Genomic DNA, 236,721 nt, shown 5'->3' with positions numbered 1-236,721 from the left:
GAAATTGTGGTTTTGGTGGTACACTGACTGATACTTCCTTAGGGGTTAAGAAATTAATCTGCTTTGATAGCTTGGTGAGTACCCACCATCTCTCACTATATAAATTACCATGATGATGCTGGCAATATATTTGTTCAACGGACAAGAAAATGAAGAAAAGTTTTTCAGCTTCAGTAGCAAAAGCAATTGCTGTGACTGGAATTCCCAACACTTAAGGGCTTTTGATCCAAGGGTAGACATGCCATGAGATATTCACTAATGAAAAAACTTGTCTCTTCAAACCGCATTTCTTGGAAGCCAAATGCTGCATAGAGAAAGATAAATAAGATGTATGGCACTGTTCTCAAAGACTCACCATGTGAGAAACAGGTGAATATATAATTCTAGTAGGCAAATATGCTTAATGGGTAGATATTCTAAGTGGAGTGTTGATATTCAGTTTATCACTATGATCAGCTTCTGGCTGAGTCTGGAAGGACAAAGAAAAAGTTCATTAGGCATTCAAAGAAAAAAAGAGAAAAGCATTCCAGGCTGAAGGACACCCCCAAACACCTCTCTTCTGCCCTCCTCTCCCCGGGCACTTGCAAATGATGTGCAGCACCCAGTTGGAATGCTGCCCTCAGAGGAGGCTGGAGATGCTAGGGGGCCACTGTTAGAAGACAACGGACTCCATGCAGTTGGGGTTAGTACTCAGACCTCTTTGACTTCAAAACCAATGCTCTTTTTAGTAATCTTCTCTCTGAAAAACAGCCCAGAGCCCTCAACTGGGATTCTTTGAAATCTAGTCCTCATTGTCTCCTAGAGCAGAATATGTCATTCCTCCTGAACTGGAGAGAACTTCCATGCTGGAAAATAATTCTCATTGTCCTGCTCAGTCTTTTTCAAGTTGAATACCACTAGTCCCTTTAATGGTTTCTTTCAGGCATCATTATGATCATCTTCCTCTGGATGCAATGTGGTTTATGAAGATGTATCTTACAGGGAAGCACCTGTAACAATGTCAGACCACTGAACACCTTCAGTTTAGTGGGGTTATCCCCTCTGTGATCCAGACACACTCCTGAGATCTAAATATGCAAGTTCTTAAGCAGCCTGCGAGTCTCCTTCTACAGTTTTAAATGGATTGTCTTGAAAGTTGACTCTTTCTTGAATACATTTAAAAAAAACCTTTTACCTACTCTGAATACATTTTAATGAAAGCATTCTCTATTTTTCATAAAATGTTCTTTCACTATTATCTAAATCTTGACTGAGGATTTTGTATGTACTAATGGCAAAACATGTGTTTGCATTCTTAGTTCTGAAATGGTGGGTAAAGAGATAGAAATAAGGTGCCTGTCTTTTGGATTGTGAGTGTTGTGAATGCAGGGACTCAGTCTCACTCATCTTTGTGCGCTGGCTCCTAGCACAGCATCTGACTCAGGGTAGGCATTTAATTTTTAATCAACAACCATAGTACTGCAATGAGCCAAGCACAGTTCAAAACTCTTCCCAACTCTGAACTTACCTCATCCTCATAATAACTCTATGAAGGAGAAACTGGTATCATACTTATGTCACAGATGAGGAAACTAAGGCAGAGGGGATAAGCAACTTGCCTAAGGTCTCAGAGGGGGTAGCAGAGCTGGGATTCAAACCCAGACAGTCTGGCTCCAGAGTCCCTGCTCTCAGTCACTCTGCTCTGCTGCCTCTCTTCAATGTTGAATGAGTGCCTGATCATTGGATTTATCCGTGAGGAATGCTTTTGTAATTTAGGTCATTAATTTATTTTATCCTTTAAATATTTAATAAGTGCTTACTATGTGTCTAGCGTCCCGAAAGAAATTCTGGAGAAATACAGACCTAACCTACAAGGAGTTTATAATTTTGTTAGAACAAACGCACATGTGCACACACTCATACACGCAAATGAGATGAACATTACAGAAAGGATATTGTGTCATACTAGTAGCTCCCACATAGACGTTATAGTAATTCAGAAGAAAAAAAGTATTCTATGAGATGAAAGACCCTGTGGCCGACAGACCCTAGGTGGCCTCAAGATTTCTGCCGCTGCTGTTTACACCCTTTGTAATCCCCTCCCCTTGAGTGCAGGCAGCACCTGTGATTTGCTTGCAGCTAATGAATACGCGCGGATGAAGGATTTTGCAATCTAATTTTGTAATTAAGACAGTAAATCAGTTGATTTGGGGGTCAGGCCCTGGGAGGCCCTGGCTTTATCAAATGAAACCCTTTAAAAGAAGGACTGGGCCTTCCCTGAGCTGAGACCCTCTCTTCCCGGGCTTGATTTAGTGAGCAGCCATGTTGGTGAAGCCCTTGGCAAGGAAGTGTAGGCAACATCTCTGACCTGAGGGTGGCTTCCAGACAACAGCCAGGAGAAAGCTGAGGCCCTCACTCATAAAGCTGCAAGGAGATTAATTTCGCTTATAACCTAAATGAGCTTCAAGGTGGCTTCTTCCTCAGTGAAGCCCCCAGACGAGAACACAGCTTTCCTGACACCTCAACTGCAGCCTTATGAGACCCTGAGCGGAGAATCCAGCTAAGCTGTGTTCAGATTCCAGACCCATGGAAACCACAAGATGGTAAATGTGTGCAGTCATTTGTTATGCAGCAATTAATAACTAATGAGACCACTTCAGGAATTAGCAGATATGGGGAGAGGGGAGTCCTCTCTTTACGCTTACTTTAATTCTAAGGTTTTACCGCGGCTCTCCTCGCGGCCAGCAGAGGTCGCCAGAGTGCCGGTTCCCCGGGCCCGAGTGCGCGCAGGCGCAAGCTTAGGCGCAGGCGCGCTCGACTTGGCTCTAGCCGGTGGGGGCGGGTCACGCAGAGCGCGCGGCCGGGAGCGGCGGTGGCGGAGGTGGTGAGGCGGCGGGTTGGGAGCTGGACTCCGGCTCCCAGTGAGCGGAACCCCTCGCGGTGCTGAGCCCACCGCCGGCCCCGGAGCCATGGAGATCGGCACCGAGATCAGCCGCAAGATCCGGGTGAGGCCCGCGTCGGGTGGGGGCGGGAAGCCGGGCCTCGGCGGGCGGGCGGGCGCGCGGTTGTCAGGAGTAACGGGGGTTGTGGGGCCCGGCCTGGACGCCGCGGCCTGCTCGTCGCCGGCGCTCTTGAGTGGCCGCGGGGTCGGCGAGCAGCGCCTCCTCGGCCAGGCCGCCTCGGGCCTGGGCGCAGCCCCGGCCTCAGAGAGCGGGCTCGCGGCTGAAGAAGGAGCCGCCGGAAATCGGAGGGAGGCGTTGGGGTCCCGGCGAGAGCCGCGCGGGGAGCTGGAGGGGGCGCCGCAGGGGGCGCCGCGGAGTAGGGGTTTTGGGGTGGGGCTGGGGGGCCCGAGGCGTCTCCCCACCCCCACTCTGCGCACGGCGGGCAGGAGGTGTGCGCGTTCGCGAAGTTGCCTCTGCGCTGCAGTCGGTCTGTTTACCCAGGGCCGCCTTTCTCACGCGCACGATGGTCTTTTTCTTCCCTCAGAGTGCCATTAAGGGGAAATTGCAAGAACTAGGAGCTTACGTTGGTAAGTCTTCCGTTGTTAGCCTAATAGACTTTAGAGTTTGCAGCGAATTTAATTTTAGGAATGCGTTTTTCCTATCATGCCATTGACTTTGGAGAGATGCCCTTTTACCTTCGAATCTGATACTCCCTGGTTACTTCTTTTCCGTACTATCTTTCCATTGAAAGCTTTCTATGCAACCTTGATTTTTTTTCCAGATCCCCTTCTAATAGGGTGTTTTGAAATTGTTTAGTTTCCTCTGTTGAGAGTCTGTCATATTTTCTTTAATATATGTCTGATTTTTATTGTTTTTCCTATTATCTTTCCTTTCCTCTTGATCGTCATTTTTCAGAATTATTATTTTGCATATAAATGTTGCTGTCTGGCATTTGCCTCTCTCGTGGTTGTGAGTTTTATTTTCAGATCTCTTTATTTTTTCTGCCCCTTTTTTTCTTACCTCCCGACGGTAATGTCTTTTTAAAAATTCTTTTATAGATTATAATTTTGAGTGTTTACTCTGGGCCAGGCACTGTGCTTAATTATTGTCGTATATGCATGCATTAGGTCACGATAATCCCCAGGAGAACACTGGAAGGTAAGTGGTAATATCCCCAGTTGTACAAGCAGGGAAACAGGCTTTGGGTGCTTGGCTTGAGCAAGGTTTTATGGATTGAGACCTGCATCTGTTTGGCTCCAAAGCAGGTGCCTTCTATAAAAATAATAGCTACAGGTGCCTCCTATAAAAATAATAGCTACCACTTATGATAGTTGTTCTCCAGGTGTGGGAGGGTCTCTGAAGTCAAAACTATTTTCATATTAATACTGACAGGGTATTTGCCATTTTCACCGTGCTGACATTTGGGCTGTGCAAAAGTGGTGAGTAAAATTGCTGGTACCTTAGCCCGAATCAGTATCTCACACCAGACTTTACAAGAAATTATCGTATTCTTCACCACCCTTCCACATGCAATTACAAAGAAAAAAAAAAAGAGAGGTCAGTTTCATTTATGAACGTAAGTGATGAAGTAAAATATTTTTTTAAACCCTGGCCCTGACTACATCTGTTTAATATGTGGTGTTAGGAAATAGGAAGTACTCAGGTAGTACTTCTGCCATACAGAAGCGTGATGGGTTGTCTTAAGGCAAAGAATTTTTGTGATTGAGTTGAGAACTGACCTAGCCACCTTTTTCATGGAATTTTTTTTTCTTTTGTTTTTTTTGGAACTATTTTTTAAAGTTTGGTTGATTTACAATACTGTGTTAGTTTTAAGTGTACAACAAAGTGATTCAGTTTTATATATATATGTATTTTTTTCAGATTATTTTCCGTTACAAACTATTACAAAATATTGAATACTGTTTCATTTGCTATACAGTAAGTTCTTGTTGCATATCTATTTAATTATGGTAATTTGAATCTGTTAATCACATACTCCTAATTTATGCATCCTCCTCCCCCCTTTTACCCTTTGGAACATCATTTTTAACTTCTAAGAAAGACTAACGGGCTAGTTACATAATTTGGGTTTTTGGCAGACATTTTCCTGAAAGTGAGCAAAGGTAAAGAACTAGTAGAGTTTGTTGCCAATGACAAAGTTGAGCTTTCAAATGAAAATCAGAATTTTGGAAAATTTGTCTTCCTCCATAAATTTGACAGCGTGGTGATATTAGTAAATGGTTCTTCTATATTGTATAATGAAATGTATCCGTATGCCAGTGGTTTGTATAGCTCAGTGAACCAGTATTTTTTCAAATGACCAATGCATGAATGTTTTTAAATTGTACAGGGATAAGAAAGATCCATTAAAAGTGCAGGATGGATCAATGGATTTTCGTGTAACAGAGTACAAAAAGGTCATTGATACAGTTTTTAGTTTCAATATTGCTGCTTACCTTCAAGAAACTACCACTCGTTGAGTTTTGGTGTAGTTTCACAGAAGAATATCCACATTATCTGAAGAGGGTATTAAAATACCCCTTTTTCAGTTGCATACCTGTGTGAGCCCAGGTTTTCTTCACATTCTTTTTTTAGAACAACATAAAATGGGTTTATTGTTTATGGGATAGGTGTATTATTTTAAATGAATTAAGAAATCTAAAAATTTTGAGTTGCAGTTTCTAGTATCGTAAATATCAGTAGATATACGCACATGAATAAAAGCTGTTTGGTATCATCAGTAATTTTCAGTAGTGTAAAGGGGGCCTGAGACTAGATGATAGTTTGCCCCGTACTAATTATTTGTTGTCAGGATTGTTGTAAGACATTAACAGGTAAGAAAATAGAGGCTCACAGGGTAAAGATGAAGCTGAACCAGGATTGTTTATTCTTCTATTCATTCAACACTTAATTTAATCTTTGTGCCAACAACTTGTTTTGGGTCAAAAAGAAATCCACAGAAAACCTACTGTGAGAACTTTCTTAATTCTAGCACATGAAAACATAAACATATTAATTGGGTCTAAATTCAATCTGATGATTCCCATCATTTATCAGAAACCTCAAACCAAGAATTTGGAGCCTATTAATATTAAAAACCTGGTTACAAGCTTGACGTAGTCCAATGTGAAGCGTAATTGTAGTAAAGATACCATGTATTTTATAGTTTTCAAAATATTTTCATAGAGTTCTATTTGTACCTGAACACAGTGCTGGAGTGGGGATGGCAGGTAATTTACTTTTTTTGCAAATAAAGAAATGGAGTCTTGGAAGGGCTAAATACAGCTGGTCAGCAGCAGATTTAAGACCCAAGAACTCAGGTCTTCTGGGTCCTTTATGTTTCTACTATGGTTGCTTCTTAATAGAAACTTGGTGAGCTAACAGAAGGATAGGAGTCACTCCTGTATTCTCCTCTTGAACTCATCTGTCCCAGCTGTTAACATATTAGCACAGCTTCTCAACTTGTTTGCCTCTGCTTCTTGACTGGAAGTTTCTTGAGGGCAGAAACTTCATATTGGTTGTGTCTCAGTGGCTTAGCAGAGCACCAGATTTTTTCATAAATGTTGATTAAGTGGGTAAACAGGGATCACCATTAAACTGTTTGAAATATGCATTATTTGTTTACAGTTAGCTATCTAATTATTTGAATGTGTATGCATCATTGCCCTTCTGAAAAGGGTGACTTTCTAATCCCTTTCTTTGTGCTGGAGTACTGGAAACCTTTTTATGGAAACAGTCCTTTAGTAAATATTTGAATATCTATTTTCAAGGCATTGAGTGGGATATAAAGATGAGCAACTGTTTAAGAGTTGATACGGTTTCATTTGTGTGTTTGTTTAAAGTGGAGTACTTTTAGTGAGATGGCAGTTATAATTCAGAGCAGTCTTAAATTCACATTTTAGGAAGTATGAACTTGCAGGAACCGTCAACATTTTACTGTTTTTCGGTACATAGATTTCAGATGAACTTGAGAATGCTATTAGAATTCTGTAGGAATGTATCATGAACACTTTATTTTTTGGCCGTGCCACAAGGCTTGCGGGATCTTAGTTCCCAACCAGGGATTGAAGCACTGAGTCCTAACCACTGGACTGCCAAGGAAGTCCCAGGAACACGTTAAGTTTTCATTAGATTCTTATTTCTCATTTTGTGTCTACTGAGAGAACAATGTTACGAATTTCTAACAGCTTTGTTGAAATATAATTGTTATAAACTCCACCTATTTACAGTTTGCTATGTCTTGATGTGTGTACACCATAATCAAGCTAATGAACATATCCATCACTTCCAAAAGTTTCCTTTTGGGTTTTCCTGGGGCTCTTTTGTATCATTCCCTACTGTCTGTCCTTGTCCCCACCCTGTACCAGAACAACTGCTGATCTCATTTACATAAAATTTTATAAAATGCAAACTAATATATAGTGTCAGAAAACACAGCCTATTTGTTTTCATTATTGACATTATGAGGGAGAAAAAGAGTCAAGGCTGCCAAAGCACCCCAACTTTGTTTTCCTTTCCTGGGTTACCAATGACAGCCCATGGTAGGGACACTGTGTAAATAAGCTGCCAGAAAGCAGTGGAACCTTTTGATACTTTACAAAGAAAATAACAAATGACTGGCTACTTGTTCTTTTTTCTCCTAACATTGAATTGCATGCTTCTAGCAAGTATTCTGATTTCTCTGTTTCCATTTGTAGATAGGGCTTTAGTGTATTTGTGCTTTTCTTGAACTGGATTTTTGATATTTCTTCTTGAAACAAATGTCTTATAGTAGTTCTGAAATGAACCTTTCTGCCCACATAGAAATGTTGTGAATATTTAAGGCATTAAAGAATCTAAAGGAATGTTTTTGGTAGGGATCAAAGTTCCTGATAAATAGCTTTTGCTTTCTTATCTTTTTATTGTGGTGGTTTTGGGGTTTTTTTGTTTGTTTTTGGTCCTAGACCTCACCTTGATAATTCACTGTTAGGAGGGTATAAGAATGAAACGATGAGTTGAATAGAAATCATTTACTTAATCTTAAGATTAAATTTTTTTAATGATGTATAATTTTGGGGTGGTTTTAGTTTATTTGATGTTGCTGCAAGTTTGTTACCCTAATTAAAATCTGCCTTTACCAAGGATAAAGGCGTTCCTTGAGAAACAAGTGTCATTTTGTAACAAACATGCACAAAACTGAACAAAACTCAGTATTATTCTTGAGAAATGTCCAGTATGCTTTCTGGAAGCTTTTCTGAATTTAATGAGCATTATTTAAAAAGATTAAAGGAAATGAATGCACTCTCAAGTTTGATACCGTAATTCAAAATATCTAGTTGTGTAAATATTTTTTAGTTATTCCTAGTTTCTGTTCTTCTAGTAATTGAAATACTTATGGAATAAAGAGAAAGAAAGCTATACTTTTTGTCCAGCGTAATTCCACTAGAGCTGACATTCTTAGAGCTACATCTGTATTTTCAAGCACATCAGCTTCAAGTAGAAGAAAGTATTAAGGAAAGCATAAAAAGTTTTTATATACTTTTCCTTTTAAATAGATGAAGAACTTCCTGATTACATTATGGTGATGGTGGCCAACAAGAAAAGTCAGGACCAAATGACAGAGGACCTGTCCCTGTTTCTAGGGAACAACACAATTCGATTCACCGTATGGTATGTTTCTGAATATTTACCCCTCAGACCAAAGTTTGGCTCAAGTCAAGAATAGGTGTTCTGTCTGAAAAGAGGTTCTTGACAGGAGAGTTAGATTCAGTGTTGTGAGGCAGGTTGTGAGCGTTGAGAGCACAGCCTCTGGAGCCAGACTGCCAAGGTTGAATCCTGGATCTGCCTCTTTCCTTGGTTTCTCCATCTGCAAAATGGGTATCATAAATCGTCTTTATAGGGTTGTTGTGAAAATTAAATAAGCTAATACATGTAATGTGCTCGCAGATGTGTCTGGCCCATAACAAGTCTTTAGTATGTGTTGACTGTAGTTAATATGTTTCTTTTGTAAACTTCAGCATGTTATCATTCCTTTCCCTCCACCAAAACCAATTATAGATGTTTTTTGGACTGGGTTGACTTGCTGAATTGCTTTCTTCAGTCAGCTAACTTAGGAGGCAGGGTTTTTTGACAAAATTTCAGATCATTTTTTTAGTTTGGAGCTTTTTGAAGTTTGGAATTTTGAAATAGGCAACTTTGTGTTCAAATATAAATCAGTATTTTAATTTTCAATGTCCTTTTTCAAACCACATATTCCTTTGGTTGAGAATACTGACTAAAAGCATGAGATTTAATTTATGAAGGCAGGCCAGGTGATGGTACCAGGTTTGAGGTAGAGTGAGAGCTGGGGGTGGGTAATGATGTGGCTGAGAATAGAGCAGGAAGGATCATATAAAGGTCATCACTGGGAACCACCAGTTGCAGCATGAGTTGATAGATGGAGCAAAAGTTGCATGAGCAGAGTGTCCTGCTTAATTTGAATGGCAAGAGACTGGGAGACCAGATAGGCAATAAGGAGGGATATGAAACTGGTTAACTTGCCTTTAAACCAAAGTTTGTCCTAAAGGCATTTTGGCCCCAGTGGGCAACTGTATCCTTTATAACTCTGGTGAAGCTTTCTTGAAATTCCACACAGAATTCTCTGGGTTTATATTACACATTTTTTTTTTTTTTTTTTTTTTTTTTTTGCGGTATGCGGGCCTCTCACTGTTGTGGCCTCTCCTGTTGCGGAGCACAGGCTCCGGACGCGCAGGCCCAGTGGCCATGGCTCACGGGCTTAGTTGCTCCGCGGCATGTGGGATCTTCCCGGACCAGGGCACGAACCCGTGTCTCCTGCATCGGCAGGCGGATTCTCAACCACTGCGCCACCAGAGAAGCCCTATATTACACATTTTTGAAGAACATTGAGTGCAGTGGTTGTTCCTTAAATGTTTTGGTATATACACTCCTACAGTGTGGGTGACCTAACCCACTTATTATGGTTTGTCCCCAGAGTTTACCAAAAGAAGAGAGATCATGGTGCTTTTGACTGGGGAAAGTACCATTATCAAGAGTACTGCCTTTTTTTTTTTTTTAATCCTTCAGCCGTCCAGGTATTTGTTTTGTTTTATGTACATTTTTTATGACTAGTCTTGGTTCAACATTTGGATCACTTCAAATCCCAGTAATGTAATATGGGACATTGACCTAGTAGATCCTTTCTCAGATAACTTGAGGGAGTGCTTTAGACAAATTTCTTACATAAGCAGACTGCCAACTGAATTTGAATTTAAAATCACATTAATTCAACTCTTTCATCTTGCCATAAATTTAATTCTTTACCATGTACTGGTAAAAGTGATATTGTCTCTGTTTTGACACTTTGCTTTCTTAAGTGTTCATTTACACCCACCACAAACAGACTATTCTGATTCTTTGGAGCCCTGCAATAACTGTATCCTAGGGGATAGTGGCATGTGACTGGGTTCTGGGTGAAACATTATTTTATAATGAGGTATTTCTGGTGTTTTTAGGATGCCTGGCCTCCTGGAAGGACTGTAAGACAATTTTGCCTTGTACATAACTACTAAAATAGGTTATATTATAATTAAGGTTGTGGCTTGTTTACAGCATTAGTTTTTAAAATAGTAGTTATAGTGAAGTGATACAGTATATTTTGAGATTATTTTTAAAGTTTTTTTCACCTCTCAGGGTTAAGTTCTTCCAGAAACCATCTAAGTAGATAAAAAATAAATTTAAACTGTGCTTAAAACAATTTTAATAATACATTACGTTTATGGTAATTTATCTCCTTTTATCTACCTTGAATCTTTAGTTCTTTTGAAACAGTGATATTCTTTGTGGATCAGTGCTGTGTGGTCATAATAATCCTTGCCCTTATTTTTGCAGAGGCTAGATGTTGAAAATAGTGATGAAAAAATAACATTTTTGATTATTCTACAATATTCATGTACAGCCTTTTTTAAAAAAATGTAAAACTTAATTTTAATACTATTTATCCATTAAATTTCATTCAGTACCATCTGTCAGTGTTTATCTGAAGACTAGATCTAAAATGTCATCAAATTTAGAGTGACAGTTGAAATCCAATGTTTCTTGATTAACAGAAGCTTTAACTTCTTTGGTTTGTTTTTTCTTTTAGGCTTCATGGTGTATTAGATAAACTTCGTTCTGTAACAACTGGTAAGGTTCATAAAGATGATGTCTGGGTTTTTTTGGAATTTGTTATAGCATGTGCTCGTTTTTCTGAAGGCATTTATACTGCTTTGGGGAAAAAACCCATAAATTTGAAAATAGTAGTTCATTTGAAGTTTTTAAGGAAGGCCACAGTTTTATGAACTTAAAAGCAATAATCTTAATATAATTTGAAGATGATTTGAACAAGGGAAGGGAAAGTATGCAATTTATTCTAAGGAAATAATTATGGATGTGTGCAATGATTTAGCTTCAAGGATATTTCAGTGATTTATAATTGAAAATTAAAAGTTCAGTAATAGTAAATTAGATGTATTATTATATCACTGTGTATGTACTAATATTCAGCCATTAAAAATGTTGTGGAAGAACACATATTTATTGCTTTAAAATTGGTGGTGAAGAAGGGGAAGGTTCAAAATAATAAAAACAGCTTCAAGGGACCATGTGTTTTTCTTTCTAGACCCCTCTAGTCTAAAATCTTCCGATACCAACATCTTTGATAGTAATGTACCTTCAAACAAGAGCAGTTTCAGTCGAGGAGATGAGAGAAGGCATGAAGCTGCAGTGCCACCTCTTGCAGTTTCTAGCACTAGACCTGAAAAAAGAGAATCTAGGGTTTCTACAAGTTCACAGGAGCAGAAAGCCACTAATGTCAGGTAAGAGTCTTGTGTAGGCCTGTGGGCAGGTGGTTGTGTGTATGTGACATTTATATTAGTTAATGTCGTTAAATTGCTGTTTTCAGAAATTTTTGGAAATGAGGTGGTCATGAGCAGTTTTTTGGAATAAAATAATGAAGGATAAGACAAAAGTATGATTACCTTTTATGTAAAATGTAAATCAAAGTTCAAAAAAAAGAATGCAATTTCAAAGTAGTTTTTAATGGACTACAGAAAGGGATTGTCTGTACTTTTTCATTAAGATGTATCTAAATATCCTTTGAAGAGTTGAAGATACTGCTCTAAATAGGTAACACACCCTCTTTGGTTTTGTTTTCCTTTTTTAACAGACAGACTTACGATGATGGAGCTGCAACCCGACTAATGTCAACAGTGAAACCTTTGCGGGAGCCAGCACCCTCTGAAGATGTGATTGATATTAAGCCAGAACCAGATGATCTCATTGATGAAGACCTCAATTTTGTGCAGGAGAATCCCTTATCTCAGAAAAAACCTACAGTGACACTTACGTATGGTTCTTCTCGCCCTTCTATTGAAATTTATCGACCACCTGCTAGTCGAAATGCAGACAATGGTGCTCATTTAAACAGGTTGCAGTTTCAACAACAGCAAAACAGTATTCATGCTGCCAAGCAACTTGATATTCAGACTAGCCGGGTATATGAAACAGGACGTTTGTGTGAACCAGAAGTGCTTAACAGCTTAGAAGAGACTTACAGTCCCTTCTTCAGAAATAGCTCAGAAAAGATGAGCATTGAGGTTTGTATATACTTTTAAATTCTGACTCATTAGGCTGCAGATTGTCAGTTCTTAATACTAAATTGTACATGGAATAACTAAACACATACTGAAAGTTTGTTTTAAACTGATTTCTGTGCTGCTCAACATAATACATCAGATTTTCTTCTCCACAACTGGCTACAGATATTTTACATCTTGTTTACTTTCCTGTATGCTAACATTTGAGATAGATTTAACCTTACCTTATCATTTTGCGAGGATTTTAGGTCAATATTAGATCCTTCACAGCAAGTGCTAGTAAACAATTGAGTAACTCCATTTTATTGGTTTCCTCAACAGTGCTATATGCTGCTGTTTATAACTGAATGTAAAGCACTGGTTTTTGTTTTAGCTAAAGGTTGGCTATTGGAGATATTACTTATATCTTTATAAGAAACCAAGGAAATAGCCCATGAATTCTTAATGTGCTTGGCTTTTTCTTGAAAAGAAAGTATTCTGTAGTAGAATTTTATTTTCTGAGACTAGGTAAGTGGAAATTTATCTGATTGCAGGAAGAAAACTTTCGGAAGAGAAAGTTGCCTGTGGTAAGTTCAGTTGTTAAAGTAAAAAAATTCAGTAATGATGGAGAAGAAGAGGAGGAAGATGATGATTGTGGGTCCCGTACAGGAAGCATCTCCAGCAGTGTGTCAGTGCCAGCGAAACCTGAACGGAGGTACCTGAACATGTCTGTACATTAATTTTTCATCGCCTGGTGGAGTCTTCTGGGTTCCTTGAAGAGGGTATTATGAAAATATAAATTTAATACCATGTAAGACTTTTCCATTGGTTTTTGAGAAACACTTACATTAATGAAAGAGAAGTTGCCTAAAATTGGAGAAGATTGCAAAGAATATTAAAAACTGTAATATGGGTGGGAGGAAGGTTGATCCAAATTCATTATTTTAAAAAGTTATAAGGTTCTCATCCAGTTGGCATTTCCTAAAAACTACAGCTAGTTTGGTCCAAACCTAAGAGAAGGCTGTAGTAAAGGTATAATGGATGGCTAGCATGTTAAGAACTCAAATCTAAAATTTAATCAGAATACTTTTCTTAACTTTTTTAGACCTTCACTTCCACCTTCCAAACAAGCTAACAAGAATCTGATTTTGAAGGCTATATCTGAAGCTCAAGAATCCGTAACAAAAACAACTAACTACTCTGCAGGTAATTTAAATGTATTATTTGGACATTAAGTAAGAGATTTCTATAAGTCTTGAGTAAGCTATAGATAATTGCTCCTTAAGTTGTGATAAAATAAAGATGCCTGCCAGATGTCAGGACCAAGGTGAGGTTCAGAGAATGATTGAAAGGAGATTTGACCAGTTTGAGAAGCTTTCCCGACTGTCAGTGGAACTTAGTTCTTTGAGCAACTGTAATGCCTTTTACTCCCTCTTTCTAATGTAAGTGAAATATATAAATATATAAATGTATATATATATAAATCTTAAAGGGAGTTTTGATAAATATGAGATAAATTTGATAGACTTTCATATTTATAGCATTCAGTCAACATTAGATATGAATTTATGTTATTTAAAAGGGAGCAAAATTGGAAAATATTAAGAGGCTGAAATTAGAAAAATTTGTCTAGTATATGAACAGGTTGGTTTCTTTCCTCTCGGTAGAACCCATTACTCTGTGCCCCATGTGCTATAGCCAATACGTAAAATTTTTTGTTAATAAGCTGTGATGATTACCCACTCTAAATTTTTAAATTTTATTTTTGCTATGGATTTGATGACTGTTCTTTTCGCATTGTTCTGCTTTTCTGTTGTCCTTTGCATCTCTTTATGTGACCCCCTTCTAAAGTGAAAACTGAAATAAACTGTAAGCTAGCAACTTTTGAGCCTGATAGTCATCTGTCTCCTTGCTTCTCCTCATCCCTAATTTAACCCTGAACATAAACAGCTTTTGGCTTATAGGGTTAAGTATTATCAGGCAAAGGCCAACACTTGACATAACAATTCATCTGTTTACATTCTCTTTTTTTGGTCTGTCAGCAATATTGAGTGTTTACAATGATGAGAAATTTAGACATCACTGTGACCTTAATTTCCTGCTTTTGTAATTGGAGAGTTTTCCAAGTTTTTTGAGAGATAGCATTGAATTACAATTTGAAATTGTTGTTGAATCATTAGGCAGAACCCAGACTACATTTGGTTAAAAATGAATACATGTGTGCTGCAGTGTATTTATGGCATGTAGTTTAAAATGTATAAATGCTGTTTATATAAGTATGGGTAACTAAGTTATAGAATATTATAAGGAAAAATGAGGTGTCTATGAACTGTTTCTAACTTCTCATATATTCTAAACCCAAGGAGGCATTTATATTTAATATGATGTTCACTGTTGAGTTTTGAAATATTACTTCATTTGGATTTCCATCTTTTTTGCTTTTTATATAAAAGTCTCCCAGAAACAGACACTTCCAGTTGCCCCCAGAACTCGAACTTCTCAAGAAGAATTGCTAGCAGAAATGGTCCAGGGGCAAAGCAGGGCCCCCAGAATAAGTTCCCCCATTAAAGAAGAGGAAACAAAAGGAGATAATATAGACAAAAGTCAAGGTAATAATTTAAATGATATTTCATTGCCTATTACACTTTTTTCATGAGGCATTAAATATTTTCCAGTGGGTATATATGAAATGTTGGTTATACTATGAGAAAAGGGCTTAATAGGCCCCCAAATAGAATAAGGGACCATGAGGAAAGTCTATACCTACACTTTTTAGAATTAAAAAAATCTTATCATTAGGGAAATTTTTAGTGTTCTCAGAAGTGGAGAAAATAGTGCAGTGAATTCCCATGAACCCAGTCACCTAACATTAATAATTGCCAGTCTTTAGAAAGCTTCTACTTAAAGATACATAGATACCTACATTCTTCCTTTTCTTCTTTTTGTTAATCCTACCCCTCTTCTTTTGAACTTGAAATCTTTAAATATTCCCTCTCTGAGCATCCTGTCTCTGACCTGCCAGAACTGCCTTATTGTCCCAGTGATACTACTTTATCCCCTTGTGCCTGACATACTTCCAGCTGATCTTTCTGCTTCCTTTCTCTCAACCTCCCACCCCCAGCTCTTGCACAGACTCTCCTGTCTAAAGTGTGACTCTGATCATGTGACTCCTGTGTGAGAGCATTTATAGCTTCTGTCCCTACTATGCATTATCTAGGACTGATGTCATCAGCTTGGCCTTTAGGCAGTTTCTGGTCCCTTGGGCCTGCCCAGCCCTTCTCCACTGCTCTCCAACCCGTTTCTTCTGTTCCCATGAGGAAAGAGTCTAGTTCTTTTCCTCTTCTACTGAGATCTGATTTAAAAAACCCACCGAAACTGCTTGTCATGACTTAATCCATTTACAATGCTGGAATACATTTTTTCATTCCTTCTCAGCTGTGTCCTTTAAATTGTTCCAGGTTCATCTCAGATTTATTTGTTTTGTGAAGCCATAACGATTCCATCCTATATTTGTCTCTTCTCTCTTTTTTTAAAGAAGTCTTTGACTCTGGTGTGCAGTTTGCTGTGTCAGCATTGTTTGCAGTTCCAATAAATCATGGACCTGAAAATGGGAAAACCCTTAAAGTAGCCAGTAGGTACTAATTGGGCCAATTTGTGAAGAGTAGTTGGAAACTGGGATTTGAGCTTTAGTAAGGATTTGCAGTGAATTGAAGTCTGTCCAACAGTTTTGAATCTGTGATTTCATGATGGCATTTTTAAGTAAACCCTTAATTGGTCCTTTTGGAGGATAATAGATACTAATTCATTGTCTTGGAAACCAGAGAAATAAAGTAATTGCGTGTTTATGCTGTCTTTCCTTTAAGGATGGTACCACTGGGTATCAAAATAGTATAGGAGTTAGTACTTGTTTTTGTAAGTAAAGTTTTATTGGAAGTAAGCTATGCCCATTTATTTATGTATTGTCTATGGCTGCTTTTATACTACAACCACAGAGTTGAATAGTTGCAACAGACCATAAAGCCCACAGAATTTAAAATAGAAAATGTTTGCTACCCCTTGTGATATAGTAGATGAAAGAAGCATCTTTTAAAATTATTCTAGGGCTTCCCTGGTGGTGCAGTGGTTGAGAATCCGCCTGCTGATGCAGGGGACACGGGTTCGTGCCCCGGTCCGGGAAGGTCCCACATGCCGCGGAGCGGCTGGACCCGTGAGCCATGGCCGCTGAACCTGTGCGTCCAGAGCCTGTGCTCTGCAACGGGAGAGGCCACGACAGTGAGAGGCCAGCATACCACAAAAAAAAAATAAATAAAATTATTCTAGCTGATAAGTGAAAACAAAATGATAGAATTCTAGTGGTTTTTCCCAACTAACTGTGAATTGATGAATCTAGGCACTGATAATTAATGGCTACTAAAACGTTTTTTTTTTCCCCCTACACGGGCCTTTCACTGTTGCGGAGCACAGACTCTGGACACAGAGGCTCAGCGGCCATGGCTCACGGGCCCAGCCGCTCTGCGGCATGTGGGATCTTCCCGGACCGGGGCACGAACCCGCATCCCCTGCATCGGCAGGCGGACTCTCAACCACTGCGCCACCAGGGAAGCCCTAAAATGGTTTTTAAAGTGAAAATCAGCTATTTTGTGCCTCCCAATGAAAGAATAGAACACTGCTTTAGTCTTGCCAGAGGATTTGAACCTGAGTGATCAAGCTTCTGATGCAGCAGTCAGCTTGCAGGAAGTACAGGGGCCAGAGGAATATATTAATTGCTGCACCATGAGTGTGCAACAGGCAAAGTACCCTCTCTGGGGCACTGTATTAGGTCAGCCTGAGAATTCTAGATTAAAAGAGTTAAAAGACAAAATAAAAGGGGCAAGATTAATCTATAGAGTCTCGGTATGTACACTTGTGTGATAAAACCGCAAACTGTAGATATTACTATAGAAGGCGTATGGTGGTTGCTTTTGAGTAGGACTGATTATATTGGAGTACATGAAGGGAGGCTTGTGGGGTAGCTTACATAGTCTATTTTCTTGATCTGAATGGTGATTATAAGGGTGTTTCGCCTTATAAGAACTCATTAAATTCTTACTTTTGTGTGGCTTTCTATATCATCGTTTTGTTTTAAAGTGAAAGCTTAAAAAACTGAAAAGGTATCAAGTATCTACTGATGAGGACTGTTACTATTATTGGTACCATTGGTGTGCAATCGTGAAGTGACACACTTCGAAGTTGTTAATTAGTGTGCTTGCTCACTGTTTTGTAGCTTTGTCTGTGACAGGTTTTGTTTTGTTTTTAAAAATAAATTTATTTATTTATTTAGGCTGAGTTGGGTCTTGGTTGCTGCGCATGGGCTTTCTCTAGTTGTGGCGAGTGGGCTTCTCACTGAGGTGGCTTCTCTTGGTGCAGAGCACAGGCTCTAGGCACGCAGGCTTCAGTAGTTGTGGCGCTCAGGCTCAGTAGTTGTGGCTTTTGGGCTCGAGCTCAGGCTTTAGCAGTTGTGGCACACAGGCTTGGTTTTTCCGCGGCATGTGGGATCTTCCCTGACCAGGGCTCGAACCCATGTCCCCTGCATTGGCAGACGGATTCTTAACCACTGTGCCACCAGGGAAGCCCTGTGACAGGTTTTTAAAAATCTCTGCACATGTAATGGCATGAGTTGTTTTTCGCGGGCCTCTGTTGTGGCCTCTCCCATTGCAGAGCACAGTCCCTGGACGCGCAGGCTCAGCGGCCATGGTTCACGGGCCTAGCCGCACTGCGGCATGTGGGATCTTCCCCAGACCAGGGCATGAACCTGTATTCCCTGCATCGGCAGGCGGACTCTCAACCACTGTGCCACCAGGGAAGCTCGGCATGAGTTGTTGATAGTGTTCTCTCATCTTTCTGACCTCTGTATTTTTACTGGGCTAGCCACCTCACAACATTTTGCTTTTTCTCTTTTTTTCTTGGGTTAATCTGTCACTAGAAGTGTATTTTGTCAGTCTTTTCAAAGATTGATCACGACAACAGTTCTGGCTTTATTCTCTTTTGGTGTGTTTTCTATTTCATTGATTTCTGCTTTTATTTTTAATATACCCATTTATATTTTTTCTTACTAATCTTAGCCTGTCCTTTTTATTTTGCAAATGTAAACATTTAAGCTATGAATTTCTCTTGACATGTCATTTTTGCTGCATGTCACAAATTTTGATATATACATTTTCATTATTTTAATTATCTTTAATTCCCATTATGATCTTCTTCGATCTATAAGTTATTTAAAAGTGTTTTAAATTCATAGTATATGGAAGTTTTGGGTTTTATCTGTTAATCTTTTAAATTATATACTATGGACTTAAGTTCATTGAGGTCCGATAATGTGATCTGTATAATACATACTCTTATGAAAATAGTTAAGACTTAAGGCAGTCAGTTTTGTACATCATTCGTGTGCATTTTGGAAGAAAGTGGACTCTACTTGTTGAATTGAGAATTTTGCATTTAGTAGACAAAGCTCTACAGTTAATATTGTTCAGATCTTGACCTTGCTGAGTTTTCGGTCCACTTATCAGTGCTTGAGAGGGTTTTGAAATTGCCTGTCAGGATCACAAATTTGTCTTCATTTCTCTGTACTTCTGGTAGATTTTGTTTCATTTACTTTATGGCTATTAAACTAGGTGCTGCATATATACTTATAATTATCCTGATGAATTGAATCAGGAAGATACATCTTCTTGATGAATTGAACCTTTTATCTATATCTATAATCCTTTAGGTACTAAATGATGCTTTTATCTTCAGGTCAGTTTTGTCTGATATTAATATAGCTATTTAGTTAGTATTTGCTTCATGTATCTGCTTCATGCATTTTTCAGTCTTCTCTGACCTTGTTAGGCGTACGTACCTCTTAACTATCATAAAGCTAGATTACTGTTTTAAAATTCAGTCTGAGCTTGCTTTTTATATGAGTTTAAACCATTCACATATATGAGAATTATTGATGGAGTTGGACTAGTTTCTGTCACCTTTTTTTGGTTTGTATGTGCCTGCTTTCATTTTTTGACCTTTTTAGTCTTTTTTAAAGATTCATTAATCACTGTTGTAATTGTTGTTGATTACCCAGCTCTCCTTTATTTTGTACTGTTTTAAACTGTATTTCTCTTCTTTTATTGGTTACCACTGAAATTTTACCATACAGATATAATATTACAGAAGTTAGTATTCTGACCCCATCCTCCCCATACAGTAAATGGATTTTAGAATACCTTAGCTCCAGTTTTACCCCCTCAGACTTTATATTATGTTTCCAGTGTTTTCATTTTGGTCCTTTTTTTAATGGATAAATTGGGCACCATTATTATTTTACCCAGGCAGTGTGTGTTCACATTTACCTACATATTTATTGTGTTTTTTTTTTTTTTCCTCATATCTCTTGAACGTTATTTGGGGGTTGTCATTTTCCAGTCTTTTAAAGTATTTTGAAATGTATTCTTTGGAAGTTTCTTTAGAACAGGTCTGTTGGTGGTAAATTTCCTCAAGAGCCTGTTCACCTACAAGAGTGTTCATTTCTCCTTGTTCTTGTGCAGTGGCTAGCTTTACTGCATATACAAATCTAGGTTAACAAGAGTTATTTGCTCTCAGCACCTTGTTTATATTATTCCATTGTCTTCTGGCTTCCATGGTTGTTGAGTGGACTTCTGTTATTCTAATTGTCTGTTCCTTTGTAGGTGATCTGTCTTTTTTCTGGCTGCTTTCAGGATCTTCTGTTTGTCTTTGATGTTGAGCAGTTTCACTACAATGTGTCTAGTCATGGATTTCCTTTTATTTTTCCTGTTTGGTATATTGAATAAAATTTTATATTTAAAGTAAAATATGGTACATTATGAAATATATGCTCATCATAAAAAATTTGGAAAAACAAAACAAATCATTGTAATACCTGCTGATAGATTAGAAAGTAATCAAATAGTATAGAACAATTTAAAATAACAAGTAACATTCTTTGCTTCATTATTTTCCACACTGGTTCTCCTGGAGGCCACCACTTTTAAATGCTTCTGTTTATGACTGACTTTCATTTTCTCTATGTCTGTAATATGCTTATACCACTGTTTCTTAATTCACCAACTATAGATGTTATGTTTTGATTTCTTGCTACAGTATATCAGTATCTAACTCTCAATTTTCCTTGCCTCCAAGCCCATGTGGTAAATTCACTATTTTTAGTTCTTCTACTGACTACTTTTATAATTTTAAGTAATACACCTATTTCTTATCTGATTAACTTTATCATATATTTTGACTCCTGAAAGATAACGATATTTATGTCCTTTAATTCTGATACATCTTTTCTCATCTCCCCACTTTCTAAATTCTGTCACCTGTACTTTTACATTGCTGAAGATCTAATATACATTTTGTTCTGTTTTTCTAGTTGCAGTTACCATGCTTTGTAGGTTGACTGTAAAAGTAGAGAACCACTAAGCAGTGTTTAAATCATTAAGACTCAAAATACTTTTCAGGGCCAAGTTTACATCATCTTCTGGAGTTCTTCATTTAGGGGTTCCCTAGAGTTGTTTACATTTTTCTCCTTATGTACAGTGTTTTGTTTTTCTTTGATTCTTCTTTTTTTCCTCCTTCTTGCATTGCCTACCTGTATTATAGTCTGAAGGTCTATCATCTTATACTATTAAATCTTTGGTTCCCCTTTTTTCTCAGGTACCTTCCTCCTAGAGCCTCTGTCCTCTTCTGCTCATCTCACTGGTTGCTCTCTAGGTCTGGTTCAAGGCTGTCATCCCAGGATTTACTCTTCCTCCGAGTTTGCTTTGCATTTCCTGGATCCCACTTTGTCTTCTCAGTATAGTCTTCTGTTTTGTCACGACATCATGAAGAAACTTAAGAAAAACTATGGGAGGTAAATTTTTTGAGCCCTTAGAAATCGAAAGTATTTGATTGATACTTAGACTAGGTACAGAATTCTGATCCTCAAAAAACTTTGAAGGCGTGACTTCATTATCTTGAGGCTTCTAATCTTTATGTTGAGAAGTTGGTAGCCCATCTGATTCTTATTCCATTATTAATACTAGGGCTTTTCCTCTGGGGATATTTAGGATTTTCTCTGTGGTGTTTTGTTTTTCTGTCTTTGTTTTTTTTTTTTAATGGAAGTATAGTTGATTTACAGTGTTTCAGGTATACAGCAAAGTGATTGATTTATACACACACACTCACACTCTTCAGATTCTTTTCCATTATAGGTTATTACTCTTATGTGTTCTTGATGTCTGAAAACTACTGTGATAAGTCTAGGTACTAGTTAGTTAGTTATGGACTGGATACTCTGTGCACCCTTTTAATTTGAAAACCCATGCTTTCAGTCTGGGAAATTCTCTTACATTATTTCTATTTAAAAATTGTTCTTTTCATTGTTCTCTTTTGGAAATTCTGTTAGTTGGATGATAAATTTCCTGCCTTGATTTTTCTCCCTTTTCTCTCAATTTTAACTTGATCTTGTTCTACTCTGTAATATTTTCTTGACTTTCTTTTCAGTCCCCCTATATTTTCTTTTTTTAAGACAGGCATATTTAAAAATTTCCACAAACTCTCTCGTTCTGTTTTTCATAGTATCATGTGAATACAGGATCATTTCAAATTTGTCTGAAGAACATAATAAGTTTTTGTTTTGTTTTGTTTTGTTTTTAAAGAGAATTCTCTTTTGTCCCCTAATGGATAGTTTTCTTTCAGTGTTTGGTGTTTTTGCACTTTCATTTGCAGGCTCTTTTTAAGAAGTCTGGACACGTGGTTACTAGTGTAAGAAAAGGCAGTATGGAGACTTACCTAGTGTGTGTGGTGGCATGGGCTGTAAGCTTTACCGTGGGCAGGTTTTGTTTTAAATAAAGCAGATAAGGAACTGCTTTATTGGTCTTGAAATTGCAGAGGAATTTCCCTGGGGGGCACTTAAACATTCCCACTAGCTGCCTAGATTCTCCCCATATCATTTGCTGAGTTTCTTTAGATTTTTTTAAATTTAAAAAATTTAATCTTTTAAATGTTTGTGCCTATACCATTTGGAAAAGCTTTTTTTCTGTTTCACATCCTTTGAAATCTTTGCTCATTGCTCCAACCTCTCACCATTGGGTGCCCCTTTGTTCATTTCGTCTAGATTAAATACCTCTGTCTCAGCACTGTCAACTCCCATATTATCTCCAGCCTGGACCTTGTACCTGAATTCCTGATTCCTATCCAACTGCTTACTCCACATTTCGTCTTGGATGTATAATACATCCTTTTAAACTTGTCTAAAACCGAACTGGTAACATCTTCCCTTCCAATTTTTTTTCTGCAGTCCTCCTCATTTTAGTTAATGGCAGCTCAACCTTTCCAGTTGCTCAGGCCAGAAACCTGTGCTATTTTTTTTTGCAAACTTACTGCCATTTTTCCTTTCCTCTCTCTCTCTCTCCTTTCCTTCTTCATTCCCTCCTTTTTCCTCCCTCCCCTCTTTTCCTCCTTCCCTCCTTCCACCTTTAGCAAATCCTGTCATCTTCTACCTTCAGAATATATTAAAATTCACTCACCCCTTATACCTCTGCCTCCATTATCCTAGTCTAAGCCATCATCCATGACTTGCCCTGATTATTGCAGTAGTGTCTTACTGGTCTGTCTGCTTTCAAACTTCCCCTTCTGCTGTCTGTTCCACACAGCAGCAGAGTGATCTTTTCAAGCTGTAAATTAGATCACAGCACTCCCCTGCTCAGAACCCTCTGTTGACCTTCTGTTACACTTCAGGTAAAAAAAAAAAAAAGCCTTCCTTGATCTAATTACCTATCCCCCCTCTTTGTTCTCCTTGCTCTTCCCCAGACACACTTGATACGTTTCTCTTTCAGAGCATTCAGAGAAGAGCATGTGTGAAGTGCTTTTGCCCTCTCCTGGGAATGCTTTCTTCCAGATGTCCACATAGCTTGCTCATCTCTGTGAGGCCTTCCCTAGCCCCCCAAGCCCCACACTCCCTACCATTCCTTTCTTCTTTTCCTTCTGTTTTTTTGGCTGCGGTATGTGGCATGTGAGATTTTAGTTCCCGACCAGGGATAGAACCTGTGCCCCCTGCTGTGGAAGTGTGGAGCCCTAACCACTGGAGTGCCAGGGAAGTCCCCCAGCCCCCTTTTCTAAAACTTAATTTTTCTCCATAGCACTTACTGCCATCTAATACATATTTTATATTTTCATAGTTTGGATACTTTTATCCAGACTTCTCCTTCCCCTCACCACCAGGGGTGTGTGTGGGTGTGTGTGTGTGTGTGGTATGGTGTGTGTGTGTGTGTGTGTGTGTGTGTGTGTGTGTGTATGTGTGTGGTGTGGTGTGATGTGGTGTGTGGGGGTGTGGGGGTGGGGGTGTGTGTGTGTTTCATTGCTGTTATCGAGCACCCAGAACAGTGCCTGGCATGTGGTAGGAGCTTAGTAAATATTTGTTGCCTTAATGAATGTGTCACTTCTGCTTGCATCTTACTTGTGGTTCTCTCAGCGTCTCATTTGTGGCTTTTTTGCTCGGTCAGTATTTGTGTGTGTATTTTCTATTTTCCAGAGGTGGTTGAAATCTCATCTGCTATGATCCCCTTCCTAACCCCCATCTCTAAATCAGGGATCTCCAGATTTCTGACCATACAGTTTTTTGTATTCTAAAATTATTTTTCAGTGTGTATGCTAAATGTATTTAGTTTACATATTCATACTCAAATGCTCTTATTGATATGTACGTTAGAACATGTAAAAATAGAATTCTAAGGAATATAGAGATAAACATATTTCTAATATAATAGAATTTCTGATACTTCCTTTCTCCACCTCAGTGGAGGAAGTGGATTATCCTCTTAGAGACCCAGTTTGGAATCCACTGCTGTATGTTAAGGATTTGTGCCATTTAAGTTCTTTACTTCATTTTTATGGACTCTTCAGAAGGAGAGGCTGTAAATGCATATACTTAATATATCATGTTGGCCTGGAATCACTGTGAAGGACACTTAGTAAATAGGAGTTTTTATATTCAGAGAAAACAAGGGAAATTCCCCCTTCGTTCAGCCCACTGCCTTCCTCAGAGGTAAGCACTGCATTTACAGACTGGACTACGTCTGTAGTCTTGGCATTTTTTTTATATGTATGTACATGTCCATCCTTTCTGTATAGAGTAGAATTATCTGTATATTTATATGCACATATGTATGTCTATATAAAGGAATTGCACCACATGATTTTCTTTGTACCATGTTTTGTTCCATTTAATGTATCATAGAAGTATAATAACCTAGTGATTATGAACATGGGCTCAGGGAGACAGACCGCTCGTGTGTTAAACCCGGCTCTGCCGCTCACTAGCTGACCTTCACCTTTCTGTGCTCTGGTTGTCCAAGAATATGTGAACTTCCTCTGTTGATGGATATTGACGGTGGAATCTATGGAAGGATCTTTGCTTATTTTGCATTCTAAAGTTGGGCTGGGCCCAACTTTGAAAGGCCCAGGCTTTGAAGCCTCAAATGGCTTCTTTTTAGTCACTTTGTTTCTTTGTGACCCATCCCCTGTTAGAGCACTTTTCTACTTCGCTCACTCAAGTTGTGTTTGCTGCCCAGCTGATTTGCAGGTGGTTCTTGGCTGGGGATTTGCCACTCTTCCTAATGTTTACTATACATGACCTCTGTTAGCTAGTGCTCTTAAAAAATTCCATGTGACTCTAAAGCCTTGTAAATTTTGAAAATTATTTTCTGTATAAAGATTTTGAAGAGTTAGGTTAATTCACAGATGTAATGGAGAAACGAATAAAGATTCTTGTATAAATTTCAGCACTTCTTCTCTGTTCTCTAACTGTGAATGACATCTATTTAACTGGGAAGTCAAAGGCTACACAGTTCTTTATACAAATTCTTTTAGAGAGGCTGTGGAGAGTTGTGTTTACCATCTTGCATCCTTACATTTTGCACAGCTTATTTGTTGGCTTGGTGAGTAAACCAAAGTAAAAACAACCTTTCTCAAACTAAAGCCGTGGAGAGACATCTGTGATCTTGGATTGGAAGACTTTAATATTGTTAAGATGGTGATACTCCCCAAATAGATCTTGAATTCAACTCGATTTTGTTGAAATCTTTGCTGGCTTTTTGTAGAAGTTGGCAAGCTGATTCTAAAATTCACATAGAAATGAAAAGGACTTGGAATAGCCATAACTATTGAAAAATAATAAAATTGGCAGACTTACATTTCCCAAGTTCAAAACTTACTACAGAGCTACAGTAATCAAGACTGGCACTGGCATAAGGGTATACATAGAGACCAATGGAATCAAATTGAGAATCCAGAAATGAACCAGTATACTTATGATCAATTTGAATTTCAGTAAGGAGGCAAAGACAATTCATTGGAGAAAGAGCAGTCTTTTCAAAAAATGTTGCTGGACAACTGGATATCCACCTGCAAAAGAATGAAGTTGGACCCTTACACCATATATAAAAATTAACTCCAAATATAAGAACTAAAATTATAAAACTCTTAGGAGGAAAAAAAAATAGGTATAACTCTAAATGAGCTTGGATTAGGCAGTGGTTTCTTATGGCACCAGAATCACAAGAAACCAAAGAAAAAATAGTTAAATTGCACTTCATCAAAGTTAAAAACTTTTGTATTTCAAAAGATACTATCAAGAAAAAGAGAAGACAACCCACAGAATGGGAGAACATCACATATCTAATAATGATCTAGTGTCAAACCAAGGCCCAGTCCTCATTTTCCCTATCTTTAAATTTCCACTATGTCTTATATCAGTACAGTTGAATTCCATTATTACCACATATATATATATATATATACTTTTTTTAAAAGATTTTTTTGATGTGGACCATTTTTAAAGTCTTTATTGAATTTGTTACAATACTGCTTCTGTTTTATATTTTGGTTTTTTGGCCACGAGGCATGTGGCATCTTAGATCCCTGACCAGGGATTGAACCCACACCCCTTGCTTTGGAAGGTGAAATCTTAACCACTGGACAGCCAGGGAAGTCCCATCACCACATATATATATATATATATAATTTATTTATTTATTTGTTTATTTATTTTTATTTTTATTTTTTTTTTGTGCGTTACGCGGGCCTCTCACTGTTGTGGCCTCTCCCGTTGCGGAGCACAGGCTCCGGATGCTCAGGCTCACTGGCTATGGCTCACGGGCCCAGCCGTTCCGCGGCATGTGGGATCTTCCCGGACCGGGGCACGAACCCGTGTCCCCTGCATCGCCAGGCGGGCTCTCAACCACTGCGCCACCAGGGAAGCCCCACCACATATATTTTTAAAGAGATTTGTCTGTGATCATGGGTCCAATTACCCTCCCTGCCCTCTCCTTAGAAAGGAAGTGTCAAGTACTGTCCTATTACTATTTTCAAGGGGAAATGAAACTCGATACTAGATAAAACAATTTAAAAATAATCTGAAGCTTGGAAATTATGGGTAATTGATGAAGGGGCAAAAGTACATTAAGTTCCCGTCATATTCAGGTATAAAGTGCATCATGCTGTTTTATTGCTTAATTTATGCTTCAGATCTTCAGTGCTCCTTCTCATATGAGGTAAATAATAGAAAATTCTTTGTGTGTCACATGTCTGCTTCCAGCCAATCAGAAGCCAGAATTATTTTGTGTGTAATAATAGGGTTTATTGTTTAGAGAGGAGCTGTAAGTAAGACTTAAAGGATACAGGGGCCTGCATATTAGGGCTTCTTAGTTGTGGCAAAGAGAACATTGGTCTGGTTTGTTTAACATTTTCAGATTTACTTTGGAGCTCTGACTCTAAAAATGTACAGTCATATCATTTATAGGTTTTAAAATGTTACTTTTAAAACAGCCTTAGTGATTGCTTTTATTTTTGATGAAAGTTTAATGGGCTGTGAAAGAAAAATTACCAAATACTAAGAAGGAAAGAGAATTTTATGAAAATGTCTTCAAGGTTTCCATTACTATCTTTACTGGTTTTTTTTCACCTGGGCCAATTGACTTAGGTTCTGTAACAAGTTTCTCTTGTTTACTGAGTGAGCTAGACAGTATTTCCCAACTTTTAAGGAAAATATCAACTGATATCAGTGAAATAAAAGGGATGAAAGCAGCAATTTTGACGGTGGAAGCAAATCTTTTTGATTTAAATGTTAGAGTGTCACAGAATGAAGCAAAAATTTCATCTTTGGAGGTTAAAATGAATGAATATTCAGCGTTAACATCTGAATGCAACAGACAGTTCGAAGATCTTCAAGAGGTAGTAGATTTTGAATCACAGTCAAGAACTACTGATACAAAAATAATTGGCTTCTTTAGAAACATTGAGAAAGGTAAATTCCTAGTATGTGATATCATCATGTAGTAATTTTCATATGGAGGCAGCAAGGCACAGAGAACTTGAATTTTTCATGGACGTTTATTGACAAAATCAGACTCTTCTACATGATTTAACTTAGAAGCCTAGACTTTAAAATTCCATCCTTGGGCTTCCCTGGTGGCGCAGTGGTTGAGAGTCCGCCTGCCAATGCAGGAGACACGGGTTCGTGCCCGTGTCCGGGAAGATCCCACGTGCCGCGGAGCGGCTGGGCCCATGAGCCATGGCCGCCGAGCCTGCGCGTCGGGAGCCTGTGCTCCGCAATGGGAGAGGCCACAGCAGTGAGAGGCCCGCGTACCACAAAAATAAATAAATAAATAAATAAATAAATAAATAAATAAATAAAATTCCGTCCTTTTTAGTGGATCTCTCTAAAATGATGGTTTGAAAAGGTAGATGAGTATAGAGAGATTAAGCAAAACTTGAAATGTCAGAGAATGGTCCTCTTTCATGTGTCTGGTGAAATTACTTGAAAATGTATAATTCTTCCACTGTTCACTATTTATGTTAAAGAGACCTGTTGTTAGTATTTGAATTCCTGTAACCTAATTACACATCAGTTTCCCAAGCTGTCCTACAGGAATACAATTTGACCAAATGATACCTGTGTTTCAGGTCAGCTCCTCAGAATTTACTGGTTTTTTTTTTAACTATGATAATTTTGAAAGGAATTAACTTTTTTGGTTTTTTTGCACACCACTAAAAAGTAATGTAATGTAACATTTTAAAAGAAAATAGCTGATAAAACTTTGGTAGGTTTTAAAATTTTTACTGAAGTTGAGTTTTAATGAAACATGATAGTTGGCAACATGTCGGCACTGAGTGAGCAGACTGTCCTTGTGAAACTGACAGTAATAGATTTACTAATAATTAGCATGCATGCATCTTACTGATATTTCAGTATTTGGAACCCTGTCAATTACATTCCTTCGTACACCGTACTGTAACACTTCTGTTTTAAATCAGCAAGTGAGTACCTAGTAATCTGCTGAGCACTGGGCTGGGGAGGTTTGGAGAAGTATGATATTCTCCCATCACTCAAACTGAAGATAGAAAAATCAGTTCTGTGTCTCTGTTTTATTTCATTTTGCAGTGTAACTATGAGGAAATTATGAACGTGTTTAAGAAATAATACATACTCTAGCTAAGCATCTTTTTTTATAGGAGATCCAAGTGATTGTTTACATGCTTTGCTGGTGTAGGACCCAGACTGTAGAGCTCTGAGTATCTACTTATTTGTTCATTATTCTTTTTGTATCCATCCAAGCCTGTAGTTTGTCTTTTGGGCACTCTGATCAGATAACTGGGGTGTTGTTTTGCACTTCTGTGGATGGGGGATTGACTTATAATGGTGAGAGCCTAGGTGATTGAGGGAAACACTTCTCATGTTGATCTTGCAGTTGGCTGTTGCCTGTCTCCCAGGATGCAAGCTGAGGGTCCTTGCAGCACCTCCTCCTGGCTTTTGCACCCCCTTTTTCTTTATCACCAGGCTTTATCTCCAATCCAAGGAAACCAGCTTCCAGACAGGGAGAACCATTGCCTTTTTTTTTTTTTTTTTTTTGCCATTTTTTATTTAACCTGAGTATAGGTTTTTGTCTTACAGACCTTTGGTCTATAAATATTATTAAATTGTATTGTTGAAGCTTTAAACTATTTTAAAGACTTTCAATTAAGAACCCAGAAAGATTATTTTAGTCTTAATTTCTGGGAGGCACATGTGCTGGTATTGTTTGTTTTTTAAGCTTAGTGAAGTTTTAAAATTTATATTCTAGGAACTCAACAGAGGCACTTGTTATCCCGACTGCAAATTGACCCAGTAATGGCAGAAACTCTGCAGATCAGTCAAGGTTGGTAATAATCGTAAATTTTCATTGTAATCTAGCATTTTTCAGTTGTTATTTCCATTCCTTACACCTCATTTAATGTATCTTGTATGTCTTAATTCCAGCCCTAAGGTGCTATATTAAGATCTGTGAAAATATTTTAGGGCCGGGAGATAAGATCTGCATTTTCTTCATGCTCTGTGGTGTTTGTATTTTTCACCTCATGCAGAAAGTTTCTTCCATTGATGCCATTTCACTCAGGTCCCTGGAAACTGTTGGCTGCTCCTGCCCCTGCTCTAGGGACCACTTGAGTCCCTATACCCTACTCTCCGTCCAAATTTTGCCATTGCCCTGAGCTGCTTTAGTGTCCTCTGGCATGTGCAACCTTATCTCCTCACTTGTGCTTCACTTTAGAATCTCATGGCCAATGGCCAGGGGTATACCTAGAGCTTATCATTCTTAGAGCCACTGTAACTTGTTTACCTGTCTCCGTGACCCCCAGCACACAGAAATACCATGGGCTACCTCAGGACTGGGGTGAGTGCCTTATTTATCTTTGTGTTCTCAGTGACTGGCCCCCGCCAGATGCGTGTAAGTGCCGAATAACTGTCTGCTGAATAAATGAAAAGGAGCCATTGGATCCCTGGAGTCGTTAATTCAGATCCTGTTTTCTCCTGCATCCGTTTCCTCTAAGCCTGCCCAGTGTTGGAAGCTGTGGTCCCTTGACCCCTCCCTGTCGGCTCCTAACTGAATTTTCTTCACCTGTGTTCAGGATTCCACAGTCAGCAACTGTATTCCCTGACCCTTCCTGGCTTCTGTCTTAGAAAGGTGTGCTTACTGTCTCTAAGGGTTACCTTTTACCCAGATGCCAGATCCTACTCAGTTGACGAACATTCTAATGTCACCACACTTCTGTAGCTTTAGGCTCTACCTCTCTTCTGACTTCTCCCTTTTGTCTATAAAAGTGTTGAGATATTCTCCATCCTTGATGTTGCCCTCTCATCTCCCCACATTCCATCCTGCTTTCTATGTAAGAGTATTTTCAAAATGTTTGGCAGCTAAGGTCTGTGTATGTTGTATTTGCATCATCAGCTTTTAAACATTTTTTTGTTTCCTTTATTTTTATCCATGATGCATGTACAGTTTCAAGCATCAAGCAGTTATACAAGGCTTATGAATGAGTATATCCTTTGCTTACCTCCTGTCACGTTTTTTATTTCTGAGAGCCCTTTTGTTTCTGCATATTCCTTTAATTTATTTTTTAACATACTGATTTTATTTCATGTATGCAGTACTTTCTCTTACTTCTCTGAAGATATTAAAGGCAGTTTTGGACACTTTGCTGCCCTCCCTTCTTGGTCTTGTTTTCTCCAGGTTGTTTGTTTTGATCACTGTCTTTCATGACAGGTTTTCAGATGTCTGAGGATCCTTGGTTGACTTATATTTAAGAGTGGGGCACTTAAAAAGCTGGTTGGTGTTTTGGGTTCATTAATTGGGGGATGAGGTAGGGGGTTTTGACTTTTGAATGTAGACCCTGCAGTGGAGAGTGATTTTTCTTGCCTGTTTACTTTGGGGGCGCCGTGATGTCTGTGTCTTTGGGTCTTTTCTGTCAGGTTGGTAAGCTTCTCCAAAGAAAGATCTTTCGAGACATGGAATGGCTGCCAGGGTTCTGGGAGCTCAATGGGGACAGGGGGCTGAGGGACGCACCTCAACATTAACTGCTGTGTAATGTTTACTTAACACACATGCTCTCAGAATCGTACTTCGTTCAACATGGCTGACATTCATTGGTCCAGAAGCCCTCTCTGTTTTTACCTTTTCAGGAGTCTAAAGCTCCACTTTTCTCCAAGAGAGAAATGGTCAAAGGTTACCAGGAAATCTAACTGCTTTTTTTTTTTTTTTTAAATTTTTGCGGTACGAGGGCCCCTCACCGCTGTGGCCTCTCCCGATGCGGAGCACAGGCCCCGGACGCACAGGCTCAGCGGCCATGGCTCACGGGCCCAGCCACTCCGCGGCATGTGGGATCTTCCCGGACCGGGGCACGAACCCGCGTCCCCTGCATCGGCAGGCAGACTCTCAACCACTGCGCCACCAGGGAAGCCCCTAACTGCTTTTTAAAACTAATAGTATATACATTTAGTTAACTTTGTTGTGGTACCTTTCTATCAGAGACCATGATGCTTCATCCATAAGCTTATCTAGCAGTGATCGATGGGAAAGCACATCTCCAATTATTCCAAGTATCTTTAATATGAAGGTTAGGGGAATAGGTGTGGTAAGGATCAGAAGAGAAGAAAACAGATAAATAAAAGAGAAATGGACACTTGAACCCACTTCTGTTGTGCCGTTTTCTCCCAACCCCTTCCCAGGGTCCCCTGTGCTGCCACTTTCTTAGCCTTTGAAGAATCTTGGGATCCACATTAGATTGCTTTATTATCGGCTTAAGATTCTGCTTTTCGAGATCAACTAAGTTAGTTTTCTACTTCCAAAATGTGGTTATCTCTTCTTTAACAATTATTTTCATTGTGAGTTTTTAAAAAAATTAACCCTTTAATTGACATTTTATTAGAGTTTCAGGAGGGAACAATGCGTGGGTTCAGCCTGTGGTCTTTACCCAGAAGATGTCACTAACTCTCCCATCTGTCTGCCCTACTTGACCCAGGCTGATCTCGTGAGTCTTGCAGAGGTGACCAGTGGCTCATGTGGAGTGTATAGCTCTGTTTCTGTGCACAATTCTCTAAACTCTGGGGTGTGTGGCACTTGTGTTCCAATGTTTTCTTCCATCTTTGATCCTTTGGCTTCCAGGACTTCACCTCTCTCTCTGTTTTTCTACTAATTCCTTTTCATTCTCCTTCAACTCCCCTTCTCCGCTACTGCCCCTTAAAATGTTAACTTTATCCTTTGTCTTGCCCTCAGCAATATTTTCATCTCTACTGTATTCTCCCAAGATGCAGACTAGTAGGTCTGCTGCGCCTCAGAAAGAGCAGGGTGGTGAGCAGGGGCGGCAGCCCTTGGACTAACCGTGGGCCCTCCTGTTGCTACAGCTCTGAGAGCTCAGTCAGTCATTTAAGAGCTTGGGGTTGCAGATTGGTCATATGTAACGTGGGAGGAAAATCTGCTTCATAGGCTCCCTGTGAGGATTCAGTGAGAAGACAGCACTGACTATGTACAATTTATTAAATGTTCTCATTTCACCTTCAGCTTCGACTCTGCTTCTCTTGTTTCTCTCTCCCTCCTGGTAGTCAAATCTGAATTTTCAACTTCTTTCTAAACACCTGAGTATCCCACAAAAACCTCAAACTAAAGAAATATAAAATTGAAATTTATCTTTGCCCTCTTTTAAATCTGCTCTTTCTCCTGTCCTGACTCAAGGACAAGCCTCTCCTCCTACACTTGTCTTACTGTTTCTACTGCCCTTGCAGGGGAAGGCAGGTTTGCCTCGTTCCTGGGACAGTAGTTGAAAATGCATCTGCTGTGATGTCTAGTGCCAATTTGAGTGTGGAATGTGTCTCCTCTTCCTCTGACGTGTGTGAGGAGAGGACAAGGGGTGAGAATCTGGTATTTCGGAGTCTCTCCATCTCTCTTGGGAAGCAGCCTCATAGCTGAGATCTGGGACTCCAGTCCATTCCTACCAGTGTGTTTTTCCAAAAACCCAACTTGCTCATGTCACTTCCCTACTTAGAAAACTCTCTGGATTACTTACTTCTTCTAGACCAGAACCAAACTCATTGGCACATACAAGATCCTTTATGCCTCAGCCTTGCCAGTTACCTACTCAGCCCTCCACATACCCCTCCAGTCACACCACGTTTCTCACCGTGTCTTCAGTTTCTTGTGCCCTAGGAGAGCCCCTGCCTTTCTCCAGTGACTCTACCTGAAATGCTCTATTCTCCAGTTCTCTCTCCCTCTTAGTTTCTTCCTGCTCATTCCTTTAGTACCTGCTTCAAGCTTCAAATGTTCATCCTCTGTAAGCTTTTTTTTTTTTTTTTGTCTCTAAGCTTTTCCTTGATTTCCCAGCTGGGGTAGGTGACTTTGTATTCTCCCAACACTTTGTTCATACCTCTTTTGGATCACCTTTTGGGGCATGCTGTTCTGAAATTATGTATACATCTATTTTTCTATTTTTTCTTTGGGTACCTAGCACAGTGCTCTCACATGTTCAGTTTGTTCAGGGAATGAACATGAATAAATATCCTGTGAATTTTGGTTTCTGTTATTTGCCTGGTAATTTTAAGAGAATTGCGACTTACCAACTTCATTCAGTTGATTGCCTGTTGATGGGTCAGCCAGCTGCATCCTGGGCTCCAGGTCTTGGTATATTTTATAAAGTAATTTAGCTTAAAAATCAAGTAGTAGATGATGTGATCTGTGGCTCTTACATTAAAGGTCAGTTTTCTTTGCTATATTTTTATCAATGTCCGTTCATCTTAAAATTCCCTTTCAAAGTAGTCTATCTACAACCAGGCAGAAATTATGCCAGTTGTATTCTTTTCATCGGGGTATGTTCTGTTCTGTAAGTGCAAAATGAACAAAACAGATTTTAGAAAGTTTGTTTTTTTTAAAACAGCCTTGGTATCATTCTAGGGTGCATTAAGACTCTATGTTTTTAGAAAATATTGTTGTACTTAAAGTAAGTCTTATTGTTAATAATATCCCATTAGATGCCTCATGGAAGAACCTTTCTATACTGTAGGCAGGAAGTGTTCATTAGAATGCCTTGGTAATATGCTGTATGAGGAAAGGAAAACGACTTCTTTGAAAAGATGTTTGGCATAGAATTGCAGCCTTACTCCTGAGTAGAACCATTGTAATTTTCCTTTGAAAATAATTACAAATATATAAAAGATTGACATTCTTCTCACATGTGTGATGTTGGGAATGCAAGGTATATTCAAAAGTAAACATTTGTGGCCAATTTTTTTGGCTCAGATTACTATGACATGGAATCCATGGTCCATGCAGACACAAGATCATTTATTCTGAAGAAGCCAAAGCTGTCTGAGGAAATAGTAGTGGCACCAAACCAAGAGTCGGGAATGAAGACTGCAGATACCCTTCGGGTACTTTCAGGACACCTTATGCAGACACGGTAGATGGTTTCTTTTTCTTGTGTAGCTAATTTGTGTTGATTAGAAGTGGAGGTTAACCTGTAGTTCCCAGCTTCCCTCCTCCCCATCCTAGCCCCCAGCATAGAGTGCTTTATTGATTCTGTAGTTAGGCCACGTATCATTCGGCACATCCAGGTTTCAAAAACTCCAGTTCATCTTTCTTATTCAGAAATCCATTATCCTGCAAATAAGTCAGTATATGATTTACCTCTTAAGAGATTTGTTTCTTTATGCACATTCAGGAAATGAAATTTAAAAAGCCAGGTGATCAAAATCAGGAAGTCTAACCAGAGAGTTAGCAGATTGGGTTGGGGTAATTACTGCCTTAGATAATGGACTGAATGTTCTGTAAAGAAACAAACATAGAGTTAATAAAATCAGTGTAAGTATAGAACTGCTGGCTCTGTGTTCTGAGCATAGATGCTGATTACTCCCGTTTATTTCCATTTGACCCTATGAGGGTCAAACGGATGCCAGGGGTCAGAGTTGAGGGGAGATTGCCCTGAGAGCAGCCTGAAGGGTAGCTGGTGTCGATGCTGCAGTGATTGGCCGCAGTCATTGTGTGTTAGCAGGAATCCACTGATGCTGTACCTGTAAGTCCTACCAAGTCTTTTTTGTTAATGAAGAAACCGCAAACCAAGGAAGGGACTGATAGTGGTGTTGAAGAGCACTTTAGGAGGCTTGGCTTTTTGTGTGTGTTTCCCTAATTCTATGGTATTTTCTATCTGTCTGGCAGAGATCTTGTACAACCAGATAAACCTGCAAGTCCCAAGTTTATAGTGACGCTGGATGGTGTCCCCAGCCCCCCAGGATACATGTCAGATCAAGAGGAGGACATGTGCTTTGAAGGAATGAGACCCGCACACCACACTGCAGCCTCACACGAGGGACTCGCGGGTCTCCTCCACCCACAGCAGTTGCACTTGCTGAGCAGGCAGCTTGAGGACCCAGATGGTAGCTTTTCAAACGGTGTGTTGGGAGCTCAGACTTTCCCTTCTCAGGGTGCTGTCATTGTGCAGGATGTCTTTGACATGTTTCTCAACCTTGAATGAATATTGGTTGTAGGGCTTGCTTTTATTTATAATTCAGTAGTGGCCTTTTTCCTTCTCTCAGACAAAATGACCAGTTAAATTTGAGACTGTTTGTCCCTTATGTGTTCCATAAGTAGGGTGTTATTCCAGTGCTAAAATGGAGTTCAGCCATGGAAGCCAAAAAATACCTCTTCATTATACTTGTTAAAGGATGAACCATCGTTCTTGGTGCCTTGTTTACCTTTTTTTTTCCCATTTAGAAACTGTACTTGTTACTTTCCACTTGAACCAGCAGTAGTGTCTTGTAATTAACTTGACAGAAAAGTCAGTTTGGATTTCGATGCTTATTTCTACCTCAGTGAAATTCCCTTGAAAGGAGTTTCTCACCTAATCTGTCAAAATACTTCTTGGAAGTTTAGGAAAGACCTTATGTTTAAATTAATTAATACAGAGTCATAGTAGTTACTGGAAATCAGATGAACTCAGTGCAGATAGCAGCGTGCTTTCAGGCATTTCTTATCAGTGCTTCTTCTCTCACTGGATACCAGTGGCAGGTGCAGTGCCACTCAGCATTTTCATTCATGTTAGAGAACGATAATCGTGCTCCTCATAGCTTGTAAAAATTTTAGGGACACCTTCACTGGCAGGGGAGACAGTTACTGAATCTTAAATATGAAGAGTATCAAAGAAAAAACAATAATGGGTTTTGAAATTTTTCCAAAGTAATCCTCTTTTGGTACAGATACGAAAATGTACCAAATACCTTTTTCAGTTTTCAGTCACTGAAAATAGCCTTTAGGGGGAGATCATGACTGAGCGAAGGATATAGCGCTGTAATCTTGAAGTGAGGGCTCCTCAGCCGGTAGTGTAGTGTCACGATTTTGACTGGCGGAGGGAGTTGAAAAACCTGACCTTTTCTTTGAAAGTAAGAAAAATTGTGCACGTTAACAAAGGTGCTAAGAACTGTAGTCATCAGGCAGTCCAGGTTTCTTGGTCCTGTATATTTTTGCCTAAAATAAGAGACGGTTCTGGTGTTTTTCGTACTTTGGTTTTCAGTTTGGTAGTTTAATTTTTGGTTTGTTAGGGTCTAATTTTGTTTAAATGTAGATGTCCATGTTAGGCTTTATTGGTATATGTGTCATAGCCGTGACAATCTAAATAGAATGTTAGTACTTGCCTGGGTTACACAAGTGCTGTGGCTGTTATGGAGACACCCGTGATGAGTCGTGAGCCTCCTTTACCATTGCTTTGATCCGGGACTCTCAATTTTTCACGGCTGCTCGAAGATGAAGCTTTGTAATGGTAGTTAGGACATAAGTGAGGCTGGAAAGACTCCACAAAGAGGCTCTGGTCTCTTGCTCTCCCCCTCCAAGTAGGGAGTTTGAAACTTGGTAATTGCTTTTGGTGGCTTTCTGTTGAGTGTTTCAAGGATGCCACCAACAGCAGCATATGTTTTAAGCCACTCCCACTGGCCTTATATGGCAGTGCAGATTTTGTAGCTCGCAATAAAAAGTGAATTTGCCTCTTAAAACTTAAATAGGGGGCTTCCCTGGTGGCGCAGTGGTTGAGAGTCCGCCTGCCGCTGCAGGGGGACGCGGGTTCGTGCCCCGGTCCGGGAAGATCCCACATGCCGCGGAACGGCTGGGCCCGTGAGCCATGGCCGCTGAGCCTGCGCGTCCGGAGCCTGTGCTTCGCAACGGGAGAGGCCACAACAGTGAGAGGCCCGCATATCAAAAAAAAAAAAAAAAAAAAAACTTAAATAGGAAGAGTTTTAATAGCTTATGAAGTAAATGTTAGGGAAAACCAGCATTGTGACCTTTGTGTACATATGATGTAATTTTTTTCATCAGAAAAATAAAGTTTCCTTGTAAAGTGTTTAACTTCTTTAATATTGCTCATGAGATCTAGCTACTTTACTCCATTTTCCAGCCAACCTGCTCTTGGGTATTCTCTTAACTTCTTTCACATGGTCTGCGTTCTCATGTATATACCTGGGTTTAAAGTATGTTCTTTAGGGAGGGGAGAGTAAAACATATTTTCTCTGCAGGAGTTACACACAAAAAAATTTAAAAGTGGAGAAAACTCCTCCTTCCAGACTATCATATTGAATACTTTTATATCCTGGAGCTAATTAATTTTACTGTATTTAAAGTAGCATGGAAAATTTGTCAGGCACAGTCCTAATAGCTGTCTGATTATGCTCCTAGCTGGGCTTCAGGACTGCATTTGTGTGCCTTGTTCTCCTTCATGAAGACTGAGGTTGGGTCACTAGAACAATAAGTACTCCTGATACTGGCTGTTGCATTGTTTGGTTTTGATTGGTTGCCTGTTTTACATTCTTCTTTCCATTAAATCATGAAACTCTTAAGGAAGACATCATTTTCTCTTGGTATAGAGGAGGAAACAAGTTCAGAGATGTTGGATAACACATGCCCAAAGTGTCTAGCTCAGTCAGTAAGTGACAGAGCCAGATTTCAGCTGCAAGAGGACTCGGTGATGTGGTTGAAGTGCTGTTTGCTCTGATGAACATGAATACGAAAGCTGGCAGCTCATTATGGCCTTCAGGTGTAATTTTATGTGGTTTATTCTGTGTTTTAAGTTTCAATTAGTTGCTAGCATTTAAAATTTAGATCTCATAGGGGAATTTCCTGGCAGTCCGGTCGTTAGGAGTCTGTACTTGCACTGCAAGGGGCATGGGTTCGATCCCTGGTTGGGGAACTAAGATCCTGAATGCCACACAGCCTGGCCAAAAAATAAAATAAAATTTAGGTATCTTATTAAAAGGTCTTTGGCTTCCTGAATTGGGAGGCAGTCTGGCAGCACTAGTTCCCTTTTCCCACGTCATAGTAGTTGACGTTGTAATTGGGACACGGCCTCCTCAGTAGAGCGGCAGGGAGCGCCATGGGTGGTCACACGGTCGCTCTTTGGGCTGCTCTTCCGAACCTTTGTTTCCTCCGAGAGGCTTTCGGCCATTTGATCACCTTACACCCAGCCAGCCTCACTCTGTTAGGTGATCTGCCAGGTCCCTGTAGGTTATGACATTTGTGACTCATTTTAAGCAAAAATCTTTTCTTCCCTTTGTACATTGATGTGAGGTTATCACCTGGACTTAGAAAACTGCACATACCTCAGTGAGTGGGAACGCTTGTATTGAGACGCTCATCATCTTAACCTGAATATGAGAATTAGTTCACATTTTTTATCACCTGGTGTGTTCAGTTATCATTTCATTTTATTGGCTCCCTACTTGACATTCTTTCCTCTGTTTTATATTTAATTCAGCTGAAATAATTTTGAGAGTTGGAATTTTTCAGTGAGAACTTGGCACTAGTTGTAGCATCACTGTCCACTTTACTCTTCACAGTGAAAACCGTAGTTTACTTCCTAGTAATCTTTTATAGGATTCTAGCAACTTAATCAGATTAATTGGACTAATTTATTTTGTGTAACTTATAGACGTAGAACATAAGATTGTAAGACTGAGTTTTGAGGGAAATTTATTAAAGGTGCCATGTCCCGAATTGATCATAATTAATGAGATACTTTTAATTTGTTTCCCTTTGTAGCTGAGATGAGTGAACTGAGTGTGGCACAGAAACCAGAAAAACTTCTGGAGCGCTGCAAGTACTGGCCTGCCTGTAAAAATGGGGATGAGTGTGCGTACCACCATCCTGTGTCGCCTTGCAAGTGAGTAGCAGCACGCTGATTCTGGTTTTCAGGTTAATTCTAGATACAGCTTACTTTTGTTTGTTCTTTTCTGTGGACAAGTTTGAGTTCTGCGACTAAATGCAGCAGTGATACTTACTCTGGCGCTCCCAGGACAGCATTCACTTGTGTCTGTGTATACGTATTTGGTGGCAGAGGTAGGAGGAGGCTTCTTTGTGCCTCACACCTTGAGGTTCCTGGGTTTCCTGGCGGATTCTGTACATTTAAGGACATGGGTGTATGGTAACCGCCCCAGTTTGTATGCGTTGTGTTCACACACAGATTTTAAGACTTTGGGGGAAGAAATTAGTTAATAGGTAATGAGAAAATACTCTGGACTTCAGTATAGTTTTTCCTTGCTAGCTGGCTGGTTCTGTGGAGTGAGCTTTGAGAGATGAATTTTTTTTCTTTTTGGGCCTGTAGGTGGAATCTCTTCATGTTTTAACTTTAAGGAAATTTTGATGTGAGGATTTTATGGATGTGCATATAGAGGGAGACCATAGGATCAGTCTCATTTTTTTTTTCCTCATAGTATGGTGCCTTGCATATGTGTTGTGCTCACATAAATTGAGTTTACTCCACACAGTGTTACATAGACCTTAATTAGAGTAAGTGGTATTTCTTATTGTCATAAAAAACCCTTCTACCTTTCATGGTGGCTTGGCTTGAGTTGAAAATCTATTACCCCAGGCTTTGGAATAGACAGTTGTGTCCTGTTTTGATATCTGGCATCATTTAGAAATGGAGTTTCCTTTTTTTTTCTGTTACTTCTGTGTTTCTCAAAACAAGTAGTGATGAAATTGGGAATATTATGGACCCTCTCTACAAAAAACTAGTATTGCATTGAGGAGATTAAATGTGAGTAATGTGTCTTTTTGTCTTACAGAGCTTTTCCCAATTGTAAATTCGCTGAAAAATGTTTGTTTGTCCATCCAAATTGTAAATATGATGCAAAATGTACTAAACCAGAGTGTCCCTTCACTCATATGAGTAGAAGAATTCCAGTGGTGCCTCCAAAACCAGGTTTGTGACTTTGTGCCCTACATTTGGGTGAAAAATGAAATTTTGTGACTATGAACTGAATTTAAAAGAAAAACAAGGAATAGTTTCAGAAATCACTGCCATAATCAGTTATTCTAACTGATCTTTAAAGAACACGTGTACCCATCCTATAGTATTCTAAAGTGTTTTATTTTGACTAATGAATATATAAATCTCCTTGTGTTTTAACTTAAAAGTGGGTCCCATAAAAATATCAGCAGACTGCATTAAAAATTATTTTGCCAAATAAATTTCACGTTTGTCCTTATTTTTGTCAGCAGTTACAACACCAGCACCACCTTCTAGTAGTCAGCTCTGCCGTTACTTCCCTGCTTGTAAGAAAATGGAATGTCCCTTCTATCATCCAAAAGTAAGAACTTTCATTTTCCCAAAAATGAATTTAGTGGTAACTTCTCAATTCTGAGCTTGTAAAGTCACTAGCAAACTATACTGTCTTTCTTCCCCCACCCCCCATGTTTAACCTTTTTGTTAGAGTTCATGTTATGGTTTTTAAGATCTTTAAGTTATTCCTTAGTTGTCCCTGAGCCCGCGTCTGGCCCATTAGGCCAAGCTGTCTGAACCGATTTAATGTCAGTAGCCTAGTCTCTTAGGAGAATGAAGCTCACTTTCGCCCGTCACTTTCCATTCTGCTTTGCCCCCTGCGTGTGTTCCTCCTCCCGCAGCCCTCGTGCCAGAACTGAGATGATGAAATCCAGTAGTACTTAATGATACCATCCATACTTGTACCATGGTTTTAATTGTCTGGGTACTAAAGATTGGTTGATGTGTCTCCAGCTGTTTAGTTGCTCAGCATGAATCATCTTCTCTTTGAAATAGCAGCCTGGAAACCGTACGAAAGGCCTTTACTTCCCCAACTGCAGTTGGGCATAGACGAGGGTAAAAACTAAGGGGTGTTGGGCAGTATGTGCAAGGCGGTTAGGACGTTGATAAGAGGCAGTTTGTGTTACGTACTGAAGTCCCTTTTGAAACTTAACTTGCTGTTATTCTTTCATTAGGATTTTGTGTCTTGGTGGGGGTCCATTTTTCAGGGCTTCAGTGGTGTATTAAAGCAGAAGTTGCAGATTATCTCTGCTGCCCCATTAACTTTATGGTGGGCTGGTTGCTGTCATCTCAGATTGCTGTGTTTCTTTGTATTAGCTTTGCAGATGTTGAAACTCTTCTCTGTCTTTAGCACTGTAGATTTAACACTCAGTGTACCAGACCTGACTGTACATTTTATCATCCTACCATTACTGTACCACCACGACATGCCTTGAAATGGATTCGACCTCAAACCAGGTAAAGGTTAATAACATCAGTTTTTCTAGTGTCATTTCAAATGCTTTTCTAGTATCTAGTTTCTTAAATTTATAAGCATACAAATTTTGGGGAAACAATCACTTTGGTTTTTCTCTGCTGTTCAATTAAGGGCCCTTTGGAAAAATAATCTACTGCATAAACCAAATTTTGTTTCATTCAGCAGTTGCTTGTTTACCTAGATCATCTCCACATCAGATTCTTCTTTAACTTCTGAACATACTGTGTGGACATTTACTTAAGGCCTTCGAGTTACACTGCTTACAAATCTCACATCAGTTTTCTTAGACATTAGTAATTGTTCAAACATTGAAAGTAAATTTCAAAATATTTTTGCTGTGGCCTGTAAATTTAAATGCATATGTTAGTATTAGAACCAAATAATCATTGTCTGAAAAAACTCAACTGATGTTAATTAAAGCAGTTAATTGAAAAATTTTTTGGTTTTGTTTATTCAGTGAATGACACCCAGTCCTACCTGGCAGAAGACTATGGAGTTTGAAAGTTTCCATTACTGATGAAAGACATTCTACAGAATTTGTCAAATCTTTGAAACTTGGAATATATTGCTTTCATAATAATGAAGTTTATTGCCTATCTGAAGTGTCTAATTTTTCAAGTTTGTATGTTTATTAAGTGATTTTAACATTGGGTGTTTTTTTGTTGTTTTGGTTTGACTATGGAAAGATAGTTTCAGGAGAAGCTGAATTCTATTAAACCATTTGAGGCATGTTTGTGTGTGAAACTACTGTGTTCAAGTATCAGCATTTACAATGTTGGTGATATCATTGTTAGTACTGATAATCCAGTTTCAGGCTACAGCGTTGCTCTGTGTGTAGAGAGATGTATGAGGGCAGTGTCCTTATTCCAAAAGTTGGATTGCTGTTTTCTTTGACTCTGAAAACAGGAGTGGCCCAAAGTGTTGAGGTGGCTTAAGACAGTTATTCAGCCCGACTTTTAAAGTGAATTTAGTATGCAAAACATGATAATACAAGCTTCTTGGGTTGAGTGCTGCTTTGGTAAGTGGTTCCCAAATATCTCAGTCCCTTGCTTTTCTGAGAAAGGATGAGTGAGGTGGGACGTGTAGGGTGAAACAGCTGGAATGGCAGAGGGCAAAACATAGGAGCAGTTCCTTAAAATGCCTTCATTTACTGTTAACATATGTTTTTTAAATAAATATTTTGGGATCTACATTATCACAAAATTATACAAAATTTTTTACAAGTATATACATAAGGTATCAGAACAAACTTTAAACTCACAAGATTATAGCTATACATATATATATTCTCACATTCTGAAAAATAACACTCTCAGAAGTAACTAACTCCACAGAAAATATAGTTACTAATGAAGATAATTTTTTAATGTAAAAGTTAGATTTTTTTTAAATGACAGACTGTATAATTACAGAGATCAGATGGGTAAACTGCAAAATAGGACTAAACTTTTGGAATACTGAATGAAAACAGGCTTTTTGTGTATGTGGTTTTAAAACTGTTAAGGCAAGAAGTGTCCAATGCTTTAGAATTAAATAACGGATCACTGATTTTAAAGACGATGTAGTTTTTTAAAAAGTAAAGCTGAAAGTTGGTTAGAAAAGAGTTAATGCAAAAGGGATAGTAAAGACTCAAAATATTCTCAGGACCAAATTAAACTATTAAAAAAAAGTTCATTGACTTGCTTAGTCATATACCCAAGGGATAATAAAACGACATGTGTCAAAGTCCCCGTTTCAGAGCCTAAAACCAGCAGCCTTGTGGCCATCATCTCTTTTCCAGTGAGAGAAGAATTATCCAGTTATTAAACCATCTTTTAAGTTGCACTTTGCTGTGCTTATAAGACTTGAAACATTAGAAAAAGTGCACACAAGAGCATGCATAAAGCTATCATCATGTAGTTAGTTAGGCTTGGGTGAAGTGAATGACAATTCCGCTTCATTCTAAAAAGTTTTCTTCATTGAATTGAAGGTATTTTTTCATTCCAGTGTTAACTTACTTGAGATGCTTTACATCTGTGCAGAAGAAATTTGTTTTAAATTGTATTTCCAGAAATTTAAACGGACTTTTTAGTATCATTACTTATAAATGGAGTATAGTTGCATTCTCATAATTCACTGTAAAGAACATAACTGGGAAACAAGAGCTTAAAGTGGTTTTAGTTCAGCCATTTTACAGGGAAATAAAAATGCTGAAATCAGATTGTTTTTTGCTATTTAATAGACACAGCCTGGAGACACATTTAAGAGTTTTTTCCTTCAGTTGCTATGGTTTATGGGCAAGCTAAGGTTGACTCTAAAGTATCTGCTGGGTAACTTGGTCCAAAATGAACCATCATCGAAAAAGATCACCAAAAATAAGGGAATAGACGTGGCTAGCATTCCACAGCAGGACCAGGGTGCAGAGGGTGCGGTGCTTTGGCATGCATCTGCCACAAACAGGACTAAAGGTGCTAGGAGAAGGCTCAGGTTACAAATTCGTGAGTTGAGTCAGATACTGCACACAAAAATAATTCTCTGGGTTAAGAAAACATAGGGCATAATCTACATGGCCTATTGTGGTTATTCACCTTCCCTTAGTTGATGGCTGCTATAAGCAAGGTGGCTGTGGGATGACTACTTAAAATCAACGTGACCTTTAATCAGGAAACTGACAACAGTGATTCAGGCTGGCTTATCAGGTTGGCCACTGGGAAGAATAAAAATGCAGTGGAAGCAATTTTATCCTATATAGTTTATTTTTTTAAGGTTATAGTTAAGAGTTTCTACCTGTACTGTAAAGGAGCTGGAATTTCTCTTTAGCCAGAAGCAGGTGAACTTGACTCAGAAGGAAAATTTGAAACTGCAACAGCCTCAAAAATGGAGAGGAGAGTGTGGTTCCTGGGAATTTTTTGCTCTAATTTATTGGCTGCTCCTTTATAATACACATGACTAGAAACTTAATATTAGTGTTTTCTCAAATTGGGCTTAGTTTAGGAGAATCCATTGATAAAAATGAAAGAAGATGATCTTAATGTTTCAAGCTTCTTAACAAACACCCCAATCAGTCCTTCAGACACAGCTATTCAGAGCTTGAAGACTGGCCAGGTTCCATCACTGCTTAGGCTTTCCATGATAAAATTCAGCCATTGCTGTTTTTAATATTTACAAGGTGTTGCACATAGAAAACAGATTTCCAGAAACCTGAAGGAAGGGGTCTATTATGCTACGAAGGTAATTAACACATGAAAAATTATAGGACCAAAAGAGCATCTTAAGCTTCTTCATACTTAGAAAAATATATTTTTAAATAGCAGTCTGCGTAACTTCCAGTCTTCAGGAAACTCCAGATAAGCTAAAGAGCAGGTTCCTGAATGGCAAGTACTGATCTTTGGCAGCATTTAAAGTGAAGAGGAGTCAAGATCTAAGAGTTCAGCCCCAATCCACCAGAAAGGAATTTTACAGACAAGTTTCACAAGTCGACCTATCTTCATTCCTTTTGGAAGTCAGCCGATGGGGTGACATACATCTAACTGAAGTTTTTCCAATAGAAAAAAAAGGCTATAAAAATTTTATTTCAAGAGTTACTAAATTGTATAACTTCGTAAATGCGAACTTAATGCTTTAGTTTACATATTAAACAATGTTTCTATTAGACTACATCTTTAAATATTCAGTATTCTCTGCCAGTTAAATACTATTGCTATATAAAACCTTAAACTGTACACCATTGGAAACGATTGTTCATCATACGACTTTTTCATTAATGAGGCCATGATCATATTTTACGCTTTCGATTATAGACATGAATTCTGAACATAAGATTGATAGCTCAAAAGTGAAAATGTAGTGATCATACACTACTAACTTTGGATTTGTTCCTGAATTTAAAATTTCCAGGAGAAAAATGTCTTTTACAAACAGGACATTATTAATGCTTAAGAAGCGTCATATTCTCCAGTAAAGCCTGTGTGTGTTTTCTGAGGGAAGATAATGTTTGCCTTTTAAAACCTGTGATCCTTTAGGGTGATGGTGTATTTCCTTATGTGAACACAAGGATAAAATATTAAACAATTGAACCTTGAAAATAAAATATAAATTCTAAAAAGAAAAAGGTTTGCTAAAAAGAGGAAGAAAAGTATCCAAGTTGGGTTTCTAAGGTTTTGGTTCGTTTTTTTGAGGAGCACTGCCTCCCGAGCCTCCCCAGGAAGTCTGCCACATCTGCATCCTCCCTAAATTGGGGGGCGGCTTTTACCAGCAAATATTTATTCAGTCCCTCCTTGAAATGTAGTTATCTGGCAGTGTATGGATTATGGACAGTTATCTAGTGCATATAACAAATATTTTGAACTTATCAATCTTTCTACTGTTTTGACAAATTTGGATAAATCCCTGTTACAGTCTTAAGTTAGCACCACATGACCATGCAGGGTTTGGTTCTGGGTTTTTTCCTCTTCTGTAGTTCTGGTTTCTCAAGGCTGTTACTTTATGGAGTCTTCTCAGCATCCGTATCTTTCAATGAGGCATATGTACACATTTCCAGACAAATAAACTGCAATCAGAGAAAGAACTGCAGTGAGTTCATTATATTTCTTGATTTTCAGAACAGTTTAGAATGTTTTTAATTAAGCTTTCAAATCATACATGTGTAAAATACTCTTTCAACTCCTTTATTCTGTATTTACATAGTATGCGATAGGATGGTGACTAGCTGAGTCCGTAAACTGAACCTGTCGAAGAAACAGTAATAATCTCTTAACTAGTAAAAGACAGTCCCTGCTCTTCTTGGGCTGAGAAAGTTACCAACCTGCAGTCATCACCTCCAGCACTAATAACATGTCGATCACCACTGGTAAATCGAATATTTGTCACATGGGGTGAATGACCCAAGAACCTTTTGTGCTTCGCCTAAAAAACAAGAACAAAGCTCAGGGTGTGTGATGAACACAGGAGTCAAAGGTTGCTAATCAGGAACCATCTCCATCACGAGGGCTGTGGAGAGAGAGCAGTTTGGAGCACAGCTAATGATGAAATGCTTTTTCAGAATTAGTAATGGATCTGCATTGAAAAGCATTTGAAATTTGGTAACATGGATTAAAAGTTTGATAAAAGACTAATCACAGGATAGTTTGCGAAGATGGCGTGGCTTGGGGGCAAGGGGAGATAATTTCTAATAGCTTTTATTTCAGAGTAATGGATTTAGGAAGTTCGGAGAAAATTTTAGAATCACAAATTTAAAATTATTTTCAAATCATGAGACAATAACATTTTAGCTATTATGTGGGAAAAAGTACTAATGATCAGAAGTCTAAATCAGGAGTAAAGTTACATAAAATAGTAAACCCAACGTAAACTTACAAATTTTTCAGGACATGGGAAGTCAAATAACTTAACCATGCCGAAGTCATCTCCTGTTACAAGGCTGATTCCTGAATGAGAGACGCAGGCACAGGTGACGTCGGCTTTCTCAGCATGTCTGGACCAGATTCCCATAACTTCATCTCCTAGAATGCTAGAGAGAAGGAATAAAAAAATCCACCATAGCACACACAGATAGCTTTACCATACTGAAAAAGTTTCTTGGTAATTAACCTCTGAGTACCTAGTTACGTTATTTAAACACAGGAATAAGTTATGACAGGGTGTTACCTGGAAGCCTGAACCTGCCGGGACGGCACTCCCTCACCCCCAATACACACACCTTTTCTCAATGAAGTTCTATACTTTGAAGGGTTTATAAATTAATCCTTTAAAAAGTCAGTTAATACTTTATGATAACTGATGAAACTTTTAAAATTAGAAGTGTTGATGGCATTTTTCATTTTCATTGATGGTTACGCATGGTTATCTGTTCTACAGCCAGCAAATTTGAACCCATTTTATAAGGTTTCATTTCTAACAGCTGCTATCAATAGCATTCCTTTAGATAGGGAAATAATACAGTTGCCTAACCGTACCCAATACATGTTTTGTCTGTTATTAAACCTACTTATGTTAAGGAAGTATCAGGGCATCTTTAAAGTTACAACTTTGATTTCCTTTAATTAAGAGAACTGATAAAGCATAGAAATATATTTGATCAAAAGGGGTCCCAGCGTGAGTAAGTATATCATTCTCTTCTTAGGAAGAATTCAAGATGGTAACAAAAACTTAAAACTCAATTACTGTTCCTTAGTGGGAATGGCTCTAACTTCAGAAATAGGATTTTCCAGTTTTCCTAGCTGACCTTCAGTCAGCTCTTCCCTTCTGATATATGAAATATTTACCTAGTCCATGTAGCCCAAGTAATTCTGTCAATGGCAGCCTGATCCATAAGATGTTTTCCTGAAGGCACTTCATAGACATGCCGTTTATAGCAACCAGTGGAGACCTTTCATAATATTAAAATGGAACAATTCCATCATGTGAGAGGCAAAATCCAGAAGTAGTTTACAGTAAACTGGCAAAGTGCTACTTGATTTACATTTCTAACATTATTAAGACAAAACATGACTACAAAAATCTGCGAGCAAAAAAAAATGAAAAGGACTGGTAAGAATAGATTAGTAAAGAATTTATGCAGAAACAGTGAATAGTAGTGAATAAAAGGCAAGAGTTGAGAAGCTCTGGAACTGAGGAATTTTAAAAGCATTCACTAACAAAATGTCAAAACTACCCGTGTAGTGTTGGTATGGTACCTGGAGATGTCTGCTATCTGCAGAGAAGTCCATTTGAATGACAAAGCTTGGAATGTCTTTGCAGTAGCTGATTCTGTTAAGGGTGGGACCCAATGTTAGGTCATAAAAATCCACTGAATTCTCACTGGAACCCACTGCCAGAAACCGGGAATCTGGACTAAATCTGAACATGTAACAAAAGATTGCATGTAAAAGATGCTTCAGACCACATGAACTAGTATAAACATTTAAGACCACTGACTTTTCAGTTCTGAAAAATAAGTATTTGAGATAAATAATGCGTGATATGGCCTCAAACGTTTAACCTGATAGGTACAACAGACTGTATACTGCTTTGTCTGTGTTACATAAAACAAAAGGTTTATATTTTACTTCAACATTAAGTGGTTCCTGAATTTTCATCTCCTAATTTCTTTAAAAATAGCTCCGTTTTTAAAAAGCCACTAACAATTTACATATATTGCTAATTTACATAATTCAGTACGATAGGATCCTTTGACCTGGAAGGATCATGTCTTAAAAGCAAGGGACACAGACCAGCTTAACTCATGTCACATTATTAGATGAAGTGATACTACTTGAAGCTTGGAAGAAGTTATTTTAAAATAATAAAGTACTATTTGCCTATTGATGATGCAAAGCAGTATGGGACAGTTCAGTTTTTTGAAAATGCTCCATAAATCTTACTGATGTACGTTTGTTTGGGAAATTGGAGAGCTGAGGGAAGCCATAATTACTGTCTTATATACTGAAGATCTGAGGAAGGTTTCATTTATAAAAACGGTTTTACTGGTGAAAACAGTGCAAGCTTTGACAGACCTGGATTCAATAATCTTATCTTGATCACATAGAAGTGCTCAGTAAATGGTAACCACTGTTAATATAAGCTTAAGCACTGAAAAAGGCTCAAGAAAAGTTTTAATTCATAATCTGGGGCATAGATTTTTTTTTTTTCTGCATTGGGCTTCATTGCTGCATGCGGGCTTTCTCTAGTTGTGGTGAGCAGAGGCTACTCTGTTGTGGTGCACGGGCTTCTTATTGCGGTGGTTCTCATTGCTGAGCACACGCTCTAGGCACACGGGCTCAGTAGTTGTGGCACACGGGCTTAGTTGCTCTGCAGCATGAGGGATCTTCCCCGACCAGGGCTCGAACCTGTATCCCCTGCATTGGCAGGCGGATTCTTAACCACTGCGCCACCAGGGAAGCCCTTCCAGTTTTTGTTTTTTGTTTTTTTTTTTTTTTAGCCACGCCATGCGGCTTGCGGTATCCTAGTTCCCTGACCAGGGATTGAACCCGGGCCACAGTAGGGAAAGCGCCAAGTCCTAACCACTGGACTGCCAGGGAACTCCCTAATTTTCCAGACTTTTAAGGGCAGATGGAAGATAATTCTTGGCAGGATGAACTTACTGGACATGTCCAGTGTGATACTTATTCATCACACATTCCCTGAATACTTACTATTATAAGGCACTGTGGCTGGTGCCCAGTGGACTCATAATTTAGTAAGGAGAAGTAGATAAGTCTACAAACAGCCATATTTCAGCATACAATTTATGATGTGTTGCAATGCTACAGGCACGAAGGACCTTTTTTCCAAATGCAAGCTGGGTCATTTAGAGAGTACCCTTGACATAGCATTCCATTTGTTGACTAACCTGATATCATGGATTGCACATCGTCTATCTCTCTTCTTTCCCCATATCTTTAGAGAGCTCACAAGTAAAATAATAAATTCTCCATTTTTCATTCCAATAGCTACCATGTCCCCTTCAGGGCTATAACACACAGTACGAGCAGCATGTCCCAAATTCACTTTGTTCAACATCTTCTGCATAAGAACCAAAAGAGTCACAGAGAACTACATTAAGCAGAGTACTTACAAAGTAAACCAGTTTCTCCCCCAAATTCTCAACACAATGCTGAGATAGTTCTTTAAGTGCTAGCAATTTAGGACTTTGCTTCTTAGAAATTGTAACATCTTTAAAAAAAAATTATACCTACTTTATCAGCAATGTCCCAGAGTCTCACTGTCCCATCTTCCGCAGCAGAAAGGAAAAAATCCCTGGAAGGATGTGTCGCCAGTCCCCATATAGGTCCATCCACATGACCGTTAACTAAAATATTACATGCTGCATTTTTCTCTCCAACTTCAATTATTTCAGCATTCCTTGTCCCTACTAGTATCTTGCCCTGAAACACAAGTGAGGCCAATATATTTAATAGAATACCACAGTTGCTCTTCTTAATAATATGAGAACAACCTACTGGCCTATGTGATACTGTGACTTAGAGTAAGAAATATACAGATCTTCCTCAACTTATGATGGGGTTGCATCTGATGAGCCCGTCATAAGTTGAAAATGTCATAAGTTAAAAGTGCATTTGACACACCTAACCTATCAAACATGATAGCCTGGCCTACCTTAAACATGCTCAGGACACTTACTTGAGCTTCCAGTTGGGCAGAATCATCTAACACAAAGCCTAGTTTATAATAAAGTGTTGGAGACCTCATGTCCTTTATTGAATACTATCCTGAAGGTGAAAAACATAGCGGTCATCTCAGTAGAGACAGTATGGCTGTAAGTGAACTGACTGTTGGCCCTTGCGGCTGACTGGGAGCTGTGGCTGCTGCGCCGCCCGGCATCACGAGAGAGGATGGTACCGCACATCACTAGCCGGGGCAAGATCAAAATTCAAAATTTGAAATATGGTTTCTACTAAATTTGTATCATTTTTGCACCATCTTAAAATCGAAAAACTTTAACTTGTGGATGGCCTATATATTTGGTCTGTCCCTGCTTACTGGCATGAAGCTCCCCAAATCCTTGGAATTTCCTAGGTGATGAACAAAAGAGGGGTATCTTTTGTTACGGACTTCACCAAAGGATGGGGGCTGGTTGCCGGGAAACCCAACTATGTGATTAGGGGTTACAGACTGGCAGTTTCACTCTCTCCTCTCCCCACCTCGGGGATGGGAGAGGGTGTAGGAGTTGAATCAGTTACCAATAGTGAAAGATTTAATCAATTATGACTATATAAGAAGCCTCCATAAAAACCCAAAAGGTCAGGGTTTGGAGAGCTTTCAAGTTGGTGCACACGCGGAGATGCAGGCTGAGTGGTCATGGAAGCTCCTCTCCCCTTTCTATATACCTTGCCTTGTGCAGTTCTACATCTGGCAGTTCATGAGTTATATCCTTTTACAATAAACTGGGGATCCAGTAAGTAACATGTTTCTCTGAGCTCTGTAAGCCACTCTAGCAAAATAAGTGAACCCGAGGAGGGGTCCTACAACCCTCTCTAATTTATAGGCAGTGGGTGAGAAGGACAGGTAACTGACTGGTGTCTGAACTCCAAGGAGGAGTTGTTGGGAACTCCAAACTAGAGCCAGTCAGAAGCATAGGTAAGAACATGGCATCTGAAGTGGTGGTGAGGGGAGCAGTCTTGTAGGATTGAACCTTCAACCTGTGGAATCCAGTGCCTTCTCTGGTAGATACTGTCAGAACTTAGTTGAATTTTTGGACACGCTGCTGGTGTTGGAGAATTGTTTGGTGGTGTGTGGGAAGCACCCCCAAACTCAACATACACACATTGGATTTGGGTCCAAAACCAAAATAACATACTTTCAGAGAATTTTTTGCTTTGACTAATTTAGTAGCAAGCCAGCCATTAGCTCATGCAAAGCTTTCTATGATCAGAGGCGCATCTGCAAGAGCACTGAGCCAGGCTGCGTGTGCGAGCCCACGCTAAAGATAATACACCTCGCTTCTCCAGTCATCAAATTTTTGACTTTGACTATGATATATTAGTCTGAAGATCTCCAAAGAGGTGTAAGTGCATTGGGATATAGGAAGAGAGTATTGGATTTTAGTTAAAAATAACTATAAATAAAAGTAAGCTTAACTAATATTTAATACACAGACAGGATAATACATGTACGTAATTTATAAATACACCTATTGTGAGTGCATGCATGGTCAAATTTTTTAGAGCAATGTGTGTTTTTTAAACAAATGGAGACAGCTGCTTTAATCAAAACGAGTTAACTGGCAAATAAATTCACTGTCTACCAGAGTTGAATTAGCAGATGCAAGAAAATAAGGAGGTTTAGATACAGTGCTTAGGAGAACAGCTTCCTGTCTTTCTGCAAAGAAAGCAGCAGAGAAGAGGCAGAGGAAAACGGGCAAGCAAGTCCATCTTTAAGTTATTATTCATCAAGTTGTGAAAGGTGAGAGAATCACAGGAATAACTGTTTTCTACCGTCTGCTGCACTGTAATGCCTCAAGAAACATCTTACTTTGCCTCTGCACACAGAACGGACACAATCTGTGACTTGTCCTGTCTCAAGCCTGAAGGCGCGGCATCGCCTCAGTTCCTGATCCCACAGTTTGACTGCTCCTCCTTCTTTTGACCTAAGAAAATAACAACCCAAACCAAAAGAAGCATTTATTATTGGCTATTACAAATAATTTTTATTATAAACAAATACTAAATTATACGCAGAACAGAAAAAGAGGCTCCAATCTTTATATTCTTCTAAACTTTCTATGGCAATTTTAAGATTCAGTGTCTCAAACATTCAGTTTAATCAAATTTTATTTTATGAACACTTATTTTTCTGACATTAGCATATGTTTATTTAGCACCGCCCCCTGCCCATACGTCATATATCCTCTCTCATAATACTTCCTGACTGAGGAAACGTGCAAAATGAATTTTTTTTTTTGGCTGTGCCATGTGGCTTGTGGGATCTTAGTTCTCCGACCAGGGGTTGAACCTGGGCCACAGAAGTAAAAGTGCCAAGTCCTAACCACTGGACTGCCAGGGAAGTCCCCAAAATGATTCTTAATGTTAAGAGGATAATGGAAATGCAAGGCTAGATAATAGGATTACAGATGCTTTGCTACAGAATATATTTTCAGGGCCCAAAGAACAGCACATTTCTTTCCAACCATTATTATTTAATATGCTACTGAACAGTTCAGTGGGTTACTAGTGAGGAGGAGTGTGCAAGACTAGATGAGGTGTGGAAACATGAGTGTCAGAGTAATATGCAAAAGATAAATATAGCCCATTTATGTTTTTTTCTCTTATACAGTCTTCCTTTATGTGAAAAGCAAAAGCTGGTGCATGTTTGTGGGTTTTTTCAATGCTGTATAGGAATGTACTTACTTCCTGGTCACATATACATTCCATTTTAACATGCATATGAATATGGTAGTAGGAAATCAATGATAAGTATCTGGTTTCCACTGGGAGATTTGAAAACCACTCAGAAAAAGGCCTCTCCTCACACATTTTGAGGTCTTGTCTTAATTTTATCTAACAAGTTTGCCTCAAGCAAAAGCAAACAAGGTAAAGTTTATTTCTAGTATCCTCTCATCCTTTTCTAATGCAGCAGCATGAATTTTATCCCTTAGTATCCAGTTTGAACCAAAAAGAAAGCAGGCAGTCGAGATGCATCCTGAGTCCAATGGCAAAGTTTCCCCCATAGATCACCACCTACTACTCAGCCAATATTTATACAGGCAGAGAGACATTAAGAAAATCAATTCCTAACCTGCAAGATAGCTACCTATCCATTCCTCAGAAAAATGATCACCCAGTTGGAGTTTAGACTTATCTACAATGTGAAAAACATTGGGAGGGATTTAAGACGAGAAATAAAAATCAACAAGAAGGTGCATAAAAAGCAGTAAAGGAGAAGCATATGAGGAGGAAGGTCAGAGGATAATCCATGTGGCCTAGACATAACTAACTGCAAACCAGAGGCATCACAACGCATGAATATTCAGTAAGGCTGTGAAAAGAAAGAGGACTCACGGCCTCTCCTTGCCACCAGTGACAATAAGTCCGTCTCGAAGGGTGGTGTACATGGCAAACACAGGCCCGTTGTGAGCTCTGGCCACGATTCTACACAATATGTGGTCTTTCCACACACAGACATCTCCACTGATGGTACCTGTAAACGTCAAGTTATTCTGAAAAGGAGTGGGGAAGGGGGAGATAAACTCATGAAAAGTTCAAATAGAATTCAAACAGCAATTCTCTATGTAAGTGTGAGCCTATGTCACTTTTTTTTTTTTGGTAGTGAAACTAGTAAAGTGTTTATTAGGAGGAAAAAGGGTACGTGTGGAGAGACACATGGGTGGACTCAGAGAGACAGTCGCGCTATGTCACCTTTTTGACACAAAGAGCATGGATGGCGGGAAAACAAGAGAGTCAAGAGTCAGAAAACCTGAACTCAAGGCTTAGCTTTGTTAGGGCCATTTCCTTTTCCAGGTCTTTTGCTTATTAGCTGGAATAACTTTGGTCAAGACTTTTAACCTCTATGAGTATCAATTTTTTTAGTGTAAAATGAGGGATCTCTAAGTCCCTAAGGTCTCTAAGGTCCCTTCCAATTAAAAAATGCTGTAATTCTAGTTTATATCATCTCTTTGGATTGCTTCCCTCTAGCTGCCCAAGAAATAACTTAAAGGTCATTAGTAACTGAGAGTAAAAAAAAAAGTATAGGAAGTGAAAATAACTTTTATTAGGTTTGATAAGGTATTTTCTCATGGAAAGTAAAACTATCATTTAGCAAAGTATTAGTTTTTCAGAAATTGTATGTGAAAATTAATATTTGCCATGATTTCTTAAAATCAAAACAGCAAAAGTTAATGCATTTCTGCAATGAATCCAAAATAACATAAATCTGTTAAGGTACCAAAAGTTTAAGAATGAACTAGGTGACTTTGAGAATTGCAATCCTGATATATAGTTCATTTATGCAAAAACTGGAGAAATCAAATCCTGCATTATGTGCTATTTTCGTCTCATTTTAGCTTCAGTTTTACAGCAACTTGTATAAGATCCTTCACCAAAAACAATATGGAAAGAACCAATAAGAAAATAAGATTTTGTATTGTATCAAAAACAAACAGATTTTCTTGAATCTTTCCGAGAATACTAGTTTGTACGCTTAATTTCCCTACAATTTAATATTACTTCAAATTCCTCAGCATTTATACTTAATCTCTATATCTCATATTTGGAAAACAATGGTTATATTGGGTTGGCCAACAAGTGCCTTCGGTTTTTAAGTAAAAATAAAGGACACATTTTTCATTTTCACCAAGAACTTTACTGAACAACATATTCTCCTTTTTGTTCCACCACCTTCTGCCATTTTTCATAATTCATTTTTCATAATTCCATCTTCCCAAAACTTTTAATCTTTTTTTTCCATTAAGAGAATTTTTCAAACACCTAAATAAATGGAAATCCGAAGGTGCAATGTCTGGTGAATATGGCAGATGAATCAGAACTTCCCAGCCAAGATGTAACAGTTTTTGCTTGGTCATCAAAGAAACATGCGGTCTTGTGTTATCCTGATGGAAGATTATGTGTTTTCTATTGACGAAGTCTGGATGCTTTTCGTCGAGTGCTGCTTTCAGTTGGTCTAACTGGGAGGAGTACTTGTTGGAATTAATCATTTGGTTTTCCTGAAGGAGCTCATAACAGAGGACTCCGTTCCAAGGGACTCCCTTCCCTACACAACATCATTTTCTTTGGATGAAGACCGGCCTTTGGTGTAGTTGGTGGTGGTTCATTTCGCTTGCCCCACGATCTCTTCCGTTCCACATTATTGTATAATATCCACTTTTCATAGCCCATCACAATTTATTTAAAAAATGGAACATTGTCATTATGTTTAAGTAGAGAATCGCATGCAGAAGTACGGTCAAGGTTTTTTTTCGCTTAACTTATGTGAAATCCAAATATCAAAGCGATTCAAGCTTGTGCAAATGATTTTCAACACCTGGATATTTTGAGTATGTTGGCTATCTTCCTCGTGGTATAATGTTGATTGTTCTCAATTAATGTCTTGATTTGATCGCTATGAACTTCAACTGCTCTATCCGACCGTGGAGCACTGTCCAGCTAGAAATCTCCAGGACAAAACTTCACAAACCACTTTTGACATGTTCGATCAGTCACAGCACCTTCTCCATACACTGCACAAATCTTTTTTTTGCATTTCAGCTGCGTTTTTACCTTTCTTGAAATAATAAAGCATAATAGGCCGAAAATGTTGCTTTTTTCTTCCATCTTCAATATTAAAATGGCTACACAAAAATTCACCAATTTTGATAAGTCTTTTTTTAAATGCACACTGATATGACAGCTGTCACATACAATCTAACAAAATTGTTTCTAATGAAGTTAAAGACAGCTAAGTGCTACTAGAACCATCTTACAGAAAAAACTGAACGAACTTTTTGGCCAACTCAATACTTGTCATATAGGAGCATCTTTAATTCACGCCTTATCTGCGATTGGAATGTAAAAACTAACATTTTACTTTGCCTGCTCTTTTCATAGCCCCTAGCATAGACGATGCTCAAAAAGGCTTAAACTGAATATCAACCCATTTTGTTATATAACAAAACATTTGCACTGATTGCACTGTTGCTTCAAACATAAAAAGTCAATTATGACTAATATTCTTTTTTTTAATGAAAATATTGAGAAGGCTTTTATTTAGGCAAAAGAACAATGAACGTGCAATAGTATCACTCTTTTACTTATAATTTCTAAAGGCTCCTCACATATGACTAACAGTCTAATCTTCAAGTTTATTTTCTATTGGGAATGGGCAATTGACTACGGAATTTTATACACAAAGGAGGTTAATGTACATGGGCATATTAAATGTCAAACACTTGAATGCATAAGCTTTTCTTCTGGAATATTTAACTGAAGTTTGACATGGCACAACCAGCACTTTCAATGGTCTCAAAAATATAAGTGTTCTTTAAGAATCTAGAATTATACTTTTCTTCCTTTGAGTATTACATACCTACATAAACACTTTAGTAAGAAAACTGACTTAGTTTTTTGATGCACCAAAGGATTTAAAAAGCCTGGCCAGGGCAAGGTATTAAAGGAAAGAGATGTGTCTTGTAAACCACAAGCCCAGGTAGAATCGGGGAGGGGAGGGGAGGAAATGGCTCTTGAACACTCTTTCTAGTAAACTAGACCAGGAACTGTGCTCGCCTTCTTCCCTTTAATGAGAGACGCTGGCCAAGAGCACTTCTAACTACATAATAAGCAGAGTTAAGATGATAGGAAGCAAAGGAAATCCTAAACCAAATACCACCTTTAATACTAGAAAAACCATGTTTCATGATTTATCTTTCTCCTATTCTGACAAATTATTAGGACCTAGGAGATTTAGGGTGACAGTTATAAAATTAATGAAGGCTTTTGAGAATGGCAGTGGCGCAAGGACTCAGATGTTTTATAATCCTTCTCCCTCGTTAACTTTCTTTCCCAGTCCCTGATTTCTGAAAGTATCAGAATTTGAAAGATGAAATATATGCATGACCAGGACATATACAAGGATTAGTGGACTAGAGTGCTATATAAACAACATTCATGTGGTTCATCTATCTAAGGCAAGAAAATTCAAACTAGTCCAATTTGGGTAATTCACAGTTACACTACCACACGCATTTTAAGAGACATACTGCACCAAATGCAACAGCAAGCATGGTCTGCATCCGGGCATCTTGCAGTGTGCTCAGTAGCCCTTTTTTGCTAAGAAGAGCTCTTCCTGCCAATGTCCAGAACTTAACATGTTTTACTCCCACAGAGACAAATTGGGAATCTGAATCTGGTCGGAATTCTGCCACAAAAATACGTTGGTTGTGACCAGCTCTGCTGGCAATTTTGGCACCTGATAAAAGAGATACAACAAAATTTTCTAGGTTAGTATAAGAACTAAGCTAATTTTTACAGGATCAAACAGTTATTGAAAATATATAGTTCAAAAATTAAATGCTTATAAAAAGAGAGCAGGGAATTCCCTGGCGGTCCAGTGGTTAGACTCAGCGCTCTCACTGCTGAGGGCCCCCTGATCGGGGAACTAAGATTCCACAACTTGCACCGGCATGGCCCCGCAAAAAAGAGAGAGGGCATGTCCCTTGCACTGCTACCTAGCAATCACATGACATACAATTATTAGTGTAGAGGGTCCTTTTTACATATTTTTGCAAGTGATGTGTGATTTATGGAAAGCTTCATTATAATTTAAGGGGCATCTTAGAAACCATATTGTATTTTTTTCTGTGTAGTTCTATGAATTTCACTTTTTATAATGGCTATGTAACTGAAAACTTTTGTCCGAAATGTGTTAAAGTAATATTACCCTATTGCTCTTCCATTATCACTTAACAATATAATTCATCGCATTCTTAAGATCCTCTATAACCAACCAAATAATAATTAGCAAGACACTTACATGCATAGTTTCTTATTGAAAGAAAAGAACAGTGAATCATTTATAATATTAATAACTTTCATTAGTTTATACTTTTTTTACAATTTCACTGGGTTTTGAAAGTGGAACATACCTACAATTGTATATGGGTATTGAGTAGGGCTCAATAGTGAATAATGGTTTCAATCACCAAGTTAACACAAATATGAAATAGAAAATTCCTATCACCCCATTTTTATTTTTTTAAATTACAAAGAAAAAAAATCCTACCTTCCTGCCATCTCCAAATGGTAATTGTATGTTCTGGGTCTAGTCCCACAGATAGCAAGAGTTTACCAGTAGCACTGAAACTGACTGAACACACTCCCTTTGAATGGTAGCATCTTAGTATAGATAAAGTCTGCTTGTTCATTGCATCCCAGACGTGGATAGAAGGAGCTGTAGCTAAACAAAGATAAAATCCCAAAGTTGTAATACACCTATTACAAATGTTTCCATTTCTAAGGCTGATGCATATTCTTCTCTGAAACACAGGAAAAATATGTACCAAAGAAAGACAGTGTACTTAAAAAATAGCTCAAAACTAAGACTGAATTAAAAAGAAAGAAAAGGGAAGAGAAAGGAAAGGAAGGGAGAAAAATACAGATTACTTCCTCAGGCGATAGTCCAAATTGCACTTTTGAGAAAATAGCAGTTAGACAAGCAAATTAGGCAATCACAACTTTAAACAACTTTTCAAAAAATAATGCATGTTTTAGATACACATTAAATCTTTATATAATTATGTGGAGAAATATACAAACGTTATACACTTATGAAATACCAGAATATATTTACTACCTATGTTATATGAAGGAGAGATAGAAAGTGAACACAAATTGAGAAAGGCAATAGGTAGGAAACCACCTGAATAGATCACAAAGGAAATCTTCAACTGGACAGGCATATATCTGGTAAAAAACTAAGTTCATATCACTTTTTTTTTTTTTTTTTTTGCGGTATGCGGGCCTCTCACTGTTGTGGCCTCTCCCGTTGCGGAGCACAGGCTCCGGACGCGCAGGCCTAGCGGCCATGGCTCACGGGCTTAGTTGCTCCGCGGCATGTGGGATCTTCCCGAACCAGGGCACGAACCCGTGTCTCCTGCATCGGCAGGCGGATTCTCAACCACTGCGCCACCAGGGAAGCCCCATATAACTTTATAAGACAGTAATTTTTTTAAAAAAACAGGATTTCATGGAAGAAATTAAACTGCTAATCTTTTAAAAAATTATATTTGTTGTTTTTTTTCTTTTTTAGATTTTTAAATTTATCTTGTGCAGCACGTTTCTACTGCTTAAAAAGTTTTCCCAGTTCTCTGTATTTCCTAAGTTAAAAAAACATAGCTTTGGACTGTCCTTTTTTCATGAATTGCACCCTATAAAAAGGAATAGGTAAGTCAATTCAGCGGCTAATTCAGTATCAGAACATAAGTACTTTTAGTAAAATAATCAAAATATGGAAGTGCATTTGCTTCAAATTATAAATCTGCTACAAATATTACAAAAATAGAGAAATATTATGAAAAGATAAGCAGCCTTAAAATCATTCTATGCAGAAAGAAATTGTGGTCTCTAAAGAAAATATTCTGATGAATTTAGACTATATTGTATACCATCTACAATTTATAGTATACCATGATAAATTAAATCTGACAGTTCTTCAAACAAAGTTGTTATAATATATTAACTCAGAGAATTAAACTTAAGTATCATTAAGTAAAAATCATTCAAAGATCTATGCAACTGTAAAAAAAATAAAAACTACATGGAAATAGACATAAAAATTTACCATATAATAGAGTATTTATGTGTGAAAAATTGACCACAATAATTAAAGCACTGGACTAAAATCAGAATGTTCCTCATTCAATAAAAGTCAAAGGATATGAGGGACGGGTAAATTTAATTTAGTAAGGAACGCCACATGGTTTAAATGTAAAATATGTATATATATATATATATATATATATATATATACACACACACACACATATGTGCTGGAGATCATTCTATAATATTTTGCCACTGCTAAATATTATATAGGTCTTCTGTAATACAGAAACATTTTTATATATTTACAAAAAGGACCTCTGGGCAACCCATATACTATATTTGTCTAAATGTGATGATGAATTTTTAAGAAACGTCACTTATTTAATATTCTCCAAATTTAATATTCCACAAATTACAAAGAATTACATTTATCTAAAATTTAAATAGCAAGTAATTTTAAGTAAACTGAATTAGTGAGCTTTTCAAACTTCTATAAAAAATCAAATGAGATAGTAAGAAGCTTATACCAAGAATTTACATCTTAAAACATATAGGTATGACTATGTTATGGGATTATTACACATTTAGAGTGTTCAAAACTTACATCAGTAACAATATTTAAGATTTAAATTACTGGACCTTCTCAAGGCCTAACTTACTAAAGAAAGATTGAATTATGTTCATTAACTATATTTTATTTTCTCCTGTAATTTGAAAGTGGTCATTGCTAGAGTAACACAGATACTACTCTTATTTCTCGCTTTCCTGTAGGCCACCAGACAGGAGTGCCCATCATGGGCAAGGCATGTTACCAGGTACATCTCATTCTTTCTGATCCTTGTTTCTAGTTATGTTTCCCTATGAACTCAGGCTCAGAGAAGTTAAGTGACTTGGCCTAGGTCACATAACTCAGAGCTGGCAGAGCCAGCAGAGGTGTGCTAGTGTCAGCACCCAGGTTCTATTCTCACTCCTTCCACACCAAGCTATCTCCAGAAAATCAATCCCACCAACTTTTCATAACCATTCTTGACTCTTAGTCTCCAGTATAGAGATTCCATAAGGGTCTCTTAAAATTACAAATGGATCTCATTAGAATCAAAGTTTTAAAGGATATTCTTTTTTCATCCCTTAGTTTGCCTTTGATGCGGCATAGAAAACACTATATTTTAAAAACAAAGTTTTAATATGGACCATTAAGTGTGCCAACTGTATTTTGCCCTTTGGTTCCTATAGTGGACAACTCTTTTCTGTACACCCAGCATCCATTCCCTCCTTCCTTCTTAATAAAGCTCCAATTTTATTCAGGAATCCATGCCTTCCTCATGCAATGCAAGTGATTCAGGGGAAAGACACTGCATGCTCAGCTAACTGTCTGAGCCCATTGTGATAACACCCCCCTCATACCCCACAACCCTTACCCTCCCATTCCCCCACCCCTGACATCAGTGATTTAGTTCAGTAATCCAGACAAGCCAAGCAGCACACAGTATCCCCCCATCAGGGTCTTCTTAGGACAGGGCTTTGCTCACATCTTAAAATGACTCAATCAGGCTAAAAGGAAGCACTAATTTTAGGTCATGGTTTCGAAAGAAGTTTTTATCCTCTTTCCCACTTGATGAAAAAGCAAGGAAGCATGTAACTCCAACTGCTACTGGCAGCCCTTTTATAAAACAAATACCACACACAGCCTTATGGGTGAAGCCAGTGCTAAGAGGATGGCAGGGCAGAAGGGATAGGAAGCACACCGTGGAGCTCCTGGATCAGCAAATGTGGGAGACCACCCTCCCACTTCACTCTTGTGTGATAGTAAATTTCCTTATTTTCTGTCATTAGAGGGCTCAGGGAAGATCACTAAAGTCATTTAATGGACAACTGCCTATCAGGACATAGTAACCTAGACCAGAGAGAGGTCTCTCTCCTTGAGTTGAAGGATCAAAAATGTCAAATTCTTACCTCCTGACACAGTCTTGGGTGGGCTGAAAAAACTTTGTCAGAGACAAAAGATATTCCCTTAGTGTCTACTCAAAATACATCTATTGTATTCAAATGGTAATTATACCATATATTTTCTAATATACATATTTTCTCTCCCACATTCCAAAGTGATGATTCCAAAACTCTTCCCCCACCTACTTCACCATCTCCTCACTCTCAGCTGATGAAATAAAAGCCATCAGAGAGGAGGTTCCTTATTTTCTCACCTCCAAACCTACCAGTTTTCTTGCATTTGAACCTACACCACCTTCATTCCTTATGACTGCAGGTAACTTCTTCCTGCCCATCTATTTCTTCCAAAGTATTCCCCCATCTCATTTAGCCAGCTGCTCAAGCAAAAAATTAATTTAGTCCTGACTCCTTACTTTCTGTCATGCCCCCTCATCCAATTTATTTAAAAAACCTGCTGGATTTACCTCTAAAATACAGTCCATATTTATCTAGTTCTCTTCATTTTCACTCCTAACACCCTAGTTTAAAATGTCTTTTGCTTGGACTACTATGATAGCCTCCTAATTTTCTGGAGGCTCTTTCCCCTTTATATTCCTAATAGTGCAGAGAGTGATTTCCTCAAAGGATAAATTAGATCACAGGGCTTCCCTGGTGGCACAGTGGTTGAGAATCTGCCTGTCGGTGCAGGGTACACGGGTTCGAGCCCTGGTCCTGGAAGATCCCACGTGCTGTGGAGCAACGAAGCCCGTGCGCCACAACTACTGAGCCTGTGCTCTAGAGGCCGCGAGCCACAACTACTGAGCCCACGCACCACAACTACTGAAGCCCGTGCGCCTAGAGCTCGTGCTCCGCAACAAGAGAAGCCACTGCAATGAGAAGCCCGCGCACTGCAACGAAGAGTAGCCCCTGCTCGCCACAAGTAGAGAAAAGCCCGCCTGTAGCAATGAAGACCCAACACAGCCAAAAATAAATAAATAAAATAAATAAATAAAAATTAGATCCCATAACTCCCTTGCTTAAAACTTTCCAATGATGGACTCCGCACTTAGCATGAATCCAAACTCCTGCCCCTCTCTAGGTTCATCTCAGAGGCCTTAATGCAGTCACACAGACCTTCCTGTTTCTTGATTCAGCTTTAGGGCCTCCCCAGGAGGGAGTTAACAGAAGCAGGACTGAGGTTACTGTCACTAGAATGGCCTGCTTGCTAGTGTGTGAGAACTTTACTTTTGAAATATTCCCTATGTTGATAAGGTTATATTGTCCACGGGGGGCCCTGAATACCTGCTTTCTTCTGGGACTATGGTATTTTAGTAGTTGTGGCTTTGTGTCTATGTGACCAGCCCCCAGTAAAAACCTTGGTCTCCGAGTCTTCAGTGGGTTTCCCTGGGCAGAAACACTGTACCTGCATTGATATATCTGGCTGCTGGTAGAAGCAGCAGGTTCTGTGTGACCCCTGGAGGAGTGTTTTGGAAGAGACATAGAAAGCCTGTGCCTCGATCCTTTAGGCTCCACCTGATATGTCTTTTTCCCTTGCTGATCATTGTAATAAGCTACAGCACTGTAACTATCTCTGGGTCCTGTGATTCCTTCTAGTGAATCACTGAATGTGTGGGTGGTCATAGGATTCCCAAAACCAGGCCTCAGCCTAGAGCCCCCAGATCACCCTTCAGGTATCACTATTTTGTATCATTCTTGGCCTAGCTAAATGTTACCATCTCTGAAAAAACACTGTTTTGTTGCCATCGTCCTATTTGTTGTTTTTATCATATTTATCACCATCTTAGATCATGTTATTTTTTTAAAAAGTACTTATTTATTGCCTGTCTCCCTCTAAAGCAGAAGTCAGCAAACTTTCACTGTAAAGGGTCAGATAACAGACAAAATTGAAGGTATTATGCAGGTACTTGTGTAACAAAAGATTTTCACAAAATTTTTATTGATGAAATTCATTGAGTGAAATTTTTTATAATATAGATCTACTAATGAGAATGAAATTTTTTGGGGGGGATAATTCACTTAAGTGGGGTTCAAAATCAGAGTTATTTTTTTAAAAAAATTACAAATGTTCATCTGATAATGATCTATAATAATTTTCAACTTTGAAAATGTCTCACACAGATAGGTACTGTCAAATATGAATATCATCCAAAAGCATATGAATTTTTTCTTTTTTTTCCAGTATGCAGGCCTCTCACTGCTGTGGCCACTCCCGTAGCTGAGCACAGGCTCTGGATGTGCAGGCTCAGCGGCCATGGCTCACGGGCCCAGCCGCTCCGCGGCATGTGGGATCTTCCCAGACTGGGGCATGAACCCATCTCCCCTGCATCAGCAGGCGGACTCTCAACCACTGCACCACCAGGGAAGCCCCCAAAGCATATGATTTTAATTGAGCATATTAATCACTTTGAAGGCATTCAAAAAATTCTATCCGAGTCTTATCTTGATATTTGCCTTTTAGCATGTATTACATTGCAGAATAATAACTTTAAATTGAAGGTTAGGTGGAAGTTCCTCAACTGTACAGTTAAACAGATTTTTTATATATGGAAATTTTCTCTACGCTTGCATCAAGATCTAAAAAATGCTGCTGGAACTGTTACTTGAGCCCAGAAAATACATTTGCTGCAAATTTGTGTGGGAATGGGAATCTCACTTCTCGTCTTAATTTTTGACAGTATGAGAAGTATATAGTGAAGTTTGGCGTTACTTGTGATTCAAAGATTTGTTGTCATCAAATGACTTTACTGCAGTATAAGTTTCACATATAAGCACTGTAATTGAAATTTCAGGTTGTAATTTAATTTCCCTGTAATTTCAGGTTGAATCATTACGAAACATTATCAAGTATGCAGCAAAAACTAATTTCCAAAGCCACTGAGTTTTCCATAACAGAGACTGAGGGCAGTTCTTCTCACTCAGTCAGTCCTGGCTCTGAGCTACAGAAGTTGCTAAAAAAAAAAAAAAAAAAACCACAAACCCCAAAACCCAAAATGTTACCATTGCTAAACCACTGAACTGCTGTGGGGATAGGGCAAGTCAGGACTTTCACCTTCTATTTCTAACATAAATTAACGGAACTGATGATGGTTAAGTCTATGAGAGCAAACAAAATTAACTGTTGACTCTCAATAACAAAATATTGAAGTTCAATTACACATGATAGATTGAAATATTTTCCACAAACCACCTGCTGACAAATAACACAATGAACAGCCATAAATGCCTTAAATGATTATAAGCCTTTTAAATTTAATCAACTATCCCCTTTTCTGCTCTAGCTCCACAGATATTTTTACCACCATCAGCTGTAATACATCTTAGCAGATTCTACTTCAGGTTGTGCTGAATTCATGTTTTCTTAACTTATTTGAAAATATTATCTTTTGTAGTTGTTTCATGGACACCTTTCATAGAGGTAAACTTCAGTCACTTAAAAGTCCGTACTGATTCCTCAAATAAACAACTGGCAACGTTTGTCAACCCATCAAGAGCAAAGGGAAACCATTAAAAATCATCTGCCTTGGGCTTCCCTGGTGGTGCAGTGGTTGAGAATCCGCCTGCCGATGCAGGGGACACGGGTTCATGCCCAGGTCCGGGAAGATCCCACATGCCGCGGAGTGGCTGGGCCCATGAGCCATGGCCGCTGAGCCTGTGCGTCCAGAGCCTGTGCTCCGCAACAGGAGAGGCCACAACAGTGAGAGGCCCGCATCATCTGCCTTGTTTTTGGTCTTGTTTTTAGTGACTACTGATGTTGTTCCCAATGTCCTCAGTTCTTTTAGCAATGGTTAATAAAAGCTAATAGTCTTAAGTTTATTTTCTCTGGATACTTGTTCATTGCAATCAAACATGATTTAATTAACTCACAGTAATAAACAGCTTTTCTTGATTAGCTAACAAATGAGTCATTCAGAACCTTACTTAGGTTGTAGCCACATTTTATGTTTTTTTGAAGAAATTCTGTTGTGATGAGATATTGTTTTAAAGTTTCAAATTTTTCTGATTTTTGCTTTCCTGTGAACTGGGAATACTGTGATAAGGTTTAGTGTGAAAATGTTGACATATATTGTATTCTTTCAGCACAGCTATAGTAAAATTGCATAATAAACACAACGTTTTACCAACTAATTTCATAACAACATAATCCACACTTCACTGTGCCTTTTGAGTTTGACATTCAAAGTCTATTTTCCTTTCCCCTCCCTTGTTTTGACATGATAGATATACACTGGTTAAAAAACAAAAAAATGGCAGCAGTGTGGATGGACCTAGAGAGTAGCATATTTAGTGAAGTAAGTCAGATAAAGACAAATATGGTATGACATGACCTATATGTAGAATCTAAAAAACAATACAAATGAATGTATATGTAAAACAGAAACAGACTCACAGACATAGAAAACAAACAAGTGGTTACCTAAGGAGAGAGGAAAGAGGGGAGGGGCAAATTAGGGGTATGAGATTAAGAGATACAAACTACTTTGTATAAAATAGGTAAGGTGGCTTCGGTCCGCTGGCCAATTCAGGGGACACGGGTTCGTGCCCCGGTCCAGGAAGATCCCACGTGCAGAGGAGTGGCTGGGCCCGTGAACCATGGCCACTGAGCCTGTGCGTCCGGAGCCTGTGCTCCGCAACGGGAGAGGCCACAACAGTGAGAGGCCCACGTACCGCAAAAATAAATAAATAAATAAATAAAAATTAAAAAGATAACGATATATTGTATAGCACAGGGTAATTATAGCCATTATCATGTAATAACTTTTAGTGGAGTATAAGCTGTAAAAAAATGAATCACAATGCTGTACACCTGAAACTAATATAATGTTGTACATCAACTATACTTCAACAACAAAAAAATGTTGTGGAATAGCAATACACATAGCACTCAAAACCTGTCAAGTTTTAAAACAGAATCACTGCAATTTGTAGTGTGCTAAGCAGCAGTGGAAAGCAATGAGAGGTTGTAAACAGTCTCTGTTGCAACTATTCAATGCTGCCATTAAAGCACAAAAGCTGCCATAGACGATATGTAACTGAATGAGCATGACTGTGTCCAATAAAACTTTATCTATGGATACTGAAATCTGAATTTCATATACTTTTCATGTTTTGTGAAATTTTATTCTTCCCGTGTTATTTTCCAACTACTTAAATTAATAAAAACTATACTCAATCATGGGTGGTACAAAAACAGGTGCTGGACCAGATTTGGCCCAAGGGCTGTGTTTGCTAACCCCTGCCCTTGAGTGTAGACCAAGAGAGCAAGGACCTTGCCTGTTGCGTTGAATAAATTTGTAGTTAAATAGTCAAATCACAAAATCATGCTTTACCATGGAGGAGGGGAGGGAAATGGATACAAATCACATAAATTGGTAGAAATCAAATAAATGTTTTCTTATCAAACTACTAATTCTTACTATATTATGTAAACTGAAATACAGTTGAAAAAGCCTAGTTATTATAATATCTAAAAACAACAGACATGCATTATTCATCTAACAGCATTTTAACTTCACAAAGCCATGGTCAAAATCAATAATAAAAAGTTATTTTCAAATCTTTAAATGCTCTGTTGATGTAGTATGTACAAAAATTAAGATGGTTACATAAAAATAATAAATTAAAAAAATTTTATTTCTAGGCAATAAAATTTATTGATTCATATTTAAGATCAAGTTTTAGTCCCACCTTTATTCTTACCAGCTATGTGATATTGGTGAGTTTATATCTACTACGAAGAATTCTTTTTTTTTTTTTTTTTTCCAGTAAGCAGGCCTCTCACTGTTGTGGCCTCTCCCATTGCGGAGCACAGGCTCCGGACGTGCAGGCTCAGTGGCCATGGCTCACGGGCCCAGCCGCTCCACAGCATGTGGGATCTTCCTGGACCGGGGCACTAACCCGTGTCCCCTGCATCGGCAGGCGGATTCTCAACCACTGCGCCACCAGGGACGCCCTACTATGAAGAATTCTTGTGATGACTTACAACAATGCTGGGCACACTAAGAAGGTCAAAATATATTAGCTTTTTAAAGAAAAACACTTATTATTGCAGATAGGGCTCAGCATCATGACATTAAAATGCTGTATTCTTAATTTTAAAAAAATCCAAAATAGGTTCAAATATCTTATTACTCTATAAAAATTTGGGCTATCATTACTTAACAATATGACTAAAATAGAAAATGATTAATTTCCTTACCTGACATGTCTGCTGAATCACCTATAATGGAAAAATAGCAGAATAATAATTATCCATAAATACTATAAGCAAAATTTATAAAAACTCAATTATCATAAAATAATTTAAAGTAATTTAAATAATTGTTATATACAAAATTAATTTTATTATGCAAAGTTGAGTACACTGTAAGTAAAGGCACTAATTTCAATTATATATGCATATTAACATTCTATGCATATGACCTTTCAATCTTTGGATGAATATTTTCTTTATATATAGTGAGTGAAATTTTAAATATAACAACTTAAAATAATATTGATATGGTTTTAAATTGATATGACTTTATTTTGATTTAAAAAATGTTAATAGATCCTTTGGGCTTTAATGGATCTCTACATGCAGGGAAGAATTAGATCTAAACCTTCTGAGAGAAATGATGGTAAAAGTTAGCATGTAACTCAAGAAAAAAAAAAGCTCTTAATTCAGGCCACAAATTAACCCCTTTCTTATTTTTTTTAATTAAACATTTTCTGTATGAATAAAAGATTGCCAAAAAAGAAAACACAAAACTCATTATATTTGCAGTGGAAATATTTATTAACCACAATTTTAGAAGCAATAGTCTATTGCAATAAAGAAAGCAGAAAAATTTAGGAATCTTTTCAAGATAGATGATTGTTCTGTGCTTTGGTAGAGCTTTATATCCCTATGAAATAATTATTTCAATGACATATGTAGACCTATCGTATCCTGACCTGGAATATGAGGGAAAAGGTAATGAAGTACTTGACTCTGCTGAACAGACCAGTCAGGATATACCACTTTTAGTTTTGAACATGCTCTGATAACAACCAAATGATGAGACGACTTGAAACTATGTCACATGAAGAATGGTTTAAAGACTGAGGGTGTTTGGTTTTGGCGATCAGGCTTATCCCAGAATATCTGCAGGGCCTGGGACAAGTAAGAGTACAGATAAAGACCTAAACATCACAGGTCTAAAAATTCTGGGTGCCCCAAAATGAGGACCAGTGAATTGCATTAAAAGAGAAACAAATTTCGGTTCTATATGAAGAAGCACTTTATAACAGAGCTTCCTGGGCCTCCCTTGTGGTGCACTGGTTAAGAATCTGCCTGCCAATGCAGGGGACACGGGTTCGAACGCTGGTCTGGGAATATCCCACATGCCATGGAAAAACTAAGCCCGTGTGCCACAACTACTGAGCCTGCTGCACTCTAGAGCCCACAAGCCACAACTACTGAGTCCGTGTGCCACAACTACTGAAGCCCACGTGCTTAGAACCCACGCACCGCAACGAAGAGCAGCCCCTGCTCTCCACTCGAGTGGTGCAACTTGAGAAAGCCTGCATGCAGCAACAAAGACCCAACGCAGCCAAAAATAAATAAAAAAAAAATAAGTTTATTTAAAAACAAATAAAGAGCTTCCTAAGGAGAGGTTAGGTTACTCTGTTAGGCATCAAGTGATAATGGGGTTCAAGCACGTGTAGGAGGATCCTTAATCAAATATGGAACAAAGGAATTTCAAACATCTAATGATGGACAGCTAATAATGGATAAAATGATATATTTGGCTCTGAGATTCCAAGAAAAAAGAAAAGTTTGAATGTAACTGGCTAAAATACCACAAAAGCAAATATTTCAGTTCCTCTATGATTTATATGACTTTTTAACAAAGAGAACCATATACATTTTAGAAAGTGATTTCATGCTTTGTGGGTTTTCAACAAGCCTGGCAGGCAAAGTACCTACTGATTCAATTTTCTTTAGGTTCAGAAGAGAAAAAGTCTCTTACTCTTTGATCTTCTCTTGAGTCTTTCTTACACTTAATTAGTCATCAGTAAAGAATTTTATGTCTTGTGGAATGGTACAAGTAGAGCAAGGCACAGAACTACATACATGATCTAAAATCTACCTCTGTACTGCCTGAACTTTGACTTGGAAGGAGAGAGAGGGGGAGATAATTAGCCATTCCACATTCTCTATAGTGTTGCCTTTCAACAAAAGGGAAAGAGTACAAATATCAAATCATGCATTTGAAACTAACATAATATTTTATGTCAATTATATCTCAATTTTTAAAAAGGAAAGAAGGAAAGAAGGTCAAATTTCATGAAAGATTAATTTGTGACCACAACATTTCTTAATCAAAAGAGAAAACTATAGCCCTAATATGTTAAACAAAGTTTCTTTTTTAAAGGGAGAAAAGGGGAAAGAAAAGGAGAAGGAGCAAAGCTGGGAAATGGAAGAACCATGCCTTCTAGGATTCCATTCATAGAATGTAAATTCCACTAACATAGAGATTTTGTCTTTTTTTGTAAGCTGCTTATATCCCAAGCACCAAGAACAAAACCTTGCATGTGGCAGATACTCAGTAAATCTGTTGAATAAATGAACTTAATAAAAATTAACTGATCAATAACTATATGCCAAGAGGCACTAAACATGATGGTTTCATGACCAAAATGGTAACTTGGTCTCTTATTCATCATGCAAAATGAAAAGAAGACTTCCAATTTCAAAAACTTAGTGTGAAAATGGGCTAGATCTACGTATTTATATTCAAAGATTAGAAAGGCTGGATCAAGAGGCAGAATAGAAGGATGTGGAGCTCACCTTCTCCTACAAATATATCAGAACTACATCTACATGTGGAACCCTTCTCACAGAATACCTGCTGAACGCCAGCAGATCTCATAAATCCAAAGTTGCAAGAAAGATGACCACGTAACCAGGTAGGATGAAAGAAAAAAAAAAAGAAGAATCAGTACGGGACCTGTGCCCCTGGCAGAGAGCTATGAAAGAGGAAAGATTCCCTCACCCTGGGAAGTCTCTTCACTGGTGGTGAGATCAGCTGGGACAGAAAGGGAGCTTCAGAGGCTCAGAGAAGAGTACAGCAGCCGGCTTACAGCAGGCGGAACAGATAGAGACCAACACAGAGGGTCCTGGCTACCTCCCTGCCCTCCCCAGCCTGAGATGAGCATCTGCTGGTGTGTGCGGGGGGCGCTGGGTGCTGAAACTTGGGTTTCAGAGGACAGATCTGGGGAGAGGAATGGGGTTGGTTGTGTGGAGATAGCCTGAAGGGGCTGAAGTGTGGTCCAAGCCACAATCAGGGGTGTGTGCAGGAAGGAGCTTGGGTCTGCCACTGAAGTCCCATTGTTAATGCTCGAAGGGAGGGGCAGGGCCCCTGCCATAGCAGCCTCCCATTCTTGGAGTGCTCATGGAGGGCGCAGCTCTGCCTCTATGAGCTCTGGGATAGTGTAAACACCAGAGGATTGTCCATACTTGGAGGCAGGGCTGAAATCCAAACCAATCCCCAGGGGCCATGTGACTTTGGAAGCAGGGCTGAAATCTGAGTGTCCCAGTGGTTGTGGGATCTGTGAATTTAGGCACTTTGTAAACTCAGTGCCCGTGGGACATCCAGTCAGATTACTGGTGATCTCATGGATGCGGCTGGTCCAGCGATAGTGGCTGTGGGCTTTGCCACAGTCTGGGCTGACTCAGTAGCTCTACGATGGGTCCAGGTGCAAGACTTTGGCAGTCCTGGTACCTGATCTCAGCAGTTCTGCACCAAGGGATCTGTGCTAGTGGCTTTGTGAGCACAGAACCTGAGGGACACCCAGGACAACTGCCTGAATTCCCACGGTTGAGGTGGGGCCGAGGGCAGTGCCAAAACAGTGTGCTCTGTGAATCCACACAACGGGTGACAGGCAACATCACAGAGTGCACTTCCTGGTGGACAGCTCCTACAAAGGAATACTCAGTGGCTCCTCTCCCTGCTCCAGCCCTGTCTACCTCACACTGCAGTTCAGAAACGGATCTGGGGTGTCTACTCCAACAAGTGGGGAGCAGACCTTGCCCCCAATAGGGCTGTGACAAGCACAGACCAAAGAGGAGGGCCCATTCAACATCCAGTGCAGGCTCTGGTCACCACAACAACAATTACACCCTCTATCAAGGAGATAATGGCCGACACACACTGAGGAAAGATGTGGCAGGTATCCATACTAAAAACAGCCCTCACACTAAAAATATTAGACTCATGGAGCATACACAGGGACACTTCCACATAAAAAGAGCCCTTCAGGACCACAGTAGATAACTGTTTCTCTTAAATTCATAGAATCAGAGAAATATGAGTAAAATGAAGAAGCAGAGGAACCACTCCCGATTTAAAGATCAAGAGAATTCCCCTGAAAGAACAAAGAATGAAGCAGACCTCTCCAGTTTACTAGACCCTGAGTTCAAGAAGGAAGTAATGAAAATACTGAAGGAATGAAGAAAGGCTATTGATAGAAATGCAGATTACTATAAAAAGCAATTAGAAACTATAAAGAGGAGCCAATTAAAATTAGAAAACTCATTTGCCAAGACAAAAGCTGAGCTAAAGGCAATAAATAGCAAACTGGATAATGCAGAAGAATGAATAAGTGATCTGGAAGACAGAATAATGGAAATCATCCAATCAGATCAGCAGACAGAAAGACAAATGAAAAAAAAAATGAAAGCAATATGCAAGACCTATGGGATAATATAAAGCATCCCAATCTATGCATAAAAGGGATTCCAAGAAGGAGAAGAAAAAGAAAAGGGGATCAAAAATATATTTGAAGAAATTATGGCTGAAAATTTTCCAAACCTAAAGAAGGAAACAGATATCCAGGTACAGAAAACACAGAGGGTCCCAAACAAGATGAACCCAAACAGACCTATACCAAGACATATTATGACTAAAATGGCAAAAGTTTAAGACATAGGGAGGATTCTACAGGCAGCAAGAGAAAATAAAGAGTAAATGACAAGGGGACACCCATAAGGCTCTCAGCTGATTTCTCCACAGAAACACTGCAGGCCAGAAGGGAGTGGCAAGATATATTCAAAGTCCTGAATGGGAAAAACCTGCAAAACAGGATACTCTACCCAGCAATATTATCACTTAGAATAGAAAGAGAGATAAAGAATTTCTCAGACAAGCAAAAACTAAAAGAATACAGCAATACTACACCTATCCTAAAAGAAATATTGAAAGGTCTTCTCTAGATAGAAAAGCAAGAATCTATAGGAAAGAGAAAATCACAATCAGAAAGTAAATCAAATAAGCTAATAGACAGATTTTTAAATTAAAAAAAAATTTGTGAAAGCAATAACTACAATGAACATCAAAAGGATAAACACAAAGATGTAAAAGATGACATCAAAATCATATAATGTGGGGGAGGAGAGTAAGAAATGTAGATTTTTTGTTTGTTTGTCTGAAAGTCTCTTTATTCCTTTGCTCGTTCTTTATTATGAAATGCTTGAGACATGTCAAGTGGTTTTTTTTTTGTGGACACACTGCACAGCTTTCAGGACTTTAGTTTCCTGACCACAGATAGAACCCAGGCCCCTGGCAGTGAAAGCACTGAGTCCTAACCACTGGGCCACAAGGGAGCTCCCAATATTTTTTTTTTTAGAATGTGTTTGAGTCTATAGGACTACCAGTCTAAAGCAAAAAGATATAGTAATGAGTTAACATACTTGAAAAACAGAGTGAAAAACAGAGTAACCACAAATCAAAAACATACAACAGATTCACAAAAACCAAAAAGAAGAGAACATAAGCGTAATACAAAAGAAAATCATCAAACCACAAAAAGAAAACAAAAAGAAAAAGGAACAAAGAAGAAATACAAAAACAACTGCAAAACAAGGTTTAAAAAGGTAATAAATACATAACTATCAATAATTACCTTAAATGTAATGAACTAAATGCTCCAAACAAAAGACACAGAGTGGGGAGGGGATAAATTAGGAGTTTGGGATTAACATATATATACTACTATATATGAAATAACCAACAAGGACCTATTGTATAGCACAGGGAACTATACTCAGTATTTTATAATAACCTATAAGGGAAAAGAATCTGAAAAAAATAGATATATGTGTATGTATAACTGAATCACTCTGCTGTACACCTGAAACTAACAAAATATTGTAAATCAATCATATCAATAGTTCAATAAAAAAAGAAAATCATATGTGCTCTCAAGTACAGCTGTAAATAGTAATTATGCTCCTAAGCCTGAAAAATCTCACCCAAAGCCTTAAAACAGTGTGAAAAACATAAGAAAAGTCTCCATGATACTAAAAAAAAAAAAAAAAAAAGACACAGAATGGCAGATTGCATACAAAAAAAAAAAAACAACAAAAAAAACAAGAGCCTACAGTATGCTGCCTACAAGACACCCACTTTCCAGCGAAGAATACAATAAGTCCCCTATATATGAACAAGTTGTGTTCTGAGAGCGTGTTTGTTAAGTCCAACAAAGTTAGCCTAGGTATCCAACTAACACAACTGGCTATATACTACTGTACTGTAATAGGTTTTTAATACTTTTCACACAAAAAATACATAAAAAACAAACAAAAAAAAATAAAGAAGACATTTTTAATCTTACAGTACAGTACCTTGAAAAGTACAGTAGTACAGTACAACAGCTGGCATACAGGGGCTGGCATCAAGTGAACAGGCAAGAAGTTACTGACTGGAGGAGAGAGAGGAGGTGGGAGACAGTAGAGCTGAAGGATCGTCAGCAATAGGACATGGAGGGCAAGCTGCAATTTCACTCATACCTGACGCTGATGGAAGGCATGTTCTCATCTTTGAAAGTTCACAACTTGAAGGTTCATATGTAGGGGACTTACTGTACACATAGAGTGAAAGTGAGGGGATGGAAAAAGATATTTCATGCAAACAGAAATGAAAAGAAAGCAAGTATAGCAATATTCACATCAGACAAAGTAGACTTTAAAACAAAGGCCATTAAAAAAAAAGATTAAAAAGGCCACTATATAATGATAAAAGGATCAATACAAGAGGAGGATATTACACTCGTTAACATATACGCACCCAATATAGGAGCACATAAATACGTAAAACAAATACTAACAGACATAAAAGGAGAAATTGACAAGAGTACAATAACAGTAGGAGACCCCACTCACATCAATGGACAGATCTTCCAGACAGAAAATCAATAAGGCAATGGAGATCCTAAATGACACAACAGACCGATTGGATTTAATTGATATTTTTAGGACATTACATCCAAACAAACAGAATACACATTCTTTTCAAGTGCACATGGAACATTCTCTAGGATTGACCACATACTAGGACACAAAACAAGCCTCAACAAATCTAAGAGGATAGAAATTACTTCAAGTATCTTTTCTGACCACAACAGCATGAAACTAGAAATCAACCACAGAAAGAGAAATGAGAAAAAAAAATTACATGGAGACTAAACAACATGCTACTAAAAAACCAATGGATCAATGATTAAATGAAAGAGGAAATTAAAAAGTACCTTGAGACAAATGACAATGAAAACACAATCATACACAATCTATGGGATGCAGCAAAAGCAGTTCTTAGAGGGAAGTTCATAGCGATACAGGCCTTCCTCAAAAAATAAGAAAAATCTCAAATAAACAACCTAACCTACCACCTAAAAGAATTAGAAAAAGAACAAACAAAACCTAAAGCCAGTGTAAGGAAGGAAATAATAAAGGTCATGGAGGAGATAAATACAATAGAGATTTTAAAAAACAATTGAAAAAATCAATAAAACCAAGAGCTGGTTCTTTGAAAGGGTAAGCAAAATTGACAAGCCTCTGGAGGCTCACCAAGAAGAAAAGAGAGAGTACCCAAATAAACAAAATAAGAAATGAAAGAGGAAAAATAACAACCAATACTGCAGAAATACAAAGAACCGTAAGAGAATACTATGAACAATTATATGCCAACAAATTGGAAAACCTAGAAGAACAAGTTTCTGCAAACTGAAGTCCAGGACCAGATGCCTTTACTGGGGACTTTTACCAAACATGCAAAGAACTTACACTGATCCTTCCCAATCCCTTCGAAAAGACTGGAGAGGAGAGAACACTCCCAAAGCCATTCTATGAAGCTGTCATTGCCCTAATACCAAAACAAGACAAAGACAATGCCAAAGGGACTTCCCTGGTGGTGCAGTGGTTAAGAATCCACCTGCCAATGCAGGGGACACAGGGTCGATCACTGGTCCAGGAAGATCCCACATGCTGTGAAGCAACTAAGCCCGTGTGCCACAACTACTGAGCCTGCGCTCAGTGACACAACTACTGAGCCCACGTGCCACAACTACTGAAGCCAGCGTGATCTAAGGCCCGTGTACTGCAACTACTGAGCCAACATTTTGCAACTACTGAAGCCTGCATGCCTAGAGCCCATGTTCTGCAACAAGAGAAGCCACTGCAATGAGAAGCCCGCACACCGCAATGAAGAGTAGGCCCTGCTCATTGCAACTACAGAAAGCCGGCGTGCAGCAACCAAGACCCAATACAGCCAAAAAATAAATTTTAAAAAGAGACAATACCAAAAAAGAAAACTACAGGCCAATATCTTTGATGAATATAGATACAAAAATTCTCAACAAAATATTAGTAAACTGAATCCAACAACATATAAAAAAGATCATAGGCCTTGATCAAGTGGATTCATCCCAGGGTCACAAGGATGGTTCAACATACACAAATCAATCAACATGATACACCATAACAAGAAAAGAGAAGAGAAGAGAAGAGAAAACAGAAGAAAAGAAAAGAGAAAAGAAAAGAACTACATGATCACCTCAACAGATGCAGAAAAAGCATTTGATAAAATGCTTTTGGATGCTTCAACACCCATTCATGATAAAAACTCTCACCAAAGTGGGTATAGAGGGAACATATCTCAACATAATAAAAGCAATTTATGATAAACCCACAGCCAACATAATACTCAAATGGTGAAAAGCTGAAAGCCTTCCTGCTAAAATCTGGAAGAAGACAAGCATGCCCATTCTCACCACTTCTATTCAACACAGTATTGGAAGTCCTAGCCACAGCAATCAGACAAGAAAAAGAAATAAAAGGTATCCAAATTGGAAGAGAAGAGGTCAAACTGTCATATGCAGAGGTTTTCTACATATAGAAAACCCTAAAGACTCTACACAAAACTACTAGAACTGATAAATGAATTCAGCAAGGTAGCAGGATACAAGATTAACATACAGAAATCGGTTGCGTTTCTTACATTAACAATGAAATATCAGAAAGGGAAAGTAAAAACACATTTTTTAAAAAAATAGTAAATATTTATTTATAGCTGCATTGGGTCTTCGTTGCTGCGCACAGGCTTTCTCTAGTTGCAGCAAGCGGGGGCTACTCTTTTTTTTTTTTTTTTTTTTTTGTGGTATGCGGGCCTCTCACTGTTGTGGCCTCTCCCATTGCGGAGCACAGGCTCTGGACGCGCAGGCTCAGCGGCCATGGCTCATGGGCCCAGCCGCTCCACGGCATGTGGGATCCTCCCAGACCGGGGCACGAACCCATGTCCCCTGCATCGGCAGGCGGACCCTCAACCACTGCGCCACCAGGGGAGCCCCGGGGGGTACTCTTCGTTGTGGTACGTGGGCTTCTCACTGTGGTGGCTTCTCTTGTTGCAGAGCATGAGCTCTAGGCGTGCGGGCTCAGTAATTGTGGCTCACGGGCTCTAGAGCACAGGCTCACTAGTTGTACACATGGGCTTAGTAGCTCTGCGGCATGTGGGGGTCTTCCCAGACCAGGGCTTGAACCCATGTCCCCTGAATTGGCAGGTGGATTCTTAACCACTGCGCCACCAGGGAAGCTCACACATTCTCTTTTAAAATCGTATCAAAAAAACCAAAAAACTTAGGAATAAATCTGACCAAGGAGGTGGAAGACTTATATGCTGAGAACTATAACACCCTGATAAAGGAAACTGAAGATGATTTAAAGAATTGAAAGGTATACCATGCCCTTGGATTGGAAGAATTAATATCATTAAAATGGCCATACTACCCAAAGCAATCTACAGATTTAATGTGATCGCTATCAAATTACCCATAACATTTTTCACAGAACAAGAACAAATAATCCTAACATTTATGTGTGACCATAAAAGACCCAGAATTGACAAAGCAATTCTGAGGAAAAAGAACAAAGCAGGAGGCATAACCCTCCCAGACTTCAGACAATGCTACAAAGCTACAGTAATAAAAACAGCATGGTACTGGCACAAAAAACAGACATATGGATCAATGGAACAGAACAGAGAATGTAGAAATAAACCCACACACCTACAGTCAATTAATCTTAGACAAGGAAACAAGAATATACAATGGAGAAAAGACAGTTTCTTCAGCAAGTGGTGTTGGGAAAGCTGGGCAGCTGCATGTAAATCAATGAAGTTAGAGCACATCCTCACACCATACACAAAAATAAACTCAAAATAGCTTAAAAACTTAAATATAAGACATGACACTGTAAAATTCTTAGAAGAGAACACAGGCAAAACATTCTCTGACATAAATTGTACCAATGTTTTCTTAGGTCAGTTTCCCAAGGCAATAGAAATAAAAGCAAAAATAAACAAATGGGACCTATGCAAACTTATAAGCTTTTGCATAGCAAAGGAAACCATAAATAAAATGAAAAGACAACCTATGGACTGTGAGAAAATATTTGCAAATGATTCGACCAACAGGGTTTAACTTCCAAAATATACAAACAGCTCATACAACTGAATAACAAAAAAATGAACAACCCAATCAAAACTTGGGCAGAAGACCTAAACAGACATTTCTCTAAAGAAGACATACAGATGGCCAACAGGCACATGAAAAGATGCTCAACATCACTAATTAACAGAGAAATGCAAATCAAGACTACAATGAGGTATCACCTGATACTGGTCAGAATGGCTATCCTCAAAATGTCTACCAATAATAAATGCTGGAGAGGATGTGGAGAAAAGGGAACCCTTCTACACTACTGGTGGGAATGTAAATTGGTGCAGCCACTATGGAAAACAGTATGGAGGTTCCTCAAGAAACTAAAAATAGAGTTGCCATATGATGCAGCAATCCCACTCCTGGGCATATATTCAGAGAAAACTCTGGAAAAGATACATGCACCCCAATGTTCACAGTAGCACTATTTACAATAGCCAAGACATGCAAGCAACTTAAATGTCCATCAACAGATGAATGAATAAAGAAGATGTGGTATATATACACAACGGAATACTACTCAGCCATAAAAAAGAATGAAATAATGCCATTTGCAGCAATATGGATGGATCTAGAGATTATCACACTAAGTGAAGGAAGTCAGAAAGAGAAAGACAAATACCATATGATATCACATGTGGAATCTAAAATATGACACAAATGAACTTATTTATGAAATAGAAACAGACTCACAGACATAGAGAACAAACTTATGGTTACCAAAGGAGAAAGGGGATGGGGGAGGGATAAATTAGGAGTTTGGGATTAGCAGATACAAACTACTATATATAAAACAGATAAACAACAAGGTCCTACTGTATACCACAGGGAACTATATTCAATATCCTGTGATAAACCATAATGGAAAAGAACGTGAAAAAGAATACATACATTTATATATAACTGAATCACTTTGCTGTACACCAGAATCTAACACAACATTGTAAATCAACTATATGTCGATAAAAAAATAATATATTCAAAGATTAGAATATTTTGTATATAACAGGTGAAGTATTGGTCTACTTTCTTTTTAAAAGTAGAAAATTTTACAGAAAGGAAGATTACAAGGGTCTTTGTGGCATAACTGTAGAACTAATTGATCCAGAGAACAAGTTTCTAACTGATCAGTTTAGTAATTTATGAAAAATGGCGATATTAAAAGCATAAATTATCTTCTTCCAGAAGAAAAAGACATCTGGAAAGCTAGCTTAGCAATTGAGGCCCACTGAGATCCAATAAACCCAATGATTTTGATCATTTTTACAAATTATACCAGGGTTGTGAAGATGGAACGGACCGAGTCTATTATGTAGTAGTCATAGTGATCAATGACTGGTAGATATGTCCTAAAGAGACCTACTATCCTCTCAACATTTTGCTTGTGGAGTTACAGCCTTCGTTTAAGTTTTCTATAGAGTTGAAAGAAAACAGCAAGATAGGGGATTTCAAAAACAGTTGGCAAATTAGATCACTGCCAAAGAAAAGGGCAGAAGGGCTTTACTAACATGGAACAGACTCAGCTTCTCTCTTCTTTCTAGATTATGCCCTGCTGAGGCAGATGTGTTCCCCTTCTCAGTTCAGTTACTTCTCGGCTCCTCTTTTTTTACCATTCCCTCCTCAAATTCTTCCTTTCTGCTTTATATGCTATTGAATTAAAACTTTTTGCTCATCAGAAATGTCTGCTATAGGACTAAATCCAACTATTTCAACTACCACAGAATAGCTTCTTCTTAATTCTGAACCATCTGAGCCAACTCAGATAACCCAAGTGAGAGAAAGGTGCCTGGAAGCAAATAATATGGTAAAACTGAGTATCCGCTTTATGTATAAATGCATTTTGAACAATACACAAATATATATTAGTTTTTTTCTAAGATACTAAATTAATTTGAACAAGACAATTACTTAAAATTTTCTTTTTAGAATATAGAAACATACCTACTTGGCCAGTTGCCACTACGTTGATAAATTTGGGGTGCTGATTTATAGTGAGGCACAGAATATCATCATTATGTTCCTGATAAAAACTCTGAGTCCCTAGAAAAAAAAAGAATTTGATAATTAAATCTGAAAACTTTAAGGTGAAATAGTCAAATGCACTTACACAGACTAATAAACTGCTGTGTTTAACTTACTTGCTTATTTAACACACATACATGTGTATATTTTTTGTGGCCGTGCCGTGTGGCTTGCAGGATCTTAGCTCCCTGACCAGGGATTGAACCTGTGCCCCCTGCAGTGGAAGCGCCAAGTCTTAACCACTGGACTGCCAGGGAAGTCCCAACACATATTTTTTAAAAAATTAATTAATTTATTTATTTTTGGCTGCGTTGGGTCTTTGTTGCTGCACACAGGCTTTCTCCCGGGTTGTGGTGAGTTGGTGCCTCTCTTCGTCGTGGTGCGTGGGCTCCTCCTTGAGGTGGCTTCTCTTGTTGCAGAGCACAGGCTCTAGGTGCATGGGCTTCAGTAGTTGTGGCTCGCGGGCTCCAGAGTACAGGCTCAGCAGCTGTGGCACACAGGCCTAGTTGCTCCGCGGCATGTGAGATCCTCCCGGACCAGGGCTCGAACCCATGTCCCCTGCATTGGTAGGCGGATTCCCAACCACTGCGCCACCAGGGAAGTCCCCCAACACATATTTTTTGAGCACAACATATACACTTCATCTTAAGGATGGAAACATGACCAAGAAATCCTTAAAGTAACGGAACCCTGAAAGGCATAAACCATGTAATACGAGGTTGAAGACATCAAGTGCCACAAGAGAGTTAAAGACCAAAATGCTATGGGAATTTGTAGCAGATTCTTCTTACGAGCAGATGGTGCTTCTGGACTGACACGACAGATTCTGTAAATGTGAATGTGAGTGGGGAAGGACCTTCCAGGGAGAGGAATACTTGAAGCAAAGGTACTGGCTATGCATATAGATGGCTCATTTGGCTGAAGTGTAGGGTAACAAAAAAGAAAAATAAGAAATAGGTTGGGCAGGCAAATTGGGACTAGAATTACAGAGGATTTTGAAAACAAGCCTATTATTAAATTTCATATTTATTCTGTAGTCAGTGGGGAGGTACTGAAGAATCCTGATCAAAGAAGTAATGTGATTACTCTAGCAGTAGTGACAGTGAAGAGACCTTAGCAGACTATGACTGTGCAGGAGGCAGTAAAGGGAGGCTTGTGCAAGTAAAACAGAGAGGTGGGAAATGAGGTCAGGACGGTAGACTGGGTCCAGATGATAGAGTACCATCAATACTAGGTCTTCCGAAAAGCAAAACAAAACCAAAGAAAACATTTAAAAAATGTCATTTAACATATTTAACATTACTTTAAAACAACTTCCCAAAGTGAAATGGGCTTCATATTTCCCAGGGCTGGGAGTTCAGTTAAAGGAACAAACAAGTAATTATATGTGCTGTTGGCTAAATTAGTAGATCAGCTAATAGGTCAAGACTTCTTAGACTGTAAACATAGCAATGTATCTCCGTAAAGGTGAGAGGCCAAATAACCAGAACTGGAGCAGGTGCTTAGTCTTCCCTCTGCCATCTCTCTCTACATCCCACCATTAGAAAGATGATTAATTAAAAATCAGGAAATTAAAAATAAAGAAAATTACAAGTATAAATATGAAAGTGTATTTATACTTTCATCCCTATGTAATTTGTCTTTTGTTATCATCTCTATTCTTTTTGAAGGATAAGTGAAGCCTCAAAGAGGATTTTCTTTCTAAGAGGTATTTTTTTTAAAATGACCCACATTATTAAATGGAAAATTGCCATTGATTTGTGTAATACTGAAAAATCTTTTTCTTAGGGCAACTAAAACAGAAATATCATATTAATTATTAATACTGACCAGGGGTTGGGGGATTATGACTCACATAATCCACTCTACCTAATTAGAATGAATCTACCAAAGGAAAAAGCAAGACATGTTTGGACTATTCTGTATCTTTACTTCTAACTTTTAGACTTTTATGAAGTTTACAACTATATGTAATAAAATAGAATTCAAAATTAATACTATTACTAGTAGAATTATCACATCATTGGTCATGAAACGATGCTCAGAGAACTCTTTGCTTTTCAACAATCCAATCAGTTCAATAGAAATCAGGAAATATCTTCTCATTTCCTTGAATCTAACAAGGTATCATCAGTCAAGTCACCGGCAAGCAGCTTTCTTAGTTAACCTCCTCCGCTTTCCGAGGGCTAATTGTGAACACTGCCACTAAACCCCGCTCCCTAGCAATCACTCATCCAACGTGCTTTCAGTCACTAGCCGTCAAAGACAACCATCCAAACCATCCACTTTCACGTTTAGGTTATGGGGAAATAGAATAAAGTTTCAAACGGTTTTGCTATAAAACGTGCTTTCAACATACAGTAATCCTTTACTTCTCATCGAGATCTTTGAGCACTCTGCGTTATGAAATCCTTTTCTGCTGTGTTAAATGTCTTCAAGACTGTAAATTTGTTACTTAAAATATTACTAGAAAGTTCTACAGTATGAAATATTTATATTCTAGATTCACGGATTTTATTTATATTTTTAACAAAGAGTTTTAAGATGCTAAATTAAAAATTCTAAATTTTAAAAAGTGGGGGGCTTCCCTGGTGGTGCAGTGGTTGAGAGTCCACCTGCTGATGCAGGGGACACGGGTTCATGCCCTGGTCCAGGAAGATCCCACATGCCGCGGAACAGCTGGGCCCATGAGCCATAGCCGCTGAGCCTGCGCGTGCGGAGCCTGTGCTCTGCAACGGGAGAGGCCACAACAGTGAGAGGCTCGCGTACCGGAAAAAAAATTAAAAAATTAAAAAAATTAAACAAATTTAAATAAAAAGTGGGGAATGGAGAATCAGGGTTTCCTACCTGTAGCAATGTTGTGCAGAATTCCCACGGATGCAGTGTGATAAATTATATCATCACCATCATTTAAATAATGAACATTATTCCTACAGTCTCTGCCTCGATAGCCAAAAACAAGCTCCAACACAAGGTCCTATAACAATGATAAAACCATTATACAATTTCTCATGTCTAAATGTTCACCATTATTTTGTTATATAAAGTACTGGTGTCTTCAGTCAAAATGGAGGATGCATTTTTGATGTTTTATGAATTTCAAACACAAAATTAACCTAGATATACCTCTCTATGTAACCCATTTTGGGCAGCTGAAACACACATTCCATAGTTTTCTACATAAAGTCATAAAAATGAAAGGAGAACCACAAGTTCATCTGATTCCAAGAATTTTAGTTCTTAAGATTTCATGTGTTAAACATTGAGATACTTGTGTCCAAAAGAAGAACATTTCGATTTGTGTTAAACTGTTAGTCAAAATATTTGATCTGCATATGTAACTCAGGATAACATGTCCAAGTGATGTACCTTCAAGGATCCAGTCAGTATATCAACTTTGTGCACTAAGCAGGCTGTCTCTGATAACTCATGCTGAAGTTCCAGCAGATAATTCTGCTACTCAGTGTTCATTTTCACTGACCCTGTGAGGCTGAGTGGGGTAGGAAGTACAACAATCACCCTGCCACAGCTTTATGCCTTGTTTTTGACCTCACTTAGCACAGTTTGCTTGTTGCTGCTGATACTGAGATTATGAAATGCCTTCCTTTTTTGCTCAATTACTGTGCAAATGTTTCTTTGCTTGGAAGCAGAACCTTCATTAAACCCTACAGTGAATACATCACATGGAGTAAAAGTTCCTGATTTGGTGTAAGCATTAAACCTTTACCTTATAAATTCAAACTGCTAAGTATAAGACACTGCCGAAGTGCCTATGCTTCCATAAACTACAGATCATTCCATACATTTACATTTAGAAGTTCTTGGAGATACAGTTCAATTTAGGGTATTATTCATAGAAAACTAAAAGAAAGACTAATTAAAAAAAAGGAACAGAGGATATCAATCCAAGACTCAGATTTGACAGTTAAGCAATCAATTTTTACTACCAAACAAAAAAGAATATTCACCAGTACATTTATTTTCATAAAGGATAATGACGAGATTTAGATGTTTTCCAAAAAGGAAACAAACTAAGCCCTGTATACATTTTAAGGTACCAATTAACACCGGGGAATGGGATTTTCCTCACCTCTATGGGTCTCTTTTTCTTGCCGACATTGTTGGTCTGGAGTTTCACTGGCTGTGGCAGGGCCCTGCTCACAGGAGGCCTGAAACAGGGAAATGGGAAAGAGGAAAGGAACCCATCACTGGGTGCCTTCACTGAGCTTCTCTCACCTGCCCTCCAGAGGCAGATGTCTCTGACACACCTTCACAAAAATGAACCCAATCTGTGTTTCTCACTAGACTCCACCCTCCTCCGTACCTTGATATCTTCTAAAGCAGAAAGGTGGAAAGGAAATATTAGAACTTCTATTCATTTTTCTTTTAATTTCTTTGGTGTATGTTTCATAAATGTAACTAATATAATAGCACAAGAACAGATTGATGATAAAAATATACAAATGGGGCTTCCCTGGTGGCGCAGTGGTTGAGAATCCGCCTGCCGATGCAGGGGACACGGGTTCGTGCCCCGGTCCGGGAAGATCCCACATGCCGCAGAGCGGCTGGGCCCGTGAGCCATGGCCGCTGAGCCTGCGCGTCCGGAGCCTGCGCTCCGCAACGGGAGAGGCCACAACAGGGAGAGGCCCGCGTACCACACACACACAAAAAATATACAAATGTTAGTTTTACACACTCAAAAACTTCTAGATGGGGTACATTATCAACAAAGCCTAGATTACTGCTCTAAAGTAGCTACCTCAGTATCTTGCACATGGCAGGTACTCAATATATTCTTCTTGAATTTTGAAAATATTTCTATAAACTTTCCATACTGTTGGCAACATAAGTCATGTGTGAGTTCAAATTTATACTCTTTACCTGCTCCTCTGTGCCTTTATCTTCTCTTCTTCTAAAGTCCCTAGTATGGTTATGGCATCACCTTCAGTTAGTCAAGCAAGACATTTTACAGTTACAAAGCACTGTAAACCATACAACACTCTGTAAAAGGTTATTACTATTGTCTCCAACTCCTTCTCTTCCCTTATTCTCACTATTAATTACATATTTTTTCAACTTTACCTACATAGTAGCTCTCAAATCTATCCCTCTCCTTCTCTGTTTCCATCACTAGTTCAGGATCTATTTATAATGAATGTGTCATTAGGTGTATAGAGTTCCCATTTTCTATTATTTAAACGTGGAGACTCCTCCCTAAAAAAAACCCCTTTGTTTAATTTTTTAAAAATCCACACATCATTTAGTTTAGTTTTAACTCAGAGAGCTGTTATTCAAATGTTTAATAACCTAAATACTGAATCTAAATCAATCACATATCAACTCCCTCTTTCAAATTTTAATATTAATTTTGTAACAACTAAATCAGAAAATGATGTAAACTAACTTTCCAGTGGAAAAAATTCCAACATTTCTGAATAAATTCATAAAATTAAAGGCATAACAATATATTTGCATTTTCAAAATGATTTTCAAGTTATACATCTATAAAAAGTAAATGAAGTGTTATATCTTGAACATGTAATATAAGAGAAATGTGTATTTTCATATATAATGTGAAGCAGTATGTAGAAGTATAGAAGCATGACTGGTGACATAAAAGTTAAATGCACTTGTAACACTCTATAAAGAACTTTTCAAATTATCACAAAATTTTTTGGTTTCAAACCTTTTTCATATACTTTTTTAAATATCTGTAAGTAATAAATATAATTGACTTTATAATATTTAACATTTAAAAATATTTCTGCTAAAATCATTTTAAAGAATGACAGCAGCTTTGGCTTTTCTTCCAAGTCAATTTTTTTTTGTGTGTGTGTGTGGTACGCGGGCCTCTCACTGCTGCGGTCCCTCCCGTTGCGGAGCACAGGCTCCGGACGCGCAGGCTCAGCAACCATGGCTCACAGGCCGATCTTCCCGGACCGGGGCACGAACCGGTCTCCCCTGCATCGGCAGGCGGACTCTTAACTACTGCGCCACCAGGGAAGCCCCCAAGTCAATTCTGTTGAACTTTATTCAACGTTATGGTCTGACAGCTTTAATAAATGTATAATTTTATCTATAAATCCTGTATAACAGTTAAGCATATTTTAATTTTTGTAAATATAATTTATATAAGGTATATTATTGCTTGAAATTCTACAACTTGGAAAATTATACAAGTTGAATGAATAAAGTTTTAGTAAAGCAGTTACTTATATAGCATGAATCCAATAATTAAGATGTAGTCATCTCAGGGATACTGATTTCAAAGGAGAAAAACTGTGAATAGAGGTAAAGAACACCAAGTAACATAGCTTATTAATGGTAAATATGAAAGATAACAAAGATACAAAATTGCGTCGCATACAGCATAGCAAAGAGAGAGGATTACCTGGAACCTCTTTCCAGCAGCAGATAAAAAAAGGGAAAAGATTACAACACAGATTTGCATTTAAAATAGTAGTACAATATTTCTTGTATTAAAATATGTCTACAAGTTCAATGCAGATAAACTATATTGTACATAGTAAAGGGCTATTGTTTTTATTTATTGCTATATATAAGAAAAGGCTTAGGCTTAGGGCTACTCAATTCATGGCAGGGAAATCAGAAGAAAGAAGATGAAAAAGAAAAGAATTCAACATGTTCTATGTTGTAAACATTAAAGTTTGCCATTCTTATTTTTCCACAGTGCAATCTGAATTTCAAACAAAATATTTAAGCTTACTTAATGTTTATCAACTTAAACGGCTGGTAGCACTGGCCCTGCTATTAAGGACTGTCTAAGGAACCTAACTAAGCTCCCCCTCCTCTGACCCAAGAGGGATTCCCAGTCAGCCAGTCTAACTAAGCAGGCAGAGTGAGTCTCAGGACCACGCTGAATTTGGGACTTTTCTAGCAAAGGAAGTAACTTAAAAGAAAAAAAATTCCCCTTAACAACATAATGACTGAACAGAACTGGAAGGGATCACAGAAGTTAATCTTAGCCATCCTCCCAGTGAAACCAGGAATCATCTTTACACGTCTAGAACATCCCTTCATAGCACTGATGACAAGTGTTCATTTACTAAACTCTGCATGAACACTGCTCGTCACAAGGAGGTCACTCCTATAGAAAAGTCATTCCATTCATACCTAAGACAGCAATTATATCTCCACTTTGTTTTCTTTTTTTGAAACTAGTGGTCCCCAAAGTGATGAATTATTCTTTGTGTAAAGTGGCCTCCTAACATTCCTTTACCCTCTGTTTCCTTCTAGATCACTGTAAACTGCCAATGTCCCTTTAAAATGCAGAGATCAGTCCTGACTAAGCTACTCAAGATCTGATGTTAGGTCTGAATGTTTTATTTCTTTTAAAATAGTATAAGATTATGAGGGCTTTTTTAGAAGTCACATCACAGTCTGGACTCATATCTTTGCACACATCACCTCCTGCTTAAAACAGATAATGAATTCCTGCTATCTGCCAAATTAATTAAGGAGTGCCTAATATTTGATGTTCTGTACAATCTGATCTCAAATCTACTTTTTCATCCTATCTGCCAGCATCTTCCTACTGGTACCTTTTTTTACTTCTAAAACAGACTAGGCTTTTCCATACTGTCCTGTTTCAGAAACTGAAGACATTTTTATCTCACTAAAGGTAGCTACAAAAGCACCCTAAAGAGTCCCTTCTTGCACATATCATTGTATTAAACATACAAAATCATTACTGCCGCTATGTGAATGTTTTGAAATTAATGAATATATTAAACAAGCATTAAATGAAGCTAACAGGTTTGTTATCAACTGGAAAAGTTTTCACTGATAAATATGTGTGACTGTTTTTATGAGCCTTTGAAATTTAAGGAAAAACTAAAACTATTAGAGTATAGGAGTTTATGAAAAGTCATTTGTAAAAACACTGATTATAATGAAGACCCTCATAACACCACCCACGTATTGTATCTGTAAATGCAACTCTTCTGTAGGATTTGTCCTATTTCACTTTCTGGTTCTTTCTCAACAATGTAGTTCAATGTTTTATAGGGAAAAAAAACCACAACAAACCTTAAAATACCACAAAGACCAAAACAGAATAATAAATTTTTGAGTATTTTCTTTAATAAAATACTTACCTTACTACTCCTTGCCTTCAAAAGGAGCAAGAGGAGAAAAGTAAGGAGATATACATGAAAACTGATGATGAATAAAATGTAGCAGTTTACTAAACAGAATAAAGATAATATATCCACAGAATTCTAATGAAATACAAAAAGGCCTAAATTTTATGTCACATTGTTTTGAATATTTTTATTCAAAAATACTGGAAATTTGATTGATAAGTAACTACTTAAAATACATACGATTAGCTATTAAAATATTTATAGAAAAAGAAAAACATAAAATTATTAATGTCATTTACGAAAAAGACTCCACGGAAGTGTCAACTAAATAAAGTTGTCAAGTTGTCATCAGAAATATTTTCCTTTTAAGTGGATATTTAACAAGCATTTGTTTTAATTGTTTAAAAAGCGCTTTATTTTGTGTATGACAATATACTTTATTTAAAACATGAAAACAATTATGTATACAGACCATTTTATCTCCTCACAAAAATTCAAAGCTGATGAAAAGAAACATCTCTTCATTTTCATCTCCTTTGATTCCTGCATTTTATGAAAATGAAGACTCCTAACTATGAATCACAATAATGACTTCTGTGTTGGCATTTTCAGAAGAATTTAGTAGAGGTGAATTGTAAAATAATTTGAGGACAAAATGAAAAATAAATAAAAAATAATTTTGAGAAAGTTAGCTATAAAAAAATACAAGCTAACAGCAAAGATTACAATTACGACAGTGTCAGCCATTCATTGTGAGCCGTAAAATGTTTCCATCTATCAGAACTCAGGTCTCTTCATCAATGAAGGAGGAAATTTAAGTGTTTTACCATGAGAGATGGCCTACAGATTAAAATTAGGTCACATTTTCTGACATACTAAATTTATCTGATAAGTGGTAATATTTTCTTCAAAAAATCAATATAATAAATGAAAAAGATTAAAGGGAATGTCTAGAGTTCCTTCTTCCCTATATTACATTTTTCATTACCTGTGAGGTTATCATTTCTTTTAGGTAATATTAAGTACTATGCTGCAAATATTCTAATTATGAACATCTATATTTGCATACTGATATGTACTCTTTTGATTAATAAATATATAGGTAGTGTTCATTACTGTGTGGATATTTAATTTCAGTACCAAAAAGAAAAATTATTAGAGAGTTCCCTGGTGGTCCAGTGGTTAGGACTTGCCGCTTTCAATGCCGTGGCCCTGGGTTCAATCCCAAGCCGTGCGGCGCGGCCTGAAATGAAATGAAATGAAATTCAAAAAAAAGGAAGTGTGTCAGTATTAACCAGGTATCTCCTTAGGTTACCTTGTATTTTATTCCAAGGAAGGGGCGGGTGAAGACTTACTACTTAAATTCTTATATACATTATTTCATTTCATGAAATACTCCATAAATTGGGGATTATATATTATTTTACCTTTGTGGAAACTGAGGCTCAGAGAGAATGGTTTCTCAAGGTCACACAACTGGCAAATGATAAAAATGAATATTTTAACCCATTTATCTGATTCCAAAAACCATGTCGTTTGCGCTATATGACGTAGCCTTCTACCAAGTCATTTCAACCTTGCTCAGCTTTTAAAAAACATACCTCTAGTTTAATAACTTGCCTCTTTATAAGTGATGACTAAGTGGATAATCACTATCTACCCTCTTTCTCTAAGGTGTCCCCCCATTGCTACTATCTGAGGTATACCACCATCAGCAAATGGGGTACCTGGAAGAGGAGCTGTGGAGGCATCATTACCTCAACATTCTACCTAGAATTTCAGTTCAACAGCATCTCTAGTTCTCCCCTTCTCCATCAATAACATGTATCTCACCCTTTCAACTTCATTCTTTTCCCTGGATATTAAATCCATAGGTGCAAACTCAAATTCCTCTGCCAATGCTTTCTTTTAATATCATTTCCGTCTAGCTGAGCTCCAATGGTCTTTAGCACTACACTCACTAACTATACATTCACTTAATTTTCCACAAATTCTGTTCACTGTGAATGAATTCCCTTTCATATTTAGCTTTTCCCTCAAATACTAACTTTTTATAATAATGTTTTCCTCATCACAGCTTTCTACAGAAGAGGTCACTGCTGTTCCTACCTCCCACTGCTTCTTTGTTCTTCAATGTAGTTTCTGAATAATTTTTCCTTTATCATTTCTTAAAACCTCTTCATTTCTGAAATCCATACCATTCACTGATCCATATGCCTCTTTATTGCTTTCTATCTTCTCTAATGATTTTAAAAGCATCAGGCTCACAGTTTCTTTCTTTCCTCATAAAACTGCAGTGCACAAAGCCTTACTTTTGATTTGCTGATTCTATACAAAGACCAGTAATTCCCATTAGAGGCAAGCTATACTTCAACTTGCCTTTTTGGAAAAATTTTTTAAAATAATGACTTTCTATCCTTGATCAAAGGCACATGGATAAAAAGGCCTTTTAAAAATTTAATCATCTCTCTGCTCATGTGCTTCCTAAAACATAACAGGGATTGGATTCAATTTGTATTACTTCTTGAAACCCTATCACATATATTTATAAAAGTTAGCAAATAAGATTCCTTTAATCATATAGACTTTAGATGTAGCATCATTCCCTAAGCTACTTGCAAAAGACAGTGTCATTACCACAAAGTATTTAAGGACAAACACGCTTTCTAAGAGGTGCTGGGAACTGTAAAATGCAAGAGTACTACTGTTACTGAGTTTTTGCAAAAATTCATTCAGTTTAACAATCAATTCAAGTTTTAATACCAATATCTTTTTCTTCATCTAGTTTTAAACTTGATTGTTACCTCTCATCAACTGAGGGTTCTTTTTGTTGCAAATGAGGCTTGATTCCAAACACTGGGCGAATATTTGTTGATAAGGCTCTGATGGTATAACTGATTTCATTCTCCCTTGTGACATCACTGTCATAGCCTAACATCAAAATATAAGAATTATTCTCTATGTTATAACTGAGGAGCTCACTTATGATCTTAAAAATTGGATACAAGGATGTTCAACAATATGAAATAAGTTTAATACACTGTGTTATAATCAAATTATGCAATAACATACATCCAGTAAAAATGATGTAGAAGAATATTTAATGATAAAGTTCTCAAAGTATTGCTAAGTGATAATAGCAAGTTACAAAAAATAAACTCAATATGAGGTCATTTTTGTTAAAAAAAATATAATGTATATAAATACACATACCCCTATGGGTATAACCCAAATGTTAAACAGAGGTTACCTCCAAGTGGTCAAATTATGGATGCTGTATTTATTTTTTATTGCAAAACATACTTTCTAATTTTTCTGTAATGAGCTGGTATTACTGGTATATTAGGAAAAAAACAAAATTATTTTAAAGTATGAGGCTCAATGCTATAAATTTATTTTAACAGTACTAATTTAAAGTATGATTATCATTCATTGGTAAATGAAGAATATCTAAGTTATTAGTATATGACAGCCTGTTGTTTTTGATTCACAAAACCAATTCTGTTGTTAAATAGACCGAAAGGACTAAAACCACAATTATTCAAGCATTATTACTTATTTAACTTCCACAGTTTAAATCAGTTGTGCTAAATTTTTTCTATGTTTTTGTTAAACTAAAATATTTTAAAACAACATACCCCCATCTTCTTCAGAATCTATATCAGATTCTTCACTATCACAAGGCCTTTTTTCTCGATATCCCTCCATTTCATTTGTCCAAACCATTAAAGACATATCTGTACCTCCTAAGGTAACCAACATGCTGTCATCAAAAGTCCAGCGCACATTTGTGACATGTGTACTATGGGCCACATACCTCTTAAACTTTCCAAATTTTCCCTGAAGGTAAAAAAAAAAAAAAATTCAAAAAATTTTTCTGAGAAATTTTATTACTTGAAAACATTGTTATAATTTTGAATTTCTTTCTTAATCTATGATTGGAAATTAATCATTACAAAGGCACTTTGTTTAAAAAAAAGAGAGAAAATACTGAAACTCACTAAAATAAAAAATAACAATTCCCAAACCAGACGAGGACAGGATAAAACTAGTAGTTTTGCACATTGCTAGTACTATGGGCATAACTTTTTTGGAAATCAACTTGGCATTCTACATTGAAAGCATGAAAATGCTGACCTTTGTCTCACCAATCCCTCTTTAAGAGATCTATGCTAAGACATTTTCTGTGCAAAAAATAGTTGCCACAGTATTTACTTATAGCAGTGAAACATTTTAAAATACCTTAAATATTCAATAGAGCAATAGTTAATTACAGTAGATATCTTTGGAATAGTACATATCTGTTAAAACAATGGCTATGCAGACATATTGTTGGAAACAGACACAATAACTGGGAAAATCAGTATATAAATGCCTATGTACATACAGCACGGCCATATTAACAAAAAGTAATTAGCAAACATTTCGGTATATATCCATGTAGATATCTTTCATCGTAGTTCATTAGTGTTTTTGTTTATAAGCAGATGTTACACATAGGAATGTATTTTTCTTATAAGTATAAAGAAAAATCCAAGTTATAGATACTTGCAACTTTTGAATCTAAACACTAGCATTACCAAATTTCATAAGTACATTTCAGATCAACATATCATAAGCAGGCTTTAGATGGACATCTTTTCAAGGGTGTTAAAATAAGAAATGTCTTAAATATACAAAACACAGTAATAGCTAAATCAGTGAATTCTTTGGAAATGAAGACACTTAATAAAAATTAGCTGAACTAGAAGGGGAATCTGTCATCAAAACACTATAAGAAGGGAGCTTCCCTAAGATTTTGTGGTTCTTGCTACAGTAAGGTGAAGAAGGAATCTGCAGACAAATATCCTAACATATTTTTAAGGTTCCTATACCATCTACAATATTGAGAATGAAGTTTTTGACTAATAAATGTTTTATTGGAACACATTCTTATACAGAAGGTGCTACTACTTAAGTGTATCTAAAACAAGGATTTGTGAAATATTTTCTTGGGTGCCTGAGTTCTCTACGGGAATTTTTAAATTTGTGTTTTCATTTTGATGCTGATCTAAAAATATTCATATGAGCAGTTAATTAAGACCACCATGCACTGAATATCATGATTTCAGTGCCATATTTCAAATTTATATTTATGTTCATGTTGGTGCTAGATTACAACATATAACTGAATTTGTGACAATTAAGAAATAAATGCATCTATACTTGATATATTTTATTTTTGTGCTAAGTGAAAGCCTAGTGTTTCCCAGTGGTTTGAATAAAGGAAAGCAATAAAAGAATTTAGTCATCACACAGCACACAGTAGCATGGGCATACACATTCCAAAGAATCTCTACTGTTTGGTTTTAGGAAAATAACATCACTAATCACATTAAACCAAAGTTATTTTGACTTTATAGGTAGTGTAATTTATAGTATTTTGTATTTAATTTGTTAGAACATTTTAAATGTTAAAGTTGTAAATATCAAAAGTTTATATTTACTGTTAATGGTATCTATTTAATCAAAAGAATACTAAAATTATTTAATATTAGGGCTAAAAGAATGTTTCTTCTAAAAGGTCTATGGATACTACTCAATACTGAGAAACTGTACAATATAATATATAACAAGGCATAGGATCATAAATTATAATACTACGTCTAGATAAAAGCTATAAATATGATGTCAAGACTAGGAAACCTAATTCTGAACCTTTCATATTACAACATTACATATTCCATGTGTAATATTCATATTACAAAAAGAAATGCTATGAAAGGTGATTACCTTAACCATTTTTATAATTATGATCATTAGGAGAATTAAAGAAAAACACATACTTTAGCAGGATATCTAAATAACTTCACAAATCCCAAATCATCCCCAGTAGCTAGGACTGTTTTGTCACTGGTGAGGCAAGAGGCAGTTACATCTGTGACTTCTCCAATTACTGGCCAAATTCCTTCACAACATAAACCAAGCACACTTGTCCATGATGCCCAACCAATTTTTTCTACCTAAAAAAGAAAAAAAAATGCTCTAAGGTTATAACATCTAACCCTAAAAAATTAACAACAAAAAATCTGAACATTTTTCTTTGTAATTATATATGTCACAAGTAAAATTAAAATTTTAATAAAAACAGTTAAACAAATTATTAGCTGTCTTGGTTTTGTAGCTTCCCAAGTCCACTAGTTCCTACAGAAAAATTTTAACATAACATTATTCAAGATGTATTTATTATATACCCACTGTGTGTTCTAGATGCAGAGCGTACAGTGATAATATATAAGACTTTTTCTTCTTTTAGAACAATCAAGAAATTTATTCTTACACTTCATGTCTAAACTTCTACTAATAGTTTATAAGCATATTTTCCAGTTAATCATTACTGGAAATTAAGAATTTTACTTACAGTCCCTCTCCTTATTAAGCTACTTTCATGTTATATTTGTTTAGCTTCTCTTCCTTGGCCATGTCAAAAAATTTTGCTAATATTGTCAGCCACAAAACCAAACACGTTTTTCTTTTTTTCCCCCCTTAAACAGGAATTTGCCAATAAGCATTTTAGACACACGGGTTCCAAAAGATTTGACAGACATGCAGTACTCCAATCTTAGATGGCATGTCTTTTACATGCTATTGCATGCTTCTCATCCTTTGAGGAAAGTAATTAGAGAAGAGCTAGACATACAAGCAAGCAATTTATTCCTTTTCTTAATATAGAATCTCTTCCTTTACCAGATAGGCATCAGCTTTCTAACCACTTTTAGTCATATCAACATTACAAGCACTACTATCTTCCTACCTCTCCACTGGGGATGGTTTGTTTTTTCCCTCTGGGAGCTTCAAAGAATAACTGTTCTTTAGCACCAGTGTTGACCTGTAAAAGCTTTCCTTAAAAAAAAATTTAAAAATATACACATATATAAAATATAAATACATATACAGTTAGTATGATGTTTCACTTTCATGGGAAAAAATTAAGCTTAAACATAAAAACCATTTTCCTCTGCAGTCAACCATATATATAATAACGTAATTAAATTCATAGAAGGCTTAATTTGTGTGTGTGTGTGTGTGTGTATGTGAACTATTTCTGTTGTTATACATCCCAATCAATATGGGTTATGTAACTGGTAGTGCCTTTGCATATTCCTACTCGTAAAAATCCTAGAAATAAAATTTGAAACTTTTTTTTTTTTTTTGGTACGCAGGCCTCTCACTGTTGTGGCCTCTCCCGCTGCGGAGCACAGGCTCCGGACGCGCAGGCTCAGCGGCCATGGCTCACGGGCCCAGCCACTCCGCGGCATGTGGGATCCTCCCGGACTGGGACACAAACCTGTGTCCCCTGCATCGGCAGGCGAACTCTCAACCACTGTGCCAACAGGGAAGCCCTGAAACCTTTTTATTAAAGAGTATTTTGTTAAACTACATTTCGAAAAACTTTAATTTAAAACACTAGATTTATATAGGTGACTATCTGAAACAAAAATTCCTCAAATGGAGCATTTAAAATATTTAGCATTTATCTAAATCATTAAACACTGCCATATGCCACGCATTCTGCTAAAAAACAGATACTCATTAAATTCTGTATGTTATACAGCTATGACAATTTTAGGGAATGTATTTTATTGAATACTGGGGAAATTACATTAAAACTGGGAGCTCCCTGGTGATCTACTGGTTAGGATTCCAGGCTTTCATTGCTGTGGCCTGGGTTCAATCCCTGGTTGGGGAATTGAGATCCCGCAAGCCATGGAGCAAGGCCAAAAAAAAAAGTGGGGGCAACAACTGTTATTAAAAAAAAAAAATCCTTGGGGCTTCCCTGGTGGCGCAGTGGTTGAGAATCTGCCTGCTAATGCAGGGCACACGGGTTCGAGCCCTACCTAGTCTGGGAGGATCCCACATGCCGCGGAGCAACTAGGTCCGTGAGCCACAACTACTGAGCCTACGCGTCTGGAGTCTGTGCTCCGCAACAGAGTGGCCGTGACAGTGAGAGGCCCGCGCACCGCGATGAAGAGTGGCCCCCGCTTGCCACAACTAGAGAAAGCCCTCACACAGAAACGAAGACCCAACACAGAAATAATTAATTAATTAATAAACTCCTACCCCCAGCATCTTCTTTAAAAAAAAAAAACCTCGTTAACATAACTATTTTCCAAAATTTCAGTTACTATTTATATCAAGCTTATCTGACAAAAACAGGACAAATGACTAAAAAAATTTGTATAATAATTACTTTACAAATTAAAGAATTTATCACTTACTGTACTAGCATCTGAATTACATTAGAAGTATTGAAAAGTCTAAACTCAGCATTCATCTTTAGGTGTGAAATAAAGTAGTGGAAATCATTTGGAGAATGACGTTTGTTTTTCACAATGCTTTTGAACTCATCTGTTGAATTACTTGTTTCTCTAAAATAGCTATATTAAGTCAAATGCAACTTTTATCAAATAGTAAGTTATTTAGAGTCTTACCTCTAACATCCCAATCAATATGGGTTATGTAACTGGTAGCGCCTTTGCATGTTCCTACTCGTTTACTACTCATTACGTTGTATATATCTATAAAGCTATCATGTGATGCTACAGCAAGATATTTCCCAGAACCTGTAATAGAAACATATTTGCTTGAAATTTTCTACCCTTAGAAATATTTTTTACACTCTACAATTAGAGTCAATTTTCTTAATTTTTTTTTTGGAGGAACTCTTAGGTGTTTCCTAAGTTATAACAAGACATATGAGTCAAATGACAAATGGTAACATTTTCATGTATATTATAATTAACACAATGAAATAAAATTTTAATGTAGTGAGGTAGTTCAGTGGAAAGAAAATATCAAAAATTATATACAAAGTAATTTTCATATTCTTTGCATATAACTGGAAAAAAATCTCTAAATTTAGAAAAAATATAAGTAAGCAAACATAAGTAAATTTTGCCTTACCATTAGTAATCCTGTATTATAGTAGGTTTTGTCATTGGTAATGAATATATGGAAATTGAAGAAGCAAAATTAATGTTATTTCAAAAGCATTAAGAATATAATGAGAGGGCTTCCCTGGTGGCGCAGTGGTTGAGAATCCGCCTGCCGATGCAGGGGACACGGGTTCGTGCCCTGGTCCGGGAAGATCCCACATGCTGCGGAGCGGCTGGGCCCGTGAGCCATGGCCGCTGAGCCTGCATGTCCGGAGCCTGTGCTCCGCAACGGGAGAGGCCACAACAGTGAGAGGCCCGCGTACCACCAAAAAAAAAAAAAAAAAAAAAAAAAAAAAAAAAAGAATATAATGAGAACAGTTATCCAATCCATCTTATATTATAAATGAGGAAAAGAAGCTCAAAGAAATGCCTTGGCCCAAGTCATACAGAAAATTTAGGGACAGAATTGGCACTAAGCCAGATATTTTGCCACTGATCTAATATAGGGCTTTTACCTCTCACTATACTGCCTCTTCTAGTAAAAAACTAAAATTCTGAGATAAAATAACAGTTAATAAAAATCACACATTGATACATTCATTGCCATACTCAAGTTAATAATCAAATATGATTTCAATGAAATCTTACCTGGTGAAAATCGAATATCTGAAATAATGTCTTTTCTGTGGTGAAAAGATACAAGATCCTCCAGAGTATCTGCATTTGCCATTAAGAAACTTCCATCATTGAGACCTACAGCTAAAGCTTTACCATCAGGAGAAAAACAGCAACATCTCCCACCTAAAAGAGAAAGAGAGCATGTATCAGGTAATTTTCTTTTATTAAAGAAAAAGTATATGCTTAAGGAAACTTTAATTTCAAAGAGGAGTCCTATATTTATTATAGCTTCTAATCAATATTAGAAAGAAATAAAGATGCAGATAATAAAGTTTTCTATTGAGATCAATGGTACGGCATTCCAAGCATTAGTTAATACAAACCATTTCCTTTTCTGAATGTAACAAAAGTGAGTACTTATATTTACCTTAAAATGAATTAAGCTGATGAAAAGAATGAGAGATTTTGACTAACATAAAAAGTCAATGATATATGTGGTAATGTTGTTGTTCGGGGAGTTTGCTACCTTAGTAGTTTCTATCCAACAAAACAGAAATTTAAGAAATAAGGTCATCTTTATAAAAATGCTTTCAAATTTTAAAAAAATCTGACAATAGGCAATTATCAGTTTAAGCTCGGAAGATCTATACGTTTCAAAACTATACATGAAGAAATAGTGATGTTAATATTATTAATTAAAAAAAATAAGGGTGAATGCTGTATTGGCAAACAAAAAATGGGCTTAACTTGATGGCAAGGGATGTAGCAGGCAAATTCAAAGCCCTAATGCTTTTGGAGTCTTGCATAAAGTTTGGAGTGGGAGGGATAGGGTACACCTGTTATAGAATGAAAAGTTATAGAATGAATTGAGAATAAGCAGTCATGTAATTATCAAGCATACAATAGAAATCTAGGATGTGATTTCTGATATTTAAGTCAAGAGATGATGGTGACCTGAAGCAGGGTAGCAGCAGCAGAGGTAGTGAGAAATGGTAGGATTTGTATATATTTTGAAGAAAGAGAGAGCAGGACCTTGACCAACTGGGAGTAAAGTAGGAAAAAGAGAAAAGTAGAGGCTATTTTTTCGTTTGATTGATGATGTCATTTGCTGAGATGGGAAAAACCAAGGGAGGTACAAGTGTTTGGTTTTGTACCCGTTATGAATGCCTGTGAGAAATTCAAATGAAGACATCAAGGAGCCAGTTTGATACATTAATACTTCTCTGGAGTTCAAGGGAAAAGATATATACAGGCTAGAGATATACATAAGGGAGGTAGTAGCACACAGATAGCAGTTATATCCATGAAACTGGAGAAGGCCTGATATTAATTTATTGCCTCTCAGCTCCAAATCCACCCTCCTTTTTCCTGCTATATGATTACTGGAGCGGGACCCTATAGACATTTTTCCATTGCCAGTTGACTGGGTTTTGGCCAGTAGAGGGTGCTGGAGGGTTCCCGCAAGGCCAAAGAAGAAGGAAGAGACTTTTCTTCTTTCTGTTGTGCTGTAACCAGTGGATCAATTAGGGAACAGGAACTGGGGGAATAGGGGGGTTTCTCTGCCATCATAGCAGATCTCCTAGGTCAGCCCTCCGGCAAGTTTCTTTTCCACTGGCAGGTTGTATGTTCCTGAGGCACTTACGTCCTCTCCATAGAGATCTGAATCTCAGCCTGGGGGAAGAGGGGAGGGTGTATCCTGTAAGTTCATTCCTTGATCACTGTGCACTAGCCCTATGGATGGTAGCTGCTTTCTGCATATGCTACTTCTATACCCCTTAGAATCCTCTTTCACACCTTTTAGTAGTTAAATCACCTTTCATTAGCTAATACTCCATATTAAATTTTCCCTGTTCAAATTACTGGGGTGGCTTGTCTCTGATTGATACAGAACTGGTACTGAAGTGGTTACAGGAGACAGACCATTAAAGACGAAATTTGCAGAGCTGGTTTAGTCATGCCTTTCTTTGGGCCTGAGCATAGTGCTGAGCCCGTGCCAGTGGGAAAAGGGAGGCTAGCAATCCAAGGTATGCTCTGGCGTAACAATTAACTAGGCGATCTCTTGTGGTTGATTGTGAAGTAGCCACTGAAGTTGAGTGCCCTGGGAGTCCAAGAGGCTGCCGCCCTTGACCATTACAACAATAATGGTGACCACAAGTTCTGTGTCTGTACAAAAGATTACACTGAAAACACAGAGCATTTACAGAAAGAAGTAACAAGCGCAGGTTCTTTAAACTCTCAGCACGAGTCATGGTCTGAGTAGAGAACTTCCATGACAAACCTAAAAGAATTTCTGACAGGGCTGATACTGCTGAAAATTTACAATGTCAATTGAATTCACACACTCACCAAGTTTTCTTGTGTGAAAGTTAGGCCGCTAATTGGGAAGAGAACCCTTAACTGTGGAGTGGGAGCATCTGGCTGGACTCAGACAAAACTGAGAATCTTGAACTTCTGAGTTACTTGGAGTTTCACTGGCCAATGCAAATAGCTTCCTCTCCAGTGTCTGAGAAGACTCACCTGAAACAGTTGCCTTGCAGAGAATGCGTAACCTTCTGAAGAACCATCACAATCATACCTTTGCTGTCACTAGACCCCTAACTCAGATCAAATCTCAGCATGCCCTAAGGCAGAGGTTGGCAAACTTCTTAAAGTATCAGAGAGTAAATATTTTCAGCTTTGCAGACTACTCAACTCTGCTACTGTAGTGCACCAGCAGACCTAGACAACACATGAAAGAATGAGCATGGCTGTGTTCTGATAAAACCTGATTTATAAAATCAGGAGGTGGGCTGGAGTTGATGTATGGGCTGACCTCTGATATACAGGAAGAAATCCAAAACCCTAGGGAGGTAAGAATGTTGGAGTAGATTTTTCACATGCAAACTGCATACTCTCCCATCAATTACATCCTTGAAAAAGTCTAGAAAATAGTCCCTTCATGAAAGCATTGAGAAATACATTAATTAAGGGCAGCACCTGCATCACTGAAAAGCTCTGTGACTGTCCTCCCATAAAGGTCAGGAATGGGAAATGTCACAATTAATATGGGCTCCCTGATTCAAAAGATAATCCTGGAGAAGCAGAGGTCAAGCAGCAGCACTTAACGAACAAAAACAAGTAGATTCTTTTCTCAAAAAGGGCAGCAGAGAATATGTTGGCCTGTGGAGATTTCTGCTGGTGGCTAATTAATCATGGTGTCTCCAGGAATGAAATAAGTAACTTACTAGATTAGTGTTTGATCTTTAAGTAGGAAAAACTCCAGACGTGGTGGCTAAAACACCTGACTTAAATCACCACAATGGAGAGTCAGAGTTTCTCAACCCGTTTTCAGACCTAAGCCAATTCATATGCTCAGAGCCCCCTGATTGAAGGAAGGCCAAGTTCCAATGAGGAAGAACCCTGTAGCACTGTCACAAGTGTATAACATAAATCTTTCTCCAAGGATCTGTGGCTGCTTAGTAGAATGACTGTGAACTGAAGAAAGGGAAAGATCCAAACTTTCACGAATTACTAGACATGGGCTCTGAACTGACACTAGTTCTTAAGAACACTAAAAGCTGCTGTTGTACAAGCAGTAAAAGTGGGGCCTTATGGTGATCATGTGATAGATGGAATCTAAGTCCAATTCTGAATCATAGTGGACTCAGGTGGTCTGTGGACCCCACCCAATTCCTGAATTTGAATAGATATACTTGGCAACTTGTAGAATGCTCTACGGCTGGCTCTGTGATCCATGGGGTAAGGGTGATTACAACAGGAAGAACTAAGTAAAAACCCCTGGAAATTCCTCCCTCTACTAAGACAACCAGAAACAAAACCATAAGCCTGAGAATTACAAAAATCAGTGACATTACCAAGGACGTGAAATATGCAGGGGTAAGAATACCTATCACATCATCTTTGCTTGTTTGGTCTGTGCTGAAATAAGATGGATTTTAGCTAATAACTCTGGATAATAAATTTAATCAGGTTATGATTCCAATTGAAGCTACTCTTCCAGATCTTTACTAGAACGAATTAACACAGTCCCTAGCATTTCGCTGCAGCTATTGCCCTGGTTAATGCTTTTATCTCCATACCAATTTGTAAAGACCACCAGAAGCAGTTTGCTTTTACCTGGCTTGTATCTGTGGACACCTTCAAATCCTTGCCTCAGGGCTATTTCAACTCTCCTGTTCTTTGCCATAATACAGTCCACAGAGATCCTGATCATCTTGACATTCCATAAAACATCTCAATGGTCCACTACATTGATGACATTATGCTGAATGGATCTGGGGAGCAGGAAGCAACAAGCATAATACTTTAGATGCCGTAGTAAGACAGAAGTGAATCAAGAGAGTGGCAGATAATTCCCACAAAAATTCAGGAACCCTGCCACCTCAGTGAAGTTTCTGGGGATCCAATAATCTGGAATATGTCAAGACATTCCCTCCAACTGAAAGACAAGTTGCTACACCTCCCATCACCTACCACGAACAAAAGGAGCAGAATTCTTGGTAGGCCTTTTGGGAAGCAACGCATACCACATTTGAGTGAGCTGCTCTCTCCATCTATCAAGCCACTTATAAGCTTCCAGTGGGGACCAGAACAAGAGAAGACAAGCTGATCTTCCACGTTGGTCTTATGATCAAGCAGATTCAATGATACTCCAAGTATCTATGGTAAATAGAGATGCTGTATGGAGCCTCTGGAAAGCTACCAAAGGAGCATACTTCAGACTGGGAGAAATTCCATGCCCTCCTTTACAGATAACTACTTTCCTTTTGAGAATTAGTTTCTGGATTGCTACTAGGTCTTATTAGACAGTAAGTAAATGCCTAACTATGGGATATCAGGTGACTGTATGTCCTGAGCTTCCTTTCATGAACTGAAAGTTACAACCTGGCCACTGACTGGGTGTACACAACAGCAATCTATCATCAACTGGACACAGAATAGAAAAGACCAGGCTTAGAGAGATCTGGAAGTTACAAGTAATTTATATGAACAACAGGTGGCTCAGAATCCTTCAGCAATAAATCCTATAGTGCAAGGCCTCTTCTCTCTCTCAATCTACACCTATGGCCTCATAGGTGTTCATTATGATCAGCTGACTGAGGAAGAAAAAATTTGAGCCAGACTTACAGATGTTCCTACACAATATGTTGGTACCTGCCTGAAAGCATCATAGCCCCACTCAGGGGTGACCCTGAAGGACAGCAGTAAAAGTAAAACTTCCCAGTGGGCAGCCCTTCAAGCAGTACATCTGGTTTACCACTTTTGTAGTGAGAGACAATTAGATAGACAGATTTACACTGATTCATTAGCCACTGTTAACTATTTGAATGAACAGTTAGGGATGGAAGAAACAGGATTGGAAGATCAGAGACATGGAAATCTAGAAAATAGATCTGTGCGTAAAACTCTCAGAAAGGGCATAGGCTGTGAAGATTTTTGTGGCCTAGGGAAAGCTCAATAAGGGCATCCACTGCAGAGGAGGCTCTCAATAATCAGATGGACAAAATAATATGCTCTATGGACATCAGGCAGCCTCTTTTCCTAGCCAGCTAGCACTTGCTTAGTGAGCCAAAGGTGGCAAGGACAGAGTCTATGCTTGGGTTAAAAAAACATGGGCTTTTCTTTACAGAGGCTGATCTTGCTACCACTACTGCTGAGTGTCCAACCTGCTAACAGTAGAGACCAACTGAGCCTCTGATATGGCACCATTCCCCAGGGAAACTAGCCAGACACCTGGTGGCATGCTGATTACGTTGGACTTCTTCCATTATGGAGAGGACAAAGAGTCATCCTCACTGGAATACACATGAATTTTGGATTCACCTTCCTTATTCACAGTGCTTCTGCTAGCACGACCACCTGTGGACACATAGGATACCTCAGCCACCATCACCGAATTCCGTGTTTCTGATAAAGGAACTCATTTCATAGCAAAGGATGTGCAGCATTCAGCTCATACCCATGGAATTAACTAATTTTATCACATATCCTCATCACCCACAGAGGGCTACTAACAGAATGATGGAATGGCTTACTGAAAACTAATTTATAGCACCTTTTGGGAAACAGTATCCTGAAAGACCAGAGTTTTGTCTTATAGGATGTGGTATATGCTTCACAGCATAGACCATTATATGGTGCTGTCTACCTCATAGGCAGAATACATGGGTCTGGAAATCAAGAGGTGGAGGTGGGAGTGGTTCTTCTCACTATTCCATCTAATCATATCAAGTATTTTTGCTGTAAGCTTCTTTGCCATAGACATTTTGCCGCAAACATTTTTGGTACATAACTAATTGTGAGGCAATTTTGCTGTAAAAGATAAAATAACTTGTTGACAGTTTGGTTTGACATATACAATACAAAAAAATATGTATGATGATGATTTCTTATTCTGAAACACACTACACTGGAGGAGAAAGAGGCTGAGGGCCTAGAAGGCACAGAGTTGAACCCACAATTCCTGTGGAACTTTAAAATGTCTATCAACAGGTGTGTGACAATCCATGCTCATGGATTAGTAAAATATCTACACTACCCTAAGCAATCTAGATATTTGATGTAATCCCTATCAAAATTCCACTGGCATTTTTCAGATACAGAACTAATAATCTTACAACTTGTATGGCACTACAAAATACCCTGAGTATCCAAAGCAATCTTGAGAAAGAACAACAAAATTGGAGACATCGCACTCCCTGATTTTAAGCTATATTACAAAGCCACAGTAATCAAAACAGCATGATTCTGGCATAAAAACAGATGCACAGATCAGTGGAACAGAACAGAGAGCCCAGAAATAAACCCACGTGCATATGGTTAATTAACTTACAAAAGAAGTCAAGAATGTACAATGGGGAAAGGAGAGCTTCTTCAATAAATTGTGTTGGGAAACCAGAACAGCCACATGCAAAAGAATGAAACTGGACCACTACCTTACACCACACACAAAAATTAACTCATTATGGACTGAAGACTTGAATATAAGATATGAAACCACAGAACTCCTAGAGGAAAACTTAGGTGTTAAGCTCCTTGACATAGATCTTGGCAATGATTTTTTGACTGACAGCAAAAGCAAGAACAACAACAACAAAAATAAACAAGTAGGACTACATCAAACTATAAAGCTTCTGCACAGGAAAGAAAACCATCAACAAAATGAAAAGGCAACCTACTGAACTGAAAAAATAATTGCAAATTATATATCAGATAAGGGAATAATATCCAAAATAAATAAAGAACTCATAAAATTCAACAGCAAAAAAAACACATTGATTTAAAAATGAGCAAAAGATCTGAATTGACATTTTTTCAAAGAAAACATACAAATGGCCAAAAGGTACATGAACTGATACAGAGAACAGATTAGTGGCTGCAAGAGGGTAGTGGGAGGTGGGGGTGGAGGAAAAAATCCAGGTTTGATTATAGTTAAAAGCTAAAGCCACAAATATGAGTTTTTAACAGGAATTTTCCAATATGTCATTATACAGAAAAGTGCAAAGGCTGGCAAATATTTGGAAAATACTGACTTTACACACATTAAGAATACAGACATTAATTCATGTTGCATATTTATACTTTGGTTATTCTATAACTAGTTACCATAAAATTGGATTATTTGGCAAAATTTTCATAGGATAGTTTATATTAACTATAACGACTTAGGGCTTCCCTGGTGGCGCAATGGTTAAGAATCCACCTGCCAATGCAGGGGACACGGGTTCAAGCCCTGGTCCAGGAAGATCCCACATGCCGTGGAGCAACTAAGCCCGCGTGCCGCAACTACTGAAGCCCACGCACCTTGAGTCTGTACTCTGCAAAAAGAGAAGCTACCACAATGAGAAGCCTGAGCACCACAATGAAGAGTAGCCCCCACTCGCTGCTCCTAGATAAAGCCCGCGTGTAGCAACAAAGATCCAACGCAGCCAAAAATAAATAAATAAATAAAAAACAACCATAATGACTTAGTTATAAAATGTTAAGCCTCAGGACCATAATACTTGCATATTCATTTTCTGAAGAAAACAGTGTTTACTTACTGAATGTTTGAAAGAGAAAACTGTGTTTTGTAATATTTAAACCACTATGACTTCAGTATTTTGTTATAATTACGTCAACCAGCATGTCCCTTTAAGGTTATGAACCATACATGTCCCTTTAAGGTTATGAAAATCCACTTGTCTTCCTCTTGAATTAATGATGATGAAGTAAAAATGAAGTGAGTATAGAAGAATAAAAAACAAAAATACAGAATCATGACTTTTCTCTAAAACCTAATATAAAGATCTACTCCTAGAAGGAGCCAGTAATACTGGTAGACAATTTTTCTGGTCTGATATAAGACATAAGTCCAAAGATTCAGGAAACACAACAAATCCTAAATAGAATAAATAAATAATAAACCACATACATGCACAATATTATTAAACCTCAGAACTGTAGAACGATGTAAAAGAGAACAATGGAAACCACAGGAATAATAATTCTGAATCAAGAACTCTAGAAGCAGTTAAATTAGCATTCAAGAAAGAGAGTAAAAAATGAAAACATATTCACACTAGTAGTATACCAACAGCAGGGCAGTGGAAACAGTTCCCCCTGAGGAGCAATATACTGCCAATCAAAAATGTTAAAACAGCAATAATAAAACTGAATAAAATTTTTTTTGCTTTTAAAGAATTGCAATGTCAGTGATAAAATATTTCTCCTGCCAAAATAGACCACTCCCACTGTCCTAGTCTTACATGCCACTGGTTCATCCAGAGGAAGATGAGAGAATTTCCAACAAGTCCTTATTATGGATATTCTAAAACTGTATTTTAGAAGAAAATGACAAAAGAAAAAGTTTGGGATACAAGAAGAAAAGGTGAACAAAGAAATGCATAAGCATAGATAACTCTAAGTAAACAATGACTGCACGAAACAATAATAATGTCCAATTGAAGGGAGGTTAAAAAAAAAAACAGAGATCCTCAAAAAATTACACTCCGGGGTATTTATCCGAAGAAAACAAAAACACTAAGTCAAAAGGTATATCAACCCCCATGTTCACTGCAGCATTATTTACAATAGCCAAGATATGGAAACAACCCACATGTCCACGAATGGATGAATGGATAAAGAAAATGTGGTATAGATATGTCTGTATGTATATACATATATATGCATACATACACACTATAAGATTACTCAGCCATAAAAAAGAATAAACTCTTGCCATTTGCAACAACATGGATGGGCATTGAGGGCATTATGCTAAGTGAAATAAATCAAACAGAGAAAGACAAATACTATATCCCACTTATATATGGAATCTAAAAAAAAAAGGCTCAAAGATACAGAGAACAGACTGGTGGTTGCCAGTGGTGGGGGTGGGCAAAATGGGTGAAGGGGGTCAGCAGGTACAAACTTCCAGCTATAGAGTAAAGAAGTCATAGACATGTAATGTACAGCATGGTGACTACAGTTAGTAATAGTGTAGCAACAATCGACGAGAGGGGGTAGGGAACTGAACGCACCAAGTTATGGGATCAAAAGGGCACAAGCAACTGATGATTGCAAGGCAAGTTTAATAACAAAGCATAGCCATATATATATCCCTAAAGCAGGGAATTTGCTTAGTCATGCCTTATCGGCATCAGCTGGTTGATTGGCTTCTCGGCTTAGTCACGCCTTATCGGCATCAGCTGGTTGATTGGCTTCTCGGCTTAGTCACGCCTTATCGGCATCAGCTGGTTGATTGGCTTCTCGGCTTCTCCCTCAAAGGCACCAATTTCCCCTCCAGGGTTGCTTTTCCTAGCTTTAGGACACAATCAGAGACTCCCAGTAACTGAGCAGGTCCCTGGAGCGATTTGGCCAAAGGCCATCTCCTTTTTTACGTTCATACCATAAAGTCCAGGATGCATACCAAGGAGAGTACAATCGGGCCCTGAGGCTTATGAGGGTCTTAATGGCGCCTTCCTCAGAGGGCAATGCTCGCCACATTTCCCCCTATTTTATTTTTAAAAGCTTGATAATGGAATTTCAACCCATACACCTCCTGACGAAGAGCAGCGAGACGAGACGGCCAACAATAAAGCGTAATAAACAAGGTAAGGCAATTAACATCAACAATACACATGACCCCACGGTAATCAATCCTGTGAGTCCATTTTGAAACCAATGCATTGGGTTTAACCATTGAAGCTGATCCAACAGTCCTTGAATTAATTGTTGGGGCCCGTCTTCTTGTAGATGAGCTTCTTGAATTGCTTGTATTTCCGCATTAAGTTTTTGTATGTCCAAACTAATGTGTCCATCAGTCCATACACTTAAAAAGTGCATTTTTACTTTGTTCCAATCCCAGTCAGTTTCATTATAAGCGTGTTGAGTCACACAAATCCAAGTATATTTAACATGGCAAATCAAACTCATTTTCAATTTTAAAGCCATAATTTGGTCTCCTAAACCTATGAGAGCATTTTTTAACTCATCAACCTCAGTTTTTAGTTGAGTATCAATATGACTTTGTCATGCTAATGCAATACTGGTATTTTTAGACAATTGATTAACATAATGTGCTTGTTGTACAGTTTTACCTTAATGCTAAACCGGCGGTAGCGGCTATGGCTGTTAAAGCGGCTAAGGCTAATATGCTACATATTAATATTCCAATGAATCATTTAGGTCTTTTTAAAACTTCAGATAATTCTAGCCAAGCTTGCATACTAGTACTATGATACCATGGTTCAGAAATATTTACAGGCAGCATTACATAGGAAGGTTGTTTTAACATCATAACAGAAAAAGTTCCTTTCATAGGCAGAATGCAAGTACTAAAAATACAATGCTGACAAGTTATATTATATCCTAAGGAACCAGAAGTAAACTCAATCTGTAAATCTCCTATTAGCAAGGCATATGAGGGTGTAACACAAGTAATAACCGGTTGATAAGAATAAGACAATGCAAACTTCCCAAAATCCCAATGCTTATAAAAAGCCAAACTATTATCAGTAACAGAAACTGAGGAAATTAAAATGGTACCATCATTATAATTTAAGGTGCACCAGATTTGAGAATTCAAAATCAGATTGGGGAAAATCAGAAGGAAAAAAGGAGGGAAACTTCAAACTTGTAACAGCTTTAACTACCCTTAAACTATGGCCGGCCAGTAAAGTCCCTTATCCTCCTACATATACTTCAACACAAAAATAGTATCTTTGACTTTGCAGCTTCTATTAGAGCTCCACTTTCAGCTTTATGATTAGACCCATCTTTGTTGCTTAATTACCAGTCTCATTTTTTTCCATTTTTGTTATTGTTGCCCTGGGAAATCATTTTTTCTAGAAGAGCAAGAAGATGTAAAGCTTTCTCAGCTTGGTAGGTTAATATATACAGGTCTACGATCAAAAAACACACTGCTTGGGCAAATTTTTCTTCAAAAGGTTCTATGAACTGATAAAGTTTTTCACCAACGGATATGGCTTCTGTATACTCTCGGACATGATACAGGATGACTGCTTGATTGTAATACAACATACTGTTTTCAAGATCATCTAGTCCATCCATTTCTTCAACAGCCGAGTGCACCCGATTCTTCAATTGGTTAAGTGTCTGTCTTAAACTATCTGTTGTTGTCTGGTTACTTTTGAAAAACTCAGCTACTGCCGTATTCAAAATTATTTTATAATTGTCTTTGTTTATATCTTGTAGGCAGGCAAGACGTTGCAGACAGACATCATAATTTCCAGCTGTGAAAGCCTGGAAAGCACTGGTGGACAACTCCTTCTCTTGATCAGTGATCTCAGGTCGGTTCTTGGATACTTTTTGTCCCATATTTTTTTACTTCTGACTATTGCCCCGAGTTACTATCAACTTTACTATGTGGCCACACTTTCACTCGTAACTCCGGGGGTTCACCTACCGAGATTCAGATGTCCCTCTCGTCAGGTCCCTGTTCGGGCGCCACTTGCCGCCAGCCGCGGCGGGTCCTCAAAGTGTAGCAACGATCGACGAGAGGGGGTAGTGAACTGAACGCACCAAGTTATGGGATCAGAAGGGCACAAGCAACTGATGATTGCAAGGCAAGTTTAATAACAAAGCATAGCCATATATATATCCCTAAAGCAGGGAATTTGCTTAGTCATGCCTTATCGGCATCAGCTGGTTGATTGGCTTCTCGGCTTCTCCCTCAAAGGCACCAATTTCCCCTCCAGGGTTGCTTTTCCTAGCTTTAGGACACAACCAGGGACTCCCAGTGACTGAGCAGGTCCCTGGAGCGATTTGGCCAAAGGCCATCTTTTTTATGTTCATACCATAAAGTCCAGGATGCATACAAAGGAGAGTACAATCGGGCCCTGAGGCTTATGAGGGTCTTAATGGCGCCTTCCTCAGAGGGCAATGCTCGCCACAGCATAGCTGGAAGCTGCTCAGAGAGTAGATTTTAAAAGTTCTTCACAATAAAACAAAATTTGTAAGTATGTATAGTGATGTTATTATGGTGATCATTTCACAGTATTTACAAATATTGGATCAATATGTTGTGCACCTGAAACTAATGTAAAGTTCTATGTCAATTATATTTCAATTTAAAAAAAGAAAGAAAATCTGATAGGTAATAAAAACAAGTGTGTTTCAAATCTGACTGGTCAGGACTTCCAATGGACTTGGGAAGGAAATAATTTTTTGACACAGTGGTTTTCTGTGCACAAAGAGGTGTGACTGTGGTTTTGAAATCTTACTATAACCCTTCACACCGAAAGTTCATGTACAAAACCACTGGTAATTCTCTCTAGTTTTTCAGAAAAAAACAAAGGAATACAACACACACACACACACACACACACACACACACACAGAATGAAAATGCTGAACATCAATAACTCAAAAAAAGGGAAGGACAGTGACTAGAGCTCTAGAGTTCTAGAGATTGTGATTAACTTCAGATTTTTAGTTAAGCATACATGTTAAATATTTAACAACAGCACTAGAAAAAGAGAATAGACTTCTATTGAATTTTAAGTCAATAGAAGGAAGCAAAAATAAATCAAATGATTAAATTATAACATGTTACCTAACTTCATCTTGGTCTTTACATTGCTAGCAATTCTTACTTTCATCTGCTTAAGCTATCACATTTCTTTCAGTCACAATTCCCAACTTTTTCAGCCAGAGCTCCTCCTACAATATCCTCATGCTATAAAATAATATTCCCTACCACTTTACTAAGAAATTTGAAGCTATCTGTATATCCTCATCTTGCCTAAGTTAATAGTAACAGTCTTGCTCCAACAATTGAAGCTCCTATTGCTCTATATTGATAGGGTAGCCTCATTTACCTCCTACAAATGTGCTCAGTTCTGTTTCCTCCTAAAATATCTTCCTCTCAACTCTGGTACTCCTTTTTTTTTTTTTTTTTTCCGGTATGCGGGCCTCTCACTGTTGTGGCCTCTCCCATTGCGGAGCACAGGCTCCGGACGCACAGGCCCAGCGGCCATGGCTCACGGGCTTAGTTGCTCCGCGGCATGTGGGATCTTCCCGGACCAGGGCACGAACCCGTGTCTCCTGCATCGGCAGGCGGATTCTCAACCACTGCGCCACCAGGGAAGCCCTGGTACTCCTTTTTAAGTTAAGGCTTTTCTGGTTTCTGATTCTGAATTATATATAATCCATAGTCATAAAGAAAAGAAAACTTAGCTTCTGTTTTCATCCTATATTCTTTTTTCCAAAATGATATTAAAAACTGACTCAGGGTAAGCATAATCATAGTAGGTCTCATAAAGCAAAGACCAGGTATAATTAATTTCCTTCATATACCATCATGAGCAAGTAGACACAGAATAAATATTTTAAGTGTTTTTTATATATTTACTATTGCTTTCTTACATTTGTGAGGGTTAAAAAAATTGTGACAATTTGATTTATGCTCAAGTCTGAGAGACACTTACCTTTTTTAAGTTTCCGGACAGCCAACATACAATGACTAGGAGAGAGATCCCATATTCTTAAGGTCTTATCATCACTTACAGTAGCACAGATGGGCAGATAAGGATGTGTAGCCAAACCCCACACCTCTCCTTCCATGTGTCCCTGTAAATAAAACATAGTTAAGATCAATTTAACCTAGAGATACTTGTATTTAGAAGAAAGCTAAAGACAACATTCAATAATATATAATAATGATAGGATAATGAATACTAGATAAATCTAATAAAACTCTTCTCTTTATCTTTGGAATACACCTTAAAATACCTTCGTAACAATTTTATCTCCACAGTTACAATATAATCAAGTTGCTATTGAAATTAGCTTCAAAATCCTACAACATTTAATGTGGAGAAAATAGAAACTGGCTGCCCTGGAATGCTAATAATTGCCATACAGGAGGGACTTGCTGCGTGACAGAGCAAGGGAGTACTGCAGACCTGTGCACCAGTGAAACTAGTAGAAATTATTTTAAAAACTTAAGTCTCTGGAAATGGTTTGGAGGAAATAGAACAAATGAAGAAACATTTACTCAAGAAAATCTGCTAAAATTCAGTAAGAACAGTGAGTTTGCTGTATTTGAACCGAGACACCCCTTTTCTCCCTCTTCCCCACTCACTGACATGAAAACTCCATACCAGATTGATGTAACCAAGAACAAGGGCTGTCTCTCTCCCCAGCCACTAGGGGAGCTTTCTTCCCAGAAGGGGCAGGGGTCAGCATTTCTCATCCTGCCCCTAGCTACCTGCTATTGAGGCTAAATTCTTGGTGATTGCTGCTGAGAGGTGGGAGCTCCCTCCTTCTATCCACCCCCTATTCTGAGATGGAGTCTCTATCTTAGGTGCAGTGGCCAGTAAAAATACTGGGGCCTCAATGTCAACTCAAGAAGATCTGAGGCTACTTGCTCCCTCCCCACCAACTGAGCACTGAGATCTAAAGCAAGGGACACTCAGAAAAAGGAAGCATTCCACTGTTTTCACCCTCAACTACAGAGCCCTGGATCAGAAATTCTTCCGGGAGAGAGAGAGAGAGAGAGAGAGGCAAGCCATAAAACAGCTCCTAGCCTCTTCTCAAAGTAACTGACTTCATTTACTACAACGTGGAAAAGTTGAAGCCTAAAGGTGCTCTTGAAAACAATGGAGGTTGTGATGAAAGTTAATTGGGAGGCAACTGACAGACTCACTGGACGTGGCTAAAATGAAGGCCAGCTAGTCTGTCTAGGAAAAACAGGAAAATTTCATAGACAACGGGAAGAGACTGCTTAACTTCAGAAGAAATCTCAAACAGTAACCTAGGGAACTGTCCCTTTTAAGAAGCCTGAATTTGATTGGTTTAGCTTGTGAAGGAATTTATTCTCCAGGAAAATGTTGGAAACAATAGAGTAATCAGTGAGCAATTAATGGAGTTTAAGAGCTGGATGTGGTTAGGGAAAGAGGCCATCAAAGAGGACAGAATACTTCCTAAATCATTTTATGGAGCCAATATTATCCTGATACCAAAACCAGACAGACACAAAAAACTACAGACCAATATCCCTTATAAATATGGATGTTAAAATCCTCAACAAAATACTAGCAAACTTATTCCAACAACATATAAAAGGAATTATATACCATGATTAGTGGGATTAATCCCAGGAATGAAAGGTTGGTTTAAAATCCAAAAATCAATTAATGCAATATACTCATTGCTTTTGACAAATGACACAATCTTTTTCTTTTTAACATCTTTACTGCAGTATAATTGCTTTACATTGTTGTGTTAGTTGCTGCTGTATAACAAAGTGAATCAGCTATACATGTATATATATCCCCATATCTCCTCCCTCTTGCGTCTCCCTCCCACCCTCCTTATCCCACCCCTCTAGGCGGACACAAAGCACAAAGCTGATCTCCCTGTGCTATGCGGCTGCTTCCCACTAGCTATCTATTTTATATTTGGTAGTGTATACACATCCATGCCACTCTCCCACTGGTAAGGTACCAGCTTACACTTCCCCGTCCCCGTGTCCTCAAGTCCATTCTCTATGTCTGCCTCTTTATTCCTGTCCTGTTCCTAGGTTCTTCAGAACCATTTTTTTTAAGATTCCATATATATATGTGACACAATCTTTTATGATAAAAATAAGCAACAAACTAGGAATAAAAGAGTAATTCCTCAACCTGATAAAGGGCAAAGAAGAAAAATCCACAGTTAACATTATACTTAATGGTAAAAGACTAGATGCTTCCTCCCTAAAATTAGAAACAAGACAAGGATGTTTACTCTTATTACTTCTGTTCAACATAGTACTGGCAGTTCCAGGCAGCATAATTAGGCAAGAAAAGGAAATAACAGGCATCCAGATTGGAAAGGGAGAAGTAAAACTATCTCTATTTGCAGATGACATAATCTCTTACGGTATACAGAAAATCCTAAAAAAATCACCAAAAAACTATTGGAAGTAATATATGAGTAAGTTATTTTAACAAAATAACTACAAGACAGCTACACTGAAAACTATAAAACATTGTTGAAAAAAATTAAAGAAGATCTAAATAAATGGAGAGATCCACGTTCATGGATCAGATTTAATATTGTTAAGAGGCGCTAGTCCCCAAACTGATCCACAGAATACTGCTGCTACAAACATTGTTGTACGTGGGTTTTTTTGGTATATACATGAATGCACTTCTACTGTGTACATACATTCCCACACTTTTAATTACTATAGTTTTATATTATCTTTATTTCTAGCACAGAGAGTTTCTCAAAAATTTCTTGACTATTTTTGAATAGTTTCTCTTCTAGATGATTAAACAAAATCTTTCCAGAATTTGTGAAAAATCTCATTAGGATATGGATTATGATCATGCACAATTTATTTACATCTTTTATGCCTTTAGTAAAATTTTATAGTTTTCTTAATACACATCTTGCATATTTTTAGCCATCTTTATTTCTGGTTACTATATAGTTTTCTTTGTGAGTACCATTTTGTGTCATATGTGTTAGCTGGTCATTGCTGATATGTAGAAATACTACTGACTTTTACATGTTGACTTTGCATATATGCAATTTGTAGGACTCCTTAATTAGTTCTAATAATTTTTCAGTTTATTCTCTTGAATATTCAAGGCATAGGGTTATAATATCCGCAAATACTGATATCCATCCAGTGTCATCCATTTGCTTCCAACATGTACACCTTTAATTGTTTTTTGTTTTGTTTTGTTTTACTGGACTGGCTAAGACCTCACATACAATGTTGGACAGTAATGGTGAGACCTGGTATCCTGTCTTGTTCCTGACATTTAGGAGACAGTAGATATGTGAAATCTTAAACTTTATAATAAATATTAAAAAAATAATGTCATTTATGACTTCTAAAAATCTTTTCTTACAATTATGAAATTGTATTTTTGAATAGGTCCATCCATGGGTTCATCTGTAAAAGTGTAGTTGTGTTTATATTTTCCAAGAGAGCATAAATATGTTAAACACCATGACTCTAACATCTTTTTACTTTAAACGAATATCATGTGACTGAAATTAAAGAGTAAGATATGAAAGTTTGACAGTTAATTTAATATAAAATGTTTTGTTACTTGCTTACAAATTCTCCTTGTTACATCAGGATATTATGTTAACCTTAAAGCATGTGCAATGTTCTTATCTACATGTGCTCTTTGGTGTCTTAACAGGAGTGAAGTGGGGGTTGGAGAAGAAATCAGTCTGTATTAAAAAAGAACATAATTCTTTTTCAGGGTAAAAGGCAAACCCAAAATGTGTTACTATACAGAGTTGCATGAGGACAATTTTTCATTAGAGTAAATACTACCTCACCTGCTGTGTTTTATAGTATCAAAAACCATAATATACATAGGAAATGTAAACCTGAAAAATTAATACAGCATTCCTGATGGAAATGTTGAGGATTAGCTAATCCTGCTGTTTTATGTTATATTTCTACCACACAAAGTCTGTACTTCTGGATTTCCAAAATCACTAACATATTTTCATGGATAAATGTTTTCAGCATTAAAATTTTAGCATACACTCATTTTTTACTTTTCTAAGTTAGAAACTTGAGAAACAATGAACTAAACTGAAGAGTTTCATAGAAAAACAACTGCCTTAGTGTCAACAAATGTACTTCAAAGAAATAAAATTAAATATGAAATAAATGGACTGGGTTAAATTAATTACAACTGGCTTTTTTTTCTATTGGTTTCTTGCTTTGCAATAAGAAATTACTGAAAATATTGGCAATTATTCTACATGATAATGTGCATATTATTTACAAATACTACTCATTTAACTATGATTAAATTTGTTTTGTAAATATTAACATTAACAAATATTTCCCTAAATAATTTAACATTATTTTTCACCACTGCCAACTGCTGGCTCTTATGTATTGAATCAACTGTATACAAAGGGAAAAGAAAGCATATTAACATTTAAAATTACCTGGACCAGAAGTGTTATTGGGCCACTTTTATCCACTTCTAGTATTTCACCATTCTTTGTGCCAACTAAAAGATGACCATGTCCTAATGATATGGCACGTATAGATGGGTTATCTTCCAAGAGAAGACCTAAAATGTTAAATGGAGATGTTCTTCTAGGTATGAAGTTACTATAATACAAGGGTGTATATATTGCCAATGATGCTATTTTGACAATGCAAATCATGTTGCACAGTTGCTTTCTCCTATATTTTAAGTATTCTAATAAATGTACCACATTTTCCCCAATTATTCAATTTACTAATCTCAAAAGTAAGTACCATTTATATGCTACAATTCCATGATTCTGTATTATTCCAGTTCCCCTACTACCAGTCTGACAACTGTTTCTTTTCCTTTTACATTTGCCCCTCATCCACCTCCTGACCCTCTTAGAGCATGTACAATATTCTGGTTAGTAATTTTAATTCAATTTGATTTAAGATTAATTCATTTATGTTTACTGTACCCTAGGCAGGCTTCAGAGATATACTGGTAAACGTGATAGAGCCAAGTTTCTGCCCTCACAGAGCATACAAAGAGGAAAACAGACCTTGTGTGAGGAGCATATTGACAATGGAACAAAAGGGAATTTAACCTTTTGTGAGGGGGAGAGGGGATGGGAGTGTAAAGAATCATTCTAGAAGAAACAGTGTTTGAGATCTGAAAAATGAGCATATGGTCAGGTAACTGGAGGAAGCAAGAGGGAGGAGAAGGCAAAAGTGACAGCATACAGGAAGGCCTGGAGGTCAGAGACAGAGTGCTGTAGTGCCTTAACGCACTATGAGAAAGGGTAAAGAAAGAAGGGCCTGCAATGCTAGAGAGGGAGAGTCAACAAAACACTAAGATGAAACAAAAGGCCAAGTTTGAAAACAATACCCTGACTGGTGGTAAATGTGACACTCACATGGCAATTTTCTTTGAAAAATTAAAAATGTTAAAAATTAACATTGATAATCTTGTATTTGTTTATATATTACTATGTGTATCACTGAAAATAGATTTTGAAAGGATAGCAACGATTCTGGCATCCAGTTAAGTGGCTTCTCTTACTGAACTCTGATGCCTGTCTAGTAAGGAAGGAAAAATATACCCCATGTGCTCCACCTCAGTGCCCACCATGTTAATAAGCAATTAATCTTTTTTCCTACAAATCTCAAAATCTCAAATCACCTTTAGATCCTGGGGCCAAAGCAGCTCTTTTTATAGCGTAGGTCTTGAGACATCTTTCAAAGGAGTCATCCCAAAGAGCTACTACCCCATCTTTCCCTCCAGTTACGAATCCCTACAAAAGTAAAAGTTTTAAGTTAATGAAGATATAAATATTTAAAAAATAATAACCTTCTTTTATATTGAAAAACTCTGGAGGCAAGAATATTTATAGCCAAATGTTACAGCTTGTAAAAAACAGAAATTAGCATAGAATCCATTAGGTTTTTTTAAACATCAACATGGAATTTGCAAAAAATATTTATCATGACACAAAACATTCTACTTTTAGAATAGGACTTTAAAAACACAGTTTGCAATTTGGAACCATAAAGTAGCTCTACCACTTTCATCACCTTCTCCTGGAGGCTTCATAATCCCATCCTTTAAAAAGAGGGGATAATAGGGCTTCCCTGGTGGTGCAGTGGTTGAGAGTCCGCCTGCTGATGCAGGGGATACGGGTTCGTGCCCCGGTCCGGGAAGATCCCACATGCTGCGGAGCAGCTGGGCCCGTGAGCCACGGCCACTGAGCCTGCGAATCCAGAGCCTGTGCCCCACAAAGAGGGGATAATAATAATAGCTATGGGACTTCCCTGGTAGCTCAGTGGTTAAGAATTTGCCTGCCAATGCAGGCGACACGGGTTCAAGCCCTGGTGTGGGAAGATCTCACATGCCATGGAGCAACTAAGCCCGTGTGCCACAACTACTGAGCCTGTGCTCCAGAGCCCATGAGCCACAACTACTGAGCCTGCGTGCTGCAACTACTGAAGCCCACGTGCCTAGAGCCCGTGCTCTGCAACAAGAGAAGCTACTGCAATAAGAAGCCTGCGCGCTGCAACGAAGACCCAACACAGCCAAAAATAAACAAATAAAACAAATAAATGTATTAAAAAAATAATGATAGCAACCTCACAGGATATGGTGATAACATATAAAGTACTTAAACAATTTTTGACTCATAGTAAAAGATTAATAAATAGTAAGTTAAACTTTTTTTTTTTTTTAATAACAGCAGACCTATTTCACTCTGGGTTCAGGAGTTTGAAAAGAGGAATAAAATAACGTCAGGAAGACTCTAGCTCACATATTATTATTGGGTAGCTCAGCTAAGTAGAAAGGTAGTGTCCCTGTACTTGTGAAAATGTTCTGCACTCCATGATCAAACTATGTTTAACTTAAAATTTATTTAGGTTACTTACTTTTTCCAATGCATGCATACTGAACACTGGTCCATCATGTGCTTTAACTGTCTTTACAAGAAAGATGTCTCTCCAGATACACACGTCTCCTGTGGATGTTCCAGAAAAAGCCATCTCTTCAGTCCATCCATATACTGCACACATCATTGTGTCATTTTTCCCCAGTGTGCCTACGTAGCCTTTTCTTCCAATCAATCCTCCCCCTGGTTCATAAAAAATATTATGAAAGTACCACTTTCAAAACGTATAAAATTCAAAGCAATAAAATTTCTTTTCTGCTGTTTTTCTTGTTTAAAGAGAAAGACATGTAACAGTAAGGAGAGTTAAAAAGAAAAATAAAGGTCTCTCAATCAGTGACTTGGGCAACACCTTGCTTGGCTGTGGCAGGCATACCCATGGCTGCTTTCAGGTCATAGCTTTTTGGATAAACAAAAATATGTACTAAGTCAGTTTAAATCAGTCTTTTGATTAGTTTAAAAAAAATTATATTATGACATATTTAATACAAAAAGTAAAAAAAATACAATAAGTTCTTCTATATCCATTATCAATTTACATAAAATTACTAAACAATCAAAACGTATGCCAATCCCATCTCGCTTCTTCACCAGCTACTATTCTGAATGTGATCTTGATTATTCTCACACATTCCCTTATACATATTTTATACATATTTTACTACTTATTTTTTAATTCTTAGGTAACATGTCATTATTTTTCATGTTTAAAATTTTCTATAAATACATATCCTGTATGTATTCTTTTGCAGCCTGCTTTTTTCACCAACAACTTGTTGTGGAGTTTTATACATGTTGATTTGTACCCCTAGAAAACTCATTTTCCTGACTATATAGCATTCCATTATATAAATACAGCATTTTCCTATTAACGGGGACTTAATCAAGTTGCTTCCAAGATTTTGCTATTGAAAACAATGCTGCTTTAAACACTCCTGCAAGGGCCTCTTCTATAAAAGTGCAAGAGATTCTCTAGGAATGCCTAGGAATGATCATAGGGTATTTGCAAAAGGAACAGCATGTAGATGAGAGGTATCATCTCTATGACCAAATTGTCTTCCAAAGTCGATACACCAACATATACTCCCATTAATAGTGAAAGGAGTTCCTGTTGTTTCCCACCTTTCAGAACACTTGGTATTATCAGACTGGGGGATGTGAAATATCAACCGAATTTTATTGCAGTTTTAATTTGCATTTCTCCAATTATTCATGAGCTTTATCTTCTTTTCCTATTTTTATTGGTCATTCATTATCTATTGATATCTTTTGCCCATTTTTCCAAATGAACTCATTCACTCATTCATTTATTCAAGAAATATATATAGATACCAGACACTATTTAAGGCGATGGGGGCAGAGCTATGAACAAAACAGACAAGACAACAGAATTCCCTGCTTTCATGGAGCTTCCTGGTGAGAGACAGTCAATAAATATGACAAATAAGTAAAATGTGCAGGATGTTAGATGATGACGGGTGCTGTTGAGAAAATGGAAGCATAAAAGGGAGATAAGAAATGAGAGGGGTCCATTTTAAGAAGGGTGGTTAAGAAAGGCCTCATTGAGAAGGTGGTATCTGCATGAAGACCTGAAGGAGGTAGCAAGATCAAGCCATGCAAAAAGAGCTTTCAAGACAGAGGAATCAGCAAACGCAAAGGCCCCAAGGCAGGAACGTGACAACAATCTTCAAGGAACAACTAGGGAGGCCAGTATGGAGTAGCAAAGAAAGTAAGGGAGGCAGTAATGGGAGATGGGGTCAGAGAGGTCAAAGGCAGCACTACAGGCCATTGTAAGGATTTAACTTTTACTCTTTATGAGATGAAAAACATTTGGGTGGTGGAATGACAAGACTTGGCATATCACTTATTACCGGGTTCATTCTGATTTCTGGGTTGAGGGTAATTTGCATAACGGCAAGGATGAAAAGAGTTAGAAGGCTATTTCAATCATCTGGGCAAATGATAACGGTGGCATGGGTCTGGTGATAACATAGAAGATGATGAAAAATAGTCATATTCCAAATGTATTCAGAAGATTGTCTTTTCTTAACATAGCAGCCAGAGTTGTTAGTGCACTTGGAAGGGCAGTTAAGTCAAGTGGTGAAGGGAATAAAACAGGTTAGACTTCTCTCAAAAGAAGGAGAATATAACTCACAAATTTAAAGTGTAAACAACTGTGTGGATGTGTTTTAGTACATAGGTAAGAAGAGAAATTGATTAGCAACTGGAGGGTAGAGCTCAAACAGTGTATTTGTTTGTTTTTACCTACTTAAGATGGCGAAATAACACCACATTTATATACTGAAGGGAAAGAGTTGGTAGAGAGGGAAAACTGATAATGCAAGAGAGAAAGGGAAGAAGAATTGGGATCATGTCCTTGAATAGGTGAGAGATGGGATCTAGTGCACAAGTGGAGGGGACTGGGTTTACCTAGAGCACAGATTATCCATCCAGAGAAGGGTCAGCAAACTATGGGCTGTAGGCCAAATCCTGCCATCACCTGTTTTTGTTCAGTGCCCACAGGAGCACAGCTGCAGTGGCTACGTTGGTTTTCTTCTCTGCTCCCAGAGCCTGCCTCCCTGACTTTTGGCTGCCAACTAGCAGCTGCCTAGGGCCTGAGCTGGTCACCATCCACAAGTTGAGGACTTTGCTATGGCAACTGCTGGGCACCCAGCAGTGAAATCACAGTCCAGGAGTTGCCTTGCCTCTGGCCATCTGCCCAAGTTGAGAAGGTAGGGCTCTCCAGGAGGAGAAGACACACTAGAATTAGTGTGTCACTAGGGCAGAGTGAGGCTGACTATGGTCTCCTCAGAGCCCAACCTGCAAGTCCTGTTCACTGCAGCAGGCTGATCTTGGAGGGAATGTCTCCAGTTAATGGCAACTGGGTGCAAACTGGGTACGGCAAGGCAGGAGTTTTCTCTCTTGTTCTCTAAGTACCTATATAATATCCTTGATTTTGTCTCTATGTCTGGAAAGTCTAAAATATTTACTATTTGCCCATTTACAGAGTTTTTCACCTCTGGTTTAGATAATCATTATTGAGTTTTCTGATACACACAGCATAACATGTTTGTATTGTACAAGGTCATACCTACCATGGAATAGAGTTCAAATTCCTTAGAGATTAATAATTCATAACTTGCAATTCTCAAAGCCTATATCTGGGATAGGAGGCAAGAAGCTCCCTTTTAGCCTCAGTCCTAAGTCATCTTTAACTTAGTTTACATAAATCTATGCATTTAGAGGGTAGACAGATGGCATTTATTCAGATTAATAAAGTGGTTCCTTATTTCCCAGTTGACTACTGAAACTCTGGATCAGAACCTCAAAGTGAGGAATGCTGAAATGCACTAAAGTCTTAACATTTATCCTTTTATGGTTCAGTTTCAGGTCTACTTTATGTCAAATCAAAGTTAAAGAAAAAAGTTATTCAACTGCAAATCTTTTCATTTTAAGGCTATTTACTTTCTTTAAGTCTCTTATTTCAGACAAACTTATAGTTTTTTTATTTTTCAAAACCGCAATAATAGCATTACTTGCTGGGTATTTGCAATTCCAAGTGACTAAGATACTCAAAAGTTTCATTTAAATGAATGGAAATGAAAATTACAAATGTGAAGATACTTCTTTTTACTATGTAAATGTATATACACTATGATCTAATGAGTCTGTGATAAAGTATTAAAACAAGTCTGAAAATCGACTCATGTCCTATGTAGTTTACAATTTGAAAGCTAATTCAACTTGGAAAATATCTTCACTAAGTCTATTCTTTTCTAACCTATGTCTCACTTCTCTCTATAGCTATGTATTTTATCTGAAAGGTTTAAGTGTACTAAGACTGTCAAATTGCTGGAATTTATAAGTACGCTATTCGATTTGGAAAAGAGACTTTTTAATTTTAAAATATGAACTTCTACAGTCACTAATTTACTAAATGACTAAAGTAATATAACATTCCATTTCTATATAATTTTATAGCACAAAGAATTTTGACACAATTTCTCAATTTTAGTTTAGACTAAAAAACATGTCTTCAACAGAAGAACGAAGTTTGGACATCACTTGATTAATCTCATAAGTTAAATTCTTTTGCAAATATGAATACTATATCAATGCAGCCAATAAATAATGATAAAATAAATCTTAACTTTGTTTAAAATGTATCAAGACAACTGTGAATCATTCTTTAAAAAAATAAACTTTTCACTTTTGAGAATTTTAGATTTTCATAAAAGATGCAAAGATAACACAGAGTGTTCTCATATACTGCTCACCCACCCAGTTTCCCATAACATTAACATCTTACAATACTACAGACTACTTGTCAAAACTAAAAAACCGACATATCTGATATATTACTATTAACTGAACTCCAGACTCCATTCAGATTTCACCTATTTTTCAACTAATGAAACTTCTGTTCCAGGATCCAATTTAGGATATCACATTGTACTTAACACCAAATCACTTTTAAAAACAATAGTTTCTACCAAATGTAAAACAGATAGCTAGTGGGAAGCAGCTGCATAGCACAGGGAGATCAGCTTGGTGCTTTGTGACAACCTAGAGGGGTGGGATAGGGAGGGTGGGAGGGAGACACAAGAGGGAGGAGATATGGGGATATATGTATACGTATAGCTGATTCACGTTGTTATATAGCAGAAATTAACACACCATTGTAAAGCAATTATACTCCAATAAAGCTGTTAAAAAAAAAGTAATAGTTTCTTAAATTTCAAAGGAGCAAAAAGAAGCACGTCCTTACCTGCTCTACGCCAAAATTTCATGTGTTTAATTCCAGCAGTAATTAATTTATCAGGTACATACGGGTTCATCTTTACAACAAAAATCTTATCTTTACTTCCTCTGAAATAAATACCAAAATGTTTTAACTCTGAAGATAAATCTCTCCTGTAATAACCTTTTGCATAATCCATACCCCATCTTGATTACTCCATTACTAAATGCTTGGCCCACTTGTCTCTTAGGTTTAGGCTACGTAATCATGCGTTTGTACATTTGTTATTTTGTTATTATTTTAATTTATTAACTCCTCTCAACAGAATCTTAAAAGATAGGAACAGTGAGAACTGAACTTCTTTTGGATAGCACCTACTATAGTACTGTACATAGAGAATGCCATTTGTGGCATGAATGAGTTAAAGAAAAAAAATTGTATAGTACTCTGTTACAGCTTAATATAGTCTTTCCAAATACAAAATCCTCTTAAACTATCTTTTATTTGGGTCCTGTCTATATACTCTGAAGAAAGCATTTATCTATATTTTAAAAGTGCTTTTATGTATCACTTTAGAGAATAGGAAGTTAAAAAAATAGTCTCAAACTGTTGACTATTTCCTCCTTTAAAGCAATTGCTAATATTTATTATTATTATAGAAATAATAATGCTCACTGTAGAAAATTTAGAAAATGAAAACTATAACAGAGAAAATAAAAATAATCTATAACTTCTTTGTGATACATGTGTGTATGTATCTCCTTTCACTCAAATATATAAAATGAGTATTTTATCATGCTTTCAATGACTACAGAATAGCTTATCTTACAGTGGAATTCACTCTACCTATAAATGGAGATTTTTGATCATCACTACTTCGAATATCATTACAGTTACATTAAAAAGTGTGTTCACAAGGGATAAACCTACAAATGAATCATGAAATCATTTGTCTTTTTACCACGATTATACTATTTATTCAATGGTAATAAAGATGGCAACAATTTAAAAAGTTACGTTTCCTTGATTTAAAAACCATTATAAGTAAAAAAAAAAATTTAAGTCCAAGGTAATTTCAGTATTTTGCCAATGTGATATCAAGTTTTTTCCCTACCTTACTATCGAAAGTTTCTCTCCTTTTTTCCAGTCCCACAGCACAATAGTGTGGCTATCATCTATTCCAACTGAAGCCAGACGTTTCCCATCCGCTATGAAAATTAATCACAGAGATAGACTGATCATTAACATTCAGAAGATAAAAAACACTCAGTACATATTCTGATACCACAGCACTATATTTAAAATTTTATAAAATACTGTTAAATGTTAGGCACGCATACAGCTATGAAACAAAAAGCAGAATTTATAAGGAGGGGGAAGAATAGTTTCTCAATGCATCTAAACCTATCTGCTGACTTCTTCCTCTGACTTCACTTACCTCATCTTCTACCAGCTTAAGAAAGGGGAAAGGAGGAAGATAAGAAAAGTAGAAAAAAGATAGTCATAGGGGGCTTCCCTGGTGGCGCAGTGGTTGAGAATCCGCCTGCCAATGCAGGGGACACGGGTTCATGCCCCGGTCGGGGAGGATCCCACATGCCGTGGAGCGGCTGGGCCCGTGAGCCATAGCCGCTGAGCCTGTGCGTCCGGAGCCTGTGCTCCGCAACGGGAGAGGCCACAACAGTGAGAGGCCCGCGTACCACAAAAAAAAAAAAAGGTTTATAAGAAGTCATAGGGATTACAAAAAGTGAATCAAATGCAAAAGACACAGGTTACAAATACATATTGCTGTTTAATATGACTGTTTGTAGTGAAGGTCAATTATTTTAGTTGTTACTACCATCAAGCAACAAGTAATGACTATTAGACAAGAGATTGTGCTAAGTCAGTCATGCTGGCAGGTGTGCATATGTTTATAGGTTGTAAAGGCAATCTATAATAAAACACTTGCCACTCTGCCACACTTTCTGCAAACCTCAACTAGTAAGTTATTGCTACCAGTGGTATTTTTCTCGTTGACTCCTTTACTATTCAGTTTCTTCACCTTTGGCAGATATTAATATGTGTATATACATTTTCCCCCACAAACTATAGCAATTCACCATCACTTCAGTCAGAGCAGCAGAAAGCACAAATTTACTGTTTCTTAATATAAAATTCTCTATTAATGGTATTTCCCCACTCTTCCCAACCCACACCCCAGCTTTCACTGTAGAGCTATCTGTAGTTGTTAAACTTTTATATATGTAGCAAAGAGTTAACATGATCTGAAATTATTTTGATAAGACAGATTGGAATTGTCACTTCATAGAAATGTTATACAACAAATATTTCAGTTCTCACCTCTTTCTTAGCTTTCACCCTAAACATTTTCAAAGTTTACTCTGTGGCTGCAAAACATTAAATGAGATCAAGGTTTGCTCAAGGTGGGAAATACATACCACTAGTGGTATAACTGAGACGGTTTCAGAGGTTATGCAGACATTTTTTATTTTAATAGAAACATCTTTATAATAATGGGTATTAAAATTACACTCATTAAATTATTATTATAAAACAGCTAGCAAACCCACACTTTCAGAGCCTTGATTGGTTAGGACAACAGTATGCACATTTGATAAAAAATTGTGAAGGTCACTATTAAATGACAAGTTTAGGCAACACTAATTTATACTAAAATGCCAAGTACTGCCTCTGCATTTTGATCATTCTTACTGAGACAGAAAACTGCCTTACCTGAGAAATCAACAGCACAGACACCATATTGGTGGCAGCCCTTTAATATCGACAATGGTTTAATGGTCTCTGTGTCCCATATGTGAACTGAGGGATCCCTACCTACCTAAAACAGAAAGAATTATAAAAGTCATTTTATGCAATTAAATTGTTTATTTTCATATCTATAAAAGGAAACAAAACAGGAGATTTAACAGCCTTTGTCACATTTGCTATAAATATTTATCAAATAAAAAGTATAAAGCAGACTGTATATGTGATCAACATTTTTCCCTTACATTTGTTGAAAAGCTAATGAGACTAGGCTCAGTGTTTCTAGGAATGTTCTACAACTACGTAGCTCCTAAACCTCATCCTATACTTCATCAATAAAGATAATGCTTACCAAGCATCTATTATTGGCAGCATTACTATGCTAGGTACAATGAGCACTAAGACAATTAGACAAATTTTGCAAACTCATTGGGAAAACAAGATATATTCCGTTAAAATAAGAACATCTGGTAATACATGCTTAATGGGGATGAAAAGGTTGTAGAGAAAATCTTCATGGAAGAGATGCTACTTGATGCGGGCCTTCAAAAAGTGTAGGTCTTAGATAAAAAGAGAAGCAAGCAAGTATATTCTAGGCTAGGATAATGGTGTAAACAAGATGCAGAGGGGTTAAAGCACCAAGCAGGTTAACACAACTTAATTCTTAATTATTCCTTTAGACTCAAGTAATCACTTTCTTTATACAGATTAAGAGATATAATAACTTTGCCTATGAAGGCAACTCCTGAAATAACTAATATAGCTGCCAATTACTGTTAATTTTGTGATTGGTTTTATATAAAGACATAACAAAAAACAATACTGCAATCAGTCAATATTTCACTAAGTTATTAACTGCTTTCCTCTGTCCTGTCCTTTCTCTACAGATCTACTGTTTTCTATATAAGCTGGAGTTCTAAACCATTTTGAGTTACCTTTGGTTTAGGTTTCTCCCAAGTGATATGAATTGCACCTGCTAATAAACTTTTTGTTTTTCTCTTGTTAATCCATTTTATTTCTGTGGCTGTGCCTCATGGATTGTGGGATCTTAGTTCCCCCATCAGGGATCGAACCCGGGTCCCCTGCAGTGGAAGCAGGGTCCCCTGCAGTGTCCCAACCACTGGACCACCAGCGAATTCCCCTAATCTGTCTTTCTGTTAGAGTTCTGGCTAAAAGCCTAGCAGAGGAAGAGGTCATTGGATATCCAGGGATGTCCTGTGGGCATACTGACTTTTAGTTTAACTTGGCCCAAACTCCCTAAAATTCCAGAATTATGGTAGTAAATGACCAGTTTTTACAGTCTTCATTCCAGTAGTAGCAGAATAATGTCCAAACTCCTTGCCACAGCACAATGGGTACATAATTGTGTTTTAAGAGGAACCATTTATATAAACTAAAGGTGAAAGTAAATAGTGCCCCTGAGGCCCCTGCCAACCCATCTAATTGGTTCTTCCGCTAATGCCCATCATGCACTCTAAGATTTGAATACTTTGCGCTGCTCACAGTTATTTAAAGAAGTTGTATTTTTATTTTTTTATGTTTTTCCCCACTGTTACACGTGATATGACACACTTAAAATACATTCCTCAACCTCCCCTCTGTCAGGTAAACTACTCAGCTCAAATGTCATCATCTCTATGAGGGTTTCTCTGATTCCATTAGGCACCATATATCAGTCCTTTATAATATTTCAAGAGTGCTTTATACATATCTCTAGCCTAGTGGTTCTCAGCAGGGGGTGACTTGCCTCCCAAACGCTGTCTGGAGACATTTTTGGTTGTCACAGCTGGGGTGGGTGATGTTACTGGCCTCTAGTCCATAGAGGCCAGAGATGCTGCTAAACATCCTACAATGCACAGGATGGCATTATACACAAAAATACAATTATCTTTACAATAAAGAATTATCTGGCCCAAAATGTCAACAGTGCCAAGGTAAGAAGCCCTGATCTATACTTATGATACTGTATCACAATTTTCTTGTGTGTTTGTCTTCCCCCACAGAGTATGAATATTTTACCATGGCAAGGTATTTTATTTATATTCCCAGAGTCTTTTCTGGTACACAGCACATGCTCTATGAATGTTTTTGAATGAATAGAAGAAAGGAGGGAAGGAAAGGAAGGAGAAAAGAAAGAGTTCAGGGGAGGTACAAACAGAGGGTGGGAAGATGGGAGAAAGAAAAAGGGAAGAGCTTTCTCTCCTTTCAGGGAAGCTACATAGGATGATGCAAGTTTCCTACCCCCACCCTCAATATATCCCAGAAGGTATACTTATGCAGTATTTAAAGCCAAACAGACTAAGGGCTTTAGGCTTTACCACTTCTTAGCTGAGAGATCTTTGAGAAAATGATCTAATTTCTTTAAACCTAAACTTCCTCATTTATAAACTGGGGGAAATGGTTTTACTCTCATAGAGGTGAGGTGAGAATAAAATAAATATACATTAAGAAACTAGTAAAGTGCTTATACACAGTGAGAATTTATAAATATCACCCTTTCCCTTCCTTCTCTAAGAATATCCATATAGAGAGGTATCAGTTATGACTTTTCTGTGTTTTCTACTTTAGTAAACCCGAATATGTTACAATCATGATTGTAAAATAAAAACACAGTCATCCTGTTTGTCACAGAACATTTCTTAGATAACTTATATTATTTAAAATAATTTAAAAACCAGATTTCTAGTCTTTACGGTTTTTGTAATTTTTACTCATAAATTAAAAAAATTAATATTATCCCGACAGAAAGGTGTCAAGCCAGAGCTCATAGTTCCAAATTCAAATTACAATAAGTAAAACAATAAAACTCTAAGGAAAACTATAAGAGAAAAGTTTTATTTGTAATATGAAAATAAAATCCCATTCTAAAGAATTTATTTCCTAGAATACAAAAGATAAGGAAAAAAATGGACTAACTTAACTTTAAACCCAAACGAAGGTCTAACCTATCTGGGCTGTTGTCGCATAGTCTTTCAAAGGACCTACCTGGCCTGTTGCCACATAGTCTTTCACAGGGTGAATAGCCAGGCAGAGAATATCATCATCATGACCCAGGTAAAAGCGCTGTGTGTTCTGTTGTCGATTATAAATTACACCCACTGCTGCCACATGGTACACAATTTCACCAATTTGAGTATAGAACAGATTACTTCGACAGTCATAACCTCTGTAACTAAATATAGAAAAATCATATAACATTAACTTTGGCCTTTTACTGATAAATATGGACTATACAGAGGACATTCAATTTCCAGCTTTACAAGATACTGAACAATTTTTAAAAATACAAATATCTCAGATCCCATAAACTTTTGTGAACTGCTCTGATTATAAATAGCTAAATCCAAGCTACAACACTCAATGAAAAAAGGTGCAGAAAAGTGTATATTGTACACTACTATTTGCATAATACTAAATTTGTATACTATAAAGCAAAAAGTTGCTTTTTTACATGTGAAAGGGTATAGAAAAGAATATATATTTGTATTTGTTTGTACTGTATTATACATAAATATTTCTGAAACTAAGTAACAGTGATTCCCTTTGGGTGGGGGGGAAATGATGGCTGGGAGAGCAGAGGTGGGAAGAAGATTTTCCGAGTGTATACTTTTATACACACTGTTCAACCATGAGAATAAAATATATCAATATATATTACAAAAATAAGTTTAAACAACAATTTAAAAATATTATACATATCCAGAAAACAAGTAGTCAAATCCTCTCAAAAATGATCAATATAGATAAAACAGATAACTAATAAGGACCTACTGAATAGGAGCAGAGGCAACACTACTCAATACCCTGTAATGGCCTATATGGGAAAAGAATCTAAAAAAGAGTGAATATATGTCTATGTACAACTGATTCACTTTGCTATACACCTGAAACTAACACAACATTGTAAATCAACTATACTCCAAATAAAAACAAAACACACACAAAAAATGCTTCCAAACAAACAAACAAAAAGAAATACTGTCTATTTTAACACTGGAGGAAAAATATTTTTACTAAATAAATCTGGGTTTTTTCAAATTCTTGAAAACATTATAAGCTAGGTAAGACAATGATTACTAGGTGAGAGGAAGGAAAGAGTTGGACTGGAGACTGTTGTCCTGGGATAAAACGTGAGACCTGTATTGCCAGATATTCTAAGAGAATCCAGAAACTGTATTTTATTGAAATTATACAGGCCAAAATGCTTCGGCCAAAACAAGCCACAATATCATTACAAATTAGACATATTTAGGGGAGATGATAATCTCTTACATTTCACTTAGTTTTTTGTTTAAAGAGATCCATTTCTATAAATATAACACTAAATTTTCATACGACAAATTAATTTTTTATTTAATAAATACTTATATAGTGCCAGAAAACATTCTAAGTCACCACAAGTATTGACTTATTTACTCCTCACCCGAACCTTAAAGTACTGTTATCTCCATTTTACAGATGGTAAAACAGAAACACAGAGAGGTTAAGTGTCTTGCTCAAAGTCACATAGCTAGTAAATGTGAACCCAAATTCAAACACATAAATGAAAAGTAGTCATTTTGTACCCGTGAACAAAGTGCAATCGAATACTATTTCCTGGAGCCCGCTCTCTTCTTTTAGAAGTACCACTTTTTTGTTTCTCTTTGTATTGTTCTTTAAGCTGAGGTAGATCTTCCGTGTAAACCTTTAAATAATGTACATAAGTAGAAATATTCTTAGAACATAAATTTATAAAGGTGTTATAGATTCCTAATGTAACTTCAGACATTGTGGTTACTATGATCACTAACGTTTTAACAACTGTCTTCAATAGGAAGATTCTTTATGAAATTTACTTCCTTGGAAAGACAAACGTATTTACATTTTCTAAGTATCACACTGACAAATACATATTTAGTTTCCATGAAATTTTTATGCTTCATAAGAGAGCATTTTAAAGGAAATAAATGGAAGTGTACTGTGACAAAAAGCACATATAATATACAATAAAATGCAATACAGGCACAGTTAGTATATCAAGCACTTAATACAAATAACATTTTACACAAGTATACTTTAACTCTTAAAGGGGGAAACAGCCATACATTTCTTGGAAAATTAAAAACTGCAAAAGATAACAATAGATGAGTAAACAACAGGGAGCAAGATAAAGAAGAAACTAGAATTTTTCAGGAAAAAAATCATGTGGTAATAAAAATTACCTGCCGACGGTAGGTGAGCTGTGTCTCTTGTTCAATTTCAGAGTCCAGTTCTGGAACATCAGACAGATCTGAATCTGATTCGTCACTATTAGAGTCAGCCAGATTTTCTGTAATTTAAAAAAATGAAACATTACCTGTTTAAAGAAGATTCATTCTCAAAACAGCACAATAAAATTAATGATTAAGAGCTGACTGTGCCAACTGACATGGAGACAAGCCATAAAACAAGCAAATGAAATTACCTATTCAAGTGACACAGATGTCAGTAAACTGTACTACAGATTATCTTCCTCTCCACTCACTGCAAACTCAATAGTTCCTTTAAATCCCTTCACTGGCTCCCCAATGACCGCTACATCAAATTTAAATGTCTGTGCAAATATAAGTGAATATAACCTATAATTAACATGAAAAATAGCTAGAAAATACTGTATGCAACAGATGAACTGACATTAGATAATTTTTCTTTGTCAAAAAAACCATACTGAAACCTAGATAACCATCTCCCAGAGAATACATTAAATGTTTGTTTTACTAATGCATGTTTTTTACTCATCATTTGATAGATTAAAGTGTAATCAAAAGTACTTTGTAGCCCATGCTCTGTGACATCTGAGTTTAAACATATAGACCTAATATTTTATTTAAAATTTCCACTAATAATAATAATCTATACTGTTAACATACGAGGCTTGTGTATGTTTCAATAGTAAAATTGTTATTTGGGGGTTACTGAAGAGTTATTTGACAGAGAAATTGTTTAGGCAGTTTGTACTACTCACCTTGGGGTGCTATGTGAAGAGCATCTTTTAGTTTTCTTTCAGGAATAAATTTCCACTGAAAGACAGAGTGATCTGCTCCACCAATAGAAATAACCCACTGATAATCATGTGACCATCTGACATTAGTTACATGAGCTGAATGGCCAATGTATTTTTTAAACTTGGCCCCTATAACAAAAATATACCTTTAAATCGATAAACAAATGCCAATACACACACAAAAAAACACTATAAACAACAATTTCTATGCCTGAACCAATGCGTCCTACTTCTAATTACCTTAATTATGATCAAGGGGGAAAAATGTTAATTCAGAAATTCAGTGAGTGAACAAATGAATGAGTGTACATCAAGGGATGTAAATCTTTCCTCTGCTGATTCACAATATAATTTGATAAGAACCACAAGAGCTGTGAAGCATTATCTTACTGCTTTGAGAAAAGCCTGCAGCTACAAGGGGATCAATTGTTTTTATATTCAGATATTTGAATGTTTTGGCCTGACACCTTTGATCTTAAGTGATATTGACCAATCTCCTCCCCCACTATTCTCAGCCTTAGCTGCGAAGATCCTTTTAAAGCTTAAGCCATCCACAAAATATTTGCAACATATAAAAAGGACTACACACCATAACGAAATGGGATTTATGCCAGGAATGCAAGGTTGGTTCAATATACAAAAATCAATCAATGTAATATACCATACTAACCAAAATAAAATACATCCAGCTGTCCCAACAACTATCTTTTATAGTCATTTTTTTAAACCTATATATTTGGTATAATGTCCTTCAATGTGGGTTTGTCTGATGTTTCTTCATGATTAGATTCAGATGTGTTTTTGTACAGGCAATGTTGTATCCTTTTGGATATATCATTTTAAGGGGCACCACAATTCTATCACTAGTGATGTTAAGTAGCAGCACTTGGTTAAGGTGTTATATACCAGACTTCTCCAACTGTAAAGGATTCGTTTAAATTTCTGGCTAATTTTTTAAAAGTCTGTGCAATGATAGGAACCATTTTTGTGGTTCTAATTTCAGAATACATTTTCTATATCTTGCTTAGATAAACTTGATATTTGGCAACATGTATATGTTCCTGTTAGAGTACAGTAAACACAAGAATGTTTGGCTTCATTTTGATAATGTTTTAGAAGTTTTATTTGAAGTTACAGAAGGCTTGTATTTCAGGATGGCAAAGTTCAATTACAAACTGGAGAAAAACCTTCACCTTGGCCATGAATTTAGGGATAGTCATCTAATCAAAGCATAAAAGATTTGACCCAAACTATATAAATTACAATTTACTGCTACCTGACAGTAATGTTATTTTTTTAAGAATCAATTTTTTATGTAGCTTAACAGAAGTAACTTTCTAGATGGGTAACTTGCCACAATTCACTCCACAGGTCCAATAAGGTAAGATTTAGTCCCATCCCTCTTATAAGAGAATGCATTATTTGCCTGTCAAGAGGACTCTGGCTATTACTTCCTTTGATGGTGCCCTGTACATACTCTTAGGCAACAGAGGGACTTAAAAAGGTAAAACCAGAAATTTCAGCAAATAAAATTCCAAGTTTCTAAGGTGTACTAATTTTGTTATGTTTAGAGCAAATGAAGAAGAGCTATCTGAGCACCTATTCTAATTGACTATATTGGGTGATAGTTCCAAGAGAGGTGTAGATAAATCCTGTAAGGACTTCCAAATGATTTTCTCTGTGACTTTTCAAAGATCAATTCCTCTGGAAGAACCGAGGCAATTCAACAAGAAAGCTATGGAATAAGACTAAAGGAAGCCAGTTATTTCTAATCAAAGTGACTTTATTAATAATTATTCAATAACCAGCACTGTTTATCTAACTATGATAAACAGTTTATCTTAAAAGTAAACCTAGATATCACATCTTTTAAGAAGTGACCATGACTCACCAAGACCAACCATACATATCCTCTTATCATGCTTCCAGAATTCCGTTATTACCCCATGTGATTATAACACTCAAATGTGATAGTCTATTTACTTGTTAACTCCTCTAATAAACTATAAGCTCCTTGAGGACAGGATTGTATCTTGTTTATCATACATCCTTAATGCCTGATACATAGTAAACATTCATTAGGTATTTGAAGAAAGGGAAAGAAAGGGAAAAAAAAAGAAAGATCATATTTTCCCTTACTCTGCCTATACACTTGAGTTGAAATGCTAGATTGTAGAGGAGGGAAGAAGAGTAGTGAAGGAGACTGAGAGGGCATGAACTCCAACACTTACGATTCATTAAAGGGGACAAAAAGTCTGATGTAAAGAATATTAGAGTTGAAATCAAAAGACTAGAGTTTGAGTGTCATCTTGACTACTTAATAGCACAGGAGCTTGAGCACATCAGTTAACCTCTCTTAGACTCCATTTCCATTTTAGTATAAATTGGATTATAAGTTCTCAAAGTCCCTTCATTATTAATAACTGACATATGATAGGAAATGATAAAAGAACAGTTAAGGCCTAAACAGTATGTCATCAGTTAGGACTAACATCTCAGAGAAAAGATTTATCAAAGCAAGCTAGAATGGTCATAGAAGCTTTCCTAATTTAAGTGAGAACAGAATGATAATTCTTGGTGAGGATAAAGCAATAGACTGAAATATTTATGTTTCAATGATCCCATGTCTTTTCTAATTTATTTTAGGGTATATTTTAACACAAAGTTAATATGAGCTAAATCTCTTCAATAAATTGTAGCAATATGACAAAAGATTTTTTTCCCATTTAACAATGTTTTGATGACCTTAAAACTTCTAGATATAAAATACATGAGAATATCTTTTTGGACCCTAGTAAAAAGTAGAATTCCTTAATATATAAAACAGCATTGTTCAGAAAAAAAAAATGAGAAACTGATTTGACTACACTGAAATAAAAACTAGTCAGCAAAAGACATCATTAAGAAAATAACTCACAAACTCAAAAAAAGGCATCTGTAATCCATAAAAATTACAAATCATTTGTATCTAGAGTATATAAAATTATTTCCATAAAACAATAAAAGAAACAACTCTAAAAATAGGAAAAAGATATGAACTTGTGTTTGATAGAAGAGGAAATGCTGAAAATCAAAAAATATTGGAAAAGATGGTAAATCTTATTAGTAATTAGACAAATGTAAATTAAGACAATGTGACACCATTTACACCAACTATATTTACAAAAATAAAAAGTGTCGCAATGCCAAGTGCTGAAGAGGATGTAGATCAACAGGGTTTGTAAAATGGTATAACCATTGTGGAAAACAATTTGTCATTTTCTTATAAATTCTCTATGACCCAGCAATTTCACTCCTAAGTATACATCTTTGGAAACTTGTATATCATAGCAAAAGACTGAAAAGAACCCAAATGTCCACTGACAGGAGAATAAACACATGAACTGTATCACATTTTCATAAGTATTTTACAGCAATGAAAAACAAATACATTAGAGCTACATGCAACAATATCTTAGAAATCTCAGAATCTTAGAAAAGTGGTGTTGAATAATTCCCCATCACAAATCTGTTTTATTGTTTGATATTTGTTTTTCCAATTAATTTTCTTCTGGAATCTAAAAAATATTTTTACCAAATAGAAATGTTCATTTGTCAATAAGTACTGGAAGAGTCTTGGCAATTATTAACAGTGATGAAGGTGTCAGATTAAAGCAACCACACCCTCACCTCTCCATTCTCCCCCACCCCGCCTTCTCACCCACCACCACAGCCTCTGTGCTGCTGCCTGGGAACAGTCTGATTATTTGAGAGAGATTATGGTCAAGAGCAGGAGAATCTAGACAGAAAGAGGATAACAATGAACAAAAAAAAAAAAAAAAAAAAGAAGAGTAATGCTCCTTTGGCCTGGGATTTGAGGGGGTTAAATGTGGAAGAGGAACATTCTGGGCTAACCTCACACATTTTGTGCTGCAATTACAATGATTCTATAACGTAAGCTACTTCTATTATTTAACTTCTTTCCACATTTTGTAAAAGCTTCACTTCTTAGAATGTAATTGATATTACTTAAGTGGATATCTAAGATACATTAATACATCAGACACAATCTTTTCCCAAACTTAAGTTGGATCAATAGTACAACTTATTGTAATGAAATAATGTACAACTTCATAACTAATCTAAAAGAAAGAGTTTTTCTAGTAATACTACTAGCTTTATGCAAGTATGTAAATTCAATAAATACAGAATCTTAAAATACTTCTACTAATCTTTGTCTTCTTCTCTCCCAATTACCTACCCATAGTCTCAAGCTGACTCACAAGTGCCTAGAAATAAAAACCCTTACCGTAAACTAAATGTCTAACAAAAATCTAAAAAAAACAGAAAATAAGAAAAAATTTTTATTCTTGAAGCAGTAACTGAACAAGACTAACTTTTCTTAAAGACTTTGGTAAAATATTCCTACAGCAATTCAGAAGACTACTACACATTTTATAAATGAAACAAAATTATTGAGCAACAAAAATATTGTCATCCCTGTTGCAGAAGATAAAACTTGTGAGTAAATCCCATTCATTTGACTAAGAAAACTCAGAAAATTACTTTTTCTGCAGAGAGGTCAGTGTATGAAACAGTGAGTAGAAGCAATGTCTAAGATTAATATCACCATGATTAATCTTACTAAATCTCACACCTTCTAACTAGGCAAGTATCATTTTGGGTCACAATAAAATTTGTTGTGCCTGGTGACTCTCATGTCCTGGCTATGTGGTGGGATCCAGAAATACGGTACTTCAATTGCTAGAGATTTAGTTAGCCTTTATTAACACCGTTAGCATTACTTATGGAGGTACTTTCACATGCACCTAGGAAGCTGACACGTTGCAGGCAGGAACTGACAACATGGCATAGCTGGCAGGATCTGGAACTCACCACTTTACTGTAGAAGTATAGCAATTACCAGTCTAGACTTCTGGGAAACTTGGGCCCTTAAGTTTAACATCAAGGGGACTACCTAAACTATTTGAATAAAACTATTTCTGCTGTTTCCAAAATTACCTTTTTACTAAATTGCATTTTAACATTTGTCCAACAGCTTTTATTAACAACCGGGTGAAAATCATGACTGCATCTGCTATAGATGTTGATACTCTATGGTAACACTCAGTGCACCTAATATAAGGTCCTCTATTATAAGAGAGAGTTCTTTGAAAATAAATCTCAGAAGAAACTTGGATTTCTCTGAGTAGTAAGTATGCTTTTTTTTAAATAGCTAAAGTGAAAATTATTTTGTGCCCTGCTTTATTTTATTTTTGGTTTCCAGGAAGCTCAGATTCAATTTTGATGTTTGACTACTGAAGAAGAAAATGTCAAACATTTTCTTTATCTGATTTTAATATAGTATTTCTATTTATATTTCCCCTGGTATGAATTATTTACTCATATAATTATTTTAGTACTTACGGACTTGTTATAAGCTGACTCAAATACTTTCTGGAACAAGGCATGGAACAAATAAATGACTAATAGAGCATTTCATTTAATTATTCTCAGGTCTATTAACAGAATGATTAATATCATCACTTTAAAAGAGATCCAAGAAAAAGAGGTGATACATATTATATATAGAAAATAATCAGTGATAAGACCCCTTATTTTTCTCCCACCCCCAGTTATGAAAAATAAATGTCAAAACAATACATGTTAAGGATTTTAAGCAAAAACACACTCTCAGATAAAAACCAACAAACAAACCAATAGATTCCAAACTGTGACCTGTACTTGCACAGCTGACTACGTCATCAGAATTTTTGAGAATATGACATAAGAAAAATGTCTCCTAAAAGATATATGTTCAACAAGTTAAATGATTAAAGATAATAAGCCATAAGAAAAGTATAACTATCATTGTATATCCCAACTATATGAAGCAATTCTGGAAGTGGGGAGATAAATGATTCTTTAAAAAGAAAGGTAAAGTATTAGCCCATTCATAATATATGAATTCAAAAATAATTTTCTAATAAAAACTTCATATCCAAAAATAAATGTAACATATGACAATAATTTCTGAATTATCAAAATACTGTAACTAATTCCGTTCATTTTCATGAAATCCTTCACCAAACCAACAGCACACATACTTTAAAAAGTGTAAACTCTCTTATTTACCTTAAGACTAATTTTCTGTAAGAACTTAAGTCTCTTATAAGACAGAGGTTAATTAATAATATTTTGAAAGAAAAGATACCTTTTCTTAAACACGGATATCGAAATAATTTTACAATTCCATAGTCATCAGCTGTAACTAAAACTTGGCCAATATAGTTTCCATCTACTGAGTTTATATCACTGATATCTGAATACTTGGGCCAAATTCCATTTACTTCAAGGCCTGAAACACATGTCCATGAAGCCCAATGAACACCTTTTATTTCTTCTCTATTTGTCACTTCTTTTCCTCCTAAAAATAAATCATAGTATTAATTTAAGAAGTTATTTCCTTTGATTTTTACTCAAGCATAAACTGTACTGATATCATCCAAAATTTAAATATCTTCTCCATCCTGTTAAAGGAGAATACATGAATAGGTAGGTGAATATAGTAAGGAAAGGAGAAAATTAAGTGCAAGGAGTTGCTAAAAAGCCACTACCAAAATTATGCTGATTCAGAGACATATAGATTTGATGATGATGTAGCTTAGCAGGTTCACCCATGTTGACAGTAAAACTGAACCCTATTAAAATCATGCTACAGATCAGTCACAATGGGGTAAGTTAGAAGGAAAAGTAAAAGCTATAAGAAAGTGGCAAATCTGGTATTGAAAAAGAAACCTAAGAAGATACACGGTTGAGAAAGATAACTGAAAGGATCACAAAGGAAGGATGAGTGACAAGTAATACATTTACGTTAGGTAATAGGACTTCAGGATTCAGTCAATCTTCATTACATACAGATTGTCAATGAAAACTTTTGGAGAGATGCATTAATTTAAATATGCAGCTACTCTTGTTAAATAAGTTATTTTAATATAGTGACTAATTCACTAAGCATCATACTAAATAAAGGGCTGAGAGATAATATTTTGATGGTTCTGTTTTTATTCTTCTCTTTTTAAATCTTTGATAAAAATTCTGTTTTTCAAAATTAGTTTGTTAGTTATATTATTAATATTTGCAAAGTCTGAGATAACAACAAAAACCCAAGCAATTTATAGTCAGACATTTGTATCAGTTGTATTTAGTTAATTAGTTGCACCCATTAAAAATGGCATTTTGACTTTCTAATATATACTAGGACTTTACCATATACTACTCATATGGCATGGACTTCAACATAAAATAGGTCTGTCTTAGATCCTCCAAGCAATTAAATTTTAATTAAGAACCAAAAGGATTTCAAATGATAAGGCAGCCATAGAGAAAAGATCACAATGCCTGAAATATTAGCTTGTATCTTCTTTGATTTCCTATAATCAAATGTAACTTACACTCTGCCTCTAGTGAAATTCTAAGATATTTTAAAGGAACTAAAAATCTACAAATTATAAATAAGTTATAGGAAATTTTTACCTGGCATCCTATAAAAAAGTCTTTTACCATTCCCATCATTTGTTTGTAAATATCTACTGTCTGAGGACCAGTCCAAGTGAGTGATGAAACTAAGTGATCCAACACATTCCCCAAATTTTTTATAACGCTGAGCAACTCCATAAATATCAACTGAGCTGTCATTGCATCCAACAGCAAGGTAAGTTCCATCTGGTGAATATTTTAACTCATGAATTGCCTCCTTCCGATCTTTAATATGTACAACTTCCGTCATATCTCTGTAAAGAGAAGAAAAATGAGACCATACACAAAGAAGTCACTACAGAATTAGTTCAGTTTTCAAATGTGTCTAAAATGACTGTGAGGCTGTATCAAGTATTTATAAACCATAAAACAAATGTAAATGAGACAAGTAGTATTAACTCAGGAATAATTTTTCTGAACAGAAATATATGAGGACAATATATGCTGGAAGTAGAGAAAAATGCTAAATTTCAGTTCCTAAATTACTTAATTTAAAGTAGTTCAGAGATTCATACTAAATTTCTGGAGTCATACAATAAAGGAAATAAAGTCATGGATTTTTATGATGAAGTTCCTTATAAGTACTGAGTTTATGAAAAATACTTAATTATAAAAGCCATGATTTTCAAATTAAATTTTTTTAATGAAGCAAATGTACAAAATTGCATCCAGGAAATAAAGAAGGAGAAATTGATATGTATTATTTCAGTAATATATTTGAATGTATATCTTTATATAGATACCACTAGTTACTTTTATTTCAACCTCTTTGACCTTTTTTAATAGAATACAAATTCTTCCCAATTAGCGACCATGTCAGCCAGCAAAGTTAAATATATATATTTTTAATGATGCCTTATAACTGACTTTCCAGAATAATAACAGGTACTGGTACTAGCCATAAAAATGGGTAAACAGTTAAACACTACTGAGTTTCCAAACATGTGGAGGTGGTGGAGAGGTGGAGAAGAGAGAGGCAGCAAGGGAGAAGGGGCAGGAGGAAGTGAGAATTCTATTTCTAACTAGTGCCAGGGACTTTTTCCAAATAAATTTTGCATTACACATCTGAAAGGTTATCAAAAGATAATTCAAGAATAAAAGCTTAAATGGTTATTTCCCAATTTTTACAGTTTCTAAATGGACAATTTAAAGCAATCAAACTCATATTTCTTTCAGTAACCTTAAGTATTTAACTGTTTTAGGCACATGGGATACAAAGATGAACTCATCTTCTGTTAGAGACAAAGTAATTATACTTTATAATTGAGAAAATGTAGTGAGTGCTCAAAAGGTTATGTGTGAAGTTCTATAAGAAATACTGAAAAAGGGTTAAGACTAAAGGCAGGGGACCTCCCTGGTGATGCACTGGTTAAGAATCTGCCTGCCAATGCAGGGGACACAGGTTCGATCTCTGGTCTGGGAAGATCTCACATGCCAAGGAGCAACTAAGCCCACGCACCACAACTACTGAGCCCATGATCTAGAGCCTGAGAGCCACAACTACTGAGCCCGTGCGCCACAACTACTGAAGCCCACGTGCTTTAGAGCCCATGCATCACAACTACCGAGCCCACGCATCACAACTACTGAAGCCTGCGTGCTCTAGGGCCCACGTGCCACAACTACCGAGCCCATGTGCTGCAACTAGCCACCGCAATGAGAAGCCCGCACACCACAATGAAGAGTAGCCCCGCTCACCACAACTAGTGAAAACCCACGCACAGCTACGAAGACCCAGTGTGGCAATCAATCAATAACTAAAAGACTAAAGGCAGGAAGGGACCAAGGAAGAGTGATACCTATTTGAGCATAAAACCTGAGGGGCTGACTAAGTATAAAAGACTGAAGGTTTTCCAGAAGGAAGACACAGCATGAGCAATGCAAGTACATGGCATATTTGAAGAACCGTAGATAATACAACGTGGATACAAGATAAGTGGGAAAAGCAGTGACTTGATGGGGTTAAAGAGTTAAATTGAGGACAGTGTGTAACAGATCTGATACACTGCCAAGGAACTTGGGCTTTACCCTGGTGTTAATCATATAAAGAAAGAGACGAAAATCATCCCCTTAACTGCAAAAGGGAATCAGAACAAAACAAAACAAAATAAATGAAGGAAAAAAAGTACTTTTTAAAAGAGCTTTCCTGATCAACGTCACTTTTGCCTTAGACCCTGCAACTTGCAAGGTCCTCTTCCTAAGCACAGAATAAGGTAGCTACTTCTACCTTTCCCAGTGACTTCTTCCTTTCAGTTTTAATTAAATCCATGCATCTTACCTCCCTTTCTTCATACCCATTCAACCATCCATCCACTGAGCCATCCATTAGTACATCCAGCCATTCATCTATATCTATATGGAGCAAGATTTTTAAGAAAACATCTAAGACACTATTTGATAGCTTTTCCTTTTTATGCCTTCTTTATTAAAATATAATCATTCCAGTATCAATCACGAACATTAGTTAAAATGCTCCTGGAAAATTCTTCAGAATTATTTTGGTATTTGTTTTACAGCTTTTTTGTTCTAGGGACTTAACTGCTCCCAGTTAACGAGAGAAATAAGTGTGGATATCTCAGGTTGTCTCTTGCTTTCTACCACTGTGACCCTGTCCACCAACCAACACACGCACACAGAGAAGAAACCAACAGTGATGGAAAAAGATTCTGATTGACTGATTGGTTTTATGGTATGTATTATGTTATTACATCAGCACTATGAATTATAACTATCTTCTCTGACAAAGATGTTTCTTTGACAAATTTACAGGTAAGAAGACTATAATTAGATGAAAATGTATTGATTTCTAAAAATTCTGAATTAAGTCTTCTGGGAAACTGGTATGCAAATTCTGTGATTTCTTTAGGAAGCAGAGGGAGGCCAAAGCCTGGGAATACTCATACATTAACAGTCTGTAACACATCACAAAAGTAAAAGTACACAATATTAATAGAGCATATATATTGATAGGGCATATAACAGAAGAACCATTCCTAGGTGAAGGAGTTAGAGGAAACAGACCAAAAGAAGTGGAGTTTAAACTTCATTCTGAGGAATTAATGGGGCTTAGCTCAGCAGAAGACAGGGACTGGGAGGGAAAAGCCTACATTCCAGCAGAGCTAAAAACGTGAAATTGCTGATGGCAAGAGAAAGAATTCAAGCTCAGCTTCAGAAGCCCAGTGTAGTGGTACTGAAACAAGCAAAGGGGGCTTTGATGTGAGCAGAGTCTGGTAAGGAAGACTAAGGGAAAATTATAAAAGTCCTCATACATCTAAAGATTTTTGGCCTTAACATGTAAATATAAGCTAGGGTGGGATGAATCAATCAGATTACTAATCTGGTTCAAGAGTAAAAAACAAATTGAAGGAGTATAAGAGCAGGATTAAGACCAATTAGAAGACTACTACAGATGGTGGTTGCTCAGACTTCAGAAAGAAGTGAAATGATCTGAAATATGCAGTATTATACAATCCATACTATTATAGTGTATTTAGTATATGTTAAAGATATTATCATTCTAATCTTATTCACAAACCTTAACTAAAATGCTCCTGGACAATTCATCAGGCAAGTAAAATCAACAGAATGTAGTGATGGATTATAAATGGTGGTTACCTCCTAGAGTAATGGAAATAAAAACAAAAATAAACAAATGGGACCTAATGGAACTTAAAATCTTTTGCACAGCTAAGGAAACCATAAACAAGACAAAGACAACCCTCAGAATGGGAGAAAATATTTGCAAACGAAGCAACGGACAAAGGATTAATCTTCAAAATATACAAGCAGCTCATGCAGCTGAATGTCAAAAAAACAACCAACTTAATCCAAAAATGGGCAGAAGACCTAAATAGACATTTCTCCAAAGAAGATATACAGATTGCCAACAAACACATGAAAGAATGCTCAACATCACTGATCATTAGAGAAATGTAAATCAAAACTACAATGAGGTATCACCTCACACCAGTCAGAATGGCCATCATCAAAAAAATCTACAAACAATAAATGCTGGAGAGTGTGTGGAGAAAAGGGAACCCTCTTGCACTGTTGGTAGGAATGTAAACTGATACAGCCACTATGGAGAACAGTATGGAGGTTCCTCAAAAAAACTAAAAATAGAACTACCATATGACCCAGCAATCCCACTACTGGGCATATACCCTGAGAAAACCATAATTCAAAAAGAGGCATGTACCACAGTGTTCACTACAGCACTGTTTACAGTAGCAAGGACATGGAAGCAACTTAAGTGTCCATCGACAGATGAATGGATAAAGAAGATGTAGCACATATATATAATGGAATATTACTCAGCCACAAAAAGAAATGAAATTGAGTTACTTGTAGTGAGGTGGATGGACCTAGAGTCTGTCATACAGAGTGAAGTAAGTCAGAAAGAGAAAAAAATATGCTAACACATGTATATGGAATGTAAAAAAAAAAAAGTTCTGATGAACCTAGGGGCAGGACAGGAATAAAGACACAGACGTAGAGAATGGACTTGAGGACACGGGGAGGGGGGAAGGGGAAGCTGGGATGAAGTGAGTCAGTAGCATGGACATATATACACTACCAACTGTAAAATAGATAACTAGTGGGGAGTAGATGCGTAGAACAGGGAGATCAGCTCAGTGTTTTGTGACCACCTAAAGGGGTGAGATAGGGAGGGTGGGAAGGAGGCTCAAGAAGGAGGGGATATGGGGATATATGTATACATATAGCTGATTCACTTTGTTATACAGCAGAAACTAACACAACATTGTAAAGTAATTATACTCCAATAAAGATGTAAAAAAAAAAAAAAAAAAGAAATGGTGGTTAGAGAGAGAGAGAGAGAGGTATCAGTGATAATGCCTAGGTTTTTGGCTTATACAAGAACATGGACAGAATAGGGCCCAGAGACAGAAGATCAGTTTGGGAGGGGGGATGCTGGGTTCAGCTTTGGACATGCTGAATTGCAGATGTCTCTGAGATACCCAAGTGATGTTAAAGAAGCAACTAAATATGCATGACTGGAGATTAGAGGCAATAACAGGGCTAGAACTATGCATCCGGGATCATCAGGCTATGGGTAGTAACTGAAGCTAGAGGCAGGATGAGATTACCTAGCGAGAAAATACAGAGTAAAAAAGAGCAGAAAGCCTAGAATCTGAGCTTTGAGGCACTTCAATTTTACTGGGTAGGCAGAAGATAATTAGCATATAAAGAAAATGGAGCCAGAGGCTGCAAAGAGAAAGAGAATTAACATCTAAAGCCGGGGAAGAGAATGTTTTGAGAAGGAGCAAGTTGTTAAAGGGGTCAAACTTACTGCTGAGAATCAATTTAGATGAGAACTGAAAAGTATCTCCTGGTTTTAGTTATAGGGCACTATTAGTGAGAGTTTTCCAATTTAAAGATGAAGGCAAAAGCTATATTGGAATGGGGGTAGAAAGTTGATAAGTTGATTGGAAGGAAAGAGAGATAGTAAAATAGGCAGTTTTTTGAGATTTTTACTGTGAAAGAGAAGAGAGTAGAGATGTGATATAACCAAAGAGGGCCTCAGGCTCGAGGTAGGAATTTTAAGATAAGACATATTTGAGCATGTTTTAATAGTGCTCTTGGGTGGGGGCAGAGAGACAAAAAAACCTTTGATGTGAAAAAATAATGGACATATACAAAGAGTTACTTTTTGAAAGCCAGGAAACAACTTTCAGAACTTATTACTCCCATGAAATGAGGCAGACAAAATATAAATATGTTGAAAAAAAATTTAAATGAATGTGTGATTAGTTAGGGGAAAAACTGTCCTAATCCTTTTAAAGTTGATATAACTCAGCAGTGACACTGTCAGAAGAGACAACTGGCTAGCGACTGGTAGAATTTAAAATGGCAACGTTAATGTTTTTACAACTAAAGTCTACCCCATACACTGCAGGAAACCTTACTCCATCTTCAGCATAATTTATTAACCATGCTCACCAAGCTCTTCTACTGAAGTCTCCCTAATTACTTATGAGAATGAATTAGCGCCTTTGAAGAGTTTGATGTTGATAATACCATGCAGCCCACCACGAGTCAAAGTTTTATATATATTCATATAGATCTTCTAATTTGAAAAATATTTGCAAATTTTCATTTGACTCCATGATATTAGTGTTTCTTTTAATATAAAATTAACATTTTTATCACAAGGAAAAGAGATGTTCTAAGAAGTTATATGATTTTGCCCTGGCACATCACCTTGTACCCCAATTTAAGAATCAGTGTGTTAGTTTCTAATCTATGCTATGTTCCTCTAATCATAACATAACCACTACTGTGAGGGCACTTTACTACTGCTTACTTATAAATTCTGCTCTATGATATGGAGAATATACACAGCGAACCAAGAAGAAAGAGTGACCAGGTAAATTAAGAAGGATTAGGAATATTTTTGAGGGAGTTCCCTGGTGGCCTATTGGTTAGGATTCCAGGCTTTCACTGCCATGGCCCAGAGTTCAATCCCTGGTCAGGGAACTGAGATTGCGCAAGCTGTGCGACGCATGCCTCCCTTACCCCCAAAAAAGAATATTTTTGAGTTGCTAAAATACTGACTTATTAGAGATAACTTATTCACCCAGTTTCTTGCATACAATAATTGAAAGGACAAGTAAATGTACAAACGAAAAAATAACAATCACTATTTTTAATGCATACCAACTATCTGATAGAAATTCTCAGGTGTTTTACATGCATCTTAAATTCTTGGTTGTAAAACAACCCAAATGTACTTAATGACACTGAGTTTTACACTTAAAAATGTTTAAAATGGTAAATATTATATTATGTATGTTTTATCACAATAAAAAATTAGATTAAGAGAAAAATCTCAGCATATCTCATTATAGAAACCTGTCCCAGAAAGAAGAGTCATATCTATAGCAGCTCAGAAGTACAAGAGAACATGATGTATCTGAAAAAATGAAAGATGTTTTATACATGCTAAAAGAAAGACATTGCGGTAGAAAGAAATAGGCTAGAGAAATGGGCAGGATACGGTATGTTAAGAATATGAACTTCATCCTAAGGACAGTGCGATGCTTTTGTCATACTTTAGAAAGAGGCGGGATGCAAACAAATGTGTTTTAAAAGGCATCACTATAACTGTAGAGTGTAAAAAAGACTTAAGAAGCAAAATAGGAGGTAAGGAGACCAGCTGAGATGCTATTCCACCAATCCAGGTAAGACAAGGCAAAAGTTTACACAAGAGTACAATGGTGAGAGTGGAAGGAAGTAGATTAATTTGAGAGCTATCTAGGAATTAGGTTCTCCATAATTTAGTGATTAACTAGACATGAGAGATAAAGGAGAGAAATGAATCAATGGTTTCTGGATTGGGCAACTGGGTGGATGGTCCTACGATTCATTAAACTAGATGTGAAAAATTTCATAGATACTTATCGTAAACATGTGTGGATCTACAGCAAATTTTTAAATGGCTGCATAGAATTCAACTGAATGCAATAATCCAACATATCTATAATCCAATAAAAGATGTTAACTGCTTTAACAAATTCTTTAAACTTTTCTAATTACCCAAACAAAGGGAGAGATGCAGGCATTTTTTTCAAAGCATAAATCTGCAAATAACAACAAAACCATTCACTCATTTTTAACAGTTTCAAGGTCTCATTCTCCCTCTTCTATGTCAGAAGATCATTACTGAAAATCAATACTACCAAGAAATGGAAATCAAGACCCAAATTTAACTCAAAATTTTACTCATTAATCTACTAAGCATTCTTAATCCCCCAAAACAAGGTTTTTGAGTTAACTTAATTTTCTGACAAAGCCATTTTTTTTTTTTTTTTTTTTTTTTTTTTTTTTTTCGGTATGCGGGCCTCTCACTGTCGTGGCCTCTCCCGTTGCGGAGCACAGGCTCCGGACGCGCAGGCTCAGCGGCCATGGCTCACGGGCTTAGTTGCTCCGCGGCATGTGGGATCTTCCCGGACCGGGGCACGAACCCGTGTCTCCTGCATCGGCAGGCGGATTCTCAACCACTGCGCCACCAGGGAAGCCCTGACAAAGCCATTTTTATAAACATTTTTTATACTTAATAAAACTAATATTTGAAAAAATATATGTTAATAAGAAGGGAGGGGGTTAAAGGAAATGGGTAAAAATAAGTACTATGCTCCCTATCTCACATAACAGATATTTACTCTCTCTTTCTACTTCTACCCTATTACATACCTTACTCTAAGTACAGTGAATGAGCCATCCTTCATTCCAAGGGCAAGATGGATCCCATCTATATTTACAGCTGCACAACGAATTGGTTCTTCCATATTACACCTTGCTATTAGTGCATGATCAACTAGGCTCCATATCCTGTAACATTTAATTAAAATAAAAGAACAGTTAACTAACATACGCTTAAAAAATGATAGACTCTATGAAAAAACTGTTGGTTAAAATAATAATTTCATTTTAAGGAGGCAAGATAAACCTAGATTTTTATATGCTTGTGGCCGGGAATTCTTATCTATGAAACAGAAATATTCTTAATGCTTAAAATGACAAGGGTTAATAGAATCTTTTATTTTTTATTTATTTTAACATCTTTATTGGAGCATTATTGCTTTACATTGTTGTGTTAGTTTCTGCTGTATAACAAAGTGAACCAGCTATATGTATACATATATCCCCTCCCTCTTGCATCTCCCTCCCACACTCCCTATCCCACCCCTCTAGGTCGTCACAATGCAATGAGCTGATCTCCCTGTGCTATGCGGCTGCTTCCCACTAGCTATCTATTTTACATTTGGTAGTGTATATATATCAATGTCACTCTCTCACTTCGTCCCAGCTTACCCTTCCCTCTCCCCGTGTCCTCAAGTCCATTTTCTACGTCTGCATCATTATTCCTGTCCTGCCCCTAGGTTCTTCAGAACCATTTTCTTTCTTTAGATTCCATATATATGTGTTAGCATACGTTATTTGTTTTTCTCTTTCTGACTTACTTCACTCTGTATGACAGACTCTATGTCCATCCACCTCACTACATATAACTCACTTTCGTTTCTTTATATGGCTGAGTAATATTCCATTGTATATATGTGCCACATCTTCTTTATCCATTCATCTGTCGATGGACACTTAGGTTGCTTCCATGTCCTGGTTATTATAAATAGAGCTGCAGTGAACATTGTGGTAAAGGACTCTTTTTGAATTATGGTTTTCTCAGGGTATATGCCCAGTGGGATTGCTGGGTCGTATGGTAGTTCTATTTTTAGTTATTTGAGGAACCTCCATACTGTTCTCCATACTGGCTGTATCAATTTACATTCCCACCAACAGTGCAAGATGGTTCCCTTTTCTCCACACCCTCTCATGCATTGTTTCTGGATTTTTTGATGATGGCCATTCTGACCGGGGTGAGGTGATACCTCATTGTAGTTTTGATTTGTTTTTCTCTAATGATTACTGATGTGGAGCATCCTTTCATGTGTTTGTTGGCAATCTGTGTATCTTCTTTGGATAAATGTCTATTTAGGTCTTCTGCCCATTTTTTGATTGGGTTTTTTGTTTTTTTGAGATTGAGCTATGTGAGCTGCTTGTATAGTTTGGAGATTAATGCTTTGTAAGTTGCTTCGTTTGCAAATATTTTATCCCATTCTGAGGATGGTGTTTTCATCTTGTTTATGGTTTCCTTTGCTGTGCAAAAGCTTTTAAGTTTCATTAGGTCCCATTTGTTTATGTTTGTTTTTATTTCCATTTCTCCAGGAAGTGGGTCAAAAAGGATCTTGCTGTGATTTATGTCAGAGTGTTCTGCCTATGTTTTCCTCTAAGAGTTTTATAGTGCCTGGCCTTACATTTAGGTCTTTAATCCATTTTGAGTTCAGTTTTGTGTATGGTGTTAGGGAGTGTTCCAATTTCATTCTTTTACATGTAGCTGTCCAGTTGTCCCAGCACCACTTATTGAAGAGGTTGTCATTTGCCATTGTGTATTCTTTCCTCTTTTATCAAAGAAAAGGTGACCATATGTGCATGGTTTTATCTCTGGGCTTTCTATCCTGTTCCACTGATCTATATTTCTATTTTTGTGCCAGTACAATACTGTCTTGATTACTGTGGATGTGTAGTTAGTCTGAAGTCAGGGAGCCTGATTCCTCCTGCTCCGTTTATCTACCTCAAGATTGCTTTGGCTATTCAGGGTCTTCTGTGTTTCCACAGAAACTGTGAAATTTTTGTTCTTATTCTGTGAAAAATGCCATTGCTAGTTTGATAGGGATTGCATTGAATCTGTAGATTGATTTGGGTAGTATAGTCATTTTCCCAATATTGATTCTTCCAATCCAAGAACATGGTATATCTCCATCTGTTTGTGTCACCTTTAATTTCTTTCATCAGTATCTTATAGTTTTCGGCATACAGGTCTTTTGTCTCCTTAGGTAGGTTTATTCCTACGTATTTTATTCTTTCTGTTGCAAGGGTAAATGGGAGTGTTTCCTTAATTTCTCTTCCATATTTTTCATCATTAGTGTATAGGAATGAAAGAAATTTCTGTGCATTAATTTTGTATCCTGCTACTTTACCAAATTCATTGATTAGCTCTAGTAGTTTTCTGGTAGTATCATTAGGATTCTCTATGTACAGTATCACGTCATCTGTAAACATGACAGTTTTACTTCTTCTTTTCCGACTTGGATTCCTTTTCTTTCTTTTTCTTCTCTGACTGCTGTGGCTAAAACTTCCAAAACTATGTTGAAAATTAGTGGTGAGAGTGGGCAACTTTGTCTTACTCCAGATCTTAGTGGAAATGGTTTCAGTTTTTCACCATTGAGAAAGATGTTGGCTGTGGGTCTGTCATATATGGCCTTAATTATGTTCAGGTAAGTTCCCTCTATGCATGCTTTCTGGAGAGTTTTTATCATAAATGGGTGTTGAATTTTGTCGAAAGCTTTTTCTGCACCTACTAAGATGATCATATGGTTTTTCTCCTTCAATTTGTGAATATGGTGTATCACATTGATTGATTTGCTATACTGAAGAATCCCTGCATTCCCGGGATAAACCCCTCTTGATCATGGTGTATGATCCTTCTAATGTGCTGCTGGATTCTGTTTGCTAGTATTTTGTTAAGGATTTTTGCATCTATGTTTATCAGTGACATGGCCCTGTAGTTTTCTTTTTTTGTGCCATCTTTGTGTGGTTTTGGTATCAGGGTGATTGTGGCTTCATACAATGAGTTTGGGAGTGTTCCTCCCTCTGCTATCTTTTGGAAGAGTTTGAGAAGGATAGGTGTTAGCTCTTCTCTAAATGTTTGATACAATTCTCCTGTGAAGCCATCTTGTCCTGGGCTTTGGTTTGTTGGAAGATTTTTAATCACCATTTCAATTTCAGTGCTTGTGATTGGTCTGTTCATATTTTCTATTTCTTCCTCGTTCAGTCTCAGAAGATTGTGCTTTTCTAAGAATTTGTCCATTTCCTCCAGGTTGTCCATTGTATTGACATATAGTTGCCTGCAGTAGTCTCTCATGATTCTTTGTATTTCTGCAGTGTCCGTTGTTACTTCTCCTTTTTCATTTCTAATTCTGCTGACTTGAGTCTTCTCCCTTTTTTTCTTGATGAGTCTGGCTAATGGTTTACCAATTTTGTTTATCTTCTCAAAGAACCAGCTTTTAGTTTTATTGATCTTTGCTATCATTTTCTTCATTTCTTTTTCATTTATTTCTGATCTGATCTTTATGATTTCTTTCCTTCTGCTAACTTTGGGGTTTTTTTTGTTCTTCTTTCTCTAATTGCTTTAGGTGTAAGGTTAGGTTGTTTATTTGAGTTTTTTCTTCTTCCTTGAGGTAGGATTATATTGCTATAAACTTCCCGCTTAGAACTGCTTCTGGTGCATCCCATAGGTTTTGGATCGTCGTGTTTTCGTTGTCATTTGTTTCTAGGTATTTTTTGATTTCCTCTGATTTCTTCAGTGATCTCTTGGTTATTCAGTAGTGTATTGTTTAGTCTCCATGTGTTTGTTTTGTTTACAGATTTTTTCCTGTAATTGATATCTAGTCTTATAGCACTGTGGTCAGAAAAGATACTTGATACGATTTCAATTTTCTTAAATTTACCAAGGCTTGACTTGTGGCCCAAGATATGATCTATCCTGGAGAATGTTCCATGATCACTTGAGAGGAGAGTGTAATCTGCTGTTTTTGGATGGAATGTCCTATAAATATCAATTAAATCCATCTTGGTTAATGTATCATTTAAAGCTTATGTTTCCTTATTTACTTTCATTTTGGATGATCTGTCCTTCGGTGAAAGTGGGGTGTTAAAGTCCCCTACTATTATTGTGTTATTGTCAATTTCCCCTTTTATGGCTGTTAGCATTTGCCTTATGTATTAAGATGCTCCTATGTTGGGTGTGTAAATATTTACAATTGTTATATCTTCTTCTTGGATTGATCCCTTGATCATTATGTAGTGTCCTTCTTTGTCTCTTGTAATAGTCTTTATTTTAAAAGTCTATTTTGTCCAATATGAGAATTGCCACTCCAGCTTTCCTTTTTTTTTTTTTTTTTTGCAGTACGCAGGCCTCTCACTGTTGTGGCCTCTCCCGCTGCGGAGCACAGGCTCCAGACGCACAGGCCCAGCGGCCACGGCTCACGGGCCCAGCTGCTCCGCGGCATGTGGGATCCTCCCAGACCGGGGCACGAACCCGTATCCCCTGCATCGGCAGGTGGACTCTCAACCACTGCGCCACCAGGGAAGGCCCCAGCTTTCTTTTGATTTCCATTTCCATGGAATATCTTTTTCCATCCCCTCATTTTCACTGTGTGTGTGTCCCAAGGTCTGAAGTGGGTCTCTTGTAGACAGCATATATATGGGTCTTGTTTTTGTATCCATTCAGCCAGTCTGTGTCTTTTGGTTGGAGCATTTAATCCATTTACATTTAAGGTAATTATTGATATGTATGTTCCTGTTACCATTTTCTTAATTGTTTTGGGTTTGTTATTGTAAGTCTTTTCCTTCTCTTGTGTTTCCTGCCTAGAGAAGTTCCTTTAGCATTTGTTGCAGAGCTGGTTATGTGGTGCTGAATTCTCTTAGCTTTTGCTTGTCTGTAAAGGTTTTAATTTCTTCGTCGAACCTGAATGAGATCCTTGGTGGGTAGAGTAATCTTGGTTGTAGGTTTTTCCCTTTCGTCACTTTAAATATGTCCTGCCACTCCCTTCTGGCTTACAGAGTTTCTGCTGAAAGATCAGCTGTTAACCTTATGGGGATTCCCTTGTATGTTAATTGTTGCTTTTCCCTTGCTGTTTTTAATTTTTCTTTGTATTTAATTTTTGATAATTTGATTAATATGTTTCTTGGCATGTTTCTCCCTGATTTATCCTGTATGGGACTCACTGCACCTCTTGGACTTGATTGACTATTTCCTTTCCCATATTAGGGAAGTTTTCAACTATAATCTCTTCAAATATTTTCTCAGTCCCTTTCTTTTTCTCTTCTTCTGGAACCCCCTATAATTCAAATGTTGTTGCATTTAATGTTGTCCCAGAGGTCTCTGAGACTGTCCTCATTTCTTTTCCTTCTTTTTTTCTTTATTCTGCTCTGCAGTAGTTATTTCCACTATTTTATCTTCCAGGTAACTTACCCGTTCTTCTGCCTCAGTTATTCTGCTATTGATTCCTAGAGAATTTTTAATTTCATTTATTGTGTTGTTCATCATTGTTTGTTTGCTCTTTAGTTCTTCTAGGTCCTTGTTAAACGTTTCTTGTATTTTCTCTATTCTATTTCCAAGATTTTGGATCATCTTTACTATCATTACTCTGATTTCTTTTTCAGGTAGACTGCCTATTTCCTCTTCATTTGTTACGTCTGGTGGGTTTTTACCTTGCTCCTTCATCTGCTGTATATTTTTTTGTCTTTTCATCTTGCTTAACTTACTGTGTTTGGGGTCTCCTTTTTGCAGGCTGCAGGTTCGTAGTTCCCGTTGTTTTTGGTGTCTGGCCCCAATGGATGAGGATGGTTCAGTGGCTTGTGTAGGCTTCCTGGTGAAGTGAACTGGTGCCTGTGTTCTGGTGGATGAGGCTGGATCTTGTCTTTCTGGTGGGCAGGGCTGTGTCCGGTGGTGTGTTTTGGGGTGTCTGTGAACTTATGACTTTAGGCAGCCTCTCTGCTAATGGGTGGGGTTGTGTTCCTGTCTTGCTAGTCGTTTGGCATGGGGTGTCCAGTAATGTAGCTTGCTAGTCATTGGGTGGAGCTGGGTCTTATCGTTGAGACGGAGACCTCTGGGAGAGCTCTTTCCAAATGATATTACATGGGGCTGGGAGGTCGCTGTTGGTCCAATGTCCTGAACTTGGCTCTGCCACCTCTGAAGCTCAGGTCTGACAGCCAGCCAGAGCACCAAGACCTTGTCAACCATACGGCTATTTTGGACTCAGCCGAATATGGAGCAAAGCAACAGAATGGAATGGATCAGTGACTCTCAATTTTTAGGGCATCAGAACCACTTGGAGGGCTTGTGAAAACACAGGTTGCTGGGCTGCACCTCAGAATTTCTGCTCCAGAATTTTTCATTCAGACTTTTCTGATTCTGACCTTTTGGCCTAGAGCAAAGTTTGACTGTTTCTGAGCTGTCTGGCTCTGCAGAACATTGCTCTCTCCCCAGCTCTAGGAATGTTCTTCTGCCTTCCTCACTGGGGGCTGTGGGAGGATGAGCCAGGGTCCTGTACTCCCAATTAGCCAGATGAGGAAACTGAAGTTGAGAGCGACCAGAAAACTTGCCCCAGGTACACAGGTAGTAAGTAGTCTCAGGTGCCAAATCAAGTCCTCTACCAACAGGGCCACTGTCATGCTGCCTCTTCTTGCCTTTATGATAATGAGGCAGAGTCTCTGGTCCAGGTGGTCTCAACATCACATTACTCTCTAAAGGCGAGTCCTCGGAACCAGCTTGTACTGTGGGAGTGGTGGGCAGAATATCAGACTCTTTTATTTTTAAGATGAAGTAATAACATTAATTTTTTCCAATTCATTTAGGGGATGATTTCTACCCTGATTAAAGGGGAGATACATATATAGTATAGTGGTGTATGGTATACACCATATTAATCTTTCAAGAATAACACTTCAGTTTATGCAAATTCAGTCTTTTCCAGACCCTAATGTTAGAAAACTGTAACAAGAAGTAAAAAATGCTCATTGTTTGAAAGTTAAGTATTACACTTCCAAATAACCTAAAGGACAAAGACCAAAATTCTAATGAAAACTAGTAATATTTTAGAAGTAAATTATAACATAAGTATTTCATATCAAAACTTGTGGGATAGAACTGAAATAGTACTTAGGGAGAAATTTAAATGCAGATATTATCAAAATAAAGGCTACAACTTAATGAACCAGCATCTACTCTAAAAGGTTAGGAAAAGATCAGCAAAACTAAGTATATTTTTAAACGTTTTATAGCAGTATCTTATTTTTAAAAATTCTGTTTGTTTTTGCTGTTTTCTATGATTTTGTATATTGTTTCTATATCCAGGAAATTTGCTAAATTCTCTACATATACAATTATAACACCTGCAAATGACAATTGTTTCTTCGTTTCTATTCAAAAATATCTCTCTCTACATATATACATCTATTGAAAATATATACATATATATGCACACATATACATATACATATATATATATTTGGGCTCACTGTGCTGACAAACACTTCCAGTCTGTAGCTGAATATAATGGTGAAGAATAATGAAAAATATAATGGTGAAAGTGGGCACCATTTTCTTCTTCCTCATTTTAAAGGAAAACTTTCAATGTTTCAACATTAAACATGATACTTCCTGATGACTTTCTATGCCCACAGATTGTGGGCCACACTGGGCCCATTGCCTGTCTTTGTATAGTCTACAAGCTAAGAATGGGTTTTGCATTTTTAAATTGTAGTTGATTTACAATATTGTGCTAGTTTCAGGTATACAGCATAGTGATTCAGTTATTATTTTTTTTGCAGATTATATTCCATTATAGGTTATTATAAGATATTGAATATAATTCCCTGTGCTATACAGTAAATTCTTATATTTATTTTCTGTAGAGTGGTTTGTTTTGTTTTTTTTTTTGCGGTACGCGGGCCTCTCACTGCTGTGGTCTCTCCCATTGCGGAGCACAGGTTCCAGACGCGCAGGCTCAGCGGCCATGGCTCATGGGCCCAGCTGCTCCGTGGCATGTGGGATCTTCCCGGACTGGGGCACGAACCCGCGTCCCCTGCATCAGCAGGCAGATTCCCAACCACTGAGCCACCAGGGAAGCCCTGTAGAGTGGTTTGTATGTGTTAATACCATACTCCTAATTTGTCCCCCACCCACTTTGGTGACTGTAAGCTTCTTTTCTTTCTTCTTTTTTTAAAAAATAAGTTTATTTATTTATTTATTTATTTATTTTTGGCTTCATCGGGTCTTTGTTGCTGCATGCGGGCTTTCTCTAGTTGCAGTGAGTGGGGGCTGCTCTTCATTGTGGTGCAAGGGCTTCTCATCACGGTGGCTTCTCTTGTTGTGGAGCACAGGCTCTAGGTGCTCAGGCTTCAGTAGTTGTGGCATGCGGGCTCAGCATAAAACAGAGAAAATTCTCTGATTTATGTCAGAGAATGTTATGCCTGTGTTCTCTTCTAGGAGTTTTATGGTATCGTGTCTTACACTTAGGTCTTTAAACCATTTTGAATTTATTTTTGTATATGTTGTCAGGGAATGTTCTAATTTTATTAATTTACATGTAGCTGTCCAGCTTTCCTAACATCACCTGTTGAAGAGATTATCTTTCCTCCATTGTATATTCTTGCCTCCTTTGTTGTAGATTAATTGACCGCAGGTGCATGAGTTTATTCCTGGGTTCTCTATTCGATTCCATTGATCTATATGTCTGTTTTTGTGTCAATTGCATGCTGTTTTGATTACTGCAGCTTTGTAGTATAGTCTGAAGTCTGAAAGGATTATACCTCCAGCTTTGTTCGTTTTTTTCCTCAGGATTTCTTTGGCAATTCTGGGTCTTCTGTGGTTCCATCTACATTTTAGGATTATTTGTTCTAGTTCTGTGAAAGATGTCATAAGTATTTTGATAGAGATTGGATTTAATCTGCAGATTGCTTTGGGTAGTATGGACATTTTTAACAATATTAATTTTTCCGATCCAAGAGGATGGTATATTTTTCCATTTCTTTGAATCATCTTCAATTTCCTTTTTCAATATTTTGTAGTTTTCAGTGCATAGGTCTTTCACCTCCTCCGTTAAGTTTATTCCTAGTTATTTTTTCTTTGATGTGATTTAAATGGAATTAAAAAAATTTTCTTTCTGATATTTCATTATTAGTATAAAGAAATGCAACAGATTTCTGTATATTAATCTTGTATCCTGCTACCATGATAAATTATTAGTTCTAATAGTTTTTGTGTGAAGACTTCAGGGTTCTCTGTGTAGAGTATCATTTCATTTGCAAATAGTTACAGTTTTATCTCTTCCTTTATAATTTGGATACCTCTTATTTCTTTTTCTTGTCTGATTTCTGTGGCTAGGACTTCCAATACTATGTTGAATAGAAGTGGTGAGATTGGGCATCCTTGTCTTGTTTTTGAATTTAGTGGGAAAGCATTTAGCTTTCCACTGTTGAGTATTACATTGGCTGTAGGCTTGTCACAAGCAGCTTTTATTATGTTGAGATATGTTCCCTGTATACTCACTTTGGTGAGTTTTTATCATGAATGGATACTGAACTTTTTTAACTGCTTTTTCTGTATCTATTGAGTTGATCATGTGGTTTTTGTCTTTTCTTTTGTTAACATAGTGCACAACGATGATTAATTTGAGTATGCTGAACTATCCTTGTGACCCTGGAATGAATCCAATTTGATCATGGTGTATGATCCTCTTAATGTATTGCTGGATTCGGTTTGCTAATATTTTGTTGAGGGTTTTTGCATGTGTATTCATCGAAGATTATTGACTGGTAATTTTTTTTCTGTAGTGTCTCTGACTCGTTTCGGTATCTGGGTGATGGGTGCCCCATAGAATTAATTTGGGAATGTTCCCTCCTCTTCAATTTTTTGGAATAGTTTGAGAAGGACAGGTATAAATTCTTTGTATGTTTGGTAGAATTCCCCAGTGAAGCCATCTGGTCCTAGACTTCGGTTTGCAGGGAGGTTGTTTTTACTACAGATTCTATCTCACTTCTAGTGATTGGTATGTTCAAATTATGTGTTTCTTCTTGATTCAGTTACGGCAGTTATGCTTCTAGAAACTTGTCCATTTCTTTTAGGTTGCCCAATTTGTTGGCATGTAACTGTTCATAGTATGCTCTTATGATTTTTTAGTATTTCTGTGGTATCAGTTGTTATTTCTCCTCTTTCATTTCTTATTTTGTTTAGTTGGATCCTCTTCTTGGTGAGTCTGCCTAGAGGTTTGTCAATTCTGTTCATCTTTTCAAAATACCAGCTCTTGGTTTTATTGATCTATTGTTTTTTTGATCTCTATTTATTTCCTCTCTGATCTTTATTATTTCCTTCCTTCTGCTGACTTTGTGTTTTGTTTGTTCTTTTTCCAATTCTTTTAGTTGGCAGGTTAGGTTGTTTGAGATTTTTCTTGTTTCTTAAATAAGGCCTGTATCACTATGAACTTCCCTCCTAGAACTGTTTTTGCTGCATCCATAGATTTTGTAAAGTTGTGTTTTCATTTTTCTTTGTCTCTAGGTATTTTACGATTTCTTCTTTGATTTCATCAATGATGCATTGGTTTTTTAGTAGCATGTTGTTTGGTCTCCAAGTGGTTGGTCTTTTCCTGTTTTTCATTCTGTGGTTGATTTCTAGTTTCATAGTGTTGTGGTCAGAAAAGATGCTTGAAATAATTTCTATTCTCTTAAATTTACTGAGGCTTGTTTTCTGACCTAATATGTGGTCCCTCCTAGAGAACATTCCATGCACAACTGGAAAGAAAGTGTACTCTTTTTTGGATGTAGTGTCCTGTAGATATTAATTAAGTCCAACTAATATACTACGTCATTTAGGACCTCTGTTGCCTTATTAATATTCTGTCTGGGTGATCTGTCCATTGATGTCAGTGGAGTGTTAAAGTCTCCTACTGTTATTGTGTTATTGTCAATTTCTCCCTTTATGTCTGTATTTGTTTTATATATGTAGGTGCTCCTATATTGGGAGCATGTATGTTAATGAGTATAATATTCTCCTCTTGTACTGATTCCTTTATCACTATACAATGCCCTTCTTTATCTTTCTTTTTATTTATTTATTTATTTGGTTGCACCAGGTCTTAGTTGCAGTAGGCAAGCTCCTTAGTTGCAGCCTGCCTGCTCCTCAGTTGCAGCACGTGGGCTACTTAGTTGCAGCAGGTGGGCTCCTTAGTTGTGGCTTGCCGGCTCCTTAGTTGCGGCACATGGGCTCCTTAGTTGTGGCTAGACAGCTCCTTAGTTGTGGCATGCAGCCTCCTTAGTTGTGGCATGTGAACTCTTAGTTGTGGCACGCATGTGAAATCTAGTTCCCCGACCAGGGATCGAAACCGGGCCCCTTGCATTGGAAGGTGAAGTTTTAACCACTGGACTGCCAGGGAAGTCCCCCTATTATGTGTTTCTGATTTGTGGTTACCACAGAGTTCTAGTATGTTGACTCACAACTATATCTACTTGCTTTAAGCTGACAGTCATTCAAGTTCAAACACGTTCTACAAGATCTACATTTTATATTCCCCTCCCCCAAATTTCGTAATTTTGATGTTCTATTTTACATCTTCATGCTTATTCTTTTATTGTTTATTGTAATCATAATCACTTATACAATTTTTTTTTACTGTTTTATCATCTACATCTGGCTCATTTAAGTGACCGTCAATCCTTCTATATATTGCCTTTCCTATTGTGATTTTTCCCTTTCCTACAGATTCTTGCTTCTTTTCTATTTAGAGAAGCTCCTTCAATATTTCCTTCAGGGTAGGTGTAGTATTGCTGAAATCTTCTAATTTTTGCTTGTCTGAGAAATTCTTTATCCGTCCTTCTATTCTAAATGATAGTCCTGCTGGGTAGAGTATTCTAGGTTGCAGGGTTTTCCCTTTCAGGACTTTGAATATATCATGTTATTCCATTCTGGCCTGCAAAGTTTCTGCAGAGAAATCAGCTGTTATCTTTATGGAAGTTCCCTTGTAATGGACTCTTTGTTTTTCTCTTGCTGTATTTAGAACCCTCTCTTTAACTTTTACCATTTTAATTATGATATGTCTATATGTGGGTCTGTTTGGGTTCATCTTGTTTGGGACCGTCTGTGCTTCCTGTACCTGTATATCTGTTTCCTTCTTTAGGTTTGGGAAGTTTTCAGCTATAATTTCTTTAAATACATTTCAATCCCCTTCTCTCCCATTTCTCCTTCTGGAACTCCTATTATGCATAGGTTGGCACATTTTATATTATCCCATAGGTCTCATATATTGCTTTTTTTTTTCATTTGTCTTTCTGTCTGCTGTTCTGATTGGGTGATGTCCATTTTTCTATCTTCCAGATCATTTATTCATTCTTCTGTGTCATTTAGTTGACTATTCGTTGCTTCTAGATTGGTTTTTACCTCAGCAACTGAGTTGTCCATTTTTTTTTGAATTGTCTATTTTTTTTTTTTTTTTTTTGCGATATGTGGGCCTCTCACTGTTGTGGCCTCTCCCGTTGCGGAGCACAGGCTCCGGACGCGCAGGCTCAGCGGCCATGGCTCACGGGCCCAGCCGCTCCACGGCATGTGGGATCTTCCCGGACCGGGGCACGAACCCGTGTCCCCTGCATCGGCAAGTGGACTCTCAACCACTGCGCCACCAGGGAAGCCCTGAATTGTCTATTTTTGACTGGTTCATCTTTACGGTTTCTAGTTCCTTGTTACAGTGATTTGCTTTCCTATAAAGAATCCTTCTTAATTCAGTTAGCATTTTTATTATCACCTTTTTGAACTTGGGTCTGGTAGACTGGTGAGCTCTCTTTCATTATTTGTTCTTTCAGGGAATTGTTCTTGTTCTTTCAATTGGGAGTAGTTCGCCTGCCTTTTCATTTTACTTAACTGTCTCTATGAATTTAGGAGAGACTGTTATTGACTACAGTCTTATAAGGATGTTTTTATGTGGGAGTGTCCTTGTGCAGACTATATGTGTCCAATGTCTTTGGTGCAAGGGCTGGTTTTGGTGTGAATGCCAGCCACATCTTTCCTTAGGGTATGCTGGCCATTATCCTCTTGATCGGGAGGGGATGGGGGTCGGGGGTTGGCAATTGGTGCTGGAGGATCTAAAGCCTGTTCAGGGCGTAAGGCAGGACTCCCTCTCTGCTCCATGGCTATTGCCACACTGTCAGGGACAAGGTCTGCTCCTCAGCTGTTGGAGTAGAAGCCCTGAGGGTTGGGCTTGATCAGGCTCTGTTGCCCTTGAGCGTGTGCCCTGCCCCAAAGGAAGTGAGTGCTGAAGCAAATGAGGCCTGTGCACTCACAGAGGACCTACATGCCACCTCTGTAGGCATCTGCGGCTCCACTTAGAAGCAGGCCAAGGCTGCATCCCTTCCTCTGTTGTGTTAGTCCCAGATCTAGCACAAGGCTGTAGTGTGGGTAGGCTGGGGCTGGGGGTCAGGGTACTGTGGCTGCAGAAATTGAGGCTGAACTGTTGCCAGAGATCTGGGCTGCCTCTGTGGCAGTCTTCTCCCAGGACTTGTCTGCCCCAGATCTAACGCTAATCTGCAGTGTGCAGTGAGTGGAAACAGGGCACTCTCACTGGGAGACCAACTGCTGCATGCTCCTGTGTGTGCTGACAAGGGTCACCCCCACCCCAGGCCCATGGTCTGTCTCTGCATCTTTTCCAAGGGCCTGGTTGGACCAGATCTCATGCCAGGCTGTGGTATGGAGCAAGCAGGGCCAGGGTGTTTGCCCCATTCAGATTGGGGAGTATGGTGAGGTGGCAGCCACCAGTGCAGGGCTCTCTCCACCCTGACTATTGGCAAGTCAGCATGTGCACACTCCTTGCAAGTAGAGTCTAGGCTGCTCTAGCCCTTCTGTCTGTCCCAGTGGTCCTCCCAGAAGGTAAGGAGGCTTGTCTCCTCTGCGTAGGATCCTAGAACTGGGATGCCCAGATTGTAGTTCAACTGGCTTGCTCTCCAGGGCAAGGGTCCTTCCATGCAGACCTTCTCCTTTCAGATCCTTCCCAGGGTTCAGGTCCTGACCTGATATCTTTTTTTTCCATCCTACCCAGTTATATGAAAACATTTCTTGCAGCTTTGGTTGTATAGGAGTTCTTCTGTCAGTTTCCAGTTAGTTTTTCATGAGAATTACTCCACATGTAGATGTATTTTTGACACATTTGTGGGGGAAGGTGAGCTCCACGTCTTCCTACTCTGCCATCTTGATCCCCCTCCTTGCTTTTACATTTTTAAACGGTTGAAAAATTTTTTCAAAGAATAACATTTTGAGACATGAGAAAATTATATGAAATTCAAATTTAAGTATCCACAGATCAATTTTTGTGGGAACACAGCCACACTGGTTTGTTTTCATATTGTCTATGGCTGCTTTCATACTACAGAGGTGGACTTGAGTGCTTTCAAAACAGACAGTAGATGGTATGTGACACAGATCACCTTGCATTACTTTGGTGCACTACAAATTGCAATGACACAATTATAACCTGATAGAATTTTGAATCCTATGTGTATTGTCACATCACGGCATTTTATTATTTTTTATTTCCAGCAGATACCCATCATGTCAAAACAAGAGAAATAAAAGAGAAAAGTGAACTTCGAATGTTGCGTTTTTAAGGCATAGTGGAGTGTGGATTACACAGCTATTGAATTAGATGGTAATGCATTATGTTTATTATGCAATGACAGAATACAAAGATACATTAACATTACCAGACTAAGCACTCATCACAATATTTTCAACTCACAGGAAAGCAATGGTCAGAAAAATCAGAAATTTAAAATCATAGCAGAATGAGGTTTTACTTATAAAAGTAAGTTTCCGAGTGGCTCATTTGTTAGACAAGCAAAGAAAGCTGTCTATTGGTAAAGGATTAACTAAATCATTTTAGATTGCAGTAGCTGAAGAAATGTGTCCAGAAAAAAAAATTTGTTTAAGACAATTAGCCTTTTGGCAAGAACAGTTGCTTAAAGAGTTGAGTGTATTGGGAACAACACCAACAGTTAATTAAAAACAAGGCAAATACTTTTGAGTGGTTTTCCTTGAGTCTTGATAAGTCAACAGATGTTACTAATACTACTCAGTTGTTTGAGGAGTCAATGGCAAGTTTGAAGTGATAAAGAATTCGCTTCTACGAATAGTTTGCATGAAACAACTACAGGCTAGAATATTTTCAGACATTAGTGAGAAAGCAATAATCCAATACAATGTAAAGTAGAATCACATTGGGGTATAAAAATATGTATGGGGAAAAATGGTTTGGACAAATTTACAGATTTACTTAAAAATGTAAGTTGTTTAAAGCCTATGAGTATTCACTGTATTATTCTTTTGCAAGTATTTTGTGCGCGCACACACACTTGAATCATGTGTTTTAGAACCAATAGTGTTAATGGTGAACTTCATTTTCTCCAGTGGATTTAACCATTACTCGTTCTGAGTTTTTATCAGGAACAGTAGCTAAAAACCCTGACTTGCCCTACTACACAGCAGGTTAATGGCTTAGCAATGGTAAAGTTTTATCATGATATTTTGATCTCAGAGCTAAGACTGAAATTTTTCTAAATCAAAATTGCCCTCAACTACCATTATTATTATTATTATTATTTTGGCTGTGCTGCGTGGTATGTGGGATCTTAGTTCCCTGACCAGGGATCAAAACCTGTGCCCCCTGCATCAGGAGCACAGAGTCTTAACCACTGGATTGCCAGGGAACTCCCTCAACTACCATTATTAAACACTGAATGGCTTTAGAAATTAGCTTTTGCTGCATATTTGATACTGTTTCTTAATAAATTCAACCTAAAATTATAAGGCAAAAGCAGAACTTACTTGAAACTGTTGGAAGGAAGGAAGGGAGGAACGGAGGGAGGGCAGGAGGGAGGGAGGGAGGGAGGGAGGGAGAAAAGAAAAGAAACAACAGGCCCAAAATGGAGTCACTTGTGCTAAGCCTCACATCAACAAACCAAAACTTAATAACTAATCTAACTGCAGTTTCAGCTTCTCCCAGGAGTGGAATTTTAAACCAATCAGTCTGGAATTCCCTGATCAACAGTAATGAGGTAATCTGCATGATAGATTGATCACCCCCCCACCACCCTTCCCTCAAAGGAAGGTGACCTTGCCTGAAATAATCCTTTCTTTTGTTTTTGACTTTCTTGTCCCACTCCTTTTCTGCCTTTAAAAACCTTCCATTTTGTACAGCTCCTCAGAGCACTTTTCTACTTTCTAGATGGGATGCTGCCCAATTCATGAATCATTTAATAAAGCCTTTTAGGTCTTCAAATTTACTCAGCTGAATTTTGTTTTTTAAACAACACTGTGGTAAAGTTATTGGAACTATTAATGTTGTTTGAATAACAACATCAAGCTGCTTTATATACTTCCTGTGCTATCAAAACTTGAAACAAGAAGAGCTCCATCCCCAAATAAATTTGCAGGGGATATTTTTTCATAGACAAATCTATAGTTCTAGCATGGTGTTTTGGACTACTCCCCTTGGGCAAGCCCTGGTCTTGACTTCTGCCCCTATACCCCAGTAGAAAGCCATAGAGAGCCCAAGTTTAATCCAGGGAAGAAAAATGCCCTCAGTGCAAAAGTGGCTTTGGCCCACAACTGCTCCTCAATTCCCTTTTTTTTTTTTTTCACAATTTGTCTGATAGTTCCTTTAAACTGTTCGAAGAACAGTTTAAAGGTGATTTACATTTTAACCAGCATTTTTAGTTGTTTTCAAAGAAAGAGTTCTTTCTGAATAACTTGCCCACCAGTAATAGAAAGAGAAGTCTGAGCAACTAACTAAGCAGATAGAGTAGGGAGTCTCCAGAGAAAGAGAACCAGATATGGCTTTCTTGACAGGTCATTTTTGGCCTAGGTCATTTTGTGATCTAAGCCAGGCCACACCGCTTCTCCTTGTAGGTCTCAGTAATTAATGACTGAGAATGCAGAATCAAATGACTGTTATCAATAGCAAAGATAATAAATCAATTGTAAAATCTCCCAGTTCTGTTTCAGTGGTAAAGATTAGCCAGAAGTGCTCAACTACCAGATCAACTGGAACCTAATGGATGATTTTGACCTTTTCTGACCCTTGTGATTTCAATGAACTAAAGCCTGGACTCTGTTGACTTTTGCCCTAATTCTATGCTGAATTCTCTTCTGCCCAAGCCCCTTCATGAATATATGCCCTTGGCTTGAAACTTCCCTAATTTTGCTATTTGGGAGATACTGGTTTGGGAAAGGTCTTTGGTGTTCTCCTTACTTGCTTCAATATAAATCCTTCTCCCAGTCTTTGGCTTGATTGTGTCTTTTGGTTCGACACCCACCAAGAGATGAACCCAGTTCACAGGTAACACAGTTACTTTTTAAAGGACCAGTTGTCCTTTTTTCATAGTTATGCAGCAGCTAATGACAGCAGTCCTCCTAAAGTGCACGAAACTAAATAGTTCCTAGCAAACCATGTGGGTGAAGTGTAGCCCCACAGCGAGTTTCTATGTGAACCCAGATCTATGGCATCTCCCACCTACGTAAAACTAAGTAACACAGAGATAGTAAATGGCATGATTGTTTAACATACCATTTAAAATATCAGTAGTTATCTGGAAAGAATTAGGTTGCATCCCCACCTCACTTCTTATACTAAAGTAAACTTTATACAGATTAGGAGTTAAACATAAAAAATAAACCCACTAATGTACTAGAAGAATATATTGGAAAACTTTTTAACTTTAGGGAGGATTTCTCTATGCTAGAAAACTCAGAAGTCATAAAAGAAAATGCTGATAAATTCAGCTGCATAAAATAACAACAAAAACTTCTTCATCACAAAAAACCTAAACATAGTAAAAAAGTAAGTAACAAAGACATCAAAGTGGAAAAAATATCTCAATTCACATCACTGACCAGTAGTTCCCAAACTTTAGTGTACATCACAGCTACCTGGAAAACCCCAAATTGGTGGATTTCTGATACAAGGTCCTGTATAATGTACGATAATTTGCATTTCTTACAAGTTCCCCTGTAATGCTGATGCTGCTGGTCCAGGAATCACACTTTTAAAAACCACTCATAGACAAAAGGCTAATTGCTGCTTTCATATGTAGACAGATATTAGATCCTATATTAAAATAATTAGAAAAAGACCAATGTACTAATGGAAAATATGCAAAGAGCTTGAACAGACAGGTCAAAGAAAAGGAAATACAAATGTCCTCCAAACGTATGAAAACATACTCAAGACCCCTCAGTATGAGAGAAAAGAATGTTTTCAAAACATAACGAGATATCATTTTTCACCTTTTGGGGTAATAATTAGTGCTGGCAAGCATGTGGGAAAACAGGCACTGTCACACATTGCTGTAAGGTATGTAAATTGTTATTGCCTCTGTGTAAGGCATTATCTACCAAAATTTTAAATGCATATGTCTTTTGAACACTGCTAAGAATTTACCATAGAAGTATTCATACTTACACATGTACAAAATGGCAAAGGTATAAAGACATTCGCTGCAAGCAGTGTATTTAGAAGCACAAAACTGGAAGAACCTAAACTCCCATCAATGATAGATTAACTGAATAAATTACAATACACAGTGGAATATTATATAGCTGTTAAAAAGGTAATTCTGTACATTTTGATATGGAACAAACTCCAACTTAGGTTTTTAAGGGAAAAACCCAGTGGCTTCCCTGGTGGCGCAGTGGTTGAGAGTCCGCCTGCCGATGCAGGGGACACGGGTTCGTGACCTGGTCTGGGAAGATACCACATGCCACAGAGTGGCTAGGCCCATGAGTCATGGCCACTGAGCCTGCGTGTCCGGAGCCTGTGCTCCGCAATGGGAGAGGCCGCAACAGTGCGAGGCCCACGTACCACAAAAAAAAAGAGAGAGAAAAACCCAAATCTTAGAAATAGTTGTTAATTCTATTAATTTTAAGCACCTATTATGTTCATTTGTTATACCATAAGCAGATGAAATTTAAAACTATGGAGTTTTTTTTAAAGTTTTTCTTATGTTTCTCTAAGGCCAAATTCAAATTCCAGCCTATGCAATTACTTTATGAGTTGCTTACCTGACTGAACGATCATCACTTCCAGTCACGGCCAAAGGTTTAGTCGGATGGACAGCAAGTGCCCAAAGTTCACCTTCACAATGCCCTTGCATAATTAGGAAAGGTTTGTTTCTTTCATGCACCACAATTTCAAAAATTTCGCTGTCCTGTGTTCCAACTAGAATGTGGTCACCTCGCCAACAAACACTTCTTACAGACAAACCTAGTCAAATTGAATTGTATTTAAGATCAGTACTGTAATAACAGAATGCCAATCTGCCTAAACCACTGTTATTTTTTATACCTTAGATATAAGATAAAAGGAATCTGAAAGTCTTGGATCCACACATTTTCTTCATTTATCTGTACTGTTTTCTATGTGGACTATTTCTATTTTTATATACCTAATTTCTACCCATCCTTCAGGGCATACACTCTTCTTCCTTACTGGACAACATCAGTCATAGTCTGATCATTTCCTCAGCCAAAGGCTTATAACAATAGTGTGCATCATCCACAGAGTAATTATTCAGAATTCAAGAACTGTATTATTTTTCTCTTATAATAATCTGACTTTTCTCGTGTTTATATTTCATTTCTTCAATGTGTTCATAAAATCATTAAGAAGAGAGACTTCTACTTTTTCTATATACAATCCCTTTTGTAACCTCAAGAAAGCTAGTGTTTTCCTCAGTTTTCTGATCTATATAATATGGTCAACATTAAGCTGCTGTGTAACTTACAATGTGAGAATCAAAAATAAGAAAAAGTGTCAAATTGTTTTGTAAACTTTAAAGTACAATAATGCTCAGTAAAACTAATGAAAATGGTATAACAGTTATCACTTACTGGATGATCGTTATGTGCCAGACACTTCTAAATATTTTACATATATTAGCTCATTTAATTCTCTGAAATAGTTACTCTTATTCTCATTTTACAGATGAGGTATGCAGCTCAAGGTCACACATCTAATAAATGACTGAAATATGGCTTAAACATAGACTTGTGTAACTTCCAGTCCTACTCTTATAATACCACACTAGTAGATAATACATTTACTTTTATAGTGAAAGATTCTGTTTTATTACATCAATTTTTAACCCCCCCCCCAAAGAAAAACTTATCTCCTGACTGCTGACAAATTTGGATGAAGGAAAAACACACATACATGAATTTAAATAATCCTAAACAAAAGTTCCCCTAGCTCTCAACACACTATTTTCAACAGTTTATTTGCTAAACAGTTACATTTAGCATTCTAATAGTAAAATATTTTCAAAATTTAAGGTTACCAAAGTAAGTACCTATCACATCGCTCTGTAGGTCCCATTATAACAGGCATTAGACATGAAAAGAATCTCTGTCATAACAGTAAACCTAGATGGTCTTCAGGCAAAATTTCTCCTCTTCAGCAGAAGGATTTTAATTAAAATGTATACAGTATGAAGGAGCAAATGTAAGTCTCATTTATTTTACAAAACATACTTTTAAGTTTACTGAAAGAAACCGACAACCCTTGGTATATTTAGAATTTGCCTAGTAATGAGATATTTGTTCTGTTATTACCTTTGTACCCCTGGTCTGTCTCCCTGAGATCAATCACAGTTATTGGTTTAAAAGTTAAATCCCAAAGACGAATACAGCCATCTCTGCCACCAGTAGCAAAGCCTTCTTCACAAGCATTCATGCTAAAAATTCCCGCCTAGAAGAGGGAATAAAATAATTTAACAATATATACTTTTTAAGAAATTACACTATATATATGATGGTAGAAATCCACTTAAAATTTTTTTGATATGGCATAGGAATAATCAAATACATCAGAAAACACAAATGATAATCTAGAAACAAATCTATGCATATATAGGAACTCAATATGTGACCAAGGTGGTATTTAATGATATGGGCATAACATAAAAGAAAATTCAGTTAAACCTTATACCACATATAGAAATGAATTACACAAAAACAAAAACATACAGACCAAATTCTAAATGTAAAAAATGAAACAAATATATTAGAAGAGTCAGAACACTTACATAACTTTGGGCTGTGAGAGAACTTTTTAAGCATGGCAGGTTACCCACCAAGGTATAAAGGAAAAATTTTCAATTTTTCATATGAGAAAAGATATCGTAAAAAAACAGACTGGGGAAATATTTGCAATGTGTATGACTGTCAAAAGGTTAATATCCCTAATGAATAAAGGAAAGAAAATCCAACAACAACAGTAACAAAAAAAGACTACAGGATAAGAAAAGCCAATTAATAGAAAAGGAAATTCAAGTACAGCTGACCCTTGAAGGTGTTAGGGGCGCTGACCTTTGTGTAGTCAAAAATTCTAATAAAATTTAGAATTGGACCTCTACATCCAAGGTTCTCCATATCTGCAAGTTCTGCGGTATCCATGGATTCAACCAACCACAAATTGTGTAGTACTACAGTATTTGCTATTGAAAATAATTCGCATACAAGTGGACCCTTGTAGTTCAAACCCATGTTGTTCAAGGGTCAACTCTAGTCAATAAACACATGAAATTTCACAAATAGACAGGAAAGAAAACGTTTACAAATAGTTATTATTTTTCACCCAGAAGACAAGCAAAACTTTACAAGAGTGGACACAACCTGTGCTGATGAGTATGAGGAAGAAACTGGTATTTTTATATATTGATGGTGAAAATGTGAATTGCCACAACCTTTGCTAGAATCTGCTATTTCTGTTCTTTAGGCATTTTGCTTAAAGCAAGTCCTGCTTTAAGTGGTTCTTTAATATACTTAATATGTAATATATATTGAATAGTGATTCATATTAATATATTGCTTTTCTACTTGAGATTATCCTGCTACCAATATGCCAGCTCTGTGCTCTCTAGCTCCCCTCACTATGTGAGGGACTCAACTGCTAAAAAAGCCCAAATCAAAAAACACCAAAAGGTTTTTGTTTGTTTGTTTTTAAAACCTTTTTTGGCCATACCACATGGCATGCGGGATCTTAGTGCCCCGACCAGGGATCAAACCCGGGACACCCAGGGAAGTCCCTAAAAACACTAAAAGGCTTTAAAAACAGCTTTTTTTTCCCCCCTGATAACTTATTTATATGAAAATCTCATGAAGTACAAAAATTAAATTCCTTTGCCACTCACTTAATGAATCAATGATATTAAAATTAAAAAGTTAATTTTATCCTAGAGCTATCCCCAAATTTCCCACTGGTAAATTGGCTACAAAAGCACTAGTTTTATTCTAACGTGGTTAATCTAGGATACTTTTAGGTTAAATTTAACAAGCTTTTTTTTCAACAATGAAAAAGATACCATACTAAAGCAATGGTTTGAACAAAATAATAATTATACTAATTTAATTGCATAACATTTCTTCATTGAAATCTTGAAAACAAATAGACAAATTAACTTAATTGTAATAGTAGTTTTCAAGTTACTGAATTGAACAGAAAGTCTGCTATATTATGGAACCTTTTGTTCTAAGACAAGAAGGTGAGTAATTAATACCTAAAAGTATTTAAAATATTTAAATATACTTACAGTATGAGCTCCTTGTATTGTTCGTATAAGATTAATTCCTTTCCAAACATATATATCCCCATTGAGTGCACCAGAATATGTTAATTCATCCCTTGCACACGCCAGGCACAATATTGTCTGAAGGTCACCAGTCTTACCAAAGACCCCTCGTTTTGGGGTCAGAGCATTTCCACATAAACTCCAGAACTAAAAAGTACATAGTATAATCAAATTACCAAAGAATGCTCATAATATAACCAAAAACATTTCCAATACTTTGATGCTATATTAGAGCAGCAGACTAGAAATTACCTAAGAAACTCCCTTATGATAGTGTTCAATGTTCACATCCTCATCTTAGTGTTGTCATTAGCTGTGTTATAGCAGATAAATCACTGTTTCAATCCTTACTGTAAGAATAAGGGTGGGTTAAACTAAACTATTTTATGCTGTTTCCCTTAGGCTTCTGAAAAAAATCTACATAATCTTTTAGACAGATTAAAAAGTTGGGAAGGGTTAGCAATGAAAATGAAGCTAATATTCATTTCTTCAGTCACACTGGCAGTCATATTTCAAATGCTCAAGAGCCACATCTATCTAGTGGTTACTCTATGGAACAGCACTGATGTGGATTCTAGAACAATGGATCTTAACTCCTGCTGAGCATCAAGATCATTTGGATACCTGGGCTTCACTCTCTAGAGATTCTGTCTCAATTTATTTCAGGGGGGGTTCAGGTATACTGTGTCACTAATATCCCCCAGGTGATTTTAATATGCAGCCAAAGTTGAGAATCACTGATTTAGAAGAAAAAAATAGACTGAAATTGGGACTTACTGAAAAGAAGAGAACCAGCTACACTTATGCCAGAAATCATGGAGATTTTTAAATTTAAAAATCATACATTGATTAAAGCATTCATTAGCTATTTGAATGGATAAGTGATCAGTTTTAGTTCTTTGAGGCTTCAGATTTTAAACTTAGATCTTTAGGTCCTAGAATAAGATCTTGAAGATCCGGTAAGATCTTTTAAGTACATAATATTAATAAATTATATTATTTTAAGTGGTAATTTACTTATTATAAAGTTGAACTTATTCTCTGGGCCTAATTTCTTTATGCAGAACTATTTAATGTGTATACTCCTGCCCTGCCCCATATTCATTTCTTTCTTTCTGCAAACATTAAATTTACCGGAATCCACATAAGAGAACAAAAACCCTCATTATGAAGATTTATGTTTGACTTCCCTATCTTCTTCCAAAAATGAACAAATCATTCCAAATGTGTATCTCTCTTATTTTTAAGCTTTACAAGTAAAGGAATTGCTCAACTTTGAAAATATCAGAGAGCAACATACTGATCTCTTTTTCATCTACCTCTCTCTCTGTCTCTCTCACTCTGTCTCTTTCTCTCTGTCTCTCTCTCTCTCTATATATATATGTACCCACGCACGTATATATACACTCACACAAATATGTGTGTGTGTGTGTGTGTGTGTATATATATATATATATATATATATATATATATACACTAAATTGTAGTGTGATATGTGCTTAGTGGCAGAGAATAAGTAATCATGACTATTATAAAGCAAGATCCTTCTAGTACCTTGATATGTTTTACACCACAGCTGACCAGTTTATTTGGCTGGTACAAATCCCAAGAAATATCAAATATCTGTAAACAAATCAGATTCATGGTTAAAATACTTATTTTCAGAATCATTTAAGAATCATGTCCAAAAGCCCAAATAGCCCCAAACCCTACATATCATAAAACAATATTCCTCAATAAATAATAATCAGAATCCTACACTTCAAGATCCTATGAGAAATAAAGTATATGTAAATGATAAGGAATAAAAACTATTTCTTAGTTTTTATGAACCATATGAAACTACTAGTGGAGTGAAAATTAACACCTCTTTCTAATTTTAAAAAAAAATTTGGTCTATAAATAACAAGAATGATTCAACAGAAGCAGGGAATGAGGCAGGTAAGTGCATAATTTCTAAAGAGGAAAGATAATGAATAGAACATACACAACACTTAAACAGCCAGAAATAGAGAACATTTTTGTAGCTTTCTATCACACAGAACTACTTACATAAAAGATTCAAACATTTATTTCACAGTAAAAATTCTGTTCCTAGTTTTCAGTTTTTTTAAATTGTTTATGGGTCAAACAAAACTAACTTACATTTTGGAGATCCCCAGGCTTCATTTTTTTCTAAGGTTCCATAAATTATAAATACACACGAACAATTTTTGTTACAAAATCAAACAAGAAAAAACCCAGCTGAAATAAAATATGCATTAGAAATATATACTTAATAATAAATGAAAGAAAAATTAATATTTGAAAAATAATCTCATAACAGATAAAAATCAATTCTGCTATCTGGTAGTCTTTACCATGTTTCTTTGATATCTGCCTGCATAATCACCTAATATGCTTACTACCTCTAAAAATTTACCAAGTGACAGTCTTTAGTGATAATGAAGAAGGAATACATCTTATAAATTAATGTTTAACAACTCACCATAATACAGATTAAATGAAAAACATACTGATGCACCTTGAAAATACTAACCACAAAAATACTTTTCAAAAATTCCAATGACAGTACCATTTTTCATAGTAATCAGTCTACTTACTAAGTCCAAAGTACTAATGTGTGAAATGCTTTGAACTAAGTCAGAATATACAACTGTCTAATAAAATGTACCTAACACTTTAATAATTATCTAAACTGTGTTTGTGTATAACAGGCCCCTCTGAGAATCTGTTGAAAACCAAGTTTATTTTCCAAAATGCAAATACATTAAAAATTTTTATACAACTTTTACAAATTCACAGATTTTCCCCAAATAGAATCAACGACTATAGCTCCTGTGCTGGTTCAGATTAGGTGATTATGCAGACAGGTGTTAAAGAAACATGGTAAAGACTACCAGATAGCAGAATACAGCAGATACACCAAAAAATCAGACATTTTAAAGAGTTTAAGACAAAGTATTCATTATATTAATTTCACACAACTTGGACTAAGGAATGCATTAACAAGTTTCCAAAGTGAAAAATGTTAAGTCTCTAACATAATTTCAAATTCATACGTGCAACAGTATTCACCTTACATATGATGCATATGTAATAAATCAGTGATAAATCAAACTGAATAATAAATAGAGCCTAGGCATGAACCATTCAATTTTTAAATTTAGGTTTGAATAACTTAAAACTCATCATTTTTGCCAAAGCAAACACTGGGTTAAAGGTTTTATGCTAAAACTATACATATCAAGTTATGTTTCTGAGTACCACACTACACATACGCATTCTAAAATTTTATGAGTATTTATAACTGCATTTAAATTTTTAAATTACACATGAACAATTGGCAATAACAAAACACAGAAACATAAAATCCCCTGACTCTTCTCTGGCTTTTTCCCAGGCAGTACCCATTAGAAACTCCAAAGGAGAATACTTACTCTATCTGTGTGACCTGGAGCCATAGATAACATTTTTCCCCTTTTCCAATCCCAAATGCAAACTGCATTCTTTGAATCAAGTCCAACTGAAACCAACCGCTGAATTATGTCCAAGAAGACCAGGGAGCAGGGGAAATAAAAAAGTAAACAAATAAAAAAAGGAACCAAATTATAAATGGCAAACAAATTCTACTCATGGGTATTATAAACATTAAAACATACACACTTATATTTTACAGACCTCATAGAGAAAGGCTGGACGTATTTCATCTTGTTAATATTTGCATATATGTGTAGTTCTTCATATGAGAAACAGAAGAAAGACTTACATTTCTAACAGCAGGAGTGACAGAATACCCTAAACATCTCTACTGCCAAAAACTAAAAATGCTAGATAAAATGAAAAAACATCTTTTTAAACGCACTGTTGAGCTGTCAAGGAATTAAGAACTCTGAGAACAAAAACAAAGTGATTTTCTATGGGAATCCTGGAAGTAAGGGAGCTCCTATACCCACTTTACTCTAAAGGTATCAGCTAACTCCTGGTAAGCCTGATTTTTGTTCTTCAGGCTAAAGAGGAATAGGAGATAAAGTTTAGGGCCTGCCCAAGGTAGGGATTGGAATTGCAGACATTTGACTAAAGCAGTAACTCCTCAGAGTAAGGGAGAACAAGAAACCATCCCTTTTCAAAGAAAGGGGCAGTGCTGCATGAAGGGGGAAAAAACCCTCCTGAAAATATATAGCCACAAACAACCTTCACATGGTTGTAGGGCCTATATCCACATAAATCATGAATCCTTCAAATGAAAAATTTCATTCAGAGTGGTCCTAAGGGTTGCAGAGTTTTCAAGCATTTTCAACTATGTGGCACAGGCAAATATAAATCCTATATGGAGGACTGATACATCAATCTATCCCTCGAAGAATTCCTACAAGTAGCAAGTCAATAAAACATAAACTTAAAACAAACAACCCCCACACCCAATAACCAGAGAAAATAAGGGACCATGAGTGAGAATCAGCAAGTCACCAGAAAATAAAATCAGTCTTGAAAAGTATCAGACATTGGAATTATCAGATAATATAAAATAAGCTTAATGTGAGTAGAGAAATAAAATTAAGGCTTCAAAATACCTTCATATGAGACAAGAATGGGAGACCATAAAAAGTATCCCAGCAAATTTAAGGAAGCAAACAATTTCTAGAAATGAAAAATAAATGAAATTAAAAACTCAGTGGAAAAAAGAAAAAAATACCTCAGTGTTAGAGTTATATAGGAGATTAGAGGGAGATGAAGAGACCGAGCTGAAAAGAGGGGACAATGAGATGGGAAGTACGAGAGAGGTTAGGAAACATGAAAGATGGCCTTTGGTCATGAAGGAGTACCAGGGTCTGAACTTGCCCCCCTGCCATAAACAACTAGAAAACTATACAAAATATATAAAACAAATATTTTTGGACATTCTTAACAGGAAGTAACCACTGTAAACCCTGAATGAGGGGGAAACAAACAAGGTAAGTTCTGCAATTGCCCCAGCCTTCATTTAGGTGGCATTTTCCAGACTATAGCACAGAAAGGTGGAATCCAAACAGAGCCCAGAAGACTTGCTGATTTGAGAAGATAGAGCCTGGAGTTCAGAGAGGCCAAAATGGCTAGAATTTGCAGAGCAGAAAAAGAACTCTAGAAAATCTGTTTATGGGTCCCCTTGAGAACACCAGTGTTTGCATGTACAGGGTGAAATCCATGAGGCCATGCAAAGAACAAATTCTGAAAAAAGAACAATTATTGGGGAGCTAAAGCCAAACAATTCCCAGAGATCATAAAGGGTCAGGATCACTCAAATTCCCAATAGCAAGAATGGAGGTATATCCTCGAATTCACTGTGTATTCAGTAGAGATTCCAGGAGGGTCACACCATAGTAGTGAAGTTAAACCAGTAGTTCTAGAGGAAAAGCTACTCTAGCCTTGACCAAAAAAAGCTTGAAAGCAAGCTTTTCAAAAGGACCAAACTGATCCACAAGGAACTTAACTACCTACAAAAACAATGTCCAACATGCTTTAAAGGGATACAACAAAATCCAGCATCCAGAATGTAATATACACAATGTCCAGCATCCAATAAAACAAAAATCACTGAACATGTTAAGAAAGAGGAAAATGTGACCAATAACCAGGAGAAAAATCAGTTAATAGAAACAGACCCAGGAATCACAGAAATGATTAAAATTAGAAGACACTGGCTGTTAACATGGAAATGTTCAAGATGCTCCAGAATTAGTTTAAAACAAACACATAAAGAATAAAAAGAGAAATGGAAGATATAAAAGAAAAACATGTTGAACTTTAAATATAAATGTTAAATTATCTGAAATGAAAATTCACTCCAAAGGATTACCAGCAGCTTAGACAATGAATAAAAAATAAATGAAGACATAGCAACAGAAACTATCAAAAATAAAGCACAGGGCTTCCCTGGTGGCGCAGTGGTTGGGAGTCCGCCTGCCGATGCAGGGGGACACGGGTTCGTGCCCCGGTCCGGGAGGATCCCACGTGCCGCGGGGCGGCTGGGCCGCTCCACAACGGGAGAGGCCACTACAGTGAGAGGCCCGTATGCCGCAAAAAAAAAAAAAAAAGCACAGAAGGAAAAAGGGAACAAAGTAACAGAGCCTCAGTTACCTTTAGAAAAGGTAATTTCAAGTGGTCTAACGTACAGGTTAATTGTGATTCCAAAAGGAGAAGACAGATAGAAGAAAAGAAAAAACTGAAGAAATAATGGCCCCAAATTTCTCAATTTGATAAAAAACATAAACTCACAAATCTAAGATGCTCAATAAACTTCAAGCAGGATAAATCACACACACAGAAAAAACACATCCACACCCATGGGCATCAAACTGCTGAAACCAGCGCTAAAGATAAAAACCTTAAAAGTGGCCAAAAAAGAGAGAGAATTTTGGTGTGTAAGGACAAAGATTTAAAAATAATCCTGGGCTTCTCATCTGAAGCTATGCATATCAGATGACAATGAATAACTTCTCTAAAGCGCTGAGGGGGAAAAAAAGTCAGCACAGAATTATATACTTACCAAAAAATATCTTTTGAAAACTGCGTCAAAATTAAGTCTTTTTCAAATAAACAAAAGATGAGAAAATTCATCAACAAATCAGCACTATAAGATATGATACCAGAAGTTTCTTCAGGCAGAAGGAAAATGATACCAAAGAGAGACTTAATTTACACATATCAATGAAGAGCACCCAAACGGTAAATATGTAAATAAGACTTTTCTTACTTTTAATTTTCTTTGAAAACTAACTGTTTAAGGAAAAATCACAACAGTTATAATGGAGTTTACAAAGCATGTAAAATGAATCAAAATGAAAGAAGTAAAATGAATGACAACAATAGCACAATAAACAGAAGGAGAAAAAAGAAAGAGCAGAATATATATTTTCCCGTATTTTTTCAAAGTGCACAGGAAACCTCATGAAGATCACAAAATTGTGAATTACAAAATAAGCCTAAACAAATTTTTAAAAATTAAAATACAGAGTATGTTCTCTGACAAAGACAGAATTAAATCAGAATAACAGAAAGTTATGCAGAAAATCCTCCAAATATCTGGCAACTATCAGTACATTTCTAAGTAATGGCAGAGTTAAAGAAGAAATCACAAGGACCCACCCACAACACATACTTTGAAAAGCACTGGTTTAGAAGCAGGCGTAGGCAAATTACAACCCTCAGGCCTGTACCCTGCTGTTTGTAAATAAAGTTCTACTGGAACACAGCCACACCTATTCCTTTATAAGGTGTCTATGACTGCTTTCACACTACAATGCAGAGCTGGAGTAGCTGTGACAGAGAATGCATGGCTCAAAAGCTTAAAATATTTACCATCTGACATGTTGTAGAAACTTTTGCCAATCTCTCGTTTACAGCACAGATTCTGGTACCAGACTGCCTAGGTTTAAACACCAGCTCCATCTCTCACTAACTGGATGACTTTGGGCAATTATTTAGCCTCTCTGTACCTTAGGTTCCTCATCTCCTAAATAGGGATAATTTAAAAAAACCTCATAGGGTTAACATATATAAAGGAATTAGAAGAGTGCTTGGCATATCCTTAATGTTATATAAATGTTTGTTATCATCATCATTATTATGTTCCCATAACCATAATTAACTTTAAGAACCCATGCCCTCCACCCGTCTGAATGAGAAATGTCATTTAGTACCTAGCTAGAAAGTTTCTACATAGTAAAATTACTATGTAAGTCCCCAAATGGGTAGAATGAATGGCTTACATAAAAAGATACAGAATATATTTTGTGTCTGGCTCTCCATCAAGTCACACTTGCAGAAAGTCCAAAGGAACTATAGGAGATGATTTGCTCCTCCTAAGAGTCTTTAATATTTGGGAACTAGAGAGTAATCAGCAAATATCTCTAGCTAAATCAAAGATATCTACCTCTTGCTATAGTATACTATGTAGAGATTAAAATTTCACAAGACAAGTATAAAGTGAGGAATAGTCAGAGTGGCACTGCCCTTTCTATCAATGCTTCTTCTCCCTGGCTAAGTTCATCACACACAAAGTGAACCACAACTGGCCAAAAGCTTTAAAACTCCATGTACTTCAATAGAGCCTCAGAGCATCTGGCTCTGTACAGGCGGCAACAAAATAGACCTGGGAGCACTTCCTCTGTAGCCCTGATAAACACATCATGGCCAAAATCAACCTCCCTAACCACAGGTTAAGTAACAGCAGAGAGGAAAAGATAAAAATAACCAAGCAAATATTACCCCCTCTCTTAGCTTTCTATCATTTTTTACTTCATCATCCTTTCTCACAGGTGAGGAAGAGCATAAAGAAAGTTTTCCAGTGAAAGTAATGCTGGAACCATATCTTAGAAGATAGAGACAGTCGGGTAGAAAAATAAGAGAAAATGCATTTAAGGCCAAAGGATACCAAGATCAGACAGCTCATGGTGCTTTCAGGAAAGAGCCAGTACTTTGGTGTGGCTGAGGGGAGCAGTTGCCAATGGGGAAGTGGCAGGAGACAAGACTGGAGAGGTAGGCCAGAAACAGGAGAAAGAATGAGCTTTGTTTTTTAATGAGTTAGAATAAAGAGAGAATTCAGTTTTAAACATGTAATAAATGGTATATCTATACGACATTCAAGGAGAGTATATGGATTTGAGGAGAGAAGCCGAGGACACTGTTAACTGACACAGGAGTTAAAGTCATAGATCTAGTAATCACCTAAAGAGAATAAGTGAAGTGAGGGGGGCTGGAGGAACGAAGGCTACAGACTCCTAGGAACACTGACATTTAAGAAGCAGACAGAAGGAACAGCTCCTTTCAAGATAACTAAGAACTAACAGTCAGATAAGATAGGGAGAAAGAAAACCAGATAAAGAAGCCTTTATCCAGCTTCCCAAATTCCTCCCTGATCCTATTCCCAAACAAAATCTTGGTTGTGTCCATTAATTAAACCGGAAGTATAGCTGACCTTAAACAACATAGATTTGAACTTCCTGGGTCCCCTTACACACAGATATTTTCCAACAGTAAATACTACAGTACTACAGGTTCACGGTTGGTTGAATCCACAGACGTAGAGGAACCGTGAATACGGAGGGCTGACTATAAGTTATATGCAGATTAATCCCTGCGTTGTTCAAAGGTCAACCGTATTTATTAAAACGTTCTAGCACACTAAATACTCAAATGAGAAAAGAATCTTAATAGGCACAACTAGACGCATTCCATGTGTTCCTGCAAGTGTGAAACATATTCAAATAATAGACAAATGTAAAAGATTCTAATATGGGGGTGGAGGGTCCTTGTGATCTCAGTATTTATTAAGTGAGGACTAGTTGTTACAAATGTTACAAAGTAAAAATCACAAATTTTGCAAAATATCCAGGACTTAATGTAGTAAATATTGGTCAATTCATAGAGAAAGCCATCAGAAATTAGGATCTGGCAGAGCAATGGAAGAGATGAAAACTCAAAAATAATACAATAGTCACTTGAGATATGTCCAGATATCAAGAGATTACTAAAAGGTCCTTGGAAAAATCAGTGAACTCCTTTAATATTTTTGCAAATACGACTCTGCATAATCATGTACCAGCATATAACTGACAAAATTAGGCTAAAAAATTAACATTTTATTCTTAGTTCATTCTATAAATTAGCAGAGTTTTAACTGTAACTTAGATTTTGGTAAATATGGGAATGTGTTTTTATAAATTATCATTGTGTTTTCAAGATAAAGTATCAAATTCTTCTCCTCCTACACTCTCTCTACCATTTACTATGAAATTTTAATATCTGTTTGATGTGGATTTATATAGCCTTTTCATGCCCTAATTATTCTCAATGAGGCAGACTTCCAGTATTAGCATGGATAGTCAATCCATTTAGAAGAAACCCTCTGGGGAAAGAAAATTCAGCATACTACCAACAGGGAGACTCATTCATTGGATAAACCTTAACTGATCATTTACAGTTTCAAATCTAGTAGAAAATGCAAAAATTATACAGCATTTCCTAATTGGTATTTCATAAACAGTTTATAGATATTAGTGAATAAATAGATATGTTCCCAAATATATTTCTTAACTAAAGCATCTTCTCATCAACATAGTTTCAGAAATACTCTTAATCTTCAATTGGCGGCAGTTCCTTACAAGTTTTAACTGTACTTAAGATGGATGAATTCCTTCTGAAATATAAATAACCATCTCCTAAGTTCCATGTTTGGGAAGCAGGAGAGCACTGCGGTTAAAAACATGAGCTTTGGAGTATGACTGACCTGGGTTCCCGCTCTGGCTCCATTTACTAGCTGTGTAACCTGGGGCAAGTTATTTAACCTCTCTAAGTCTCAGTTTCTTTATCTGTAAAATAGAGATAATAATAATATCTATTTCATAGGGTTGTTGTGAGGATTAAATGATATAATGTAGGCTTAGCACAATGCCTGGCACTTAGTATGTGCTCAATAACTTTTAGCTATTATGTTTTTTATAAGCTTACATTTTAAAGTAGCACATTCTTATGAAGATCTGTGACAATAAAATGCATGTACCCAAGACTTTTCTTATATGTTGCTTAAAGCAAGCAAAATTAAAAGCTTCAACTAGTAAAAACTATGGGCATGATTTCTCCTTGTATGTAAGAGAATTTCCTCAGCCATGCAATACACCACATTTAGAAAGGGCAATTTTAAAGTTAAGAAGCAAACATCTATATTTAAAGTATACAGACATTTATAGTTAAACCACTGTGGATATCATAATACCTTTGGTAAATAATTTTAAAAAACAACTTTGTTGGTTTAATAAAATGTAATTTCCTGTAAAGTAAGTAAAGAATATTATTCTCTTCCTTTTAAAAAGGAAAATGAAATTTTGATATGAGGACATTAAGGGACTTGAAAAATAACAGAAAAAATGGGAAATGAATTAAGGTTCTGGAATTGCCAATCACTGCTACACAGTGGTTCTAAACCCAGAAACACATTTTTTCCCCAAATGAGAAGTTCGAGTTACATCTTTACAGATCTCTTACTGGATTCGAATCAGAAAATATATTAATCTATGCTACTCAAAGAAGCTATTTCTCAGAGTTGTAAATAAAACATCTACTGGCTATCATTTTCAAGTGACTACAACAAAACGTAATCTGTTTCTGTAAAATATAGATCTACGAAATTAATTTTAAGAATTAAAAAGCAGACAACTAAAATTCTTCTAAAAGTTACAATAATTTTAAAAGTCTAATTTCACTATAAAACTTTTAAAGACTATAAATTAACTAAATCTGCAAAACCCAACTTCTTATCACTTCTTAAATATGTTTTAGGTACAATAAGTTCCATGAAAGCACCACAAAAGAGCTGTTGGCTTAATTTTTTAAAAATCGATGACTAGGAGTAAATAATTTGGGAATTGATTAGTAAGTGGAACAAAGATTACATCTTCTGTTATGAACTTTGATTTTATATAAAATAACTCATATTATAAAAACTGCCTCATTATTTTCAATTAAAAATATAATTTTAATAGAAACCTTTAAAATAACTAAAACTTAAAATGTTTACAGCTCTACTTAGAAAAAGTGAATTTTCCTAAGATATCTTCCACTTTTCCTATTAACATACAATACCTGGAAAAGAGTTACATGTAAAAATTTCAAAAACAACCGGGTAATGTTCCGCCAAGTCAGAATCATGTTGGCTCTAATAGTAGTAATTAATTCAACTGAAAAGTTCTTGATACAATGAAATAAAAACTCATTATTATTCTTATTTTTCTTATATATATCTACCACCCACCCCCTCTACCCACCTCCACCTTGAATAAATGCTTTTTGTCAAATGCTTTCCAATTTAATATTTACAGATTTATAATAATTTCTTATAGTACCTACTTTAAAAACAGTTTACAAAAAGAAAAAAAATTATCACATTACCTGTCCATCTAAGTCAAATGCTAAGCAAGCTATACCATGTGTATGAACATCCTTTAGAACTGATATGGTCTGCACAGTGTATGAATCCCAAACACAGATATAAGGCTCTTTCCCAACTTGTCCTGTTGCCACCAATACTCGTTCAGGATGCAATGCAAGGCTGCAAAATAAATAAATAAATAAATAAATAAACAGATTTAAAACTGCTTACAGAGCTGTTATATCAATGTGAAAATTAGACTTTAGTTATTTATTTACTTAAAATAATTTGGCCTTAAAATAACTCCCATAAAAATCCATGCTAAGAGTTACTACTTCAATGGTATATGTAATAAATAATTATGATAGACTTCATAATCTTGTAATATGATGTAGTGTGTGTAAACTTCTCAAAAAAAGAATTCTCACAAGTGGTCAACTGAACCACAGCAATGAATCAGTAGCAACCCTACCACATGCCATCTTCTCATTTGGTATTTATCTCATCTGTTTTAAGCCCTCTCTCCCAGTTACTCTTTTATTGTATAAAGTTAGACCAAATGTTAGTGTCCAAAAATAGCATTGAGTAGCCCTCCTATTATAACATTAATATTAAATTACAAATCCCATTAAAAAAACAGAAAGGTCACCCATAATTCACAGAAAGTAGTCTGTAAGTCATTAAAAACAAGACAAAGACCAAACAATTGGTAACTGGTTTATGTACATCAGTAGAAGGCAAGGAATGAATATAAATTTCTCCTTGATAAGTTTTTCCACAAGTATATTTAGATGATCAAATTCTCCTTTGGGAGAAAAAAAAATCACTCTCAGCATCAGGGTGGAAGATGAACTGAAAGATGGAAAAGTTAGGAGGGCATTAAAACAGAATTAACAGATTTGATGTACAGAGTAACAGAAAGGGAAGAGTCTAAGATGACTCTTGGGTTTTTGGCTTGGGCATCTGGATGGCCTGGAGTGGTATCATCAAGTCAGGGAATACTAAGTGAGAAATTACGGAGAAAAAAGGTAAGCGGGAATGGAAGGCTGGTTCAACATATTAAAATCAACCAATGTAATAAGTATATCATATTAATAATAACACCCAAACCCCCACACAGGTTCATCTCAATAGATGCAGAAAAAGCATTTGACAAAAATCTAACCTCTTTCATAACAAAAAACACAACAAACTAGGAATTGAAGAGAATTTCCTCAACCTGATAAAGAGCATCTATGAAAATGCACAGCTAATATCACATTTAATGGTGAAAGCCTGAAAATGAACCCTATAAGTACAGGAACAAGACAAGGATGTCAGCGCTTGCCACTTCCCTTCAACATGATACTGGATATTTTAGCCAGGACAATTAGGCAAGAAAAAGAAATAAAAGAGAGAAGTAAAACTATCTCTACTTGCAAATGACATAATCCCATACATAGGAAAACCTAAGGAATCCACAAGCAACAACAGAATAAACCCCAAGCAGAGCTAAGAAATGAGTTCAGCAAGGCTGAAGGATATATGATCAATATAAAAATACAAATTCTATTTCTATACACTAGCAACAATCTGAAAATTAAATCAAGAAAACAATTCCACTTATAACAGCATCAAAAAGAACAAAACACTTAGGAATAAATTAAACAAAAAGGTACAAGACTTATACACTAAAAACTACACAATACCATTAAAGAAATGTTAAGAGATCTAAATAAATGGAAAGACATCTCGTGTTCTTGGAGGGCCATATTGTTAAGACGGTATTACTCCCTAAACTGATCTACAGAGTCAACACAATCCCTGCCAAAATACTAGTTGCCTTTCTTGAAGAAATTGACAAGCTGATTCTAAAAGAACAGTAAAAACAATCTTGTGAAAGAACAAAATTGAAAGACTCACACATACCAATTTCAAAACTTACCATAAAACCACAGTAATCAATACAGTATGGCACTGGCATAAAAACAGACATGCTGATCAATGGAACAGAATTGAGAGTCCAAAAGTAAACTGATATATTTATGGTCAATTGCCTTTCCATTAATAAGAAAGGTCTTTTCAATAGATGGTGCTGGGCATCTGAATATCTACATGCAAAAGAATGAATCTGGACCCATACCTCAAATGATATACAAAAATCCATTCAAAATATAAAAGCCAAAACACAGGCATAAGTCTTATGTAACTTGGATGAAACAAAGGTGTCCTTAGATCTGACAGCAAAAGCAGAAGTGATAAAAGAAAACACAGATAACATGGACTTCATTAAAATTAAAAACTTTTGTGCTTCAAAGGACAACCACCAAGAACATAAAAACACAACCCACAGAATGAGAGAAAATATTTGCAAAGCATATATTTGATAAGGGACTTGCATCCAGAATACAAAAAAAAAAAAAACATTCAACAACAAAACCACAAACAACCCAATTTTTTAAGCGGACAAAGGATTTGAATAAACATTTCCCCCAAGGAAATTACCAGTAATGAAACTCCCAACAAGCAAAAGTCCATCACCAGATAGCTTCAAAGGTGACTTATAACAAACATTTAGACAAGAGTTAACACCTATGCTTATCAAGCTATTCCAAAGAATTGAAGAGGAAGGAATACTTCCTGAACTCATTCTATGAGGCCAGCATCACCCTGATAGCAAAACCAGACAAAGATATGACTGAACAAGAAAATTACAGCTCAGTATCACTGATAAGCATAGATGCAAAAAATCCTTAACAAAATATTAGCAAACCATGATCACGTGGGATTTATCCCAGCGATGCAAGGATTTTTCAATATCTGCAAATCAATCAGTGTGATACACCACATTAACAAAATGAAGAACAAAACCCATATGATCGTCTCAATAGATGCAGAAAAAGCTTTTGACAAAATTGAACATCCATTTATAACAAAAACTCCCAGAAAGTGGGCATAGAGAGAACATACCTCAACATAATAAAGGCCAGATATGACAAACTGACAGATAATATTATACTCAATGGTAAAAGCTGAAAACATTTCCCCTAAGATCAGGAACAAGACAAGGATGCCCACTCTCACCACTTTTATTCAACATAGTAATGCAAGTCTTAGCCACAGCACTCAGACAAGAAAAAGAAATAAAAGGAATCCAAACTGGAAAAGAAGAAGTAAAACTTCACTGTTTGCAGATGCCATGATACTATACATGGAAAATATTAAAGATGCTACCAGAAAACTACTAGAGCTCATCAACGAATTTGGTAAAGTTGCAGGATACAAATTAACATACAGAAACCTGTTGCATTTCTATACACTAACAACAAAGTATCAAAAAGAGAAATTAAGGGAACAATCCCATTCATCATCGCATCAAAAAAATAAAATACCTAGGAATAAACCTACCTAAGTAGGTAAAAGACCTGTACTCAGAACTATAAACCAGTGATGAAAGAAACTGAAGATGACACAAACAGAAAGAGATACCATGTTCATGGACTGGAAAAATAAATATTGTTAAAATGATTATACTATCCAAGGCATTCCACAGATTGAATGCAATCCCTATAAAAATACCAATGGCATTTTTCACAGAACTAGAACAAATAATTTAAAAATTTGTATGGAGACACAAAAGACCCCAAATAACCAAAACAATGTTGAGAAAGAAGAATAGAGCTGGAGGAGTCAGGCTCCCTGACTTAAAACTATAGTACAAAGCTAAAGTAATCAAATCTGTATGGTACTGGCACAAAAACAGACATACAGATCAATGGAACAGAATAGAGAGCCCAGAAATAAACACATGCACTTACAGTCAGTTAATCTATGACAAAGGAGGCACGGATATACAATGGAGAAAAGACAGTCTCTTCAATAAGTGGTGCTAGGAAAAACTGGACAGCTGCATGTAAAAGAATGAAATTAGAACATTCTCTAACACCATATACAAAATCAACTGAAATGGATTAAAGACCTAAATGTAAGACCAGATACCATAAAACTCCTAGAGGAAAACACAGGCAGAACACTCTGACATAAATCACAGCAGTATATTTTTGGATCCGTCTCCTAAAACAAAGGAAATAAAAGCAAAAATAAATAAATGGACTGTACACCTGAAACTAACACAACATTGTAAATCAACTGTATTCCAATAAAAAATTTTTTTAATTAAAGAAAAAAAGGAATCTAATTAAACTTAAAAGCTTTTGCACAGCACAGGAAACAACTGACAAAACAAAAAGACAACCTACTGAATGGGTGAAAATATTTGCAAATTATATGACTGATAAGGGGACAGTATCTAAAATATATAAACTTAACATTAAAAAAAACAAACAACCCCATCAAAAAATGGGCAGAAGACCTGAATAGACATTTTTCCAAAGAAGACATTCAGATGGCCAAGAGACACATGAAAAGATGCTCAACACTGTTAATCATCAGAGAAATGCAAATTAAAACCACAGTGAGATATCACCTCATACTGGTCAGAATGGCTATCATCAAAAACAACACAACAAATATCGGCAAGGATGTGGAGAAAAGGGAACCCTCGTATACTGTGGGTCAGAATGTAAACTGGTGCAGCCACTGTGGAAAACAGTTCGGTGGTTTCTCAAAAAACTACAAATAAACTACTGTATGACTCAGCAATTCTTGTCCTGGGTATATATCCAAAAAAACCAAAAAAACATTAATTCAAAAAGATACCTGTACCCCAATATTCACAGAGCAGCGTTATTTACAATTGCCAAGATATGGAAGCAACCTAAGTGTCCATCAACAGAAGAGGTATTTTACACACACACACACACACACACACACACACACACACAAAATGGAATACTACTCAGCCATAAAACAGTGAAATTTTGCCATTTGCAGCAACATGGATGGACTTGGAGGGCATTTTGCTAAGTGAAATAAGTCAGTCAAAGAAAGACAAATACTGTATAATATCACTTACATGTGGAATCTAAAAAATACAACAAACTAGTGAGTATAACAAAAAAGAAGCAGACTCACAGATATAGAGAACAAACTAGTGGTTACCAGAGGGGAGAGGGAGGTGGGGAGGGGGAATATAAGGATTGGGGCTTAAAAGGTACAAATTATTAGGTATAAAATAAGCTACAAGACATGGGGAATATAGCCAATGTTTTATAATAACTATAGAATATAACCTTTAAAAACAAAACCCTGTGAGTTCATATTGATACCTCTGATTTTATTTTATTTATTTATTTTAAGAACATCTTTATCAGAGTATAATTGCTTTACAATGATGTGTTAGTTTCTGCTTTATAACAAAGTGAATCAGTTATACATATACATATGTCCCCATGTCTCTTCCCTCTTGCATCTCCCGCACTCCCACTCTTCCTGTCCCACCCCTCTAGGTGGCCACAAAGCACAGAGCTAATGTCCCTGTGCTATGCAGCTGCTTCCCACTAGCTATCTATTTTACGTTTGGTAGTGTATATATGTCCATGCCACTCTCTCACTTTGTCCCAGCTTACCCTTCACCCTCCCCGTATCCTCAAGTCCATTCTCTAGTAGGTCTGCATCTTTATTCCCATCTTGCACCTAGGTTCTTCTGACAATTTTTTTTTCTTTTAGATTCCATATATATGTGTTAGTGTACGGTATTCATTTTTCTCTTTCTGTCTTACTTCACTCTGTATGACAGTCTCTAGGTCCATCCACCTCATTACAAATAACTCAGTTTTGTTCCTTTTTATGGCTGAGTAATATTCCATTGTGTATATGTGCCACATCTTCTTTATCCATTCATCTGTCAATGGACACTTAGGTTGCTTCCATGTCCTGGCTATTGTAAATAGAGCTGCAATGAACATTTTGGTACATGACTCTTTTTGAATTATGGTTTTCTCAGGGTATATGCCCAGTAGTGGGATTGCTGGGTCATATGGTAGTTCTATTTGTAGTTTTTTAAGGAACCTCCATACTGTTCTCCATAGTGGCTGTATCAGTTTACATTTGCACCAACAGTGCAAGAGGGTTCCCTTTTGTCCACACCCTCTCCAGCATTTATTGTTTGTAGATTTTTTGATGATGGCCATTCTGACTGGTGTGAGATGATACCTCAATACCTCCGATTTTAATCCAAAACCACAGGGTTCATTTAAGACTTCTCCTTTCCTTATTTACAGGCATACCTTGTTGTACTGTGCTTCATCGATAGTGCGTTTTTTACACATTGAAGGTTTGTGGCAACCTTGCATCGTGTTAAGTCTATCAGTGCCATTTTTCCAAAAGCATTTGCTCTCTTTGTGTCTCTGTATCACATTTTGGCAACTCTCATAATATTTCAAACTTTTTCATTATTATTATATTTGTTATGGTGGTCTGTGATCAGCAGTCTTTGATATTACTACTATGACTCACTGAAGACTCAGATAATGGTTAGCGTTTTTAGCAATAAATTATTTTAAAATTAAGGTATGTATATTGTCTCTTTAGACGTATGCTATCGCAGACTTAGACTACAGTATAGTATAAACATAACTTTTATATGCACTGGGAACTAAAAAATTCGTATGACTAATTCTGTTGCTGTTTTCGCGTTAGCAGTGGTCTGGAACTGAATCTGCAATATCTCTGAGGTATGCCAGTATAATTTCTTCCTCCAAGAGTGAAAGGCTTATTAGGCTCTCATAATCTAAAGTCTATTTATTTATTTAATTTTAGTATATATAAAGCTGTTTCAGAATTGCTAGGCCTGTGAGAAACAATTTTACTAACCAGATTATAGCATTATCTACAGTTATCTTTGTCTTCATTCTTACAGTATCCGGTCAAGATATTGTTTCAGATTTTTAGGTTAAGCTTCTCCCTGTAAAGTCCAGCAGTGGAGAGGAGAAAGCTTGTGAAACTGTGGTTGGAATTTGTTTTTCTATTTTTACTTATAGTTATTTTTTCAGTTTTGCTATTCTCTGTTTAAATAACGGTGAGACTAGGGTTTTGCATAGAAACATCATAGTTGTGAAATGAATTCTGCATTGTTTAGGGAATAGATTCTGCGAGGTTACTACATACGTGCCTCTATCCTCAGTTACCTGGAAGTTTGAAAAGTTTTAAATTTAATGAGGCTCAATTCATAATTTTCCTTTTTGGAAGTCACGCTTTTTATGCCCTATTTCCTATACTTCTTCTCAGAAATATTATAGTGTTCGCTTTTACATTTAAGATATAGGACTCAATTTGAGTTAAATTCTGTATATGGTGAAATATAGCTAAGGTTCATTTTGTTCCACATATGGATATTTAGTTGTTTCTGACATTACTTGTTGAAAAGACTATTTTTTGAGCATATTTTATATACTCACAGAAATCATCCAGTAGAAAAATCATCAAAAATATTGATACAGGAGACAGGGAGAATTTCTGGAACAGGGAAAAAAGGGTGGGATTTGTGCACAAGTGGAAGGATTAATGTGAGAAAGGAGCTGCATGTATTGCTGATGGGTGGGTGGAATCTGAAAGTTCTCTTCTGATAGCTCCAAGTTTCTTAATGAGAAAGAAAGCATGAGTGTTTTTCCAATAATCTTGAAGTTAACTTAGTATCTTAGAGTTAAGTTTTATCCCACATATTGCCTACTAAATTGCAGAACATTATAGGGGTACTCAACAATGCTACAGATTGATTTGGGAGAAAGATGACAGAAGTAACGATTTCAAGGCGTATTCCTAGTCTAAAACATAGGTGACTACCCATCCATATTGTGACATCATCATTTGAAATACATGGAAAGAGCAGATTCTCTTTTAATTTCCTTTTCCTATTACTATTCCTGAATATTAGAAATTAGGTAAGAGCACTGTCATCAGATCCGACAATCACATAAGCTATTTTAAGCATTTAATCTCTAAATTTATCATAACTTTAAAGTAGTAACACAATAAAGAAACATAAAGGGGGCTGTCTCCTTCAAGGCAGTTATCTTCATATATTTCCCTTCTTATACACAATTATGCATCAGTGTTTCTTTAAATTTATGCTCACAAATCTTAAATGTGCATTTTTACACTATAACATAATCCTTTTAAACCCTTAGCTGATAAATTTTTCGTTCTTCCTCTCAACATCCAAGCTCCTCATGAGCACAGTCCTCCACCATCAACTTCCTCCTTTGCAGCTGATAAGGCTGCCTTGTACTCAGTGAATAAATATAGATGGAATTAGAGAAGATTACTTTCCCCACAACAAATTCACTAACCTAAGTGCAACTGTTACAGCTGACTCTGCCCTCCCTCTTGTAAAATGGAAGAAACGTCTCTAACCCACACACTCTGCACTTGTGCTCTGGATCCCGTTCCCTTTACTTTCAAGTAAAGGAAATGTATTTACTTTATTCCTAGAACTATGTTTTCTGGAATTATTGCTTCCTCACTACTGAGTCATTCCTATTAACACTCAAATATACTTAGTGAAAAACACTCCCTTGACCTTTCACAGTAAAACTCAAAAGAGTTGTCTCAATTTTTCCACTCCCTTTACTTTCTCTACATATTCCAACTAAACTTCCACTGCTTCTCCTTCACTAAAATAGTTGTTTTCAAGGTCATGTGTGACCCTGTTAAATGTAATGGTCAATTGTATGTCCTTATTTTCCAACACTTTTCAACGGTATTTAACACAAATGACCACTCTTCCCTTTTTAGAAACACTTTCCTCTCTAGGCTTTCCTGATTCCATAATATATTAACCCACCCTTCTCCGTCTCGTTTGCTAGGCCCTATCTTCCACACCCAACCTCTCAATGCTAAAGCGTCTGCGGGTCTTGTCTTGGCTGTCTTCCCTTCCTTTCCCAGCTGATTTCATCCAATCCCATGTCTTTAAAAGCACATATATAGTGATAACACCCAAATCTATATCTCCAACCAAGAGCAATAGATGTGTCATGGGCAACTCACATTTAACACATCCAGCATTTTTTTTCCTCCTTAATTACCCCCCAATCCGTTTCTCATCTTAGTAAATGGCACCACTATCCACTCAGTTGCTCAGACCAAGAATCTAAATTTAATCCTCACCACCTCTCTCTTTCTTACTCATCACATATATTCTATTAGCCTGTCCTATTGACTCTATCATCACCCTCATCTTCTCTGCTACAACCCTAATCTGAGCCACCTGCCCTTCTTCCTCTATTGCTCCCCTTTAGGGCCTTCTTAACATAGCCAGAATGATCTTTTAAAACAATATAAATTTCACCTAGTTAAAATCCCCCAACAGCTTCCTATTATAATTAGACTAAAATCCAAACTATCTAACTTGGCACTTACAAGGCTCTACAAGATATACCCTCACCTACTTCTCGAACCTCAACTTCTACTATTCTCCCTTTTGTTCACCACACTCCAGCCACACTGGCCTTTCTGTCCCTTGAAAAGGCCAAACTCATTATACTCAGAAGGCCTTTGTCTAGAATGATCTCCCAAATCTTGCTTCATTCATATCATTCATGCTTCAGGTCAATGTAACTTGCTTAGAGAAACCTTCCTAGTCATCCGAACATATTCTACTCCATTACCCTATTTTATATGTAGTAGTTATCACTTTCTAAAATTACTATCATGCACCTATTATCTTACTCTCCTCCACTAGAATGTGTACTTCATTAGGACAGAGACTTCCCCTTTTTCTTTATATTATACCCTAAGCACCTCGAACAATAATGAGCACATAGCAGGTATTCAACCAGTATTTGTTAACTGAATTTCCAAAGAAGCTGCTAGTGTTAAAAGAAAATTTTTAAATGAAATAATCCTCAATACAGAAAAATCCTTATGTACAGCTTTTTTGTTCCTGAATCCTTATTTATAACAGTAAAAACCTGAAATCCACCTAAATGTCCAACATTTAGAAATGGTTAAATAATTATGGTACAATCACAGGATGGACTCTCATGCAGTCATAAAAAATGTGATTTTTCACAGTACTGGAGAAAAGTTATGCTATAATGTTAAATAAAAAGCACAGAATCCAAGATTTTACATATAATGTAACCTTAATTACTTTAGAATACATGTATCAGACACAATCTGCCAAACTCCCACAAGAAGACTCGATGATCTCAATAGGCCTGTATCTATTAAGTAAGTTGAATCAATAATTAATAACCTTTAAAACAGAAGGCATCAGGCTCAGATGGGTTCACTGGTAAATCCTACCAAACATTTAAGGAAGAAATTATACCAATTCTCTACAATCTCTTTCAAAGGAAAGAAGCAGAGGGAATGCTTCCTAACTCATTTTATGTGGCCAGCATTACCCTAATACTAAAACCAGATAAAGACATCACAACAAAAGCAAATTACACATTGGCATCTCTCATAAACATAGATGCAAAAATCTTCAACAAAATACTAGCAACTTGAATTTTTTAAAGTATAAAGAATTATACACCACAACTATGTGGAATTTATCCCAGGTATGACTAAAAAATCAATTGATGTGGTCCATCAAATCGATGGACTAAAATAAAAATCACACAATCATATCAACAGATGAAGAAAAGGCATCTGACAAATGCCAATACCCATTCATGATAAAAACTCAAGGGAAACCAGGAATACGGGAGAACTTCGTGCATCAACCTTACGAAAGTATCTACAAAAACCCCACAGCTAACTTCATATTTCATGGTGAGAAACTCTATCCCACAAAGATCAGGTGCAAGTCATGAATGCCTTTTACCACTCCTTTTCAAAACTGTGCTGGAAGGCCTTGTTAATGCAATAATGCAAGAAAAGGAAATAAAACGTATACCGACTGGGAAGGAAGAATAAAACAGTCTTTGTTCACAGATGACATGATCATCTACGTAAAAACAATGCAAGGGCTTCCCTGGTGGCGCAGTGGTTGAGAATCCACCTGCCGATGCAGGGGACACGGGTTTGTGCCCCGGTCCGGGAAGATCCCACATGCCGTGGAGCGGCTGGGCCCGTGAGCCATGGCCGCTGAGCCTGCGCGTCCGGAGCCTGTGCTCCGCAACGGGAGAGGCCACAACAGTGAGAGGCCCGCGTACCACCAAAAAAAAAAAAAAAAAAAAAGAATTTCTAGAACTAAAAAGCAACTATAGCACGGTGCAGGATACAAAGTTAATATACAAAGTTAACTGCTATTCTATACACTGAGAGCTAACAAATGTAATTTGAAATTTAAAATGCAATACCAGACTCCCTCTTGTGAGAGCACTGGAATCACAACTAACTGCTGAACAATCATCAACAGGAGGACACTGGAATTCATGAAAAACATGCCCCACATCCAAGAACAGGGGAAAAGCCACAATAAGATGGTAGGAGGGGTGCAACCACAATAAAATCAAATCCCATGGCTGCTAGGTGGGTGACTCACAAACTGGAGAACACTTATACCACAGACGTCCACCCACTGTAGTGAAGGTTCTGAGCCCCATGTCAGGCTTCCCAACCTGTGGGTCCAGAAACAGGAGGGGGAATTCCTAGAGAATCAGAATTTGAAGGTTGGTGAGATTTGACTGCAGAACTTCGACAGGACTGGGGGAACCAGGGACTCCACTCTTGGAGGACACACACAAAGTAGTGTGTGCATCAGGACCCAGGGAAGAGAGCGGTGACCCCATGGGAGACGGAACTGGACCTACTTTCTAGTGTTGGAGGGTCTCCTGCAGAGGTGGAGGGTGGCTGTGGTGCACTACAGGGACAAGGACACTGGCAGCATAAGTTCTGGTAACTACTTCTTGGGGTGAGCCCGCCCAGAGTCTGCCATTAGCCCCACCAAAGAGTGGGTAGGCTTCAGGGCTGGGTCACCTCAGGCCAAAAAACCAACAGGGAGGGAAGCCAGCCACACCCATCAGCAGACAAGTGGATTAAAGTTTTACTGAGCTCTGCCCAACAGAGCAACACCTGGCTCTACCCACCAACACCCCTCCCATCAGGAAGCTTGCACAAGCCTCTTAGATAGCCTCATCCACCAGAAGGCAGACAGCAGAAGCAAGAAGAACTACAATTCTGCAGCCTGTGTAACGAAAACCACAATCACAGAAAGACAGACAAAATGAAAAGGTAGAGGACTATGTCCCAGATAAAGGAACAAGATAAAACCCCAGAAAAAAACCTAAATGAAGTGGAGCAAGGCCACCTTCCAGAAAAAGATTTCAGAATAATGACAGTGAAGATGATCCAGGACCTCGGAAAAAGAATGGAGAAAAAGACTGAGAAGACGCAAGAAATGTTTAACAAAGACCTAGAAGAATTAAAGAACAAACAAACAGAGATGAACAGTAACTGAAATGAAAAATACACTAGAAGGAATCAATAGCAGAATAACTGAGGCAGAACGGGTAAGTGATCTGGAAGACAGAATGGTGGAATTCACTGCCCTGGAAGAGGAGAAAGAAAAAAGAATGAAACGAAATGAAGACAGCCTAAGAGATGTCTGGGACAACATTATACACACCAACGTTCGCATTATAGGTGTCCCAGAAGGAGAAGAGAGAGAGAAAGGACCCGAGAAAATATACGAAGAGATTACAGTCGAAAACATCCCTAACATGGGAAAGGAAATAGGCACCCAAGTCCAGGAAGTGCAGAGAGTCCCAGGCAGGATAAACCGAAGGAGAAACATGTGGAGACATACAGTAATCAAATTGACAAAAATTAAAGACAAAGAAAAATTATTAAAAGCAACAAGGGAAAAATGACAAATAACATACAACATATGACAAATAACAGACAAACATACATTTGTCATATAAAAATGACAAATAACATACAACAGCTGATTTCTCAGCAGAAACTCTACAAGTCAGAAGAGAGTGGCATGATTTATCTAAAATGATGAAAGGGAAGAACCTACAAGCAAGATTACTCTACCTGGCAAGGATCTCATTCAGAGTTGACGGAGATATCAAAGGCTTTACAGACAAGTAAAAGCTAAGAGAATTCAGAACCACCAAACCAGATCTACAAAAAATGCTAAAGGAACCTCTTCTCTAAGGGGGAAGGAAGCACAAGAGAAGAAAAGGACCTACAAAAACAAACCCGAAACAATTAAGAAAATGGTAATAGGAACATACATATCGATAATTACCTTAAATGTAAATGGATTAAATGCTCCCACCAAAAGACACAGGCTTGCTGAATGGATACAAAAACAAGACCCATCCATATATATGCTGTCTACAAGAGACCCACTTCAGACCTAGGGACACATACAGAATGAAAGTGAGGGGATGGAAAAAGATATTCCATGCAAATAGAAATCAAAAGAAAGCTGGAGTAGCAATACTCATATCAGATAAAATAGACTTTAAAATAAAGAATGTTACAAGAGACAAGGAAGGACACTACGTAATGATCAAGGGATCAATCCAAGAAGATATAACAATTATAAATATATATGCACCCAACATAGGAGCGCCTCAATACATAAGGCAAATGCTAACAGCAATAAAAGAGGAAATCGACAGTAAAACAATAATAGTAGGGAGCTTTAACACCTCACTTACAGCAATGAACAGATCATCCAGACAGAAAATTAATAAGGAAACACAAGCTTTAAAGGACACAATAGACTAGATAGATTTAACTGATAATTATATCACAGTCCATCCGAAAACAGATTACACTTTCCTCTCAAGTGCACACGGCACATTCCAGCATAGGTCACATCTTGAGTCACAAATCAAGCCTCACTAAATTTAAGAAAACTGAAATCATATCAACCATCTTTTTGACCACAATGCTATGAGATTAGCAATTAATTACTTGGAAAAAATGTAAAAAACACAAACACATGAAGGCTAAACAATACATTATTAAATAACCAAGAGATCACTGAAGAAATCAAAGAGGAAATCAAAAAATACCTAGAGACAAATGACAATGAAAACATGAGGATCCAAAACCTATGGGATGCAACAAAAGCAATTCTAAGAGGGAAGTTTATAGCAATACAACCCTACCTCAAGAAACAAGAAAAATCTCAAATAAACAATCTAACCTTATACCTAAAGGAACTAGAGGAAGAAGAACAAACAAAACCCAAAGTTAGTAGAAGGAAAGAAATCATAAAGATCAGAGCAGAAATAAATGAACTAGAAACAAAGAAAACAACAGCAAAGATCAATAAAACTAAAAGGTGTTTCTTTGAGAACATAAACAAAATTGATAAAACTTTAACCAGACTCATCAAGAAAAAGACAGAGAGGACTAAAATCAATAAAATTAGAAATGAAACAGGAGAAGTTACAACAAACACCGCAGAAATACAAAGCATCCTAAGAGACTCCTACAACAACTCTATGCCAATAAAATGGACAACCTGGAACAAACGGACAAATTCTCAAAAAGGTATAACCTTCCAAGAGTGAACCAGGAAGAAATAGAAAATATGATCAGACCAATCACAAGGAATGAAATTGAAACCGTGATTAAAAATCTTCCAACAGGGGCTTCCCTGGTGGCGCAGTGGTTGAGAGTCCGCCTGCCGATGCAGGAGACACGGGTTCGTGCCCTGGTCCGGGAGGATCCCACATGCCGCGGAGCGGCTGGGCCCGTGAGCCATGGCTGCTGGGCCTGCGCGTCCGGAGCCTGTGCTCCGCAGCGGGAGAGGCCGCAACGGTGAGAGGCCCGCATACTGAAAAAAAAAGAAAAAAAAAAAAAAAAAAAAAAAATCTTCCAACAAACAAAGTCCAGGACCAGATGGCTTCAGAGGTGAATTCTATCAAACATTTAGAGAAGAGCTAACACCCATCTTTCTCAAACTCTCCCCCAAAATTGCAGAGGCAGGACACTCCCAAACTTATTCTACAAAGCCACCATCACCCTGATACCAAAACCAGACAGAGATACTACAAAAAAAGAAAATTACAGACCAGTATCACTGATGAATATGGATGCAAAAATCCTCAACAAAATACTAGCAAACAGAATCTAACAATACATTAAAAGGATCATACACCATGATCAAGTTGGATTTATCCCAGGGATGCAAGGATTCTTCAATATATGCAAATCAATCAATGTGATACACCATATTAACAAATTGAAGAATTAAAAACCATATGACCATCTCAAGAGATGCAGAAAAAGCTTTTGACAAAATTCAACACCCATTTATGATAAAACCTCTCCAGAAAGTGGGCACAGAGGGAACATACCTCAACATAATAAAGGCCATATATGACAAACCCACAGCAAACATCATTCTCAATGGTGAAAAACTGAAAGCATTTCCTCTAAGATTAGGAACATGACAAAGTTGTCCACTCCCACCACTATTATTCAACATAGTTTTGGAAGTCCTAGCCACGGCAATCAGAGAAGAAAAGGAAATAAAAGGAATCCAAATTGGAAAGGAAGAAGTAAAACTGTCACTGTTTGCAGATGACATGATGCTATACATAGAGAATCCTAAAGATGCCACCAGAAAACTACTAGAGCTAATCAATGAATTTGGTAAAGTTGTAGGATACAAAATTAATGCACAGAAATCTCTTGCATTCCTATACACTAACAATGAAAGATTAGAAAGAGAAATTAAGGAAACAATCCCATTCACCACTGTAACAGAATAAAATACCTAGGAATAAACCTACCTAAGGAGGTAAAAGGCCTGTACTCAGAAAACTATAAGACACTGGTGAAAGAAATCAAAGATGACACAATCAGATGGAGAGATATACCATGTTCTTGGATTGGAAGAATCAATATTGTGAAAATGACTATACCACCCAAAGCAATCTACAGATTCAATGCAATCCCTATCAAATTACCAATGGCATTTTTTACAGAACTAGAACAAACAATCTTAAAATTTGTATGGAGACACAAAAGACCCCGAATAGCCAAAGCAATCTTGAGGGAAAAAAACAGAGCTTGAGGAATCAGACTCCCTGACTTCAGACTATACTACAAAGCTACAGGAATCAAGACAGTATGGTACTGGCACAAAAATAGAAACATAGATCAATGAAACAGGATAGAAAGCCCAGAGATAAACCCCCACACACACGGTCAACTAACCTATGACAAAGGAGGCAAGGAGTTACAATGGAGAAAAGACAGTCTCTTCAATAAGCAGTGCTGGGAAAACTGGACAGCTATATGTAAAAGAATGAAATTAGAACACCCCCTAACACCATACACAAAAATAAACTCAAAATGGATTAAAGATCTAAATGTAAGGCCAGACACTATCAAACTCTTCGAGGAAAACATAGGAAGAACACTCTTTGACATAAATCACAGCAAGATCTTTTTTGACCCACCTCCTAGAGTAATGGAAATAAAAACAAACAAACAAATGGGACTTAATGAAACTTAAAAGCATTTGCACAGCAAAGGAAACCATAAACAAGACGAATAGACAATCCTCAGAATGGGAGAAAATATTTGCAAACGAATCAACGGACAAAGGATTAATCTCCAAAATATAGCAACAGCTCATGCAGCTTAATCTTAAAAAGAAACAAACAACCCAATAAAAAAATAGGCAGAAGACCTAAATAGACATCTCTCCAAAGAAGACATAAGGATGGCCAAGAGGCACATGATAAGCTGCTCAACATCACTAATTATTAGAGAAATGCAAATCAAAACTACAGTGACCCACACCAGTTAGAATGGGCATCATCAGAAAATCTACAAACAACAAATGCTGGAGAGCGTGTGGAAGAAAGGGAACCCACTTGCAGTGTTTGTGGGAATGTAAATTGATGCAGCCACTATGGAGAACAGTATGGAGGCTCCTCAAAGAACTAAAAACAGAATTACCATATGACCCAGCAATCCCACTACTGGGCATATACCCTAAGAAAACCATAATTCAAAAAGACACATGCACCCCAATGTTCATGGCAGCACTATTTACAATAGCCAGGTCACAGAAGCAACCTAAATGACCATCAACAGATGAATGGATAAAGAAGATGTGGTATATATATACAATGGAGTATTACTCAGCCATAAAAAGGAACAAAACTGGGTCATTTGTAGATACGTGGATGGACCTAGAGACTTTCATACAGAGTGAAGTCAAAAAGAGAAAAACAAATATCGTATATTAATGCATGTGTGGAATCTAGAAAAATGGTACAGATAAACCAGTTTGCAAGGCAGAAAGAGAGACACAGATGTACAGAACAAATGTATGGACACCAAGGGGAGTTAGTGGGGGTGGGGGTGGTCATGGTGGTGGGATGAATTGTGAGACTGGAATTGATATATATACACTAATATGTATAAAGTAGATAACTAATAAGATCCTGCTACATTAAAAATAAACAAATTTTTTTAAATGCAATACTATTACATTAGCACCAAAAATTGAAATACTTAGGTACAAATCTAACAAAATAGATACAAAACCTATATGAGGAAAACCACAAAACTCTGATGAATGAAGTCAAAGAAGAACCAAATAAATGAAGCGATATTCTATGTTCACGGATAGAAAGACTCAGTACCACCAAGATCTCAGTTCTTCCCAACTTATCTGCATGTTGGAGGAGGTCATTGAGAGGACATGACCACTGGTTGACCTGAGAAATGGACCCAGGCAATCGGAGGCTCCTTACCCTCTCTGTGGGATGTTCATTCTGCCCACTGTTCTCATACAAGGAGCCACTTCAAGGACACAGCCTTGAGAAAGTAATGTGCTATTGAGACCATCTGGACATGACTGAACCCCATTAAGGTCTCTAGATAAATGCTTAAGATTCTGGTGGGTGGGTACAGAGATCTAATTGTCATGCAGCTGCCCAAGACATGCCTTGTATGTAAGTTTCCTTGTTTATTAAAACTGCCACCTTCCAATCTGGAGTGGTCTGCCTTTCTTCAGTCCCTCCTTGGCCTCTATGTATGGGGGCCAGTTTAGAATCTCACTCAGGGAACTCCTGAGGTTGTGAACCAACAATGCAATCTCAATAAAAATCCCAGCAAGTTATTTTATGGATATCAACAAACTGATTCTAAAGTTGACATGGAGAGGCAAAAGACCCAGAAAAGCCAACACAATATTGAAGAGGAAAAACAAAGTTGGAAGACTGACACTACTCAACTTCAAGACTTACTATGAAGCTATAGTAATCAAGACAGTATGGTACTGGGGGAGTGGCCAAGATGGCAGAGTCAGAAGACCCTGAGCTCACCTCCTCCCATGGCACACCAAAATTACAACTATTTACAAAGAAACTATTGATGAGAAAAATGGGAATACTAGCAGAAAAGATCTTCTACAACTAAATACACAATGAAGAAACCACAATGAGATGAGTAGGAAAGGTGGAGATATGGCATAGTCAAGATCCACACTCCCAGGTGGATGACCCACAAACAGGAGGATAATTACAACTGTAGAGGTTCAGCCCAAGGAGCCAGTGGTCTGAGCACCATATCAGGCTCCCCAACCTAGGGGCTTCTGCACTGGGAAGATGAGCCCCCAGGATGTTCGCTTTGAAGGCTAGTGGGGCTTACTTTTGGGAGAGCCAGAGCGTTGTGGGAAGAGACTCCACTCTTAAAGGGCACACACAAAATCGCACACACTTCAGGAGGACCCAGGGCACAAGCAATAATTTGAAAGAAGCCTGGGTCAGATTGACCTACTGATCTTGGAGAGCCTCCCAGAGAGGCAGAAGGCAAATGGAGCTTATCCTGGGGACAAGACAAAGGTAGCAGTCATTTGGGGGAGCCTGTTCTACTACATGGACACTGGTGCTGGCAAATGCCATTTCTGAATCCTCCTTCTAGCTTATTAGTGCCAGGACCCAACCCTACCCACTAGCCTTTCAGCACCAATACTGGAATGCCTCAGGCCAAGTAACTAGCTGAGCAGAGACACAGCCCTATCCACAAGTAGGCTTGCTGCCTTAAGGTCCCCTGAGCCACAGTCACCCTGGGACCCCAAGCTATTCACCAGAGGGCCCGGGACCCGGCCATGCACACCAGTGGGCAACACTAGCCCCAGAACCAGCCTCACCCACTGGATAGGCAACAGTCCCAGGATACCCTGGGCCCTGGCCCCAGCCACCAGTAGGCAGAAACACAAACTCTGGGACCTCCAGCTCTGACAACCAGTGAACAGACACTAGCCCTGGAATCCGCTGGGCCTCTTCCCCACCCACCAGCAGGCCAACACCAGCTCTGCAACCCCTAGGCCTCGCATCCAGAGACCCCAGGACCTAGCCCTGCCACCAGCTGACTGATACCAACTCCAAGACACTCTGGACCCCTCAGCCATCTGCCCCAGGATCTAGCTCCTCTCACCAGTGGGCCAACACAAGCTTTGGGACACCCGAGACCCTGCAGCCAGCTATGTCTGGAACTGGCCCCACCCACCTGCAGGCCGACACTATATCTGGAAGACCCCAGCACCGTACCCACTCCAGAACCCAGCTCCAACCACCAGCGGACTAGCACTAGCCCCAGGACCACTGGGCCACAGTCAGCAGCCTCATGACCCAGACCTGCCCACCAGTGGCCAGCATCCTCTACACAAGGCAGTGCCTGGCAACTAACTGGAGTGTGGGCCAGCCACACCTACCAAACTCCCATAGTAGTCAGCATGCCACAAGACAAGGACCCACACAGCCCACACAGCAGGCACCCCTAGAGCATACAGCTCTGGTGACCAGGGGGGATTGTGCTGTTGGGGTACAGAAGAACTAAGTGATGGGAAATAGTCAATTTACTTTATAGAGAGTTCAAAGTAGTGACTGTATCAAAGAACTTGGGAGAAGACTGGGTGAACACTGTGAGAAGTTATAAGTTTCTAACAAAGAGTTTAAAAATATAAAGACAAACCAAGCAGAGCTGAAGAATACAATAACTGAAATGGAAATATATACTAGAAGGAATCAACAGTAGATTAAATGATACAATGGAATGGATCTGTGAGCTGGTAGACAAAGTAGTGGAAATCACTTAAGCTGAACATAAGAAAGAATAAAAAGAAATGAGGACAGCTTAAGAGACCTCTGAGACATAAAGCATACTAACATTTGAATTATAGGGGTCCCAGAAGAAGAAGAGAAAAAGAAAGGGACTGAGAAAATATTTGAAGATATAATAGCTGAAACCTTCCCTAACCTGGAGAAGGAAACAGACATCCAGGTCCAGGAAGCACAGAGAGTCCCACAGAGAATCAATCCAAAGAGGACGACATCAAGACTTAAAAATTAAAGATAGAGAATGTTAAAAGAAGGATGGGAAAAGTAGCAAATTATGCACAAGGAAACTCCCATAAGGCTATCAGCTGACCTTTCAGCAGAAACTCTGCAAGCCAGAAGGGAGTGGCAGGACATATTTAAAGTGATGAAGGAGAAAAACCTACAACCAAGATTACTCTACCCAGCAAGGATCTCATTCAGATTTGATGGAGAAATTAAAACCTTTACAGACATGCAAAAACTGAGAGAGTGCAGCACCACCAAACCAGCTTTACAACAAATGCTAAAGGAACTTCTCTAGACAAGAAACACAAAAGAAGGAAAAGACCTGCAAGAACAAACCCGAAACAATTAAGTAAATGGTAATAAGAACATACATATCGATAATTACCTTAAATGTAAATGGATTAAATGCTCCCACCAAAAGACACAGACTGGCTGAATAGATAAAAAACAAGACCCATATATATGCTGTCTACAAGAGACCCACTTCAGACCTAGGGACACATACAGACTGAAAGTGAGGGGATGGAAAAAGATATTCCATGCAAATGGAAATCTGAAGAAAGCTGGAGTAGCAATTCTCATATCAGACAAAACAGACTTTAAAGACTATTACAAGAGACAAAGAAGGACACTACATAGTGATCAAGGGATCGATCCATGAAGAAGATATAACAATTGTAAATATTTATGCACCCAACATAGGAACACCTCAATACATAAGGCAAATACTAACAGCCATAAAAGAAGAAATCGACAGTAACACAATCATAGTATGGGACTTTAACACACCACTTTCTCCAATGGATAGATCATCCAAAATGAAAATAAATAAGGAAACACAAGTTTTAAATGATACATTAAATAAGATGGACTTAATTGATATTTATAGGACATTCCATCCAAAAACAACAGAATACACATTTTTCTCAAGTGCTCATGGAACATTCTCCAGGATAGATATCTTGGGTCACAAATCTAGCCTTGGTAAATCTAAGAAAATTGAAATTGTATCAAGTATCTTTTCCGACCACAATGCTATGAGACTAGATATCAATTACAGGAAAAGATCTGTAAAAATACAAACACAGGGAGGCTAAACAATACACTACTTAATAATGGAATGATCACTGAAGAAATCAAAGAGGAAATCAAAAAATACCTAGAAACAAATAAGAATGGACACACAATGACCCAAAACCTATGGGATGCAGCAAAAGCAGTTCTAAGAGGGAAGTTTATAGCAATACAATCCTACCTTAAGAAACAGGAAACATCTCGAATAAACAACCTAACCTTGCACCTAAAGCAATTAGAGAAAGAAGAACAAAAGAACCCCAAATTTAGCAGAAAGAAAGAAATCATAAAGATCAGATCAGAAATAAATGAAAAAGAAATGAAGGAAACAATAGCAAAGATCAATAAAAGTAAAAGCTGGTTCTTTGAGAAGACAAAATTGATAAACCATTAGCCAGACTCATCAAGAAAAAAAGGGAGAAGACTCAAATCAATAGGATTAGAAATGAAAACAGAGAAGTAACAACGGACACTGCAGAAATACAAAAGATCATGAGAGATTACTACAAGCAACTGTATACCAATAAAATGGACAACCTGGAAGAAATGGACAAATTCTTAGAAATGCACAACCTGCCGAGACTGAACCAGGAAGAAATAGAAAATATTAACAGATCAATCACAAGCACTGAAATTGAAACTGTGATTTAAAATCTTCCAACAAACAAAAGCCCAGGACAAGATGGCTTCACAGGTGAATTCTACCCAACATTTAGAGAAGAGCTAACACCTATCCTTCTCAAACTTTTCCAAAAGATAGCAGAGGGAGGAACACTCCCAAACTCATTCTATGGGGCCACCATCACCCTGAGAGCAAAACCAGACAAAGATGTCACAAAGAAAGAAAACTACAGGCCAATAACACTGATGAACATAGATGCAAAAATCCTCAACAAAATACTAGCAAACAGAATCCAACAGTGCATTAAAAGGATCATACACCATGATCAAGTGGGGTTTATTCCAGGAATGCAACGATTCTTCAATATATGCAAATCAACGTGATACACCATATCAACAAACTGAAGGAGAAAAACCATATGATCATCTCAATGGATGTAGACAAAGCTTTCGACAAAATTCAACACCCATTTATGATAAAAATCCTCCAGAAAATAGGCATAGAGGGAACTTTCCTCAACATAATAAAGGCCATATATGACAAACCCACAGCCAATATCGTCCTCAATGGTGAAAAACTGAAACCATTTCCACTAAGATCAGGAACAAGACAAGGTTGCCCACTCTCACCACTCTTATTCAACATAGTTTTGGAAGTTCTAGCCACAGCAGTCAGAGAAGAAAAAGAAATAAAAGGAATCCAAATCGGAGAAGAAGAAGTAAAGCTGTCACTGTTTGCGGATGACATGATACTATACATAGAAAATCCTAAAGATGCTACCAGAAAACTACTAGAGCTAATCAATGAATTTGGTAAAGTAGCAGGATACAAAATTAATGCATAGAAATCTCTGGCATTCTTATACACTAATGATGAAATATCTGAGAGTGAAATTAAGAAAACACTCCCATTTACCACTGCAACAAAAAGAATAAAATAATCTAGGAATAAATCTACCTAAGGAGACAAAAGACCTGTATGCAGAAAATTATAAGACACTGATGAAAGAAATTAAAGATGATACAAATAGATGGAGAGATAGACCATGTTCTTGGATTGGAAGAATCAACATTGTAAAAATGACACTACTACCCAAAGCAATGAACAGATTCAGTGCAATCCCTATCAAACTACCACTGGCATTTTTCACAGAACTAGAACAAAAAATTTCACAATATGTATGGAAATACAAAAGACCCCGAATAGCCAAAGCAATACTGAGAATGAAAAATGGAGCTGGAGGAATCAGGCTCCCTGACTTCAGACTATACTACAAAGCTACAGTAATCAAGACAGTATGGTACTGGCACAAAAACAGATATATAGATCAATGGAACAGGATAGAAAGCCCAGAGATAAACCCACACACATATGGTCACCTTAACTTTGATAAAGGAGGCAAGAATATACAGTGGAGAAAAGACAGCCTCTTCAATAAGTGGTGCTGGGAAAACTGGACAGGTACATGTAAAAGTATGAAATTAGAACACTCCCTAACACCATACACAAAAATAAACTCAAAATGGATTAAAGACCTAAGCGTAAGGCCAGATACTTTAAAACTCTTAGAGGAAAACCTAGACAGAACACTCTGTGACATAAATCACAGCAAGATCCTTTTTGACCCACCTCCTAGAGAAATGGAAATAAAAACAAAAATAAACAAATGGGACCTAATGAAACTTAAAAGCTTTTGCACAGCAAAGGATACCATAAACAAGACCAAAAGACAACCCTCAGAATGGGAGAAAATAGTTGCAAATGAAGCAACTGACAAAGGATTAATCTCCAAAATTTATAAGCAACTCATGCAGCTCAATAACAAAAAAACATGATGTGAGAGAGTGGCAGGGACATATACAAACTACCAAATGTAAATTAGATAGCTAGTGGGAAGCTGCCGCATAGCACAGGGAGTTCACATCTGTGCTTTGTGACCACCTAGAGGGGTGGGATAGGGAGGGTGGGAGGGAGGGTGATGCAAGAGGGAAGAGATATGGAAACATATGTATATGTATAACTGATTCACTTTGTTGTAAAGGAGAAACTAACACACTACTGTAAAACAGTTATACTCAAATAAAGATGTTAAAAACAAACAAACAGGGCTTCCCTGGTGGCGCAGTGGTTGAGAGTCCGCCTGCCGATGCAGGGGACGCAGGTTCGTGCCCTGGTTCGGGAGGATCCCACATGCCGCGGAGCGACTAAGCCCGTGAGCCATGGCCGCTGGGCCTGCGCGTCCGGAGCCTGTGCTCCGCAGCGGGAGAGGCCACAACAGTGAGAGGCCCGCATACCGCAAAAAACAAACAAACAAACAAACAAACAACCCAATCCAAAAATGGGCAGAAGACCTAAACAGACATTTCTCCAAAGAAGATATACAGATTGCCAACAAACACATGAAAGAATGCTCAACATCATTAATCATTAGAGAAATGCAAATCAAAACTACAATGAGATATCATCTCACACTGGTCAGAATGGCCATCATAAAAAAATCTAGAAACAATAAATGCTGGAGAAGGTGTGGAGAAAAGGGAACACTCTTGCACTGTTGGTAGGAATGTAAATTGATACAGCCACTATGGAGAACAGTATGGAGGTTCCTTAAAAAACTACAAATAGAACTACCATACGACCCAGCAATCCCACTACTGGGCATATACTCTGAGAAAACCATAATTCAAAAAGAGTCATGTACCAAAATGTTCACTGCAGCTCTATTTACTATAGCCAGGACATGGAAGCAACCTAAGTGTCCATCAACAGATGAATGGATAAAGAAGATGTGGCACATTTATACAATGGAATATTACTCAGCCATAAAAAGAAACGAAATTGAGTTATTTGTATGAGGTGGAAGGACCTGGAGTCTGTCATACAGAGTGAAGTAAGTCAAAAGGAGAAATACAAATACTGTATGCTAACACATATATATGGAATCTAAGGAAAAAAAAGTGTCATGAAGAGCCTAGGAGTAGGATGGGAATAAAACACAGACCAACTAGAGCATGGACTTGAGGATATGGGGAGGGGGAAAGGTAAGCTGTGACGAAGTGAGAGAGTGGCATGGACATATATACACTACCAAATGTAGGGTGGATAGCTAGTGGGAAGCAGCTGCAAGGCACAGGGAGATCAGCTAGGTGGTTTGTGACCACCTAGAGGGGTGGGATGGGGGGGTGGGAGGGAGGGAGACGCAAGAAGGAAGAGATTTGGTAACATATTTATATGTATAACTGATTCACTTTGTTGTAAAGCAAAAACTAACACACCGTTGTAAAGCAATTATACTCCAATAAAGATGTTAAAAAAAAAAACAAAAAACAACTCTGTAGGCCAGGAAGGAGTGGCATGATATATTTAAAGTGATGAAAGGGATAAATCTACAACCAAGAATACTCGACCTGGTAAAGCTTGCATTCAGATTTTATGGAGAGACCAAAAGTTTTATGGACAAGCAAAAGCTTAAAGAGTTCAGCACCACTAAACCAGCTTTACAAGAAATGTTAAAGGGACAACTCTAAGAGAAAAAGAAAAGGCTACAACTAGAAAGATGAAAATTGTGAAAGGAAAAAATCTCACTGGTAAAGATAAATATACAGTAAAGGTAGTAAATCAGCCATAGTAAGAAGATGAAAAGACAAAAGTCATAAAATCATCTACATCTGCAATAAGTAGTTAAGGGATACACAAAAGATATAAAACAAAAGATGTAAAATATGATGTCAAAAACAGTAAACGTTGGGGGAGGGTAAAAATGCAGGGTTGTTAAAATGAGTTTCAACTTAAGAGATCAGTAAGTTCAAGTAATCATACATACACATGCGCGCACGCACACACATGCATAGAATGCTATGTATAGTGTGGGGAATACAGTCAATAACTATGTAGTATCTTTGTATGGTGACACATATTAACTAGACTTATCATGGTGATCTTTTTTTTTTTTTTTTTTTTCGGTACGTGGGCCTCTCACTGTTGTGGCCTCTCCCGTTGCGGAGCACAGGCTCCGGACGCGCAGGCTCAGCGGCCATGGCTCACGGGCCCAGCCGCTCTGCGGCATGTGGGATCCTCCCAGACCGGGGCATGAACCCGTGTCCCCTGCATCGGCAGGTGGACTCTCAACCACTGCGCCACCAGGGAAGCCCCATGGTGATCATTTTGAAATGTACAGAAATATCAAATCACTATGTTGTGTAATAGGAACTAACATAGTATTGCAGGTCAATTATACTTCAAACTGACAGAAAAAGAGATCAAATTTCTGGTTACCAGAGGCGGGGGTGCGGGGTGGGGGGGGGGAATTGGATGAAGGTGATCAAAAGACACAAACTTCCACTTATAAGATAAATAAAACTTAATAAAATTAGAAGAAAAAAAAAGACAATATGGTATTTGCAAAAGATTAGCCAAATTATATCAATGGAACAGAATACAGAGCCCAGAAATAGACCCTTATAAATATAATCAACTGATCTTTGACAAAGGAGCAAAGGCAATACAATGGAGCAAAGATAGTCTCCTTCAACAAATAGTGCTGGAACAACTGGACATCTACATGTAAAAAGTGAATCTAGACAGAGACCTTATACCTTTCACAAAAATTAACTCAAAATGAATCAGAGACCTAAATGTAAAACTGTAAAATTCCTGGAAAACATAGGAGAAAACCTAGATGACCTTGGTTTTGGTGACGCCTTTTTAGTTATAAAACATCAAAACACAGGATCCATGAAAGAAATAACTGATAAGCTGGACTTCATTAAAATAAAAAACTTCTGCTCTGTGAAAGACAATGTCAAGACAATTGTCAATCCAGACAATACAATATTATTCAGCACTAAAGAAATGAGCTATCAAGCCACAAAAAGGCATGGAGGAACCATAAATACATATTACTAAGTGAGAGAAGGCCATCTGAAAAGGCTACATACTATATGACTACATGACTATATGACTACATGACTATATGACTGCATACTATATGACTCCAATCAAAACAGGCAAAACTACAGATTCAGTAATTATATACACTACCATGCGTAAAATAGACAGCTAGTGGGAACCTGCTATAAAGCACAGGAAGCTCTGCTCCATGCTCTGTAATGACCTAGACAGGTGGAATGCGGGGGTGGGAGGGAGGTCCAAGAGGCAGGGGATATATATATATACATATAGTTGCTTCACTTCACTGTAGAGCAGAAACTAATACAACATTGTAAAGCAATTACACTCCAATTTTAAAAAAGGAAAAAACCCATCAGTTGTTGCAGGGAGGGGCAGTATGTGAACAGGCAGAGCAGACGATTTTTAGGGCAGTGAACATACTCTGTATGATACGATAATGATGGATATATGTCATTAAACATTTGTTCAATCCCATAGAATGTACAACACCAAGAGTGAACCCTAAGGTAAACTATAAACTTTGAGTGATTATGATATGTCAATATAGGTTCATCTTTGGATAAAATGTACCATTCTGGTGAATGATGTTGATAATGGGGAGGCAATGCATGTGTGGGGGCAGCAGAATACAGGAAATCTGTACCTTGCTCTCAATTTTGCTGTAAACCTAAAACTGCTCTAAAAAAATAGTCTTAAAGTCTTATGATACATGTATCATAAAGACTTCAAAAGAAATCATCTAAAACACAATAGGAATATCTCTAGATTACAAGACTGTGGGTAAATTTTTTTCTCCTTTTTCTATATTTTTCTATTTCCTATTATAAATATGCATCAATAATTTTTAAAATATAATAACCACCCTCTAAGAGGGAGCCTACCAAACCTCTCATATTCCCTATTATGTCAATTTCAGACTCCTACATGGTCTCTTTGTATGCTGCAAAAATTGCCTTTTGCAGGTGCATGTCAACTTGCAATCTAAATCTCATATCCAGACTCCAGGTAAAACTTCTTACCATGTTAGTAGTGCCACCCTCTATGGTGCTTTGTGTGTTATATACATTGTCCACGGGTTAACTAATAATTAGAAAAGTCACACTGCAACCAGGTAATGATGACCAGTCTGTGGACTCTGTGATTAGTTATCACCTATGTTCTAAGACTTAAAATAGCCTTCCACTTTCCACTCCTAATTGGGAATTAGACCCTGCTTCCTGATCAACCTTAATATCTGTAAAAATATGGACACTAAGGTGGTTAGACCTGGTTACACCATCATCTTGTGGCTAATTTAATATTATCACAAGCAACATCATACTGCGTAAAAATTGCAAAATTCTTAGGAGTAACTGCCTGTGGCAATTGTCATTACTCTCCATAGTTTGAAATGAATATGTAATGTGAGCTTCCACACCAGAGGCAGTAGTGTCTAGTACTGTATTCCTGACCAGGAAAGAAAGTCCTCTCATAGTAATGAAAAAAAGATAAAGAATGAATGTCCTCTTTGGTTGGGAGGTGAAATAGGTACGTGATTCCCAGGAACCGAAAGAGCAGCAGGATTTCCTCAACAAAGAGACCTATGGCAACCATGCAACTCAGTTCTTCTAACTGATTTGAGGAACAGGTTATATACACTATTCTTAACAAAAATTTATTTCTGGGCCTTTAAGTTCAATTAGGTGCTCCTGTTCTGCCACACATTCCATGTTTCCAGCACCCATGACTATAACCTCTCTCTTTCTTGGGATCCATTAAGAGGCTGAACACCCATCTATACCTTGGCAATGATACAATCCAGAATTCTCACCTCACATCCAACCTCTTTGCTTTGTTTCTATATCCCCAGCCTCTGTATTAAAGTAAAATCAGGTCTCTCTCCCTGATTGTGAAGAACAAGGTAACTTTTAGAGTGAAATGAGTTAACACCTCCTACAATTACAACCTCTTATTAGCCAATCCAGCATTATGAGCCACCCATACCAAAACAAAAAACTTTTTAGAATTTAGTGGTGTTATGATGAATTGACCCTGCCTGTGGCCTCAAAAACAGCTAGATCTAGGGTCCAATGTCCATCTTCAGTCCCATTGCCTATCCCCTCATTCCAAGAATTTTTTAGTATTTTTCTGCCATGCTTACTAATTCAGATGGATATGCACGCCAGTATTGTAAGGTGGGCACTATATTTCCCTTGATCTTTTAAAAATCCGATACACAGAGGGTGACAGTGTAGACCGGAAATCCAGGAGCTATTAAGGCTTTCATACAAGTTCTTGCTGTCTTTGGCCAATATGGTAATACCATGTGCCACCTTATAATTAGAACAGATACCACTGCAGCCAAGGCAGCTTGTTTACATTGGCTAGGTGTAACCCCTTGTCAGTCCTTATACTGTTTCAGAATACTGATTCATACTGAAGACACAATGGAGGACACTTGCTGGTCTAAAGAGAAGCCAGTCAGCTGTCAGTGGCAACATGCAGTCTCAGTTGCCTTGCCCTCACTGGACATGAATTTAGGGTGCTATTTCAACTGTCCTTGTGAATATGTCCACTTTAGAATTTCATAGAGGTGAGATGATCTGTCCTTCTGAGGGGCGTTTAGATGCTTCTTCAAATATTAACATATTGGATATTTGGTCTATTTCTGACTGCAGATTCTGGCTCCAAAATGGAAATTTATTAATGGACAATCTTGGGCTTTCCATGGTCCAAATCATTGACCCAAACACACTACAACTGATCTATGAGTCTGCTGAAATCAACACCTGGGGCATGGAGTTATACCTCAGTTGGTACCATCCAGGATGCACATAATTTTGCCCGTTAAGTGAACCTTCCAGGTCCCCAGTGAGTAAGCATTTTTTCTGGACTGATGATGCAAGGTATCTGTCTTTTCATGTTTTCAGCCACTGATGACACTGGGCAGATCCATTAATGGAAAACAATACAAAGGGTTGCTTTTTTTGATAAAAAAAATCTCCAAATGGACCTTAGGTAATAGGCCCAAATTTTTAAAGGGGTCTCAATACTTGGCAAATGATCAATATTGTGATATAATGCATAATAGTAAATGAATAAATTTGGGTAGGCCCTGAGTTTTTTGAGTTTGACTTCCCAGACCACTACCATGGATTACTTCTGTATTTAGAGCAGTGGTTTTCCACCCTGGCTGCTTGTTGGAATCATCTAGGAAGCTTAAAATCAGAAGCAAACAGCAACAAAGAAACTATACCTGAGACCCACCCTAAATAAATTAAATTGAAATTTCTAGGGATGAGACTCAGCCGTTGGTGGTTTTATTATGTTTGCTTTAACTCTCCAAGTGATTCTAATATGCAGCCAGGGTTGAAAATCAAGAATCTAGAGCAATGGTTTTCAAACTTTAGAGTACATCAATATCACATGTAGGTGATTAAAGTAGATTGCTGGGCCCCCATCTAGATTTTCTGATTTGATCTGGGGTGAAGCTCAAGAATTTGCAGTCCTAACACCTAGTTAGGTGCGAATGCTATCATTAGCAGGTAATGCTAATGCTGCTGGTTAAAAGACCACACTTTGAAAACCACTGATCGAGAGTGTGCTTTTCAAACTTTGATATTAAAACCCACAACTTTAATATTTTAAACCCAAAACATTACCTGAGAACGTTGTTAAAATTCAGAGTCTAATCCAGTAGGCCTGGGGTAGGGTTTGAGACCTGCATTTCTAACAGGCTACCAAGTGATGCTGAAGTTGCTGGTCTAAGGACCACATCTTTGAACAGCAGGGATCTAAAGCTGCCACCCATGTGCCATTTTTTAAATAACCAAGCAAACTAGAAGCTGCTGGAGCAAATCTTCAAGGAGGCCAGTTTTGCATACTAATAGTGACATGACTCATTTTGATGACTTCTTTCTTTGTTCCCTGATCACCTGAACATACACAGTCTCCTGGACAGTCTCGTGATTACAATGTAATTATTGCAAAATAGCCAACATCTCCACTAAGGTGAAGCTCTCTCTACTCACCTTACTTGATACAGCTGATCACTTCCTTCTCCCTGAAAAACTCTTTTTACTTGACTTCCATGACCCCACACTCTCTTGGTCTTCCTCCTGCCTCTCTAGCCACTTTTTTGTCAGTTCTTTTTCACCTCCCCTATATTTAAATGTTGGAGGGCCACGGGAATCCATTTTTCAGATTCTTTATCCATACTCACTCCTTCAGTAGTCTCATCCAGGCTCATGGCTTTAAGTACTATCTAGATGCTGATAACACTCAAAGCCCAGAATGCTTCCCTGGATTATAGACGTGTATGTTCAACTGCCTAATGTACAACCCCACTTGGTTGTCTATTAGCATCTAAAACAAAACACTTCTAAAACAGCTCACGATCTTCCCTTTCTCCCAAAACAGAAAATTTGCTCCTGCCACAGTCTTTGCTGATTCAGTAATTGGCAACTCTCTTCTTTCAGGTGTTCTGGCCGAAAACTGCAATCACCATTGACCTTTCTTTTCTGTCACAATTTATACCTGGTCCATCAGTAAATCATGTTGCCCCTATCTTCAAAATATATCTAATCCTTTCTCACTGCTTCCACTGTAACCACTCTAGTCCAAGCCACCAATATGTCTTAGAACAGTCCGCTAAGTGGTCTCTCTGTTTCCGTCCTATCCCTCTCCCTCAGTCTGCCATCAGGAGCCAGAGTGACCTTGTTAAACCATTAACTCAAATTATGTCACTAATTTGATTAAATTACTCCAATGGCTTCTAATCTCCCTCAGATGGGAAGGCAAAATCCTCTCAAAATCCTGTAAGGTTGTACACAATCTGCTCCCACCACCATTACCTCATCAGACCTCATTTCTTTACTACTTTCATGTGAATTCACTGTACTCCAGCCACTCTTTCATATTGTTCCTCAAGCACATGAGGCATTCCATTTCAGGGCTTTTGAACTTGATAGTCCCTTTGACTGAAATGTCCTTCCCTCATAGCCACACAGCACATTCCCTCACCTCCAAGTCTCTACTCAAGTGTTAAATTTATACTTTACAGTGAGGCGTCCCTGGCTACCCTATCCAAACACCTATCTAAACTTTTCCCAGTAGTCTCTACCTCACGTTCCTGTTTTTTTCTTAGCCCTTACATACTATATAGATATAGATAGATATACACACTATATATACAAAAAAATAGATAACATGTACACACTATATACGTATTTATTATGTATATAAATATGAAATTTACCTTGTTTATTATCTCCCCGCAGTAGATATAGGTTCCATGAGGGTTGGGAATTTCACCTGCTTGGTTCACCACTGTAACTCTAGTGCTAAAAATAGTCCCTGGTAAATACTAATAGGTGCTCAATAAATATTTGCTGAAAGAATAAATAAAGCAAGAAATACCTATTTTTACACTAAGGTGTGTCCCAGACACCAATTAAGAAAGTGTCTTAAGGGACTTCCCTGGCAGTCCAGTGGTTAAGTCTTCGCTTTTCAAGTGCCGGTTCGACGCCTGGTCAGGGAGCTAGAATCCCACATGGCTCGGGGCCAAAAAACCAAGACATAAAACAGAAGCGATATTGTAATAAATTCAATAAAGATTTTTTAAATGGTCCACATTAAAAAAAAAATCTTTAAAAAAAAGAAGAAAGTGTCTTAAGAAGGTGGGTATAACCAATTGTGGCAAATGATGATGATAAATCAAATAAGATTAGAACAGAGAATTGACCACTGGATATAGCACTGTGGAGGTCACTGGTGACCTTGACAAGAGTTGCTAGGGTGAAATAGAACAGAGCTAAGACTGAATGGGAGAAAAAGAACTGAAGATAGTGAGTACAAACAACTTTTTCAGATATTTTCTCTTAACATAAGACGATCGCATATGATGTTAACTCTTCTCAAAATGCTATGCCTTCACTCATTTCTTCTGATGACTACTTCTCTGTTTTCCTTAAAGATCCAGACAGCTTAGGTATTCTATTCACTAGGTAACATCACTGTAACTGTTATGTGCCCATGTACATACTGCTATCCCTAGTACACATAGTATTCTAAGTGATTCTTTACTTGACTGATAGTGTCTTAAACTCCTAATACCTTAAAGCTGGGATCCTTGCACAAAGATGTTCAATAAATATTTCTTTGATGAGTGAAAAGACCTTGAAAGAACAGTAAGTTAATAGTTTCTAAGAAACTATTCTTATTTCTCAATAGTTTCTAAGAAACTATTATTTCTTAATAGCTTCAAAGAATTTATTTATTTACCATGTTTTCCTTAATTTATATCCAAATATATTTTATTAGTTATCTATATATTAGACACTACAAAATAATAAAGGAAAAGTTATTATAACACAAATATAAAATCTGTCTTTTCCCCAAGTAAATAATGATACATTTATGACAATTTGAACTATTATTCTGGATAATTCCAACCTTTGCCTGAAAACACATTAATTTTATCTCTTAAACTACGCAGTATTTGAAAACCAACCATAAATATTTTGATATCCACGTACATAAAGAGAAATCTTACAGAACAGAATTATTAAATAGTCTGTGAAAGTTCAGGTCACCAATTCTAGTTACTTAAACACAGGGACATTTTACTAAATCTGTATGTTATCTAATACTTTCTGACGTATTGCTTCTAGATATTACACAATGCTTAAGAAAATTCTGGTAACAGGTTTGAGGGGAGGGTTTCTACCCATTTCTCAAACTGCTTATTTAAGAATTCTATGCATGCATGTTTTGGGATACAAATTGGCAACATGTTTCCTAAACAGAATCATCTGGGGCACTGTTTGAAAAACAAATTTCTGGGATCCAGCTCTAGAGGATTCTAGCTTAGCGCATTTGATGAAAAGGCTAGAAACTGGCAGAAAGCTCCTTAAATGATTCTGTTGCTCAGTCAAGTTTGGGAAATATTGACCATATATCTGGAAACATTAACTAGACAACAAGTAGGTTTGCAGAAATTCCTGCCAGACCTTAAAAAGTTGCTACCCTCAACCCATAAACACAAAAAGTATTGATCCACCATGGAGACCTCATACATTCTGAAATGCTTTATGAAGACAATTTTGACTTGTGTTGAATAAATGAAATTTCCATACTATAAATACAGAGCTGTTAAAAACCACTTTTACTAGATTATGATGAAGGTTGATCAGTTTTCTTTCGTAAAAACACCACATACCACAATTGAAGAGCTACTACACCTTTCATTTTGTCTAAAGGAAAAAAAAGTAGTAACAAAATGCACCAAGCTAACTACATTCCATCAATGGTCTTCACTGGTGATATATGACTTGCAAACTATCAATAACATTCACTACTTCAAGCACAAACTTGTCAAAAATGTGTTGATGGGTAGTATCTAGAAAAATTAATTTTAAAAGCTATTGTATCCTTTGGGAAGACAGCTGGCAAAAGTTTCAAAATATAGACCAAGCTACAGATGTTCATCGTATATTAAAACTACTAGTAGTCTATTTTATAACTTAGTCTTAAGCCTGTAATAAACACTTAATAACTAGAGAATTTTATCAATATAACTTGGGACACAGGAAAAAAAACATTAAGAAAGAAAAAGTGACTCTAAAATTCCTGTGTTATTTCTGACAGTGAAACTAATTTCTACATAAGTCAGTAATACTGAAATAAATATAACTGAAGGACAAATTACTATATATATACATACCTAATAAAAAGAAGTAAGACAACTACATGCAACACAGACAAAATGATAAAGTCATGTGGCACCACCATTGGCAATGCTAGATGTAGTAAGATGATAGAACTGGTAAGCAACTGATCATTATTTAGTCTACAACCAATATGGCACCTACACTTTCAAAACCTAAAGACAACGACTTGCTCATTCTGGTATAGTCTTAGCTTCAGACTAAGTTATATTCAATTAATATGTTTTACCTAAGTTTCAAGCAAATATGAAAACAAAACAGATGATAAAAACTATACTTTTTACTAATAAGGCTAACATTACAGCAAGTTTTCCACCATGCCATCACATTTATAAATATTACATTTTCTGCTGTGACAGAATTGAAAAATTACTTGAGTAGTAACCATGTTTGTATTTCAAACACTGAATTGAAACAAATTTGAAAGCTTTGAACATTTTCCTGATCTATTTCACAAACAAGAATGATCTCTACCATTATTGTTTGAAACAAAATTTCCAAAAGTTTGAGCGATTTCTAAGTTATAGTCTTAGTACTGTACTAAATTTGTGCCACAATTTCAGGATGCTATATATTCAGATTTTACTACCCCACTGAAATTTTCAAGAAAACTTTTTATTGTTATAAATTATTTTAAGGGTGAATCCTTTGCATAAAATCATAAGCAACTATCCAATTATGACAAAAATTAGAGTAATCTCACTTTTGAAACACGTTGAGATACTACATATATGGTTGTAAAATTATGTAGGAAAGCAAAAGCATCACCTCCTTACAGTTTACTGAAACACAATTATAAAAATTCAAGCAGTGTGACATAATATAGCTTCAAATTACTGCTGGAAGACTAAAGAAAACATCATTTACCCCATCAAATAAATCATATCTAGTTTCAGAAGATCTTCATACCATATTGCTCTCAACTACCAAGTAGTAAAAACAATAGAAGTGCACCTCAAAATCCTTCACACCTACCTACCCCACCTACTGATTCGAACCTAAGAGATTGAATATCTGGAGGACGGCTTCAGTCAAGGCTGCTTCAACTATATAAGGCTGCTATCCCCTGAACTGTCGTACAACTAACACATGGAAAAGAAGAGACAAACTGGAAAGGATCAGGGAAAAAGACAAAGAACTGGGGTAAATTCTACTCTTGGGGTGAATAACAACAAACAAATGAACCCCAAACACTGTCTCATTTCCTACTCCACAATCTCAGCTTCTGGTCTCCTTATCTTTACTCCATCTTGCCCTACCTATTGTTTGTCCTAGGCCTCCTTTTCCCTCTTACAGAGCATAAACGTACAGACATGCAAAATAGAAGATCTTCTTTATTTACAGAATTTAAGTGCCAGAGTTTTTTGCCTACAAGACATCAAACCATGATACTGGATTTGAAATGCACACTTTAAATCCTGTGGAAAATAGACATGGGGATAAAACTGAGTAACCAAATCCAATCATAGAATCTCTTTTAAAAAACCCAGAAGAAGCAAGCGCGAGTGCGCGCCCCCCCCCCCAGTCTCAAAATGTTTTAAAACACATTCTCCATCATCAATGACAAATATACTGTGCTTGAGACAGTAATCAATGGACTAGAATAATTTCTGCAGCTTTTAACTTTATTTGCCATAAAAGTTTTAAGACACTGACTGAAAATTACATTTCAAATACACCGCTCACTAAAGAAATGTAAACAAGCACTGGGACCAACTTTAAGATGCCGCCCACAAAAGAATTAAAATGAAGACAAAACTGTGATTTAAGTTAAAAATACAAAAGTATATTTATTTAGCATTGTTTTATTGAAAAGGAAACAGAATTGGAAGTCAGAATTATTTTTAGCACCTTCTTTGGATCAAACCTAGCCCCAAACTGCTTACAGGTGTGCACATTTTAAAGTTCAATGAATTGCCTTAAGGTTGCCAGGGTTTCTTTTTTATCTGCTGATAACAGCAGGCAGTGAAACCTCAACTAATCATTATGGCCAAGAGATGAGAGCCCTCCAGGATGCCATCCTGGGCGCGCTCCCCAGGACCAGCCTAGAGCTTAGGGGACTTTTATCAGTCCTCTACTAGGTAAAGGACTTCCCTGGGGCGCTTTAAGAAGCGTTGAATAAGAAATCAACGAAGGGATTTAAAGGAGTAAAATGCTACCAAAATAACCTTTTGTACATTTCACAAATTTGATGGAAGAAGAAGGGTACACAGCCAGAAAACCGAGCGCCCAGTGGATAAGCGGACTTGGTGTCACCGCACCGACCGAGAAGGAGAGACTCTAGAACGCGAAGATGGGGAAAGGCATTTCTCCGGTGTTAACAGGGCGGATTCGGGACCAGATGGCTCCGGGTTTCTCTCCCGGGCGATGCGCCCTGAAGGAGCGGGTCACGGGTACCCAGAAGGACCTGCAAGTGCAAACTCGGCGCGCGGGTCTCAAGGGGACGGCGGCCGCCCCCGCCCCTCCGTACCTGATGATGTCGTCGCTGTGGCCCCGGTAGAACTTCTGCCGGTGCTCCCGAGGGCTGTACACCACGCCGACGCCCGCCACGAAGTACACGATCTCCTTGGCCGCCGTGTAGTAGAGGTTGTTGCGGCACTGGTGGCCCCGGTAGCCGTACACCCACTCAAGCCGCAGGTGGCAGCTCGGGGCGCTCCGGGCAGCCATGTCCGGGCGCCCACCCCGCCGTTCCGCTCGGGCCCGCGGCGGCGGCGGGAGACGGGAGGCGGCGGCGTCCGGGCGCAACAAGCCCTCCCGCGGGCGGCCGGGACTCGCCGCCTGCCGCGTCCTCTAAGCCGCGCCTGGCAGGTGCATGTCGCTTCTCCTGGCAGCCGCCGGCGCCGCCTCAGCCCACGGGCGGGAGGAAAACCCTCGCCTCGCGGAACATGCTGAGGGCCGCGGGCGCCGCCGGCCGTCAAGAGGGTGCCGCGCGCCCTCTCTTCGCCCACCTCAGTCGCCTTGTCTCCTCAGCCCGCAGCGCCCAAGCCTTGAGCCAAGCCGAGCCGAGTGCGGGCCCGCCTATCGCCTCCCGCCTCCACGCCTCCGCCGCCGCCCGGGCACCCAGCTCCTCGCCCGGGTCACCTGCGGCGTTCACGTCCCGCCGCGGCCTCGTCCCACAGCCCGGCGGACCCGCGCCGCGCGCCCCCGATCGCAGGAAAACGGCGAGCGCGCGGCCTCGCGCGGCTCCGCCCCCTCGCTGCCGTCGCAGCCAACGCCCGCGCTCGCCCCGCCCCGCCCCGCCCCTCCCAGCGGGGGAGCACGAAGGCGCCGGGTGCTTCTTGGGTACCGTTGCCGGGTCGTGGTTCCCGTGCTCTCGCTCTCACCTAACGTCTAGTCCCGCCATCCTCGGCCAGGACAGCGACCCCAGCCGCCCTGACCGCGTCCCGCTCAGGCCCCGGGGGGACTCTGGGCCACCCTCGTCCCCTGCTGCTGGGAGGTCTCGCCCGGGAAGCGCCTGTCTCACAAGGCCCCTGTACCCGGCCAGGGCTACGCTTATGCGTGGAAGAATCAACACTAGGATGTTAACCTCATTTTTTTTTTTTCCTGGTACCTTGTGAGCGGGTGTTTTCTAGCTGCTTCATAGTGCTCACTATACCAGACATTGAGTGGGAATAAAACCTGACTTCCTAAGCGCACATTTTCTTATTTGTATACATGACCTCAAAGCTTAAAGTAGAATTTAAATCGTAAAATGACACGCCAGATCCAATTTCTTAAGAAATAGCAGTGGTACCTGAATTTTTTTAATTACTGTTTTGAACACCAATGAACTCGATACTTCTTGCATTGCAGTGATGTTGAAAATGTCTTGAGTCATAATTCTGGAGAATGAGCCTGTAAACACGAGTCCTGGGAGCGATGACTTCCTCTGTCAGTTCCCCTCCTACTCAGTTTTCTAAGTGCCCCCTCCCTCACAGGATTTACCAATACCTGTAAAATAATTTGAAATCCATATTTTAAAAGGTTTTAAATGCAGAATGATAGCCATAAGGTTTACAACGAGAAATAATAACTTATAAAATACAAATATGAATCTTTCATGTCTAAAAATAATCTGTTTTGATTTCCCTGGGAAATACCCAAAACTTGGAAGTCTGAGAAAAGCTAGAATAAACTAGCATCCTTTTAAGAAATGTGACTCTACAGAGGTGATGATTCCTAGATGGTACCCATATTTTGCAATGGATGTTACCCAATCTCTGCTTCCTCAAAGATGCAAATTACCAATTTGAGACAAGAGGATACCTTTTCAGTTTTGGTTATGACTTCTAGTCTACATGCAGGAAAGAAGGGCCATTTCAGAGGAAGGAATTTGCATAAATGTCATGAACAGTAAACTCTGAAGGAGTGAGTAGATTTGGTGAGCTCCACTAGGAAGGCTGAAAGTAGAAATCCAATCCGTTGTAGTTCAGAATAATCATCTAACAGGGTAGTGAGGAACTATGATGCAGGAAAAACTGACCGTAAGAGCTTTATACAATTTCCAAGCTTTCAGACATTTTTAAAAGTTTATTATTTTTGCTATTCCCAGAGTGATTAGCTGTAAAACTGTCAATAGAAATAATCAATAAACCAATCTATGATAGAAATAGAAAAGAGTTTTATTTGAGCTAAACTGAGGGCTATGGCCTGTGATACACAGATTCAAGAATCACCTGAATTGTGTTCCGCTGGACTACAAAAAGGGGGTGGCTTATAAAGGCAAAAACCGTAAAATTACATAAGTTGTTTGTCAAGAATTAGGATTGGAGCTGGCAAGAAGTAAGGGCACTTGTTAAGCAAGAATTTGTTGGGGTCCAAAATGATTGCAGAGTTACAAGAGGAGACCTTGGGACCATAAGACTGTGGCTGGCAGCCGCTAGCAGATAATTGTTTTGAGAACGGCTGGTGGTGTCCTTGAGACCGATACTGTTCAGGAAATTCAAGTTCTAAGAAGTTCTAAGTGATGCACAACATATCTGAAACCACATCCACAATGGCCACCCAGCTCCATTTTGGATGCCTGAACCACAGTTTTTCCATTTTGATTTTTAAATGCATTCTTTTCTTTAATGGTTGAAGCAGACGTACAATGCATGTTTAATAGGCCACAAAACAGACTGTTCTAGTTAGCATAAGGTTTAAGTTAAATCATGTATGAGCCAGAATGACTTCCACATACCTCAGTATGTGAAAATTTCTTCCATCAAAACTCTTGTAGGGCTTCCCTGGTGGCGCAGTGGTTGGGAGTCCGCCTGCCGATGCAGGGGACACGTGTTCGTGCCCCGGTCCGGGAAGATCCCACATGCCGCGGAGCGGCTGGGGCCGTGAGCCGTGGCCGCTGAGCCTGCTTGTCCGGAGCCTGTGCTCCGCAACGGGAGAGGCCACAACAGTGAGAGGCCCGCGTACCGCAAAAAAACAAACAAAAAAACAAACAAAAAAATCTTGTAATGAGGGCAGCCAAAAATTGAAGGGGGTGGAGAGCAAGACTAGGGGAAATGTGCCACACTCAACAGCTTGTCTTTGGCTTCGGATAACAGGAATTTTAGCAGAAAGAGAAGGAATGCAGATTAGGCTTCTGGCACTTGCTGGGAAGAAAGAACTCAGGCTTGAGAAGTGGCTCTGAAGCCATAAAAAGGCCTGTGTGGGATTCTCTGGACAAAGGCACATACAATTCTCTTTGTCACATGTATTTGTTTTTAATAAGAATGTTTTCTAACTCACTACTGAGTTCCTTGAAAACCCCTGGTGAGAAAAAGAAAAAGTTGTTGCTTATTTAAATTTAAGCAGTGAACTTAGAAAAGATGAAATATTTTGTTGCTGTACAATTGTGGTACATTAATTGCTGGTTACATGTAAATTTTATGAGATGTGGGATAGTGAGGAATAAATACTTTTCTCTATGTTTCGGGCTTTTTCAGTACAATGTCTCATGGACCCCATGATATATATTTAAGTAGTACTCATATTAATAACAGATTGAAATAATTTATTTTTCCATTATCATATTTTCCATTGCAATTTTTAATGACCCAAGGGTGGAGTGTGAAGGAAAAACATTCTTAATTAAACCATCCTCAACTGACAACTCAAGACCAAAAGAGACAGCTAAGGTACAAGGGTGGCTAAAAAGTAAAACATTCATGAATATTAGAGAGAAAAGAAAAACCCTGATTAGTTCTTACCCCTACAACTTTATATATAATCTGTTATTACTAATGTCACATCAGAAAGCTTAATCAAGCTTTTATTACTAGATGTGATTTCACCATCTGTACCTTTTGAAAGTAATGCAAATAAGGATGCAGGAGAAAGACCCCCAAATTCTACATATCAACAGGTGGGCATTTTTTAGTCATTTTATTTTGTTTTATTTTATTTTATTTTATTGCCACACGACGTGGCTTGTGGGATCTTAGTTCCCCCACCAGGGATCGAACCCCTGGCCCCGGAAGTGGAAGCACGGAGTCCTAACCATTGGACCGCTAGAGAATTCCCTTAGGCATTTTAAATATAAGCTACAATACCCATCGGTAATCTATATCATGAAATTTGAGTTCCTAGTATGGAGTTTTATATTCCGAACATTTGAAATATTAAAATGCAAGCAAATAAATTTTTTGCTGGCTACTAGTTTTAGCTACCCTCAGGTCTTTACAAAAGAAACGAAAAGCAAAGTATATAAAGCATAAAAGCCAAAATTCATGCTATGCTAGCTAGCTAATTCAGCCCAACTTATGAATTATAATGATTTTTTAATATGCCGTCCATAAAAATGTTTCTGTAACCATACCTTTAATTAACCTGTTTTATGTACAGAGCATATCATAGTGCCTGGCCCTACAGTAGATGTTCCATACATATTTGTCAACCATTAAATATAAAAGAGAATACATGTGTGTAGTCATAATAGGTTTCCTCTTAGTTTTATTTTGAATAGTTGAAACTTTTGAAAACTTGAACATTTTTCTGATCTTCAATACTGTATTAGTCAGGACTTTTTTAGTTGTATGTTACAGAAACCCACTCAAAATGGCTTAAGATAAAAATGGAATTTTAATGCCAAAAAGGACTGCAACTAGAACTGGTATCTATGCACTTGGATCCTAGAGCTCGAGAGATAACATCAGAACCAGGTCATCAGAATTAACTCAGTTCTGTTTTCCTTTGGGTTGACTCCATTTCCCGACCAGCAAAATAGCTGCTAAAAGCTCCAGTTCTACCATCTTATTCTCTCACCAATCCCTGTGGAAAGAGTATTTCAGCAGTTCCCCTGGAAACTCCTTGACTTCAACCCCATGGACTCTGATTGGCTGACTTGAGATACATGCCCATCCTTGGATACATAAAGTAGTGCCAGGTGCGCTAAAACCACAGGAAGCCGGGGTGGGAGAGGGGTGATTCTCCCAAGGAAAATTGAAGTGGTATTACCAGAATGAAAAGGAATGGATGCCAACAGTGGCTATCTAGGGCTGACTTAGAATCTTTAGTATTCTCCAATCTCTGTTTACATAACTAAATACACATGCTATCTAAATTAAAACAAAAACAGGAGTTTGCTAAAAAAAACAAATGCAGCTTTAAGACAAAACTTCATCTAACCAGCTTGTCACCCCAATGCCCTCCTCTTAAAAAAATTCTAAAGGTAGTCCCATATTTAGGGGAGGCAAAAATTACAGATGTTCCCCACCAATAAACATATTTCCAAATGCCTATTTGATTCCACCTAAAGCCATTAAAAATAAGTGTATAATTCAAGTAAAAAAAAAGTCTCAAACCAAATTATCCTCTTCTACACATCTACACACCTTGCCATCTTCTCTTTCTGTATTAGCAAATTCAGTATTCCCCCAGTTAGGCAGGTTGGAAAGCAAAGCAGTTTTCTTTGGTTTCTCACCTCCATAATCAGCAAGCCCTTTTGACTCTACTTTACAAATATCCCTAAACTGCATCCCCATCTTATGTCTACACGCTCCCAATCTCCATTTGCCATTCAAATTCTAATTGTCTTTTCCCAAGACTCTGCAACCAAAGTTATTTATAAAGATCATGTATCCGGGGGCTTCCCTGGTGGCGCAGTGGTTGAGAATCTGCCTGCCGATGCAGGGGACACGGGTTCGTGCCCCGGTCCGGGAAGATCCCACATGCCACGGAGCGGCTGGGTCTGTGAGCCATGGCCACTAGGCCTGCGTGTCCAGAGCCTGTGCTCCGCAACGGGAGAGGCCACAACAGTGAGAGGCCCGCGTACCACAAAAAAAAAAAAAAAAAAAAAAAGATCATGTATCTGATCATGCCACTACCCTGTTTCAAGAAACTTTTCTAGAAGCAATGAAGGCATCTTGAGCCTTGAAATATTCTTATCCTTTGACTCAATAATTTCTCATCTAGTTATCTGTCATAATGTAATAATTAAAAATGCAGATCAAGATTCATGTATCAAAACATTTACCATGGCATAATTTACAACAATAAAAATCAGGAAACCTGGGACTTCCCTGGTGGCATAGTGGTTAAGAATCCGCCTGCCAATGCAGGGGACACGTGTTTGAGCCCTGGTCTGGGAAGATCCCACGTGCGCCACAACTACCCAGCCTGCACTTTAGAGCCTGCAAGCCACAACTACTGAGCCCACCAGCCACAACTACTGAAGCCCGCGTGCCTACAGGCCGTGCTCCGCAACAAGAGAAGCCACCGCAGTGAGAAGCTCACGTACCACAATGAAGAGTAGCCCCCACTCGCCACAACTAGAGAAAACCTGTGCACAGCAACAAAGACCCAAAGCAGACAAAAATAAATAAATAATTTTTTTAAAAAAATCAGGAAACCTAACTGTCCAACCATAGGGAAAACTCTAAGTAAATTGATTCAGCCCATATGAAAAATACTATAAAACCATCGAAAATTAGGTTTCCAAATACATTTTGGCAACATTGGAAATTTCCCACAATGTAATATAAAAATTTTTTTAAATCCAGTTACAAAAATGTATTAATATATACAGAATGAGCCCAGTTATAGAATATATTAATAGCTAAAGCAAAAGATATCAAATATTAACAGTTTTATAATATGATGGGTAATTTTTACACTTTTATTGATGTGTTTTCCAAGCTCTTTAAAACATACATGAAATGAGATGAGAGAATTTTATTTCTGAGATGGGAAGAAGATTATATTTGTTTGGGAAAAAATACTCGAATGCATGCTTGGCACAGAAAATGAGATCCCAAAGGAGTTGAATGTAGGCAGAACTGTTCCTCGTGAGGAATGAGAAATGATTTGTTGCTCCAGGAAGATGAGGAAGGAATGAAGTCGGAGAGATGGCAAAGCTGCAAGTTTTGCCATGCAATCCTCTCCAAAGCCTCTCAAAGTTTCTAAACACTGAAATGTTAGTTGTTGTTTTTTTATTGGAAACTAGAGAAACAGGGCTTCTCATCTAGACTGATGTAGTAGGAAGCAACACCCCATGAAGAGAATTATAAAGTTGCTGGGGAGGCAGTAGGGGAAGCCCAGGATTCTAACAGGTGGTAAACTTGGGGGTCAAGCCATGTTAAACCCTCCAACTGGCAGGGAAGACCCAGCTGACATGTCAGTTACACACACCAGTTACTTCTATAATTAAGAAGAAGTAACAGCAGTAATCTTTAACAGACATTGGGTAGCTTCCAATGGACTACGGAATAAAGGACCGTCTCCTCACTGGGACACATGAGGTCTCCAACCTGTTTGCCACAATCATCTCCAGTCACTTCCTCCCTGCCTTGAACTAGCCCGACTATCCAGCCATGCTAGATTCTGGTCTTCTCTAAAATTAACCAGACATTTCCAAAGCTCCATGCACCCATGTGTCATTCATGATGTGTATAATCTCAGCTTTCCACTGTCAGCCTGGCAAATTCCTATTGAAGATTTGAGGTCCAGCTCAAATGTACCATCTTATTATAGATTTAACTGTGTCCTCCCAAAATTATATGTTGAAGTCCTAATCCCCAGTACCTTAGAATGTGACCCTATTTGGAAAATAGAGTCATTGCAGATGTAATTAGTAAGATGAGGTCATACTGGAATCGGGTGGGTCCCTAATCCAAAATGACTGGTGTCTTTATAAAAAGGGGAAATTTAGAGAAAGACAAATATTATATGATATCACTTATATGTGGAATCTAATAAAAAGTGATACAAATGAACTTATTTACAAAACAGAAACTGACTCCCAGATCTCAAAATCAAACTTATGGTTACCAAAGGGGATTCACTTTGCTGTGCACCTGAAACTAACAGAACATTGTAAGTCAACTCTACTCCAATAAAAAATTTTTTAAAGGGTTAGTGGAGGAATTTGGACACAGGCACCCACACAGGGAAAATATCACTTAAGGATGTGGGCAGAGATCTACATGCCAAGAAATGCCACAACCACCAGAAGCTAGGAGAAAGATATAGAACAGATATATCCCTCAGAGCTCTCAGAAGGAACCAATGTGACCAACGCTCTGATCTCAAACTTCTTACCTCCAGAACTGTGAGACAGTAAGATTCTATTGTTTGTGCCATTCAGTTTGTGGTAGTTTATTACAGCAAACAAAACAAACTAATATACACCTCTTCTCTGTGGTTTGCTATGACATTCCCATCCACTCCCCAGAATTAATCAGCTTTCATTTAAGTCCCTAGTACATTATATACAATCATACATATTTTTTAACATCTTTACTGAGTATAATTGCTTTACAATGTTGTGTTAGTTTCAGCTGTATAACAAAGTGAATCAACTATATGTATACATATATTCCCATATCCCCTCCCTCTTGCGTCTCCCTATCACCCTCCCTGTCCCACCCCTCTAGGTAGTCACAAAGCACTGAGCTGATCTCCCCATGCGATGCACCTGCTTCCCAAGCTATCTATTTTACAGTTAGTAGTGTATATATGTCAATGCTACTCTCTCACTTCGTCCCAGCTTACCCTTCCCCCTCCCCATGTCCTCAAGTTCATTCTCTACGACTGTGTTTTTATTCCTATTCTGCCCCAGGCTCATCAGAACCTTTTTTTTTTTTTACATTCCATATATATGTGTTAGCATACAGTATTTGTTTTTCTCTTTCTGACTTACTGAACTCTGTATGACAGACTCTAGGTCCATCCACCTCACTACAAATACATTTTGTTTCTTTTTGTGGCTGAGTAATATCTCATTGTATATATGTGCTACATCTTCTTTATCCATTCATCTGTTGATGGACACTTGGGTTGCATCCATGTCCTGGCTACTGTAAATAGTGCCTCAGTGAACATTGTGGTACATGCCTCTTTTTGAATTATGGTTTTCTCAGGGTATATGCCCAGTAGTGGGATTGTGGGTCATATGGTAGTTCTATTTTTAGTTTTTTGAGGAACCTCCATACTGTTCTCTATAGTGGCTGTAGCAACATTCCTACCAACAGTGCAAGAGTGTTCCCTTTTCTCCACACCCTCTCCAGCATTTATTGTTTGTAGATTTTTTGATGATGGCCATTCTTACTGGTGTGAGATATCTCATTGTTGTTTTGATTTACATTTCTCTAATGATTAGTGATGTTGAGCATCCTTTTATGTGTTTTGTTGGCAATCTGTGTATCTTTGGAGAAATGCTATTTAGGTCTTCTGCCCATATTTCGAATGGGTTGTTTGTTTTTTGGATATTGAGCTGCATGAGCTGGTTGTAAAGTTTGGAGATTGATCCTTTGTCAGTTGCTTCATTTGCAAATATTTTCCCCCATTCTGAGGGTTGTCTTTTTGTCTTATTTATGGTTTCCTTTACTGTGCAAAAGCTTTTAAGTTTCATTAGGTCCCATTTGTTTATTTTTGTTTTTATTTCCATTTCTCTAGGAGGTGGGTCAAAAAGGATCTTGTTATGATTTATGTCATAGAGTGTTCTGCCTATGCTTTCCTCTAAGAGTTTTATAGTGTTTGGCCTTATATTTAGGTCTTTAATCCATTTTGAGCTTATTTTTGTGTATTGTGTTAGGGAATGTTCTAATTTTATTCATCTTTTACATGTAGCTCTCCAGTTTTCTCAGCACCACTTATTGAAGAGGCTGTCTTTTCTCCATTGTAAATGCTTGCCTCCTTTATCAAAAATAAGGTGACCATGTGTGCATGGGTTTATCTCTGGGCTTTCTCTCCTCTTCCATTAATCTATATTTATGTTTTGTGCCAGGACCATACCGTCTTGATTACTGTAGTTCTGTAGTTAGTCTGAAGTCAGGGAGCCTGATTCCTCCTGCTCTGTTTCTCTATCTCAAGATCGCTTTGGCTATTTGGGGTCTTCTGTGTTTCCATACAAATTGTGAAATTTTTTGTTCTTGTCCTGTGAAAAATGACTTTGGTAGTTTGATAGGGATGGCATTGAATCTGTAGGTTGCTTTGGGTAGTATAGTCATTTTCACAATGTTGATTCTTGCAATCCGAGAACATGGTACATCTCTCCATCTGTTTGTATCATCTTTAATTTCTTTCATCATTGTCTTATAGTTTTCTGCATACAGGTCTTTGTTTCCTTAGGTAGGTTTATTCCTAAGTATTTTATTCTTTTTGTTGCAGTGGTAAATTGGAGTGTTTCCTTAATTTCTCTTCCAGATTTTTCATCATTAGTATATAGGAATGCAAGAGATTTCTGTGCATTAATTTTTTATCCTGCTACTTTACCAGATTCATTGATTAGCTCTAGCAGTTTTCTGGTAGCATACTTAGGATTCTCTATGTATAGTACCATGTCATCTGCAAACAGTGACAGCTTTACTTCTTTTCCAGTTTGGATTCCTTTTATTTCTTTTTCTTCTCTGATTGCTGTGGCTAAAACTTCCAAAACTATGCTGAATAATAGTGGTGAGAGTGGACAATCTTGTCTTGTTCCTGATCTTAGTGGAAATGATTTCAGTTTTTCACCATTAAGAATGATGTTGGGGGCTTCCCTGGTGGCACAGTGGTTGAGAATCTGCCTGCCGATGCAGGGGACACGGGTTCGTGCCCCGGTCCGGGAAGATCCCACATGCTGCAGAGCGGCTGGGCCCGTGAGCCATGGCCGCTGGGCCTGCGCGTCCGGAGCCTGCGCTCCGCAATGGGAGAGGCCACAACAGTGAGAGGCCCGTGTACCACAAAAAAAAAAAAAGAATGATGTTGGCTTTGGGTTTGTCATATATGGTCTTTATTATGTTGAGGTAAGTTCCCTCTATGCATACTTTCTAGAGGGTTTTTATCATAAATTGGTATTGAATTTTGTCGAAAGCTTTTTCTGCACCTATTGAGATGATCATATAGTTTTCCTCCTTCAATTTGTTAATATGGTGTATCACATTGATTGATTTGCATATATTGAAGAATCCTTGCATTCCTGGGATAAACCTCACTTGATCATGGTGTATGATCCTTTTAATGTGCTGTTGGATTCTGTTTGTTAGTATTTTGTTAAGGATTTTTGCATCTATGTTCATCAGTAATATTGGTCTGTAGTTTTTTGTGTGTGAGATCATTGTCTGGTTTTGGTATCGGGGTGAGGGTGGCCTTGTAGAATGAGTTTGGGAGTGTTCCTCCCTCTGCTATCTTTTGGAAGAGTTTGAGAAGGATAGTGTTAGCTGTTCTCTAAATGTTTGATAGAATTCACCTGTGAAGCTATCTGGTCCTGGGCTTTTGTTTGTTGGAAGATTTTTAATCACAGTCTCCATTTCAGTGCTTGTGATTGGTCTGTTTATAGTTTTTATTTCTTTCTGGTTCAGTTTCGGAAGGTTGTGCATTTCTAACAATTTGTCCATTTCTTCCAGGTTGTCCATTTATTGGCCTATATTTGCTTGTAGTAATCTCTCCTGATCGTTTGTATTTCTGCAGTGTCCGTTGTTACTTCTCCTTTTTCATTTCTAATTCTGTTGATTTGAGTCTTCTCCCTTTTTTTCCTGATGAGTATGGCTAATGGTTTACCAATTTTGTTTATCTTCTCAAAGAACCAGCTTTTAGTTTTATTGATCTTTGCTATTTTTTCCTTCATTTCTTTTTCCTTAATATCTAATCTGATTTTTATGATTTCTTTCCTTCTGCTAACTTTGGGGCTTTTTTGTTCTTCTTTCTCTAATTGCTTTAGGTGTAAGTTTAGGTTGTTTATTTGAGTTGTTTCTTGTTTCTTGAGGTAAGATTCTATTGCTATAAACTTCCCTCTTAGAACTGCTTTTGCTGCATCCCATAGGTTTTGGGTCGTCATGTTTTCATTGTCATTTGTTTCTACATATTTTTAAATTTCCTCTTTGATTTCTTCAATGATCTCTTGGTTATTTAGTAGTGTATTGTTTAGTGTCCATGTGTTTCTATTTTTTACAGATTTTTTCCTGTAATTGATATCTAGTCTCATAACATTGTGATTGGAGAAGATACTTGATATGATTTCAATTTTGTTAAATTTACCAAGGCTTGATTTGTGATCCAAGATATGATCTATCCAGGAGAATGTTCCATGAGCACTTGAGAAGAAAGTGTATTCTGTTGTGTTTGAATGGAATGTCCTATAAATATAAATGGAGTCCATCTTGTTTAATGTATCATTTAAAGCTTGTGTTTCCTTATTTATTTTCATTTTGGACTATCTGTCCATTGGTGAAAGTGGGATGCAAAAGTCCCCTACTATGATTGTGTTACTGTCAATTTCCCCTTATATGACTGTTAGCATTTGTCTTATGTATTGAGGTGCTCCTATGTTGGGTGCATAAATATTTACAATTGTTATATCTTCTTCTTGATTGATCCTTTGATCATTATGTAGTGTCCTTCTTTGTCTCTTGTAATAGTCTTTATTTTAAAGTCTATTTTGTCTGATATGAGAATTGTTACTACAGCTTTCTTTTGATTTCTATTTGCATGGAATATCTTTTTCCATCCCCTCACTTTCAGTCTGTATGTGTCCCTAGGTCTGAAGTGGGTCTCTTGTAGACAGCATATATACGGGTCTGGTTTTTGTATGCATTCAGCCAGTCCATGTCTTTTGATATGAGCATTTAATCCATTCACATTTAAGGTAATTATCAATATGTATGTTCTATTACCATTTTCTTAATTGTTTTATGTTTGTTGTTGTAAGCCTTTTCCTTCTCTTGTGTTTCCTGCCTAGAGAAGTTCCTTTAGCATTTGTTGTAAAGCTGGTTTGGTGGTGCTGAATTCTCTTAACTTTTGCTCATTTGTGAAGGTTTTAATCTCTCCATAGAACCTGAATGAGATCCTTGGTGGGTAGAGTAATCTTGGTTGTAGGTTTTTCTCCTTCATCACTTTAAATATGTCCTGCCACTCCTTTCTGGCTTGCAGAGTTTCTGCTGAAAAATTAGCTGTTAACCTTATGGGGATTCCCTTGTATGTTATTTGTTGTTTTTCCCTTGCTGCTTTTAATATTTCTTCTTTGTATTTAATTTTTGATAGTTTGATTAATATGTGTCTTCATGTGTTTCTCCTGCATGGGACTCTCTGTGCTTCCTGGACTTGACTGACTATTTCCTTTCCCATGTTAGGGAAGTTTTCAACTATAATCTCTTCAAATATTTTCTCAGTCCCTTTTTTCTCTCTTCCTCCTCTGGGACCCCTATAATTTGAATGTTTGTGCATTTAATGTTGTCCCAGATGTCTCTGAGACTGTCTTCAATTCTTTTCATTCTTTTTTCTTTATTCTTCTCTGTGGTAGTTATTTCCACTATTTTATCTTTCAGGTCACTTATCTATTCTTCTGCATCAGTTGTTCTGCTGTTGACTCCTTCTAGAGAATTTTAAATTTCATTTATTTTAATAAATTTAATTTCATTTATTGTGTTGTTCATCATCGTTTGTTTGATCTTTAGTTCCTCTAGGTCCTTGCTAAATGCTTCTTGTATTTTTTCCATTCTATTTCCTAGATTTTAGCTCATGTTTACTATCATTGCTCTGAATTCTTTTTCAGGTAGACTGCCTATTTCCTCCTCATTTGTTACGTCTGGTGGGTTTTTACCTTGTTCCCTCATCTGTTGCATACTTCTCTGTCTTCCCATTTTGCTTAACCTGCTGTGTTTGGGGTCTCCTTTTTGCAGGCCTCAGGTTCGTAGTTCCCATTGTTTTTGGTGTTTGCTCCCAGATGGTATGGTTGGTTCAGTGGCTTGTGTAGGCTTCCTGGTAGAGGGGACTGGTGCATGCTTTCTGGTGGGTGGGGCTGGATCTTGTCTTTCTGGTGGGCATGGCTGTGTCTGGTGGTGTGTTTTGGGGTGTCTGTGAGCTTAGTATGACTTTAGGCAGCCTCTGTTCTAATGGGTGGTGTTGCGTTCCTGTCTTGCTAGTTGTTTGGCCTGGGGCATCCAGCACTGGAGCTTGCTGGCCGATGGGTTGAGCTGAGTCTTAGCATTGAGATGGAGATGTCTGGGAGAGCTCTTGCTGATTGATATTACATGGGGCCAGGAGGTCTCTGGTGGTCCAATGTCCTGAACTTGGCTCTCCCACCTCAGAGGCTCAGGCCTAACATCAGACTGGAGCACCAAGATTCTGTCAGCCACATGGCTTAGAAGAAAAGGGAGAAAAAAAGAAAGATAAATAAATAAATAAAATAATTAAAATTTTAAAAATTATTAAAATAAATAAGTAATAAAAAAGAAAAGAAGAGAGCAACCAAATCAATAAACAAATCCACCAGTGATAACAAGTGCTAAAAACTATACTAAGATAAATATAAAAATCAGAAACAAGTCATTCATAGACAGAAAACCTCAAGTCTACAGTTGCTCTCAAAGTCCACTGCCTCAATTTTGGGTTGTCTATTCAGGTATTCCACCAATGCGGGGTACCTCAAGTTGCTTGTGGGGCTTTAATCTGCTGCTCCTGAGGCTGCCCAGAGAAATTTCCCTTTCTCTTCTTTGTTTGCACAGCTCCTGGGGTTCAGCTTTGGATCTGGCCTCGCCTCTGTGTTTAGGTTGCCCTCAGGCATCTGTTCTTGCCCAGACAGGACGGGGTTAAAGCAGCGGCTGATTAGGGGGCTCTGGCTCACTCAGGCCAGAGGGAGGGAGGGGTAAGGTAGTTATAACTGGGATGTAGGGCGAGCCTGCGGCAGCAGAGGCTGGTGCGACTTTGCAACAGCGTGAGGCACACCATGTGTTCTCCCAGGGAAGTTGTCCCTGGATCATGGGACCCTGGTCGTGGTGGGCTACAAGGCTCCCAGTGGGGGTGGGGGTGGGGGGGCATGTGGATAGCGACCTGTGCTTGCACACAGGCTTCTTGGTGGCTGCAGCAGCAACCTTAGCGTCTCATGCCCGCCTCTGAGGTCTGCGTTGATAGCCACGGCTTGCGCCCATCTCTGCAGCTCATCTAGGCAATGCTCTGAATCCCCTCTCCTGACGTACCCTGAAACAATGGTCTCTTGCCTCTTAGGCAGGTCCAGACTTTTTCCTGGACTCCCTCCCGCTAGCCGTGGCGCACTAGCCCCCTTCCGGCTGTGTTCATGCAGCCAACCCCAGTCCTCTCCCTGGGGTCTGACCTCCGAAGCCCGAGCCTCAGCTCCCAGCCCCCGCCCGCCCCGGCCGCTGAGCAGACAAGCCTCTCGGGCTGGGGAGTGCTGGTTGGCACTGATCCTCTGTGCGGGAATCTCTCCACTTTGCTCTCTGCACCCCTGTTGCTGTGCTCTCCTCCGTGGCTCCGAAGCTTCCCTGCCGTCCACCCCTCATGTCTACCAGTGAAGAGGCTTCCTAGTGTGCGGAAACTTTTCCTCCTTCACAGCTCCCTCCCAGAGGTGCAGGTCCCATCCCTATTATTTTGTCTCTGTTTTTTCTCTTTTCTTTTCCTTACCCAGGTACGTGGGGATTTTCTTGCCTTTGGGGAAGTCTGAGGTCTTCTGCCAGCGTTCAGTAGGTATTCTGTAGGAGTTGTTCCACATGTAGATGTATTTCTTATGTATTTGTGGGGAAGAAGGTGATCTCCATGTCTTACTCCTCTGCCATCTTGAAGGTCTCCTAACTGCTTTTTTTTTTTTTTCTTCTGTACGTGGGCCTCTCACTGTTGTGTCCTCTCCCGTTGCAGAGCACAGGCTCCGGACGCGCAGGCTCAGCGGCCATGGCTCACGGGCCCAGCCGCTCCGCGGCATGTGGGATCTTCCCGGACCGGGGCACGAACCCGTGTCCCCTGCATCGGCAGGCAGACTCTCAACCACTGCGCCACCAGGGAAGCCCCTAACTTCTTCTTAATCAGTCCATTCTGCTTTAAGTCATTTCTGCCTTGAGTCACGTGTACTTTGTCCAGATGTTCTCAACACCATAGTGCTCTTTCAGGGCTGCCTCCTTGAAGCCAATCATACATATTTCTATAGTAGCACTTATCATACTGAACTTTTGGAAATTGTTTATTTATGCTTCTAAAATGTGTGTTCCTGAGAGCATATTTTTACCTGTTTATCCTTTTACAATCTATAGTCCTCCTTCTTTACTTAGCCACTACCTCAGCCTGGATTCTCAAGAAAACTGAGACAATGATTAAGGCATGGCTCTTTTAGTTGGGAAGGGCAAATCCAGGTCACTGAGGTTGAGGAAAAGAAAGTGAGGTAAGAAAAGCTTGAAACAATGTGTAGTACA

The 236,721-nt window shown here is 37.6% G+C and overlaps 2 protein-coding genes across 12 annotated transcripts; one reads left to right on the top strand and one right to left on the bottom strand.

The window, feature by feature from the left end:
• Positions 1-2,778: 2,778 nt before the first annotated feature.
• Positions 2,779-44,103, top strand: ZC3H14 (zinc finger CCCH-type containing 14). Of its 8 annotated transcripts, none has more exons than XM_059059519.2 (17): positions 2,784-2,984; positions 3,466-3,508; positions 8,456-8,570; positions 11,041-11,081; positions 11,557-11,752; positions 12,103-12,532; positions 13,066-13,226; positions 13,617-13,717; positions 14,965-15,120; positions 29,650-29,724; positions 34,630-34,789; positions 35,545-35,777; positions 39,406-39,526; positions 40,431-40,567; positions 40,864-40,955; positions 41,778-41,884; positions 42,361-44,103. In XM_059059519.2, the coding sequence occupies exons 1-17, from the start codon at positions 2,949-2,951 to the stop codon at positions 42,365-42,367; spliced, it is 2,211 nt and encodes a 736-aa protein (XP_058915502.1). In that variant the 5' UTR covers positions 2,784-2,948; the 3' UTR covers positions 42,368-44,103. The 8 variants fall into 8 exon arrangements, with proteins under 8 accessions (XP_058915511.1, XP_058915502.1, XP_058915504.1 ...); XM_059059521.2 differs by having other exon boundaries at positions 2,793-2,984; positions 40,867-40,955; XM_059059523.2 differs by lacking the exon at positions 29,650-29,724 and having other exon boundaries at positions 2,807-2,984; positions 40,867-40,955.
• Positions 44,104-45,533: 1,430 nt separating this feature from the next.
• On the bottom strand, positions 45,534-221,287 carry EML5 (EMAP like 5). 4 transcript variants are annotated; one of them, XM_059059510.2, is made up of 43 exons: positions 220,626-221,287; positions 183,689-183,848; positions 175,204-175,302; positions 173,318-173,386; positions 171,725-171,910; positions 169,746-169,881; positions 168,198-168,399; positions 149,174-149,311; positions 140,957-141,213; positions 139,635-139,847; positions 133,403-133,570; positions 132,621-132,727; positions 131,985-132,103; positions 130,405-130,591; positions 127,387-127,492; positions 125,768-125,861; positions 124,681-124,781; positions 119,896-120,098; positions 118,661-118,772; positions 117,450-117,577; positions 112,961-113,102; positions 99,060-99,212; positions 97,968-98,099; positions 96,290-96,378; positions 95,322-95,498; positions 93,135-93,336; positions 92,301-92,427; positions 89,509-89,523; positions 85,482-85,560; positions 84,239-84,368; positions 81,311-81,409; positions 68,775-68,795; positions 59,091-59,264; positions 58,069-58,277; positions 54,380-54,537; positions 52,854-52,968; positions 50,558-50,746; positions 50,212-50,384; positions 48,557-48,719; positions 48,146-48,249; positions 47,238-47,391; positions 46,687-46,787; positions 45,534-46,431 (listed from the first exon to the last, which is right to left on the bottom strand). In XM_059059510.2, the coding sequence occupies exons 1-43, from the start codon at positions 220,820-220,822 to the stop codon at positions 46,395-46,397; spliced, it is 5,925 nt and encodes a 1,974-aa protein (XP_058915493.1). In that variant the 5' UTR covers positions 220,823-221,287; the 3' UTR covers positions 45,534-46,394. The 4 variants fall into 4 exon arrangements, 3 of the variants coding, with proteins under 3 accessions (XP_058915493.1, XP_066884020.1, XP_066884021.1); XR_010839438.1 differs by lacking the exons at positions 45,534-46,431; positions 46,687-46,787; positions 47,238-47,391; ... (13 more) ...; positions 92,301-92,427; positions 93,135-93,336 and having other exon boundaries at positions 95,423-95,498; positions 96,290-96,364; XM_067027919.1 differs by lacking the exons at positions 45,534-46,431; positions 46,687-46,787; positions 47,238-47,391; ... (17 more) ...; positions 97,968-98,099; positions 99,060-99,212 and adding an exon at positions 110,714-111,043.
• Positions 221,288-236,721: the final 15,434 nt, after the last annotated feature.

This window comes from Kogia breviceps, chromosome 3, assembly GCF_026419965.1.
Source record: "Kogia breviceps isolate mKogBre1 chromosome 3, mKogBre1 haplotype 1, whole genome shotgun sequence".
Taxonomy (NCBI): Eukaryota; Metazoa; Chordata; class Mammalia; order Artiodactyla; family Physeteridae; genus Kogia; species Kogia breviceps.
This window is presented reverse-complemented; position numbering and strand designations above follow the sequence as displayed.

Excerpts from the sequence above, each read along its gene's own strand:
- ZC3H14 (XM_059059519.2), top strand. The coding sequence starts at position 2,949 with ATGGAGATCGGCACCGAGATCAGCCGCAAGATCCGG. Across the intron at positions 11,753-12,102 it reads CAGAAAGCCACTAATGTCAG|ACAGACTTACGATGATGGAG; the intron begins GTAAGAGTCTTG and ends CTTTTTTAACAG. Across the intron at positions 35,778-39,405 it reads AGATGGTAGCTTTTCAAACG|CTGAGATGAGTGAACTGAGT; the intron begins GTGTGTTGGGAG and ends TTCCCTTTGTAG.
- EML5 (XM_059059510.2), bottom strand. The coding sequence starts at position 220,822 with ATGGCTGCCCGGAGCGCCCCGAGCTGCCACCTGCGGCTTGAGTGGGTG. Across the intron at positions 175,303-183,688 it reads CATTTGACTTAGATGGACAG|CGGTTGGTTTCAGTTGGACT; the intron begins GTAATGTGATAA and ends GACATAATTCAG. Across the intron at positions 84,369-85,481 it reads AGAAAAAGAGACCCATAGAG|GACCTTGTGTTGGAGCTTGT; the intron begins GTGAGGAAAATC and ends TCATTGTTATAG.